This window comes from Delphinus delphis, chromosome 6 (assembly GCF_949987515.2).
Source record: "Delphinus delphis chromosome 6, mDelDel1.2, whole genome shotgun sequence".
Taxonomy (NCBI): domain Eukaryota; kingdom Metazoa; phylum Chordata; class Mammalia; order Artiodactyla; family Delphinidae; genus Delphinus; species Delphinus delphis.
The window spans coordinates 5237919-5462242 of record NC_082688.1 but is presented as its reverse complement, the minus strand read 5'-3'; the positions used below and the strand labels follow the sequence as shown (position 1 = coordinate 5462242).

The window sequence follows — 224324 nt, the reverse complement described above, 5'->3', positions numbered from 1 at the left end:
GGTGATGCTGAGGTCTGGGGCCCGAGACCCAGGTGGACGTGTGGTGGTGCCACTTACCAAGATAGGGGAAGCTCAGGGGAGGCGTGTGGGGCACTTTGATCAGGAGTTCTGTCCCTGCCATGTTAAGTGTGGGGTGCCTGGTAGACCTCGCAGAAGGGTATGGAGTGGGCATCAATACCAAAGCCTGGGGTTCCAGGGAGAGGTCCAGGCTGGAGTCATCAACTCTGAGCCATGAGACGAGGTCACAAGCAGGTGGTGGGCTCTGGAGTAGATGGAATTATTGCTCCCTCTTAGGGAATCACACAGCCATGCCCCTCGCCTGGTAACTCTCCTGTGCCTCCCACCCCATTGACATTGGACTTGGCCATGTGACTTGCTTTGGTTCCTGGAATGCACGCAGAAGCGCAGTGATGTTCTGAGCCCAGACCTTGAGAGACACCCTCCTGCACTTGTCTCATGACCTTCAAAAGCACATGCCCTGGGAAGCCACTGGTCCAAGGGGTTGAGAGACATGAGGCACAGGCCTGAACCCAGCAGAGCCACAAACCAGAAAAACTTATGCTGCTGCAGTAAGTCATCGAGTGTTGGGAGTGGTTATTACACAGCATTGCTGCAGCCGGAGCTGACTAACGCACAAACAGAGGCAGGGCCAGCTCCTCCTTCCCAGGGCAGCGGGGAGGAGGAAATGCAGCCGTGCACTTGTGGGCTCAGTGCAGGACCTGGTGCACGGTGAGTGCGCAGCCAACACCAGTTAGTGTCACTAACGTGGAATTAACTGTGAATCTAAACCAGAGATGCTCCCCTAAGTGTCTTCCCAACGCTGGGTTCCTCATGGTCGCCCCTGCCACAATCTGTCCTGTCTATGTTTCTTTCTTCGATTTCATCAGTTTTTCCAGTTGCAAAAATCACCTGTTTTAGTTGTGCCCAGAGACAATCCTGGCTTCCATTTGGGGTTCTTCCTTCCAGTCTTTTCTAAGTATTTACCGGACACTATGGGCCACGGGACCAGCAACGTCTTGGGAATCTATTTGTATGTACTGATATAAAACACACACGGTGGGGGAACTTCCCTGGTGGCGCAGTGGATAAGACTCCGCACTCCCAATGCAGGGGGCCGGGGTTCGATCCCTGTTCAGGGAACTAGATCCTACATGCATGCTGCAACTAAGGAGCCCGGATGCTGCAACTAAGGAGCTGGTGAGCTGCAACTACAGAGTCTGCCTGCCGCAACTAAGACCCAGCGCAACCAAATAAATAGTAAAAATTTTTAAAATAAATAAAATTAAAAAGAAAAGAGCATTAGTAAAACAAAACAAAACAAAAACACACACACATGGGGAGAGGATCTTGGTGGTGTTTTTTTTGGTGGTGTTTTTGTGGGCAGGCCCGTGGAGTTGAGATGGGAAAATACCAGCAGCATTTATTCAATGTTTACCAGATACCAGTGCAGCGGGCACTGCTGGATCTCTGCCCACGTGGGCACTCACCACGCACGGTTCCAGAATGTGCGGAGACCAGCAACTGCACCCTCTCCCCCAAGGGCAGCCCTTGGCGAACGACAGAGGGGAGTCGGGGGAGAGTGAAGGGTAAATACCCCAGCTCCCTCACTCTCTGGCGAGGGCATGGTCTACCCCGTTTCCCAGAGTCCCCCTGGGGACCGGTGCTCCAGGTGCCACGGTACAATCTGATACACGACACACGCAGTGCAGGCTGCCTTCCCTCCCCTGCCTCACCCTCCTACTCCCCTGGCAGCGCTTCTTGGGATCACCTCCAAATAAACCTCTTGTATTTGCATCTCTGCTTCTGGGGAAGCCAACGTAAGGCACCCAGGTGCTGTGTGTATAGGCTTTACGTGTTCCTCTGTCCCCTCTCACAGTGAGCCAGCGAATTCTAGCGCAACCATGTTCTTGTGTTACCTCCACTGCTACTGTGCGCCAGACACTGACCGTGGCCAAAGCGCTGATGGAAGTGACCCAGCGTCTGTGCCCCAGCGACCAGGTCTCACCCTCAACCCAGAGGAGGGCCTCAGGCTGAAGTGGAGAAGGTTATTTCCGGCGCGCGTCGTGTTCTACCATATGGAGACCATACCATACATACCATTGCATAACCTGATCGTGAGGATTGTCCCATGTTCTTAAAGCTTCCAGAACTCACTTAGAGTTAAGCCTGCGTAATGATGCTATTAGCTAATATGTACGGAAGATGATCTCTCTTTCAGGAACTGAGCTTAGCCTGCGCCGGGTGCTAACTCATCAAACCCTTACAGGGGCCCGTAGCTAAGTCCCGTTATTCTCCCCATTGACAGAAGAGGAAGTAGAGGCACAGAGAGGTCACGATTGTAGACTGGAGATTTATATCCGGGTCATCGGACTCCAGAGCTGGGGCTGGGGACACAGCGTTTTTAAGCCTCGCTTATTTTTGGACATTTACTTCTATTTTGTGGTTGTTGTAAACAGTGCCCAGCTAACAGCCTCCCCTCCCCCTCCAGCCCCCCGCCCGGCCCCCATTGCTGTCGGCCTTGCTGATTACTTCCTTAAGGTGGATTTCCAGGAAGAGAATTACAGCGTCAAAGGACGGGACTGTCTTTAACACTCTTCAATCCCAATTCCCCTGCTCTGGCCTTGCTTTTGGAATCTCTTACCTTCTTTCCCACACTGTCTTGAGCCAGGCATCACTGGGAAGCATCAAGCCTTGGCCTCTCTCCACCTGGTCCCAACCTGCCCAAGTCTGCACCTGACCTCCAGCCCAACATCCCAGGTCCTGACTTGTGTCCCCACTGAGGAGGGCCGAGGCGCTCAATGAGGCAGCTTTCTCCCGGAAAGGATGGGAGAGGAGGGGAGGGTCTTAATGGAGGGATTGTGGTTGCTCCTGGCACACAGTAGGGGCTTGGTTATCATTGAATGAACGAGTGAATGAATGAATAAGACCCTTGGCCTTCCTGGATCCACTTCTGGTTCCCCAGCAGCTCCTTGTGAAGCAGACCCCCCCACACTCTGGAGCCCACAGGGGCAGCTCCCCACCGCTGGGTGGGGAGACAGGAGGGAAGGGGACATGCAGACCCAAACCCCTCGGTCTGCAACCAAAGCCCTACGGCCATCCCTGGTTTCATCCCCACTGTGCACCTTTCCTGACAACTGCTTTTCTTTCTGAGATGGGTGCTCCAGCCAGGGCACCTTTGCTTAAGCCAGACCTGCTCCCCAGGGTACCTTGGAGCTCGGTTTTCAAGTCTGAACAACCAGGGAACAAAAATACCTATTGTACTGGTTATCGACTGTGGCATTACAAATTACGCCGAAACTAAGCAGCTTGAAACAACAAACGTTTATTATCTCACACAGTCCATGAGGGTCAGGACTTCAGGAGCAGCTTCGCTGGGGGGCTCTTGCTCAGCGTCCCCCAGGAGGATGCAGTGAAAATGCCGGCTGGGGCTGCATCATCTGAAGGCTTGACTGGGGCTGGAGGACCCACTTCCAAGGTGGAACACTCACATGGCTGCTTGGTGGGAGGCCTCAGCTCCTCACCACATGGCCCTCTCTAGAGGATGGCTTGAGCATCCTCACAGTATGGCCCCTGGCTTTCCCTGGAGCAGGGGACCAGAGACAGCAAAAGAAGCCACCGTGTCTTTTATGACCCATGGTTAGAAGTCACACTCCACATTTTGTTCATTAGAAGTGAGCACCTAGGTACAGTCCACATTCAAGAGCAGGGGAATTAGGTTTGCCCTAAAAGAGGAATGGAAATTCTTTAAAACCACCAGAGCTGCCTCCCAAGGGTGCTGAGAACACATGGAGATGTGCCTGACAAGCACTGAGCCTGGTGCTGGGCACCTGCAGGCCCTCAGTCCATGGTGACTCTGTTGTTTTATTGTAACTACCAGCACTCAGCCTTATTACAATTACCCAGCACCCAGCACCCAGTCTATGTCAAATGGCACCAACAGCTGAGTCAAAACTGGGAACCAGAGTGGATTTGTTCACAGCCTAAAAGAATGGTGCACCTGGGAGATCCAGCTTCATGCAACTAATGCAACAGGACTTTCTGCTTTAGGGGTTCAGGAGGAGAAATGAGACAGAGTCGCCTGGAACACTTGTCCAGGCTGTGCCCTGCACAAGGGCGCCTGGCCGAGAAAGGTGGTGGGAGCTGAAATGGGTGCCTTCTAATTCATTCAAAAGCACCAGGTGGGATGGTGGGGCCCCAGAGGTATTAGCAGGTGTCTAGAAGTCGAGGGTTTGGAGGCGATGGGATGGGCTGACCCAGAACGTTCGAACCAGCAGCAATTCCCAGGAAAGACTGAGGCTCTGGACACAAGAGTGTGTCTGACGGGTGGGAGGGGTTGAGTTCAGCTCAGCAAGGGGAAGGGGACTTCTCTCCATGTCAGACCTGAGATGCAAGGCTGAGTCCAGCACTCGCGTGGACACAGCTACCAGGGCTGGGTCGCCCTCGCACTGCTGCCTCCTGGGGCTGGGAGAAGGGCCCTGGCCAGGAGCCTGCTCAGGGGGCTGGGGGTAGGGCCTGCAGGCACAGGACCGGAGCCCCCTGCTCCTGGGGCCCTGAGAGCCCACCCCGAAGACTCCAGCAGTAGCCAGGACTCTGAGCGAGGGCTGGGGCCTGCGCTGGGCCAGGCGGACCCTCTAGAAGCATCTGATTCATCCTGGGAGCCTACACGTAGCTGTCATCACCACTACCACGACCGCCACTTCTGGGGGGTAAGGGCAGCTTCTGGAACTTAACCCCAAAGCAGGCACCATTCAGCCACCACAAGCCCCACAGCGTCAGGAGGGACGGTGGGAGGTAAAGGCCCCTCCCCGTGCTGACCCCTGCCCCTCCGGGGTCAGAGACCCCTCGCGCTGACGGCGTGAGGATCCCTGCCCTCTGGGCTCCCCTGGTCTCTTGCTCCCCGCTCTGTAGTCAATCCGGAGCCTGGCTCAGGCCTGACTCCACTGGGCCTCCGGCTCCTGGCTCTCCCCCTGGGGCCTGCCATGCCCCCTTGGCCTGAGCTTGGGGGTGCTGGGCCCCCAAGGAGTGCACCTCTAACACAAGCCCACGCAGCCAGCCCTGCCCGCCTGTCATAGCTGCCCCCGCTGAGTTATAGGTTACAAACCCCCCGGCCCAGGGCAGGGGAAGGACAGCCCTGCCCAGAGTGTCTGCTCTGTGCCCGGCAGTTATCAGGCAGACTGTCCGCTCCCTCCAGGGTGCTCAGGTGATGGGAAAGAGCAGGGGTGGCTCAGGGCTGTGTGGCGGGAGCCAGGGCCTCCCAGCTGCCCCCAGCTCCTGGCACCAGCTCTGTTCTGCCCGGAGCCCCATGGCTGAGCCCCCAGCTCAGACCTGACAGCCATTCGAACCCCGTCCCAGGCTGGCGGCCGCCCCTGGCCGGGAGGGGGCACGGAGCCACCCGGAGAGCTGGTTTGGAGTCCCCATTCGTTGTGGATGGCATCACGGTGCCAGCAGATCACCTACACCCGGCGGGTCCCCGGCAGCCGGCCCCAGCGCCCCCAGAGAAGGCAGCTACCTATTAAGGAGAGTCCTGGGAAGGGGGCCAGGTGGGAGGAAGGTTAATCAAGCCTCCTGACTGTAAGTCGTCCGAAGGTGCTGCCCTCGTCGCGAACAGGCAGACCGGGGCCTGCCTCTGCGGCTCAGCGGGGCTGCTCCCTGCCAGCACCGCGCTGGGTAATGCTCTTTCGGCATAACTCTATTTAAATTCACATTGCCGCCATCCCCCAGAGGAGCCGGCAAGAGAGCTGAGCTGCTTGGCGTAAAGGATTAGGTGGGGTGGGTGCGAAAGCCGGGAAAGGATTAGGTGGGGCGGGTGCGACTTTTTCCCTTTTATTTGCCCTTAGTGATGGAGATGAGGTTATAGGGGGCGGCTGTTCTAGAATCCTACAGCATCAGAGTCAGAGGGCCGTGAGAGGCCATCCAGCCTGAACATCCCCCCAGTGTCCAGATGGGAAACTGAGGCCACAGAGGCCCTCAGCACACACAGCAGAGCCCCCTCGCCGGCTTCCTTCCCTGACTAACCCCGGGGCGGGTGTCGAGGAAGGGCCCAGAGCCCAGGCTTTTGCCTCTTTGCTAATTGGCAGGTGGGACAACTTCCCTCGAAGCCGCCTGAGCAACACGCCGACCAGCTGAACCCCCCCAGAGACCCAGCCCTTCCCCCGCTGTGCTGCTGGGCGAGCTCGTCAGTCACCTCTCTCCGGAGCACAGCTGGGGCCTCATTTCCTCTGCAGGAGGCCCCCAGGGCCTGGCAAAGGCCGTGGCCTCCCAGGAGCGGAGGAAGGGGCAGGCCCAGGCGCAGGGCCAGATCTAGCAACCGGGAACGTGGCTCCCGGGGGAGGCCGAGGCCTGACAGAGGGCTGAGTCTACAGAAGATGGAGCGTTGTAAGGCGGGGTGGGGGGAGCGGGGAGGAGGCAGGGGGAGGCAGGGAGAGGGGGATCCAGAGAGGGGAGCTGGCCCTCCCGGCCCTCTGCTGCCCACCTGGAGGGTGGGGGAAGCGTAGAGCTGAAGGCAGGCGGCAGCAGGGGAGAGGATGTTAGCTGCGTTTGGGATGAAACTCTGAGCCTAACGAATGCCAAAAATGTTCAAGGAAGCATCTGGTTTTGTTTTTTTCAATTTCCCCCATTATCAACAGCTTGGGTGCTGCGGAGGGGGCCGCAGCCCAGCCTGGATGTGCCCACTGCCAAGAGGCCTTGCCAGCCTGGTGGCAGCGGGTTGTGTGTGTGTGAGGACCTCCTCCTCCGAGCAGCCCGTGGGACCCGCAGCTCAGCCACTCACGTGAGGCCCGGGAAAGCTCTTCACCTCCGAGGCTCCTCCTCCGAGACCCATAGGAGGGGGCTTTTGGCTTGTCCTTAACTGGACTCCAACCCACTGGGATGTACTGGGTCCTCTCCTCTAGGGTGAGCACATTCCATCCAGGGCGGTGGGTGGCAGGGTGGCCTCCTGCATGGATCCCAAGGCTCTGGGCTTCCACCACTCGTGCCCAGCGTGGGCACCCTCCTACAAGTCCATGGACCAACATTTTGTCCCGTTCCAGGGCCTGTGCTGAGTCCTGACCCAGGCTCAGAGCGGTTGAGACACCCACCTATGGTTGCACAGCCAGGCAGTGCCCTCATCTCTACCTTGTGCTGCCCCCATTTGGGTGTCCCCGTGACCAGGCTGACGGCCCCAGGGAGGTGCTGGGTAGAACCTGGACTGAGAGTCAGGCACCTTGCATTCTAGACCAATTGCCTCCTGAACTGTGCTCCGTGACCTCTGTCCAGTCACATCCCCTCTCTGGCCCCAGTTTCCCCATCTGCTAATCAGGTTTACCTCTTAGGACCACTGCGGAGGTCAAAGAAGACAAGGGCTGTGAAGTCAGTCTGCGGAGGAGGTAGTGAGTCACACACTCAGATGCTATCGGGGCAGGCGGGTATGTGAGGTGGCCCAGGGAAGGGCGAGTGGGGGGGCGGGAGGGGACAAGGGGTGTGCCAGTTTCCTCCAGCTGGTCTGCCACCTTCTGGCCACCTTTGTCCCTGCAGCGGGGACCAAATATGAGAGGTTAATGCAGTGCTATGTAGGCAGGCAGACACGGGTTCCTGTCCCTACCTCACCACTTACCAACTGGCCTTGATCTTGAGGAGGTGACTTTGCCAGTCTGAGCCTCAATTTTCTTATCTGTAAATAGGATGATAACACAAGAAGCCACACCTCCTTGGGTGGCCATGAAGATGCAATGAGATAAGGCTCATCGACTCCTGAAGACAGGGCTTGGCACACAGCAAGTGCTCAGTAAATTTTGGGTGCTGTTGTTACTATCATTACTACCACCACCACCACTATCACCACCACCACCATCACCACTATCACCATCATCACCACTATCACCATCATCACCATCACCACCATCACCACCACCATCATCATCATCACCATAGTCACCATCCATCATCATCACCACCACCATCATCACCATCACCAGCACCACCATCACCACCACTATCAGCATCACCACCACCACCACCATCATCACCACCACCACCATCACCATCACCACCATCATCACTACCACCACCATCATCACCACCATCACCACTATCACCATCATCACCACCATCACCACCATCACCACCACCACCATCACCACCATCACCATCACCATCACCACCACCACCACCATCACCACCATCACCACCATCATCACCACCACCATCACCATCATCACCATCACCACCATCACCACCACCACCATCACCACTATCACCATCATCACCACCATCACCACCACCACCATCACCACCATCACCATCACCACCATCACCACCACCACCATCACCACTATCACCATCATCACCACCATCACCACCATCACCACCACCACCATCATCACCACCATCACCACCATCATCACCACCATCACCACCACCACCATCATCACCACCACCACCATCATCACCACCACCACCATCATCACCATCACCACCACACCTCCCCGTTACTTTTACACAAAAGTCCTCATTCCCCCCCTTTCACCCCAACCCTACTCTCCCCATAGACCGTCAGGTACACCCCCAGGGCCTGGGCTGATTCTGAGTGGACCCTTGAGCATTGGAGCTCTCTACCCAGCTCACAGGGCCCAGTGTTAATGCCTTGATTATCATCCCAGCTCAGGCCCACCCAGTGGGACCTGCTTATGAAGTAAGGGTCTATCTTTAGCCCGGAATTCCTGCTGGCCTCCCTCCGCCCCCCGCCCACCAGTCAGCCCCCTTTTCCATAAATTATCAACATCAAACCTAAGAGGGCTCACAGAGGACCAGGATGGGGTAAACCATGGACATGGCTACCCCAGGGCTCCAGCCCCAAAGGCACCTGGAAAAGGGGATGAGACAGACTCTGCAGGATACGATTTGGCCAGGAACTCAAGGATCCTGCCCCAGACCCTGGTCACCCCACCCCAGAGGCCCCTGAGGGAGATTGGTTCCAGGGACAATGGGTGAATGGGAGGTGAAACGGGACTTGAGGGTGCCTCCAATTCCAGAAGGTTCCTTGGAGAGTTCTACCTAGTCCTGAGCAACTTGGGCCTGAACTGCCCCGACTAAAGTGAGCTGAGAGGTTGTTCTGGCCCCCAGGTGTCCACCCCGAGTCTCTGCCAGGATAGGAAAAGTCAGTTCTCACCTCAGGCCCCTAGAGAAGGGGTATGGGAACCGGGGTGGGGTGGGGTTGGTCTGCCCTCCCTGGGCCGGGGCCTGGACTGCCCGCTCAGGCTGTGATGGGAGGACGGGGCCCCCAAAGGCCGAGAAGGAGAGGAGAGAGCCCCACACAGCTCCCTCAAGCATGGTGGCCCAGGGGAGAGGCTTCCTCTGCACCCTGACGGGGGAGCAGAGTGAGGGCGTTCGGCCTCCTCTCCCCGGAGGCCAGCAGGTGCGACCTTGCCCTGGTGTTGTCTCTCAGCTCACATGACTGGTAGGGAGGGCTCAGGCCAGGGCAGAGAGAACAGGTGGCCTGAGGCCAGGATGGGCTCTGCCGTCCACAGGGCAGAATGGGAATCTCCAGCTCCTAGAATCTTCCAACTACTGAATCTGGGGACCAGAGGGTCTTAGAATCATGAAATCGTGGGCCTCCCAGGATGTTTGGGATAATATATATATTTTTAAGAGAGATAACAAATGGCAAAGGAATTTGGTAATTCTTCCCAAACGTGAGGACGGCTGATTGCTCTGTGCCGTCTTGGAGGGTGGGCGTGGGGTATCTGGGAGGGAGTGGAAACACAGAGGGGGCTGCAGAGGCTGCCAGGACACCTGCTGCTTCCTGGGTGAGAGCCAGAGACTGACACCCACTCCAGATGTTGCCAAGCCCCCCCTGCTCCCTCCTTCTCCTGCTAACTCCATCCCTGCGGCTGGGTCCCCGCTGGCCTGGGATGTGGCTGAGGCCAGGAGGAGCCCCCAGCCCAGCGCCCCCTCCCCCAGGCCCAGCTACACTTTCCCCATCTTCAAATGAGGTCTCTGGATCCGATTTCAGCTGCCACGCTCTGTTTAAAGGAGACCTTTTAAGGAACCCCGCAGTCTAAGAGCAGAGTTGTTCTGGGTTGGGGGGCAGGGGGTACTGAAGGGCCCTGGCCCCCTCCTGGGCTCCCAGTTTCCTCCTTCAGCCCCTCCTGCCTTCAACAGCCCAAAGCCACCCCACAGAACCTGAGACTGTGAGACGCCTTTAACCCCTGGCCTGGACGGGTGCTCTGCAGACGTAACACCCACGCTTCTGCACGTTGGAAAGCCCTCGGATTCTAGGACGATGGGTGAGCCCCTCAGATTGCAAGGGAGCCTGGGCTCCTTGCCAGCCTGGCCGTCAGCTCTGTTCGTGTCTATAACCACCTGAGCAGGGACCCCAGATGTCAGCGGGTGGAGGTGACTGAAGGAGGTGGGAGTTGGCGTGTCTGCTCTGAGGAAGGGGCCCTTCTGAGGGCCGACCTTGGGACGCTTGGGGCTACGCGGTGCTGCTCTGGGACCCAGGGGACCAGGCCTGGCCCAAAGCAGGTGCTTAATAAATAGAGGTTGAATAACTGGCACGGAAGGGGGTGGCCCATCTTGCATCTTGGCCTGAAGCCAGCTTCCTGGGTGATGCCAGGAATCTTACAGTGGAACCAGCATGCCGTGGGCGTTGGGAGGGTCAGCTGGTGTGGGGGGGGGTGTCCCCCGAGAGCTCTCAAGTGCCCTCTGTGATGTGTCCTGAGGGAGAGAGACCCCAGCAGGGCGGGAACTTGCTTGGGGGTCTGACCTGGTCAGGAAGGGTCCCCTGAGGAAGTGACAAGGAGCAGGTGAGATGGGAGGGCTAACAGGTGTTACAGGTGCGGAGAGGAGGGAGCCAGGGCCCTGTGCTGGGGTGGGGGGCTGTGGGGGAGGGGAGGAGAGGGGAAGGGTGTGTAATGGGGGCTGCAGGGCAAAGGGACCAGACTCTGTGTCCCCTGCAAGCCCTGCTGGGGAGAGAACTGGAAACTCACCGATGGTTTTAAAGAGGTGCTTAATGTGACCCGATGGTGCTTCTGGAAGTCCACTCTGATGGTGATAGGAGACGGACTGGGGGCCAACCAGGGGCTGCACAGGGGTCAGAAGAGGTGCTGGCCACCTGGGCCAGCCTGGGGAGAGGAGACGGAGTGCGGAGGACAGAGCTGCAGGGACTTAGGAAGGACAGTGTCAGAAACAGGTGAAGGAGAGGCGGGTGTCATGAGTGACCCTAAGACTGGCATGTGGCCCAGGCATTTCAATGACAGGGTGCTAGTCACTTCAACAGGAAACCCGGTGAGAACCAGGCTTGGTGGGTGGACCTGAAGCTTCCTACTGACACAGTGGGTTGGGGGAGCCCTTGAATCATTCCATGTGGCAAGTTAAGAGGCCACAGTTAGAGGCAGTTAGAGGTCCAGGTGCTGGACTGCAGGTGCAGGTCGTGTATCATCGCTGCACGCGGGGTGATCGTGGGTGCAAGATCCCGGGGCCGAGTCTCAGGGACTCCCAGCTTGAGAATCCTAGGTCGCCATCCTGGGCAGGTCGCCATCCTGGGCAGGTCGCCTGCCGCCTGGCTGAGGGGAGCTTCCTTCGTCAAGGGCCGGTGCGGGACATCAGTCAGGACTGGTGGCCTCCTGGTGGGAAGCCCCCAGGATCTGGGTGGCTCTGAGAGCAGGCTGCAGCCACAGAGTCGTGTGGCTGGTGGAGAGCGGCAAAGTGAGTGCTGTGGCCCACGTGACTTTGTCAGAACTCACAGCTGCCAGGGCCATTTAGATGCAGGAGGGTCCGCAGCAGCCCTTCCAAGATTCCGTGAATCTGAGAATCTGTGACCTCTGATTCTCAGACACTGATGTCAGAGTCAGTGATTGGGACCCATCACAAGCAAAGCTCCCGGGGGGCCGTCCCCGTGCCCCTCTCCTAAGGATGCCTCCGGCTGACCTTCCACCCTCAGCAGTGGCCCCTGACACTAGTGGGGGGGTCAGAAGATGGAGGGAGAAGTGGGGGGGATGAGGGGCAGGCCTCCCGCATCTGTCCCCCAGGCTGGGGGCTGCTTGGAAAGGGACCAGGCAGCCTGAGTTGCATCCCTGCCCACGCAGCCCCTCAGACATCCTCATAATATTAATATTATTAATATTAATATTAATCATGAAAGGGCCTGCACTTGGCTCCAGCAGGAGCTTGGAATGCCAAGTTGTCCCCCGCAGACAGATGAGGGAGCGTTTGGGCTGCCGCGGGCAGGGCGGCTCGCCTGCAGCCTGCACCCGCCCCTGCGGGGCTGTCTGGGCCGCCTTTAAGAATGCTTTGTTAAGCACCATTAAATATGCATCGTCCCCATGAAACTTTAATGTCCCATTAAAGGTGTCACATTTTTCACCTCCTGGGATGAGGGAGGGTTGAGCTGCTGAGTGCTGACATCTGGCACTGGGGACCCAGGCCCAGCCCCTCGGCCATCGCCTGGGCCTTGGACGAGGCACAGCTGGGAGACACCGTCCAAGGGTGTGGATTGTGCCCCAAACCTCATGCACCCACCCCTGCCCTGAGGACGGGGGGCTCCTCCATTAAGAGTTTCTCCTCTGGGCAAAGCTGGGGTCAGCAAACTTCTCCTGTAAAGGGCTGGCAGCGAATGCTTTAGGCTTTGCATGTACATCTTTGATTTCTTTTGGCAACCCTTTAAAAATATGAACACCCTTAGCTCACGGGTTGGAGTTGAATTTAACTCTGGGCTGTAGTTTGCCAACCCCTGGGCTACCATATTGTGCCTAGAGACGGGGGAGCAAAGGACTTTGGAATCAGGCAGACATGGGCCAGGGCTGGTGACCTTTGAAATATTCAGCAACTTGTTCATCTTTGTTCCAACAATCAGAACAGGTGCCACCTGAGACCCGTTACCCTGCCTGGGTCCTCCTGGCTTTGCTGCCCACCACCCATCCTGTGGAGAACCCTCACCTCTGGCCATCTGTTTTCTCTCTTAGTGTAAAGTGGGTACACAAACAAGGCCTCAGAAGACTGTCATGAGAATCAGAGATAAGGTGGGGAAACACTGACCAAAGCATGCTAGGGGTTTATACCACAGGCTGCCCATCAGAACCACCCAGGTCCTGAAAAAATTCTGGGGGCAAAACCACAGTGAACCAACAAGGCAAGGTTGTCTGCTCTAACCACATCTGTTCAATGTAGTATTAGAAGGTCTAGCCACAGCAAGAAAAAGAAATGAGAGGCGTCCATCAGAGAAATGAAAATCAAAACTGGAGATACCACTTCACAACCATTAGGATGGCTATGATTGAAAACAAAACAAGGGGGCTTCCCTGGTGGCGCAGTGGTTGAGGGTCCGCCTGCCGATGCAGGAGACACGGGTTCGTGCCCCGGTCCGGGAAGATCCCACATGCCGCAGAGCGGCTGCACCCGTGAGCCTTGGCCGCTGAGCCTGCGCGTCCGGAGCCTGTGCTCCGCAACTGGAGAGGCCACAACGGTGAGAGGCCCGCATACCGCAAAAAAAAAAAAAAAAAAAAAAAAAAGGTTAAAACGGTCAATTTTATGTTTTGTGTATTTTACCACTGTAAACAAATACCAGATATCCGGGCTGGTGGAACCGGACTGTGCCGTGTGGGACCCAGGAATCTGGGCCTCTGATGTAGAGCCAGGGTTGGGGGGCAGCCACCTAAGGGAGGGGCTTCAGGAAGCATACGTTTGGAGAGGAAGCTCATGGGTGGGGGGAATAAGCCAGCGAGGGGAGCAGTTTCCCTCTAACCCTCTGTTCTATTGAGCCCTTGGGGCCGAGCAGCATGGACGCTGCCCGCTGAGACAGCAAGGCTGTGCGGTCGAGCTGGTAGTCTGCAGAGAAAGGGCGGGCAGGGTTGAATCGCTGCTTAGCTGGGTTATGGTGACGATTCGTAGACCAGGGTGGCGAAGACCTTTTGCTCCATGCAGAGGCAGGACTCCAGGACCAAGCCCCCTCTGGGGACTGAAGCCTGAAGTGGCCACACCTGTGCAGGCCCTGAGCGAGGACACAACGGCTGGGGGCACGGGCAGGAAGTGTTGCTGGGCAAGGACCCCGGCCTGATAGACGGGAAGGTGGCCCAGAGCACGGGCTGGGGTCCCAGTTCTGCCACCACAAGCTGTGCAACCTCAGATGGGACACCTCCCTCTCCCAGCTCTTAAATGAAGCCGTGAAGGTGCCCTCCTTCCTGCGGTGGCAAAGCTGAGAGGGGGCCGTGCGTGGGCCTGGCACGGGGTGGCCATCCAGCAGGCTCTCCCGGTGGTGGCTGGAAGGGCAGCCTGCACGTTGCTGCCCCGGCCTGACCTGATGGGGTGCAGCAGGCAGGCCCCCCAAGATGGATGCCCAGCTCCAGCCTCCCCTCCCCTCTCTCCTTCAGGGTGCACCAGCCGGGGTAACATGGCACAGAAGATGCTCCACACGGTTTCTGAGCTCGGAGAAGGAGGCCTGAGGTGGTCAAAAACACTCAGAACAGCCTCTGAGGAACAGTGGAAGGGACGGGAGATACCTAGTTTCCAAAATTGTTTATCAGGAATCTACACCAGCCAGACACCTCACACATGTTGAAGAAGTGAATGAATGAGTGAGTGAGTGAATGAATGAGTGAGTGCACGGGGGAATGAATGAGTGAATGGCTCTCTGCCCCTGGTGGTGGACATTTGCCTATTTTTTTTTTACTGAAGTATAGTTAATTTACAATGCTGTGTTAGTTTCAGGTGTGCAGCAAAGTGATTCAGTTATACATACACACATATCTGTTCTTTTTCAGATTCTTTTCCCATATAGGTTATTACAGAGCACTGAGTTCCCTGTGCTATACAGTAGGTCCTTGTTGATTATCTAGTTCATATATAGTAGTGTGTTTATGTTAATCCCAAACTCCTAATTTATCCCTCCTCCCACCCTCCCTTTCCCCTTTGGTAACCATAAGTTTGTTTTCTATGTCTGTGAGTCTGTTTCTGTTTTGTAAATAAGTTCGTTTGTTTCATTTTTTTTTTAAGATTCCACCTATAAGTGATATCATATGATATTTGTCTTTGTCTGACTTACTTCACTTAGTATGACAGTCCCTAGGTTCATCCACATTGCTGCAAATGGCATTATTTCATTCTTTTTAATGGCTGAGTAGTATTCCATTGTATACGTGTACCACATCTTCTTTATCCATTCCTCTGTCGATGAACATTTAGGTTGCTTCCATGTTTTGGCTATTCATTCATCCATTCTTTTTTTTTTTTTTTTTTTTTTTTGCGGTACACGGGCCTCTCACAGTTGTGGCCTCTCCCGTTGCGGAGCACAGGCTCCGGACGCGCAGGCCCTGTGGCCATGTTTCAAGGGCCCAGCCGCTCCGCGGCATGTGGGATCTTCCCGGACCGGGGCACGAACCCGTGTCCCCTGCATCAGCGGGCAGACTCTCAACCACTCGCCACCAGGGAAGCCCCATTCACCCAATTCTTAACAAAGGACTTGGGTTGCTTGGTCCGCCTGCTCCTAGGACTTGGGTGGTAGAAACAGATTTAAAAATGGAAAGAACAAGAAGGGTCCATGTCCCGATCTCATCTCTGCAGAGGTAGTTCTGTGGCCTCGATCGCGTCACTTCTTTTGTTGGCCTCCTTATTCTCATCTGGAAATGGGGTCTCTGTGCCTCACTCTGAAGGTCCTCAGGTCCCCAGATGGACCTGGCACATCAGAAGCTTCCGGAAAGCATAGCTGCTGCTGGACTAGTGGTTCTCATCGTCTTCACCTCGTTTAACGCTCGAGACCACCCTGGAGGCAAGAGTTGGGGCCTCCCCCTCCATTTTGCAGATATAGAAACTGAGGCAGGAGAGCGGTGAGCTGGCCTGGGGTGGGAGGTCACAGCCCTGCCCATCCCTCTGACCTCAGGCATTGCTGTCAGGTGGTCCATCGTTCTGTGTCCTGAGCACTGGGGCAGGGGGATGACCACACACACGCCCCTCACCTGAGGACCAAGGACACTACCCCATAGCTAGCATGACAGTGGGCCCAGGACTCCAGCAGCTTCACCCAAGCTCCCCTGAGGAGGCTCAGACCCCATAGCTCTACTCCCCCCAGCGCCCCGGATCTCCGGTGTCCCCCATTCTCTGGGTGTCCCCCCGTGTCCCTGTCTCTGTTTCTGGGTGTATGTGTCATGGTGGGGGTCTCAGTCTCTCCCTTTCTCTGTACTGTATCTCTGTGTGTCTCCGTGTTATGTATTTATCTGTGTCTGTCTCTCTCCATTCCTCTGTCTCTGTGGATTTCTGCCTGTATCTCTCTGTGTCGTTTCTCTCCGTGTATGAGTATCTCTCTCTGTTTTCGGCTCTGTTAATCTGTGTTTCCCTAGGTCTCTTGTGTCTCTCTGGGTCAGTCTCTCCCCCTCCCTCTGTCCCTCTCCTTCGGTGGAATATCGATCAGCCTGGCTTATTAAGCCTCATTATCTCTCAGAACATTTGCCTTTGAAATTCCAGCAGGTGGGCTGGGGCCTCGGGTAGCACAGCCCACTGGGGGCCCAGCCGGAGGGGTGCTGGGTCCACTTCCCACTTCCCATTTGTGCAGATGTCAGACCAGCCTTCTTGAGGTCTCTGCCAGCACCTGTGGCTCCCAGGCTGTGGGCAGCCATCCCCTGTGACAGTGACAGTGACGGTGGCAGGGCAGGGCCATTCCAGGAAGCGTTGCTGTAGAAGGGAGTGGTGTGCAGGGAGAAGCAATGGTCCCAGCACCATGGCTGGGGGCTCCCGTCCAGGCCACCCAGGGCTGATCCCCTCCCAGCGTACCACGGGGAAGAGGAATTGACCTAGGTCTGAGGGCACCGGGGTTCACTGAGGCCCCAGAGCAGCAAGTCCCTGGCTGCTAACACAGCCCGGCTTTCTTCCAGAGCGTAGTTGCCCACCCTTGGGCTGGGGGTGGTGGTTCCCTGCTCCCAGCAGCCTCCCATCGGCCCCAGCCCCAGCCTCTACCTCCTGCGTATCCCCAGGTTGTTTAAATGACAGTCCCTCCATCAGGCCTGGAGGCTGGGGGCACAGCTGCGGCCACAGCTGGGACCCTTCAGTGCAGACCCTGCCACCTCCCCGGTGGGACAGGAGGGGCGATCCCCTCCCTTCCTGGCTCAGCCCCACCTCCAGGACAAAGCCCAGACTCGTGCCTGTGGGGCTGCTGTGCCCACCTCTCCAGTCCCGCGTCTCACTCCTCCCCCAACCCCTGCCCCGCCAGGAGCAGCCACCCCGCCTTCCCTTCACACACACAACACACAGGTACTCTGCGTCCTTATTTCCTCAGGGCCTTTGCACAAGCTGCCCTTCTGCCTAGACCGCTCTTCCCTGCCCGTCATCAGCAGCTGACTGTAGCTCTGGTTGACCCTTGGGTCCAGTCTTCCCCGACGGCCCGTGCCGGCCCCTGAACTTCCATCACAGCCCGTGGCCAAGGACTGCTCACTCTGCTTCCTGCAGCTGTGGCCAGAGTCATGTCTGTGTGCATCCCCGTGGTATCCCCTCCTCCAGTTCCACTGGCCCCAAGCGGGCACCCATTGAGGAAGGGGTGGAAATGCTTCCAGAGCTCAGTGTAGGAGGACCTGCCTCTCCGGGGCTTCCTTGGGGACCACACAGCCTTTCCCTGAGCCGTGCTGTCACCTGTAAGCCCTGCCTTCCCAGCTCTGCCCCTGTGGGAGGAGACAGGGAGCGGGAGACACAGAGGCAGCCCCTCGACGGCCCCATGGTGGGGACTCCCCTGCCTTGGTCCCAGGCAAGTGGGAGGCCGCGGGGAGCTCCCATGGGGCAGCAGGAGCCAGGACAGCGATGTCCACCGGGCCACGAACCCTGGCCGTTCCGACCGCTCCCACCTTTTGCTTTGGGTCAAAAATTCAAATTCTGAACCAGCCCACGTTTCACGCTCACTCCTGCCCAAACTCCAGGGACTTCTGCTCATTGTAGTTGATCATGGCCAGGGGATCACAGGTTTGGAAACGTGACCAAGACTTTCTCTCTCAAGCCCTGCCTGGGGTCAGAGAGAAGAGAGAAGGTTCACCTAATGATCCCTCAGGCCGTCACCTGATAGCTGCCAGCCTGGTGGGATGTGGCCCTTCTCTCAAGGTGAGGCCACACGGGCTCTCGGGGTGGGAGCATTCTCCAGCGATGTTGGTGTCACACCTTCGATGGGTACGTCTTCCTTGAGAATGCAGACAGGTGAGTGGTTTCTTCCAGATGTGAAACACACCACCATCAAGGCCCCTCGTTGGGAGAGGCAGTTTCCTCAGAGGGCCAGTCCATTTTAACACCCTGTGAATCTCTCGTGGTCAGCAGTACCAGCCTGGGGGAGCAGGTCCAAAGGGCAGGGCTGGGTGACCATGGTCATAATAGTAACAACTTCAGACTCTGGAATTTGGCTCCCCAAATCCTCATAATGGCCCTCGGAGGTGGTACCATTTCATACCCATTTTACAGAGGAAAAGACTGAGGCTTCCACCGAGTTGTCCAGTGACTTGTCCAAAGTCACACAGCTAGTAAGAGGGACTGGAAGGGAGGTCTCTCTGGCTCCAAAGGCCAAGGTCTTTACTACCCAGAACCAGCGTGAGGCACATGCTCAAGGCTGGAGGCCTGACTCCTGGGGCCACAAAGGCTTCTGCACATGAACTTCAGAGAACACAGACCCTGAGCACAGGGGGCACCAGGCGCTGCCAGGACTGTGGGCAGGAAGGTCGAGTTCACGAGGGTGTTGCCCTATGAAGGGCATGGCTCGTCCATGACGGGGGGCGGGTCTTGACCTGGGTGTGGACCCCAGGACAGGGGCAGCTGGGTCTGTGTCCCAGCTGGGACAGGCAGGGAAATTCAAATATATCTTCATTGACTTATGGCCACTCGAGGTGTCAACCAGTACAAGGCATTCATTCATTCATTCGTTCATTTATTCAGTGACTATTTAAATGCCTTCTTTGTGCCAGGCACTGGGCAAGACTCTAAGGACACACAGTAAAAAGGCAACGTCGCCACCCGCATGGAGCTTCTGTTCAAGTAGGGGAGGTGGATTGGGAGGAGAGGATCTGGGGAGGGGTGTTAGGGAAGATGGAGGTCACACACACACGCACACGCACGCTCACATGTGTGCACCCACGGTTCCTGGGCCCCGACTCTGGGCTCTGGGGCTCCTCCACCCTCACGTTTACTGGTTTTTAACTGCAGAGGCCTCTTAGACGTCTGAGATGAGGCCTGAAGGAGGTGTGAGAGTGAGCTAAGATCGCAGGGATAAGTGTTCCAGGCAGTGGGAACAGCCTGTGTGCAGGGTTTTGAGGGACTGAAACAAGCCCAGATTGCCCCAGGGCTAGAAGGGAGCTGGGCTGGGGGTGCTGAAGGGACTGGATCCAGGTCCTGCCGCCCCACCTCCAGGGGCATGACCTCGGGCAAGTCTCCTCTGGCCGCTGAGCCTGTTTGCTTATTTGTGAAATGCTCCATCAGCATGACTGGTTGGTAACAAGCCCAGAATTGCCTTGGCTTAAAAGCTCTGGGGACCAGGCGAATAGAAGCTCCACCATTTGGAGGGAGAGCAGAGCCGGGGGTCTCACACCCACAGGTACCTGCTCTGGCCCAGAAGTGGCCCCCTACCTCCCCATCAGCTTTCCTTTGCCACACGTCTGCGTGTAACTTCGAGAGGTGACCGCCCCCAGAAGCGGGGTGTTGGATCCCACTTCCCAGGGCGTCGTGAGAATGGCAGCCACCTTGTCTGGAGCCGATGCCCCGTATAGGCAGGAATGACTCTTCCAGGAGTGACTCCCCAGCCCTGCCCCTCTGTTTCCTCCTCCCTCCACTGGGCGGCTTGATCCAAACCTGTCACCCGGCCATATCCATGGGCCAATGGTCACATCATCTACAGAATCGTTTTCTTTAAATGTACTCGTTTGTTTGCTCGCTTTGCAAGGCAACGAGAGGGGCCCTAATCCAGGAGCGTCTAATTGTCCCTCTGCGCGTGGGGAGTTCTCCGAGTGTGCAGGGCCATAGGGATGTATATCCAAGGTTCACCCACTGTACCCCCGCCGAGAGTCCCATTGCATAAAAGATACATGAGGCCCTGAGCTACATTTTCCATGGTGAGACGTGTATTAGACATGATACAGTGCGTGGGATAATGAAGGCGTGTCACTTTGGCACCTACAATAATATGCCCCGTGGCTTCCTAGTAGAGAGCAGGGAACAGAAGGGACGCCGACCTCTGAGTGAGGACATGCCAGCCCCGGGAGAGCCCATGCAGGACAGTGAGTGAGAACCCAGGGCTTAGCGCCTGGCTGGACTGGGTTTGAATCCTGGCTCTGCCACTTTCCAGATGTGTGACTTACAGCAAGGAAGGCAGAGACTTTGGTGTTCGGCCGGGTCCCCAGAGTCCCCTTTACTGGCGCTGTTGCCCACCTGCCAGCTTCTCTGGCTTTGCTGGTAACAGTTTACAGCCACTGGCTGGTGGGTGGGTACAGAAGCCCAGCCTGGCCCTCGGATGAGACAGAGGCCAAGGGTACAGTCCCGGCTCCAGCGCTCCTCACGGCATCCGGCTGAGTCCGGGCCTCACCTGAAATCACACCCTTGTCTGCCTTCTCTCCCTCCCCGTCCTGCTTCCCCCACTCCTGGCTTCTCCTGGGAGCACTTCCTTCATAAAATCACTTGCCCTGAAATCCTTGACTCAGTTCTGCTCCTGGAAGACCTCGCCTAAGACAGCAGGTGACTTTGCCTCTCTGAGCCTCACTTACCTCACCTGTAAAATGGACAGACATAACATTCCCTGCTGCATGCAGTTAGCACGAAGGGCCTTAGTGTAGGGCCTGGCACACAGTAAGTGCTCACTAAATGAAATCTCTTCTGATTGCTGTGGAATGCATAGCAGTCCTGTCAGTATGGACACTCAGGAACGAGACACTGGCCCTCGGGCAGTGGAGGGTGTCCCGGGTCACCTGCACAGTGGTTGAGCAGAAGCAGCTTCAGAAAACGTCTGTAGCCCCTCTGAGCCCCGTCCCACCCACCCCTTCCCATCAGAGGAGTTCTCATCCTTGGCTCTGTGATTTAACAGCCCCTCTGGCTCTCAGGCCGAGCATTGGTGCCTTGGGGGGTGGTCGGTTACGAGAGTGGGTTTGGCCTCTGACACGGTCATTTCCTGGAGCTGTGGTCTAGGCCACGTGGGGCTCTGGGTTAGAGAGTGTGGGCATTTTACTGTGAAGCCATCCTCATTGCGGGGGGACTTGAGGGTCTCTGCACAGACGGCAGAGCCGATGGGCTGTCAGAAAAAAGAGCCATCGGTGGGGGCCACCTGGATCTCATCCCCACCCTGGGCCACCCACCTCGGCCAGAGAAGACTCAACTGGCTGGGAAGCCCAGGGCAAGTCATATGGTCTCCCGGGGCTTGTGGCCACGTCTGTAAAGAGGGACATAAGTGAATAAGGGATCAAGGTAAGAACATGCGCTTGCCCCAGAGCAGGCCATGGTGAGCCTCTCTTCCAAGTCCAAGGGAGATGATTTTGCAGTTCTGCAAACTGCTTCAGAAAAAGAAAAGGAGGGACTTCCCTGGCGATCCAGTGGTTAAGACTCCTCGCTTCCAATGCAGGGGACGTGGATTCAATCCCTGGTTGGGGAACGAAGATTCCATGTGCCGCGTGGAAAGGCCAAAAAAAAAAAAAAAAAGAAAAGGTCAGGCTGGGGCGAAGCCGCACCCCACCACATCCATGATGAGGGCAGTGCCGGCCGTTGGATGGGGCTCCCCACTAAGGGCCTCACTGTGCTCTCTCAGTCCACCCCCACCCCCCAGCCCCGGGGAGGGGTGCCACTACTCCCCCAGTTCTGATGAGGAAAAGGCCGCCCAGCCTGTGAAAAGAGGGGACTCACGGCCAACCAGAGCTGAACTCTAACCACTGGCCGGCCGTGCCCACCTCTCAGGAGCCACGACTCACACTGGTCCCTCCAAGGCTCTGTCCCCACCTGGGGGGTATTTGGGACCTGAGGACTTTGCTCACACCTGGGCCTGGCTTCCCCGGCCCCCAGGCCACATCTCAAACCTTCAGTTGGTGTTTCCTGCACCATCAGAGCTGCCTTTATTCTTATTAAGTCAGCAGCCCCGTGGAAGGAGGGCGTCAGCCTCCTTCTGCCTCTCCCCCCACCCCTCCCCCTGCCCCACGCCCCTCGCTGGACCTTTCATCACAGGGAAAAAAATCCCAAGAAGATGACTAACATCAACTCAGCCCGAGTTACCAAGACAACCTTCCCTGCCCACCACTGGCGGGCAGGGAGGAGAGGCTGGAGGGGCGACCCCACCCACACCCGCGGTGCCCACCCTCCAGCGGGTCCCGCCAGGAGAGGCTGGGGCGGTGGGCACCCCTGTGAGGCGCTGCCTTTGCAGCAGATATGATTCTCTCAGGCTCCCGGTGGCAAGATAATTGAGGAGGGGGTGACGAGCTGACGGAACGAAATCCTCTCCACCGTGGAAAGAGCTCGGTCATGGCTGCTTCCCCCTGCCGTTTGCTGCCTTGTTCGGCCCAGGCCCGAATTTGGAGGTCCAGAGCCCTGGGGAAGGACAGCACATGGGCCACGACCAGGGGCCCGAGGGGTCAGACCTGCCTGAGTGCGAACCTCAGTTCCGCTCTTTCTAAGCTGTGTGACGTTGGGCAAGTTACTTAGCTTTGCTGAGCCCCAGGACTGACCAGACACCAGTTACAGCCTTCATGGGGTTGTTGAGACATCAAACAAGACACAGTGCGGACAGTCCCTCCCATGAACCTGGCACCTAGGAAGCGCTCAGTCGATGAAAGGGGCTACTGTGGATGCCAGCACTGTTTCTGTCCCCACCCCACCCTCTGGAAGGGAAGGGGACAGATGTTTACGCAGAGCCTGCGGGCCGCCAGCCCCTGTTCAGTGTTGCAGCAGCAATGCCCAGCGTTAGACCCTGTCTGCGGTTGGTTTGTGTAACGGGTGGGGCTCAGAGAGTGAGCTACTGCCCACAGCACTCAGCAGGGAGGGGGAGGCAGTGCAAGCCTGCCAGACTGCTGTGATTCGAAGCCCAGGGTCTTCCCCAGAGCCTGCCTTCTTCAAGCCGCCCCAAGTTTCCGTGGCTTCAGCAGCAGGGGATGCAGGGCCTGCAATTAACGGTGGGGACACTGGAGTCTCCACGAGGGTCCACGGCCCTCGGAGAGCCCCAGTCTCCTCATGACCACCCCTTCCTCCTACTCTGGGCCTCTTCCTGGGTGGTGGCCAGGCTTTCTACCCACCTCCTGTCCTTGTGGTGACCTCAGAACTGTGACAGAATCCCTGAGAGACACATAGAATCCAATCACCTGTCATTAGGAGTCCTCCATGGCAGCAGCCCTAACTGAGAGGAGGGATATGAAGAGCTCAGGACAGAAGGAATCAGTAAACTGATTAGCTGAATCCAATCTACTGGGGAAGGGGAGGACAGGATGGGGGGCTTCAGGCTGGGCTGAGCAGAGAGGAGAATGAAGGGCCCAGGGGCACATCCCCACCAGCCAGGGAGCCCCGGGAACCTGATCTTTCCAGGCTGGGTTAGCATCTTTCAACCTCAAGAAGCTTTAGAATTAAGAACAGGCGCCTTTGTGACTTCCCTGGCCGTCCAGTGGTTAAGACTCTGTGCTTCCACTGCAGGGGACACTGGTTCGATCCCTGGTCGGGGAACTAGGATCCCACATGCCGCACGGTGCAGCCACAGGGAGAAAAAAAAAAAAGGCACTTTTAAGAGAATCAAAACAACATTAATATCTTTGTCTTTAGTGTGTGCAGGTTGGGTGGCTTAAGCGTTTGTAAGTTTCAGGATTTGCCGATTAAAGCACTAGTCAACCTTGCAATTCGAATTTAAAATATGAAATTGAGTACTTGATTAAGACTTGGGATTTCAGGTTATACTCTTGGGAAGTTTGTAAACAGTGCTGGAGTTCACCACATTTACAAATTCCGTGTATTAGGTGTGCAAAGGAGGTACTTAATTTTGCTGAGAGCCTGCCTTCTCGGTCAGATCGTTGAAGTACTTAAAAGAAAACCGGATCTATCCAATTTATTTATGCAGTTTCAAATGCTTAAAGGAGTTTGATGAACTAGTTTTGTAAATGGGACCAAAGAGTAATCAAATGGCCCTTAAAAGAGACTGTTCAGTTGTGTTACATTGATAAATATAGAAATAGAAATAGAATAGTGAGATGTAAGGTGAACTTAAAAACTTAAGAAAGAACAGCATTTTTGTGTTTGGTTTTTTTTTTTTTGGCCACACCACGTGGCTTACGGGATCTTAGTTCTCCAACCAGGGATTGAACCCAGGCCCTCGGCAGTGAAAGCACCAAGTCCTAACCACTGGACCGCCAGGGAAGTCCCAGAGCAACATTTTTTTGATATGGCACTTTCATGAATCAAATCTGAATGTTTAAAGCCAAAGTCATTGTCTCAGGCATCTTTTCTGTGCACAAAATCCCTAAGCCTACATTCCTGCCCCCATTCAAAACTTATCCCTCCCGTGTACCCCACCTGCCATGTCCCTTCCCAAAGGTGAGCTCTGGAGGTGACAGGCCTGGCTGTACTCATGGGTTTATGGTTAACAGGCTAATGTCTGGCTTCAGCGGGAAACACTTGGCCCTTTGACCCTGGCCTTGGTCTCTAATGGTGGGGCTGCCCCGAGGCCTTTAGTTGACCCTCCTGTTCAAGGGGGGGGACAGAGCTCCAGTCGTAACTAGGAAGTGTTCAAGGTACCCAACAAGGTAACAGAAGCTAACACGGCTATGGTGTTATTAACTCATGAGATGGCCAGAGCAACCCATTTCACAGATGAGGGGGCGGAGACACAGAGCTGTGGGTGGCAAAGCTGGGACGTGGCTCCCAAGAGTCTGGTGGCAGGACTTTGGGTCTTCATCACGCTCTTTTCCTTCAGTATCTCCTCCATCCTCCCACCTCTGGGAAGTAGACATTATTGTCCCATTGTGCAGATAGTCAACTGAGGCTCAGAGAGTCCAGAGCCTTGCTCAAGGCTGCATGGCCAGCATGGGACAGAGACTCAGTAGCTTCTGGCCCTTCCAACCTCTGTGTACCCAAATCCGGTGGGGGGAGATGGATTTCCACATATAGTCCTCAGATGGTTTTGTAATAGTTATTGTCATGGCCAATGTTTTGCAGGCAGAGGACAGGGGCTCCGAGTGCACGCAGCAGGGAGACCTGGACTGGTCTGGGGACAGGGGAGGCCGGGTGGGTGCAAAGGAGGGAGATGGGGGGCAGGCTGGAGTGGGTAAAGGGACCAGGGTGGGCAGCACCCTGGAGGTGCTTCCTGCCTTTGGACTTTCTCCTGAGAAGAGCTGGAGGTGATTGAAAGGCTCTGAGCACGGAAGAGACATGGTTGGACTTATGTTTGTAAACCGTCCGTCATGGGAGGGCAGCAAGACAAGAGAGGGGCTGCCTTTGGCGTCCAGGTGAGGGAGCTGGAGCCTGGGCCAGCCTAGTGGCTGGAAAACTGAGCCAGCTGGGTGCGTTGAGGTTGGTTCCGTTGGCAGCCTGGACGGGGTTTGGCAAGGGTGGAGTGGGGGAGGGACTGGACGTCGAGGAGGACCTCCAGGGCCTGCTCGGGCCCTGGCACGTGTGTGGACCCCCTGGCCTGCCATACCAGGGCCCCAAGCCGAGGGCCTTCTGCTGGCCTGGAGTCCAGCGTGGAGGGCAGCCCGAGGGACAGAGAAGGCATAGCCGCAGGGCCAGCTACAGCAAACTGGCCTCCGTTGAGCCCCCCAGCCTGGCTTGAGGTGCCCTCACAGCGACCCGAACCGCTTAACACCCCCCAGAGGCATCTGCGTAATTCAGTCTCTGTGTTTATTCCCACGGTGAGTGCCTCCGAATCTTTCAACTTGACTGCTGACTGTGTCAAAATTCCCGTGGTAATTGGATCAGGTGCAGTCTTTTCCATGAGGATATTAAATCAGGCCTTCTGCCCGCATCCAGAGCGATCCGCTTCAGAATATAAAGACGCAGGAGATGGCATTACCCAAGGTATTTTTCCTCCTTTAAACTTTCTCCCCCGCTCTTAATCACGGCAGCTCTTTATTTGTTGCCAGATAAATTGGGTCGTCCTCCCCTCCCCCAGTTATCAGCCAAATGAAAGAAAAGATTCCTGCGGGTCAAAGAGGGAGGCCAGGGGTGTGAGGGAGGCGGGCAGCGGTGTGGGACGGCAGAGGCCAGGTTTGCCCAGGACTGTCCCACCTCTGGGGGACCTGTGGGCCCAGGCAGAGTGGTCAACAGTGTGTGTGTTGGTGGGTGGCGGGAGAGGCGGGGGGACAACCAGCCGCTTCCCTGCCCCCAGTCTCTGCATCAGGCCCCTGGGAAGGCCACGTGGAGGGGGACGTTCTGGGCACGGGGGTGGGAGTCCCCGGTCAGCCAACCTTCAAAGTGGGACGTTTGGACCATCTGTAAACACCGTGGGAGAGAGCTCCAGGACACAGCAAGACTCAGGGCTGGGAGCTGGAAACTCAAAGACATTTAGTTGATTAAAACAATAAAGAGGGGAAACTGTTAAGGTCACATCAGAAGTTGAGGAGGCCACGTTAAAACCGCTGTCATTTGGAACAAGACGGGGATGGTGGTTGCACGACAGTGTGAACGCGGTATATGCCACTGGACTGCGTGCTTTAAAATGCTTACTTCTACGTTATGAGTTTCTTGTTCATTCAGAACAGGGGCTCTGCTAAATGCCATGTTACCTGCCACTGACTCGTTTCAACTGTTCAGCCAGTATTGACTGAGCCTCTGCTCTGTGCCAGGCGCTGACCTAGGCTATGGGGATGCAACAGCGAGCAAAACACAGGTGCTGCCCTTGGAGAGCTGGCACCAGGGAAGGGGGGACAGATGACAATGGTGGGGGAAGGCCCGAGCACAGAAGCACCCATCAGGACCTCAGCTTTTACTTTCAGTGAGCTGGGAGCTATGGGAGGGTTCTGAGCAGAGGAGGGTCTTGACCTGGCAACAGTATCCCTCTGGCTACTGAGTGCGGGATGGACTGCAGGGGACAGGAGGTCAGCCCAGGGACCCCAGGTGGGAGGTCAGTGCAGTCATCTAGGTAAGAGTCGGTGGTGGAAATACAAATTAAAACGGGCCCAGCGCTCTGCAGCATGTGGGATCTTCCCGGACCGGGGCACGAACCCGTGTCCCCTGCATCGGCAGGCGGACTCTCAACCACTGTGCCACCAGGGAAGCCCATCCTGGTGGTGTTTTTACACCCATGTAAAAATTCATCAAGCTGTGTACTTATGTGTGCATTCCACCGAATGTGAATTACATCTTGGGAAAAAAACTGTCATAGGATGAAAGAGAAAGAATCCAGGCTCCAACCAGGTGCCAGGGTGGTAGGTGTGCAGGTGGAAGCAAAGGGCCTGCAGAAACTTACTTCCCTCCATGGGCTCACTGCATCAGGGCCTGGGCACCTTGTAATTCCAGCTACCGCCTGCCCTTTCCCGAGGACCCCGCCCCTTACTCTGGGTGAAGGCAGCCCGGGTGACCAGATGCCTGTCTTAAAGAGGGCAGGTGGCCTGAGGAAGTGCTTATTTATTTTGGGGACGCAGCCCGTTTGTCTAATGGGAGAGGGGCTGGTGGTGAGCATCGCGGGACCAGCTTCCCGATTATAACCTCATAACGGGCACCGGCTATTCGGGAGGTGTTGATATTTATGGAATAAATACGACGTGATTTATGGCTGTTTCTCCCTCTGATGTCCCATCTGATATGCAATTCAATTTCTTTTATTGTCTTTGGGCTTTTGCCATGGAGGAGAATGCATAAATAAATAAATATATGGGTAAATGGCAGCCGGCAGGCCGGGCCGGGGCTGCCAGCCCGCCGTCTCCAGTCCCATATTAGGCCCATCTATCACGCTTTATGAAGCCTGAGCCTGTCCCCCGGCTGGGACGGGAGCAGTCATGCTGGTCACTCCCTGTTATTTAGGGGTCTCTGCTGGCAGGCTGCCCTGCCCACCTTCTGCCTGCCACCGGGCCGAGGCGTCCCTACTCAGGACCAAAACCAGTGCCACTCGCCTGCAGGGACCCCTGAGGTCCAGATGTGCCAGCTCTGCTGTGAGTGGAGGACACTGAAGACTCGTGACATGTGCCCCCTGCCCGCGCTCCCGTGGGGACCCCACGCCAAGTGGCCAGGCCATGCTTCTGCTTGGGAGACAAACCACATCTTGAAGACCAAGCAGCGGCCCCTCTGAGCCCTGGGGGCCTGGGGAAGTCACCCTGCCTGACCCCTGTCTCCTCATCTGAGGAGGGGGCAGCGGCCTTTATCCCGGGGCTGCTTCCAAGATGCGGGGAGGCCCTGCGCACGCTCGCGGCACAGGGCTGGGCGTTCAGTCTGCACAAACGTTGCCCGGGCACTGACTGGTTGAGGGGCCTTGGGAGTGGGCAGACCCCAGCCCTGCCCTCAGCCAGCCCTGTTCTGGGGGTGACAGAAGGGCTCAGTGGCTGGTTCCCTGCCCCTTGCTGAGGACACAGCTGGAGAGCCCTGAGGCTGGCTTCAAGGCTGCCCTCTACAGCCTCTCTGTGGCCCCCCATCTCATGTGGACTCCTGGACCCCATGATTTGAGTAGCCTGCAGTGCCCACCCTGTGCCCCTCGGGGACTGTCCTCCAGGGGCCAGCCTCTGGCCTCGAGTCCCACTCCGCGAGGTGCTCCCGTCCTGTGTCTCTCCATCCCAGCAATAGACTCGGAGCCCCGCACGCCCCCAGCTGGGCCAGGCCACAGGGTCTAGGACAAGCACCGCTAACCTCAGGCTCCAGGGGATGCGTCCCTCACCCCCCCATCAGTTCCCGCCACTCTTCCTCCTCTACCTCCCACGGAGCCTGCCTGCGGGACCCCACGTGTCTCAGGGCTCCACGGACTTCAGACCATGTCTGTGCCCACCCCCAGCCCAGGTCCCAGCACACACACCACAGTCACACCCACACAAGCACACACCACACACAGACACACACCACACACACCCGCCCATACCCCACATCGATCCACACACACACGGCTCACACTCACAAAACACACACCTCTCATGGACGCACACACACGTGAATGCACACACACGTGCACACGCGCGTGCGCACACATCCAAACGGAAGCCTGACAGCTCCAGCACACCCCTGACACAGCCGTGCGGGAAGGGCGATTTGCAAAGATGATCCCCATTGAAGAGATAAATTTCCCTGCTGGAGAGCAGGACGGACAATCAACCACAGCTTTGGAAAGGAAGGGGGTGCGGTGGGGAGGTGATCCAGTGGCAGGAACAGCGCATGTGCAAGTGTTCCGTGGCCCAGGCAGAGCACCCAGGATGCTCTCGGGGGGAGAGCATGCTGGGGGGCCGCCCTACATGTGATTTGTTCTGGAAATCAGGAAAGGTGGGGGAGGGCAGGCACGGAGGCTGCTAGAGAATCCGAGAGAACTGAGTTCAAACCCCACCTGACCCCTCCCAGCCAGGTAACGCTGGGCTAGTTACTTTGCTTCCTGTGCCTCAGTCTCCCCATCCGAGGCATGGGGCCGATACCCGCGCCCTAGTAGGATCCCCGTGAGAAGGAGCCAGATGGTTTGCGTGTCAGGTGGTCAGGGACAGGCCCTGTCCGAGGCGGGGAGGGTGAGCGGTGCAGCAAAGGGGGGCCCCTAACTGCCCGGTCCCCACGGCTACCCTCACCTGTGGGCGGTACCCTCTCCACCTGCCTGTCCTCCAGGTGCCCCACCCTCCTGGGGGAGGCACAGACTCGGCAGCCTTACCGTTTTATTTTCTAGATGCTCCTGCCCCTGCCTTGGCCTTGGACCGGCCCCAGCAGGCGGCACAAATTTCCCGCAGCCCCTGCAGAGCCCCATTAGGCTGGCACCAGGAATGCAAATGGCTCCTTGTGGCCCCAGGCTGAGAACCGCAGCCTCTCCCTGACATGTGTCAGGTTCACGTTTTCAAAATAAAGCCACGTGAAGGGTGAGGTGCATTTGCAGATCACTTCCCAGCCATGGGTCATGGGCTTGCGAGATCCTTCCCCGCCCTTGGCCTTCACCCCCATTTACGGGCAGCCTCACCCCCAAAGAAGAGCCCAGCTGGAGCCTGGGCCTCGCTGCCAGATTTCTTTCTCCTTCCTTCCCTCCCTCGATCCAGTCTGCTTTCCTGCACTCATTCATTCACTCTGTACCATTTATGGACCTCTGTACACCCTGCCTTGGGTGCGCGTCAGGGACAGAGCGGGAAGCCACAGGATTCTTGTCCTCTGGGACCGGGAAATAGGGACATGAAAATAATGATGGGTCTAGAGGTGCCATGAAGCCAGGGGGCGGGGCAACCTGAGGAAGTGACATTATCCCGAGGCCTGAGCCCTAGAGGAGGAGCAAGAATCAGTCTGGTGAGAAGAGCAGAGGAGCGTTTCGGGCAGAGGGACTGGCAGGTGCCAAAGTCCTGGGGTTGGAGGGGACCTGGAAAGCCTGAGGGTCGGAAGGTGCTGGCCGACGATGTGGGAGTTCTGGAGTCTTAGGAGCTGAGGTCTCAGAGACCGCCCTTACCCGAGAGCAATGGGAGCCTCTGCAGGGTCGTGCTAGGCCCTGGGGACAGACAGGGGTCCAACTCAGGCCTGGGGGTCCCATCCTGGTTCCAGTGGTGCTCACGGCAATGTTTAAGAATCCCTGGGGCAGCTGGAGTGCAGGTGTGGCTTATCTGCGCCTTCCCTTCCCTTGCTAGTTTCTGCTGTTGACTTATAATTTCCATTTCCTTGTCCTCAGCAGAAAGAGCTTGGAAGTGAAATTACTGTTTAAGGGTAGCTTCCCTGCGGTGGGGACTGCTGGCACAGACAAGTGTCTGCATGGAGCTCGTCATTCCACTGGGGACTCTGTGCCCTCATCTGCTGCTTTGTGCCCCATGGATTCATCCCACAAGTGTCCCTGCTGGGCAGAGAAAGGGGGGCAGCACAGTTGCCACCCTCAGGAAGCTCCCAGTCTGATGGGAGAGACAGACCACAGACAAACAAGCAAGTGTGTGTATGTGTCACAAGTTAGGAAGGAAAACACTGCCCAGTGCAGGAGTAGGAAGCACAGGGGAAGGTCAAGGAAGGTCTGGGCTGGACTCTCCATATCGGTACCCTGGGGCAGGGAGGGACACAGAAATCTGCAGGAGCAGCGCTCCAGGCATAAGGCACAGCACGTGCAAAAGCCTTGAGGTGGGAATGCGCTGTGTGTGTTTGGGAAGGAGGGCCGTGTGGCCGGAGCTGAGTGGCCAAAAGGAGAGGGTGGTAGGTGCAGTGGGAGAAATGGGGAGGGGGCTATCAGGATGTGCCTACTGCTGAGAGGGCAAGGGCCCCAGAACTGGGGGCAGAGGTTGTGTGGGGAGAACCCAGGGAGCAGAAGCCCTCATTTCCCACATGCATGCATTCATTCATCACCATCATAATCACCGTCATCATCACCATCAACATCATCATCACCATCACCATCATCACCATCACCACCATCATTATCACCATCATCACCACCATCATCATCACCATCATCACCATCACCATCACCACCATCATCATCACCATCACCACCATCATCATCAGCATCATCATCATCATCATCACCATCATCATCACCATCATCATCACCATCACCACCATCATCATCACCATCACCACCACCATCACCATCATCATCACCATCACCACCATCATCATCACCATCACCATCATCACCATCACCATCATCACCATCACCACCATCATCATCACCATCACCACCATCATCATCACCATCCCCATCATCATCACCATCATCACCACCATCACCACCATCATCACCATCATCACCATCATCACCATCACCACCATCACCATCATCATCACCATCACCACCATCATCACCATCATCATCACCATCACCACCATCATCATCACCATCATCACCATCATCACCATCACCACCATCATCATCACCATCACCACCATCACCATCATCGTCAATCACACTTACATCCATTCGTTCACCATCCATCCATCCATCCATCCCTCCATCCATCCATCCATTCATTCAGATGCTCTCATTCTTCATGTACTTTTCATTCACTTACCATCCATTTAACATTCTTCATCCTTCATTCATTCACTAGGCATTCTGCAAGCACCCACCCAGGGGATGAGTCACACCCCTCCTGCCTACCCTCCAGGGGCCCCTAGTTGGGGGAGCGGTGCAGACAAATAAGAAAACCCACTGAGGAGCAGCTGGGCTCTGTGATCTACCCACAGGGTGGGCTCCATGGCCTTGTGTTCCTGGCTGGCCTGTGTTGTGGGTGACTTTGGCTGCGTGTGGGCAATGTCAGGCACAGCAGAGACATGTCTGTGTGGACTCGGCCGTGGGGTTTCCCCAGGGAGTGCCAGGCCCAAGGATTTCCGTGCTGGACCCTGAGTGTCCAGAGGAAGTGGGAGGGGACCTAGCAGGGGCCAGAGGCTGGATCTAGGGCAGGAGCGTCTCACTGGGGAGCGGGGAGCCTGGACCCCTGGGAGAGGTTGGAGAAGGGAGGCTGCTCTCTGGCAGTCCCCGCGTGGAGTCCGGCTCTTCATCAGGACATCAGGACACCAGCCCCAACCTGCTTCTTCCCAAACTCCCATCTCCAGCCACCCTGGACTTCCTTCAGTTCTTCGGTTTTGTCTCCAAGCCTTTCACATGCTGTTTCCTCTCCTGGAATGCTCATCCCCATCCCCTTTACTGGCTATCTCCTCCTCTCTGGGTCTCAGCTGAGACCTCACCTCTTCCAGGAAGCCTTCCCAGACTTCTCCAGACTGGGGTAAGCACCTTCTCTTTACTCTCTCTTCCCCAGTGCTCTGATCACTCTGTTATAATCACCAGTTTCTTATTGGGACCCCCCAAGTGCAGGGACAGTTTCACCAATTCATCACTCTGTCCCCTGTGCCCAGCCCAGGGCATGGCATGCGGACTAAGTAGATGTCTGTCCAGCGAGTGAATGAATGATGAGTGGACAGCCTTTTTTTTTTTAGAAATTTATTTATTTTTGGCAGCGTTGGGTCTTTGTTGCTTCACGCGGGCTTTCTCTAGTTGCGGCAAGCGGGGGCTAGTCTTCGTTGCAGTGTGCGGGCTTCTCATTGCGGTGGCTTCTCTTGTTTCACAGCACGGGCTCTAGGCATGCGGGCTTCAGCAGTTGTGGCACGTGGGCTCAGTAGTTGTGGCTCACGGGGTCTAGAGTGCAGGCTTAGTAGTTGTGGCGCACGGGCTTAGTTGCTCTGCAGCATGTGGGATCTTCCTGGACCAGGGATCGAAGCCGTGTCCCCGGCATTGGCAGGCAAATTCTTAACCACTGCGCCACCAGGGAAGTCCCAACAGCCATTGTTACCTCCTTTGGAGCCCAGCCTCCGGCCCCTGCACCACCCACAAGGGGGTGCGTCATTTATCCATCTGGGCCCCTTGGATTTGAAGGGCTATCCAGGGTTGACTCAATCCCAGGCCCAGGCCCTGCTCGGGCTGGGGACAGAGGAGGGTTGAGACAGTTGCTGTACTGAGGGGTAGCATGTCCCAAGGCCAACCATGTCCCTGGGCCTGTCTGAACTTGTTAAGTCCAGGGAGAAGATGTTCTCTGAGGGTGACAGCTGAGGAGGTCCCTTTCAGCTCCCATCAGTGTGAGCCCTCCCTCACAACCTTGCCTCTCATCCCATCTTTCAGGTCTCCACTGTGCTGTCACCTCTTCCAAGAAGCCTCCCCTGATTGCCCAAACTAAACTTAGCCCCTCATCCTGGCCCCTTAGTGTGGTGTGGCCCCCTCAAGAGCGATTGCCAGGAGCTGGGCAAGGTCAGGGAGCAGCCGGCTGGCGCCTCTTAAAGGAGCCATCATCTCCGGCCCTGCCCCTGTAGGATCAGCCTTTGCCAGCCATGTGGTTCCTGCTTGTTCCCCAAACATGCCCTGAACCATGCTCAGCTCAGGTCCTGGGGACAGGGGGTGAGGCACACGAGGTCCCTGCCCGCCAAGAACTCACAACCCACGGCAGCCGCAGATCCTCTACAGGACGAAGCCCCTGCTCATCACCACGGTGCCCAGCACCCCACATCACCTGGCCTCTGCACCCTGCTCCAGCCTCAGCCCCAGGACCAAGTCCCCACCCAGAGCTGCAAACACAACAGGTTTGCCCTCCCCATTCAGACGTCTGAGCCTTTGCACAAGCTGTGCCTCCTGCCTGAGATGCCCTTTCCCCTACTCATCCTTTACAACTTGGTCTATTTATCACCTCTTCTAGGAAGCACCCTCCACCTGCAGGCAGAACTAGCCACCCCACCCTCCCTACACCCCAAGCCCCCCATGCACCACCTTCCGTTACATCCTATCAGCCTCTTCATGGACATCAATGGATGTGGTGTCTCTCCCTCACTAGGGGGTGGGATGGGGGTGTCTAATTCACCTCTGTGTCCCCAACACAGTGCAGGGTACACAGTGGGCAACAGTACATGTTTGCCGAGGAACAAACGAATGGAAAACACGTGGCCACAATCCAGTCTTATAAAACAGGCAAGAACAAGCCTTGGAATGTCATCAGGCTGTTTCTTAGTGCCCTGTCTCCCTCTCCAGTCAGACCGAGGGCTCATAGAGAGCAGGATCTTGTCTTCATTGTAGTGATGGCAATTTATTGCCCACCCTCTCCACCCTCACCATGCTGAGCTCGGCACCAAGCACTTGGCAAGTGCTTAGGTGTTTGCAGCAGGAAGGACTGAATGCAGAGAGGTAAGTGCTCAGGGGATGAATGGAAAGACACCAGAAGTGCTGACATCTAGGACATTGCAGAACTGACCCACCTGGGAAGCTGCCACCACCTGAGGCTCTGGGAGCTCACTCTGTAACTGCAATCCAGGGGGCAGAAATAGGAGTCAAGATGCCACGGCTGCTGCTACCACCACACAAAGCCCTCTCGACCCCCACAGAGCTGGAGAATGGGAAGCGCGCTGCTGCAGAAAGCCTCCTCTGTGACCTCACTTGCCACGAGAAAAAAATCAGCAGAAGGGCAGAGGATGGCCTCTGCCCACTTTTACGTTCCCAGTCTCAAGCAAGGACATCTGATGGGAAGGACATAGCTGTAAAGGCTGCAGCTGAAAGATAGTCCTGAGCGTGTTTAGGAAGTTTATTACTATTTTCCTTAGAGTTTTTCTGGGAAGGGCTGCTAAGTTTTATCAAGTGTTTTCTCTAGCATCCATTGATATGAGCATCTGGCTTTCTCCTTTGATTTACTAATTTTAATGAATGGAGCATATAAGGGGGCATCTCCTGCGGGTGGGGGGAGGGAAGGTCTCTCTCTGAGGTGATGTTTGTGATGAGACCAGGTATCCTTGGTCACAAATGTCAGCTTAGAATCTCTGCTTTGAGAGCAGAGAATAGCCAGCAGCAGAAGCACTTTTCAGAGTTAACGGAACAGTGGAAACTTAAGGATCTACCCCTAGGGTGACTTTATTGCTGGGAGGAGACGTGCAACGGGAAAGACCAGGATGCCCCCTTTTATTTCAGGACTTGAAAGGCACTAGTGAGCAGTTTCCATGTCATGAGCAGCCATTGAAACCCCACAAGCACGGTAATGAACCTGCATCATTACCAATCCCTTTTTACAGACGAGGACACCGAGGGTCAAAGAGCCAGGGTCCCCCAGCAGAGCCAGGGCAAAGCAGCTGGGGCTGACTCCCAAGACGAGCGCTCCCGGGCACGACCACCAGGGGGAGTGAGCGCCCAGGGACGGAGCGGTCGGGAGGTTGCGGGGCGCTGCCCGCCGTCTGTCCCTCCCTCCCGCCATGGGTCCCGCCCGCCGGGGGAGGCGCGTACTGGGGCCCCGCGCGCGGTCCGCGCCCACCGGAGCGGGAGACGAGGCGGGCGCGCGGAGCCGGGCGTGCACGGTCGGACCGCAAGGGCGTCGGTGCCCTTGACCATGGCGGCGGTGGCCGCGCTCCTGCTGGGTCTGGCGCTCCTGGCGCCGCGGGCGGCCGGCGCGGGCATGGGCGCGTGTTACGACGACGCGGGGCGCCCGCAGCGCTGCCTGCCCGTGTTCGAGAACGCGGCGTTCGGCCGGCTAGCCGAGGCCTCCCACACGTGCGGCCGCCCGCCCGAGGACTTCTGTCCGCACTTGGGCGCTCAGGGAGCGGGGGCGCAGTGCCAGCGCTGCGACGCCGCCGACCCCGAGCGCCACCACAACGCCTCCTACCTCACCGACTTCCACAGCCAGGACGACAGCACCTGGTGGCAGAGCCCGTCCATGGCCTTTGGGGTGCAGTACCCCACCTCGGTCAACATCACTCTCAACCTGGGTAAGCGCGGGCTTAGGGCACCGCCATCACCTAGTCCCCTGTGCGCACCATCGAGGGCTCGAGGCTGCGCGCCCTGGGTTAGCTGTAGGATCCAGATATGGGGGGCCTCAGGAAAGGGACCTGTGCCCCCCACTATCTGGAAGGATAGACTGATGAGTGTCTCTTGGGGCTGGGAGGGGTGGGAAGCCTCCTGGGAGCCCTTTACAGAGCAGCGGATCTGGGTGCGAGGACCATGCCCTGTAATGATTGTCCATCCTAGACCCAGAGCTGTTGTGGGCAAAGAAGGGAGGTGACCCACCAGGGGGTGAACTAGTCGGCTTTCTGGGGCAGGGGCTCCTAACCTTGGGGCATCTGGTTGACTTCTGGGGTTCAGTGAATCCCTGAGGCCGTGTGCTGTCCCTGGGGGTGATCTTGGGGACAGAGCCAGCGTGTTCATCACCGAGAAGGTTGCCCTCAGGGCAGGAGCCGAGTTTCACCCGGCTGTTGGGTAACTGGACCGGATGGCATGGCCTCTCTGCTGTGCCCAAGCCTTTCCACCCAACCCCACGCCACGGTGCAAGAGCCCTTAGGTCCCCGGGAATCACAAACCCGAGTCTGGACCCAGCACTTCACTCATGGCACCTCCCCCATTTCAGGGAATGGGAATAACCACCTCCCCGCCGACCCCTGGCTCCGTAGCCCTTTCAGGGAAGGAGCGTTTCCATTGGTCCACACTCCCTTATCTGTGGGTTCAAAATCTCCCAAAGCTCTGAAAACTCAAAGTATTTTTTTTTAATATTTATTTATTTATTTGGCTGCGCTGAGTCTTAGCTGTGGCACAAGGGCTCTTAGTTGAGGCACGCATGCTGGATCTAGTTCCCTGACCAGGGATCGAACCCAGGCCCCCCACACTGGGAGCATGGAGTCTTAACCACTGGACCAGTGGGGAAGCCCCTCAAAGTATTTTTATAACTCATTTCAGCTGCTAAACCTGACCTGAGGCTACTTATAGACCTTGTTGATCCTAGAGTGAATAGTCATACATTCTGTTCCTGAGATGTTTGAACATGGCTGTTAGCCCCAGACCCGGCTGGAGGTGTTAACACAATGCATGGCATAAGGACTGCATCATCTCTCTAAAGTCTGAAGAGTTCTGAATTCTAAACCACATCCGGAGCCAAACGGTTTCGATAAGGAATTATGGGAATGTGTCCCTATTTTTCAGCTGAGAAAATTGAGGTTCAGAGAGGTTAAGTCTTTTACCCAAAGACACACAGCTGCTAAATGATACTGACATCCGTGTGTATCCAAGATCAGAGCATAAACTTCTTGACGTGAATTCCACCCATCGGTGGAGTTGGCTTTTCCTAGCTCTGAGTGACAGTGCCTTGGGGAGGGCTGGGGAATGGCACTGAAGTGGCAGGGGGGACACCGAGCCTTCTCAGAAGAGCAGGCTGGTACCCACTGCCACCCCAAGAAGCTCGGTTGCTCTGAGGCCTTGTTACCACCCATTGACCTGTCGGGCTCTCCAGGTGGGGCTTGTCGATGGGATGGGAGGGATGGGATGGGACGGGTCTCTCTACCCAGGCGTGTGACAGGAAACCAGTGGGGGAAGAGAGGTTGGGGGAGCTGGCTAGACTGGCCTGGCAGGACCCCAAGGCCACAGGGGAAGGAATCTGGGATAGGATGGGGTCTGTGGGAGACAGTTTGTTCCATGACAGAGGATGCGGGATGGGCTGACGTGTTGCTTGTGTGGGTGGAACCTGGGTCGGATGAGGGGCTCAGGCCAGGCACAGACGAGGCAGGAGCGGGCGGGGGAGGGTCTATGTGTTTGGATTTGGGGCAGTTCCCATTTACACTTGGTGTGTGCCAGGCCCTACGCCCCCCCCCCCCACACACACACCCCATTGTTCTTCCCGTCGTGTTGTGCAACACCAGGCATGTGGGAGGGGCTCTGGAAGGGTCCGTACAGTGAATGCATGAAGGAGGTCCCCACCTCCTCCGTCCCGTGCCCCGGGCCCAGCTCAGGTCTCTCTTTTGCCTGCCTCGGGCCACAGAAGAGGCTTCACACTCAAGCCCAGCACAGCCACTCACTGGGCAGACGCCACCCCCTCCCCGTGCCTCGGTTTCCTCCCTGTGAAATGGGGTGAGAGTTGCCACCTCTCGGGCAGTGTGCAGGTCCTGTGAGCTCAGGTCGGCCAGGCGCTTACAGGAGCTGGGCCAGTCCTTGTGTGTGACCAGCAGGACTCTGCTGAGAGCGGCTCAGGCCGAGGTTCCCCTTGGGGTGGCCTCTTCCGAAGGGATTGAGAAATGTTCTCCCAGCTGGCTCCCCAAAGACATCCTGACCCTGGTCCCATTTATGCAGGAGGGGTTCTGGGGACCCACAGCAGCCCCAGACAGACGCGGCCCACGTTTGGTTCCGTTCAAATTTGGTTTTCTCCACGCTGAGCCACAGGTCGCATAATATCAGGGGAGGAAGAGTGCTGGGACCATCAGGGCATTCCCGGTGGGGGCTGGGTGGGTCCTCAGTCAAGGTGGGCGGGAGCCTCTCCTAGCCCTCAGGCCGCCTCTGCTGGCTCTGCCCCCTCTCTCCTTGACCTCGTTGGAGGGAGGAGTGGGCAGCGGCTCTGGCCCCAGTCTCCTGGAGGGAGTGGGGAGGCCGGGGGAGGGACAGGCGGCCGGTCAGCCCTGGACGGAGGTCGCTGCTTTCCCAGCCCCCTGCGAGCTCGCAGACATCTGTTCCAAATCCCTGAGTCCTGTCGCTAAGCTGAGCCTTCCTGTCTGCGATGAAAGGCAGCCTCGGGGTCTGGTGGCTCCCAGCCCTCCACGGAGGCCACGGGAAGTGAGCAGGCTGGAGCCTCGTGGTGGGTGTGTGGGAGGTGGATGGTCATCAGGGGTAACACAGTATTCAGGGGGCCCTCACCATGTGCTAGGGACCCCACTAAGTCAGCACCCCATCCCAGCACCGTTTGTTCTTTTTCTTTGACCACGCCGTGCGGCATGTGGAATATTAGTTCTGCGACCAGGGATTGAACCCGTGCCCCCTGCATTGGGAGCGTGGAGTCTTAACCACTGGACCACCAGGGAAGTCCCCGTTTGTTCTTTTATAGACAGGGAAACTGAGGCTCTGAGGATGAAATCAGTGCCTAGGGTCCCACCGCAGACCCTGGGACCCTCCCCGCAGTGCGCTGCGTTTGGGGATGATACACGTCCAGGTTATGCCTCAGCTTTCGGCTGGCCTCAGGGGAGTCTCCCTTCTTGCTTGTACACTTTCTTGGATTCCTGAGAAGCTACTGGAAAGACATTAAGTCCCTGAGCAGGTGAGTTCTGAGCCCCTGAGCGAGGGGAAGGTTTCTCCAGCCTCAGATCCCGGCTGGGGGCTGCCCGTGTGCAGGGCCAGTTCTCCCTGCATCCGTTCAGCATCTGCTCCATCTTCATGGAGCCAGAAGACGAGCTGGGCCCCGGGAACGATGTGGATGAAGATTTATGCTCAGGGGACACACCCGGGGTGAGCGGGCCTCTTGGAGATGTGAAGGGTGGTGGGAGTTGACAAAAGAGTGGAGGGCATCCCAGGTCAAGGGGAGCCAGGAGGCCGCTCTGTTTGTTCTTGGACCTGCACGGCCTGGATGGCCAGAGCGGAGGGGACAGAGGACAGCGGGGCCTGGCCCAGTGGGAGCTGGACGTCAGAAGGACCTGCCGGCCCCGGTGGAGCCCGACGCCGGCTGGGTCTCCTGAGCTTTGACTCCACTGCGTCTTCCTGTCGAGTGGGCGGCCGTGTTTGCATTGGACGAGGCCAGTGCCGGGGCGCCAAGTCCTCCTTCCTTCTCCCTGGGGGTTCTGGCTGGAATGCCGGGCCCCAGTCAGGTCAGGGGTCAAGGCAGCGGCCCTGATTAGCCTCTACCGCAGAAGCAGCCCCCCATGGCCCTGGGCCCAGCTGGCCCTGGCTGGCCTCGCCCCCATCTGGGCTCAGGATGGACCCAGCCGTTGCAGGAGTGGGAAGTCCCAAAGCCCAGGAAGGATGCAGGCAGCCTCCAGATCTCCCCTCCCTCCCCTCCCGCTCTGGCTGCACCAGCTGCGCTTCAGCAGGGCTGAGGATGGGCCGAGACTGCGTCTGTCCTCCTGGTCTTTGCCTTTGCTCTTGCATCTGCCCGGCAAAACTTCCTGTTCCCGCCTTCTCCTGGATAACCCGTATCTCATTCATAAGCAGAACAGCCGAGTGCCTACTGCGTGCCAGTCCCTGTACCAAGCCCTGGGGATGCAACAGCGGACAGGCCATTGTCTGCCCCGCTAGGCTTTGAGGTCACCTCCTACAGGAAGCCCTCAGCCCCCAGGATTGGGCAGAGAGCCTGCCTGTATGCTCTTGCAGCCCCTCACCCTTCCCCCGTCGCAGTCTAGATCATAGGCGTGAGTTGTTTGTGTCCATCACTGGCTCCAGGCTACAGAGGGAATGCCTGTTTTCACAGCTGCACCCCAGCGCCCAGGGCAGGGCCCCCTGCACAGTGGTGCTGTTGGTTGGGTGGATGGATGGAATGACAGCATTTAGTCATGCGTGTGCCGGGGACTGTGGTCAGTGCTTTGCAGGCATTTACTCATGAAGCCCTTTTACTGTGATGCCCATTTTGCAAATGGGGAAATGGAGTCACTGTGTTCAAGACACTTGCCCATTTCACTGGAGGGAGGTTAGGTCTTTTGCCCAAGGCAACAGAGCTGCTAAGCAGTGGAGCGGGGATGTGAACCCCAGCACATCATGGCTACACTGTATTTCCTCCCTGGAAACAAGGAATGAGTGGATGAACGCATGAATGAATAACTCCCCAGCCTTCCAGATCCATCCCAGACTCTTAAGCTGTGGCTCTGCCCTTCCTCCTGGCCCTGCCCCGCACCTGGGCACCCCAGGGCTCCAGCCGCTTCACCTGCCTCCCTTCCCCTGCTCTCTCTCATCTCCCCGCCAGCCCTGCCACCAGCGGTGCCCTCTCCCCATCTCATGCCCCTGGCTTTGCCTGTTGGGATCATGGTCGACATTTGGGGCTCCACCTGCACCTCCAGCCCAGTCTCCCACCTGAGCCCTTGACCAGGTCATTCAAGCATCCTCCTGAAAGCCGACCGTTGAATGTCACACATGGGCCCCAAACGTAGAGTCCAAAAGTAAAGGTGCACCGTGTAAACGATATTCATAGCAGCATCGTTCACAATAACTGAAGAGTGGAAGCAACCCAAGTGTCCACTGATGAACGAATACGCAAAATGTGGCACCGCCGTACAATGGCATATTTTTCAGCCTTCAGAAGGGAGGAGGTTCTGACACATGCTGCTACGTGGATGAACCTCGAAGACAGCATGCTCAGGGAGATAAGCCAGACACAGGACAAACACTCTATGATTCCACTCATATGAGTCCCTAAACGAGTCACATTCATAGAGACAGAAGGTAGAATGGTGGTTGCCAGGGGCTGGGGGAGGAAAGAATGGGAAGTTAGTGTTTAATGGGTATGGAGTTTCAGTTTGGGAAGATGAAAAAGTTCTGAAGATGGATGGTGGCCACAGTTGCACAACAGTGTGAATGTGCTTAATACCAGTGATCCGTATGCTTAAAAATTATTAAGATGGTAAATTTTATGTTATATATATATATTTAAAATTAAAAAGTAAAGGCATCCTTCTTCCTTCCCCCTCGTCTCTCCATGCACCAAAGCAAGGAACTCAGGAATCCGCTGCAGTTCTTCCCTCCTCATCCTTTGACTTCAGCGTTCGCCAGATCACTACATCATTCTCTGGAATGTTCCTTGTCTTTGCCTTCCTCTCCATCATTCCCACTCAGCCCCTCATCTGTTCCCTGATTGATGGCAATGGTCTTAAATGCCCTGACACCTCTCTTGGCAGACTTGTAGTTTGTACATTTCAGTCATGGCTCCATTCAGACTGGACCTCAGAATCCTTCTTAACACAAAGCCCTAGGCAATAATCAATCAGACGAAATCTGTTCACGCTCCCCAGGTTAGACAATAGGCTTGACAATCTTGATATCCATATTTGGGGTTTAGACTCTTGGCCCAAAGTTGAGGGAACTGTCATGGGCCTGGCTCTGATTCAGCCAGGCTCTCATGGTGTCTGGCACTGTGGTCACAGGGATTCCCCAGCTCTTCGCAGGGATTCAGCGAGCCCCAAATTGCCAAGAGCTAGGATGGGAGAGGAAGACGAGAACAGTGGATGGCCAGATGCTAGGGCGGAGGAGCCCTGCTGTGATGCCTCCTGCAGGCTGGGAGCGGCTCTCCCCACCTGGTTCTCATGCCCACAGTGGGCAGGGCAGCCTCGCCCACGCATTTCCGCTCAGCTCCCCACCCTGTCCCCTGCAGCCCCATCCCCAGGCCACTGCTCCCCAGATGGCTCCAATTAAAGGGCTTTGTTTTGTTTCCATTTTCCCAAAATAAGCCTCTCCTTCGGAGCTCGTTCTGCTCGGTCAGTGCCGGATGTGGGCCAGCCTGCTTTTATGGCCGCCCTGGTGTCATTCCTGTTGGGCTTTACGTCCCAGCTGGCTGGAGAGGACATGGCTTGGTGTTCCTGGTGCTGGCTTGGGCGACCTCTGCAGTTTTCATGGGCACTGGCACCTCCTTCCTGGGCAGCCCTTTCTCTCTGAGCATTGAATGGAGGGGTGGCTCGTTCGGCAACCTGGGGGCAGACAAGCCTGTAGTTGAGCAGAGACTCAGCTGTTTTCTACGTGACCTTGTGCGAGACCCTTTCTCCTGCCTGAACCTCGGGTTCCTTGTTAGTAAGACGTGCACGGTTATGGAACTGTTTGGGAGTCTCTGAGATGGAGTGTGCATAGAGCACTTAACAAGGTGCCTGGCACATAGTAGGTGCTCACTAAATGCTGGCTGTTGTTCAACAGACTCATTCGGGGGGTCGTGATTGGCAGAACCCTGTGACAGCCTCAGTCATGTTGTCAGGCCTGCCTGTCTCCACTTGTTCACTGGATTGTAACCTCCTTAAAGGTACAAATCATGCTTCATCTGGCAAGCATTTATGGAGCGCCTGCTGTGTACCTGGCACTGTGCTCAGCTCTGAGGATTCACTGCCCCATCCCAAGGAGGGCGCAGACTAGTGGGAGGGATGAGCAGGTCTTTACAGAACAGGGTGAAGAGGCTCAGGGCAGCTGGGGAGCACCAGTGAGGCACCCATACCCACAGCTCCAGGGATGAGTAGCCATCGGGGAAGGCGGGAGAAAGGTGTTCCACACAGGACTCAGGCTGGGGCATTTGATCAGTCTGCTAAACCAGTGGGATGAGCAGGGATGCACGGAAGCCAGCCAGGTGAGGAGCGGAGGGAACAGCCTATTGGGTGGCTGGGAGTTGAGATCCATGTCGTCCCAAGCAGTGTCACTCCGCAGTTAACAGGTGGGGATGACGTTTTGGCCCAGCTTTTCTGATGGGAGCACACCTGTCTCAGTCACCCTGAAGCTTCATTGGCCCCTGGAGCTTGCAAGGGTCTGGGTTGAGGCTGCGAATTTAATTCTTGTCATTGTTCAGAAGATCTCAGGGCCAGTTCCTTCCCCAGCCTTCGGGTTGCCTTTGGCAGAAACCTTTTCATCGCAAAGCAGGGATTAAGTTGCTTTCTTAGCCCTTCTAATTAACTCTTGGCCCTTCTGTTAACTCTTGTAACAGAAAGTCCCTGCGGCGCCTCTGTGACGTACCTGCATCTTCTCGCACCTGGCTTGGCAAGGAAAGGGAAAAGCCGCGATGTTTCCTAGTGTGCAGTGTTGCTCATTTGCATGAAATCCCGGCGGCCGCCTTTTTCCAATCACGCTTCTAGCTGCCAGCTACCTTTTAAGTGACTCCAAGTTCCCCTCCTGAGAGGTGTCTGGCTGCTAGATGTTTACAGAGGAATCTGGGCCCGTGGACCCACGGCGACCTCCACACAGCATCCTTTCGTGAACGCGCGCCTGGGGCAAGTCCTCACCTGGTTCCGAGGTCTGACGCCTGCTCAGAACAGAAGCGGCCGCCCCAGACACCGGCTCCGTTGGCAACACATGCTTTCTTTGAAGGGGCTTGGAGTGACAGTGCCAGGCTGTGCTGCAATGTAACTTTGAAAAGCATCTTAAAACAGAACATGGCAAGGCGGTTGCTTTTTAAATTTTTTTTTAATTTGTGTTTTCTCCAGTTTTTAAATTAGAACAAACTTCATGAGAAAAAATTGGGAAAATGTAGAACACTTGAAAAGGGAAGAAAAGTCACTGAGTCCTCTGCCCTGAGGACAGTCATGCTTATGCATTCGATGTCTTTCTTTTCTGCTCGTTCTTTAGGGATTTTTAAATATCATCTGACGATTCTAAACGTAAGGTCATTTGTCTTTTTTTTTCATTCAACATTTTCACTTTCCCATGTAATATAAACTCATTGTCAGCTGCTTCCGTGGTTTCAATCATCCTGTGAGTTTATCCCTACAATTTACTGAATACTTATGGTTCCACTTTTTTCCCTATTATAAAAAAATTCCTTGATGAACTTCTTGATTTAGGTCCCATGCCTTGTTCGAATTCCCAGAAGTGGGATTTTTTTTTTTTTTTTTCACCAAAGGCCAGGAATATTTTCATGGCCCTTCATCTGTGTCACCACACTGCATTCCCAAGGGGCCAATATGTATACTTTCGCCGCAGTTTTTTCTTTTATTGTGGTAAAATACACATAACATAAAATTTATTACCTTAACCATTTTTAAGTGTACAGTTCACTGGTATTAAGGACATTCACATTGTTGTATTATTGTTGTATATTCACCACCATCCACCCACAGAATTTTTTCATCTTCCTAAACTGAAACTCTGTCCCCATTAAATACTATTACTCTCTCCCCTTACCCACCATCCTACTTTCTGTCTCCATATATTCGACTCCTCTAGGGGCTTCATATAGGTGGAATCATATAGTATTTGTCTTTTGATGACTGGCCTAATTTGCTTCACATCATGTCCTCAGGGTTCATCCATGTTGTAGCATGTGTCAGAATTTCCTTCCTTTTTAAGGCTAAATACTATTTCACTGGGTGGATGGACCACATTTTGTTTTTTAATTAATTAATTTAGTTTTGGCTGCGTTGGGTCTTCATTGCTGCGCGCGGGCTTTCTTTAGTTGTGGCACGAGGGCTCAGTAGTTGTGGTTCGCGGGCTCTAGAGCGCAAGCTCAGTAGTTGTGGTTCGCGGGCTTAGTTGCTCCACGCCATGTGGGATCTTCCCGGACCAGGGCTTGAACCCGTGTCCCCTGCATTGGCAGGCGGATTCCTAACCACTGGGCCACCAGGGAAGTCCCTGGACCACATTTTGTTTATTCGTCATCTGTTGATGGACACATGGGTTGCTTCTACGTCTTGGCTATTGTGTGTAATGCTGCTATGAACATGTGTGCCCAAATATCTCTTCAAGACCCTGCTTTCAGTACCCTGGGGTCTATACTCAGTAGTGGAATTGCTGGATCATATGGTAAGTCTATTTTTAATTTTTTGTGGAACCGCCAAACTGTTTTCCAAAGCAAATGCACCATTTTACACTCCTACTAACGGTGCACAAGGGTTCCAACTTTTCCACACCCTCACCAATGCTTGTTACTGTTATCTGATTTTTTAAAATATATATATTTATTTATTTAATTTACTTATTTTGGCTGTGCCGCGTCTTAGTTGCGGCACGCATGTGGGATCTAGTTCGTCGACCACGGATTGAACCCGGGGCCCCTGCATTGGGAGCGTGGAGTCTTAACCACTGGACCACCAGGGAAGTCCCTGTTACCTGTTTTTTTTAAAAATAATAGCCACCCTCATGGATGTGAGGACCAATTCAGTGCTTTTTAGTACTATTCATAGACTTGTATACTCATCACCACAATCCATTTTTCAACATTTTTATCACCTCCAAAGAAACCCTGTGCCCGTTAGCAGCCACCTCCCCCTGCCAAGTATTCACCCAACACCCCAGGCCCTGAAAACCACGAATCTACTTTCTGTCCTTCTGGATTTGCCTGTTCAGGACATTTAATATAGGTGAAATCATACATTATATAGTCTTTGGGATTAGCTTCTTTTATTTATCACAATATTTTCAAGGTTCATCCACACTGTAGCATGTGTCAGGACTTTATTCCTTTTTCTTGCCAAATGCTATTCCTTTGTATGACATACCACATTTTATTTATTCATTTATCTGTGGACGAACATTTGAGTTGTTTCCATTCTTTGCATTTTATGAGTACTGCTGCTCTGAACATGGGTGTCCAGGTTTTTGTGAGGACGTATGTTTTCATTTCGCTTGGGTACACGCCTGGGAGTGAGACTGCTGAGTCATGTGGTAACTCTGTGTTTAACATTTTGGGAAACCACCAGACTGCTTTCCAAAGCAACTGCACCGTTTTACATCTTCACCAGCTGTGTACGAGGCTTCCGATTTCTCCACCTCCTTGCCAACACTTATTTTTGTCTGTCTCTTTTATTTTATCCATCTTAAGGGAGTGAAGTGGTATCTCATTGTGGGTTTGGTCTGACTAATGATGTTGGGCATCTTCTCATGTGCTCATTGACCATTGATATATCTTTTTTGGAGAAATGCCTATGTAGATCCTTTTTTCTGTTTTCCATTTTTAAATTGGGTTATCTGTAGTTATTTTTTTTTTTTTTTTTTTTTTGGCTGTGCTGCACAGCTTGCGAGATCTTAGTTCCCCGACCGGGGATCGAACCCGTGTCCCCTACAGTGAAAGCGCCGAGTCTTAACCACTGGACCTCCAGGGAATTCCCGGGTTATCTGTCTTTTTATTTTTGAGTTGTAAGAATTCTTTAAATGTTCCAGATAAATTCCTTAACAGATTTAACGCTTTGCAAATATTTTCTCCTATTCTGTGGGTTGGCTTTTCATTTTTCTCAGTGGTGTCTTTAGAAGGACACATTTTTTGATTTTGATGAAGTTCAATTCATCTGTTTTTTTTCCTTTGTCAGCTGTGCTTTTGGTGTCACATCTAAGAAGGCTTTGCCTAACCCAGGTCATGAAGATTTACTCCTATATTTTCTTGTAAGAGTTTTATAGATTTAGCTCTCACTTTGGGCCGAGATGTTTAAACAGAGGATTGAAGTGACTTCTCCTCAGTGCATAAGGGAGACCGTGGACGGTGACAGAGGTGGCAGCAGTGGGAAAGGCCTCCTGGGGTATCTGGGACCAGGGCAGAACAGCCAGAGGGAAGAAAGCAGATGTGGGAAAGGGGTGGAGAGAAGTTCTGTGCTGCTCTGGGGAATGGGAGGGCTCCCTCCCTCTCTTGGTCATTCATTCGTTCATTAGTCCATCGGTTTTTCTGTTCTTAGGCATTACTTGCTGACACCTGTCGGGGCAGATGAGGATGTAGGCGGCTGTCCTCCCCACCCTCCCTGCTCCCCAGCCGCATGCCCCTTCCCATCCCGGCCTCCCAGCTCTGAGTAACTGTGGTGGATCTGGAGCCATTGTGAGCGCTCCTGCGGCATAAAGGTGGCAGCTGGGCAGAGAGGAGGGCAGGGTGTGGCCTGAAGATCCCACATCTTGATGTCAGCAGGGTTGGGGAGGGGAGCAGGACTGAAGCCGATGGAGAGGCCACTGGTGGGGGGGATTGAGCAGAGGGGGCCGAGGAGGGGACTTAGGGTGGGCTGGAAGGAGCAGCCCAGGAGCAAGACCCAGGAGGCAGGGCCAGGAGTGTGGGCTGCACGGAGGCCTGGGGAGGGGGCTTCCAAGTAACAGCGATGATCTATGGCCCAGGAAGTAAGGCAAGGCGTGGTCCCCTGGCTGTGACCACAAGGGGCTGTGGTTGCAAGAGCAGTTTCTATTGAGTGACCCAGAGAAGCTGCACTGCAGTGGACTGAGGGTTAAATCGGGAGATGAGACCATGGGGCCAACAGATACAGACTTCTCTTAAGAACTTTGGATCAAACAGAAGTTAGATGGAAGCAGGAGACAGAGAGGGGTTCGGGGGGGTTGTGTTAGGATTTGGGGGGCTTGAAACAGGCATGTCTCCAGACTCCAGCGGTCTAAAATCACTGGAAGGGAGTGAGACCAAAACGCACAGGTGGAAGGTTTGGTTAATTGGAGCGTAGTGAAAGAAATGACTTTCTAATGGTAGAGCAGGCTTCTTCAGGACGTGGCAACATCCCATTGCTGGAGATAGTTGAGCAAAAAGAGATGGCTGCCCGTCAGGGGTGTTACTCTGCAGATTCCTGTGCAGGGAGACAAACGGGCCTAGTTAAGGGATGGCAAGCGCTTGGGAAGCATGCCAGCATTGTCCTCTCCTGTGTCCTTGACAGGCATCACTAATTAATCACGGCACATCCAGCACAGTGCTCCAGGCAGCCTCTAACGATCCATCCAAGGTAGTACACGCAGCACAGCCGTTCTGCTCTCCCTGGACCCGGATTCTGACGCTCTCTTCCCTTCTGTAAAATGGGTCCATGTCTTCCCACTGCAGGGAAAGCTTACGAGATCACCTACGTGCGGCTGAAGTTCCACACCAGCCGCCCTGAGAGCTTCGCCATCTACAAGCGCACCCGGGCCGGCGGTCCCTGGGAGCCCTACCAGTACTACAGCGCCTCCTGCCAGACGACCTACGGCAAGCCCGAGGGCCAGTACCTGCGCCCCGGCGAGGACGAGCGCGTGGCCTTCTGCACCTCGGAGTTCAGCGACATCTCCCCGTTGAGCGGGGGCAACGTGGCCTTCTCCACCCTGGAGGGCCGGCCCAGTGCCTACAACTTTGAGGAGAGCCCCGTGTTGCAGGTCAGAGAGGAGTGGGGCTGGGCAGGGGCCGGGTTGGGGCAGGGGCTGGGCTGGACGCTCAGGTCCAGGGGCCCCCAGGGAAGTCTAAAAGGGCAGGACGACACAGGGGACTGTGAGACCTCCTGTGGTTTTCAGATTTGAAACAACAGAAGTTTTTGTTGTATCTGAATCTTTTGTGGATGACTGATAATGAAATAGATGGAAGAGGGTGCCCTGTGACAGCCATCACCTCAGCTGACCCCTTCCTTAGGCAGGTGTGGGGAAAGGACTTCCCAAGGGCACACGTGGGTCCGTGGAAGGGCCCAGCGCAGACCCTGAGGGTCCTGACTCCTAGCTGGGGGTTCTGCTAGAACTCCCTGCTGGGAGCCCCGCTTCCCCCCTCCGTGATGGATGGCGTTGCCTGCCCTGTGTGTCTCCAAGGGCTGTGACGGGGATTAGAGGGAAAACACGAGAAGAACGTGAGTTTGGAGTCACAGAGTCCTGGGATCTGTGCTGTCAGGCAGAGCTACGCAGCAGAACTTCCTGCAGCGACAGAAATGATCCCTAGCAGCACCCTCCGGTATGGTAGCCACAAGCCACGTGTCTGTCTGTAGAACACATGGAATGTGACTAGCACGACTGAGGAATTGAATTTTCATTTCAATGAAGTTTAAACAGCCACATGGGGCCAGCAGCTGCCACGTTGGACAGCCAACTGTAAAGTGACCAGCACAGTGCGTGTCCTAGAAGAGATGCTCATTCACGCTTTGAAGATAAGAGTTCGTGAGCTCACCCATCTTGCGGCAGAGAGCGTGGCAGGCTTGTGGCTGTGTGCTTCCATACAGGGCCCCATCCTGCCCACCTGAGTCTACTCAGCTTTGTGGCCCTCCCAGGATAAGCACCCACGCATGTCCACGTTTCTGTGCGTCAGCGACGGTTCATCTGTGGAGGTGGTGGTCTGTTTGATGTTTTGGGGCATTGGACGGCCCTCTAGTCCACTTCCCTGCATTCCGACAGACCTCTGCCGAGAAAAACTGCTATCTTCTTCCCTCGACGTATTCAGAGCATTTCCTTTGCCTGTCTGGGATAATGAGGGGGCTGGGATTAGAATCCCGTTTGTTTCTGGAGGGAACACTGAGGCCCAGAAAGAGGTTGTGGCCCACCCAGGCTGTCCAGCACAAGAAAACACGGTGTCAGCTGGCTTGAGGTCCCCAAGGCCACCCTCAGCTTCAGTGATTCACTGGAAGGACTCACAGAACTCAGAAAAGCCGCTGTACTCACGGTGACGATTTATTACAGGGAAAGGATACAGACTGAAACCAACAAAGGGAACAGGTACATGGGACAGGTCCAGGAGAGACCAGGCATGGGGCTTCTGGGTGTCCTCTCCTAGTGGGATCGTGGGGACAGTGCTGATTTCTCCCAGCAACTGCATGTGACAAGTGCATTGCCAACCAGGGAAGCTCACCTGTGCCTTGGAGTCCAGGGATTTTATTGGGGGTCAGCCACATGCACATGGCGGAGAGCCTATGGCTGACCTTGATCTCCAGCCCCTCCAGAGAGCAGGCGGATTCTGTAGGCCTCCCCATAAATCACATTGTCAGCATTGACCATCTGGGGTGGCCCAGGGCCCCAGGTGAACAAAGTTACTCTTATCAAGGAGGACATTCTGAGGGCTTGCAGGTGACCCCCCAGGAGTGGGGGGCAAAGGTCAGAACTCTCTCAGGCAAGATTAATCCTTTCTGGCACAAAGTCTTATCTCCAGACGCCCAGGCCCTGCTTATCCCATTAAAAACGTTCACTTGTGGGCTTCCCTGGTGGCACAGTGGTTGAGAGTCCGCCTGCCGATGCAGGGGACACGGGTTCGTGCCCCCGTCCGGGAAGATCCCATATACCGCAGAGTGGCTGGGCCCATGAGCCATGGCCGCTGAGCCTGCGCATCCGGAGCCTGTACTCCCCAACGGGAGAGGCCACGACAGTGAGAGGCCTGGGTACCGCAAAAAAAAAAAAAAAAAAAATTCACCTGTGCTCATCACATGATTCTGTTGAAAATGACAATTTCTTCTCCATGGGGCTCCAAGCTCTGTAGATTAGAAAACATTGGCCAAGGGCATCTGAAGACAAGCACAAGGGCGGGGCACCTGCTCTGCCTGCATCTGTGCTATCTGGACAGAGGGGCCCCCTGACTCGTTGCCACTTATGTCCTGGATGCTGTCCCTAACGGGAAAACAGCCTTTTCAGAAATGAGACCCCTGCAGCCCCCAGGCAGAAGGACAGAGAAGGTCAGAGAAGGACAAAAAAAGCCAAGCTGCCCCCTCCCCTTCTCTCCCCTCTGGGCACCCCCAGGGTGGTGCTTCCTCTAAGGACGTGGAGCCTTGGGGGTGTGGGGTAACGAGGGATGTGTCCATGCGGCTGCTGTGTCTTGGGTCCCTCCGTCCTCCATGGGGGCCAAGGACCTTGGGGAGAAGGCTGACCCTCTCTGGGCTGCTTGGAGACGAAGCTCCTGCCTGCCGCTTCTGCAGTTAACGCTGCATCCTGGCTCCCACGTCTGTCCAGAGTCAACCCGAGAGCCCACTGGTAGTTTTAGCTGGGCCACTGCAAGTTGCACGAGGTCCTTGCCTCTGCGTACTGGGGCTCCGGTTTGCCCCCAAAGTGACCTCTAAGGCATCGGGGAGTGACCCGTACAGTTTGGGCTAAGGGAACAAATTCCCCTTCTCTCTCCCAGCTCCCTTGCTGGTGTCTCAGGGAGATTTTGATGCTGTTCCTATCACCATTGCCTTCAAGACTGATGGAGCAGGTCATAGGCTACAAAGCAGATGCAGGAACCCAAAGAGGGGTCACTGCAGGCCGAGACCTTGGGCAGGTCATTGCCCTCTGGGCTCCATTAGTATGATGAGGGCGTTGGAGTAGATGCAGGAAGGCAGGCTACTTAGTAGCGAAAGCTGGGACCCTGGGGTCAGATAGACCCGAATCCCAGCTCTGCGTGCACCAGCCGTGCAACGAGGAAGCAGAGTACTTACCCTCACTGATCCTCAGTCTTCTCATCTGTAAAACATGGGTAAGAATAACACCTCCCTGTGGGGTTATGGTGAGGACCTGAGCCATAACCACACAATACGCGTCAGTGACTGCACCTTCCAGCTTGGACATCAGCCGGTTTGGGTTCTCTAGGGGCACTTTTTCTGCAGAAAGAAAAGACTCAGACCATCAGCTGTGCTCTGCTGGGTTCCCATCCCGGGCCTTAGCCCCCTTGCTCCTCAGCTGCTTCAGGGACCGACCAGCAGCATCAGTACCACCTGGGCACGTGTGGAAATACAGAGTCTCAGGCCCCACCTCTGATCAGAAGCTGCATTTTAACCTGATCCCTGAATGCACACTGACGTTTGAGAAGTGATTCAGGGAGTGACTCCCCGGAGGTTTACAGACTCAGCTGAGCGCTGAGGTCCCCTCTGAAGCTTTCTGGTCCTGGACCCCTCCCTGGCTGAAGCGTCCTCAGGCAGAGGCCCTGGGCCCCAGGCCACGGGCTCGAGAGTTGCTGAGCCCAAGGGGATCGGAGAGGCCCGCTGGCCTGAGTCACGCTGGGGTGAGAAGTCAGACTTCGCCAGTTCATCTTCTGTCCTGATGAGCCTGATTGCTAAACCAGCAGCTGCTGGGCTGAATTAAAATGCTGATTAACATTCAGCTGCAGCTACCCCTGATTATAACAGCAGGCAGATGAAAATGTCAGCGTTCACGCGGGCTCTCCCCCACCCCCCACCAGCTCTTCCAGGGGGAAGCCTCTCATTCCGCCACCAGCAGGTATTTATCGAGTGCCTGCCGTGCACCCGGCAGAGCCCGGGCTGGGGATGCAGTGAGAAGCAGGGGCCCTGAGTCCTTGTTCTCTTGGGGCTGTGTTCTGGTGGAACAGATGTCACCTGGGGCAGGTGCCTTGTCTGTGGGAGCCTGATACTTGGAACGTGAGAAGCCTGTAAACCCAGGGCCCACCCCACGCCAGGGCGCTGGGACGCGTCTTCCCTCAGTTGCCCTCTAGAGCGGGGTTGCGGTCCCGCTGAGGAGTCAGGTAACCTGCGTGACACGGTTTTAGATGGGCTGCTCCGGCACCTCGACCACGTGCCAGATTCCGTGCCCCGCCGCTGACACTGGCCGTCCTCCTCCAGCACCCTCCTGGAGCCGACATTATTCCTTGTCCTATTTCACAGATGGGGAAATGGAGGCTCTGAGACATTGAGCAAATTCCCCAAAGTTGCACAGTCAGGAAGGGGCCGGGCATCCAGGTTGGTGTGACCCAAAAGCACAGGCTCCTTATTTCTGCAGTGTTCTCGGAATTTGTCTGTGTCTGGCCCGTCCCTGTGTCCCAGAAGATGCCCCGGGGAGCCGGCAGACACTCAGGAACCTGCTGATGGAGCCCTTTCCCTTGCATCTTGTCCGCCAGGACTGGGTCACCAGCACCGAGTTCCTCATCTCCCTAGACCGGCTCAACACGTTTGGGGATGACATCTTCAAGGACCCCAAGGTGCTGCAGTCCTACTACTACGCCGTGTCTGACTTCTCTGTGGGCGGCAGGTAGGCGGGAAGCAGGGCAGCGGCCGGGACGCTGGACGGGGTGGCTGCCACGTGGGCTCACCCGGTGGCTACCGTGGAGGGTAAAGAAACCACTTCTGGTGCTCCAGGGCGGGAAAGAGCAGAAGCCTGGTTCCCGGGCCCAGCGTTCGAGGCCTCCGTGACCCGCCTGCCTCCCGCCTCCCAGCCCCGTTCCTGCTGCTTTTCCCACGTCAGCTGTGTTCCCGCTGCCGTCCGCGGGACACACCAGCCCTTTGCACCTGTGGTTCCCTCTGCCTGGTGGTCCGTCCCCCTTTCTTTTCTTTCTTCCTTTTTTTTTGCATCTGACAGTACATTCATTCATGCCACATGTGCCCGTGTGGGGCAATGTTCCACACTCTCGTCTAACACGTAGAACCTGCTTAAATTTCCAGTCGGACCACTGTTCTGTGGGACAAATGAAGCTGGTTAACAGTGACCATAAGCAGGTGCGGGACCCCAGGCTTTCAAAGCTTTGCTTCTTTCCTCAGCACTCATGAGCTTATAACTGATGGAGCCCATCAACCCCATTCTTCCCCAAATCTTACGGTAAACTTGGGTAGAATAGGGCTTCCTGGGGACCCAAGCATGTTTTTTTTGGTTTTTTTGTTTTTTTTGTTTTTGCGGTACGCGGACTTCTCACTGTTGTGGCCTCTCCCGTTGCGGAGCACAGGCTCCGGACATGCAGGCTCAGCGGCCATGGCTCACGGGCCCAGCCTCTCCGCGGCATGTGGGATCTTCCCGGACCGGGGCACGAACCCGCGTCCTCTGCATCGGCAGGCGGACTCTCAACCACTGTGCCACCAGGGGAGCCCCAAGCATGTTTAATAAGGCTTTGAGCCATCTCCAAACAGTACGAACGGTTCAGGCCACTCCAAAGCCCCACGGCCAGTGACCCAGAAAGGTCACCAAGGAGGGAGGCACCGCACTTCTACACCCTTCTCATGTGAGGAGAGTCAGGCTGTTCCGTCGGGACCCCTGGCCCTGGCCTACATACTCCTCCAGCTTCAATCAGTGCACGTTGTAGTTTAAGCATCTCGCCTCTCCACGAAGCAGGGGCCATCCTGTACACACGTGGCCACTTGGTACTGGGCCCTCCAGGCACAAATGACGTCTTCAATGTAAACACTCCCTCATCAGGCTCCTTCTTGGAAAGGAGAGAGGAGACAGATGTGTTCCCGCCCCAGGCAGACAGGAACCAGATCAGTCCCCAGTAATCATGTCGCACGCCCCAGATTAACAAGGATAGGAAGCCAGGGCAGGGTGTGCTGGCTGTCAGGGGGACCACCCTGCAGATGCGGACCCTGTGGGAGGTCAGGGGGACCACCCTGCAGATGGGGACCCTGCGGGAGGTCAGGGGGACCACCCTGCAGATGGGGACCCGGCGAGGCTGGAGATGTGAGGGGCGAGCATCCCAGGTGGAAGAGCCAGCATGGACGAGACCCAGGCTTGACGAACGAGGCAACAGCTCTGCAGCTGGAACAGGGGGCGTGGAGACGGCCGGAAGATTGTCGGGGCCGTGGACCAAGTTTATGCAGTCAGTGGGAAGCTGCTGAGGATTTGGCCAGGGTAGTGACAGGGTTAGATTTCTGAGACACCCCAACCCTTGACATCGCAGGGGGCAGATGAAAGGAGAGAGAAGAAGCTGGTTGGGCAGAGCTGGTGGTAGGATGGGAGAGGTGTGGATCTGAAAGCTATTTAGGGTGGGAAGCCAGCTCCACGTGGGAGTGGTGGCCCATGGGGGTAGGGGGCGAGGGGCTTCCACAATTCAAGGACGTTAAGGTGGCGTTCGGACAGGTGAAGATGTCTGGGAAGGGAGCACGGGCGCAACTGCCTACACGCAGGGTGTCTGCACCCTCTGGAGGCTGGCGCTCAGGAGTGAAGGGGAAATGGGGGGTGTCTGTGGGGGCCCCTCTGCTTCTCCTCCTCCCCCGCCACTCCCACACTTGATTCAGGTCAAACCGCCCGGGAGCAGGGCCTCTCCACGGATGGTGGATGGCGGTGAGCTGCGGCGTCTGCCGTCAGGGGGCTTCAGGACAGAGAACATCCGGGCCCCAGCTGCCAGAGCTGGACCACCCGCAGGCCAGCAGCCGGCTGGGGGGCAGTGTCCCGGCAGCCTGTGTCCCACAGTGGCCTGTAGGACTTTCACTCTTTCCCTTGGGATCAGAGGGCTTCGTGGAGGAGGGAGTGTTGGCAACATCCCCTTGGGGCCGTGGGTGGTCCCTTGTCCCAAGACTGCCTGGTGCCCGCCTCACCCCTGCCGGAAGTTCTGGGCATTAGCTGCCTACCCTGAGCTCCCAGGGAGGCCAGGCAAGGAAACAGTGCTCTGTGACCTTCCCAAGCCCTGTGTCCCCAGTACCATGGGTACTGGCAGTGGCCAGAGGTTCTTCAACATCCACTTGGGACAGAGCGTGGAGCAGAGCTTATGGGGAGACACCAGGTGGCCGTAGAGGAGTGTCTAGGAGCCCAGGGTCTGCGTGGAGTAGGAGAGGACGGGGTTCAGATTCTAGCTCTGCCGCGTAGCATTCGTCACCTCATGGTCTGAGCCTCAGTTTCCTCATCTGTGCAACGTGGCTAGTTATGGCCCCTCCTGCTGCAGTGGTGAAACTCAGAGACATGATGTGAGCTGATTGCTCTGTTGGGGGCCGCTACAGAGGAAGGCTGGGAGCTGGGAGCCCTGGCCATCCTCCATGTGCCTCAGTCTGGCCCCCTGAGAGGGGGGTGATGACCCCACCGGGTCAGGCTGAGCCGAGCACGCTGTGTGGCCCCCTGAGCACCGTCGTTCCTGCCTGATTCCGCCTGTCTGACTCCGCAGGAGCGGGGGTGGGGCAGGCCCAGGGCTGCCTTCAAAGATACAGGCTCACTGGGGACTTGAGATGAGCTGGGGGCCGTCCTGTGTAAGGCACAATCTCCTTCTCATCCCTTTAGACACGAAGGAGGGGGCATGAGGCGCCTCCCTGGCTGCCTGCACCTCCCACCCCCTGCCCTGAGAGCTGGCCCGCCCTCTAGCCAGGAGACTGAGATGACTTCTTCCCGGGTCCCCCCTCGGCCCCTGGGTGTGGTGCTTTCAGTGGCAGCATCGAGAACTTGACCGTTACTAACGTGTGGCCTCGGGCAGCCTCTCTGTGCCTCGGTTCCTCCGTCTGTTAAATGGGGATCACAGTGGGCTTGTGAAGATGCTATGGGTTGACACGTGTACAGAGCTCAGAACAGCCCAGCGCGGTGGGTTCCGTTACTGTTGCCCCGGGCACGTAGCAGGAGTTCAGTAAAGCTCCGTAGCTGAGCCGTAGAATGAGGGGCTCACCCGAAGGCGGGGCTCCCTGGTGATGAAGCCCTTCTCCGCCGGCACCTCCCCAGCTTCCGGACACCCCCCACCCCCATGTTCTTTTCCCAGGTGCAAGTGCAACGGGCACGCCAGCGAGTGTGGCCCCAACGAGGAGGGCCGGCTGGTCTGCCGATGCCAGCACAACACTGTGGGCACGGACTGCGAGCGCTGCCTGCCCTTCTTCCAGGACCGCCCGTGGGCCCGGGGCACAGCCGAGGCGGCCAGCGAGTGTCTGCGTGAGTGTCCTGGGACTTCGGTGGCCGGAGGCCGGGGGTGCAGGCCAGGAGACAAACTCCCCATCCCTGGCAGCGGGGCTGCTCCTGGGGGGCCTGGCCGCAGCTTTTGGGGCTCTAAATCCTGTGCAGGTATGAGGAGGAGCTGGGGAGGGCTGGAGGGGGCACGTGATCCTCCGTCCTCACCCCCCCAGGCAGCCCCTCAGACCCAGTCTCCCCAGGTAGAGGCATGCGTGGTAGGAGGGCTGAGAAGGACCCCCAACTTGTTCCTTTGTGTCAACTGCTCCAACCACAGCTGTCGATCAAAGCCAGGCCACCCCAGGTCCTGGGGTGCTGACCTGCCCACCCAGCCTCTCCTGCAGGCCCCCAGGCAGCCCTTCGCTGCCCCGGCCCCCATGCGACGTGGCTGGCACTGCCTAACCTCACAGACACGCTGGAGAGGATGTTGCCATCATACTTTTTCCAGGGACGGGGGCCGCGCATGGGGTGGGGGGCTCCTCCCAGCCTGGCGTGCCCCTCCAGCTTCCCTCTGTCCCCAAGCCCTGCCCTCCGACAGTCATCTGGCTTGCTCCGGGCTCCCATGTGTGGCTGGTCGTCACTGGGCACCAGACTCCAGCTGGCTCTGCTGCTGGCAGGAGGCATGTCTTCATGTGCAGGCGCTCCTGACGGCTCAGCCTCTGGACCCACTGTGCTCCTGGGCTGCTGGCATGTAGAGCTGGGGTGGGGAGAGGACGGCTTGTTCCATGGAACAGGATGCTGTCTGCAGGAGCTTCCCGGGGCCACTGTGGCCCTAATGAGTTCCTGCTGCCCTTGCTGGCCTGCCTCCACCAGGAAGTCCTCTCGGGGTCAAGGAAGCTGGCTGGCTCACCCGTTCTGAGTCTGGGGCTCTCTCCATGGTGGGGACACAAAAGGCCAGATTGCTTCTCCCGTCAGGTCCTCACCCCTGAGGTCATATCTCCTTCCTCCCAGCCTGGAACCTGCATTTCGTGCCTGACCCCTCGCGCTCCCCAGTCCAGGCAGCCCCTGAGCCGCATTCACATCCCCCCAACCCGACTGTGTCCTTCTACACGGCTGACACTGTGGTCCGGCCGGTCACCCCTCCTCTGGGCATCTGAAGCCCCCACCTCCCTGCTCTCCCAGCCCCCATACCCCGCCTGCCGCCCAGCTGAAGGCACTTCACATCTGAAGTGCAGATGCAATGATATTCATCCACGGAGCCCCTTGCTCCAAGGTGAAGTCCACTGACCACGGCTGGCTGCCCAGCCTCCCTGGATCAAGCCCTGGCTGACCCCTTGACCTCATAACTGCCCCTGCGCCCCTCCCTGTCCCGGCACAGTGCACAACGTCCCCACCCTCTGCCCTGCCCATCACATGACATGCCACCCTCCCACGCCACACTGGGTGAACCTTGCTTCTCTGCCTGTGCCACAACTATCCTCTCCCCTCCTGCCTGGGACTCTCCCTTCCCTCTCCTCCCCTCCTTTGCCTGGACACTTCCTTCCTGCTCACCCGTCAGGTCCCACTTAGCTGTGACTTCCTCCAGGAAGGCAGCTGTAGGGCCCTCCTTTCACCTCCTGGAGCCTCCCTGCCTCTCCCATCACAGCCCTTCACCTGCAGGATATCCACCTGCTTGCTGCATCTGACCTCCATCAAACAGTGGGACCATGTGTACGGGCACTGGTCCACACCATGCTGGGCTCACCACGGGAGCCAAGACGGAGCCGATCTTTGGTACATACTTTTTTTTTTTAACATGAATGTACTTTGTTTTTTTATTTATTTAGTTTTGGCGGCATTGGGTCTTCGTTGCTGCGCGAGGGCTTCTCATTGCGGTGGCTTCTCTTGTTGTGGAGCACGGGCTCTAGGTGTGCAGGCTTCAGTAGTTGTGGCACGTGGGCTCAGCAGTTGTGGCTCGTGAGCTCTAGAGCACAGGCTCAGTAGTTGTGGCGCACGGGCTTAGTTGCTCCGCCGCATATGGGATCTTCCCGGACCAGGGCTCGAACCCGTGTCCCCTGCATTGGCAGGCGGATTCTTAACCACTGTACCACCAGGGAAGTCCCTTTGGTACATACATTTTAAAAACGTAGGTAAAGTAAGCTGGGACGAAGTGAGAGAGTGGTATGAACTAATATGTACTACCGAATGTAAAATAGATAGCTAGTGGGAAGCAGCCGCATAGCACAGGGAGATCAGCTCGGTGCTTTGTGACCACCTAGAGGGGTAGGATAGGCAGGGTGGGAGGGAGGGAGACGCAGAGGGAAGAGATATGGGAACATATGTATATGTATAACTGATTCACTTTGTTATAAAGCAGAAACTAACACACCATTGTAAAGCAATTATACTCCAGTAAAGATGTTTTTTAAAAAACGTATTTATGAGTGAATGAAAGGTGACTTGTATTTTCCATGCTTCTGAGTGACCTCATGGTCACTGGGGATCAGATTCACATACTTTTATGGCTCAGAGGATCCACAGGAGATCTTGGAGGGAGCCACGCTGCCACTCGAGAAGGTAGCCAGTCTGTGATCCATGACCAGGTGACTGTACGTCCTGGCTTGCCTGGGAGGGTCCTGTGTGGGGGTATATTTATTAATGGTGCCCCCTTTGTTCTCGAGAGTGTCCTGTTTTGGAAGATCAATTGACTGGTCTCCAGATCCTTGATCAAGCCAGGCCTGAACTCCATCCTTGCCCTTCCTCCAGCTGCCTGCTCACTCACCACAAGGAAGCTGATCGGCCCATACTCCCCTCCTGCCATGTGCTGCGGCCTCTCTCACACACCCTCCCCCGCCTCCTGCCCACAGCTTGCAACTGCAGCGGCCGCTCTGAGGAGTGCATGTTTGACCGGGAGCTCTTCCGCAGCTCGGGCCATGGTGGGCGTTGCCTCCGCTGCCGTGACCACACAGCCGGGCCACACTGTGAGCGCTGCCGGGAGAACTTCTATCGCTGGAAGCCACAGATGCCATGCCAGCCCTGTGACTGCCACCCAGCAGGTGAGTGGGCCGCACTGCCCCGGCCCCCACCCTCGCCCACCGCCACGGGCTCCTGCTGCCCTGTGTCCTTCCTCCCCAGGCTCCCTGCACCTCCAGTGCAATGACTCCGGCACCTGCATCTGCAAGCCCACGGTGACGGGCTGGAAGTGTGACCGCTGCCTGCCCGGGTTCCACTCGCTCAGTGAGGGCGGCTGCAGGTGAGGGCGGTGGGGACAGTGGGTGTAGATGACCCAGCAAGGGCGCACGGTGGCAGATTTGGACTGAATGATGGGAAGCAGGAGGGAGAGTCCCAAGCCCCTCGGAAGGCAGAGTTGGCAGCAGGTGGTTACCCGGGGGCGGAAGAGGAGGAAGGGATGAAGGCTGACCCCCTGGGGTTCTGCTTCAGGCACCTGGGCGAAGGGAGGCCATTCATGGCAAGGGGAGCACAGGGTGGGGAGAGGCTGAGTCTGCAGTGCTCGTGGGGCATCCAGGGGGACAGAGATGGGCAGGGGCTACTGGGGTCTGGACCTCAGAAGAGGGTCCAACGCTTTACTATCACTTGATTGAGAAAATACACAATGACCAAAACAAATAAAGCCCTTATAAATTCAGAAGTACTATTAAATGATCTTGGCTTTGGTTCATTGCATCAGTCTCCTTGTATATTTGAAAGGCCGTGGAAATGCCATTGGGGAGGTTTGGGGAGTCTCAGATCTCTCTCAAAATACTCAGTCGTTCAGGCATAAAACTGGCCATTAGGTGGGGACCTGGATGCTTCCCCAGGGTCTCTGTGGCCTCTGGGCCTCTGTACATGTCACTTCTCCTACCCTGGAGCATTCTCTTCTCCCTCAACACCCTGCCTCTCCCTGGCCTGTGTCTGAACAAAGTCCTACTCATTCTTTAATTTTCAGTCAAGGTACAACTCCCCACCCTGTTCCCGCTCCAGACACCTCATTGGTGCTGCCACAGCCTCTTCTTGTACATTCTCTCCCATAGCTTGTATCAAAGTACAGCATCTACCTGTTTGCCTGTCCATCCTCACTGGACTCTAGGCTCTGTGAGGACAGGGACCGTGTCTTACCAGATGGGGGATGGATGGGTGGATGGGTCGATGGATGGGTGGGTGGATGGAAAATGCATGGATGGGTAAGTGAATAGGTGTGTGGGTGGGATGGATAGAAGGATGGAAGGATGAATAAATGGATCAGTGGTTGGAAGGATACACAGATGGATGAATGCGTGGATGGATAAGCAGGTGGGTAGGCAGATGGACCACTGTTCAGGTGAGTGGTTGGGTCACTTCCTTCACTCAGTGGGAACAGCAGAGCCAGGGGGCAGGCTCTTGGGTCAGCCTGCCTCCTGTTCCTCTCGGGCGTGGGGAAGGATAGAGAGATTCCTTCCAAGGAGGGTGGGCTATTCCCATGCTGGAGTTGCTCGTTGGACGCTTTCCTCTTGTCCTCTCTCTTTGGCAGACCCTGTACCTGCAATCCCGCTGGCAGCCTGGGCACCTGTGATCCCCGCAGTGGCCGCTGTCCCTGCAAAGAGAATGTGGAAGGCAACCTGTGTGACAGGTGGGTGAACCGATCCAGTAATAAGCCTGCTGGAAGTGACCTCAGTGGTGGTGGGAGGAGCAGGGGCCATCAACCTCCCGGACTTGGGCAACCCCACCACCTGGCACCCTTCCTGGAGCACCATGGATCTGACACCCGGGAAGTTATCTAAAGACTACGATACCATTTATACTTTGACCACCACCACTGAGAGTTCATAAGCTGTGAAAATACATCTTTTTCCCCCTATCTCAGAATCCTGAAAAGAAAGAGCTAGAAAGGATAGGAGAGACCATCTAATCCAGGGAGAGCAGATACATGGTACTCGTACCACAACCCTCCCATCTCACACCCAGGGCAGACATCACCAATGGACCACAGCAGTTTACCATGATCTCTACTGTAACCTCAGAATCCTTCTCTACGTCCTGCTCCAAGAAGCTCCCACCAGTTGAGCTGAGATTCAAGCTTGTTTGCCATCCTTGCCATCCTATCATGGTACAAGCGGAGCTTCTAAGGCTCGAAGAGGCAGAAGGACTTTTCCCTGCCCTTCCTCCTTGATGTGTTTAGGGGGCCTCCTAGCCCCAGCAACGGGCTGGCAGACAAATGTGCGTTTACGTCCTTGGGCACATTCTGTCCCCTCTTCCTGGCTTCATCTCCAACCTCTGAAGCCTTTGCAGCCAGCGTGGGGTGTGCCAGGGCCTCTTTGATCCTCTGGCCATGGGAACCTGACACGGCAGTATATTGTGGACTCTACCCTTGCCGGACTGTGTTGGGCCTCTACTGGTTCAGGAAGAAGCCCGGCCTTGACTCTCACCTTGTCCACGCGGGGCCTGTGGGTCCTGGGGTGGGAGGTGGACTCCCTGCTGGGTCTTCCTCCCCCAAGACCCCTCAAGCTGAAGAGACAGAGTGGAGTTGGGGGACTAGATCCCACTAGCTCTACTCCACTGCCTTGTACCTTGAGGAGGTCTGCCTCTGAGCCTCACTTTACCTGTTTGTGAGATGGGGGGTGCTGGTGAGATGTGTTCGTTGGAGCTGGCCCAGCTTTGGGGTAATTGGCATCTTCTTATGAATTGGATTCCTCCACCTGGGTCGGCCCGAATGGAGCCCTCGTGGTGCAAACCAGGAATATGTGTTTGTAAAAGGCCTCTGCAGGGCTCCTGGGAGAAGTGGCTGATTCTGGGACTGGGGCGGGGAAAACACAGGATGGACCCGAAGCATCTTGTAGAAAGCAGGGAAGTGCTTAAAAACAAAACCAGACAAAGACAAACCCAGAAAACCCCAAACCAGGATGGGGGCCCGTGTCAAACGGACATGAGCGCCAACCTGAAAGAGTTCCCAGAGCTGGAACAAAATAAATAACAACAATATCGGATTATAACCCAAAGTATAAAATAAACATCCACGAGTCCACACTGATATAAATAGATGAGTGAATAAATAAATACAGGGGGATGAAGGGACAACTCTTCCTGGCAGAAGAATTCCACATTAGAAATGGAGAAGGGATGAGGGAAATATTAAAGTACTGTTACAATATCAGAGTAACGATCGCTGTAGGCCAGAGCCGCTGATGAATGCTGACATTCGTGGGCAGAACTTGAGGGAGAAACAGGATATTTGCATGGCCCCCAAATATCTCCCTCACAATATTTACTAATTACTGTGGTGCTTTCACCATAGGTTCTTTGATTACTGCCCCCCTCCCAGAGGTGGAGCTTAATTCCCTTCCCCTTGCCCCTGGGCTAGATTTAGTGACTTTTTTTGACGGCTGGAATATGGCAGTTTTGCAGTGGAGAAACCTGGCAGGGCCTTCCCTGGTGGTCCAGTGGTTAAGACTCCGCACTCCCAATGCAGGGGGCCCGGGTTCAATCCCTGGTCAGGGAACTAGATCCCACATGCCACAACTAAGAGTTCGCGTGCAGCAACTAAAAATCACGCACGTGGCAACGAAGATCCTGTGTGCTGCAACTGAGACCTGGCGCAGCCAAATAAATATTAAAAAAAAGAAAGAAAGAAAAGAAACCCGGCAGGCAGCACCTTAACTAAATGGTGAAGGTTAACTTCACCAGTGATGTCATACATGACCAGAGATGTCATACATTACCAGTGACATCACACAGGTATCGTTTACCCTGATATGATGTGAGAAAACGGGCACTTCGCCTCTATTTCTTCCCCAAACCCACAGCCCCAGTCTAATCTTGAAAAACACCAGACAAACCCAAATGGTGGACATTCTACAAAATATCTGACCAGTACTGTCAAGAGTGTCCAGGAAAGACCGAGAAGCTGTTACAGATGAGATTAAGGATACCGTTAAATGCAATGTCATGTCCTGGATGGGCTCCTGGAGCAGAAAACGGACCTTTGTGGAAAAGGGAGAGAAATCCTAATAAAATCTGGGGTTTAGGAAATAACGTTAATCAGTGTTAACTTCTTGGCTTTAATAAACGTACCCTGGTAATGGCAGATGTTAACATTAGGAAAAGCTGGGTGAAGAGGCCATGGGAACTCGTGTCTACAATCTTTGCAACTCTTCTGTAAATCTGAAATTAAAACAACTTTCCCCGGTGATTCTGGGCCCCGGTTAGTCTAGCTGGGATCCCCCGAATGTAGCCAATTCATCTGGCCCCCGTGGGCATGTCCGCCTCCATTGCAGATGTCGCCCGGGCACATTTAGCCTGCAGTCCCACAGCCCAGCCGGCTGCAGCAGCTGCTTCTGCTACGGCCACTCCAGGGCATGTGCGGCCGCTGCCCACTTCCGGGAGCACCACATCCTCTCCGACTTCCGCCGGGGTAAGAAGTGCCCGCCCTGCAGCCACCTCCGAGCGCAGCTGGGACGGGCGGTCCTGGGTCCTGCTCTGGGGGGATCCTGCGATGGTGGTATGGGTGGGTGTGGAAAGGAGGGGGCAGCCTCGGGCCCCAGCCCGGGCGTCTCCCGCAGGCCCACACACCGGCCGTGCGCCTCGGGGTCCTTCAGTACCCCCAGCACCTACCTGCATCCCTCGGCTCCCTCCTGACCGCTGCCGTCTTCCTCAGCCGCCAGCAGGGGTGGGGGGTGGGCACCTGGCAGCCTTTGGAGCCTGTGGGGGAATTTCCAGTTGCTCCTTGGCCCCCTAGTGCTGGGGATCCGGGCTCAATCCCCTGGCCTCCATTTTTGAGCACCTGCTATATGCTAGGCACCATGCTGAGCTCGTTATGTCCATGGAACCTCCTGGATTCCCTGGCAGGTAGGTATTCTCATCCCCATTTTACAGATGAGGCACCTGAGGCCCAGAAAAGGAAGGTCACGTAACTTAGTTGTTGGCACCTTGGGTTCATCAGCTCCCGAGTTTTGCTGTTCACTGCTGTGCAGGTCTTCTCTCTAGGTCCAGGGGTGCTGTGGGGACCTGGGTCCCCAGCTCCAGGTGGATATTTGGAGCGGGAAAGCAGTGGAGCTCAGAACTCTGCATTAAATCATGGCCTGCGTGGGTCCCTGCCATGCCCACTGAGTCTCCCCAACCCCGCATCTCCCCCAGGGAGCTAGAACCTCAGGGCTGGCTCTGGGGCGCCCCAGATGCAGGGGAGCAGTGCGCCCTCTGCTGGACACCACGCAGAAAGCAGGACGGAGCGGGGCTTGGAATGGGGACCGCCTTGTGGTCACTTGGGCTGTAGTCCAGGATGTCAGCGTCAGAAGGGACTCATTTTATAGATCCTAGAATAACATCACGATCCTCCTCACTTGGAGCCAAGCCCTGGGTTTGGCCCTTCAGTCTCAGCATCTCACGTGATCTCACTAACACCCTCGGCCAGCAGTTCTCAAACGTTTTGATCTCTGGATCCCTTCATGTGCTTGAAAATTAGAGAGAACCTCAAAGTCCTTTTGTTAAGGTGGGTTGTTTATACGGATATTTTCTGTATTAGAAATTAAAACAGTAGTTTTTAAATATCTGTGTATTAATTCATTTACGGATGACCGTAGTAAACTTATAACAAAATATAACTTCTGCCTGTGAAAAATAACGCTCTTTTTAAAAGACAAAAAACTTTGAGAAGAGTGCTACCCGTTTTACATTTTTGCACATCTCTTTAAGGTCTGGCTTAATAGAAGTCAGCTGATTCTTACCACGGCTTCTGCCATTTAGTCTGTTGTGATATCACACATCCTGTAGCTTCTGGAAAATTCTCACTGTAAGAAAGAGAATGAAAAACGCAAATAGCATTTTAATGTTATTTAGAAGATAGTTTGATGCCATGGACCCCCTGAAAGAGCCTTAGGGATCTCCCAGGATATTCAAACCAACTTGAGAACTGCTACCGGGACCACAGTACCTCATTGCCTCCATTTTGCAGATGAGGCACTAACCGGCTTCAGAGAGGTTAAGTAACTTGCCCAGGGTCACACAGCCAGCAAAGGGGCAGAGCCTAGTCTAGCACGGAGGAGCCCCGGACTTCCCCTTTCTGACCTCTTTCTGTTTCTTCATCCCTCCCTCCTCACCCCTTGGGTGCCCCAGGTGTTGGGCCTCCACCATATTCTCCAGCTGCCCCCCTGGAGAGCACCCTCTGGAGGTCACTTGCTCTGTGCCCGACTGTGCCTGGTGTACTGCCATCACCAGAGGGAGGGTGGACTGAACTGGGACTGGGCTCCCACCCTGACCTGGCCACTTCCTAACCAGGTGGCCTCCCTGGGTGCAGTGGGGCTCGTGGCACGCATACCTGGAAGGACGGGGTGGTGAGGTCACGGGCGAGGAAATCCTCTGAAGACCTGAAGACAAGGTCTAGTCCAGTCTCGTTAGAGACTGCCCACAGTGGGGTCTCCGGGCTGTCCTCATGTCATCATGTGCTCAAAGCCCAGCGAAGGGGACTTCCCTGGTGGTCCAGTGCTTAAGACTCCATGCTCCCAATGCAGGGGGCCCAGGTTCGATCCCTAGTCAGGGAACTAGATCCTGCATGCTGCAACTCAGAGCCTACATGCTGCAACTAAAGGTCCAGTGCGCCACAGTTAAGACCCAGCGCAGCCAAATAGATAAATACATTTTTTAAAAAAGAAAAAAGCCCACTGAAGGGGCAGGGCAGGCCCGGAGGTCTGACTGTGCCCCAACAGAGCCGGGTCTCTGAGCCTCCCAGCTCCTCCTGGAGCCACCTCCCACCCCAAGACCCCCATCCTGATCTGGAATGGGGTTCCGAGCTGCCTGGCTCTGGGCACCGAGCGTTTGCTGGCACCAGCTGGCTCTCATCCCCCCCGGCCTGTCTCTAGAACAGTCTCTCCCCTCCCTGGGTCCTGGTGTTTCAGGCTGCACTCAGGCCTCTGGGGGTCGTCCTTGGGACCCGGGAAAGGGTGTGAAGTGGGAGGGGGCAGAGGCCACCCTCCAGGGCCTCACCTCATAGGGGCTCTGTGCGTGTGTTTGCTGTCCAGGAGCCGAGGGCTGGCGGACCAGAAGCATGGAGGGCCCAGAACATCCTGCACAGTGGAGCCCGAGAGGGCTTCTCCTGGACCCAGAGGGCAAGGAGGAGCTCACAGCACCAGGTACCTGCCTCCACAGGCAGGGGCAGGGCTGCCCGCGTCCATTTCCTGTGGCTGCTGTCGCAGATCACCACCAACTTAGTGGCTAAAAGCAACGCAGATGTATTCTCTTAGTGTTCTAGAGGTCGGGAGTTGAAAACGGGTCTTTCTGGGCTGAAGTCAAGGTGTCGGCTGGGCTGGGCTCTTTCTGGGGGAGGCGCCGGGGGAGAATCCGTTGCCTGGCCTTTTCCAGCTTCTCGAGGTGGCCTGCATCCCTCTGCTCGTGGCCCCTTCCTCCTCCTCCAAAGCCGGTCAGATCTTTCTCACGTTGCATCTTCCTGACACCGCCTCTTTTGCCTTCCTCTCCCATCTCTGAAGGCCCCTTGTGATTACGTTGGGCCCCGCTGGATAATCTAAAATAATCTCTCTACTTGAGGTCCGGCTGATTAACAACCTTAACTGCTCCAGCCGCGCAGCATAACATATTCACAGATTTCGGGGATCAGGACCTGGACACTTTGGGGGGCCATTTTCCTCTGACCACGTGCCCCGCAGCCTCTGCTTCCTCATCACAGCCTTGCCACCCAGGGCTCCCTCAGGCCACTGTCGCACCCCAGACAGTCCCTGCGCGTTTCTCATCAGCATCTCATCCCACCAGGCCACCGCACCCCCATGCCCGGGACCATGGTATTCCTGTAGAAGCAAGAAGTTCTAGATTATTCTGAACCACTCCCCACCAACTGGGCAGCTTTGGTCTCCTGGAAACTGTATCAGACCAGGAGCCTGGAGCCCATTCTTAGCTCCACTGTGGCCAGATATGGGGTCCACTGGCTCCCTTCACCCAGTCCTGCCCGTTCCCTCTCTCTGCGAGAGGGGCTAGAGAGGGGCACACAGACGTCTGAGGATGCAGCACCCATGTGCCCTGCAGCCAGGAAACAAAGACCATGGGGTCCTCGGGTCCCCTCCTGGGGCAGGTGTTCCAAGTTCAGAAGCCTGAGAGCAGAAAACACGCTCTGTTCCCTCGTTGCTTTGTCAACGGATTTAAGAAGGAGTTATTCGCTCAAGTGTTTGCTGGGTTCTCTGCTGGGTGTGCTGGGCACACTACAGTGGGCAGGGCAGGTGGTGGGCGAACTCAACCGTTTTGATTTCACTTCTTTTTACGCACACATTCAACAAACACTCTCGTGAGTACGGAAGGCCTGAAGGGAGGAAGGATGGGGTGTCTCTTGGTCCCTTTCCTTCTGTGTCATGATCTTCTGCCGAAGCACTTGGCTAATACAGAGAAATGACCAAATAAGACGGGCTATGACAGGGCCCCTCGGTCCTTTATGCGTCTGCCTTCTTCCCGCTGGAAGCAAGTTCCGATTCCCATGGGAAGTGTGGCCCTTGGGGGCTGTCAGTGCCCCTGCTTAGTCACACGTGTAGCACGCTTGCCTGGTACTCGCTCTGAGCCTCACTAAATGCCGTGGATGCGGCTCCCCAGGGATTCTGAGCTCACGGGGTTGGGCGCCATGAGCGCCGTGTGCACGGGCAGGCCTTGCGTACTGTGAGTTTCTCCTCTGCTCCTGTACAGACTCCCTTGTCCCACGACACTACACTTACAAAACCCAAGTTCCAAAATAAAAGTCTTAAGAGTGTCAAGATAGGGACAGCAGAGCGTTAAGCCAGGCGTGGGGCCCCAGGTAACTGCCAGGGTCACATGCCCAGGAAGCCAGCCCTGTCTGCGGAGGTATGAATGGGCCACCCTCAGCGTCTTCTGAGCAGGGACCCTTTGATTTTGTAGTTTTATCTTTCGAAGGTTTAATTGGCAATAAAATCATTGTAGACATTTAAAATCCAGCTAATTAATTGAAGACCGTCAAAGCTGCCCTGTCTTGTCTTTAGAGAAGTTCCTGGGAGACCAGCGGTTCAGCTATGGGCAGCCCCTCACACTGACAATCCGGGCCCCCCCCAGGGGCTCCCCCATCCCTGCGAGGCTGAGGCTGGAAGGGGCGGGTCTGACCTTGACTCTGCGGCACTCCAGCTCGCCCAGCCCCCTGGACACCAGGCAGCCAGGGGAGGTACAGCTCAAGTTCCTGTAAGTGTCCCGCTCTGTCCTGAGAGATGGGGTCGAGCAGTCGGGGTGGTCCCTGAGGTCCAGGCACACCTGGTTCCCTGGGGTCTGGGGGCTCCCACCCTCCCCACTCCTGCTGGAGGATTCCTGACACCACCTGCCCCGGGCCTCACGTTCTGCTTTGACCCCGTCCCCCTGCCAGGTTGCAAGAGACCTCCGAGGACGTGGACCCTCCGCTGCCGCCCTTCCACGTCCAGCAGCTGCTCACCAATCTGACTGCTCTGCGCATCCAGGCCAGTGGCCACAGTGCCAGCCCTGCCGGTGAGTTAGGGACACCCCCAGCCCCCAAACCAGCTAGGCCCCCGGGCTCTTTCGTGCATAGCCTTGCTGAGTCCTCACAGCAGGCGATCATCGTCCCCGCTCTACCACGAAGGAGTCTGAGGCTCAGAGAGGTTGGGACGCTTGCCCAAGTTCATGTAACCAGTAAGGGCAGCTGGAGGGGATGCTGAGCAGAAGCAGGGGCTGGACAGGTGAGGGGCCTGAGGATGGACAGCTCTAAGGGACAGGTGCTTGGCCACGAGGCAGCCAAGAGCCTGGCGTGGTCGCACCATGGCAGAGTCCCCCGCTGCCAGGAGGCTGCACCCTAGAGGGCCCTAGGTTGGTGCTGGCCGCAGGGGCCAGGCCAGGGTTCCCAGGGTATCACTTCCCCCTGCTGGTGATCAGAGGTGTTGCACCTAGAGAAAGCCTGGTTTCTAAACCCTCTGAACCAGCCAGCGAAGTCATCACTTCAGTCGGGACCTCTAGCACCTCCCATCCTGGTCACTGGGTGATTGCCCTGATGGTCCTCTGACTGTTCCTGGTTCCCCCCTTTTTCCTTAATGTACTTTCTCCTCTCCCCACCCCGTGCCTGTACGTGCCTAGACCAGGGATCCTCCATGCCCCTTTTTAGAACAGATCTTTCATATATAGCACCCCTTTTACTATCTGGAAATGAAATTCACAGATATTATAACCTAGACACAATTTTTAAAAAACAGTATAATATTCTAACTGTAGTACACAGAATAAATAAAAGGAAAGTAAATGATATTTTAAAATAACCGTATGAATTCCAGTCCCTGCTTCTAGGAGGGTGATTTGCTCCTTTTGGGAACCCCTGGCTTAGATGGCCAGCCTTTCCTGGGGCGCCCTTGAGTCCAAGGCTTGGGGGTTGTAACCCAGCCCCCTCCAGCCCCAGACCCTCCTCCTCTTTGGGGCTGTGGTTTAATTGCCTTCACCCCCATCATCCTTGCCAGTACTCCCTGCTCCCCAGACCCCCCCTTGCAGGAATTTCATTTTTACTCTTTCCAGCAGCTTCCAGAACTTCCTTCTGTCACTCACTCAGCCGTCAGTTAACAGATGTTTACAAAGCACCTACTTAGGCCAGGCCCGTGCTGGGGGTGAACTGGACACGCACGTGGACATATTGACACTCATCTCACCCCACCCCCCAAACCTCCTCTGCCCACTGATAACGTTCCGGGGTGTATCACTCCAGACCTTTCTGTGTGCATGTACTTACATTTGTATTTTTTTAATACAGAAATGTGATCCCACAGTATAGTGGTCTGCCACTCGCTTTTTTCAGCTAACGGTGCATCCTGGAGGTTGCTACTTGCCTTACACGTAGAAAAGGCTGGCTCTGCACGTCCACCGCATATCACTCTGTGGTAGAGACGCCCCATAAAGTCTTACCCACCCCCCTACTCATACGTATTGAAGTGGTTTCCAGCTTTTCACCATTGCCAACAGCGCTGCAGGGAACACCTTCGTGTAAAGGTCTTTTATCCTCGTGCAAGTGTGTCTTTAGGACACATTCCTCAAAATGGAAATGTTAGGTCAAAGAGTGTACATTTTGACACATGCTATCAAATTTTGCTTCAGCAAGGCTGTACCAGTCTATATTCTGATGACAGGTGTCCACTGTCCTCCCCTATTTACCTGCTCTGGTTTTCCTCCAGTGTTTACAGAGAGTTTTTATATTTTGTCCCAAGTTGCTAGTTGTTTTCTGTGGGAAGGTTGGTCTGAGAGGAGCTACTCCCCTGTTACTAGGAGCAGGACCTCCTAATTTGTATTCCCACCGTCCCGTGCCTGAGTTCCCCACACCCACATCCTCCACTGTCACTGACTGTAACATGCTCACCAATCTGAGGGTCCTGAATGATAGCAGTCTTTATTATTTTTTTTGCGGTACGCGGGCCTCTCACCGCTGTGGCCTCTCCCATTGCGGAGCACAGGCTCTGGACGCGCAGGCTCAGTGGTCATGGCTCACGGGCCTAACCGCTTCGCGGCATACGGGATCTTCCCGGACCGGGGCACGAACCCGTGTCCCCTGCATCGGCAGGTGGACTCTCAACCACTGTGCCACCAGGGAAGCCCGATAGCAGTCTTTAAATGTACATATCTTTAATAACCAGTGAGAGTGAATGTCTTTCTGGAAAATTCCCAGCCATATCTATTTCTCCTTCTGAAAATTACCTATTTTTTCCTTTGCCCTTGGTCTGTTTTTTAAAAATTATAAGTGATCCATGGACTGCCTCTGTATACGTGGGCCAATAACCCTTTGCCTTTTACATATGTGAATAGGAAGGTTTGGGGGAGAAACATGTGCGTGGAACTCTCTCCTTCTCTCTCTCCTCGATCTGCAGGCCCAGTATTCCTGACTGAGGTCCGGCTCACGTCGGCCCGGCGGGGACTCTCCCCGCCAGCCTCCTGGGTGGAGACTTGCTCGTGTCCCAGGGGCTACACGGGCCAGTTCTGTGAGTCCTGTGCTCTGGGATACAAGAGGGAGACACCACTGGGGGGTCCCTATGCCAGCTGTGTTCCCTGCACCTGTAACCAGCATGGCACCTGTGACCCCAACACAGGTGAGTCTCCCTGCATCCCCCCCACCCCCGCAAGGCCACCTGGGCACACAAAACAGCGAGATGAGTACTGACCTGCACGGGGTCAGCTATGAGCATGTAAGTGATCGCGAAAAACAATACCGATAAAATGGTAACCTCGAGTCCCTCCAAGTGCTAGACACCTTTTTATATGCTATGTCATTGAATCCTGCAAAAACCCCTGGCGGTGCCGGGACCATTCCTGTCCCATCTTACACATGAAGGACCTAAGGTGCAGGGAGGCTGCACGGCCAATAGGTGGCAGAGCTACTCCTCCCACAAGTTCAGTACCAGCTATTCATCCCCACTTGTAGCAGAGGAAACCTGGGGAAAGACCTCGCCCGCAGTCACTGGGCAGGAGATGCCCGACAGGGGCTGGACGCTGGTCCCTCACACAGGAGGTGGGAGGGTCAGCGCCCTGCTGCTCTCCTGGAGCTGCTGGGGTCTCTGAAAAGGGAATGCCTTTTCTCAGCTGACAAAGCACAGTAACCTGGGAATGAACGGGCCAGCCAAGATGGGCATGCACCGGCAACATGAGGGGTCTCCCCGCTTCTTGTGCCCACGGCAGGCATCACTAATCGAGCCAGATGAGACCTCATAGTCCTTCTATGCAGTGCTCCAGGAGAGTTGTCTCATGAGATGGGACTAGTTTGTCATCCCTCAGAGCCCCTCGCCTTGGCATGACTTCCAGCTCCATGTGGGCGAGTCCTCATCTGTAAAATGGGCGCAGCAGCCACTGCTGTCCACCCTGGATGGGAGGAGGAGTAGTGAGCATGTGGGTGCTGGGCCAAGAAAGCAGGGCAGGTGTGACAGCTCCCCCTGGATGCCACCCCTGCTCCGCTTGTCCGCCCTGCGTCCCCTCTCCTCCTGTTCACCTCAGTCCCTGCTGGGTGCTGCCGGGGGCCTCTGGGAAGTGCTGGTCTTGCTTATCCCCTTCTCGGCCAGGCTCCTCCCTTAGTCCCTGGCAGTGGCTCTGAGAAGACTCCAGATGCTGTGGGGCTGGAGAAAGGGGTTTGCAGAATCCCCTTCATTAGAAACCAGTGGGCAGAGACGGGGGTTCTGTTCTGTGAGACCAGGAAGCCTCTGGAAACCCATAGACCCCCTAGATGGGAGCCTCATGTCAAGGCCAGAATCCTGGATCTGTGTCACTGTCCCTGAAGTTAAGAGGACACGGAGGCTTCAATTAAAAAGATAAAGAGGACACAGAGGAAGAGGAAAAGGAAAACTGACAGCAAATGCTAGCTGTATCGTCAGCTGGTTCGGTTACAGGTTTTGGAATACAAAATAATAATGACGACAGTAATAATTGTGTGCAAGAGACTGTGCAGGGCACTTTGACTGCGTGGCCTCATTGAATCCTGATGAAAACCTTTTGAGGTCAGAGCCATTTATGCCCATTTTGCAGGTGAGGACGTTGAGGCACAGGGGTGCCCAGGTTCACACGGTCAGTAAGTGGTGGATGTGAACCTGGGGTGGACACTTCATCCCTGGGCTAGGCTGCCTCCACCTTGGAAGTGTTCCCACCCCTTTTCTGCCTGGGACGTGCTCTGTGACCCCCACGGCCAGAAGCCTGCCTGCTGTCTCTGGAGCGTCTGGGCTCAGGCAGTGGTGACCAGGCGCTCGTCTTGCCCCTCAGGGATCTGCCTATGCGGCCACCACACCGAGGGCCCATCCTGTGAGCGCTGCTCGCCAGGTTTCTACGGCAACCCCTTCACAGGCCGAGCCGATGCCTGCCAGCCCTGTCCGTGCCCTGGACAGTCGGCCTGCATGACCATCCCAGAGAGCAGAGAGGTGGTGTGTACCCACTGCCCCCCGGGCCAGAGAGGTGAGTGGCTCATGCCCTGGGGCCCCTGCCTCTGCCCGGCCTCCAGGAGTGAGTCCTGGGTCTGGAGTGGGACAGATGACGGAGGGCCCAGCTTAGGGGTGACAGGCCTGACCTCTGGGGACACTGAGTCTCGTAGCCCCATAGCCAGGAGCCCGGGATGAATGGGTTCCCGTCAGAACTTGGGCCACTGAACATACCACGTGGGATTTTGGAAATCCTCATGTCCGGTCCTGGCCCCACAGAGCCTGGTTTAGTAGCTTAAGACAGAGCTCAGGAATCCATATTCCTATCAATTTTCCCCCATAGTTAAGGTGGAAAACCTCTGATTGAACTTTCAGCTTTAAAAAAATGTCGTCATGGGAATTCCCTGACAATCCAGTGGTTAGGACGCAGTGCTTTCACTGCCGTGGGCCTGGGTTCAATCCCTGTTCGGGGAACTAAGATCCCGCAAGCCACGTGGTGCATCAAATAAATAAATAAAATTTTAAACTGTCACCAGATAATGTGTGAAGCGGAAGTGTCCCCATCCCCAGCTCTCTCCCTGTTCCTCATTCGCACTCCGGGACTCAGAGTCATCCTAGACATCTGATTTTTCTAAAAAAAAAAAAACAGCTTTATTGAGATATTATTCACATACGCTATGATTCACCCATTTAAAGTGTACAGTTCAATGGTTTTTCAGTATATGCCAGTATTGATTTTTTTTAAATTTTGGCAAATACGCATAACATAAAATTTGCCATTTTAACCATTTTTAAGTGTACAGCTCACTGGCCTTAAGTACATTTACAACGTTGTGTAGCCATCACCACCATCCATCCACGGAATTTTTCTTCATCGTCCTAAATAGAAACTTCACACCCATTAAATTATTGTTTAACAGTTCTCCCTCCTCACAGCCCCTGCCATCCACCGTTCTAGTTTCTGTCTCTGAATTTGACTATTCTGGGTACCTCATGTAAGTGGACTCAGACAGCATTTGTCCTTTTATGTCTAGCTTCTTTGTTTCTTCCTTCCTTCCTTCCTTCCTTCCTTCCTTGCTGCATTGGGTCTTTGTTGCTGCGTGCGGGCTTTCTCTAGTTGCGGCGAGCGGGGGCTACTCTTCATCGCGGTGCACGGGCTTCTCATTGCCGTGGCTTCTCTTGATGCAGAGCACGGGCTCCAGGTGCGCGGACCTCAGTAGTTGTGGCACGTGGGCTCAGTAGTTGTGGCTCGCAGGCTCTAGAGCACAGGCTCAGTAGTTGTGTCGCACGGGCTTAGTTGCTCCAAGACATGTGGAATCTTCCCGGACCAGGGCTCGAACCCGTGTCCCCTGCATTGGCAGGCGATTCTTAACCACTGCGCCACCAGGGAAGCCCTGTGTCTGGCTTGTTTCACTTGGCATAATGTTCCAAGGTTCCCAGACATCTGGTTCTACATCTAGTACCTGTGGCTGCATCAGGACAGCCCATTATCTTGGTCCTGTCAGATGCCTGCTTTGTTGAGACCACTCTGAAAGCAGCTCCCTGATGGCTAGCAGGACTGGGGAGATGCCCCAGAGCAGGGGTCCCAAGAACTGAGGGAGTGAGGTCCCACCACAGGACCCTGCCCCCTGCCATCATGATGCCCCTTTGTTTCCATAAACTTCCCCACATTTTCTGGCTCCCTACCTGTGGCTTCCTCTGGTCTGCAACATGAGGGGATCCCATTCAGTGAGAGGGTAGACACTTAGAGAAGGTACCCAAGGGAGGATTTTTGGGGAGCAAGCCACTGCTGTCCACAGAGGGAACCCTGGGAAGGCTCCCTGGGGTCGACGTTAGGCCCTGGGGCTTTGTACCAGTTCCTGTCTTTATCACACCAGCATCCTTCAGGTCCCGCCAAAGCCCTCACCCAGACAGTCTGAGCCGGAACTGACCAGGGTCAAGCCCTGATCCCTGCCTGCCTCACTTGTCTACCATCCTGAACCCTTGCAGCTGCCTCCTACCTGGGAGCTGTCCTCACCTGGTCCCAAGTGGATGGCAGGTTAACTATGGGGACCACATTCTTCATCACCAGCTTCAATCTCCCCCTTGCCCGTCTTACTTTTTTTTTTTTTGGCCGCGCTGCACAGCTTGTGGGATCTTAGTTCCCTGACCAGGGATTGAACCCAGGCCCTCCGCAGTGAAAGCATGGAGTCCTAATCATTGAATTCGCCCCTCTTACTTCCTTTCTATTTCAGAGTCTCAAAGCCAGACACTAGCCTCTACCTCAAACTCCATTCAGATTTTTCTTTGCCTTCCTTTTCTCTCTTTTTTTTTCATCTCTTCCTTAGTATTCCTCCTCTCCACGTTCAAGGTTGCCTGCCTTTAGTCGCATTAACTTGATTTCAACTGGACCAATGAACTTTGAGGATGCAGGGAGCCCACAACTATCTTTCACCATGACAGTAGCTCTTTTTTAAGTTATAAAGTTAGTAATACTCATGGTAACAATGTCAACTGTTTGTAAACGTGTAAAGAGGAACGTGAATGTGCATACAAGCAAGAAGACGACTTAAGATGCCCGTCATCCTGCCACCCCCAGAGTCCCCCCAGTCGTCTGTCTCATGCAGATACACACAGAGAGGTAGGTGTACTTACCAAGAATGAACTGACACTGCATAAACCACATAGTCCAAGTGTGTCCTTTTATGCCCCGTCTGTGTTCAGAGTGAATCTCCCAGGCCATGACCCTCCAAAAGCCTCCTCACACACCTTCTTTTCTGAGACTCACAGTAACCCTGGGGCTGGAAGATGAAGCAGCAGCCCCAGATCAAACCCAGGAAGCAAGGTGGGAGTATGAAATAAACAGTCCAAATGGAGTTCAGAAACCATGAGAAGCAGAAAAGGCAAAGGGGTCAGAAACCGCAAACGAAAAAGCAACCACAGCTGAGGGAGGGAGATGGGGGAGAGAATGAGGTACAGAAGGGTGAGGAGGAGGGTGACGGTGATGTTGAAGATGGAGACAAGGAAGATGATGATGAAGGTGATGGATGACCAAGATGATGGATGATAATGATGGAGATGATAGATGATAATGATGAAGATGATGGATGGTAATGATGACAGATGATCAAGATGAAGGTGACGTCGACAAAGGCAATGATGATGATGATGATGAAGATGGTGGTCAGGGCGCTAATGAAGAGAATGGTGATGATGATGAGAATGTGGGTGATGACATGATGACATGATGACAAGGAGGGTGGTGATGGTGAATGGGTGATAACAGCCACTGCTGTTGAGCACCAACCATGTGCCAGGATCTGTGCTAAGTGCTTTGCACAAGTGATCTCACCAAACCTTCTCAACAGTCCTTTGAGGTAGCTGCCATTATTGTCCCCACTCTGCAGACAAGGAGCCCAAGTTCAGAGAGGCACAGTGACTTGCTTAAGACCACACAGCCTGCTAATGGCCCAGCTGGGCCCTGGCCCCAGGTCAGACTGACCCCAGAGCCCCTGCTCTGCTCCACAAGGAGACCTGAGGGAGCTTACTTTGGTTCATGCCCGGCCTCACCCTTCATGGACCCAGCGGACTGGGTTCCTCAATCACACAAGGTTTCTCCTTTCCCAGGGTGGCGCTGTGAGATCTGTGATGATGGCTTTTTTGGGGACCCACTGGGGCTCTCTGGGGCCCCCCAGCCTTGCCAGCTGTGTCAGTGCAGTGGGAACGTGGACCCCAACGCAGTGGGCAACTGTGACCCCCTGTCCGGCCGCTGCCTGCGATGCCTACACAACACGACAGGTGCCCACTGTGAGAGCTGTGAGGAAGGCTTCTACGGGAGCGCCCTGTCCCCTCGGCCCGCAGACAAATGCGTGCGTGAGTACCCCCCTCCCAGACCCACAGGGCGGGGCGTGGTGGGCCCCTTCTCCACCAGATCCAGCTGGCTGCTCTGCAAGGCTGTGCAACCTTAGGCAGATTACTCACCTTCCCTGTTGCCTTGTCAAGAAAGTGTAAGGGTTTGCTCTTCTCCGAGGTCTTTCAGCCTCGGGATCTGATCAACTCTGACCCTGTGATTTTTTCTTTTTTTTTCCTGCCCGGATAATTTAGCACTTACCTCACGCTCCACAGTTGGCATGCAAGACTGTCCCAGATGGCCTGCGGCACTCATTACGTTTGTCCTGCCCCTGGGCTTCCTGTCAGGCCGTGCCTCCCCACCAAGGTGCTCCGCCCTCTGTGCCCTCTCAGAGGGCCACAGTGTGCGTGAGCTCGTGGGAGGCTTCCAGAAGTGCTGCAGGGAGCAGCTCAGTATTTGCCCCAGACTCACTCGCTCCTGAGTCCTTGCCGCGTATGCAGCACCTGTCGCCTCTTGTTTTATGGGACCCAGGAGAGCAGAGACAAGGGGCCCAAAACAGTGGGAACAGAGGTCTGCCCCTAACCCCCAACCAAGTTTCTGGCCTTCTCTCCAGCCTGTGGGGGCTCAGGGCAGGCTCAGAAGGGCCATCTGCCACCACGACTATTCTGGGCTGTCTCTCCAAGGACATAGAAAATGGGCTGAGGCTTGACCCCAACCCTAGAACCTTTTTGCAGAGATGCTTAGGCGTCTGAGCTGAACGTGAGTCATCTCTGTGGTCTCCCCATCTTCTCTGCCGCTCCTGGGTCCCCAGAGGTTGAACAGATGATCGGCATGGTTCCCCACCACCCTTTCCTGCTCCCACCCCCACCCCCAGCTTGCAGCTGCGACCAGGCGGGCTCAGTCGGCGAGCAGAGACCCTGTGACCCGGTGACCGGCCAGTGCACCTGCCTGCCTCATGTGACCGGACGGAACTGTGGCCACTGCAGCCCTGGCTTCTACGACCTCCAGCCTGGAAGGGGCTGCCGGAGGTGGGTGGGGCGAGGCTGTGGGTGCCCTTCCCCTGGGTGTTTCTCCAGGATGGACAAAATCGCCAGGGAGCCTCCAGAGAGGGGCCTGGCTTGGCATGTGTCGTCCCAGGCCCACTGCCAGGTACACTGTGCCCTGCACTGAAGGGGGACAAAGGGACGGTCCCTTGGGGGTCAGATTCATGGCCGTGCCAACCCAGGCTGCAGGCCAAGAGCAGCCCTAAGGGATGCCCAGGTGGGCAGGGGCTGGTTGGGTCTCTGATTCCCTTCTCGGTAACTCTGTCGCTCTGTGACCTTTTGGGCCACAGCAGCAGCTTAGATACCATCTTTAGGGAGCAGTGGAGAACTCCAGGGAAATGCCCAGTGAAGCAAACAGGTTTCTTCCTGACCAGACTTCTCAGGCCTATAATATGCTAATTGCATTGTGACTTTCCAACTGAAGGGTATAGTCCAAATGTATATATGTCCCCATACCTTTTTTGTGGGGGGAGCATTTTATGAGACTGTGCTTTCCAGGGCACAGCCTGAGGGAAGCTGTTTGACATGTGCAGACACAGAGATGGGGCCTTGCCAATAGAGGCGTGATCACCAGCCCTGGCCGGCAGAGGTGGGACTGGGAATGGCCCAGAGCTGGACTCAGACCTGGGTCCCTTCCCTTGTCGTAGCTGCGAGTGCCGCCCGCTGGGCTCCCAGGGGGACCAGTGCCACCCCAAGACCGGGCAGTGCCCCTGCCGCCCAGGCGTCGAGGGCCAGGCCTGCGACAGATGCCAGCTGGGTTTCTTCGGCTTCTCCATCAGGGGCTGCCGGGGTAAGGAAGCCGTGTCCTTCCCAGGCTGCCTAGAGAGTGAGGCTTCTAGGAAAGAGGACCAGTGGGGCAGATGGCCGCGCCGCAGGAGAGAGATCAGATACGGGGCAGGTTTTCTTAGAGCAGCCGTGGGAATGTGGAGTGAGGGAGCAGCGCAGAAGACAGCATGGGAGGCCAAGAATCTAGCCCTAGACTCCACTGCTAAATCCCTGTGTGCCTGGGGCCATCAGGGCACCTCTCTGGGCCTCGTTTGTGTGGTTAGACTGCGTGGCAGTCCTAAACCTGACCGGTCCTCAGATCCCAGGGGCACTGAAATAACTCAGGCTCTCAGCCGTCACCTCCAGCCTTCTGAATCAGTCTCCCAGGAAGGACCCAGGAATGTACTTGAGCTGCCCATGGGGTCTGAAGCAGCCAGGCGCAAGGGTGCGGGGGACCTGGGGGTTCCAGTGTGGGGTGGCCATCAGGGCACCCAGCGCCGTCTGCCCCGCCCCCCAGCCTGCAGGTGCTCCCCGCTGGGCGCCGCCTCGGCCCAGTGTCACGAGAACAGCACGTGTGTGTGCAGGCCCGGCTTTGTGGGCTACAAGTGTGACCTCTGCCAGGACAACTTCTTCCTCACGGCCGGCGGCACACACTGCCAGGAGTGCCCGTCCTGCTACGCCCTGGTGAAGAAGGAGGTGAGCCCTCCCATCCAGGCCCTGCCCAGGGCCGCCCCACCTTCTGTTCATTTCACGCCCCCAGTGAGCACCAGCTCTGTGCTGGGCACCGGGAAATGCCCACTTACCCACAGCTCTCAGACCTTCTGGGACCACCGGCCACCTCCTTCTTGTGCCCACCCAGCCATCTGGCCCAGCCCCACCTCTGCCCTTCCCTGGCTCCTGAGCGGACAGGAGAAAGGTGGCTTCTGTTGCATGTCCTTCCCCACCACCCAGGCCGAGGTCTCACACTTTCTCAAGTTCAGTGGGAACGAGACCACAGAAGGCCCTTTGGGGGAGGGTCAGGAGGAGGGCAATGCCCATTATGGACACAAGTAGTATCTCAGGCAGGGAGGTGGTGTCGTGCAGGGGTCAGGAGCATGACCTCTGGCGTTCCCCTACCCCCCCCAACCCTGTTAGTTGTCACATGCCCAGGCAGGTGACAGCCTTGGTAAGTTTCAGTGTGTGTCTCCTACTCCAAACTGAAATAGTTCAGGCCTGCAGCCCCTTAACCTGAATCCAGTGATGGTTCTGTAGAAAGATAGGATGGTGTGTGCTGAATATTAGGTACCACTCCCAGCGGTGCCTGGGCCGGCCCCCTAACCAAACCCAGTGATACATCTGCAGGAGAACAGGTGAATAGTCACACCAAGGGGGTAAATCGAGATCATAAGTAGCCTTGTTCAGAGCAGTTTTTTTTCTAATTGAGTGCAGGGTTTTTTCAACCTGATTCTGCCCCCCAGTAAGGAATGGAAAGCTTTGCAGGTTTTCAGAGCATTTTGGACTTTGGAATCGAGGACTGGGCTCGGGACCTGTATCCCCTGCCCCTTAGGGCGGTTACAAGGTGAATGTGAGCTGGTGCGTGGCCAGCGGTCGCTCACACCTGGCTCCTAGCAAGTGCCCCGTAAATGCGTGTATTGTTCATACGATTGAAAGAATGGGGCTAGGAGACGTCGCAAAGCACCCTCACTCGGCCTGCAAGGATCACATGCCTGCTCTGTGCCAAGTCCTGGGAACATAGCAAAACAGACAGAAATCCTCCTGGGGCTTCCCTTCCCATCCCTCCCTCAGTAGGGCAGAGGTGTGGTCGGCTGAATGCCAGCAGGGGCTGTGGGTATGAGAAGGGAAGGGGCAGCTCTGAGGACAGGGTGGGCACAGCTGGTTCTCAGAGGTCCTGTGTGTGCTTAGCTTTGAGGCCCAGGGTAGGATCAGAGAAGGCAATGCTTGGGGTGGGCAGGCCAGGCAGAGGTTTCCAAGCAGGACTTTAGGCCACCAGCCTCCCACACCGTTCCTTCCCTGACCTCTCCAGGCTGCCAGGCTAAAGGCCAGACTGACCCTGATGGAAGGGTGGCTGCAGGGGTCAAACTGTGGCAGGCCCTGGGGACCACTGGACATTCTACAGGGAGAGGCCCCACGGGGGGACATCTACGAGGGCCACCCCCTGCTGCAAGGTACGGTGGGAGACCAGAGTGGAAGACTGGGAGGCAAGGGGAGGGGGCTGGCTGGTCAGATGCCCCCTGTGGAGCCCTTCAGTCTGACCTCAGTCGGGTTCACCCCTAGGAGAACTCACTTGCTGGGAGAGCCTGTCTGACCTCCCCAACTAAGTGAGTTCCTCCTGCTATGCAGTCCTGTCATCCCACGAACCTCTCTTTCAATATCCCTCACCCAGTTGTATTTTGTAGCTTTATACAAAGCTACAGAATATAGCTCTGACTATAGCCTCGGTCCCCATGCCCCCTGCGCCACCTACACTGCACCCATAAAGCTCAGTGAGGACGGGGGTGGGTTTATTCGTTGAGTCAGTCACTCAACAAATAATCATTGGGGCGCTGTCCCAGGTGCTGAACAGGTAAAGTTCCTGCCGTCTTTGACTGTTGGCCATTCTGCTCACTGCTGTATCCCCAGCATAGAAAATAAATGGGTAGATAAGAAAAAAGATTGTCATTAGGTCTACGTGCAATTTGTCCCTGGGACACTGAAATTTAGGAGCATCAAATGTGAATTGCTTATTTTCTTAAATTTCGCGTTCACAAGCACCTGTACTCCTGTAGCAGCCGTAGGTGAGCTGAGCACCTGTTTGCAAGACTAACAAAATAGGGAGCCATCAGATGCTGTGTGTTGAAACTCCCACACTGAGCCACGCTGCGAACTACGGAGCTGACTCAAGGCGGGTTTTACTGCTGTCTCAGGTTCAGGAATTGTTCGCTGTGGATCTAGAAGGCCTGGATTCCTTCCGGTCCTTCCTGTGTGGCTGACTTCCTGTGTGGGGGACCTTGCGTCATGATTTGCCGTCTGTGGGCCTCAGCCTTCGCATCTGTAAAATGGGGAGGCCTTTCCTTTGGAACCAGTGCTCAGGCCTGGTGATGGAGTCAAGCTGTGCCCAGGAGGAGTAGAGGACACAGATGGGGCCCCTTGAAGTTGCAGACTTTATTGTGAAATCTCGACTGCTCTGTGACTCCTGGACTCTGGGCTTTCTGCAGGGGCCCAGGAAGACTTCCTGGAGCAGATGACAGGCCTTGAGGGTGCTGTGAAGGCTGCCCGGGAACAGCTGCAGGCACTGAGCAGGAAAGCCCACTGTGCCCAGGCCAGAGCTGAGAAGACCTGCGTCCAGCTGGCAGACCTAGAGGCGGTGCTGGAGTCCTCAGAAGAGGAGATTCTGCATGCAGCCACCATCCTTGCATCTCTGGTACCCCAGGGGACCCCTCCCCAACTCCTCCCCTCTGCTGAGCCTGGGGCATGCCCCCGCCCCCTGCTTTGGGAGGCTCAGTTTTCTCATCTGCAAAATAGGGGTCACACAGTGCCTCCTCTGCCGATTCAGTGAGATAATATTTGCAAAGAACGAGCCGTATTCCAAGTAGACAGTGCATGCCCAGCACGTGGTAGGCGTCGTTATGGTTATTTCCAAGCTCTAGGGCTCCGCCCACTGGATGCTGACTTTGTAGCTGGCTCTGAGCGTTTATGAAATAAGTGACATGGCCCAGGTCTGCCCAACAAGTTAGCCAGATGTGGGCCCTGCCCTTCAGGGATGGACCATCAGCTTCCTCCTATTTCTCTCTCTTCTCTAAAGGCGATTCCTCAGGAAGGGCTCGGCCAGCCCACCAACTGGAGTCATCTGGCCATAGAGGCCCGTGCCCTCGCCAGGAGGTGAGCCCCCGTGCCGTGGGAGCGTGGTGAGGTCCTGGCCACACAACCATGAAGGGAGCCCAGCCCTTCTGCTGGGGGCTTCCAGGGTCAGGGCCAGCCCCATAGGTATCCCCACCCCGGGAGTTGGAATCACTTGAGTACAGAGCTGAAGTGTCATCGCCGTGGGAAGGAGAGGTGTGCAAGGATGGCATGAGATGCAAGGGGTCGGGGTGGGGGTCTGCCGACATTGGTCGCCTGAAGGCATCTGAGAGCCTTCCCTGGCTTTTTTTTTTATAACAGCTTTACTGAGATATAATTCACATGCCACGCAAGTCAACCCGTTCAAGTACAGTTCAGTGGTGTTCAGTGTATTCACAGAATTGCACAGAATTGTGCAACCATCTCCGCAGTCAGTGTTAGAACAGTTTCCTTACCCCAGAAACAGGTACCCATTAGGCATCGCTCCCCATTCCTCTTCGCCCTCCTCAGCCCCTGGTAACCACCAATCTACTTTCCGTCTCTATAGATTTGCCAATCTGGACGTTTCATATGAATGGAATTAGATACATGGTCTTTTGTGTCTGGCTTCTTTCATACAGCAAAATATTTTCAAGGTTCATGCCTATTGTACCATATATCAGTACTTCATTCTTTTTTACAACCCAATAATGTTCCATTGTACCAATATGCCACATTTTGTTTATCCAGTCATCCGTCGATGGACATTTGGGTTGTTTCATCCACTGCTTTTAAGAAGCAGCTTAAGATCCTAAAGACACAAGCTCTGAAGCAATTTTTCCCTTTAGCTGTACTTTAGGGACTGTAGACCCATTTTACAGATGAGAAAAGACTCAGAGAAGTAAAGTGACTTGCTTAAGGACACGGGGTTAGAAGTGATAGAGCCAGATTCAAACCCAGGCTGTCTTTTCTATGCTCTCTTTATTAGGGTAACCGTATAATTTATTGTCCAAGCTGAGATCTAATGTGTGATCAAAGGCCCTATTATTTATTATGCCAGGACAACAGGCATAAACCCTATATAACAGGAGCAGGGGCACGGGTCCCCTTCCCATCAGTCTTCACTGTGCATCAGGCAGAGGGAGGACAGGAGCCTGGCCCCCGTGGCTGTACTCCCTTTGGGACGGCAAGAGGCCCATGCGGTGGCAGGGGGTGGGGGGTGGGCCGGGCCCCCTCTGTGTCAGCCCCTGGTGATGGTCGGGCGGGTGTCGTCGTACAGTCACAGGGACACCACCACCAGGATTGAGGCCACTGCTCGGAGGGCCCTGCTCACCTCCAACAGCAGTTATGCGCTTCTCTGGAGTCTGGTGGAGGGGAGAACAGCCCTGGAGGCCCAGCAGGAGCTAGAGGACAGGTGAGGAGACCTCCCAGGTGTGGGTAGGAGCTTGGGTTGGCTTCCTGAAGCCGGCAGGGCCTGGTCAGAGGCCGCTGGTTCCAGAACCGGCCTCCTTCCCTGAGTCCCGATGCTCTTTAGGGTGGGGTGCGATGCCTAGGGTCTTAGGCCTGCTTGGGGGTACGTTAGAGGAACCCACTCATGCCGGGGTGCAGCTTAGCCTCTGGAGAGAAGGAATGAGAACCTAAACAAGGAGGTTCCAGGTCAGCTCATCCTCGACCCCCTGAAGCTCCCCTGCCCCTCCCCAGACCCCTAGGGAGCTCCTGTCAGGCACCAGCTTTCTTCTTGGCCTCTGCTTCTCTGCTGTGGGTGGCCCCCTTGTATCGAGCTCATTCAGAGGGTCAACGGAGACCCACCAACGTCTCACTGAGCCCAAGTGGATTTCCTAGATGAGAGAATCTGATTGGCCCAGCTTGGGTCAGGTGGCCAGTCCTGAGCCAATCAGTATGGCTGGGTGGATCACATGACCCACTCCCAGGGGCGGGGTGGGGGGGCTGGCTCTCTGTAAAGGGATGAGGGATGGGAGGCACCCTGGGGACGGGGGGTGGTCCAGCAGTACCCATGGTAGGGGGAGCTGGGTGGGGCAGGGTGTGGACAGCTGGACAGGAAAGCTGTCCTGGTTGGTTGATTACAGCATTTCAGGGAGAAAGGGCCCCAGAACAGTCATGCAGCCCAGAGGTCTCCATTTACCTGGAGAGCAACATGCCCAAGGTCACTCAGGGGCATCAGGGCCTGGGCCGCTATCCCTCCAACAACACCAGGCATTTTCCTCTTCATCATTCGTCCAGAGGAGCCAAACATTTGCAAAACATGTGATTCTCAAGTGGAAACCAAGCGGGAGCTCCTTCAGAAAAGCGTGATTGAATTCAGTGAATGAGGAAACAAGAATGCAGCCCCTCGGCTGCCTTCCCCATTCATTAGACAGCTGCGGAGCAGCCAGTTTCCGAGGCCAGCTGCTGGGTACCAGCTCCGCTGACGGCGGTTCTGCCCAGGAAGTTGCCAGAGCCCCTTCAACCGGGAGCTTCACTGGGGGGGCCGGGACAGCAATGGGGAGGGATGGCCTGTGTCCTGCTCCTGGGCCATCCTGCCTCTGTCTCCTCCCAGGTACCAGGAGGTACACGCGGCCCAGAGGGCGCTGGGCACGGCCGTGGCAGAGGTGCTACCTGAAGCTGAGAGGGTGCTGGCCACCGTGCAGCAAGTCGGCGCAGATGCAGCCCAGCGCCTGGCCTCACCAGCTGCCCCTGCAGCACCGGTCAGCTCAGCTGTCCTTGGAGCTCTGCATGCGGTGGTTGTGAGGGAGAATGTGGCAGCTGGGAAACCAGTGCGGCCCAGGCAGAGGCAGAGGACGTGGCTTATTTCTAACTCTCTAGCAGTTGATGAAAAGATCCCAGCCAATTTTTGTTGTTGATTATAATGATAATATCAAGGCCGAGGCCTCTTCTTCATCATAGTGGCATTGGCAATGACACCAGACGGACATGGGGCCAAATCCCAGCTCCGCCACTCTGGCTCTGTGACCTTGGCAAAGGACTTCCCATCCCTGTGCCTCGGTTACTTTGTCCGTCTGTCGGCTAGAGCTCACCCATTTGGTTATTTCAGGCCTGCATCCATGAGGGGCTGGAAGGGATTCGTGAGCAATGCCCTCATCCTCTATGTGCCTGTCACCCTATGCTGCTTGCCTCTGGGTAAATCAGCTCCTCAGGCCTTCTCAGTAATCCTGAAATGCCAAAACTTGGGAGCTAAACTTTAAAAAAAAAGACTAAACTTATAGAAATGCATCTGGGGCCCAGCCTGCCCAGGACTGACGGCTCCCAGGCTGTTTACTCAGGGTGTTTGATCCTCCCACTGTGTGTGATGAAGGAAAATGTAGGTGGTGACATGTTTGGCCCTGAGCACTGCCCCAGATACTGCTGAGGGCGTTAGGTAATAAGAAGTCCCCGCAGGAAATTCTGAATTCAGAAGTACGTCCGGCCCCAGGGTTTCAGCGAAGGGATTGTGAGCCTGGGGAAGGAAACACAGGTCCGGGAGGTTAGCTGAGTCTGCGCTTCTAGAAATTGCTGGTGCTAGAATCAGACCTCAAGTGACAGCTTCCCCAGTTTGGCTTCTCTCGCCCTGGCCCCTCTGCTTCTTAGGGTCCACGTGCAGCCCTGCCCCCATGGTCCCTGCCCCTGGGCTTCTCCCACCCAGTAGAGGACCTGCCCCTCGGACCTTCCCATCAGGCCTTGTCTGAGCCCTCCATCTCCCAGCAGCCTCAGAAGTCCCAGGCCAGGACCCTGGGCCTGAAGGTGCAGGCCCTGGAGAAGACGGTCACATCGAGAGAGCGCGTGGTCACCGAGGCTGCCCGGGCCCTCCAGGCCACCGCCCAGGCCGTGCTGCACAAGACAGAACCCCTTATGCAGGTGGGCTCTTGTCCTTTGAGGCAGCACCTGGAGAAAGTTGGGGCTGCCCCAGGCATGATCTGGGCTCAGGGGTTGCAGGGGGAGGGAAGGGCAAAGACCAGAAGTAGTTCTTTCCACCCCTCCAGTGCCTTCCCCCAAATTCCAGAGAACCTCAGTTAGCTCGTGCCAAGGCAGGAGGTCCTGATTTCCCGAGAAGGAGTAAAGGTATGAGAGGAGGCAGGATGGACAGACAGACAGAGCCACGCCCACCACCCTTACTCAGTGGTAATTACAGCTGGGATGGGTCTCATTCACTTATTCTTGCATTCATTAGTTCACTTGCCAGATATGTTAGCGAGCACATACGTTGCTCTAGTGCTAAACCCCACTGTTTGGCATTTACAACCCAGGAGGGGAGGCAAGACTAAATAATCAGGGAATTCAAGAATCATGGAGTGAATTGAGCCCCAACCTATTAAAGTATAAGCACCCCTTCAAGTGTTTTTTTTTTTTTAACTTTCCACCTTTCATCTAGACTTAGAAAAAGGTTGCAAAGAAAACACAAAGAAGTCCCATATACCCTTCACACAGATTCTCCTTCTGTTAATGTTTTACGCAGCCACCTTACAAGGATCAAAATAAGGAAATCAACATGATATAATACAATGAGCTAATCTACAGACCTTTTTCAAATCCCAGCAGTGGCTTATCCCGTATCCATCTTTTTTTTGGGGGGGGGGAGGGCACGGAAGATCTTAGTTCCCCGACCAAGGATCAAACCCATGCCCCGTACAGTGGAAGTGCAGTCTTAACCGCTGGACCGCCAGGGAAGTCCCCTGTATCCATCTTTATTTTCCTTTTAAAGACAAGAAACAAGGCAGAAAGCTGTTGCCTGCATCCGAACAGCTGGGCCTGGTGCCTGTCATATACTGGGAGAGCTGTGCTGTGTCAGGGCCCCCTGGGGTGGTACCCATTGATTTAGTCCATCACCCTGGTCAGGGGCACAGTTGAGGCCACAGCAGAGTCAGGACCAGACCCCAGTGCGCAGTGCCCCAGCACAGTGCCTCCCACCTTCCTCTCCCATCCTGCTAGGCATTTGGAGTAAGACTTAAGACACAAGGGATCCCAGGGCAGCATCTGATGGCTCTTCAAACCCACATGATTGTGACTTCCCTGGCGGTCCGGTAGTTAAGACTTCTCCTTCCAATGCAGGGCATGCAGGTTCCATCCCTGATCGAGGAGGTAAGATCCCACATGCCTCACAGACAAAAAAAACCAAAGCATAAAACAGAAAGAGTATTGTAACAAATTCAATAAAGACTTTACCAAAAAAAATTTTTAAACCCCGCATGACTGATGATGGATTGAAATTCACATCACATAAAATTACCCATTTGAAAGTGTACAACACAGTGGCATTTAACACATTCCCAGTGTTGTGCGATCACCACCTCTGTCTAGTTCCAAAACATTCATCACCCCAAAGGGCGACTGCTTATACCCATTAAGCGCTTCATTCCTCCCTCCCCCCAGCCCCTGGCGACTGCCCATCTGCTTTCTGTCTCTATGGATTTTCCAATTTCAGACATTTCATATAAATGGAATCGTGCCATATGTGACCTTTTGTGTCTGGCTGCTTTACCATAATATTTTCTAGGTTCATCCACATCGTAGTATATATCAGTACTTCGTTCCCTTTCGTGGCTGAATGATATTCCGTTCTGTGGATACACCACATTTTGTGTATCTATTTATCCATCAGACCCGTATTCTTTAAGTATCCAGCCTTTTTTTAGTGGCAACGGGGAAGAAACTAATTTTCTATGAGTAAAAGTTGTCTAATAAACAGATTCACTACTTCACATGCTCTGGCTGAGACGCGGCAGCGTTCTGACAAGAACGCAATTTTCAGTTGTTCATCTTTCTTTTAGTTCTTAGGTTTCAGTTTTCCTCGGAGCTTTTGTGAGACAGGTGACTTCTTGGGAGAGATATTCAAGGTTTAATATTGGAATAATAAAACAGATCAGATGTTCCTGGTAAACAGCATAATTCAGTGTCAGAGTTTTGGTGATGTTTTGGGACCTTGTACATGTGGGTTTGGTGCCCACCTGACCCCTCTCTGCCCAGCACACCTCCAGCACCACCTGACCAGCCTCTCTCTTCTCTCTCCAGCTGCACCGGGAAGCCAGAGCTGCCCTGACCCGGGCTTCCTCATCTGTCCAGGCTGCCATGGTGACTGTCACAGGAGCCAGGACTCTGCTGGCTGACCTAGAAGGTATGTGTGCCCTGCTTAGCCCCAGGCTCGTGGATGCACAGATGCCCATGACAGACACCAGGGCAGGCTTAGCTGCAGAGGACAGAAGTCCAGTCATGTGGGCATAAGCCAAGGAGATCATTCCCTCTGCCTCTAAGGACCTCCCTCTCCTCTGGCTGCTTTGTCCCTCCCCATCTCACATACCGCTCACCAGGTTCTTGCCTACGTGGCCATCCATCATCAGACCACACGCGCAGAGCCCCTCAGGACCAGATGGGAGGAGAATCTGATGCCATCAGCTGTCCATCCCTGATCTAGGCCACTCTGGCTGAGAGTCTGGTTACCTGGTACAAATATGGCTGCCCCGGTCCAATGTCCAGTGGGGCTATGGGAAGGGATGCAGCGTTTCTCTTTAGAACGTGGGTTGATGGGTTGATGCCAGCAGGTCTTTTTTGAGCTGTAGGGAAAGGAGGCCAAGTGCCCGCATTTTACAGTTGGGTAGACCAAGAAAGGAAATTTTACTGAATGAAATGTGGAACAGCCCCTAGCCTGCAGCTGCTCTGCCAGGAGAGGATCTGTGTTCAAATAAGTTTAGGAAATGTCACGTGCTATAGATCCCCCCGAGGCCTTGCAGTGCACACCTGAGAATATTAAAGGCTCTGAGAAGTCCTTCAATAAAGAAACCGGGTTCACTTTATGTAAACTTAATTTCCCCTAGCATTTATCAACACCCTGTAGAATCAGGGCTCCCCGGTGTGCACTTTTTTTCTTTTTCTGGCTGTGTTGGGTCTTCGTTGTTGCACGCGGGCTTTCTCTAGTCGTGGCGAGCGGGGGCTGCTCTTCGTTGCGGTGCGCGGCTTCTCACTGCAGTGGCTTCTCTTGTTTCAGAGCACGGGCTGTAGGCGCGAGGGCTTCAGTAGTTGTGGCATGAGGGCTCAGTAGTTCTGGCTCGCGGGCTCTAGAGCTCAGGCTCAGTAGTTGTGGCACACGGGCTTAGTTGCTCTGCGGCATGTGGAATCTTCCTGGACCAGGGCTCGAACCTGTGTCCCCTGCACTGGCAGGCGGATTCTTAACCACTGTGCCACCAGGGAAGTCTCCCCAGAGTGCACTTTAAGAAATGCCAATTTTGTGTACAGGAAGCAAAGTAGATCTAACATTTGGATTATCTTCATGGAATGATTATGTAGTATTATGTCCCTGGATATTAGAAGGCTTGATTCTTTTTTAAAAAAATATTTATTTATTTATTTATTTATTTGCTGCATCGGGTCTTGGTTGCAGCCCACGGGATCTTTCGTTGCGATGCGTGGGCTTAGTTGCCCTGCGGCATGTGGGATCTTAGTTCCCCGCCCAGGGATCGAACCCACATCCCCTACACTGGAAGGTGGATTCTTAACCACTGGATCGCCAGGGAAGTCCCCTTGATTCTTTTTAAATTTTGACTTTGTCTACTATAATCAGTACTCCTTAGGATAAATTTCCGTTAGAATTTTATCTGAAAGGAAATGAAAAAGTCTTTCTTTCTATATAGAAGGAAACTACTTCTTATTAGATAATAAAAACCTATGTGGATTGTAGAATTTCTCTTTTTGTCTTGGCCGCTAGGGGCTAAAAGGTAAACAGTGCATTCGGTACCTGCACCGTCATTATCCTAACTTTCTGGCGCTTCTCACTTCTCATCATCCCCCTAGTTACATACGGCCTTTGGTTTATCATTTTAATGGTCCAGTTGTTGGTCTGTTCATCACGATAAGCTGCCTCAAAGCCTATTAGAAATGCGTGGTATGTAAAAACAAGGAACTTAATGGATCTTGCTGTGTACCGTGCTATAGCTCCCATCTCTACCACTGGCCCAGGCATCGACCAGCATGCAATTCTGTGACTTTAGTAAGTATCGTAACATAACATGAATCTTTACACTCACAGGGCAGTATGTCTCACTCGTTTGTTTTCCCTGGGTGAGCCTGAGAAGTTTACACACAGATCTCATGCATCTCATACCCCTGCTCACGTTGTCCAAGGGTCTGGGGTTGGTCAGACATCTGGCAGTGACCACCCAATGGGCTCTCCAGGCATGAGCCCAGCCCTCCTGACACAGCCTCGGTTGGCTTTACAGGAATGAAGCCAAGGTTTCCTCGGCCCAAGGACCAGGCCGCACTGAGGAGGCAGGCAGCCATTGTCCAGGACAGGCTCCTTGCAGAGTCCAAAAAGAAGACCAAGCAGGTGGAGAGGATGCTGGGAAATGCGGCATCCATCTCCTCCAGTGCCAAGAAGAAGGGCAGGGAAGCCGAGCTGTTGGCCAAGGACAGTGCCAAGGTCAGGGCCACGGATGGGACTCCAGGGGCATCCCTGCCTTCTGGGCGTGTGGGAGGCCTGTCATAGAAGAGGTGCCCTTCTGTAGGGTAAATGCCCCTTCTGTGCGCAATGCTGAATACTCTGCACTCACTGAGGGGTCCCAGGCTCCGAGCTCCGGAGCTTCACGCGGGTGACCCTGTTGATTCCGCATGAAATAGATGTCACTGCTGTCCCCATGGGACAGGTGAGGACCCTGACGCCCAGCCCAGTTCAGTAACTTAGCATAACCAGGACTCACACCTCAGTCTGTTTGGTTCTACTCCCTAAACTTCTAGACTTTTCTTGTTTAATTCGGGCCAAATTTGAATCAATAGGCGTCTTCCCAGCACCGTCACTCAGGGCCCAAGTGAACGGCCTCTACAGCTCCCTAGAGACAGTGCTGGATTGAAGGCGTCCCCAGGCTTGGTTTCTGGTCCCGCCATTTTGAGTTTGGCCAGCTCCTCCTCTCTGCACCTCTGTGTCCCCATCTGTAAATTATTGGAATTTCTCCTCTCGGGGGAGGTGGGTAGTGTCCAGCAGTCTGCTCTTTGCCGGCATCTGGTACACAGCTGTGGAATGAATGAATGAATGATCTGGTGCGTGAATCTATGACCGCTGGGCAGGGCGGTCACCCTTTACCTCTAAAAGGAGTTTCTCCACTCACACTCCCCTCCCTGCTGCTGCCGCCCACCCCGAACGTAGCTCGCCAAGGCCTTGCTGAGGGAGGGGAAGCGAGAGCACCGCCGGGCTGGCCGGCTCTCCAGCCAGACGCAGTCGATGCTCCAGCAGGCCTCCCAGCAGGTCCTGGCCTCAGAAGCACGCAGACAGCAGCTAGAAGCAGCTGATCAGGTACGTGTGCTGAGACCCCAGCACTCCTTCTCCTGTGGTCCCGGGAGCCAGCCAGGAGCCGCTCAAGCTTTTCTTCCCCTCCCCTCCCCCAAAAGGTGGGTGCCGGGCTGAGCGAGATGGAGAAGCAGATCCGGGAATCACGCACCTCTCTGGAGAAGGACATCAAAGCCTTGTCAGAGCTGCTTGCCAGGCTGGGTAAGGAGACCCCAAGGCCGGGCCCTGGCCCCCTGGGTCCACGGTGCATCTCCGAGAGCTTCCTGGGAGGCCCCGTCCTGGGGAAGCTTGCCTCCTAGCCCTCCTGTCCGTGGTTCCCCCATCCCGAGCCTTGTGCTCAATGACAAGCATTTGTAACCGCTCCAGGCCCCCCGGGGCGAGGCAGAAGCATGCTCACTTCGTCCTCCAGGGGCTGCTAGTCAGGAGGAGAGGAGAGACACAGAACACTCACCACCCACAGAACACCTGTAGGTACCAGGTGACTAGGCCCTGCCTCAGTGGTGGAGGGTTTCAGAGAAGGAGAGAGAATGTCACAGAAGCAAGTCTGGCATCGAGGCTCAGGTGCTGGTTTGGAATCAGAGAGACTGGCATTCCAGTCTGGTACTTTCCCTTCCTTGGCTGTGAGACCTTGGGAAAATCACTCCACCTCTCTGAGCCTCAGTTCCCCCATCCGGGAAATGGGAGTAACAGTGGGGTAGTTTCGAGAGTGCTTTCCACACTGTGTGTGATGAGACAGTAAATCGTGAAAGGGACAGCCCCCCAAGACGTGGCGCCCTCAGAGCAGGGGCGAAGGGACAGTGTCAGAGCAGTTCGGCTGAAATGAACAAGCAGTTTTCAGAGTTGGGGTAAAATACAGAAAACCTAAAATTTGCCATTTTAGCCCCTTTCAGCGCACAGTTCACTGGCATTGGGCACAGCCTTCACCTTACTCTGCAGCCATCGCCACCATCCATCTCCAGAACTTCCTCATCAGCCCAACATGAAACCCGCCCCCATTATACACAGACTCCCCATTCCCCCCTCCCCCAGCCCCTGGCAAGCCCTGTTCTACTTTCTGTCTCTGAATTTGGTACCGTAGGCACCTCACCTAAGTGGAATCGTGTAGTGTGTGTACTTTCGTTACTGGCTCACTGCGCTCAGTGTAACGTCCTCAAGGTTCACCCATGTAACAGCATGCATTTCGGTTACCGTGATCGATAAGACGAGGAAGAATCAGCGGGTTCTGCATTGTGGCTGGATGCCAGGCTCCACCAAGCTCTTCACACACATGATCGTAGCTCATTTTAACTTCCAAGGCAAGGATCCCTGTGCTCTTGCTATTTTGCAGATGAGGAAGCTAAGGCCCAGAGAATTTAAATGATGGGCCCAGGGTCCCCCAGCCAGTCAGTGGGGAGGCTGCGGATCACGCTCGGGTCTGACCGATTCAGAGCGCCCGCTCGCAGCCACAGGTCTATACCCGCAAGAACTCAGCTCACTGGACACGATGCCCAGCACGAAACAAACGCTGTGTGTGGGTAAACCACTCTGGCCGCTGTCGTTGTCATTTATTCTTTCACATCGGCACTATGCTCGACTCGGGGGTGCAGGAGTGACCACGCACACCTAGACCCTGTCCCCGCCCCAGGAGACCCAGCTGGGCGGTTAGAGGGGAGGCTGTAACCTCCTCAAAGGCCGGGCTGTTTGGACTTTCCCGTGGATGGTGGGACCTCTCCGAGTCTCGGCTGGGAGCAGGGCCTGCCCGGCAGCAGGGCTCAGCTTCTCTCTGCTTCTTCCTGCCCCGGGGCTCAGCTCTTGCAGTCGCCTGTCCTCCAAACCAGCCTTCATTGCCCAGGAGACTCAGGGCCATGGGGAGCCCTGGGGCCCAGGGGGGTCCTGTGGGATTCGAAGGCATTGACGATTTGTTTCTGTGACTCCAGCACTCTCCCACCTGCCTCAGCTGTCTTTCCATTGAATGCCACCTTAATGACAAGGTGACAAAGGCCAGGTGGGGGAGACAGCCCGTGGATTCCGTGCCACCATCACCCAGTTCATATGTGAGCACCCGGCCCCACCCCCTCGGTTTACACTTGGAGAGGCTCCTCCAGGAAGTCCTAATGTGTGCTGGGCCGGGACTAGACCCCTGGGGCCTGCTGCCCAGGCCTGCAGCCCCTCCTGCCCCATCTGCCTCACCCACCCTCATTCTGATGCCAGAAACCTTTCTTTTCACCCTGATGTCCCTGCATCCTGGCCCGCAAGTACCATCTGTAAGTGTGGGCTCTCAGTGAAATGAAACAGTGTGTGGGAGCCGCAGGCATTATGGGGCCTCTCCCACTCACACTGCTTTACAGATGAGGAAACTGGGGCTCGGGACTCACCCAAGGCCTTCATTTTTTAACAGTAATAGTAATACCAACAACAAAAATTAACAATTGCCCAGTGCCACCCAGGGGGAAAGTTCCGGGGTCTGCACATAAGCCCGGTGGGGTGCCCAGGCCAGGCCCTTACCTGCCTCACCACGCCGCCCTCTCGGTCCCTTGCCTCCTGGTAGATCGTGGGCACTCGGAAACCTGGAGGGTTTGGGTCGGGGAGGGCTTCTGGGGATGGGGCCTGAACAGGCTTCTGGGGCCTGCAGGGGAGCCAGCCCACCCTGAGGCTGTCCGTGCCCCTCCACAGGGTCACTGGACACCCTCGGAGCCCCCGCCCGGGCCCTGAATGAGACCCAGCGGGCACTGGAGCGCCTGAGGCTGCAACTGGGCCCACCAGGGGTGCTGCAAGGGAAACTGAGGCTCTTGGAGCGGGAGTCTGAACAGCAACAGCTGCAGATCCAGAGCTTCGAGAGCAACCTTGCTGAGATCCGTGCTGACAAGCAGAATCTGGAGGCCATTTTGCAGAACCTGCCCGAGAGCTGCGCCAGCTGGCAGTGAGGGCTGCCCGGACCCACGGTGCCCCCGGCCCGGGGCATGCACGCCCGCCACAGGTGCGCCATGCAGGCACGCTGCCCAGATCCTGCTGCCGCGTACCCGCCCGAGTCTGTGCCCACAGCCCCTCCACACCGGCAGGAGTGAGTGTGCATTCAGAGCTCACCCAGGCGGCTGCGGTGCGCACACACCCATCGGTGTGCTCTCCCACCCCCCACACACGCACACACGCACCGGTACATGCGGACATGTGCCCGTGTGCGCAGTGCACACGTGTGCAAGTCCGTCCACGTGTGGTGCCCCCCCCGGATGCTGGGGGTGTCGTTATGTTATGTTATGTTATGTTATGTTATGTTATGTTATGTTATGTTAAATGCCCTGTGACACTGACATACTCAGGCAGGGTTGGTACCTGGGAGGCTGGGACCGGGCAGGGTCGGGGGGTCATCCGCAGAGATCCAGGGCGGGTTCAGCAAGAGCCAGAGCCCCCAGTCCCAGCCCTGCCCTCTGTCCTGCAGCCCCCTGACCAGTGTGTCACCCGCCACGAACACCCAGCAGCTCCGCATAGCTGAGGGACCAGGCAGGTCAAAAGACACAGGATTCTGGGGGGTTCTCAGCAGAGGAACCGGAGGCCCAGGGCTCCTGGGGCCGTGGTGCAGCCTGCTAGGCCGGCCGGGCCGTGGCCCACCCATGCAGGGGTATCTTTGGCTTTGTGGAATACTTCCTTCTCAAGATCCTGGGACTGGGTCAGACTCACTGGAGGAATCACCTGCCCCAGGCCCGGTGCCCCTTTTGGGCCATGGCCTCGTGACCTGAGGGGGCCTGGGTCAGGGGGCTCAGGCAGGTCGCTTGGATCTTCCCTTTGTGACCCTGCCAACCCTGGCTGGCCTTTGACCGGTCGACACTTCCCAAACTGGCCCTGCAGCCCTGGGGCCCCATCTGCCACATGGGAGGCCCTGCTGGGCGTGGAGGCCTGGCTGCCTTTCTAACCTGTCAGGCTAGGGTCTCCCCCTGTGGCTAGGCCCTGCCCAGGGTTCCCGGCATCTCCTCCTGGCACTCCTCCCCTTTCCCGGGCCCTCTTCCAGCAGACTGCGGGGCCTTGGCACTGGGAGGATGGGTGCCTCGGGGGGCCCAGCCCCTTCCCAGCGTTCTTCCTGCCCCCCAGCAGGGGTGACAGGCAGCAGCCCAGACCATTTCTGTTTACCCAACTCTGTTTAACGTGGCAATAAAGGGCCCCTTTACTAGCTGGTGGTGTGCCTTTGGTCCTCCGGTGCTGGTCGGCAGCAGGATCCCCGGCTGTGGGTACAGACTCACCGCCTGGCTGTGGGTGCACGTGCCCCCCCCCACGAGTGAGTCAGTGGCAGAGGGTTCAGTGATTCCTCTTGGCCCACATGAGGTAGAAGGAAGGTGACAAAGCTGAGCCCATCGGCTTTGCCAGTGTCTTCCCACTGGGGGGACTCTGCTGGGGTCCTGCAACCCCAAGCATCTGCCCTCTCCTCTCTGCTCCGGGGGGCTTATTAGGCAAAGTCTAGGGCCTGGGGGAGTTTGAGGGGTGGGGTACAGAGAGGTCCTCAGGTGACCTCTGGCTCAGGCTGGAGACACCGAGGCAGGAAAGGAACTCAAAACCAGTGTCCAGCAGCGCAGAAAGGCTCAGGGAGGGACACCAGTGAGGAGAGGAGGAGGGCTTTGGGCCAGGCCTCAAAGGGTGGGGAGACAGCGGGGAACATTCCAGGCAAGAGGGTGGGCAGCAGCGCGGCACTTGCAGGGTAGGGGCCTGGCCCGCACGGGCCACTCCAGGAGCTCAGGTCGCGGGCGGGATTATGGTACGTGCTCAGTCAGGGCTCTTGACCACGAGGCCTGCCCCCCTCCCGGGTTGGTTTAAGCAGAAAAGGGGAGTTCGTTGGGAGGACTTGGGAGAGTCTCCTGGAATCCTGGGGTAGGAAGGGCTGCCAGGCTCAGAGATGGTTGGGGGCCGGGGGCTTGCCTCGCCCTTCCCTCCCGCCCCTCCCCTTGGTCTCTGCCTCTGCTCTCTCCGCGTTTACTTTGTTTTCTTCTCTCTGCAGAGCAGCTTTCTTTGCTTTTCTTGTGCTTGATGGGAGAGAATGTCCCCACTGCCCCCACCTGGACCCACCATGGCCCCCATGTTTACTTGTCATCAGGTCAAAAGCTTGGCAGAGACAAGCTGGAAAACTGACCTGATTCCAGCTTCCCAGGAGGGACCAACCCAGCTTAGGCCGGGTCCCCTCCCTACTCCTGTTCAGAAAATCAAGGGTCTCTGGGTCCAAGGCCATAAAATGAGAGCTGGGCTGTGCCTTCCCCACCCCCGCAAACTCACTGGGGGAGAGCATTCAGAGAAGAGGTGCACTCCTCCACGGAGAAACTGAAAACCGAGGCCAGGGGTAGGGGGGGGTGACGTGATGCACGTCAATGACCCAGGGAGTAAGCTGGTAGGTTTGGGAGGGAGGACAGGGGGTGGGGAGGCCAAAACAGGAGGTTGCTGCTCTACTGTGAGTTTGATGATTGATGTCTGGTGTAAGTGGTGTCAAGGAGATGGGGGTGCTTTGCAGACCTCTGGGGCGGGGTCTGATGCCCCCAAACCCTCTTCCCTGTTACCCAGCTTCTCTGCTGACAGAGGCACACAGCTGTCCTGATGCCTGCTCTTGGCCTTAAACCTTTCTCTGCTCAAGCCGTGGGTGGCTCAGCAAGGCCCAGTTTCAGCATCCCCAATGGGTGGAGAACAGGCTTCCTCTCTGTCCCGCGGTGACATACCTCAGACCTGACATCTCATGACTCATGCCGTCCAGTCATGCTTCGGGTGTAGAGAGCCACTCTGTGGCCCCAGAGGTGGGGCTGTGGCTGGGTGGAATGTGGCAGCTGCTGAACATCTGGCTAGCAATGCAGCCCAGCAGCTGAGCAGTTGAAGATGGGGTGGCCTCTGCCCTGCAGAACCAGTGACTGGGGCCAACCAGCCCAGGGCAACAGGCTCTCTGAGCCTGAACCAGGAAGTGCATTATGAGGGTCCCATTCTATGTCAGCTGTCTTCTCTGACCTCCAGACGGGACATCTCCCAGCAACTAAGGGTTATAACTCCTATCTGCTTAAACCACCCTGATGGTAATAAAATTTATAACAGCCCCTGCTGGGTGAAAAGCGTTGCTTCCTCCATTCCATTCTGCAGAACAGAAATGCCGAGTCCTGTTTCATAGAGGTTTGAGAATTAAATGATGTAACACATATATCCTGGGTTGTGGCAAAGTGCCTGGTGCCCAGTGAGCGCTCGAGAAAAAAGGTTTTATTAACAAAACACTAATTCGTTCTAATTGATTTCAAGTGTCACTGATACCCTAGAGGCACTTTGTCATTATGCATTTTCTCAAGAAACTAAAAGTTTGTTCATCTTTCAAGAGTTCAGAGTAAAGTTTGGGAACCTAGGCCTCCCTTCCAAAAGTGCGTGCTGCGCAAAAGGCGAAAGGCACGTTACAGCTCCCGGCAGCTGGGACCCGCATTTGATCTTTATAGCCATCCCACGAAGTGCGTACTAAGGTCGTCCACGGTCTGTTTAAGGGGAAACCGCGGCCCGGAGCGGGAAGGGACTGGTCGAGGTTCCTGCAGGAGCGGAGAGGGAGGTGCTCACAGGCGGCCCCCGCGCCGTGCATTTTCCGCGTCCTCCAGCAGAGGGGCCAGCGGCGGGCTCGGCGTCCAGCATAATAGCCGCTTTGATGCCGGGCGGCGGGGAGGGGAGGAGAGGGGAGGCGGGTCGGGAGGGGTGGGAGGGAGGGGAGTGTCCGGCCGCCCGCGCCATCCCTCCGCCCCTCGGTCCCACCGCCACACGCCGCGCGAGCTCGGACCGGGCGCCCGCCCCTCCTCCTCGTCCTCGCCGCGGTCGCGAAGCCCCGAGCCGGCGGAAGCCCGGTGCTCACCATGTCGGTCGCGCTCAGCAACAGGTTCCAAGGTAGGCGCCGCTGTCCCCACGCTGTCCCGCGCCCCTGCCCACACCCGGTGTCCCCCGCCCGCCACCTGTGCGCACGGGGCGGTCGGTGGGGTCTGCCGCGCGCGGGAAGCGGGCGCGAGCCGAGGGCGCGCGGCCCGGGGAGACCCCCGCTTCCCCGGCCGCCTCTTTGTCTCCTCCAGGAGGGAAAGCGTTCGGTTTGCTCAAAGCCCGGCAGGAGAGGAGGCTGGCCGAGATCAACCGGGTAAGCGCGCGCCGCCGCCTTCGCTTTTCCAGCCCCGCCGCCTCCGAGGGCAGCTGGCGAGTCGGCCCTAAAGCTCCCAGCGCTCCGCGGGTCCCACCTCCGTCTGCGCGGCTGTGCCTGCCGCAAAATCAAGCCCCCTTCCTCTCCTTCCCCCGGGCTTCCCCCGATTTCTTTCCTCCAGCCCCTCCCTGTGCCTCCAGGTAGGTCCCCCTCCACCCCGTCCACCACCCTCTGGTCTCGGGTTGCAAGTTGTTACTCATAGACTAGGGAGGTAGGGCCCTCCCGGGAGCTCTGATGCCAGCCCGGCCCACCGGCCCCGGGCTCCCCAGGAGCCGGCCTGGGACCAGCTGCAGGGACTTGGCGCTGGAAGGGACCCCTGATGTCTCGAGTAATTCCCAGTTTTACAGCGAGGGACGGAAGAGAGGCTCAGAGAGGTGAGGGGGCTGCCCCTAGATGGCACAGCAAGTCTGGGTCAGGCTGCAGTTAGAACCCTGGGCTCCAGACTCACAGGCCAGTGCTCGCTCCACCCAAAAAAAGGTTGGCCTCCTGCCTCTCCCCACCCCCCAACACACAAACACACACACACACAACTCCTTCTCACTCAGGCTTTTAGGAAAGGTTGCCTTAGAGACTTGGTGCTTTTCATCCTGATCCTAGTGGATTTCTAAAAAGAAATCCATCCGGCTGTTGCCAGGCACACAATGGGACGTTTTAGACCTTTGCTTAAACACCATTCAAATGGGCTCCCCTGGTGGCGCAGTGGTTGAGAGTCCGCCTGCAGATGCAGGGCACACGGGTTCGTGCCCCGGTCCGGGAGGATCCCACATGCAGCTCCGGCTGGGCCCGTGAGCCATGGCCGCTGAGCCTGCGCGTCCAGAGCACACGGAAGAGGCCACAACAGTGAGAGGCCCGCATACCACAAAAAAACAAACAACAAAAAAAAACCCACCATTTAAATTCTAGAAAGTATGGAAAACTGTTAGGGCCTGCCTGGATTGGCCAAAACTCAAAGGCAGCACAGCAAGACTGGGGCTCAGATCTGGTCTCCATTATGTACCAGCTCTGTGGTCCCCAGCGAGGACCTCTCATCACAGAGCCGGGGTCTCCGTGAGGGCTCCGTGAGGGAAGGCACGTTACGTGATTGGTCCAGCATCTAGTACAAGAGAAGACCTCCATGGATGGTACTAGGATTACTTCTTGAGGAGGATGTCTCCAGGTTTCCATGATTCTGCCCAGTGAAACAAGGCTGGACATTTCCCCTGCAGGCTCCCCCGGGCCACTGGGCACCCAGCTCAGAGTCCCAAAGTGGAAAGCTGGTGAGGGTCAGCAGGGCCCTGGTGGAGTCCATGTGGAGGTGGGTCCACGGTTGGCAGCACGGTTGTAGTATAACTCTCGACAGGGGCTTGCAGTCTTTATTCGCTCCTTGATTTCCTTGGACTGCCTAGAGCTAGGCAGCCTGCCTGGTTTCATTCCACTGGCCGTAGGAATCCCATGGAGGGTTCTGGGGACCCCAGGGTCCCTCCAGGTAAACTCTGGCCTCCTCATCGCCATCCTCATCTGGCCTCTTAGTGCCATCTTGAGCACAGCTGAAAGGGAGCCTGGGCGTCTGGCTGGGGCTCTCGGGGGTCCAGGCTGCTGGGCTCCCCCCCTAGTTCAGTCTGCGGCCAGCTCAGCCTTGGTCTTGGCTGCTTTGGTCCTCTGGACAGGAGCCTGGAACCCTGACCTCATACAGCCCCCTGGGCCACTCAGCAGGCTGGGTTCCAAGCCAGTTGAATCCACCCACAGCCAGCGGACCCCGAGCCAGAGACAGCTGGAGATGGGGGAGAGGGGGTTGTAGTTGGACAGACCAGAGGAGCTGAGAGCGTGTGGGACTTTCCATGCCAACCCTGCCCTTGGGGGGATGGGGGGATTAGGTGGGGTGTGGAGGTGAGGCCACAGGGCTGTTTTGGGAGGTGTACTGGCTTGGCTCCGAAAGGGGAGGGGCTGTGGCTCTCTGGGGCTGGTCTGGATAGCGCTGAGATTGGGGAAGGTGAACAAGAGGGGGCTGTGTCCAACCACCTCGGGACCCCAACGCCCAGAGAGGGCAAGCAGCTGGCCAAGGCCACACCGAAGCCGGTGACAGAGCTTCCAGCCTAGCGTCCTTTCCCCGACTGGATGCTACTCTGAGACCCACCGTGTGAGCCCAGGCTACTGTCAGGTTGCTGGGACCCAGGCTCTGGGCTCCCGGAGGAAGGAGGCTCAAACCAGAAGCTTGAGCTGCTTCCCACCACAGCAGGTCAGGGTGGCCCCACCACAGTTTAGAGTCATGGGCAGAGGGGGCTGTTCACTGGCTCTGTGACCTTGGGCAAGCCACTTGAGGTGATGGTAGCAGGTTTGTTGTGATTTTGCGGCGGAGATAATCTATGTAAAGCACACAGGAGAGCGGGCTGCTGTCTTGATTGCTATCATTGGTTTGTTTGGGACTTAAAAGTGTGGGAGTGGAAACCCAGGGGCAAGGTCTGAGGTAGACTGGCTGCTCGGCCTGGACCAGACCCCTTTGTCGGGCAGAATCTTATCTTCCCGTGTCTGAAATGGGAGCAGAGACCCCTGCTCTGCTCTAAGTCCCTGCAACAATCGGAGGAGATGAACAGACGGAAGCTCCTCGCAGACACTTCAGGGAGTCGCTGTGTTTGAGGGTCTGCGTCGGTTTTACCCACGGCCACGGCCATGGTGGAAGTTCCCTTGGGTGGATGGATTCTGGAGGGAACCACGTTGGCAGTCCAGATTGCCTGCCTTTGGGCTGCAGCTTCACTGCCCCACTGGAGGGGGGCTTCCGGGGGGCTGGGCTGAACAGCTGCCCCAGTGGTCCCGTGGAAGCCAGAAGGCGTGAAGGATGGGGCTCCGTGACGCATTGTATGTGCTTGGGCACCTCTGTGGCTGCTGCCTGGGGCAGAGCCCAGCCTGGCTATGAGCTCTGGAGGCTTCTCTGGGCCAACCGTTCCTCTGGGGCCTTTCTCCCCGCTGGGATGGGCCAGCTTCCAGAGGGCAGCAGGGTAGCTCAGTCTTGGCTATCGTGCTTATAAGGGATTCAGGAGTCAAAATAGAAGGGGAGTTGGGTGGACCTAAAGGTCCTGGTGGAGCTGTATGAAAATGCACTTTTTTTGGGTTTCACTCTAGATTTTGCTCTCATTTTCTGAGCCCTTGGCGTGTGCCAGGCAGTGTGCCAGGCGTGCTTCAGACATTATCTCGTCGGATGTGCACTCCAACCCTGTGAGTGTCTGTTCCCATTTTGCAGGAGACGTCAGAGGGCCTGAGTAAATTGCCTGGGTTTAAACAGCCACACTTGAACCCAGGCTCTTCTCTCCATTTCTGGCCTCGATTGGGGCTCCTCCGTATGTGCCCGCCCCACCTCCGGGCTGTATGTGTGCGCGCGCGTGCGTGCTCGCGCGTGCTCTGCACCACTGGAGCGGGCAGGACCAGCGCGCGTCTCCTACTCCCCCACATAGCTGACATTCCCCGCGCCCTGATGGCATGGCAGGTGACCCCGGGCCAGCCGGGGCCGGCCTTATATGGCAACGGGACAAATTCCCTCCAGCTTCCCACAGGGACAGGGGGAAGCTGTGGGGCTGGGTGGGTGCCCCTCAGAGTGCCCTTAGCCTTGGAATGGAGCAGGAAGACACTGGAGGATGGTGAGAGCCGTGGCTTTGCACCCGCCAGAGGCCAGGATCTTTAACAAAACAGCATGAGTGGTGCCTTTGCTCCGGACCTGGCACTTGACGTAAATCATCTCACTGACTCCTCTCAATGGAACACTGGATTAGATAGATGCCCAGCCAGAGTCTGTAAACTTCCCCATGAGACAAGGATTACTAAGCCTCCCATTTTACAGATGAGGAAACAGAGGCTCAGCCAGGTGAAGTCACCCAGCCAGGAAGTGACACAGCCGGGATTCTGTCTCCGGACGCTGCCCCTGGCCCGCCCTGGCCCCTGTCCACCAGGTGGCTGTGGCCTCGCTGTGACACAGACCTCTCTTGCTTATGTGGATAAGGATCTCTGGCTACTGTCCTGCCCTCTCAGCCGTCCTAGGTCGAATGAAGGGCACTCAGCATTCCCTGTAGCATTTCGGTGCCTGATGGTTATTTCAGAACCCACGTGGCACCTGTGCTGGGAAGAACTGGGTACGGCAGGCTGGATATCTCTACCTGGGGTGAGGCTTGTCCCCAGCCCTTCCCCCAGTAGTGGGGGACCTCTGAGACCTGACCCAGGCACTACACAGGTGTGTCTCTTTTCCTGTGTACTGGCAGTGCCACCCTGTCCCTGCCCAGGTGAATGTGCCCAGCTGGCATCGCCGGGCACCCGTCTCTCTTGCTCTTCCTTAATATATTATAAGGGAGATGGTGATAAGGGGCCACGTGAGCTTCTGAGGATTCAGTGTCCCCGCAGGTCCAACCAGTCTCGACCTCGGTGTGGCCATGTCGCAGGAAGCTGGAGATGGAATTTCTGCAGGGTCTGCTTCATTTGTGTAGTCAGTGGGGGTGTTTTTCTCCAGCTGCCCCATCTATTGGCGAGGGCACAGCGTCCGGATGAGGCCCCAGAGCTGCCGTGGGGAATGTGAGCCTGCTGTCCTCGTGGGTGCACGTTACAGGCTCCTGCTACACGCCAGGCACCGGGCTGGGCGTCTATGGCCTGGCCCTGGCCCTTTAAGAGCCTGTGGGCTGCATCAGAGGCCACACGGCCAGGCATCGTGCTGCCTGTCCTTGGGGTTTTCCCCCAAGGCTTCAGCCACCAGCCCCTTGGATGGCCTCCGAGATGGTGCTTATCTGCCAGCCCTAAAATTCTGCTGCGGCTAATTCATAAAGGCAAGCCTGGAGGGCCAGGAGCAGGTGCTAGAGGTAGCAGCCCAGAAAGAGAGTTAAGTCAGGGTGGGCGTTGGGGGGTGCAGGCAGGTGGCAAAGGTCTGGAGGCCAGGACACAGCAGGGGCTGCCAACCTCTGCTGGTTGGGGAAATAGCCCCTCCTGGTCATGAGCACTTGGACGGGGCTCTCAGGGGGTGGGGGGAGTCTCTGATGTGCATCGGAGGTTGCAGATGACCAAGAGAGGCAGCAGTGAGCCCGTGCAGCTGCAGGCACCGTCCCTCGGGGCTGAGATGGGTGCACTCTGCCCTCCGTGGATGGCCAGTCACGACCAGTTCAGCCATAGGTATCCAAGGACAAAGCAAAGTTTGTCCTCGAGGAGGAATGACCAGAGGGTCAAGACTCACCAGGAGGACTTCGTGGCACAGTAGGGGACAAAGAAAGTTGTGGGTGGGTCTCTTCTCTGCCTTTCCCCAAGAGTTGTCTCTCGGTGTGGCTTGAGTTTGGGCGATCCAAACGCACAGTGATAATCGCTAACCGTTAGTAAGTATACTAGGAGCCAGGCTCTTTCTATGCAGTTCGCTCATTTAATCTTTACGCCAACCCAGTGAGGAGGTTCTATCTTTATGATTCCATTTTGCAGATGAGGAAACTAAGGCCCAGAGTGGTAAGGCAAGTTGCCCAGGGCCACAGAGCTAGTAAGTGCTGGAGCTGGGATTTGAACCCTGGCAGCCCGAGTCAACCTCCCTGCCCTGTCCCTCTGCCTTGCACGCCCTGTACTTGCCTAGAGGAAGGATGGTTTCATCAAGACCTTGCCCTCTGGGCCTCAGTTTCCCCAGCTGTTGGACAAAGAGAACAAGCCGGATGCTCTGAGGAGTCCCTTCTGGGTTCTGTGACTGGGTGGATGTTGGAACAGCTCTGCCACCTCCCTGGGCCTGGCCTGTGGACACTGGCTTGAGAAGCGACTGCCTGGTTCAGAGCTTCCTGTTTTCAACCCCAGGCTCCTCCCTGCTTGCATTTCCTGGTTCTTTGCCAGGGACTGACCAGGCCACCAAGGCCTCTAGACTTGCCACTCTCAGAGCCCAGGGGACCCCTGCATCCCTCATACCTGGAGGCCCTGACAGCAGTTTCTACAGCCTGAAAAACTTGTCTTTTGGGACGGTGGGTTGGAGTGGGAGAGGGGCTAGAATAAACCATCTACACACACCCCCATGCCCCTAGAGGGCTATAAAGTGGTTCCCTGGCCTCTGGAATAACATCTTTCTGCCCAAGAGGAAAGGTAACTCCCAGTATTGACTTTCTTTGCCCAGAAACCTGTGGCCAGGCCTTGTTTGGGGCAGGGAGGGAGCTGGGATGGTGAAGGGAGATAGACCTTGAATTGTGAAAACGTTGTGATCTTTAGTAAGTTGAGCAACCTCTCTGGGCCTCAGTTGTCCCATCTGTCAAATGGGAATACCCAAAAAGGAGAGAGAGCAACCATAACCAGCCTAAGTTAGGGGAGGGGTTTCCTTCCTAATCTATTTAATAGTCAGTGATGGTCTGGATGATGAGCTGTGGGTTGTAAGTGGACTGAATGTATATAGATGTTAGCCGATAATAATAATAAATGGCTAACATTTATTTAACATTTACTAAGTGCCGGGCACTGTGTTAAGCACTTTAGATCTGTTTGCTTACGTACTGTAATTCTCAGGACAAGCCTATGTGGTTAATACTTTTATCTTTCCTACCGATGAGGATACTGAGGCACAGGTAAATGAAGTCATTTTCACACAGCACTAAGTGTGCTCAGACCTAGGCATTCTGGCTCCAGTTTGCCCTCTTTTTGTTTCTGTTTTTGTTTTTCTTCCAAACATCTGGAGTGACTTCTAGCTCCATCTCCTCTGCCTGGGGGCCCAGAGTTAGGGCAGGGCGGGGCGGGTACAAGGGATCCGCCCAGTGGGCGTGGCTGTGCCCTGAGGCTGAGCTAGGATATGGGGGGAGGACCCCTGGAGGGAGGAAGCTGTGGGCTGTGCATGAGCAGGAACCAGGAATCCAAAGCTCGGAGGTGGGGTGGGAGCTGGCAGCCCAGCCAGTGGAGCTCCTGTGCCTGCCACCCGCCTTCCTGCCTCCCCGGCCCCCTGGTCCACACAGCTGCCCACCCACACGTGAACGAGTCAGCTGCTTCTCCCACCCCCGGTCACTCTGTGGCTCAAGCATTTGTCTCTGTTGGCTCTAAGGAAATGTGTGTTTCCAATCTCTGAGGCCTCTCCAGCCTCTGTCATACACACACACATGCATTTGCAAAGCTGCCTTTCCGTTGCAGGGCTGGGAGTGGAGAAAGTCATTCTGGGCTGGACGGCAGTATTCTCCATTCATTCGGTAATGTTTATTGAGCACCTACTGTACGCTGGACACTGCTGGGTGCTAGGCATCCGTGGGGCAGAGACAGTAAACACATCCTCCTGGATGTGTCCTGTGACCAAGGACCTGCCTCCTCTCAGCATCCTTCCAACACCCACTTCCTTGGGTCACTTCTACTCCCCAGCTCTCTGCAGGGAGGGAACCCAAGCGGCCTCTGCAGTGGAGCTGAATCCCAGCTCAGCCACCTGTGAGCTGTGCTTCCTTGATGAGCAAGTTGTTCATCCTTTCTGAGTCTCAATCCATTGACCCTTCCTGCAAATATTTATTGAGCACCTACTATGCAGAACCCAGCAGGGGAAGACAGATAATGGACAACACCCTTAATAAGCAATTACACTGTAAATTGTGTTAGGAAATGACTCATCATGGTATAAAAGGTGTTATCTTAAGGTGGACTGGAAGTGGAGGAGGGGACTCCAGTGGACAGAGTGGATGGGGTTGGCCTCATTGAGATGGTGACAGTTGAGTAAAGACTTGAAGGAGGTGACATGCAGATATGTGCGCTCCAGGCAGGGCACACAGCTGGAGCAAAGGTCCCATGGTGGGAGCACGCCTGGCGTGGGAGAGGCACAGAAGGGAGGTCAGGGTGGCTGAGGCACCCACTCTGGTGGAGAGGGGTGGGGAGTTGGGGACAAAAATGAAATACCATGTTAGATGGTGATTGGTGCTAAGGAGAAAACCGGCTTCATCAGCGAAAAGACAATAATCCTGGAAGCCCCGGGGCTGCCGAGAGCACAGTCCTGGCGTCAGGTCCAGGGAGGGGTGTGGCTATCAAGCACCCTGTGGCTTCGGCTGAGCCCTTGTCTGTCTCTGTCTGTGTCTCATTTGTCTCCAAGACCCAGGACCATGTCCTACCCCTCGAACCCAATCTGTCTGGATCCCTAGAGGTGATCAGTGTCTATTACAGACAGACTCCAGGCTGGTGCGGGATTTCGGGTCCACCAGAGCCTGGGAATTTGGAGGACCCCCAGGTCTTTCCCCAGAGGTTCCCAGATGTTGAGCCTTACCTGGGTTCTTGTGCCTCCCCAGGAAGGCTTTCCAGTTCCTAATGTGGTGAAGTGAAGGGAACATAGGGACAACGTGGTGAGTTGAACGTAGGCTAAATGGGTTCCACTTAAAACTTCGGAGATGGTGAAGTTCCTACTTTTACGAAATATCCTTTTCTGAACTCGTGGCAACAGTCCATGGTCATCATTTCAAGTCTTTACTTGGCAAAATAGAATCTTGAAAGCCCAATATTAGCACCTTCCCCCATGCTTTTGTTTTTTTTGGAAATGTTTCTTTCTGTTTCACCCCAGAGTCTGGGAACCATTGGCCAATTTGTACCTCCGCTGGACAGACATGGGATCTGTGACCCTAGGAGGTGCCTGGGTTGCTCAGGGTCACAGACAAGAGTTAATTGCCCTACTTTTGGTCAGGGAATGGGGGTGGGGGCCTCAGTGGAGAAGACCTACGAGAGGAAGCCAAGAGGAAGGGAAGGACAGACAGAGCCAGCCGACAGGAGGGCAGCCTTCCAGGCTGCAGGGGAAGGTTCCAGCTCCGTGGAGCTAAGCGCAGGCAGGGCTGTGCATGGCACACGGTAATGAGGCTCTGAGTGAGGCTGTGGCCGAGCCAGCTGGACCCCATGGGCCCTGGAGTCTGATGGACACAGGTTCCAAACCAACCCTGAGCTTCCCCAGGACCTGGGGACCCTGGACATGTTATTAGCTCTCTGGTCCTCCTGTTCTCACCTGTAAAATCAGATAACAGTGGCTGTGAGGATTGAGTGGGATAACATAGTGCCTGCCAAAAGCAAGGGGGCTATCAGAGGCCCCCTGACCCAGCGAGGGAAGCCACATTGGCGGGGGGTTCCTTCTACTCAGTCAAAGGGTGCTGAGTTAGTGTGGAGGAACTTGAACCCTGGAAGGGATCAGATTCTGCCCTACACGGAATTGTACCTATTGTTTACTGAGCACGGACGCTCGAGCCAGGTGCTAACTGCCCGCAGTGGGTTGTCTCGACTGAGGGGTAGGTGCCTGAGGAGGTGGGTACCCGTGAGCCCCTTTGACGGCTAGTAAGGAGGGGGCTGAGGATCCAAACCCAGAGGGCTTCATCCTCACTTAGGTTCTTGTCATTGTCCCATTCTACCTTCCATTTACAGTGACTGGAGAGGTAGTGAGTTCCCTGTCCTAGGAGATGTGTAAGTACAGACCTGGTCATCATTTAGTGGGAAATGATGGCAGGAATTTAGAAACATTGAGTGATTGACCCAGATAAATTTTTTTTCATTTAAAAGATCATTTATTGAACTACAAGTACATATTTGTATGGAATGTTCTAAAATTTAGAATTAGAATTTTTTTAAACCCCTCAAAATTCACTTATAAGATGTCTTTGGTTGGCCTGGTCATAGTAGGAAAAACATTCAAGAGAATGGTAGAAAAACCAAGTTCAGCATAATGATTACCTCTGGGAAGGAAAAGAAATTGGATTAGGGAGGGGCAGAAGGGTCCTTCAAACTGTGTATTAGTTAGACCTAGATAACATTTAACATCATTTTGTTTTGTTTTATTTTATTTTATTTATTTATTTTTTGGCCGTGCCACGTGGCATGCAGAATCTTAGTTCCCCGACCAGGGAATGAACCCGTGTCCCCTGCAGTGGAAGTGTGAAGCCTTAACCACTGGACCGCCAGGGAAGTCCCTAACGTCATTTTAAACAGGGACTTCCTGTAATTTTAGGATAAAATTTAAATTTATCCTAAAATTATCCTTTAGGATAAGGACCTTGTCTTATTCACCTTGGTCTCACCTGCTCCCTGGATGCCTAGAATAGAGCAGTGTATACTGTGGTTCCTCAAAAACTGTTGAAGGAATGAAGGAGTCACAGCCATGTCAGTTGACTCAATGAGGAAAGCAAGGTCCAGGGAAGTAGAGGGGATTTGTGGACTCTGGTGCCAGGATGGGAACACACCCTCTGTTTCCTCATCTGAATGCAGGTTCTAGGGACGCTTAAAGATTAGCAACAAGGCAAGTAAGATACCTGGCCACTGCGCCCAGCCTAGCAAGTGCTAATTGTTAGTTTTTTGTTTTAAAGCCGGGCGAATACCTGCTCACTGCCCATCTTTAAGTGTCAGGGTTAAAGATAGATGCAGGCTCTAAAGTCAGACTGAGCTAACTTGAAGTTCTGGCTCTGTGAACCTCAGTTTCCTCATCTGTAAAATGGGAGTAATAATAGTTGCCACCTCTTGGGCCCACTGAGAGATCTGGAGCGACCATGTGGGTTAGTGCTTCGTTCTGGGGGCTGTTGTTAGTCCCTTCCCATCTCCTCTCAACTCTATCTGGTTCTGAAAAGACTTATTTGAGTCTCTCCAAGCATCTGAGGGGAAGGTGGGCCCTGTTTTACAGGTGAGGACACAGGTGAGAGGGTAAGTGACCTCTCAAGCAGTGGACAGTTATTTTCTGACTAGAGAGAGACTAATAATAATAATATAGCAGTTGCTGCTTACTGAACACTCTCCTTGGATTCTCATGCAAGAAGACGCTATGATAGTTATACCCATTTGGCAGATAAAGCAATAGAGATTCAGAGAGGGATCAGTTTGTTCAGGGTCACATACCTAAGAATTTAATGCCAGGGCCAAGCCACGTGTCTTTGGTTGCTCATGGCTTCATGCATCTTGGAGCCGGGGTGCCCTGGGGGGAAGCCCAGGTCCCTGCACCCATAATTCAGAGGTTGACTGAAGGTGTTTAGTCTTCTACAGCGGAACCTCTGGGCCCCACCCCCAGCTGCTGAGCAAACTTCCTACCCATGGGGTGGATTGTACCCATCCGCCTCTGGGGGTTGACAGGAGGCTAGGACTACCACTGCCCTGCGCGGCCAACCCCAGCCACCTGGCGGGAGAGGAGGCGATGGGCAGTGGGCCTGTGTGTTGGTGAGTTCTGCCTGCTGACCCCTTGCTCAGTGCTGTCCTCTCTCCTCTGTAGGAGTTCCTCTGTGACCAGAAGTACAGTGATGAAGAGAACCTGCCGGAAAAACTTGCAGCCTTTAAAGGTGAGCTGGGGCTGGCTGCCCACCCCCCCCCCCAGGAGAGCTGGGTGGGCCCCTCCACCCCCTTATACAAATCCTCGCCCGCAGGGGCAGGCTGCACCCGTGTTGCATCCACAATACCCCTCTTCCCGACGGGCTGTGAGACGGGATGCCCAGCCTGGGGGCACAGGCCCCTCGTCCCTCGCCTGCGGGCCCCGGCCGGCCCTGCCCTTCCCTCCCTTCTGCTGCCCAGCAGGGCTCAGGTTGGCTCCTGCCCGCCCCTGCCCAGGCCCTGCTCGCTCCCGGGGCCCCAGCACACAATCAGCTCTTTGTAGCAGCCCTTGTCTCTCCCCCTGCGCGGTGGAGCATCTTGGGAGCCCCTGCGGAGAATGGACGTTTGTGTCACCACAGTGGGGCAGGGGGCAGAGTTTCTGCCCATTGAATCTCGGCAGCACAGGATGAAAAGAAAACAGGGCCCGGGAGTCCGCGCGGGGAGGGGGCGGCATAAAGGTCCTTCTGTTCCGGGCCCTGGCGCTTGGTTCTCAGCCAGCGGCTCGAAAGGAGAGGAGCTGTGCACATAAGGAGTGGGACAGACCCACCTTTCCTGTCCGGGAGATGCACTCGCGCTGCGGGGGCCCTGGGCGCGCTGGGGGACCACGTGAACATCCTCCAGGCTGCGTCCCCCCTCCCCCCCCAGAGTCTTGGCAACGTGGACACCCTCCCTGCTCCAGGGCAAGGAACCTGCCAATGCTCCTCAGACCGCTTATAACGTAGCCATCCTTAGGCAGGACACCAGTGGCTAAGCATTTGCTGAGCATGACCTTGTGTTCAGGTTTGCGATCTTCCTGCCTCATCCCAATCCAGCCAGGAGGGAGATGGTGGAAGCTTTAGTTTACAGATGAAGAAACTCAGGCTCAGAGAGGTGGGGTCATCTGCCTGGGGTCACACAGCTCACCTATGGCAGAGTTGGGGCTTATACCCATATTGGTTTCACTCCAAATCCCCTGCTTGTCACCGTTACACAATGGTGCTTTTTACATGGGAAGGAAGGAAGGGAGGAAGGAAGGAAGAGAAAGAAAGAGAAAGAGAAAGAGAGGGAAAGAAAGAAAGACGGAAGGAAAGAAAAGAACTAGAAGAAAGAAAGAAAGGAAGGAGGGAAGAAAGAGAAAGAAAGAAAGGAAGGAAGGAAGAAAGAGAAAAAAAGAAAAGAAAAGAAAGAAAAGAGAAGAAAAGAAAAAAGAACTAGAACAAAGACACGCCCACCCCTGGCTGGTTCCCCTGCCCCATCCCTCTGCCCCTTCCCCTCCCAGTGCAAAGCAGGAGCAGCCAGTCCTTTCCCTTCTCCCTGGATACCAATAGGGTCACTCTTCAGAGGTGGCTCTGAGAGGAGGGACAGAGGTCCCAGGGGTCTAACGACCATTCTCCTTGTCTTCATTGGGCTGCAGGATAAGGGTCCATCCTGGGACCACAGGAGGTTACCTTGGAAGCCAAGGGACTACGGAGGTTTCAAACCATTCACTCATTTGATCTCCAAATGAGCCTTACTAGGCACCAGGCCATTTGGGGCCTGGGTACACAACGGAGAACACACAAGACGGCCCCTGGCCAAAGGAGCCCGTGTCCTAGTGGGGGAGGGGTGGTGAAGAGACAGCAAGGAAGTAGAAAGTGTGTCAGATGGTAGCAGGTGCTTTGCAGGGGTGACTGACGGTGCCCAGTTAAAAAGGCTTGGGGGCCCTGAAGGCGTGAGGAGGGGCCCTGAGAATGCCCGGGAGGAACATGCCAGGCAGAGGGGCGGCAAGCCTGGGCTCAAGGGTCACTGGCAGGACCTTGGCTTGTTCGTGCTGGCTGCTGGTGCAGAATAGACCCTGTGGCTACTCAAGGCCGCACGACTTATTTGCCCCCACTGCCTGGTCAGGAGACACCAAGCTCGTTGCTCCGACCCCTTGATCAGGGAGGTTTAACTCAAAGTCTGCAGGTGAGGTTTGCGGGGAGGGTCTCTGCGCCCCGGGCACTGTATGTGCCACTTTGTAGTCAAGGGCAGGTCTGCGGGCATTTCTCCAGAGAGAGCATCAGATTCTCAGTGGTAGCCATGACCGCCCCCCCGCCACCAAAAGTTCAGAACTATAGGGACTTCTTAAATTGGGGGTTCTCACACCTAGCTGCCCATCTGAATCGCCTGAGATACTCTGAAAACACACCAATTTCTGCCTCCCAGATCCTGCAGATCTGCATCTCCAGGGCCGGGAATTTATTCCAGTCACTTTGTAGCCGATTCGGATGCAGCCAGCCCACACTGGGGGCCTGGGGGGAAGCCGCTGCCCTTCTTGGTACAGGGTCAGAGTGGCCCCCGGGCACCTTTCTCCATGGTGCCTGTGAGCAGGTGATGCAGGTGGGCAAGCCCTTTTCCCAGAGACAATGGTTTTCCCCAGAGGAATGACGGGACTTGTGTCAAGACCCCGACGTGGGGTGAGGAGGATGGAGTGGGCACCCTGGGGACCCAGCCAGCTGCCCTCAAGGGAGTCCCTGGGACCCTGCAGGGGGCAGCCCTGCTTCCCAGTTAATGCCAGTTTTTGCTCTGTGATTTCCAGAGAAGTACATGGAGTTTGACCTGAACAATGAGGGCGAGATTGGTGAGTGAGGCCTTGGGTGAGCCGGCGGGTGGGGTGGGGGAGAGTGCTCCGTGGGTAGGGGGTGTGGGCGTCCAGAGAACCCCACTGACTCGCCTGCATGGGTGAGCGGCCTGGGGCTATATTTTGAGGATGACAAGCACCGACTGAAGCTTCCCCGATGGGCCAGGCCAGCCAAGCTGGCCTTGAACTTGTCTGCCTTTCACCCTGGATCCCCTGCCCCCCAAACTCCTCTCCCCACTGCTTCCCTCCCCGACCCCAGCTCCCTGCCCACACCCCAGCCTCCCACCCCAGGTGCTCCCGGGACTCAGGATAGAGGTGCCACCCAGCCCAGGGCTGGAGATGCTCAGGCTGTTACCACCCTGGCCCAGGGGGCTGGCATTTCCTTTGTCCCCAAGCCTGTCCTTCCATTTGAACACTGTCCTGCAGTTGACAAGGGCCTTCCATGGACATTGGTCCTCTCTTCCAGCAGACCTTTATTGTGTCCTGCCGTCCAGGCGCTAGGGGTGACAAACACCTTTTCCATGGCACTTATGTTCATGACCATACCTTGACCTTCACCAGTAGTGTTATGACACGGTCAAGGTCGGTTTAATTGTTCCCATTGTACGGATGAGGAAACCGAGGCTCAGAACGGTGAAAGGACTTGCTTGGGGCATGTGGTCATTAAGTGGCAGCCAGGGCCCAGATCCCAGCCTGTGGCTTCCGAGTGGGTTCTCCCTCCAGCGTTTCTCCCCCTCTTCTGTCTTCTCACATTTTTCTCCTTTTTGAATATTTTTATCCCTTTTTTTCTTAAAGCGATGTATCAAATGAATACATCGTCATCCTAAAACGTTTTGGCAATCACAGCAAAGCACAAAGACAAAAATACATCGCCACAATCCCACCTCCCAGAAATAACTGTGATAAAGATTTTGGTTTATATCCTCCCATTCTTTGTTCTAATCACAAACACCATTCGATACCATTCTAGGGCCTCCTTTTAAAATTTTGTACAATATATTGTTAGTATTTTGACATATAATTCATTTTTTTAAAATATAATTAATGGCTGCATGATATTCCATTTGGGGACAGACTATAATTTATTCAACCAATGCCTTAGTATCACCCATTTAAATGATGTCTGGTTTTAACTCATTGATAATCCTGTGAAGAACGTCTTTGTACGTGAATCATTATCCACATTGCTGATTATTTCTTTAGAGTAAACCTCAGGAATTAGACCTTCTGGGTCAAAGGCTTTTGAAGCATCTTGCCAAATTGCCTTCCAGAAAGGTCTTGCCAATTTAGAGCGTGGCCAGCAGCGTGTAGGAGACCTTTCACTTCTTCCTGTAGAACACTGCCCAGCTTTCTTTGAAATGCCCTGGACATCCTGGCACCTAAGGGTCTGGCACCAGTCGTGCCGGCCCTGCCTCTCCGGTGAGCTGGCCCACTACTCCCCTGACCCTAAAATTGGCCCCTTGCTCCACCCGCACTCCCACTGTCCTTTGCTGACCTGACCCATTGTTCACGGAACAATCCGAAGGAAATTGCCTCAGGTCTTGGGAGCCAGGAGGTCAGAGGCACCAACTCCTCGGAGTGTAGTGACTTTGGTGCCTCCCTTGTTTTTCTTGAATTTTGTTCTTTTGTTGGTTTTCCTGCTCTGCGGGATGTTCTTGGCATCCTGTCCCTTCCAGCGAGGTGGAGCCAGGGACCGCAGGGTGGGAGTGGCAGGTGGGGAGAAGCTGCCACCGCGCCCTGGAAAGTAACTCCTGATGCCTGAGTCAGGCCGACTCCCTGACCCCACCTCACTGGGCCGTGACTTCCCGGGTAGCTGGAGCCGCAGGCTCACGGTCACCTGAACCTTAGGCAGCAGCAGAGAGAACAACAGAATGAAGAAGAGAGGCTGTGTTCCTGGACACCTGCTGTGTGCCAGGTGCTTCTGCTGCATCCTCACTCCAGATGATCCCATCAACCCATTTTACCACTGATGGGAGGAGGGGCTCAGAGAGGTTAAGTAGTTTGTCCCAGGTCCCACAGCCAAGAATAGCAGAGCTGGGTTCCAACCCAAGTCTGTCTGACTTGAGAAGCCCAAGTCCCTAACCACTAGTCCATACTGCCTCCGCAGAGAGCAGGGAAGATGTGATGGGCTCATTCTCCCTGGAGGAGAAAAGCTGTCGACTGCAGTCTCCAGGGATGGACTCTCCTGCCGGGCTTGTTCTGGGCATGGGGGTGCCAGAGGGGAGCTTCCCCACTCAGCCCGGCCCCCTGACTCCACTTAACGGCTCTGCTTTTCCTCCGGCAGACCTGATGTCTTTAAAGAGGATGATGGAGAAGCTTGGGGTCCCTAAGACCCACCTGGAGATGAAGAAGATGATCTCGGAGGTGACGGGCGGGTTCAGCGACACCATCTCCTACCGAGACTTTGTCAACGTGATGCTGGGGAAACGGTCGGCGGTCCTCAAGCTGTGAGTACCTCCCACCTCTCCTGGGACCTCTGGAGGCAAAGTCATAGTGTGTGGAGAGGCTCCTGGCTTGGGCGTCTCAGCCAGTCCCTAGCCAGGAGGTAATTCACTATGTGATCTACTGGGCAAGATGCTTAATTTTGATGAACACGATTTTCTTATTTGTCAAATGGTCACATTAATATGTACCTTGCAGGCAAAATGAGCCTGTAGCAGAACCTCTGGTAGAATCAGTGCTCAGTAAGTGGCCGACTGTGACGGTGACGATGATGATAAATGCACTGCTGAAACCTTCTGAGCCTCAGCTTCCTTGTTTGTAGAGCGACTCTACCACCCCATGGGGTTGTGAGCATAACAGAGTCAAAAACCGGCTCTAAAGGGAGGTATTGTTCAAATTTTGATGCTATTTCTTGCTACTGAAACGACCTTGGGCAAATTACTTTCCTTCACCTATAAGACAGAGATGGTCATAAATATCTTTTTTTTTTTTTTTTTTTTTTTGCGGTACGCGGGCCTCTCACTGCTGTGGCCTCTCCGTTGCGGAGCGCAGGCTCAGCGGCCATGGCTCACGGGCCCAGCTGCTCCGTGGCATGTGGGATCTTCCCGGACTGGGGCACGAACCCGTGTCCCCTGCATCGGCAGGCGGACTCTCAACCACTGCGCCACCAGGGAAGCCCCGGTCATAAATATCTTGCATGAAGTGTTGTCCTGAGGGTTAATGAGATAATATACATGAAGCGTCTAGCCCAGTACCTGGCTGACGGCAAACACCTAGTGTATGGTGGCCAAAATCACACTTTGCGGGTACTTCCCCGCTGGAGAGCAGCAGAGAAATTCCTTGGAGAGTCCCATGGTATGTGTTCAAGCTGTAAAGGACACTCACTTGGCTTTTATGCGATAAGATTAACTTTTTCTTAAAAAAATTGAAGTATAGTTGATTTACGATATTGTGTTAGTTTCAGGTATACAGCAAAGTGATTCAGTTATACATATGCATGTTTTTTTCAGATTCTTTTCCATTATAGCTTATTACAAGATACTGAATGTAGTTCCCTGTGCTACACAGTAAATCCTTGTTGTTTGTCTATTTTATATATAGTGGTGTGTATCTGTAAGATTAACTTCTTCACATGTACCAATGTAAAATATACCTGTCTCATTTTACAAAGGGGGAAGCGGGGTGACCTGCTGGTAAGCCCACGGTTCAGGCTGGTCTGGTTGGAGTGTTTATTGTCGGGAGGGATGGGGCAGGAGGTGTGGTGGGAGAACCGTCCAGGTCAGATCATGCTGCACCTGAGAGGCCAGGTGGTGGCAATAAGAGTGGTGATGCTATTAAAAACCACACCTAAGATTTAGTGGACATTTACTATGTATTGGGCACTTCCAATCTGGTCCATCTAGTCTGCGTAGTGACTCCTTAGCTGTATCATTCATTCATTCAGCAAATATTTATTAAGCGCCACCTATGTGCCAGGAATTATGCTCGGTGCTGGGGACCCATGAATTACTTACATTCTGATGGAAAGAGACAGAAAAAAACAAACCACAACACCAGATTGCAACAGTGCAATACAAAGAAAAATAAAGTGGGCGAGAGGAATAGAGAGGGGTGGCATAGTAGGCAGAGAGGGTCTCATTGAGCAGGTGACATCTGACCTCCTGCGCGAGGGAGATGCGAAGAAATGAGCCAAGTGAATATCTAGGGGAAAGCATTCCAGGCAGAGGAAGCGGCAAGTGCAGAGGCCCTTTTACGCTCAAGGAATAGCACAGAGGCCCGTGTGCCTGGAGTGCAGTGAGTGAAGGATGAGTCTGCAGAGATGGGCAGGGGCCAGGTGATGTGGGCCACGGTTGATTTAGCATTTCGTACTGCCGTGGAGGGATGCCATTGGAGTACTCTAAGCTAGGAGCTGACTTTTAAAAGGCCCCCTCCGACTGCGGTGGGGACAAGAGTGGCAGCAGGCAGGCCGGTAGGAGGCTCGTGCACTTGTGCAAGTCAGAAATGAGGCTCTCAGCCTGGAGAGGCTGTAGTGGAGGTGGGCAGGGGCTGTCAGAGTTGGGAGTGATTTTGGAGGTAGAGCTAGAAGGGTTGTTTCCAGGTTTAAAAGAAGACAAGGAGTCTGATGGTTGTAAGGTCTGGGGTCTGAGTTAACTGAGTGATGGTGCTGTTTGCTTTGAGAAAAGAGCAGGGGGGAAGGTGGGAATTGAGCTCAGTTTTGATGTATTGAATTGGAAGAGCCCCTAGACACGCAAGGGGAGGGGTTGAGGAGGGAACTGGCTGTGCAGATCTGGAGCTCAGAGGTAAGCCGTTTGTGGACTATCACGCTTTGTTGTTGTTTTTTTAAATTTTATTTTTTAATTAATTTATTTATTGGCTGCGTCGGGTCTTCGTTGCTGTGCATGGGCTTTCTCTAGTTGCGGCGAGCGGGGGCTACTCTTTGTTGCGGTGCACGGGCTTCTCATCACGGTGGCTTCTCTTGTGCAGCACGGGCTCTAGGCGTGTGGGCTTCAGTAGTTGTGTCACACTGGCTTGGTAGTTGTGGCTCGTGGGCTCTGGAGAGCAGGCTCAGTCGTTGTGGTGCACGGGCTTAGTTGCTCCACGGCATGTGGGATCTTCCCGGACCGGGGCTCGAACCCATGTCCCCTGCATTAGCAGGCAGGTTCTTAACCCCTGCGCCACCAGGGAAGCCCGACTATCACACTTTGGATGGGATTTAAAGCCAGGGACTGAAGGAGCCCACCCAGGGAGGGAGTACAGAGGGTGAAGGGCACTGCCACTTGGAACAGCTCCAGGATGCAAGTGCTTTTGACATCCTCACTTTCAGTTGGAAACATTGAGCATCGGTGGGGTTGAGTGTCTTGCAGCAGTCACCAGCTGGGAAGGAGTAGGGCTGGGATTCAAATCCAGGCAGTTTCCCTCCAGAGGCTATACTTTGAACCCCCATCCTCTTCTGCTGCCCAGATTTTACTGTCAGAGTAGTGGGAGGTTTTTGAAGATCTGAAGGGGTTTTGAGCAGAGCCACGGCCCAGCCGAGCTCTGCTTCTTCCAGGCAGTGTGCTCAGGGGAAGGCGCATGACCTAGAAGTCCGAGGTCTCGAGTGAGTGTCGTCCTGCCTCGGGCTGCCTGTGTGACTCGGACGAGTCTCATTGCCCCTTTGTGTCTCAGCTTTCTCCTCTGTAAAATGGGACTAGCAGCCCCCTCTGTGGAGTTGCCGCATGGGCTTCTGGGAAAATCTCGCTGGAGAGTGGATGCAAGGGCATTCTGTGGAGGACCCTGCAGATGTGAGGGCTGGGATGATCTTTCCCTGGACGAGGAAAGGAGTCCTAATCCTGTTTTGTGTTTTCTTTCTTTTCTCCGTTTCTGAACCAGAGTCATGATGTTTGAAGGAAAAGCCAACGAGAGCAGCCCCAAGCCAGTTGGCCCCCCTCCAGAGAGAGACATTGCCAGCCTGCCCTGAGGACCCCCGCCTGGACCTGCCCCGCCCTCCCCACTCCTCTGCCTCCCTCCTGATCTCACTGCCCTTCTCGACTCATTGCGATGTGTCTTATTTGTTCTGTTTGGTCGTTGTGCGTTTGTTTTTTCGTCAGCAGAGTCAGTGATCTCTTTGTATAGCACAAGTTATCTGCCTTAAAGGGGCTCTGGGTTGGGGAGTCCAGATCGCCTCCTTCTCTTTTTCCCTGCATCTCCCCTCCCTGTGCAGAAGGGCTGACATTAAACCAAAAACCAGAGGGTGCAGGGCCAGGACAGGGAGACCGGAAACCTGTGATTCCCGCACTTGAAGCTGGTACTGTTTGTCCTTCCAGGTCACTGAGCTAAGTCCTGGTACCCTGGCCTGGCCCTGGTGAGGCCCTCTGCCCCTTTCAGAAGACCCTGGAGTCGGGATAAGGCTGCAGGGCCTCGTTAGGGTATCCTTGGACAGCTCTGTGGTTCCAGTGCTCTTGGGTGGGCCAGGATGTGGCCACACAATGTCCCACCTCCTCAGCTGGTCCCCTCTCAGTCCACACTTCGTCTTATCCTTAGTGAGGTGACAGAAAGAGAGAAGGAGAGGGACTTGGCAATTTGAGCCCTTCAGGAAGGTTCCAGAGGAATCCTCTAGCCTTGCCCCCTGGCCACACATGTACAGGCAGCTCAGAGGAAGGGTGCAGCTCCCCCTGACCCTTGCTGGGGCTTCAGAGGCAGAGGGGGTCCAGGGGCCTTGGGGGAGGGGATTCAGCTTAGTCTAGTCCCACCTTTTAGGGAGGATGTTGAGGGCTACAGGATAGGAGGATGAGGACTTAAATGCTCACGGCAAAGAGAGGCAGCACCACTGTTAAGCCAGGAGCTGAGAAATAGGTTGCCTTTCTGATCCCAATCTGCTTGAAACCTGACTCTGCTTCCCCATTTGCCTTCACACCTTCCTTACACCATTCATTCATTCATTCATTCACTCACTCCGTCATTCAACAGGTATTTATTTACAAACTATTATAAGCTTTAAGTCCCCCCACTTTGTCCTGACATGTGCCATGTCCAGTGTCTCTCTAATTCATCATTCTGTTTCCAAATCACTCAAAACCTTGAGCTTGGGGATTAGATTGTCACCTGTGTTTTTTATTATGGACTAGGGTTTTAGAGCCCTGACTCACCCTGTAGGTTAGCTGGGCCAGGCCTCTCAGTTCACAGGTGAGGAAACTGTGGTGACCCACAGGGATTAAGTGCCTTGCCCTAGGGCGGGGGTCAATCTGGAGATGGAAGATCCGGACCGGGGCCCAGGTGTTCAGATGCCCTGCCCATGCCTCAGTCAGTGATGAAAACAAGGGAAGGGGCGGAGAGGGGCAGTCTCCTAGGTCAACCCTTGGGCGAGGCCCTGGGCCAGGATTCACCCTTCCCAGTGCCTCCGAGGCAGCATCAGCAGGGACCCCAGCCTTGATCCCACCTGTATTCTGGAGTCCCTTCCCCTGCCCACTCAGGACTTAGATGCATCATCCATTGAACATGTTTATTAACCACCTGTTATGGGCCAAGAGCTAAGAACCCAGTAGTGAAATGGACAGACTCATGGAATTTAGAGTCTAGTAGGGAAGTCTGACCCAGGTGATGAAAGTTAGGAAAGAGGAGGATATGAGGTGACTGCAGGGCAATCCTGGGGGGCCTAACTGGGCCCAACACTGGGCAAGGGTCTTGGAGAAGCCTTCACAAACCTGAAGCGGAGAGCTGTGGGGGGCGCTGGAGCCCCTGGGAGCTCCCTGTGACTCCTCTGACCCGTAATCAAGGCCAAGGAGCTGACTTTACAGCAGCTGCAGGGAGTGGAGCAGGTAGGGCATGGGGAAACGGCCAGGTTGGGTTAATCCACTGGTCTCGACCAGTTCAGGAACGAGATTATTTGGCCACGACTGGCTGATCTTCGGCCTAAGAAGGTACTTCAAATGCATAAGCCTAGTTGAAGTTTAAAACCCAGCAGAACATTCCACCCTGTAAATATAAAATCTCACCTCCACTCCCTCCCCTGCCTTTTTTTTTTTTCTCCTGAGATCCTTAGATGAGCAACTGCCTGTCTCCACCCCTTCCCACTGCCTCTTCTGTCTGGGACAGGCTGAGACCTTTGAGCAAGGTAATGCCTTCCTTGACTACCCATAATAGTCAGTGGATCTGTACCTCACTCAGACAGGAGGACAGAACCAACCAGGCTTATTTCAGCAGGTTACACACTTTACAAGACTGCAGGAAACCTTCTTAAGGGAGGAGAGCAAGTGGGTGTGTCCCCAGCTTCTAGAAAGGGCAGGAAAGAGTTCTCTCATTGGATGGGGAGTGTCCTGGGGAAACTTTACCAGCTCCTTCATCATTTGGAATTCAACTTCCAGAGGGAGAGGGTCTCAAGAGTGGTCCCTGGAAAGGGGGTGTGGTCTGCATGCATTTCAGGTTGTGGCTATTAGCTCTAGGACTCTTACTTCTCTGGCTAAGGGCTCAGCTTCTAGGAGTTCAGCTGTCTTCTTTCTGAAAGACCAAATCTAACTAATGTAACCAGCAGCTTGGGGACTGCCGAGTATGGCTCTGTCCCTGCCATTCAAAAGGAAGGAGTGTGTCGGGCAAGTTCAAGTGGATGCAGTATGTGTGTGCGGGTGCGTGTTGAGTATGTGTGGTACTGGACTGGAAATAAAACAGACAAACTTATCAACATCTTGACTGGTGTATTTTGGGGGTGGTTCCGGGGTCAGCAAATTCAGAAGAGCTAGCTGATACAGTGACACGACTGAATGTGTCCTGTGTGCCTTTACTCCTCACAGCAACCCCATGAGTAAGGTTCTATTATATCATCCTAGTTTGATAAATGAGAAGCAGGCTTGGAGCAGAGAAGCAGTTTGCTGAAAACCAAATAGTAAGTGGCAGAATACACCCCCCCCCCTCCCGGAGCTGACCCATGGGTTCCAAGTTAAGAATCTCTGTCCTAGAGCATTTATAATATAATTCAACTACAAAAATCTCCACGTAGGACTGTGTAATAGCCAGCAATCAGCAAGGCTGAATTCTAATCCAGCCTTCACCACTTTCTGACTGAGGGGCATTGGGGAATTTTCTTAACTTCTCTGTGCTCCCAGCTGCCTCATCAATTAAATGGCAATGATAACCGCTAGGTGACTAGGATGTCTTTGCGCAGTGTTTCGCGCAGTTTCCAGGCTTGTTACTCCAACGAGTAAACAAAGCTGATCGCTGGGGTCCTTTAATATCCCCTTTCAGCCTTCAGACACGTAAGGGTCTCCTTGGCGAGAACCCGGCCCCCCGACTTTCTGAGAACCTTTTTCTTCCACACTCCTGTAAAGCCATTCTCAGAAGCTACAGCCCCTTGGAAATATTTGTCAAGTTCCCAACTCCTCTGAAGTCGGAACTATTAATAACCACCTACATCTAAAGACTACTACGAAGTTTCAACGAAACGAACGTGGAGGGCTCGCGCCTGCACTTCCCAGTATGAGAAACCAACAGGAAGCAAGCGCGCTCCACCTGAAAACGCGGTGGCGGCACCTGGACGCTCCCGGGCGCAGGCGCACAGACCCCGGGCCACGCCCCATACTCTGTCAGAGCCGGCCAATGGGAGGCGACGGCCAGAAGAGCTCGCGACTTTAGATGATCCCTCCACCTCCCTCGGCCCGAAACGTGTGATGTCATCAAAGCGCGCCGGAAAATGCGTAATGCCCGCGCGCCGCTAGAGCTGAGGGAAGGAAGTTGGCCTGGGGGCCGCCTGGGCTGTGTCTGCAAGGACGCGGGCAGCTGCGGAAGCTGCTTTGACCTGTTGAGGGCGGCGCGATGGGAGACGAAATGGATGCCGTGATCCCCGAGCGGGAGATGAAGGTCAGACACTGGCCGGGGCCTCCCTCCCTTCCTTAGTTCTGGTGTTGCCTTGGAGCCCCGCTGACCCGCCCCGCCCCCCCCCGCCCCCGCGCCTCCTGCTTGAACAATTTGCCGCTTTCAGAATTCTCTTTACCGCGTCCTGGAGCGCTCTTCAGTGCAGTCGGCGTGAAAGCCCCACCGAATGCGGTTTCCGCGTCCCCTGTTGGTCTTGTGCGAGCCTCTTGAGTTATCCTAGCCCCTTTAATGTGGTGATTGGAGTACTGGTACTAACTACTGTTTATTGAGCGTTTACTGTGCAAGGCACTGATAATTATCACAGCAACCCCACGGAATACTTGTTAATGTAGAGGAGCAAATTGAGGCTCGGAAAGTAACTTACCCAAAGCCGCATTTGACAAGCGGGCTGAAAACCAGATTGTTGTTACTGTTTTTAAGACCCTCCTCTCTCGCTGTACTAGTAAGGCGGTCTACGCTTGCCTAATGCAGAGCCAGGGTTCATCACTTATCCTACAAGAGCTTTAGTTAACTAGAATCGGAGGGCTGTTTCGGGACAGGAAATCAGCCTGAAGTCAGGAAACTTGAGAGGGCCAGGTGATCCAAATGATGGTTGTAAACACCCGAAAGAAAATAAGTTGTAGGAATATTTTAGGCATTTGAACAACAAATCACTGAAATGCATTAGGGAGGAGTAATCCACACCATGTTTAGAATAGTGATGCTGTCGTTCTTCTTGAGAATCACCGCCAAGGGTGAGCAACCCAGTGAGAGTGTGCCATATTTCATATGCTGGAGCAGAAGGATGAAAAGGTTTTAGAACCACAGACTTAGAAAATGGTGGCCTCCCTTTGAGTTTCTGATTACAAGACCCAAGTAGGATATTTGGGATTATCAGGATGAGAATTAACAAAAAAGGTTGAAAATTTTGTGGTCTGACCTGGAAAGCCGTGTGGATTTCTGATCACCATACTCAGTTGGAATTAAAAGAGTATTTCAGTTAATCTTTTAGCAAATCTGTATTAAACATTGAATCCAAGGAAATGAGTATGTGGGGTGTGTTAGGGATCCTGGATGAAACACTGTAAATGGACACAAATGAAGGCTGAGAAAGGCTGTCTTTGGCTTTTACACTTTTTAGAGTGTAAGCAAAAGGAGATTCATATTCTTTTCACCAAAACCTTGACTTAAAGATAGGTTTAGAATTGAAGGAAAAAATGTATATGTATATATATATATATATATATATATATATATATATATATAAAACACAACTTAACATAATGCTTGGTAAACATATGGAACTCTTTTTACCAAGAAGTGGTACACACTGAAAATTCTTTGAAAGCAGATCAATAAATTCAGGGAAGACTGGATGAATCAGACATTGACAGGAGGTTGGGGAAGGCTCCCAGGCCCTGAGGGGCTAAGGACCATGAAAATGGGAGGAAATGAAAACTGGAAATAGGTGGGGGGTGGGGGTGGCACTGGATGTGGCAGAGGTGATGGCGCAGTTGTGGGAGGGAAGCAGAGTATTGTGAGGTGAGGCTCTGGAAGTGGACGAGTCAAGCCGTGTTGGCCTTATAGCCTGTGTTAAGGGGTTTGGACTTGATTTTAGATGTCCTCATAGCATCTAGGTATGTTTATAGGTCTTGAACACCAAGAGATTGACCTCTTCTGTGGTGGGAGTTTTGTTTAGTGTCTGATGCAGGTAAGCCAGTTTGGGATTTGGTTACCGTTCAGTGGCCATTATTTCCATGTATCTTTGTTGAGTACTGCACTGGTAGTTTGAGCTTACAGGGTAGTTGAGTGATGCTTTCAATATTTAACAACAATTTATTAAGCACTACTCTGTATCGTAAGACATACCGTGAAATAGGACAAGATTGTAAATAAAAAAGTGCAGCTTGTGTGGTGGTTCAGACAATAAATTAGCTAGGAATTCAGAAAAGGAAAAGATCAGTGTTATCTGGGTTAGTCAAGGAAGGCTTCATGAAAGAATTTTTTTTAATTTAATTTATTCAGTAAATACTAATAAGCACTATACCGGGTGCCACAATATCACAGGAAGCTTAAAAATGACTGAGCCGCACAGCCCTTACCCTCAGGGTAATGTATATTTTGTTGTACTGGAATTGGGTGTACTGAAATATAATGACAGGTGTGATTTAATTTCCTGTCTTCCCTGAATTGATCTTGCTTTGATCCCGCACCACAGGATTTTCAGTTTAGAGCCCTGAAGAAGGTGAGAATCTTTGACTCCCCCGAGGAGTTGCCCAAGGAACGCTCGAATCTGCTTGCTGTGTCCAACAAGTATGGCCTGGTCTTCGCTGGTGGAGCCAGTGGGTTGCAGATTTTTCCTACTAAAAATCTTCTTATTCAGAATAAACCTGGAGATGATCCCAATAAGATAGGTAAGTTCCTTGGTTTGTGTTGCATGATAGAGGAGTGAAGTGCTAATGTCACTTGATTTACAAGAAATCATTCTAGTAGTAAAACTGCTGTTAGTCCTGAGATCGACCCCAAAGAAGAGGAAGTTCTAGGTAGGCTTCTGGAAGCCCTCCTGGGTGTTCTCTTTGGTCCATTGTGTTTCTCTTTTGATGAGCTGTCCCTCTGAGCTCAAGCAGAAGAACAGCTTACCATTGTGCCATGCTCAGTTGAACTTGGGTTCCAGCTCCCTGGGAGAAGAGTTTCATTGCGTGGCTTTTTAGTTGTCACAACAGCGCCATCCAAACAAATGGGAATGTGTGCTCTTTGGAGCATTGTTGCAAAAATACGGTACAGGGCACTGTTTCCAACAAGGGCTACAGCCACAGTTAGTTTTCTCAGGTCAGATGAGGAAGAGTCCCTATGATACTTAATGCGACATTATACATCTGTAAGAAAGCTGCGATTTATCTGTACAACTTGTTATCAGGGTGTGTGCATATTTTTATGTAGATGTAAAAATTGTTTCACATAGACCTGAATAGAGTTTGTGGCTTATGCTTAGAACATTGCATTTTCTGCTTTGTGTTTTTTTATGTTTTCATAGTTGATAAAGTTCAAAGCTTGCTAGTTCCTATGAAATTCCCGATACATCACCTGGCCCTGAGCTGTGATAACCTCACACTTTCCGTGTGCATGATGTCCAGTGAATATGGTTCCATTATTGCTTTTTTTGATGTTCGCACTTTCTCAAATGAGGTAAGCTGCTGGCAAACTGTAGGGACCTAAGAAGATTTCCTGGTATTGAATCATAACCTAGAAGTTCTTGGTTGGCCTTTGAATTCTTTTTCTAGATTAAAATATGGGTTTTTAAAAGGTCCTTAATTACAGAATCATGGATCTTTGGAGATAGAGGTGACTTCAAGAAATTATTTCATAATACCACCTGCCCCAAGATGTTATCATTTCTCATTTATATATGAGACAGCCAGAGCCCAGGGACCCTTAGGTGACTTGCCCAAGGCCATAGAGTTAGTAGTTAATGTCAGAAGTTCCTACATCCTGGATCTCTGGCCTCCTAATACAGTGTTCTTCCATTCCAGGCCGTTTAGTAATGATAATAGTCAATAACATTGAGTGTTTATACTGACTTTGTGCCAGGCCCTGTACTAGTGCTTGACATGCCTTGTTCTCGTTCATGCCTGCCCTTCATGGCCTTATGCAGTAGGTACTGTCATCTTCATTTCATAGGTAGAGAAACAGGCCCAAAGAGTTTAAGTATTTGGAGTTCTTGTGTGTCTGTTTGTTTGGGGTACCTTTTATATCAATAATCTTTCATTAACCTTCCACAACAAATCTTCAGTGAAGCTCTTGGAATTTTGAAGCCTTTGGTGGTTTCTGCATACCAGTTAAAATAGGTATAATATTTTAAGGTGAGCGCTCTCTAAAATTCAAGGGCCCAGCACTATTAAGAAGCAGAGCCCAGATTTTTATTTAGTGTCTGCTCTTTATGGATTATTTTGCATTTGTGCACTCCTTTGTTGCGAGTCCCTCTGAGTATGCTATAACGATTGATTGCCGTTTTCAAAGCTGTGTTAAAATTGTCTGTAACAAATAGACTGTTGTGCAGAGCTGCATTGTTTTTCATGGTCATGGAGAAAGGTGAACCGTAATTCGAGAAAACTTGCAGATTCAGTAATTTTCTTTGACTATTAAATGTCTCTGTACTTATTAATTTACTGATTTATTTTTGCTTCTGGGCATGTGTTTTAAAAGGCCAAACAGCAGAAACGCCCGTTTGCGTATCATAAGCTCCTGAAAGATGCAGGAGGCATGGTGATCGATATGAAGTGGAACCCTACTGTTTCCTCCATGGTGGCAGTTTGCCTGGCTGATGGCAGCATTGCTGTCCTACAGATCACAGAGACAGTGAAAGTGTGTGCGACTCTTCCTTCCACAGTAGGAGTAACATCTGGTGAGTAATAAAGTCTTCTCCTGTGTAACATATGGTAATGGTGATCTAGTTAAAATTTAATCTCTGGAAAAAAAGCAAATGGGGTTTTTTGTCATATTTGTTGTTCTTGGTAGAAGTGGAGAGAGTATTTTTTATTTCCGTAGTTAATGTCCTTGAAGCCAAAAAGCATACATGATTTAACTTGAATGTGCTTGGGTTTTCTGGAGAAAGAAATATTTTAGTATAGCTGGTTTAGAACTGTGTTGTTGAGAATAATTGTTTTGATCTAAAAGAGTCGTACTCTGAAACAGTCATTTGTACCTTTGAGGAAAAGCATTAGAAAATATCAAACAGGAGCAAGAGAATGACATCTTGATATTTGAGAACCTTATGTATTCTCCTTGTTTTATCTAAAGACTACAGAGTTTTCTGTACTTTACAGCTTTCTGGGCAGTACTCCATTGACAAAGCATTTTTAACAGCTGATTCAGTGGCCCAGTGATAAATCACAATTGGCTTGTATCATCGAAATGATCTTTCTTTTTTCACTGTGCCAAGTAAGGATGATCCCACAGTCTTCCATGGACTGACAGAGGAACAAGAAGTGGTTATTATGTAGCTGTTTTGGTACAGATCTCATTGGTTTGCTCCATTTTATTCAGTTTTTAATTGGTAGCATTCTCTTCTTTACCCAGTCTGCTGGAGCCCCAAAGGAAAGCAGCTGGCAGTGGGGAAACAGAATGGAACTGTGGTCCAGTATCTTCCTGTAAGTCTTGCCTTGGACTTCAGAACTTTTTTACTTAAGTTACCCACTGTTTTGGGGGTGGTTTGGGAGTATCTTTGCTGTTTTTTTCTATTAAAATGTAATTTACGCTCATTGCAACAAATCTGTCAGTACACAAGTGAATGCAGGAAAGAGTGTTGCATGTGCACTCGGTCAGCTCTCCCTGTGGTGAGCTGTGTCATCTCTTCCAGAGGTGATATTCATGAATATTCTTCAATGTAAATCGACAAAGAATCCATATATATCTGGTCACACCCGAATGGGAAGGAGGGGTTCACAGGCAATGCCAAGGCCTGTGCTGTTGTGTATTCCTCCTGTTCTCTGAGGGGTTGCAAAGTGGTGAATGTGGTGGAATAGGTTTGAGGTTAAGGTTTTGTTTCTTCTTTGTCATCACAAGAAGTTGTTATGTGACATTTGGTACATATTCTTTTAGGGCATTAGCCTGTAAAAAGTTAATACAGGGCTTCCCTGGTGGCGCAGTGGTTGAGAGTCCGCCTGCCGATGCAGGGGACACGGGTTCGTGCCCCGGTCCGGGAAGATCCCACATGCCGCAGAGCAGCTGGGCCCATGAGCCATGGCCACTGAGCCTGCGCGTCCGGAGCCTGTGCTCCGCAACGGGAGAGGCCACAACAGTGAGAGGCCCGCGTACCGCAAAAAAAAAGATTAATACAGTTGGTTTAATTTTATTGTTTGCTTTTTTTTTTTTTTTTAAACTTAATAGTGTATTGGAGGGACTTCCCTGGTGGTCCAGTGGTCAGGACTCCGCTCTTCCACTGCAGGGGGCATAGGTTCGATCCCTGATCGGGGAACTAAGATTCCTCATGCTGCGCACTGCGGCCAAAAAAAAAAAAAGTGTATTGGAGTCTTTTTCTTCCAGCTCATTACATATAGAGCTACTTCATTCTTTTGAATGGCTGCATAGGACTCCACTATGTGAGTATATCTGTTCCATTATTGATGGTTATTTGTATCAGTGTGAGTGGTTTTGCTACTCTGAGTGGTATTGCATTGAGCATCCTCATCACCTCCATTGATCACGTTGCTGTGAGTGTTTCCATAGGGTAGGATTCTAGAAGTAGGCATCCACTTGTCTCTGTATTCATTCTCTCCTGGCTGGGGAGATGAGACTTAGGTGGTTTCTAGGGGAACTTATTGGATTTGACAGTTTCATTGGTTTGGGGATTGTTTCATTCGACTCTGTTTTTTTTCAAATCTCTTTCAGACTTTGCAGGAAAAAAAAGTCATTCCTTGTCCTCCATTTTATGAGGCAGATCATCCTGTCAGAGGTAACACATCTGCTTTTCTTACTGGGCCGACCTCTAATGAGGTGCTGTCTTTATTGCAGAAATTTCAGATCATGTGATGTACCTGCATACCTGATCAGGGAAGCGTTGGTGCCTCCTGTATGAAAACTCCCATTATTTCAGTTAGCTAATTAAGTCGCTGTAACAGTAATCCTCTGGTAGACACCTGTGTCTCTTGGTAAATGACATTAAATGGATCCTGATTTTTTAATTAGAATTCTTCATTATTTGCCTTGATTATAATCCACCAGAAAAAAAAAAATACCACTTTGGGATGAATTTGGGCTTCTTGAGTCTTTGTGAATTGTATTTAGTTAGTGAAATCTGGACCTTTTTAAAAGCTATAGGAGTTGGATTTTTTTTTTTTTATCCATGAGATGGTAGTATAATGTACAGGGGTTATTCCAAGCACAAGATGGTTTATTAGGATGTGTGTCTTTCAGTTCTGGATGTGCTGTGGATTGGTACATATGAATTCACAATAGTATATGCTGCTGCAGACGGGACCTTGGAAACTGCTCCAGATGTGGTGATGGCTCTGCTCCCGGTATGTCTATGCAAAGGATGTCTCTGTTATTTGAGAATTTCAGAAGTCTTCTAATAAAGTTTGCAGTTAGGCTTCAGTTTCCTTTTCTTGCTGGCAGTGGTCGTGCAACTTGAGGTGTAAGATTTTGATGCTGCACTGGGAGCCTGGGGACCAAAATGGTGGTGTTCACTTAGAGCGTGTTCTACTGTTGAGTCACAAGGTGGAAAAAGTCCTGAAACTTACTTTGCTTAAGTTGCAAACTGTGAGTTGTGGTAGATGTTAACATGATAAAGACATTTTAGAGAAGCAAGAAAGCACCTTGATTTTCAAAATTCGTTCACTTATTTATTCATCAGATATTTATCAAATGCCTACACAGTGTGCTTTAAAGCTGAGAATACAGCTGCGACCAAGGCAAAGTCCTTGCTTTTGTGGATCTTGCATTCGGATGAACGTGCTAGTCCACAGACAAGGGTCGGATCAAGGAGTGATAGGGGTGATGGAGGAAATAAAGCAGGGTAAGGGGTGGTTGGTTGATGACTGGGGTGTGATTTAGCTTGGGTGGTCAAGGAAGGCCTCTGAGGAAGAGCCATTTGAGTGAGGGAGTGAGTCATTTTGAAGGACAAAGAAGGACCTGAATGATAAGATCTACACTTCCTAAATTGCAGTGGCATTAAAAACAGCAAATGAGGCAGGGCTTATATTTCCAAATCATGTTAACTTTGAAAGTCTAGAAAAATATTAAATACATACATAAAAGTCTAAGTATAACAAAAGTGGGAGTGGCACTAGTCATTCTGTTTTGCAACCTTGTTTTACTTAGTAAATTGCAACTACCTTTCTACCTCAGTAAATCTGAATTTTGCTTTTGGGCAGATAATCAATTTATTTAGCGCTTCCTCTACTGTTGGATACTCAGGTTGCTTTCAGTTTTTCCCTGTTTTAAAGAATACTAACACTCTTTTATGTACACTTAATGGGATTATGTTTATTTTTTAGGATAAATACCTAGAAATGAATTTGCTAGGTCAAGCAGTGTATGCTCTTTTGATATAGGCTTTTGAAAACGCTGCCGAAGTATCTTTTAGAAAAGTTGTATCAGTTTGTACTCCTACCACGGTTGGAAGTACCAGTGTCCCAATATGTGTGTCAATATGTAATGGTACCATTTTTAATCTTTGCCAATCTGATACGAGAAAAAAGTGCCTTGTTTTTATTAACTCTTTTGGGTTCCTGACAATATTGAATTTTAAAAATAAGTTTATTAAGATGCCTTATTTCAAGATATCATTAAGATTTTCTTTTCCCAGGGATCATATTAACACTAGCGTTTATTGAACACTTCTTATGTTCCAGGTTAGACCGGGTTACATGCTTTATGTGTATCCTTTCATATGTCACAGCAGCCTTTGATGTAGGTTTTTTAGGTCCATCGTACATGAGAGAAAACATTATCAGAGAGGTTGAGTAATCTGTCCATGCTAAAGTGACAGAAAACTTTGAATTCAGTTTGGTCAGTGGCCAATGCTTCTGTTCTTGTACTGCTCAATGCTGCCTTTATATAGTGTCTATATATTTTGAATGAATTTTCTCATAAAACTTAAATGATTTTATCTTTTGAGGTTCTTAACTGTGTAGGATTCAAGAAAAATCGCCCATGAGATTTTTTTTTTCTCGTTCTGTTCATTGTAGAAAAAAGAAGAAAAGCACCCAGAAGTGTTTGTGAACTTTATGGAGCCCTGCTACGGCAGCTGTACAGAGAGGCAGCATCATTACTACCTCAGCTACATTGAAGAATGGTGAGCCGCGTACCCAGGGAGGGTACAACCTGCCCTCACTGTCAGGTCACCCCTGAGTCACTTGGTCCTGCTTGTTCTGTTTTGTTTCCTTTCTGTAAGGGAGGAAAATAGAGGCTGGAGATACCCCGAACATTTTTACCTCATGCTAGATAATGCCTTTCTGACTACTACTTCTGTTTTCCCAGTCTTGAATTATTTAGCTCAGATACATACTAAACTTAGAAATCCCATTTTCTCATTAACTCCGGTGATGACTTAAGAAAATACTGATATTTAAGGAACATACTGAAGTTTCCCTCTGAGCAGAAGTGTCCCTTTGAAAGATAGATGACTTGAAGCAAAGCTTCTGTTCCTCTAATTAGATTATTCTCTCTACAGGGGGGTATTATATTTATTGGGAACTCTGACTTGATTCTGTTGTGTCTCTCCTTTGTCTTAAGTAGGGAGGCAGTTGGCTGAGTCTCCAGGGCTCTAACCTATGAACTAAAAAATAAAGCTTTACATCCAAAATCTTCTTACCTTTCTTCAGCCGGGTAGAAAACCTTGCTTTTCTCCTTCACGTCCCAGTGAAAGCCTTGTAGATGCTACCAGTGACTCAAGTCAAGGTACAACTGTTGCTGTTTGAATTTAATGGTCTTCCGGTTTTATTCTTTGAAGGGATTTAGTGCTGGCAGCATCTGCGGCTTCAACAGAAGTTAGTATCCTCGCTCGACAAAGCAGCCAGGTAAGTGTCTCTCTTTTGTCACTTTTATGTGATACGTTTCTGAGAAAGATTTTGGAGGGGTTTAACTGAAGTTAAGATTTAGATGAAGTCACATCCCTTTTAATGAGTTTCTGATGAGAGCACAGCTTAAATGACCAAGAGCCCTGGATCAAATGGCTTGGATATTGCATTGGACAAACATGGGTGTCAGATTTAGCCGTTCCTTCAGTGTCATCAAAAGCCCTTCTGTTAGGTTAGGATGTATCCACTGCGTGTGGAAACATACTAGTAATCAGCCTCCAATAGGAGTGTACCTGGATGTGTAGGAGGTTTTTTCTGCCTTGTTCTGTTCAACCGTCTTTATTTTCTTCCTATTACTTGAACCTGCCTCTTCTATTTGGTTAACTATAACCCATCCTTGACTATGGAAGAGAGACATGCAAATCAAACCAAATTGTGACTCATCAGAAATACTTTCTGTTTGACTTTGGAAAACGGCCAGAAAGCTAAAAGCACCTGTGCAGTTAAGCACCCATCTCCCTTCTACCCCTTTGTGCTCTTTGCAGGCCAGGGTGGGCTGCAGTTGTCGTGGTAAGCTCTCCTGAGCTCTGGTAGATTATGCACAGTGACTACACAGGAGACACAATGAAAGGGAAGCTTTTCTTTCTTTCTTTATTTTTTTAATTATATAATTAGTAAAGGCCAGGTAATGGTTGTATTAAATTTGGGTACACATCAAGAATAAACTTTTTTTTTTCCAGAAGCCACAAAACATTTTTTAAAAAATTAATTAATTTATTTATTTTTGCTGTGTTGGGTCTTTGTTTCTGTGTGAGGGCTTTCTCTAGTTGCGGCGAGCGGGAGCCACTCTTCATCGCGGTGCGCAGGCCTCTCACTATTGCGGCCTCGCTTGCTGTGGAGCACAGGCTCCAGACGCACAGGCTCAGTAGTTGTGGCTCACAGGCCCAGTTGCTTCGTGGCATGTGGGATCTTCCCAGACCAGGGCTCGAACCCATGTCCCCTGCATTAGCAGGCAGATTCTCAACCACTGTGCCACCAGGGAAGCCCCACAAAACATTTTGAAAAATTGATCATATCAAGTCAGATGTAGAAATGACAGTGCACTGTTTCTGACATTGTAATAAAGCTGGACAATGACACAATTTTAAACAATCAAAACAAAATTACAAAATACCGGCAAATATATATACATGTATATGAAGTCACTAACTGAAATAACTCAGGTCAAAGAGAAGCTCAGAGCTACAGTTGCAGACTACTTAGAAATAATGGCAGAGACAAACTAAAAACATACGGAGCTGTTCTTAAAGAATAAGAGAGAATGAAAACTCAATAAGCTACAGAAGACCAAATCAATAAAGTGTTTTATTTAAAATGTGAGCCAAATTTTAGTGCCTCTGCTGCATTTTGTAAAGGATTATAAGAAAAGGATGCAGAGAATTTTGAATATGGGTCAGTTACCTATTCACCTAATCAAAGTGAGTGCAGAATTCTGCTAATTTTAAATATTTTTCTTATTGCTAAGAAAACCAGGAGAATGACCTAAAATTTGTTTCGCTTCTGAACATTAAAATGATGAGCTATTTTTCTGCTACTGTCTTGGTGTGAGGTGTGGCCACGTGACTGAGTTCTACCTATTCCAATGGGAGCAGCAGTTTCTGTGCTAATTCTAGGCCTGGCCCCCAGGAACTATGGGCCTTCTCCATTTGTTCTTCTCTTTGTCACCTGGATACAAAGTTGGTTAAGGACTAAAGTAATGGCTTGTGTAGCCACAAATGAGGAGCTTGGATCCCTGAATAAAGCTGGTAGGACAGCCACTCTGCCAACTTAAATACCCAGTCAAACTCCAAAAATCTTCTGTAATGTCGGCTAGTGCATATTTGGATCTATATTTGTTACAGGGTGTTGGTATACCCTAAATAGTGAACTAGGCAAAAAGAAACAAAATAATACATGGACCAATAAAATACAGATGAAGTAGTATGTGTATCAGAATTTGGCATTGCAAATTCAATACCACTACATTAAATAACGCATTAAGCAAAAGAATTATATGCAATAAGCAAGTGGAGTTTATTCCAGGGGTACTTTTCTATCTCATATGTAAATGTCTAAGTGGCAACTCCTCTTGTATTTTTAAGAGGTATCTTAAACTAATACTGTCTGTAACTAAACTCTTGTTTTTCTCCCAATACCTGCTCCTCCCTCAAGTTTTTCCCTTCTTTGTAGGTTAATCTCCATTCCATCCATTGCTCAAGCAAACATTATGGTGTCACCTCTGACTCTCTTTCTCTCACATCTCACATCTATCAAAAGGTAATGTTTGGTCTACTCGCAAAATGCATCTGCATTCTGACCATTTCTCACAACTCCTCAGCCAGAAACTTTTCTTTTTAAAAGTCTACCTTGAGTTTAAAAATGTTTTGTGCACCCCATGCCCAGGTACATATGCCTCTTCAGTCATTCAACATTTATCCATCCTTCTCTGGGCAGCAAGGTGGCCAACCATAAGTGCGTAGTCCTCAGGGTCACAGGCCAGAGTTCAGCGGTCTGATTTGCTGCTCTTGGATTAACTTCAGTCACAATTTCTTAGTAGCACAAATATTTTATGTATTCACACATTGAAAACTTTTATTTTTGCTTTTTATCAAAATAATTATGTTCATGGTTGAAGAATCAAATAGTGGAGAAAGGCTTATAAGTGAAAAATCACCACTGCCCATCCTGTCCTGATCTGTCCTGTTCTCGAAAGGGGACCACTTTTTTTGTGTTACGCGGGACTCTCACTGTTGTGGCCTCTCGCGTCGCGGAGCACAGGCTCCGGACACGCAGGCTCAGCGGCCATGGCTCACGGGCCCAGCCACTCCGCGGCATGTGGGATCCTCCCGGACCAGGGCACAAACTCGTGTCCCCTGCATCGGCAGGCGGACTCTCAACCACGAAAGGGGACCACTTTTAACTTGTAAACTTTTTCTTTTAATGGTTACCTCCTTATCCCTAAATAATAATTTGCTTTATCACTAGTTGTTGATTATTAATGTTAAACTATTGGGCTGTTAGGGCAAATGAGGATTTAGCTCACATGTGGCCTTCAAACCCTCCCTCCTTCCTTTCAGTAGGGTTATAGCACTGTTTTAGTTTCTTCTATTTGTTATCTTTGAACTTTAAGTAATCATTTTTACCTTCGTTTCTTATGGTATTCCCATACAGCATCTCTCTTGATCTTCCGAGCTGTGAGAGGAACATGTCAGCGCCCCACCCTTGCCTTTAGCACACCTTCCCCACTCCCACCTGTAAGCTGTTGTCATCTGTGTCTCGTCTTTCGCAAAATCAAAGCTGATACTGTTTGTATTCTGTTCTGTAGTGATTAGCAAGCCTTCTTTATTTTGTCTATAAATTGTTTTTCCAAGTTGGAATCCATTTTGTTTACGTTATTATGAATGTGACTATTGACTCCATAGCTAAGTCATGGAGCATAATTATGTTCCCTTTCCTGAGCAGTTTTTTGTTTTTCTGTTTCTCATTGAGCATTATTCCCCTTTGATTCATGCTGCCCAGTTTTGGTCAACGTTGAAAGGTTAGATTTTTAAAAACCAGGAATCATTTGTTGCAAGGAACAGATCCCACTCGAGCAAACTTGAACGAAAGGGGAGTTTATTGGAAAGATGTGGTGGTTTCTCAAGGAATCCAGTGGCAGGATGATTGGCCAGTGTGAGGAACTGACACCAGGAACTAGGAAGACAAGAACTAAGGTTACCTTCTGTCTCTGTGGTCGAGTGAGCACAGGGCATTTGGCCAGCTTTATAAGCTGCTCTGCTCAAGACCTCACTGGAGATCCCCTGGAGATCCTGGTTCCCGTCCCAGATTTCTAGGAGCAGCTACTGACTGGCTTAGTGCAGCTATTAGATTCACCCTCTGTGTTCAGGAGTCTACCTGGTTGTGGTGGACAGTACTTCAGAGAGTGTTCACAGTAGTGGTTATTTATTCACAAGGCAGGAGCTTCGTATGCCAGGAACAGACAGAGAGGTTGACTTGGAAAAGTAACCCCTCGCTTGCTGGGGGACTCATAGCTTTTAGACTGTTTTTCCAGATTTCAGAGTCTCAGTCAACATATAACTCTAAACCACGTGAGCTGTCTTTTTTCTTCTCTCCTGTTGAGCAGTGCTGGAGAAGGCTCTAACCAACATGGCATTTTCTTCTTCTCTTTGTTCTTTTGTCCAGAGTAATTGGGAATCTTGGCTGCTGGAGGATTCTAGCCGAGCTGAACTGCCTGTGACAGACAAGAGTGATGATTCCTTGCCCATGGGAGTTGCCATAGATTACACCAACCAAGTGGAAATCACCATCAGTAAGTATAGTCTGACATAGCTTAGCGCAGAAGTGGTCTTCTTCCCATCATGGTTAATATTCAAATCCAGCTCTACGTTTTCATGACAGAATCTACTCTGCTGTGCACTTTTAACTTGTACCATGTTTCTACTTAAAGAGTGAGACGGTGTGTTGTACAACGCTCATCTAATTTGAATCGATACTCATTGACCGAGGTCACATGCTCTGTGTGTCTGCGTATCTGAGTGTTGGCGTGTCTGTGTGTGCTTTAGAATACGGCTAAAATACACAGTGCTGATTTCATAGCTTTGTCTCTGTGCCCCTTCCAGGTTCCCAGTGCCTCCCAAGGGGACAGCGCCCCACGGCACTTGGGTGCTACATACCAACACTTGGTTCGAAGGCCTGGTTAGAAAATGGAGGCCTCAGGCACAGGCTTCCAGATGGGGCCTGAGCACATGCTTTGAGTCTGTCTTCTCCCCTGCTGAGGCTCGGCAGGGCCGCAGTCTCCTGAAATGTGAAAGTGAGACAAGACATTTTTTCTCACAGATCTAGAGAACAAACTAGTGGTTACCAGTGGGGAGAGGGGAGAGCTGGGCGATATCAAGGTGGGGGAGTGGGAGGTACAGACTGTTGGGTGCAAGACAGGCTACAAGGGTATATTGTACAACATGGGGAAAATACAGCCAATGTTTTGTAATAACTATAAATGGAGTGTGACCTTTAAAAATTGTATAAAAAAATAAAGTAAGAGAATAACAAAAAAGAGAGAGAGCAAAGGAAACAGGATAACCAACAACATAATGAAAAGTCAGCCTGTGGAATGGGAAAAAAAATTACAAACCATATATCTGATAAGGGGTTAACATCCAAAATATATAAGGGACTCATACAACTCAATAGCAGAATAAAACAAAGTAAACAACCTGATTAGAAAATGGGCAGGGGACCTGAATAGACGTTTTTCCAAAAAAGATTTACAGATGGCCAACAGGTATGTGAAAAGGTGCTCAACATCACTAAGTACCAGGGAAATGCAAATCAAAACCATAATGAGTTATCACCTCACACATGTTAGGACGGCTGTTATCAAAAAGTTAAGTGATACCAAGTGTTAGCAAAGATGTGGAGAAAAGGGAATCCTTGTATACACTGCTGGTGGGAATGTAAACTGGCACAGCCAGTATGGAATAGAGCATGGAGGCTCCTCCAAAAATTAAAAATAGGGCTTCCCTGGTGGCGCAGTGGTTGAGAGTCCGCCTGCTGATGCAGGGGACACGGGTTCGTGCCCCGGTCCGGGAGGATCCCACATGCCGCGGAGCGGCTGGGCCTGTGAGCCATGGCCGCTGAGCCTGCGCGTCCAGAGCCTGTGCTCTGCAACGGGAGAGGCCACAACAGTGAGAGGCCCGCGTATCGCAAACAAACAAACAAAAAAATTAAAAATAGAACTCCCATGTGAGCCAGCAGTTCCACTTCCCTTTCCAAAGGAAGTGAAATCAGGATTTTGAAGAAATAGCTGCACTTCTATATTCATTGCAATGTTATTACCGCAGACAAGATATGGAAGCAACCGAAGTGTCCATCAGTGGATGAATGGATAGAGGGAATGTGTTATATATACAATGGACTGTTCAGCCATGAAAAGGAAATCCTGCCATTTGCAACAACATGGATGGACCTTGAGTGAAATAAGTCAGACACAGAAAGACAAATACTGCACGATCTCAGTTATATGTGGAATCTAAAAAAGTTACACTCAGAGAAGCAGAGAGCAAGAATGGTGGTGGCCAGGGACTAGAGGGTGGAGGAAATGGGGCGGTGTTGGTCAGAGGGTAGAAACGTTCAATTATATTATGAATAAGGTCTGGGGATCTATACTTGAAATTTCCTAAGGGCGTAGATCTTAACATAGACACACTACTATATATAAAATAGGTAACTAATAAGGACCTACCCTATAGCCCAGGGAACTCTACTTAATACTCTGTAATGACCTATATGGAAAAAGAATCTAAAAGAGAGTGGATATATGTGTGTGTATAACTGATTCAGTGTAGCAGAAACTAACACAACATTGTAAATCAACTATACTGCAATAAAAATTAAAAAAAAAAAAAGTTTTCACCACACACACAAAATGGTAAAGTACGTGAGGTGGTGGATGTGTTAATTAGCCTGGTTGTGGTGATCATTTCACAGCGTATACATCCATCAGACCATCATGTATACCGTAAACACGTACGATGTTTGTGTTTTATCCCAGTAAAACTGGGAAAAAATATTTGTTTACAAAAAGCCATATTCTTTGTGCTTTGTGCTTCATTTTAGAAAGGTGTACCCATCAGACACCACTAAGTTCCTTGTCCTTTCCCTGGTCAGGCTGTTTGGTCTGATTAGCTCATTTACTCTGATTCTCGTAAAGACTTAATTGACAAAATACATGCTTAGGATTCAACTGTGAATGAATATAAAGTAGTGGGACTCACTTCTCTGTGCCCTACCGTGTGTTTTCCAAAGAGGCTCATCTGTCATTTTTTTTTTTTAACTAAAGGAGTCACTTCCTGGAGACTCCTGTCTTGGTCAGGGGAATGCTAAACCTACCTCCCAAACACCGGGACACACGTAAAAATCAGAGGTTTGGGAGTCAGAGCTACTGCAGGACTGCTAGGGCTTCCCTGTAGGGCTGGTGGGACGGTGGCCATCTGATCATGGCAGTAGCTCTTCTTTAGGGAGCTGTTTCATAAAAGGCTGTTCAGATCCAAATCAGAACAAACCAACTCGAGCTACTGTAGAGATGAGTCCTGTGAAGCGTCTTTTGCTTCCGGCAGTCTTCCGCTTCTGGGCCCAGGCCCTTCAATCGACTTGGCCCTTTTATCACCTTTGTTTTCTTTTTTAACAGATGATGAGAAGACTCTTCCTCCTGCTCCAGTTCTTATGTTACTTTCAACAGATGGTGTGCTTTGTCCATTTTACATGATCAATCAAAATCCTGGTGTTAGGTCCCTCCTCAGGACACCAGAGCGGCTCTCATTGGAAGGAGAGCGACAACCCAAGTCATCAGGTGCGTGCCTCCCCCCGTTTTGGCTGAGAGGGGGTACCGAGGGCTTGTACAGGAGTATTTGCTGGGGTGAATACTGTGAGGACACACAGTGGTTATCTTTATCAGCCAGTCTATCTTATCGAGGCAGGACTAATCTTTTCCTCAGACACATGCACATACTTGCCTTCTCTCCCCCCTAAGCTTTATTCTCCAACCTTTACTTTAGAGAAAAAGGAATCGCAGCCCGATGGATCCCATTAGGTAATTTACTGACAGTATCCTATTATAAGACCCTATATTATATGGTCTGAAACCTAACATGTTTAATCATGAGAGGTTGGTTAAATAAATGATTGTACATCCATACAGTGAAATGCCATGTAACTATTAAAAATGTTATATTTATTGACAAGGAAAGGACAGAACATACTGTAAAAGAGCACTGTATACTCTGATTCCTTTTTTATGAGAAAAATATGTACATAGAAAAAATACTTGAAAGATGTTAAAATCTAAACAGTGGCTATTGCTGGGTGATGAGAACATGGGAATTTTCTCTTTGTATTTAATTTTCTTTAGTTTATTTTCCCCCTCCTCTTTGAAGATATCGCTTAAGTAATATATGTTTATTGGAGAAAAATTAGAAAATACAAAGACAGAACCACTTCAGAACCCGTCAAGCAATACAGCCAGTCAGCATTTTGGTACCTGTGCTTCACATACGTAAATGCATGCGTGTGAGTGCCCATCTGCGTCTTCAGAATTCTCACGACGGCAGTGGGTCACTTGTGAGAACAGAATGAACTTTCTAGAAGGGCATTGTTTCATATTGTGGAATTTTACTAATATTTCTTTTTTTGAATTTTGTGAGTATATAACTAGTAAGTTTTTTCTCTTCTGATATAGCGAAAAAAGCTCATACTGCCACCAATTCTATATCTAGGGAGAAACGTTGACCAGTTGGGTTGGATGTGGTGGAGAACACTTAGGGGATCTTTTCTCACTGCTTCCCAATGCAGAGTGAGTTGTACTTCATAAATAGAGCCACTCAGATACTTGGGCTCCTACCAACTGGCAGTGTGACCCCAAGTAATGTACCGGGTGCCTCAGTGTTGTTGTGTTGGGATATCTCCTTATCTGCAGTGTGTACTCTGAGTTATTTTTCCCCTTTAAGTGGTCCTGAGTCCCATGAACTACCTACACTCAGTTGCTGGGTCTGTCTGTAACAAGCAGTGTACCCTGTGAGGTCGGGAGCCTGTGGGATGATGTTTGTTTCTGAGCACAGTTCAGTGTGAGGGGCTTGCTACAAGCCCCTTATTCCCTGAGTGCGAGCAAAGACCAGTTTTACTGTTTGCCTCTCCTAGAGAAACCCCGTGTTCCCTCATGCTTAGCCCAGAGGTAACAGAGAGCCACTGAAGAGAGCCACTGAAGGGGGAGGAGGTGTCCCACCAGTTCACCAGCTCTAGCTGAAGCTGGCTCATGGCTTCAGAGGACATCAGTGCTTCTGCGTGCTCCCACACTCCAGCGCCAAGGATGCTGGGTTGAATGATCGCAAAGAGCAGCATGATGGTTTTCAGATATTTAGTTCCATTTTCAGTGGGGAAGATGCCTGTGATTTCTTTGGGGTTTGGCATATGCTTTTTGTATTGGTCTACTAAATGCATGGAAGTGATTGACACATATGCTTGGGTCTCTAAAGAGGTGAGCTGTTGTTGGTCCATATCTATTGTGTAGAGGAAGTATTAGCAGAATAGATAGGCTTGCATTACATACTGTCAGCGAAGTGACCATCTACCTGGGGGTCGTTGTTTTCAGAAAGTGGCATTTTCATAGTTGTATCCTAAGTATTTCCTTGCTTTAGACATAGTGAAGATAAACTGTCACCTCTGACAATTTGGAAGAACCAAGACCCATAAATGTATTGACAAAAAAATACTGCTTTCTTAGTTAGTTATTTAATTTGGAGAATTAACATGTTTATAGAAAGTTTGGAAAATAGAAAAAATTTTAAACTTGCCTTTTATGGTATTCTCTTTCAGTGTTTCTTCATAAACATCTTCATAGTTGTGATTATATTGTATACATAATTGGTATGCTGGTCTTTTATTTAAATTTTAAGTGTTTTCCAGGTTCTTAAGTAATTTTTATGATTCATTTAGGAGTGTTTAACACTCTGTTGAATATATTTTACCATTTGGGTTGTATTAAATATCTTTTTCATTTTTTAGGTTATTTCCGTAGTCTTTATTCTTAAAATTGGGATTACTAGGTACATGTTCTGTGATTTTTGAGGCAAAATGCTAAAATACTTTCTAAAAGACTGTGCTAAAAAGGTACCTACTAGTGATAAAAAGTTTCAGGTTTGTTTTACCCTTTCAAACATAGGGGATTATATATATTTTTATTTTGATAATTTAGAGGACAGCCAAAAATATGCCTCTTTTAAATTTGTATTTCTCTGATTAGAGAGACTGAATATATTTTCTTTTTATGCATTAGATTCCCAGCTTATATCTATTAAAGTCTCAAATTTTTTTAAATCTCAATTTGTATGAACTTTAAAAAAAATAAAACATATTACTTGTCATTTGCTGCAAATTTTTTTTCATATACCTTTTGGTTGTATAACTATTTCTGTACATAGTCAAATCTTTATCTTTTGTGTTTTTTTTGGGGGGGTCACTTTTAGGTTTATCAAGTTGATAGACTCTAAGAGACAACTCACTTTTTGCCTCCTTTGTTTTGAGATATAGTTATATATATGCTTTTGTATATGTGTGTATCTTTAATTAACCTAGAGTTATTTTAGTGACTATTATAAGGTGTAAGTCTGAATTAAAGGTTTTTCCTGATAATAAAATATTGCAGAATAACTTATTTTTCACTGTAACATTGAGAAGTGTATTTTTTCTACATTACTCAAGTGGGTGTTCATGAAGTCCTATTAGTCTAATGTCTTTTTGCATTTCCTTTTTCCTTCAAAGTTTTAGACATCTTACCATATGGAATGTTTGCTGTGGAAAGTCCAACATCAACTCCATTTCCCTTTTTTTGTTCCCTTGTGGAACGAGAACCATTATTTCTGGCTTCATTCTTCCACAAACCCACTTGCTTTCTGTGATGTGGACCTCCACTGTTACGGGGTTAACTTCTCCCTTCCTTTTTCTCCATATTTCCCATTGCAGGAAGTACTCCTACTACTCCCACCTCCTCTCAGGCCCCGCAGAAGCTCGATGCGGCAGCAGCCGTAGCTCCTGCCTCCGTTCTGCCTTCATCACCGGCTGCTCCCACCTCCACCTTCTCTTTGCCTTCCGCCGTGGGAGCCCCTGCTGTGTTCTCCTTTGGTTCTTCATCCTTGAAGTCATCTGGTTCTGTCACTGGGGAGGCCCCTCCGTGTTCCAGTGCCTCTGACAATTCCAAAGCAGCCTTGGGCCCTGGAGCATCCTCCTTCTCTTTTGTTCCTCCTCCTCAAGCCTCCCTCGTGCTCACCCCTGCGGCCTCTCCCATGGCACCCTCAGCTGCCTCATTCTCCTTTGGATCGTCGGGTTTTAAGCCTACCCTGGAAAGCACACCAGTGCCAAGCGTGTCTGCTCCAAACACAGGAATGAAGCCCACCTTCCCACCATCAGCCTCTGCAGTCAAGGTCAACCTTAGCGAAAAGTAGGTAACAAAGTTTGATGGGTAGAAATATCGCTGCTTGTTCACTAGAAATAGAGTCGCTGTGAGTGGAGTTATTGAATAGATTTTCTTGTCCTTTTTCCCATAGTAATACTTGCAAATGGTAAAAATGCAAACAACATAAAGGTTTGCATTTCATCAGTGGACAGAGTCCAGAGATGTCTCTTAGAATTTTTTTTTTTAACTGTTAGAAGTTTATATTTAAATGCTTGTTTTGCTTTTGCAGGTTTTAAATGTAGGAGGTATTCCTTACTTTTAAAAAATGAAGCAATACAGACTATATATCCCTTAAGGAAATTGAATCTCTCTAGTCCTTTTTCTCCCTTGTGTCCACTCTTGACTCTCTGAACTGTTTTCCACATAGCCACTGAGTGATCTTGTGAAATTGTAAATACATCAGATGACTGTCCCCAGCGGCTTCTCATTGCTCTTTGAGTACAATCCAAACACTTCAGCGTGGTATTCCACTTTCCTCCAGATCTGGGTCCTACTAACTCACTCATATCTTACTTTTTACTTCTTTATCTGCTTGTTTTGTTCTCACCACTAGCATGTAAGCTTCTTGAGTGAAGTAATCCCTTATACCTTGTAACCCTTCCTAAGATAGCCATTGAGTGTAAACGCTACCAGTTTTCCCCCACTCTTCTGTATTATCTCTTATTACTGTGAAGGGGCTGCTGGCCGCTGTCATTGTTCATATTAAATTTGCCACGCAGCCACTTCATTCTAAAGGTTGCCTAGTATTCCATTTTGTGGCCACACCATAATTTATTTGACCAGTCATCTGATGCTGTTGTTTACATCGTTCACAGACGTTTGCTCGTTAGGTGGAACTTACCTCCCCTGCCCAGTAGATGGTCAGCATCCCAAAGAGGGTGACCTGCTCTCCTCTTCCTTCCTCATTCCCCAGAGATGATCACCCCACAACGAGTTCTCAGTAATTTCCTTGGCAAAGGGAGAGCACTAAACTCTCCTAAGTCCAGTAGAGTCCCACCCTCTTTCTTTACTCAGCTTGATAGAATCGACAATAAATGTTTTATGCCGTGATAAACTTAGTTTCATCATCATGTTAAGTACTTATTAGATATTTTCACTGACTTTTTCATTCCAAATAAGCAGATGATAAATGCTTTCATGCAGCTTTCACCTTTTATAAGAAATAGCTAAATGTTTGCATTTCCTGAAGGCAAAAACGTATGGATAGTAAGTTATCCTTTGATGATCGCTCATGACCAGTGTGAAAGGATCTCACAGCAGCAGGCCATTTTGATCCATTCGGGCTTCCATTTTCAGGTTCACGGCCGCGGCCACCTCTGCTCCTGTTCACAACTCACAGAGCTCACCCTCAATGCTGCCGTTCTCCTCGGTCTCCAAGCCAGCATCCTCTGGACCTCTCAGCCACCCTGCACCTCTCTCGGCATCATCCAGTTCCTTGTCATCCAAGTCCTCGGTCTCTTCCTCAGTATCGGGTATGATTTTAAGCAAACTGCTTTAGAGCTCAATCCTGAATTCCCAGATGTATATTTTTCCAAGCTGTGGGACTTCCCTGGCGGTCCAGTGGTCAGGACTCCGCGCTTTCACTCCCAGGGGTGCGGATTCAATCCCTGTTTGGGGAACTGAGATCCTGTAAGCTACACGGCACGGCCAAAAAAAATTTTCCCAAGTTAAAAATCCTTACTTTTAAGGACTGTTGTTTAAATCCTTTTTCTTGCTTCCTGTAACTCACACTGAAGTTCTGTGGCTTTTGTACTCTGGATTGGGAAGGTTCACAGTGGCCTCAGTGCTGCCATGCTGTCTCCATCTTGCTGTGGGACATTTATCTTCATGCAGAGCCTGCCCTACGTGAAGGTCAGTCACAGAGCAAGTCTTTAAGCCACATAGAGGAGAAGGAGCCTATGGTGGCTTTATGCTTATTTCCTCTGATGACTGTCTTTGGGTTTTCACACTCAGCCCTACCGCAAGCAAATTTATTAAATAGAGATCATAAATGGGAATAATGATTATAGCCAAGTTGAAGTGCGTTATAAAACCCCATGAGTAAATGTTCCCAGCCTATCTCTTTCTTCCTTCAAACCTACAGAAAGGTTGCATAACTTATATTCTGAATACCATGCCCTTCCCTGAGAGTCAACACTTGCTAATATTTTGCACCATTTGCTTTATGTCTTTCCTTTTTAATGTAATTTTTTTCTAAAACATTTGAAAGTTAATCGCAGACATGAAACACTTCACCCCTAGGAACTTCAGTATGTTTCCTAAAAATAAGGGTACTCAATACATTGTCACACTGAGGAAATTTAACAGTAATCCAGTCTACAGCCGGTATTCGCATTTCCACAGTTGTCCTTTTAATGTTCTTTGTAGTCATTTTTTCCCTCCCTCCAATCCAGGAGCCACTCAAGGACCACATGTTACGTTCCGATTTTGTCTTGTTAGTCTTAACCAGTTTCTCACCGTTTTTGTCTTTCTCAACATTAACATTCGTGAAGAGGTCAGGCCAGTTAGTTTTGTAGACAGTCCCTCAGTTTGGATTTGAGAGTTTCCACATGGTGAGATTCGCATGAAACATTTTGAGCAGTAATACCACATAGGTGATGTGCATCACATCACAGCATTTCTTTTTGTCCTGACGTAAGTGATGTCAGTTTGCTCCCATGGTTGGGAAGGTGTTTGTCAGATCTGTCTCAGTTTTTAAGTTGGTTGCTTCTGTGAATTCCAGTGGTAATACCGAGCCAGACCTACTTGGGTAGCCTTTTGGTGTTTGAGCGTCAGGAATCATTTTATCTTGATAGATATTGAGCAAGCATTGAGCTGTGAAATTCCTGAAATCTCTCTTACCTATTGCTCAGGAGAAAGAGCTGCCTTGTGGCGTTTGCCAAAGTCACCTCATTCTGAGACTTGTCATCAAATTCTGAAAAGCACCTGTCTGTGACCCAAAAAATTAACAAGCCTTCCTTTAGTCTTTCCCCATGTCTTTACAGTTTGGGAGAGAGGAGATGTACCGTAACACACGTACATTTTCTCCGTTTCCACCGCTTACCACCCAGATCTCCCTACCCCCATTGACATATTTAATTCTTACAATTTGGTGGGTCTTGCATTATTGGATTGCAATCCCAATTGTACACTGGACGCAGTGGGGGATCCCCTCCCTATCCGTTTAATCAGGCTCTCTGGAGATGAGGCTTGGGTATGAGTTTTGGTGTATATTTTTAAAGAACTCCTAGGTGATTCTAATGCACAACAGGGCAAGACTTGTCCTAGAGGCTTCCAGGAGGGTCCTGAAGACCTTGTGAGTTCTTACAGGGTGATGGGGATTACTGTTCTGGTGGTCTTTAAACTTTGCCCCCAGTTCCCAGAGGTGCATCAGGAGCCTCTGTGGGGAGTAAGGATGGGCCAAGTGGGCAGCCTCCTGGGCCTGCACACCATCCACACACCTATGATCAGAGACACTCCAGTTCTACCTGCTTTACAAAGGAGTTTCCCGTTTTAAAATGTAATATGTGTTTTTTAGTTATTTGGGAACTGTGGGTGTCACTCTTGGTAACAAAGATCATAAACGGGGGCTAGGGACAATGAGAAACTTTTTTTTTTTAGATTTGAGGAAAGGATGTTTGTGATAGGAGAAATAATGGGAATAAATACTGTTGGTTTTAACTGACTTCTTGTTCTAGCAGGGCGGTCTGCTCAGGGTAGTCCAAGTGCAGTGCCGTCAACGGTACAGAAATCACCCAGGATAACCCCTCCAGTGGCCAAGTCAGGCTCTCCCCAGGTATGTTTAAACTCAACCTACAATGCTGTGTTTATTAATTTACTGCCCAAAACATACATGTTTATAAAATGGGTTTTTGTGTTTTAGAATTCACACCTTTGAAATAGTATATAGGATTATGTGATAGGAAATACCAAAGTATGATCTTTGAATATTTGTAATGTGAGCTCATAAAAGCCATTTATCTCAACCCTAGAGTCTTAGAATTGTTTTCTCTGCTGGTTCCTGAGCTTATCCATGTTATGTTCCATTTGTTGAATTCTCTTTATGTCTGAAGACTGTGGTGTAGCACCTGATTTTTTTCTCTCATTCCCGAAGTAACCAAGAAATCTACCCACTGCCTTCTTTTTCTTTTTCTTTCCATAACAACTCAGTTTATTTTAGTTACTTAGTTTTTTACTAACATAGAATACACATGGGGGTAAAAAGGGATACATGTGACACACGTCCACCTCAGTGAATTGTCACCAGCTGAATACACCTTGGTAACTAACACCCAGATCAAGAAATAGAACATACTAGGGTCCCGGAGTCCCCCTCATGTTCACCTTTCTGGTCACAACTCTTGCCAAACGGGTCTCACTATATGATTTCTAATAGCATAGCTTAGTTTAGCCTGTTTGTACCTTCTGTAAAGTGGAATCATACAGTATATATTCCTGTGTCTGACTGTTTTGCTCAACATTATGTTTGTGAGATTGTTCTGTATCATTGTTGCTGTATGGAATTCATTGGGCGACTCTACTACAAGTTTCCTTCCATCCTTGACAGGCATTTGAGTAGTTTCTGGGTTTAAGTCATTGTGAATAGTGTTGTTATAACCATGCTAGCTGACGTCTTTGGGTTAATATGTGTATGCCTTTTTGCTGGGCAGTTACCTAGGAGTGGAATTGTTGGGTCATAGAATACTCATATGTTCCTCTTCCGTACGTTCCTACTAGGAGCATGTGAGTTCAGCTGCTCCACATCCTCGCCAGCCTTTGTATTTTTCATTGTTTATTGTTGTTGTATTTTGTGGTTTTGATTAGTATTTCCCTGATGACTAGTAAAATTCAGCTTTTTTTTTTCATATGACTCTTAGCCATTTGACTGTCTTCTTTTACAGGGTGTCTTTTGGGTTGTCTTTTTCTTACCGACCTGTAAGAGTTCGTTCCTTGTTGGATATGCACATGCATGTGCAAACACATACGTATAATGCAAATACTAATACTTTCTCATTCTCTGAATTGCCTTTACATTTTCTTTGTGGTGTCTTGTGATGACTACAGTTCTTAATTTTACTATAATTCAACATATCAATTTTTCTTTTATAATGAGTGCATTTTGTGTTCTGTTTTAGAAATCATTTCTTATTCCAAGGTCAAAAAGATGTTTTCCTGGGCTTCCCTGGTGGCGCAGTGGTTGAGAGTCCGCCTGCTGATGCAGGGGACACGGGTTCGTGCCCCGGTCCGGGAGGATCCCACATGCCGCGGAGCGGCTGGGCCCGTGAGCCATGGCCGCTGAGCCTGCGCGTCCGGAGCCTGTGCTCCGCAACGGGAGAGGCCACAGTAGTGAGAGGCACACGTACCGCAAAAAAAAAAAAAAGATGTTTTCCTATGTTTTCTGAAAGTTTTATTATTTTACTTTTCATACTTAGATCTGCAGTCTGTCATCTCCATTTATTTTTATGGTTTAACTTAAAGAGCATTTTCTGTCCATTTCCCACTTGATTACTTGAGTGTCCTCAGAACAGGAGTCATGTCTTTTCCTTCTGTCCCTCTCCCAGTCAACCTCTTCCTGCCCCCAGCACACACCTGTACAGGCTCCACAGTAAATGGCCAGTTTACAGGTGTAGGTTTTGGCATAAAGCATGACACATGGCATTTATGAAATAAAGCTGTTTTAATGAATGCTTATGCAGTCTGAAAACTCTCCATGTGTTAATTGCTGTAGGTATCAAATAATCTGAAAGCCATCTCAAGTTATAACATCTCCAAAGCAGAATCCTTGATTTCCGTCTTCCCCAGACCCTGTTCCTTTTCTAGTATTCCCATGTCAGTAAGCAGCACTAACCAGGTAGTTTGCTCTACCCCCAGTCCAGAAGTCATCCTAGATTCCTCTCTTTAGTAGCACCTCCCCCAGTCCATACTAGCAAAGGTCTTGCCAGCTCTGCTCTGTGATGTGTCATATGTCATAAATCCACATCTCTGTCCCCTGCTAACATCGTATTTCAGACCATTATCATCTCTTCCCTCATTAGCCTCCTGACTCCTCTTCCTACTTCTTTTCCTACCTGTCACTGTCATCCATGCTCTATTTAGCAGTAGGAGGGATCTTTTAATATTGTAAATCAGAATAGTTTAAACTCTCCTAAAACTCCGCTAGTACTTTTCCAACACACTTAGAATAAAATCCAGACTCCTTGGAATAGCTTTACACGACCTGCCTCTGCCTGCCCCCAGCTCCCTCCCTGACTTGATGTGCCCACATTCACTTTATATCTTTGCCTCAAACTTGCCAAAGTGTTTCCTGCCTCAGGTTCTTTGCACTTGCTCTTCTCACTGCCTGGAGGTGCTTCCCCTAGAGCTTTCCATAGCTTTCTCCCTTTCTTCAGGTTTCAGTGCAGAGGCAGTGATCAGTGAGGGCTTTTGGGCTGTCTCATGTCAAGCAGTGCCCACTTTTATTCTCTCTATATGTTCCTGTTTAGTTTTTTCGTATCACTTATCACTAGCTGAAATTACCTGAGTTGTTTGCCTCTTATTATATGTCTTGTCCCAGTAGATTGTGAGTTCCATGAGGGTAGGGACCTCGTCTACCTTGTTTACCTCTATCTAGAGCATATCTTTTTTTTTTTTTTTTTTTTTTTTGGCGGTACGCGGGCCGCTCACCGTTGCGGCCTCTCCCATTGTGGAGCACAGGCTCCAGACGCACAGGCTCAGCGGCCATGGCTCACGGGCCCAGCTGCTCCGCAGCACGTGGGATCCTCCCGGACTGGGGCACGAACCCGCGTCCCCCGCATCAGCAGGCAGACCCCCAACCACTGTGCCACCAGGGAAGCCCTAGAGCATATCTTATACCAGGAAGGTGCCCAGTAAATACGGGTTCAAAAGAGTGAGTGGTGGAACAGTGATGGTATTGTGAGAGCGCCACACCTGTGATAGACACTGAGCCACCTGCTCCAGGAAGCCATCACTTGGGGGGTGGGGTGCACTTCAAAACCTTTGCCTTTCATTTCAGGCAAAATCACTTCAGCCTCCTGTTACAGACAAGCAGGGACATCAGTGGAAAGAGTCAGACCCTGTGATGGCTGGAATCGGGGAGGAGGTAAATTTGTTCCTGCAGATTTTTCCAGAAGTAGCTCTGATAGGGAGACTTGACTGGCTCTGAGTGTGGACTCATACGTGACTGTTTTATTCTGGCATTGAGCCTTGGCTTGTCCCGGGAGTCTGTGCTGTTAGTGGGCCCGGGAGCAGCGACATGACTGCCACGCCATTCAGCCTGAGCCGTGTCCTCATCTGTGGCCTCTGCAGATCACTCACTTTCAGAAGGAGTTGGAAGAGCTGAAAGCCCGAACCTCCAAAGCCTGTTTCCAGGTGGGCACTTCTGAGGAGATGAGGATGCTGCGAACAGAATCAGATGACCTGCACACCTTTCTTTTGGAGATTAAAGAGACCACAGAGGTTTGTGGTTTTGATATTCTTCCTAAGTTGAATTGCACATTTGCAAATTGTTGTCCTAATACCCCATGGATATATATATTTTCTCTCTTCAAGAACCACCAGTGTTGTTTTTTATGTGGATGAGTGGTTTACCTAGGAATGCCTGACTTCAAACCCTACCTTTAGCACTTAATAATAAATTATGTGACTTTCGGCAAATTATTCCAGCTATTCTATGTTTTAGTTTTCTCATGTGGAAAATGGAATAATAAGTACTTTCTACCCTATTGACACAGGGCACTCTATAAAAGTTTATTCTAGTTGTTAATTTTGTTTATATATATATATATATATATATATATATATTTTTTTTTTTTTTTTTTTGGCGGTACGCGGGCCTCTCACTGTTGTGGCCTCTCCCGTTGCGGAGCACAGGCTCCGGACGCGCAGGCTCAGCGGCCATGGCTCACGGGCCCAGCCGCTCTGCGGCGTGTGGGATCTTCCCGGACCGGGGCAGGAACCCGTGTCCCCTGCATCGGCAGGCAGACTCTCAACCACTGCGCCACCAGGGAAGCCCTAGTTTAGATATATTTGAAAATTTACTCAGTTTTTTTTCTTGGTATAAAAGCAGACTTTAATGAAGATACTGTGGGTCACTTACAGGAGAAAATTTACTGTTTTTTATAGTAAATTGTTAGGTTTAAAGTAAAAGCAGGATACTTAAGAGCATATACAGTATAAAAATAACAAATATTTGTTGTTAACTATTTATTTACTGTGTTACAATTATTACTACTTACTATGTGCCAGGCATATCTATATTATCTCATTGAATCCTCACAGCTTTTCTGTGTGGTAGGCACTATTATTCTTTTTGTTTTGCAAGAACAGGAAACCAAGGCTTAGAGAGATGAAGTAATTCGCCCAAAGCCACCCAGTTACTGAGTTATAGAGCCAGGATCCCAGTTCAGACTGCCTGACTCCAGAGCTCTGGTCTTAAGTAACACACTTGGAAAGAGGAGAGTTCTCAAGGGTGGGGAAGGGATAAATTGGGAATTTGGGATTAATAGATACTACTATATGTAAAGTAGATAGACAACAAGGACCTACTGTATAGTACAGGGAACTATATTCAATATCTTGTAATAACCCATAATGGAAAAGAATCTGAAAAAGAATGAATATATATATATATATATATATGTATATATAACTGAATCACTTTGCTGTACACTTGAAACATCGTAAATCAACTATACTTCAATAAAATTTTTAAAAATTAAAAAAAAGAAAGAGGAAAGTTCTCCACGGTTTTAACAGTGATCATCTTTAGATGGCAGGATTACAGTACTTATCTTATTTCCTGAGTTTCTGATCATTAGAGTATGTATTTTTTTTAGTGAGGAAGGAAAAAAAAATGAGCATTAGTATCTTTCTTTCCAAGCAGTAAAATTCACTTTTTGCTATATTCATATGTTCATCACGTTAAATATTTGAGAAATACCACCTTCCTTGATCTAGAAAGAAAGGTTTATTTCTTGGAAATAACTTTTGTATCAATTCATCCTCATACCTTTTCTAGTCTCTTCATGGAGATATAAGTACCCTGAAAACAACTTTACTTGAGGGCTTTGCTGGTGTTGAAGAAGCCAGAGAACAAAATGAGAGAAACCGTGACTCTGGGTATCTGCACTTGCTCTATAAGAGGCCGCTGGACCCCAGGAGTGAGGCTCAGCTCCAGGTAAGGAGAGCCCCGCCAGAGCTGCTGAGAACAGACTCCTAGACAGGCACTCCTTTGGGAGGTACAGGCTTGCCCAGCTGCTTGTAAAGTTGTTCATTTCCTGCGAGTGTTGACCCACTTGGCGTAGACTCCCTTCACCGCCACAAAGAAAATGCCACTTTCCCACTTAAGGTTTTCTGGATTAAACAAAAACGTAATTCTTAATTAAACCTCAAGATTGGTAGAGAGTAGCTGTTGAAAAAGATACATTTAGAAATCAAATCAGGAATAATAATTATTAAACTAGCAACTGTTCATTGGGCACCAAGTACCCAAGTACCCTGTGAGGTGTGGTGTTTTTGTTTGTTTTTTTTAATAAATGTATTCGTTTATTTATTTATTTTTGGCTGCATTGGGTCTTCTTTGCTGCACGCGGGCTTTCTCTAGTTGTAGTGAGCAGGGGCTACTCTTCGTTGCGGTGCACGGGCTTCTCATTGTGGTGGCTTCTCTTGTTGCGGAGCATGGGCTCTAGGCGCGTGGGTTTCAGTAGTTGTGGCACACAGGCTCAGTAGTTGTGGCTCATGGGCTGTAGAGCACAGGCTCAGTAGTTGTAGCGCACGGGCTTAGTTGCTCCGCAGCATGTGGGATCTTCCCAGACCAGGGCTCAAACCCGTGTCCCCTGCATTGGCAGGCGGATTCTTAACCACTGCGCCACCAGGGAAGCCCTGTGAGGTGTTTTTTAATACATTATTTCTAGTCTTCAAAACCTGCTGCTCTGCAAGGTGAGAGTTACTGATCCCATTGTACGGATAAGGAACTGGAATATCATAGGCTAAGGAGCTTGCCCAAGGTAATGTTGATACTAGTAAGAGTGGGACCAGAATCGAAACTTCTACCTGCCGGGGCTCCTTCCTGTAACTATTAGCAAAGTTACTTTTCTCATTCTTAATTATTCCTATATTCTCTTTGAGCGAAATCTGAGTTTTGTTTCCATCTTTCAATTTATTCAAAATTGTTGCATCACAGCTTTAGTAGGGGTCATCTCCCACCACCTTGCATTTCCCTAGAATCAGGTAGGAAAGGGTGCAGGGGTGGCAGCACTGGCCTTCCTCACCTGGGACCTGAGGGCCTGTGAGTGTGGTGAACCCCCTCCTGCCTCGGAGGATTTGAGGCTGCAGACTCTACTGTTGCTGTCATTTCCATCCCACACCTGGTAAGCATACTGACAGTAGGAAAATGAAAGAAGTGGAGGCCTCCCAGAAAGGTTGAGGAACCCCTGCTGTGTCCTGCCACCCTTGAGGTATTCCTAGGTGTGTCCTTCTCCTGGGGATGGTAACCCTCTTAGCAGAGAGTGCCGACCACCTGCCTACCACTCATCACATTACAGGCCTCCACATTGAATCTGGTCACTCTTTCTTCCTACGTGCCTTTTCACGCCTTGCTCTGTGTGCAAACTAAAAGAATTCAGCTTTGGGTGAACCACTTTCCCCATTCAAGGGAAATAATTTTCTCTTTTCCACAGTGCTAAGTAGATAATAATAGCTAGCATTTATTGAATGCATACCATATACAAAAGAAAGATAAGGAATCAGAGACACAGGAACTACCCAAGTCTCACCACTAATAAATGCTGGACCCTGGAGCCTGGGGGGTCTGGCTCAGAGCCTATGCTGGACCCTGGAGCCTGGGGGGTCTGGCTCAGCCTATGCTGTTCAACGCTACACTACAGCTGGGTTAGCAGCAGCAGAAAGATCGACTTGTGAATATAACGTGGGGTGTGTTGCTGTGGGATTGCAGGTGGGGGCGCAGCTAAGCCACAGAAAAATATTTGTGATAGGCCTTAAAAGAAAAGTTTTTTTCCTGGCAGACAAAGTTGGGAGGGCATTCAGAAGAAACAAGATCAGTTAATGCACATGTATGGTCACATTTGAAGTGTCCACAGTAAAGGGCCTCCCTGTAGTCATGGAGCATTGAGTTGAAATTTGTATTTGATGCTAAGGTTACTGCTGCTTCCTGGAATCAGCCTGGCTCTCTTTACGTGACATTTTCTTCTTCAGTTAGGACACATACCCTTATCCGAAAATAATTTTGAAAATACAGTTAAACACATTAAGATCTTTGTACAGATGTAAAGAGTGTTTTCCACTGTAAAGTACATTGTCTTCATTTGTACACGTTTAATGAAATGCTATATTTTTTTAGTTTTTGAGAGTCAAATGGTATAGCCATGAAGGTTAACACTGGACCAATATTTAAAGAAAATTATTGCAGGCCTAAAATGAATTAATAGGTAAGACTTTTAATAATGGCAAATTGAGTTTCTAGTGCTGATGCTATTCTTTGTTTTTGAGAAATGGGTTTTTCCCCACTGGTGAGATGACTTATGTGTTCTACTCTATGAATAGATAGGTGCAGAAGTATTTTCAGCACTGTTTTGTAGAATAATTTGGTCTGTATTACAGTTAATTTCAGGGGTGGGAGAGCAGAAGCTAAATGGGTGCCCTGTCGGAGTAACAGAGTGCAGTGGAAAATTCCTGGGCCGTGTGGAGGTACTTTACAGGAGCTGAAAATGAGAACTAAGCAAGAACATTGGTTCCCTAGAGGCCCTAGGCCGATACGCCCTTTCTGTTTGCCTTTTCTTCACACCACCTCTCTGTCACACGCTTTAAAAGGTTGAGTTGCTGTTTTTCATTTGAGTTATAACATTCTAATATTGTATTAAAGCCTATTACGTTTTCCTTGTTCATTATGGTTCTCAGTATAAAAAGACTTCAGAGTCATTTTAACTGTTTTGATACACCTTCCTGCAAGCTACTGGACAACTGAGTCATTTTGACGTTTCATTTTTTTCTTGTAGGAAATTCGGCGCCTTCATCAGTATGTGAAATTTGCTGTCCAAGATGTGAATGATGTTCTAGACTTGGAGTGGGATCGGCATCTGGAACAAAAGAAAAAACAAAAGTGAGCGAGGTCTCTCATCCACTGTGTAGATAATTGCTGTAGCCCTTTTAAAAGATCACTTAGGAGGATTTATAAAAAACCCTACAAAGGTTCATTCCCTTTGACCCAGTCATTATACATCTAGAAATTTGTTCTACATAAATAATAGCAATATTCACAATAATTTACATAGAACAGTTTATATTACAGCGCAGTTTATGAGGGTGAAAAATTGGATTCAACCTAGTTACCCAAAAGTTAGAGGAGTGGCTAATAAATCTGGTCACATTTTTTTCTTAATGCAGAATACTGTGTAGCCATTGAATCTCATATTCTCAAAAAAATCATATTAAATATATTTTGTGTTACATGAACTGTACAAGATACATAATTCTGTAACTATTAGGTATAAAATATGAAAAAGGTAAGACATGAAATCATACTAGGTGGCCTCATTGTGGAGGTCTAATGTAGAAAAGGCTGGAAATAAATCTGTCAGAATACTCATAGTTACACCTGCAAGACGAGATCGAGAGGAATGTTTCTTTTATACTTTTCTGTATATTCCAAATTTTCCTTTGGAGGAAACATTCCTAATTAGTATGGGTAACTAAAAGGATAAGAGGAGTGGTAACAGAGGTAGAGGAAAATCTTCTATCCTGATCTTCCATCCGTGGATATTTGGTTTTATGCCTCGTGTTTTCCAGAAGGAATAGAATGCAGTACATTGTGAAAGCAGTAAGGTGCCCACAAGAAATGTGAAAACCAGGTCAGCCCTCCAAATGCTAGATTTCTGAAACACCTATACTTGATTAATGTGATTAGCCTTGTAAGGAAACAAACCAGGAAATGGTCTATTCACTTGTTTACAAAGCCGTGAGGTCACAGACTTTTAAGTGGGGCAACCTGGGTGTTGTGTCAGGGGCAGGGCTAGAAGGTGTTTAAAATTCAGTAAACAAAATTTAATACATTATATTCCACAACGTGGAGAAAAGGCTTTGTGCCCGACATGAGGAGCATAGATATGGGAGGACAGAGGTGAACACTGATCCTCCAGACACCGGCAGGGGGAAGGTTCTGTGGCCTGGAGCACTTGTCCCCGTGGGCAGTTGGGCCCCTTTAGAGATTTCAGAGCTTACTCCCCTGGTTCTGAATTCATGTTCCTCCCCATGTGAGAGAATGGCTTGACCTGACAGTGAGAACATTCTGCTCTGCTTGACAGTTGGACTTCTCTTTGCTAATTAATAAGTTGGCTTTTTAAAAAGTGCATGATGGGGAATTCCCTAGCGATTCAGTTCTTAAGACTGAGTGCTTCCACTGCAGGGGGCACTGGTTCCATCCCTGGTCGGGGAACTAAGATCCCACAAGCTGCACGGCCAATAAAATAAAATAAAATAATAAAAAATTTAAAAATGAAAATAAACAATAAAAAGTGCATGATGCAAACAGAGAAGCCAGGTTCTTTCTTCTCCTTTAAACAACCCCCATGGATTTTCTACTTAATGTGCTTTTTTTTTTTTTTTCCCCTCTGCACTTTGGCTTTCTCTAGTTGCGGCGAGCGGGGGCCACTCTTCGTTCGTTGCGGTGTGCAGGCTTCTCATTGCGGTGGCTTCTCTTGTTGCGGAGCACGGGCTCTATCTAGGCACATGGGCTTCAGTAGTTGTGGCTCGTGGGCTTAGTTGCTCCCCGGCATGTGGGATCTTCCTGGACCAGGGCTCAACCCGTGTCCCCTGCATTGGCGGGCAGATTCTTAACCACTGCACTGCCAGGGAAGTCCCATAATGTGCTTTTTTTAAGTTCCCTTTCTGTAGAGTTCAGATTCTTAAATCTGTACTATTTTTCTAGCACTTCTCTGTTTGGGGCCCTTCTCTAAATATTACCTTGTACCCTATTGAAATGCATGTTAAAAATATATGTTGAACTAACTACCTTGTCACCAGAAAGAAGGGGGACAGTTTTCCCTGTCTTCTTGTAATTCTTTTGGGTGGGTGACCCCCCCTGCTGCTAAATCATGTGCTGTTCCTCTGTTTCTTTCTTTTTTTTTTTTAACATCTTTATTGGGGTATAATTGCTTTACAATGGTGTGTTAGTTTCTGCTCTATAACAGAGTGAATCAGTTATGCATATACATATGTTCCCATATCTCTTCCCTCTTGCGTCTCCCTCCCTCCCACCCTCCCTATCCCACCCCTCCAGGCAGTCACAAAGCACCGAGTTGATATCCCTGTGCTATGCGGCTGCTTCCCACTAGCTATCTACTTACGTTTGTTAGTGTATATATGTCCATGCCTCTCTCTTGCTTTGTCACAGCTCACCCTTCCCCCTCCCCATATCCTCAAGTCCGTTCTCCAGTAGGTCTGTGTCTTTATTCCTGTCTTACCCCTAGGTTCTTCATGACATTTTTTTTTCTTAAATTCCATATATATGTGTTAGCATACGGTATTTGTCTTTCTCTTTCTGACTTACTTCACTCTGTATGACGGACTCTAGGTCTATCCACCTCATTACAAATAGCTCAATTTCGTTTCTTTTTATGGCTGAGTAATATTCCATTGTATATATGTGCCACATCTTCTTTATCCATTCATCGGATGATGGGCACTTAGGTTGTTTCCATCTCCGGGCTATTGTAAATAGAGCTGCAATGAACATTTTGGTGCATGACTCTTTTTGGATTTTGGTTTTCTCAGGGTATATGCCCAGTAGTGGGATTGCTGGGTCATATGGTAGTTCTATTTGTAGTTTTTTAAGGAACCTCCATACTGTTCTCCATAGTGGCTGAACCAATTCACATTCCCACCAGCAGTGCAAGAGTGTTCCCTTTTCTCCACACCCTCTCCAGCATTTATTGTTTCTAGATATTTTGATGATGGCCATTCTGACTGGTGTGAGATGATATCTCATTGTAGTTTTGATTTGCATTTCTCTAATGATTAATGATGTTGAGCATTCTTTCATGTGTTTGTTGGCAGTCTGTATATCTCCTTTGGAGAAATGTCTATTTAGGTCTTCTGCCCATTTTTGGATTGGGTTGTTTGTTTTTTTGTTATTGAGCTGCATGAACTGCTTGTAAATTTTGGAAATTAATCCTTTGTCAGTTGCTTCATTTGCAAATATTTTCTCCCATTCTGAGGGTTGTCTTTTGGTCTTGTTTATGGTTTCCTTTGCTGTGCAAAAGCTTTGAAGTTTCATTAGGTCCCATTTGTTTATTTTTGTTTTTATTTCCATTTCTCTAGGAGGTGGGTCAAAAAGGCTCTTGCTGTAATTTATGTCATAGAGTGTTCTGCCTATGTTTTCCTCTAAGAGTTTGATAGTGTCTGGCCTTACATTTAGGTCTTTAATCCATTTTGAGTTTATTTTTGTGTATGCTGTTAGGGAGTGATCTAATCTCATACTTTTACATGTACCTGTCCAGTTTTCCCAGCACCACTTATTGAAGAGGCTGTCCTTTCTCCACTGTACATTCCTGCCTCCTTTATCAAAGATAAGGTGACCATATGTGCGTGGGTTTATCTCTGGGCTTTCTATCCTGTTCCATTGATCTATCTTTCTGTTTTTGTGCCAGTACCATACTGTCTCGATTACTGTAGCTTTGTAGTATAGTCTGAAGTCAGGGAGCCTGATTCCTCCAACTCCGTTTTTCGTTCTCAAGATTGCTTTGGCTATTCGGGGTCTTTTGTGTTTCCATACAAATTGTGAAATTTTTTGTTCTAGTTCTGTGAAATATGCCAGTGGTAGTTTGATAGGGATTGCATTGAATCTACAGATTGCTTTGGGTAGTAGAGTCATTTTCACAATGTTGATTCTTCCAATCCAAGAACATGGTTTATCTCTCCATCTATTTGTATCATCTTTAATTTCTTTCATCAGTGTCTTATAATTTTCTGCATACAGGTCTTTTGTCTCCTTAGGTAGGTTTATTCCTAGATATCTTATTCTTTTTGTTGCAATGGTAAATGGGAGTGTTCTCTTGATTTCCCTTTCAGATTTTTCATCATTAGTGTATAGGAATGCCAGAGATTTCTGTGCATTAATTTTGTATCCTGCAACTTTACCAAATTCATTGATTATCTCTAGTAGTTTTCTGGTGGCATCTTTAGGATTCTCTATGTATAGTATCATGTCATCTGCAAACAGTGACAGCTTTACTTCTTCTTTTCCGATTTGGATTCCTTTTCTTCTCTGATTGCTGTGGCTAAAACTTCCAAAACTATGTTGAATAAGAATGGTGAGAATGGGCAACCTTGTCTTGTTCCTGATCTTAGTGGAAATGCTTTCAGTTTTTCACCATTGAGGATGATGTTGGCTGTGGGCTTGTCATATAAGGCCTTTATTATGTTGAGGAAAGTTCCCTCTGTGCCTACTTTCTGCAGGATTTTTATCATAAATGGTTGTTGAATTTTGTCAAAAGCTTCCTCTGCATCTATTGAGATGATCATATGGTTTTTCTCCTTCAATTTGTTAATACGGTTTATCACATTGATAGGTTTGCATATATTGAAGAATCCTTGGATTCCTGGAATAAACCCCACTTGATGATGGTGTATGATCCTTTTAATGTGCTGTTGGATTCTGTTTGCTAGTATTTTGTTGAGGATTTTTGCATCTATGTGCATCAGTGATATTAGCCTGTAGTTTTCTTTCTTTGTGACATCCTCGTCTGGTTTTGGTATCAAGGTGATGGTGGCCTCGTAGAAGGAATTTGGGAGTGTTCCTCCCTCTGCTTATTTTGGAAGAGTTTGAGAAGGATAGGTGTTAGCTCTTCTCTAAGTGTTTGATAGAATTCACCTGTGAAGCCATCTGGTCCTGGGCTTTTGTTTGTTGGAAGATTTTTAATCACAGTTTCAATTTCAGTGCTTGTGATTGGTCTGTTCATATTTTCTATTTCTTCCTGATTCAGTCTTGGCAGGTTGTGCATTTCTAAGAATTTGTCCATTTCTTCCAGGTTGTCCATTTTATTGGCATAGAGTTGCTTGTAGTAATCTCTCATGATCTTTTTTATTTCTGCAGTGTCAGTTGTTACTTCTCCTTTTTCATTTCTAATTCTGTTGATTTTAGTCTTCTCCCTTTCTTTCTTGATGAGTCTGGCTAATGGTTTATCAATTTTGTTTATTTTCTCAAAGAACCAGCTTTTAGTTTTATTGATCTTTGCTATTGTTTCCTTCATTTGTTTTTCATTTATTTCTGATCTGATTTTTATGATTTCTTTCCTTCTGCTAACTTTGGGGTTTTTTTGTTGTTCTTTCTCTAATTGCTTTAGGTGCAAGGTTAGGTTGTTTACTCGAGATGTTTCCTGCTTCTTAAGGTGGGCTTGTATTGCTATAAACTTCCCTCTTAGAACTGCTTTTGCTGCATCCCATAGGTTTTGGGTCATTGTGTCCCCATTGTCATTTGTTTCTAGGTATTTTTTTGACAGCACTCTGAAGAAATGACTGACTCCCTAGATTTGCCTGTACCCTTGGGCTTTTTCTTTTTATTTCATATAATTTACATACAGAGAAATATGCATATCCTAAATATATAACTGGATGAATTTTCCCCCATTTCTTCCCTGGAACCCATCTGAGGTTCTGTCTGGCTGTGCTGTCCTCTGCTGCAGGCCCGGTCCTGCACATCCTAAGCTACTCTTTCCTCCTTACACTTTATCCTCGTTAGGCTTTCATCCCCTTTTTACGTTCTAATAATTTCTTGATGTTTCTTTCCCACTAGTGGTTCTCCAGTTCAGTCTTCTCACTGTTACAGTTGTAGTTTTTTTTTTTCCATTCGGTGGGGAGTTCCTTTACTTGAACCATTCACATTTAATTCTTTCCTCCTTGCTCTCAACAGGCGCCTGTTTGTGCCAGAGCGAGAGACGCTGTTTAACACCCTTGCCAACAACCGGGAAATCATCAACCAACAGAGGAAGAGGCTGAATCACCTGGTGGATAGTCTCCAGCAGCTCCGTCTTTATAACCAAACCTCCCAGTGGGGCCTTCCCTTGGATGTCCCCTCGCAGAGCAGCACTCACAGGTGTGCAGGAGGATGGGCCTGTTAATGCCACGTGCACTCAATAAATGTGGTTTGATGAACGAATAAATAGAGTTAGGTGGAGTAGTCTTAGAATGGTTCACATGTGGCTTTGAAAGTGACTCTGCTGTCTCTCACCTGTGTGAGCCTGGTCAGATTCCTCACCCTCTCTGATCCTTTGTTCCTTTGCCAAAAAGTCGGGCTAACAGTACGTGCCTCATGGCATTACTGGAGAGTTTAAAACTGAGTCTTTAAAGCACCTAGTAGTGTGCCTGATGAAACAGATGCTCATTAGATGATAGCAGACGCTATAGTCACCGTATTATTGTTCAGTTGAAAATTAACTCTCAGGATTAGGTTGACCAATTTGTCTTGAAGCTCAGATTTATCATTTTGCAAGAGTGTGGAGATTTCAGACCCTGCAGTTAGACAGTTTACCCCCGAAGTTACCAAGGTGGTCTCGTGTTTCTGCCTTTAGGCTGAACGTGTAGATTTTAATTGCCCTTCCTGCTGGAGCCCCGTTGGTGGTGTGTTTGCTCTGGGGTTCGGATATAATATTGAGACTGGGATCTCTTTCCTCTTGGATTAATTTCCTTGATTGGTCAGATTTTCCATTTCTGTATTGGGATGCTCTCACATCTTGCCTTTATGTTTAGGAGGATAATGTACCACCACCACCACCCCGATTTCTCAGGTCGTAGTTGGTTCATGTGTAACACTATCCTACTTCAGTTTTGACAGTGACCTCGAAAGCCTGCGCAATGCTTTGTTGAAAACAACCATAGACTTTCAAACCAAACCCTTGCCCAAAGTCGCAGGTAAATGAGTTCTTCCCGGTCTTTAAACTCTTTGTTCTCTTTCATCTACTGACATCTTAAAAACCGAGTCTTACGCATTTATGGGTTCATGAATTTCTTGCAGCTAAACTGTCCCCCGTGAAACAGGCACAGCTGAGAAACTTCTTGGCCAAGAGGAAGACCCCACCGGTGAGATCTACTGCTCCAGGTAGAGGAAACTGGTCCTGAATTTTTAGGATAAACCATATAGTACATGGTGTGGGAGTAGGATGGTGTGTGTGTGTGTCTGTGTGTGTGTGTGTGTCTGTGTGTGTGTTTTCCTTTTGTTCTTGATGGGAGACAGAGATCCATTTGAATATTGGGGTAAGAAGCAGCTTATACATGGTCAATGAAGCAGTTCAAGGTAGTTATTCTGGCGTTTACACTGTGTTTTCTGTGGTCCTTAGGTTCTGTGGCAGTGGTTCTCAAGGGTTTTGGGGGAAGCTGAGCTGGCTCCAGGGGTCCTAGCCTCTGCTTTACCTAGAGAAGCTTTACTTTTCTGATTGATATGGGGTTTTGAGTAAGGCTGCATTTGAAAAAAAGATGTTCTAAGAAAGAAGAAAAAAAACCTACAGATTAGGGAATGATGGCTAAAAACACTTGCTGAAAAGAAGCCATATACCTGATAAATATTTTGTCATGAAATTGTCTATATAATTACCTGAATCTGCTTTTAAAGAAATATTTGTTAGATGCAACTTTAGGCATAACCGTGCTTTGCTCTAGTGCCTATAACTGCTTTTTTCTTTGAAACTATGTTTTGAGTTGAAATTTTTATTTTTTTGACTGCATTGGATCTTCGTTGCTGCACGCGGGCTTTCTCTAGTTGTGGCGAGCAGGGGCTACTCTTCATTGTGGTGCGCGGGCTTCTCATTGCGGTGGCTTCTCCTGTTGCGGAGCATGGGCTCTAGGCGCGGGCTCAGCACGCGTAGCCAAGCTTTTTGGTAAATCAGGATCCAGTTCAGGATTGTACATTGCATTAAGCCGCTGTCCTCCTTAGTCTCCTTTATTTTTCCTTTTTGATAGTTTTACTGCTTAAGCTTGCCTCCCCAAACACCGTAATTTGGTTTTGCCTGTTTTTGGGGCTTTGGATACTGCGGAAGTCCATTTATTTATTCTCTGGATGGGTTTCTCTTACTCTACATCAGGTTTCTAAGAGTCATCCATGTTGCTGCATGTAGCTGTTCGTTTTTGTTGCTTCGGTGTATGAATATACTGCATTTGTTTATCCATTCTCCTTTTGGTGGACATTCACTGTTTGCAGTTTTTAGCTGTAACATAGTAGAATGTTGCTCTGAACATTCTTGTGCTTGTCCCTTGAGGTACACGTGTATGTCTTTTATGTGGTCTTGTGGCTCCGAGTGGAATTGTGTCTCGTACTCTGTCCCTGTGCTCAGCTTCAGATTCTGCGTGCAGTTCTCTTGTAGCAAGTCACACTTGGCCATCAGTGTATGAATATTCCAGCTGTTCCACAGCCTTGCCAAGCTTGATATTATCAATCTTTTTCCTTTTAATTCTGCTGGTGTCACCCTTCTATGTATTTAATTACCATTTGGGTATCTTCTTTTGTGAAGTGCCTGATTAAATCCTTTGCTCATCTGTCTGTTGGATAATCTGTCCTGCTGATTTGTAAAAGTTTTTATCAGTTCTTGATACCAGCGTTTTGTTGGTTATACGAGTTTGTAGTTATTCACTTTGTTGCTTTTTAGCCTCTTAGTATCTTTTGGCAAAGAGAAGTTCTTAATTTTAAAACAGATTTTTCAGCCTTTCTTTTATGGTCAGTTCCTGTTGTTCTGTTGAAGAAATCTTTCTCTACCTCTAGGTAACAAGAGTATGTATGCACCTTTATTATTGTCTAGAAATGTTAATGCTTTGCCTTTCAAATTTAGATCTGCTATCTACCTGAAATTGATTTTTTAAACAACTTTATTGAGGTATAATTTGCGTATCATAATATTCACCTGTTGTGTGTAGTTTGACGATTTTTGGTAAATTTACTGAATTGTATAACCATCACCACATTCCAGTTTTAAAACATTTCCATCACTTAAGAAGTTGCCTCATGCTGTTTGTAATCAGTTCCTATTCTGCTCCCAGCAACCACTGATCCGTTTTCTTGCTCTGTGGAACTGCCTTTTTTAGAAACTGCGTATAAATGGAATCACATGTAGTCTTTTGCTTTAGCTTCTTTCCCTTAGTATAACTTTAAGGTTCACCCATGATGTGTATCATGTATTAGTAATTCATTCCTTTTTATTGCTGAATGGTATTCCATTGCATGGGTAGACCATATTTCGTTTATACTATCTGGAATTGATTTTTGTGTATGATACAAAGTATGGCTCTCATGTCATTTTTTTGTATTTAGATATCTGATTGTCCCAACACTGTTTAGTGAAGATTCTTCCTCCCCGCTTAGTGCCCGCCTTTGTTGTAAATCGGTTTTCCTTATACTGTAGGTCTGATGGTCTGTACACTGATTAGAAACCACTGCCACCACTCTGCCTCAATTAACTGGTGCTAAAATAAGTCTCAATACTGGTTTTTTTCCTAAATCCTAAAGCTATGCTGTTCAATATGGTAGCCTATTCAAATTTAAATTAATAAAAATTAAATAAAGTAAAAAATTCAGTTAATCCCAGCAGCCACATTTCAAGTGCTCACTAGGTACACGTGACTAGTGGCTACTGTAATGGGAAATGCAGACAGAACATTTCATCATCACAGAAGTTTCTACAGTCTCGAGTATGGGTTGGCAAACTGTTTCTTAAAGAGCTGGATAGTAAATATGTAGTAAATATGTAGTCTCTATGGTACCTAGTGAACTCTGCCCTTGTAATAGGAAAGCAGCCACAGACTGTATGTAAACAGATGGGCATGCCTATGCTTCAGTAAAACTTTATTTATAAAAGCACGCAGCTAGCTCATGGTTGTAGTTTGCTGACCCATGATCTAGAATGTTCTGGCTCTTCTTGGTGCTTTCCGTTTCCATATTAATATTACAATTGCCTTGTTAAGTTCTACCACCCTCAGCCCTCAAAGAGTTGAGATTTTGATGGGGATTGTGTTGAATCTCTAAATTGACTTAGAAGAATTGACATTTGTACAGTGTTGATCTTTCATTTCCTAGACATGGCGTATGTTTATTTGGGTCTTTAATTTTTCTAAATGTTTTCTGCATGGAGGACGTGCACATCTTTTGTTAGATTTATTCCTAAGTTTGATATTTTTGATGCTTTTATAATGCTGGGGGCTTTTTCCTTAAATTTCACTTTATTTTATGTTAGATATAGTATATAGAAATGTACTAGATTTTTTGGTATGTTGACTGAATCTAGCATCTTGGCTGACTCATTTCAAATAATATGTCTGTAGCTATTTCTTGGACTTTCTGTGGAAACAATTATACCTTCCATGGATATGAACACTTTTGTTTCTGCTTTTTATTTAATTTTCTTACCTTATTTCACTGGCTAGGACCTCCAATGCAAAGTCCAATAAAAGGGGTGAGTGGGCATCCTTGCCTTTATCTCAAAGGGAACACTTTCTGTAGTTCCTCGTAAGATAATGAGGTTTGCTGCGTCTACTGACATGATCATGAGTTCTACCCCTTCTTCTTCCTGTTAATGTGGCTTTCTGCCTGTACTGATCTGAGCTAGCATTTAAGCAGAGTAAGATTCTTTAGGTTTCGGTGGGGCCCCCTTTCTAGTGCCAGGAAGGTAGCTGCAGCCTTGATCACAGCAGGAAGCAGCATGTGTCAGCTGCGGAGGCAGCATCATTGGGACAGTTGAGCAGACCAGGCTCCTGGCCTCTGCAAGTGAGCATGGCCATTGCATTTTTCAGTTGATGGGTGTCCCTCCACCCAAATCCAATGAATGGCATCAGAAAGATGAAGGAAGGAAACTGAGAGCACCCCCAGGTGGTATCAGACCTTGGGAGTGAAAGTTATTTCCGTTTTCTATCCAGTTCCTGAAGGTGATGAGTCTGAGTCATCTCTTGTTGCTATTAACTCTCAGGAAGTGGGATTTTAGAGAAATCAGTGAGAGCAGTGTGGCCCTAAGAGAGTGTGGGGTTTATATTAGTTTTCTGTGGATGCCGTGTAACAAATTATCACAAATGTAGTGGCCTATAACACCACCTGTTTATAATCTCACAGTTGTGTGTGTCAGAAGTCCAGGCGCAGCATGGCCCTGCTGGGTCCTCTGCTCGGGGCTCACAGGCTGAAATCAGTGTTGGCTGGTCTGAGCTCTCATCTAAAGGCTCTGGGGAAGATCCTGCTTCTGAGTTGTTGGCAGAATTCGGTTCCTTGCAGCTATAAGACTGAGGTCCTCATTTGCTTTGCATGTGCCCCCGGCCCCCTTCCTCTGCAGTCCAGCAACAGCGCATTGAATGCTTCTGTGCCCCCACTTCTGCCACCTCTCTCTGCTTCCTCTTGTGCTTCTTTTCTCTACCTTTAAGGGCTCTTGAGATTCTACACTGGGCCCACCTGGAAAATCCAGGCTAACCTCTCTGTTCTAAGGTCAACTGGTTAGTAACCTTAATCGTGTCTGCAAAATCCCTTTGGCCGTGTAATATAACCATCTAACAGAACATAACCATGGGTGTGGCACTGGGGGCAAGGGTCATGGGGTCAAAATTCTACCTAGCACAGGGTATTTTATATATAACAGAGTATTGTTAAGAACATGGTCTTTCGAGTCGGATACACGCCAAGTTTGAATTCCGGCTCTACCACCTACCAACTTCGTGACCTTGGGCAAATTACTCAGCCTTTCTATAACCATAAAGTCAGATAACAGGAATTTCTAATTTAGATGCTTTGAGCAGTACCTGGTACCAGGTGAGTTCTCAATAAATGTTAACTGCAGTTTTACTGGTGGTGCTGGTGGTTATGGAGGGACTTGCTAAGTGACCCTGCTGCACACTGACCTGCATCAGAACACTTTGGTACAGTGCTGTCCCGTAGGACTTCCTGCAGTGGTGACGATGTTCTGGGTCTGTGCTCTCCAGTATAGCAGTTAAGCTGTGGCTCTTGAGCACTTCAGAGGGGGCTGGTGCAACTTAGGATTCCAAGTTTTCATTGATTTACTTTACGTTACTTTTAATGTAAATAGCCACGCATGGCTGGTGCAGCAGCAGCGGCGCCAGCACACAGCGTTGGTTTTCACTTGCATTTATTTATGTTCCGGTTCCATTATGACAAATAAAATCTTGCAGAGTGATGTGCCTATAGGGCAAAAAAGTCAGTAAATATTAGCAATACTTTAACATAACTTGAGGAGGAGAGAGGGCTGTTTTTTGTTTGATTTTGGGTTTTTTCCAATATACAGACAGTAACATGACTTCTGAAATTGACGGTAGAAAGTAACATGGCATATTACCCCATAGTTTATGGAAGGAAAAAAACAGGGAAGGTGAAAATCAATCTTCGATTTCAGTGATTTTTTTGTTTTAACCTAATTGATTCAGAAGAATGATTAGATTTACGTGGCAGTGTTTGAGACCCTCAGCATTGAGGACATGATGTCTTTTCCAGTTTGCGTTAGGCCTGTTCTCAGAAGTTTATTGTTGGAAGGCAGTGGCAGCACTGCGACTGTTTACTCTGCTCTGGAAGCTTGTCTGTTGCTTTTCTGAGACCGTGTTATTGCCTGTGAACTTCCTGCTTTTACACCAGCATGCATCCCCTCTCTCACCTCACATCATTTTTTTTGTTTAACAGTCAAAATGTTCTTGTCCTACACAGCTCGGTTTTGTAAAGCCCATTTGAGCAAAAAGTATCTTTGTTCGCATTCAGCAGCAGCTGCTTCCACATAAAATAAGTAATAATTAAGTCAATTTATAAATTGGATATTTCTCTAGCGGCAGTGAAAATTACATAGCTTTTGGACTTGAATTGTCTTTTGGACTTGAATTGTCTAAGTTGTGTTTTGTTTTGGGCTTTGTAGCCAGCCTGTCCCGGTCAGCTTTCCTGTCTCAGAGGTATTATGAAGACTTGGATGAAGTCAGCTCAACGTCATCCATTTCCCAGTCTCTGGAAGGTGAAGACACACGGGCATCCTGTAAGGATGACGAAGCAGTGGTCCAGGTTCCCCGGCATGCTCCTGTGGTTCGGACGCCTTCCATCCAGCCCAGTCTTTTGCCCCAGGCGACTCCTTTTGCTAAATCTCACCTGATTCATGGTTCACCAGGTGTGATGGGGACTTCAGGTAAGTAAACAGTGAGACAGGAAATGATCTTTTTTTCCCTAAGAGATCTCTAACTCCTGTAACTGGGTTTTATATTATCGCACCCATAAGTCATGGGTTCCAGCCCATTTCTGTTAATATTCTAGAAATTACAGGACAGATTCAAGAGGTGTGTTCCCCTTGAAAGTGGTTGGTAGGACCTGAGCAAGAGGATACCCTGCAAGGTTCACAGTTACTGCTTTACTGTGGAGCACAACTTGTGCCTTTCACGTCCCACCTCCTTTCAGCTCCTCCATTGTAGCCATGGTGTGCCTCAGAGTTCACCAGCCAGAATGCTCATTGTCTGTGTTGGCTCGCGGATGTGACCTGTGTTGTTCTGTCACACCTTATTTCAGAGCATCAGGACTTTGTATTGCAGTGACTTCTAAGAGGACAAAGCCGGGCATGAGGTACCAGAATGGAGAGATTTTATGAGAGGAGAGCAGGACATTGCTCTGCTTTGGCACAAAAGTTATATCTTGCTCAGTGTCAGAGGAAATGATCATGTGAAGTATTTTCACTAATAGAAGTAGGCAGGCAAATTGCCTGCAGCATCTTTGAAAGGTAAAAGTGCCAGCCTGTCAGGTTGCCAGTACTTTCCTGTGTTAATGCTTAAGGATTTTTAATCTTAACATTTTCCGTGCAACCACACATGGAGAATTTACCATTTTAATTTTTGTATTTTCTTCTTCTCTGACCCATTCTCTCACTTAATTTATCTTTTTTCCTCAGTGTCTGCACCTGCTAGCAAAATTATTCCCCAAGGGGCTGATAGCACAATGCTTGCAACAAAAACCGTGAAGCATGGCGCCCCTGGCCCTTCCCACCCCATCTCTGCTCCCCAGGCGGCCGCTGCAGCAGCCCTGAGACGGCAGATGGCCAGTCAGTCTCCAGGTAAAAACATCTGTGCAGGGGCTGATGGTGAGCTGTCTGAGCCCCAGGCCAGGACACAGGTGCCAAGAAATGGCGGGCTCTCTTTGCTGCCCTTCAGAAGACAAGGCTGATGTGACAGGTCTCTCACCTTTTGGGGGAGAGAGCTCTGCGAAGGCAGAGACTTAGTCGGGAACTTTCCTTTGAAGGGGCAGTATTATCTGCCACATTCAGTTAAGTGGGAGATCAGTGGGGTTTTTTGATGGCGTTGTTAATCCCTACTTTGGAATAATGTCTGCTTTAAGCCCAAAATTAATCTTCGCAGTTAGATCACCTAATAACATTAGAGTTGTCTGATGGTATCTGAAGGATCCCAGCCACCCTCTGAGGTGGGTATAAGTATGCCCATTTTGCTTTTGAGTAATGTAAGGTTTGGAGAGGTGAAGGGCAGCTGACCAATACGTAACAAAACCCAGACTCCAACCCTGTGTTCTTTGTATTGTAGTACAGCTTTTTCTTAAGACTGCAAATTTAAGATGGAAACTTGACAGATGAAAACTCTAAGAAGCTAATCAGCTTTTGCATTTTGTCAGTGGTTTGTGGCTATCCGTAATTTTCTGCATTAAGATTTATAGGTAGTTCGCCTCGGGACCTCAGTTATCACTAGCTATCAGTCTTTACAAGCCAGTGGTTCTCAGCCAGAGGCTATTTGCCCCACCCGTCTCCCCTCCAACAGTTGGCAGTGTTGCTGCCATTTAGTGGGTAGAGGCCAGGAATGCTGCAAAAAAAATCCTAAATGCACAAGACAACCCCACAACAAAGGATTATCCAGCCCCAAAATGTCAATAGTGCCAAGGTTGAGAAACTCGGCTATAAATCAAATATTTTTGTTTTAGCTGAATAAAATTATTTTTTAGTTCTGTAACTGCTTAGAACACATACCAATTTAGACTAAAATTTTAAAAGACTAAAAAAACATGATGGTTTTATTTAGACAAAAAAGAATTACCATTATATAATAAAGATTTCTAAGAAAAGTTCAAATATTAAAACACTTATTAAGCCATCTAAAATAGAAATGAAAGAGCAAAAACCGGAGAACTTTTTAAGGCACTTTTGAGCGGTCTGAAAAAATAAGAAACCTTTGATGTTTTAAATATTTGTTGGACCAAGCAGAATCTTAGCATTGTGCTGAACAGGCCCCAAATAAAGCTGATTGAGTTGGTTATTTATAAACTTAAATCTGTCAGGATTTAGGATTATTCCACTCTCAGCAGGAGGTGGTGTGATGTCTATTATCATTTTGGAAGCAAATATGTCTAAGGTGTAGGCACCTCTGAATGTGAAGGATGAAATACATGCGGTCATGGGCAAGATGTCCCCTGGTTACCTCTCTGAACAAGGGAGTGAAGTGAGCTGCCATGGACCCACCGTCCTACCTGGGCTACAGCTTTCAACTTTGCCCAAAGTATAGTTGGAAGAGATCTAAGAGCTTTGCTTAGGCCTTCTTAATAGTTAATTATGAAATATCATTGTCTTGGGCCACAGCTTTAAATTATAAGACACAAAAAAGGAGATATGAAAGCTGACAAGCCTAAGATAGATAAGTAGGTGTCAAGTCAATCCCTGTTACCATTCCTTAATTCAGGCCTCTTGGCCTCATTTTTCACATTTTATTCATCGTGTCTGTCTCACTAAGGCATGAGCTTCTTTAGACAAGGAACTATGTTTTAGACCTTTTTTTGTATTCCCAGCACCTGAGTCCGACAATAATAAGCTCATGCGAAAGAGTGGTTGAATGAATGAATGCATGATGGATGGCAGAAGCCCTTAGTCCTAGCACTACTAATCCTCTAGCTCCTTCTGCCCTTTTCCAGGGCGAGCCAACAATATGGCGGGTATCTCAGCTCTACTGTATAAAAGCTGGCTAGGGAATTCCTTGTTTCTAAACTAGTACATTTGCTTAAATTGCATGAAGCTTCACCAAGTAACTTTTCTGAGTGGAGTAGGCCAGATGCTCCGCTGAGCACAGTGCTGCAGGACGACCTAGATTTCCTTTATATAGTAAGTGCATTCTGCTTGAGTTTGTGTCCTAGTGATTCATTATACCTGGCTAGAATTTTTGATCCTTTACTGCAATTAATGTGCCTTTCTCTTCTCTATTTAAATAGCTGTCAGTACTTTGACCGAATCAACTTTGAAGAATGTCCCTCAAGTGGTAAATGTGCAGGAATTGAAGAATAATCCTACAGCCCCCTCTGCAGCGATGGGGTATGTTACTACTTTTCAGTGTGTTTAAGCCCGTGAATTATTCTGTAATAGTGGTGAACTGCCTGCAGGGGGCAGCATTGCCATTGTCAGAGTGTGCCTATTTTTCCTGCAGAAATTTAGGTTATAAGAGGGGTGGAGTGGACAGCTAATCTTGGGTACACAGTTGGGTTTTCAGGAGATTGTCCTCTTCAACTGGCAGTAGCAGTTGCCTCATAAACCTTCAAAGTCTTGGTGATATATACTCAGTATGCTGTTTGTCGTGTAAGTCTACATATGATACACATTACAGTTACTAAGTCAGGTAAGGTATAGGGTTTGATTTTTGATTTTTTTTGTTTTTTAATACTCTTGGGGCTCCTGAGTTGGCAGTTCGACTCTAATGCAGACTGTTGATTCTGAAAACCCAGTGATGATCTTGAAATTGACCGTCTCTCCTCCCTTCCTTCCTGTCTCCAGGCATTCCTGTTCTTTCAGGTTTCTCATACCTTTTGTATGAAAAAACAATCTTTTAAAAGGCACCAGCTCTGTTTGGAGACTTCTAGCTTGACTTCCTGCCATATCTGAGGGCCAGATCATTGCTGCCAGAGCTGACTTTTCTTAAGTCTGAGTCTGTGTTTAGAATTCAAGGTATTGACTCCGTGTCACTGTTCTGGGCAGCACGGTTCATAGAATATGCTTGTGCCCTGTTGCTCTGTGTATTTGTAGCCAGGAGCTCTTCAGCGTGGCTGAAGAAGGAAGAGTTGAGGGCCGTTTCCTCAGTCTGAATGTAGGGATCGTGAGAACCAGTGTCATTCAGGCATTTAGAGTCTGGTGCCCATTACTAGTCCAGTGGTGAGATGAACAGCCACAGACCCTGTGTTTTTTCCAGTTTACATTAGCTCTCTCCTACTCCCCTGCCCCCAGGTCTGCTCACTGTTCTGTTTTGGCTTTATCAAGTGGCCCTGCTGCACTAGGCCACTGGCCTCTTTTTTCCACATTGGTCCATTTATCAACACTGCCAGGAATTTCTTAGTTATCTCAGGGCCATACTAACAGCCAAAAACAAGCCTACTCGCTTTCCTATCTTGTAGTGACCTTGAAGCTTTGGTATGCTGTTTCGACCAAGATGGCATTTGTGGTCGTTGTCAACTTCTCAAGGGAAAGAACTATGCATTAGAGTTTGGGAATTATAGCCAGATTCCTAGTGTAGGGTAGGCAAAGAAAAGCCACTGCAAGGCAGAATATTACATAAGACAGGAAAATCCAGCTTAATGGTGAAAGAAATATGGTCTGGTATTTCTGAGATATTTTAGCTGTTAACCATGTGTGAGAAGCACCTATTGGTGATTTCCTTTATCTTATCTCAGGCTTTGTTTCCCTCCAGGGTTCATCTGAGCTAATCATTGATAAGGGCTTTGTTAAAGGAGCAGTGCTGAGTTTGCCCTTTTTTCTGACTTAAGAAAAATAGACACAAAACTTAAAAAGGAATCAAAGAAAATCTCTTCCTTTCCCCACAGAATGTGGACTGTGGTGCAGTTATTTAACTCGTAAGCCCAGAGTGGTGCCTGGAATGCAGTTCCTTTTTAATAACCACTTGTTGAATAATAGGTGAATCTAAGCATAATTGACAAGTGGAAATTGGTATTTACCACCTCCCCCAATAAGAAAGCTTGAGAGGGAATTACATTCATTATAAAATTACTCTCAGATTCTCTTAAGCAGTAGTTTGGTAAGTGTATTTTAAATATTTAATTTTGCATTTAACTTTTTCTGAGTAATATCTTAAAGAGATTTATTATAAGATGAGCTTACACATTTCTTGCAAATCAAAACTACAGTGAGGTATCACCCCACACGGTCAGGAGGGCCATCATCAAAAAATCTACAGGGCAGGGCTTCCCTGGTGGCACAGTGGTTGGGAGTCCGCCTGCCGATGCAGGGGACACGGGTTCGTGCCCCGGTCCGGGAGGATCCCACATGCCGCGGAGCGGCTGGGCCCGTGAGCCATGGCCGATGAGCCTGCCATCCGGAGCCTGTGCTCCGCAACGGGAGAGGCCACAACAGTGAGAGGCCCACATACCGCAAAAAAAAAAAAAAATCTACAAACAATAAATGCTGGAGAGGGTGTGCAGAAAAGGAAACTGTCCTACACTGTGGGTGGGAATGTAAATTGGTTACAGTCACTATGGAGAACAGTATGGAGGCTCCTTAAAAAACTAAAAACAGAACTACCATGTGACCCAGCAATCCCACTGCTGGGCATATACCCGGAGAAAACCATAATTCAAAAAGATACATGCATCCCAGTGTTCATTGAAGCACTGTTTACAATAGCCAAGACACGGAAGCAACCTAAATGTCCGTCGACAGAGGAATGGATAAAGCAGATGGGGTACATATATACAATGGGATATTACTGAGCCATAAAAAAGAACAAAATAATGCCATTTGCAGCAACGTGGGTGGACCTAGAGATTGTCATACTGAGTGAAGTAAGTCAGACACAGAAAGGCAAATATCATATGATATCACTTATATGTGGACTTCTTAAAAAAAGCGTACAAATGAACTTAAGACAGAAGTAGAGTCATGGAAGTAGAAAACAAACTTATGGTTACGAGGGGATAAGGGGGGGAGTGATAAATTGGGAGACTAGGACTAAGATATACACACTACTATATATAAAATAGATAACTAAATAAGAACCTGCTGTATAGCACAGGGAACTCTACTCAATACTCTGTAATGACCTATATGGGAAAAGAATCTAATAAAAAAGAGGAGTGGATATATGGGTATGTATAACCGATTCACTTTGCTCTACACCTGAAACTAACACAACATTGTAAATCAACCGTACTCCAATAAAAATTTTAAAACAAAAGCAAACAAACAAAAAAGATGAGTTTACACATTGCTGCCGTTGGTATGTCTTATGTTCATTGGCCTCATCCCTTATATTCACCTCCTGTTTTCAGGAAGAGGGTTTATCTGGAGCAAACCCATGGCTATCTAGACTCCTCTCCAGTGCTCAGTCACTTGATTCAGCAGGTTCCTAAGGGGTGTCTGCCATGAGCATGATAACACCCTGGGTATTTGGGATCCAGTCGTGAGTAAGACATACCAGATCCCCGCTTTCCCAGCACTTAGATCTTAGCAAGAAGACAGCCACTAAACGACCCATTACATCGACAGTTCTCTAACTGCAGTGTAATGAGTTGGATGAAGGAGATGTACAAGGTGCTAAGAAGGCACACAGTGAGGCCATCTGGTTGAATCTGGGGCTGATGAGGAGGTTGGGAAGGAAAAGGTGTTTTAGCTGAAAGTTGAGCAGTGACCAGAAGCTGCCAGGCAGAGTAGAGAGAAGATTGTTATAAACAGAGGGTGCAGGATGTGTAAAAGCCCAGACCTGGGAAAGGACAGAGCATGTTTGAGGTGAAGGTAAAAGAAGGCCAGTATGTCTAGAGACCTGGCAGGAAATGGAGGATGAAGAAAGCAGGGCTGAATGAGGTTAGAAATACGGTGGGATTTTTGGTTGGTTGGGTTTTTTTCCAAAGCACACCGGATAGATCATTACTTTCAGGAATTTTGGCATTCGTTTATTCTTTCTTTCTACAAATACTTTATGAGCATTTCCTGTATGCCACACACTGTTCTAGGTGCCAGGGATAAAGCAGTTAACAAAACATATTCCCAAAAACCCCCAAACCCTGCCCTTGTCACAGAGAGACAAATGGTACGTAAAATATATAGTATTTTAGGTGGTGATAGGTATGATGGAGAAAATTAAAGCAGAGAAGGGGTTTAGGGACTGTTGTCTGGACATGGGTTGCAATTTTAAATAGGAACAAGGAAGGTGCTATTCATACATGGCTAATGACTAAAATATCTCAGAAATATCAGACCGTATTTCTTTCACCATTAAGCTGGATTCTCCCGTCTTATGTAATATTTTGCCTTGCAGTGTCTTTTGACACTTAACATTTGAATAAAGACCAAAGACCAGAGAGCAGGTCGCATGAATATCCTAAGGAAGAAAGCCCCAAGCACCAGGCCTGTAGTGAGAGCATGTCTGGCAGGTTCAGGAAGGAGCCAGACAGCCACTGGTGGCTGGAGGGAGAGGGATAGCAGGGCCGGGGCCCGGGATACAGGTCTTGTAACATCTAGTAAGCCTTGGTCAGGACCTGGCTGACCAATGGATGTTGAGCAAACTGATCGGATTTATGTTTCCTTTATTAAAAGCATTTAGCAGTTTTTTAAAATATTAGGGTGTGGGTTTCCCTGGTGGCGCAGTGGTTGAGAGTCCGCCTGCCGATGCAGGGGACATGGGTTCGTGCCCTGGTCCAGGAAGATCCCACGTGCCGCAGAGCGGCTGGGCCCTTGAGCCATGGCCGCTGAGCCTGTGTGTCTGGAGCCTGTGCTCTGCAACAGGAGAGGCCACAACAGTGAGAGGCCCGCGTACCGCAAAAAAAAATAAAATAAAATATTGGGGCGTAATTAACACACAGTAAAATTCACCTTTTTTTTAGTGTAAAACTCTATGAGCTTTGATAAATGCAGATAGTTCTCTTGACCTATGGTTTTAGCAGGAAGCTTCTGGTTCTTATATTGAGAATAGATGAAAAGGACTGGAGTGAGGAATGGTAGAAACAGGGAGAACAGTTAGGAAGCTTTTTTTTTTTTAATTGTAAAATATATGTATAACAAAATTTATTAATTTAACCATTTTTAAGTGTACAGTGACATTAAGTACATTTACAGTGTTGTGTAACCTTCACCACTATCTGTTTCCAGAACTTTTTCATTATCTCACACAGAAACTGTAGCCATTAAATAGTAACTCTTTACTCCCCCTTCCCTCTAGTGTCTGGTAGCCTTTATTCTACTTTCTGTCTCTAAGAGTTTGTCTGTTCTAGGTACATCATATAAGTAGAAGCATACAGTATTTGTCCTTTTGTGTCTGGCTTATTTTGCTCAAATTTTCGAGATTTATGTATGTTGTAGCGTATGTCAGAATTTCATTCCTTCTATGGCTGAATAATATTCCATTGTATGCATATGTCCTATTTTACTTATCCGTTCATCTGTAAGTTGACACTTGGGTGTTTCGCCTCTTCTTGTACAAGTATCTGTTGGAGTCCTTGCTTTCAGGGGGTAATGTTTTAGGAGTGGAATTGCTAGATCATATGGTAATTCTGCATTTAGCTTTTTGAGCTAAACGTAGTTCAAACTGTTTTCCAAAGCAGCTGCACCATTTTACATTCCCATTAGCAATGTATGAGGTTCCAATTTCTCCACATCCTCACTAATATTTGTTATTGTCCACCTTTTTGATTATAGCTATCCTAATGGGTGTTACATGGTATCTCCTTGTGGTTTTGATATGCATTTCCCTTATGACTAATGAATGATAATTGGGAGTCTATTCATGTGCTTATTGGCCATTTGTATCTTCTTTAGAGACATGTCTATTAGATCCTTTGCCTGTTTTTTAATTGCGTTATTTATCTTAATTGTTGAGGCGTCATATTCTTTATGTAATCTAGATTCAAGTCCCTTATCAGATACATGATTTGTGAATATGTTTTCCGATTCTTTGCATAGTTTTCACTTCCTTGATAGTGTCCTTTGGAACAACAAAATTTTTAATTTTGATAAAATTCAGTTTATGTTTTTCTTTTGTTGCTTGTGCTGTAGGTGTCTTACATATAGGTATGTGTTTAAGAAACCATTGCTTAATCCAAGATCATAAAGATTTACTCCTGTGTTTTCTTCTAAGTTTTATTGTTTGAGCTCCCACATTTAGGTCTTTGATCTGTTTTGAGTTAATTTTTGTAAATAGTGTGACTTTGTGGTCCAACATCTTTCTTTTGCATGTGGGTATTCAGTTGTCCCAGCACCATTTGCGGAAAAGACTCTTTTCTTTTCCCCTTTTGAATTGTCTTGGTGCCCTTGTCAGATTGATCAGTTTTCTTTCTTGTCTTTTTTTTTTTTGCGGTATGCGGGCCTCTCACTGCTGTGGCCTCTCCCGCAGCGGAGCACAGGCTCCAGATGCACAGGCCCGGCCGCTCTGGGGCATGTGGGATCCTCCCTGACCGGGGCACGAACCCGTGTCCCCTGCGTCGGCAGGCAGACTCTCAACCACTGTGCCACCAGGGAAGCCCGATTGATCGGTTTTCTAATGTTAAACCAATTGTTGGTAATGATGTATTGTCCTTTTTTTTTAATATATGGTTGGATTCAATTTGCTAAAATTTTGTTAAGAATTTTTTCATGTCTTAATGAGCGATGTTGGTCTGTAGATTTTGTTTTTTTGTAATATCTTTGTTTCATTCTGTTATCAGAGTAATGCTGGCCTTACAGAATGAGTTGGGGAGTGTTCCTTTTCAGTTTCGTGGAAGAGTTTATATAGATTTGTTATTATTTCATCCTTAAGTGTTTGGTAGAATTCACCACTGAAGTCATTTTGGCTTGGAAATTTCAGTTTCTTTAGTAGATATAGGACTATTCAGCTTATCCACTTCTTGAGTGAACTTTGGTAGTTTGTGTCTTCCAAGAAATATGTTCATTTCATTTGAGTTGTCAAATTTATTGGCATGACATTTTTTGTAATAGTCACTGATTGTCATCCTTTTAATGTGGATAGAATTCATGATTTCAGTTCCCTCTTTCCTGTTAGTGGTAATTTGTGTCTTTTTTTACCTCATCAGTCTAGCTAGAGGTTTATCAATTTTATTGATCTCAAAGAAACCAGCTTTTGGTTTCATTGATTTTTTTTCCTATTACTTTTTTACTTGGTCTTTATTATTTCATTTTCCTGCTTACTTTGGGTTTTATTTACTCTTTTTTCTAGTTTCTTAAGGTAGAAGCTAATGTCATTGATTTGAGACTGTTCTTTTCTAATACAGGCATTTTAGTGCTATAAATTTCCCTCTAAGAATTGCTTTGGCTACATCTCACAGATTTTGTATATGTTATTTTTCATTTTCATTCAGTTCAAAATACTTTTTTTTTATACTTATGGATTATTTTGAAGTGTGTTATATAGTTTCTAAATAACTGGACATTTTCTAAATATCTTTTTGTTATTGATTCTCAATTTAATTATTGTGGTCAGAGAACATCCTTTGTATGACTTGAATTCTTTAGATTTATTCAGACTTCTTTTATGGCCCATAACTGGGATCAGCAAGGGTTTTTTTTTAAGGGCCATATAGTAAATATTTTAAGTTTGTGGGACATATAGTCTCTGTCTCAACTACTCAACTCTGCCATTGCAGCCTGAACGCAGCTGTAGACAAACTGTAAATGAATGGGCATGGGCTTTGTTACAGTAAAACTTTATTTACAAAAACAGGCAGCTGGTCTTTAGTCTGTAGTTTGCCAGTCCCTGACCTAGAATATCCATCATCTTGGTAAATGTTCTGTGTGCACTTGAAGAGAACATGTATTCTACTCTTGTTGGTTGGAGTGTGCCATAAATGTCAATTAAGTTAAGGTGGTTGATAGTGATAATTTTCTGTCTGCTTGTTCCATCAATTAATGAGAATGGTGTTGGTATTTTCAACTATAGTTGTGGATTTATTTTCCTTACAGTTCTATCAGTTTTTGCTTCATGTTGAAGTTCTGTTATTAGTTACATAAATGTTTAGGATTGTTACATACGCTTGAAGAAATGACCCAGTTTGTCATTACAAAATAACTCTCTTTCTCCCTTGTAAGATTAATTGCTCTGAAATCTACTTTCTCCTATGTTAATGTAGCCAGTCCAGCTTTCTTTGTTTAGTGCTAGTGTGGTATAGCTTTTTTATCCTTCCTTCTATTTTAGACCTATCTTGTGTCTTTATATTTAAAATGGGTTTCTTGTAGACAGCATGTAGTTGGATCTTTTTTTTTTTATCCAATCTGACAGTCTGTGACTTTTAATTGGAGTACTTAGGTCATTTACATTTAATGTGATTATTAACATGTTTGGGTTTTAATCTGTTATATTGCTATTTGTTTTCTGTCTGTCCCATTTGTTCTGTGTTCCATTTTCCTCTTTTTCTGCCTTTTGGATTTAGTGATATTTTCATGATTCTCTTATCTTTTTCATTGGCTTATTAGCTATACCTCTGTGTGTTATTTAAGTAGTTGCATTAGGGTTTATAGTACACATCTTTAACTTATCACAGTCTATCTTCAAGTGTGATTATACTGTTAAAATATAGTAAAAGAATCTATAACAGTATTCTTCTATTTCTCCCCTCCCCACCTTTGTGCTATTGTTGTATATTTTCCTTCTACCTATGTTATAAATCCCATGATATGTTTTTATAAATAGTTGATTATCTTTTAAACAGAACTAAATTAGAAGAAAAATATCTTTTCTTTTCGCATATAGTTATCATTTCCGGTGTTCTTCATTCCTTTGTTCAGTCCCAGGTTTCCATCTGGTATGATTTTCCTTCTGCTCAGGGACTTCTTTAACATTTCTTCAGGTTTAGATCTGAATTCTTCCATCTTTTGTGTGTATTCCAGAGTCTTTATTTCATCTTTATTTTTGAAAGATATTTTTCCTAAGTAAGGAATTTTAGGTTGACAGTTTTTTTCCTTCACTGACTTAAAGATGTTGCCCCACTTTAAAAATAATAACTATAGTAATTACCATAACCTTAAAAAAAACTTTCATTCTTTTATTTTTCTTACTACAAATGTTCATTGTAGATAGTATGAAAATCTCAGATAGTTAAAAAAGAACAAAATTTAAATTACCTTTATTCCCACTACAAATGTTTAATCACTGTTTGCATGTGTCTTCATCTTTATTCCATGAAAATTTAGTTTTTTAAAGTAAAATTTGGAGGGAGTTCCCTGGTGCTCTAGTGGCTAGGATTCCTCATTTTGACTGCTGTGGCCCAGTTCAATCCCTGGTCAGGGAACTGAGATACCGCAAGCTGCATGGTGTGGGCAAATAAACTTAATTGTTAACATTTTTCCATGTCATTATAAATTCTTAACAATCCTGTTTTCATATTTAATATAGGTCTTTTTTAAAGCTCTAATACAGTTCCAACTTGCATTATTTAAGTTACTTGGCACCTAGACATGTGTGCAAAAACTACAGTTTGATTTAGCAGACTTTTAGATGATATTTTGGAAAGCCTTTGAGTCTTCAGAGACATAAAATTTACCAATAGGGCACAGTAGTTGGTGGTAACAAGACATAAGAAACGCCTAAAAGTGAACTGATAGCTTTTTTTTTCCTCTACTGACTAATATTCAGGGATGTGCTTCTTATGTTGTTACCAACAATGCTAAAACAATTTGACACTTAGATAATTTTGCATGCTTGCAGCCATATCTGTTGGATAAATTCTCAGTTGTAGGACTGCTGAGGCAAAGGAGATATCCATATATGTGAGTGTATATACATACATATAATTCTTACAATTGTTGTCAACTTTCTCTCAGTAGAGCTTATACCAATTTCTCCTTCCCACAAGCAGTGTGTGACAATCTGGTTCCCCATATCTTTGCCAAGATTATCAAACTTTACGATTACTACAGTCTGATAGGTGAAAAAATGAACTGAGAGGTTTTGTTTTCAGTATCTTCTATTATTTTCTTTTTCTCTCCTGATTTATTTCTTCAGTTGCTCTTGTTAAGTAGTCCTGTCCCCTTACTTGCTTCCCCTTTAAATAATTACAAAAAATTCATAGTTCATTAAATAGTTAACTTTAGCAGCTTTCACAGTTTAGATCCACTGTGTCATATGTGAATTTATAAAAAGATGTACATGATAATGAATCAGACTTACCAAAATAAAACATAACCAGGTCTGTTGTTTTTTAAGCTCTTTAAAATGTTGAAATAGGTAGAAGAATGAGTAGTTGGCCCCTTTCACAACAATAGTATGAATATTTGCCTTGTTAAAGTTCATTAAAGTTTAAGGGACCACTAAGAAAGGGCCTAGGCAACATCTTAATGCTTCACAATCTTAACTCAATTTTATCATTGTGTGTAGAGTACACAGCCCTAGAATGTGTGCATTAGCCTGCCTATGTCAGCAGGCAGTGCTGATAGGGTGTGGCAAAAAGACCAAAAAATGGCTTTCCTGTGTTCAAGGCAGTGTTTGAACGAGGTTTGTTGTGACATTTTTTGATGTTTATCATACTTGATATGTTCACCTCCACTTGTGTATTAACTTTTATCAGGATGGTCTGGGTAATGGAAAGTCGGAGAACTTAAGTTCGGTTGCAGTTGTTTTTCTCCAAGAACCTAATTTTACTACTCTTAGTGACCTGTGTAACTCCATTCCTCCTTTCTAAAGCAGTGCCCTAGTGTTGGCAGTAGTATAAATGTCATTTGTAGACTCATGTAGTAAATATATGTGACAGTGCCATTTTCTGCCTGTGGTCCTTTGGCTTCTGCTTTCAGCTGTGGAACAGAACATTTCAAATGGATTTCCAGTGATCTCTTTTCAGGTCCATACTGCTAGAAAGTAGAGTACAGTCCTCCAAAATAGGACAGTTCCAAGTTTAGCATTTCCATCTTCTCTTGAACATTGCTAGCTGTTGATTTCCACTGTTGTGGTTCACAGTCCCGCACAGGTCTCTGAACACGTTTGTTTGGTGGGACACTGTCTTTCCTGTTTGTGCTCTTGGATCGCCGTGGGTCCGATTAGCCAGTAGGTTTGTTAGCTGATGGCACTGAGCAGCATTTCTCTGCGGGTTGTCATATGGCCCGGTGTGTAAGTCCTGTGAATCCTAATTTTGTGTGTTTGGGGATTTAGGACACCCAAGAGATTTATAGCATTATCACAAGTAAATAGAACAATAATTACACTCAGTCTGCTTCATGCATGATTTAATTTACCGTCATGTCATAACTAAGTTTAGGGTGCAAAAAATGTTCTAAAATTGGATGAACTGCTGCTTTTCTTTTTATTTGTAGTTTATTTTTTGCTTATCTTTAAGAAAGCGTGCAAGATTTTCATTGCCCTCGTGACTCACCTGAGCTGCAGCCATTTTTCCACCTAAGTCTGCTGTGTCCGCCCAGGGATTTCTCAGCCCCGGCATCTCACTCACACATTCCTTTTCTCGTTGGAGAGTCAGCAGATGAGGGAGCAGTGTCCCTGCGCACCTGTTTGGTGGAGCGTCTCAGGGGAACAGGGGTGTGTCTCTTCAGAGAGGCACACACTTACAGCTCCTTCTCTCTTCAGTAGGAAAATAAAGAGGTTCTGTTTCATTGAAAATAACTGCCTTTTTTCTTCTCTCTGAATCTAATAAAGTTTGTTTGGGAAGGTTCCTGTATTATTCCAGGAGAGTATCCTGAGGTGACTGTAAGATTATTAAAATGTTTGATAATTTTTTTCTATGAGGCATGGGCTTATTTTTGTCTTTCCTCTTCCAAGTTAATCTTTCAATGGAAAATTATTAATTCTCCCTAAATGAGAGTTCTGAAAAATAAAACCAGGTCCTATAATTGCTATTCCTATGCATACTAGTCAAAGTAGCTCTGCGCTGAGGACAGATAGATTGATGGAAAGAATTGCTCCCAGGAGCCAAGAATAGAGCTTTGCGTTAAACAGGTGATTTTTTTCCATCACATATTAATACTAAGTAATTATTGAAATAACAGTTCCCTGCTTACTGTGTGCAGGGGTAACAAAAGATGGTGAGAACTCTTTCTACACACACTGGATGCACTTTTCATACCATAGCAGAAGTGCAGGTCGGGGACGGAACCGTGGTATGTTTGACTCTTGTGTGCTGACATCGTGAGCACTGGGCTCCCAGGGCTGGTTGCTGTGAGAAGCTGAGGTCTCTTCTTTGAGCCAGATCATATACATCCCATAGATCCTGTTGAACATTTTCTCAGGCCTGGAAAACAGAATCAGGAAGTCCCCACGTGGTCCGGAATGGCGGTGGGTGTTGGGGAGGAGGTGCAGACGGCTGAGTCTCCAGATAAGAAAAGGATCTACTTCTGAATATTCATAATTTTTTCCTGGGATTACAGGTCGCTGCTTTGACTTTTATGCTAAAGACCCAAATGTCATTTAAAGAATTCAGTCTGCAATCCGAAAAATGTCAAATGACTTTGATTAGGGTCCCAGACATCTATATTCTACCCCCAAATTGATGCTGTTTTGGACAGAAGGTTGGCTCGGGGATGAATGTGATTTACACCCAGTCATGCCTTTCTCTTGAGCATATGCTTTGTGTTTTTCAGTTCTTCAGTGCCGTACTCTGCAGCCAAAACACCTCACCCGATGTTGACCCCAGCGTCTGCTCACCAAGCTAAGCAGGTAACGTGCTGCTTTGGGCTTTGCTAACGTGACCTGCAGTGACCGTCTTTGTAACTGAAGACAGTGCTGTACTAGGTCTTCATGTTGTTTAAAGGAACTGTAAGTCTGACAAAGGCCTGTGATCCTTTCCCCACAGTTTATGCCAGTCTTGACCTGGTAGATCAGTTAGGACCTGATACTGTCTTTGTAGGCCATGTGACATCCTGCACCTAGTAATCTTGGGTCATAATTCTGTATTTGTATATGGGGTATCTGTATGGAGTTGAAATTTACTTTCTTTTAACATTGTCTTAGTTAACCCATACAACAACCATATAGACAAGACAGGTGTTCAGCTGTGTTTCACTAATGAAGAAGCCGGGGCTCAAGTGACTAACGCAGGCTTCCACGGTTTTTATTAAATGATGGAACCCAAGTCTTCCAACTTCTTCCTGTCCACTGCTTTGTTCGTTGTACCTTCCCGTGTCAGCATCCAGGGGATAGGTTCTCTTGCTTTCTCTTGCAATCCCTGTTTTTCAGACCTTGCATCTTAAGTGATGTGTGTTATGTCTACTTTCAGGCTGTTGCCTGATAAACACTGTCTCTTACAAAGATAGGTTATATTATAAACAGTTATGCAATCCAGAAGAAAATCATAGGAGATGGTGAAAGGTAGACCAAGCTCTCTCGGAGACTTTCCCTAAGAAACCTGGTTGCTCTGCTACTCATCTCTGTCTCTAGAAATAATGGTAGATTGTGTTTGAGATTGAACATCAGAACTTGCCTATTGTGAGTTCTCAGACGTGACTGTCTACTCCTTAGCTTGCCGTGACTTAACATGACACTTAAGCGGTTAGCATTTGGTCTTTCTTCTGGAGGTTTCCATGTTCACCTTGGAGGACACATGGTAAGGCACAAATCCTCTTGCCTTGCCAAGAGGAAAGGAACATTGACTGGAGGTGGATAAGTTGAACAGTTTTGCTTTCTAACCTTATTATAAGTTTTGTTGAGAGCCAGGACCTATTTCATTCATTAACTTCTTCCTTCATTTGTGTATCAAATATCCCAGTGCCTTTTACGTGCCAAGTCTTGTGTTAGGCACTGAGGAAATAGCCACCAGCTAAACAGGCCTGACTCTGTTTTCTTGGTGCTTGTGGAATATTCCCATCTCTGATACGATCTTACATGTGGTAAGCATTTAAAAATACTGACTTAAATTGAAACAGAAAAAACAAAATTAAACTAAATCAAAGTGTTTGTGCTTGCTTATTTTAAATTATGTTATCATTTTACATGTTCCTTTATTCCAAAGGCTCGTTTGCGGTTTCACATAAATGTCTTGCTCCTGTTATAGGGATCTCTGATAAACGCCTTAAAGCCGTCTGGGCCCACACCAGCGTCCAGTCAATTGTCATCTGGTGATAAAGCTTCAGGTAAGTTTGCACTTTTGTTTTAGTGAAAATAAAGGTGAAAGATATGCTCCACAGTAGAGTTTATTGTGTGGATCACAAAGGCAGCTTGATGTGAAATCACGTACAGTAAAGACATATTTGAAAAGCCTCAGTTGATGTAGAATATCCAGGAAATTAGTGAGCCCTTCAGCAGCTCTGCAGACTTCTGAAATATGAGAGCAATAGGAGAAAGCCTGCCTTTAAATGTTTTTCCTAAAAAGGAGCACCTGCCTTGCTGGATAATCAGTTTAGAGAGGAGTGGATCAGAGCACTGAACTCTACTTCTTCTACTACAAAGGAAAGAAAAACTCTCTGGGTTTACGAGGACAGTTCAAAAGCTGGTAAAACACAGAAAGTAAAATGGATCTGTTACAATTTAAGACCTCAGAGTAGATCAAATTCAGTATTAAAAGACTGTGGCTTCACATGCTCCCAGCAGTCACTCAGGCGTAATTACTCTTAACCAAAATTAGTTTTTACAGTCACCATAAAGTGCTCTGACCAGGCATCCACGCCGCCCTAGCCCACTTGACATAGAAGTGTGCTTACATGTAGTGCCTAGTTTAATGTGGGCTCTTCCTCAGCAGCCCCTTTTGTTGACCCTGTGTTAGAGTCCGCTTCATTTGACATGTGTTACTTTCTGCTACGGCCCAGAAAATGCTAGACTGTGCTGCCCGCAGTCCAGCGTTCTCACCATGCTCTGGACTCTAGCTTTTATTCTGATTCATGCTCTCCAGTGGGTCTTCAAGCTAATAAATTCTGTTCGAGATGCTGAACTTCACACTTTAGCAGCCTGCTTTCCGTAATCTCTACACAATCATACCATCATCCCAACTTCTCTGTAGTCAAATCTTTCTCATTGGATATTGGGTTTATCTTCAGAAGTATTCCTTGCACTCAGAAGAAAACCATTATTGTGTAAGCCCAAGTTGTATTCTAGAATTCAGATTAATGGAGGAGCACAGTTTTTATCATATAAGCCTTCCATGAGAAGGTGTATAGCACTTCTTAACTAGCAGCTAAAACTTTATGTTAGAAGGGAAATTTCAGTGGAATTTGTCGAAGACTTTTGAATCATTTAGGATTCAAATTAAGAAATTTGCTTCCATTTCTAGCTAATATTTGAGAAAAAATTTTTGAAAGATTATGTATCTTAACCCCTTTCAAGGATTTTATTGGAGAGTTTTTTGTCACTCCTGAAGTTAAGAATCAAGGACATCTAAGGGGCTTTGTTTTGTGCATGTCTAGGCAGTTAGCATGACTTGCAAGGAGATTTCTAGGATTCACCATTCAGTGATGATTGTGAAATATTCTCTGTCCTTGCTGTGTGTTTCCTTCTGTCCTCACTTTCTGGAAACAGACTTTTCTTAAGTAGGAAAATTTCCCTGAAAAGTACTATTTAAGAGTTTGCAAAAACTTTCTTTAAAAAAAAAATGCATTTCTGAAACTTCTGTAGAATAATTCCCTTATTACTTAATAATGGAAATACCTTCATTGTTTTACTGATCATAGAACTATTACAAGTGCACAAAAAGTCTATGGTGTAGAGCTATATAATGTAGAAAACGAAAGCTGCCCTGTAAGCTCCCTGTTCCAGAGATAACAGCGCTCAGCGATTTGATGTGTATCTCTTGGGGTTTGATGTGTATTGTTCTTTTAAACAAAAATAGTCATATCCTGTATATATTGATATGTAATCTGTTTCCCCGCCCCCCCTAAAGTAAATATCGTGTTCATCTTTCCAGATCTGATACAACTCTACCTCACTCATTTTAATGGTAGCCTAAGACTTCACTGTGTAGTTGTACCCTGTTAAGTTTTAATAGTACTCTGCAGATAGTTTAGATTGTTTTTAACTTTTCAAGATTATAAGTCAGGCTGCCTTGGACAGCCTTGTACACATCACATTGTATTATAGTGGTTTGTTAGATAATTTTACAAATATTTATCCCATACTTACTTAAAGGGAGGTGCATTTTCTTATTGTTTGGTTTGGTTTGATTTGGGCTTTTTTTTATTTTATTTTTTTTGCGGTATGCGGGCCTTTCACTGTTGTGGCCTCTCCCGTTGCGGAGCACAGGCTCCGGACGCGCAGGCTCAGTGGCCATGGCTCACGGGCCCAGCCGCTCCACGGCATGTGGGATCTTCCCGGACTGGGGCACGAACCCGTGTCCCCTGCATCGGCAGGCGGACTCTCAACCACTGCGCCACCAGGGAAGCCCTGATTTGGGCTTTTTAAATGTAATTCCCCCATTCCTGTCCTCCTTTTAAAAGTAGAGCGATAGGGGAAAGATTGTAGGTAATACCCCAGATTATTAATAAGTAGTTACAGTATATTGAATGTGGGAAGGATGATGGATTGCACTTTTAACTCTCTATACTTCTCTATATTACAGCAATCATATGTTACCTCTGTAATTAAAAAAAAAAGAACTATTATTTAAATACAAAAAGTCTATGGAAAATACAGAAATGCAGAGAGAAAGCAAATAGCCATGAAGTCACTACTCAGAGATATTAAGTTATCCTGTTTCTCTTTGGAATTTTGTTTTTCCTTTGGTATATATTACTTTTCGGTAATTGTAAAAGCTACTTTTAAAGCCTTAAATTTGAACTGCACTCCAGCTATTTTGACCTCTTTCCTGCAAAGGGGCAAGTGTGGCATGTCCTGGTTTGGAATTGACAGTGACTGAGCCAGAGAGCAAGTTCAGAGACCTTGAGGCAGCATGACTTAGGCAGCGCTGCGGCCACCGACTTGTCATAGAAAGTGCGTGACCTGGGGCTGCGCTCCACACGGCACCACACATTCGCTGCCACAGAGAATTAAACTAAAATGGTGACTCTAACTGGTTTTTTGTAACGTTCTCATTTTTTTCCATAATTTCAGGACCAGTGGCAACCAAGATAGAGACAGCTGTGACGTCTACCCCGTCTGTTGTTGGGCAGTTCAGCAAGTCTTTCTCATTTTCTCCGTCAGGGTCAGTAGTGAACTAAATTTTGTGACATCACCAGCAACCTTACAGATAGCTGCCCCAAATCCTACAATCTGTAGGTATACTTATGTGAAGCCAGAGTTCTTAGCACTGCAGTGATGCGTTCGGTAGTAGTGGCCGTAGTTTAGCGTCCTAATGTAACTGTGTTTCCCCTTTTGATTCAAGTTTAGACGTGTGTCATTACATATTGCCTATTTGTTCTTAGACGTGTGTCATTACATATTGCCTATTTGTTCTTAGACGTGTCATTACATATTGCCTATTTGTTCTGTTTTCTAGGATAAGCTCCATTTTCTTTGGATAGTGAGTCTGGTTGATCACGTTTATCACACTGAGGTGTCTTCATTCTGACACCGTCTGGGGGCTGGGTGAGAAGCTTAGATTGGCTTTGCTGCCTTGAGAGGTCACGTTATATGCAACTTCTGAGAGAGCAAGACAGTAGCCATTTGAAAATTTGGGTTTTATATAGATGTGGGGACATACATTTCTGTTTCATTTTTTAAAAAGTAATGATGGCTATACTTGTCAAGTTGAGTCATCTTTAAAAACAAAAGGGTCTTCTAACCCTCATTCCAAAGGGAGCTTTTATTAACCTTGGAAGGAGAGTGCCTTTTCTCTGTGCTATAAGCACTCATCTTGAAACCTGTGAGAGTCGCCAAAGCGTCCTTCCCCTTCAGGGGTGGAGCTAGGCTCTGTGTGGCTGAGATAAAAACCCATCCAAAGATTGTTTTTACTGTGAAGAGTTGCATGTTCAGTTCCATTAGAAAAGCCTCTTAAGCTCTTCCAGGTCATGCTTTTGTAACTGGAATCATATTGACCACAATCTCTTTTTCCTGACGTGAATTTGTTTCTTGAGCATCCTTCAACCTAACCACTTAAAAGAAAGGAGGTGGTTAGAATAGAATTTGAGGGGAGGAAATTATATATATTTTACTGTCAATCGTTATGTTTTCTACTTCCCAAAGGTAGTTTGGAGCAAATTTTAAAGAGTAGGTCAGTGCCAGGGGTTACTGCATCTTTTTTTTTCCTTAATAAATTTATTTATTTTATTTATTTAATTTTGGCTGCGTTGGGTCTTCATTGCTACGCGCGGGCTTTCTCTAGTTGCGGCGAGCAGGGGCTAATCTTTGTTGCGGTGTGCGGGCTTCTCACAGCGGTGGCTTCTCTTATTGCGGAGCACGGGCTCTAGGCACGCGGTCTTCAGTAGTTGTGGCTCACGGGCTCAGTAGTAGTGGCTCACGGCTCTAGAGCACAGGCTGCAGGCTCAGTAGTTGTGGCACATGGGCTTAGTTGCTCCACGGCATGTGGGATCTTCCCGGACCAGGGCTCGAACCCAAGTCACCTGAATTGGCAGGCAGATTCTTAACCACTGCACCACCAGGGAAGCCCTGGAGTTACTGCATCTTTTAATCTTTACTTCTGTGAACTGATAGTCTTCTTGCCATTTTTAAAATAACCTGAATAGGTTTGGGTCATTGGGTCAGTGGCTTACCGTTATTAGATAAAATTTCTTCACCAAGTTTGGGAAGAAGAAAGAGAATTGTTTTCTTTTTTGATGTGATGAAATGTTTAACACATCCTCTTAGGTGGTCTTGGTCCATTTGACGAAGCCAATGATGGGTTAAAAAGAAAACTCTAAGTCCAGACCTTACCATTTCTTACCGTATTTGGTGTGCTTGGCCCCTTACATTTTAAAGCTGTGGAGTTCTAAATTTGCTGTTTGAACTTTTCTCACAGTGAATAGTCTGCTCTGGCTCAGCTCGTGCTGCGTTTTCTTCTTTGGCCATGGTGTCTTCATTCATGGTGTAAAGAAAATGTACAGAAAGAGACGACGTGATGACAAGAGTCAGAAAAGCTTTTGAGGGCCGTTTCCTGGTGGTCTAGTGGTTAGGATTCGGCGCTTTCACTGCCAACGGCCCGGCTTCAGTCCCTGGTTGGGGAACTGAGATCCCGCAAGCCGCGAGGTGTGGCCAAAATTTTAAAAAAAGAAAAGAAAAGCTTTTGAACCAAATTTCCCAGCCCAGAACTAAGCATTCTGTCAGAACGGCAGAGACAGTGGCTCCTGTTCCGTGCTGTCCGTCACCTCCCTGTGGCGTGCACTGTCCTGACGCGCTCTTTGGTCTCGGTCTGGGTCATAGAGGTCCTCCAGCCTGTCTCGTCTTCCTCACTAGGTGGGCCATCTGCTCTGGCCACTCTCCCCACAGAAACATTCCCAGTGCATTTCTCCTACTCCTTTGCTTTCCTTGGAATAGGTCCCCACCCCAGCCTCCCCCGTGGAAAGCCCAGCTGTTCCTCCAAGGTCTTCTCACCTGCTTCTCCCTTCTTACCTCACCCACAAATTGTCTCTCCCCGCTTAGAGAGCTTGCGATGGCTCTGCTGCTTCAGAGATAATGTGCTTTCACTTTGTTGACGTTTATCTTCTAGATTGTAAGTCCCTCGAGAACAGTTTGTGTGAATGAATTATAAAATGTACTTTAAAAGGGCCATGTTGTGCCTTGGGCGTGTTCATTTTTAGCTTCTTTTCTTCCCCTCCCTAGGACTGGCTTTAATTTTGGGATAGTCACACCAACACCGTCTTCTAATTTCACGGCCACACAAGGTACAGTCTCTGCATGGCATAGCATTACTTTTGTGTTTCCCCCTAAACAAGTGCAGGTTTTGGGGGTCAGATGTGTTGACATTTTGCTTGCTGCTGCGTCTTGCCTAAAGTGTCTGCAATTAACCTGGTGTTGATATTATGCGTTAAAAATAGGCTAGATTTACAAAACTGGGGAAGGACTTCTACTCTTCATAATTAAGTACAAGGAAAGGATTTGCTTCTAGAAAAGCAAGGCTGTGCTTTAAATGTGAATGTTTACATGTGAATTATTTTTTCCATCTTTTTCCTATGTCATTTAAAATTGTATCAATTCATAGGATGAGATAGACTTAGTACTATAGATATCAAAGACTGAACTCATCTTTTTCCTTGATAACCTGGCAGAAAACACACTGGTCTCATGCATGTTGTTGCACATCTACCAACCAGCATGTTTTTAATGTTTAAAAGAATTTGAAGACCTATAAGGAAACCAGATGTACTTTTTAAGTGCCTCCCAGTTCTCAGTTTAAGTAATTAAGCTTACTTTTCTTTTATTTTAAAAAGAAAACTTTTATTATAAAAGTGATTGTTATATTTTATTATAAAAGTGATGTGTTCTGGAATCACACATTGTACCCTTAACCATTGCCATTCGGTTATATTTCCTTCTGGGGTTTTTGCTTCCACTCTTATTTCATTTAACACAATCTCTTGTGAGTTTTCCAGTATTATTGAAAATCTTGTGTAAATGTCATTTTTGATGGCCACATAATTCCTGTCTTGTGGATATGCCATAATTTATTTAACTATTCACCTTTTGGACATTTAGGCTCTTTCTAGAGTTTCCCTATGATAAATAAGACAATGACCATTTTTCATCTCTTCATTCAACACATTTTTATGAGTGCTTTCTGTGTGTCAACCCAAGTGGTAGAAGTTTTTTTTAGTAAAAAAGGGATCTCCTAAAACCTCCTGGAGGGAGATTAGGGAGCTGAAAGCATAGCAGACTTCCTAAACCTGAGCTGTGTGTGGCACTGAAAGGGTTGTTGATCTCATTCCTTTCTCTCTGGAGCAGTGATTCTTAAACTGTTCTGCCCACTTAGATGTGGCTGAATACCCTTGAGGCCCACCCTCTCCCCAGTCTCACTTTCTAGAAGAAAAACAACTCAATGATATAAAAAGATTGGAGAGGAACAGAATAATTTCAAAAATCCTAAATGAAATAAATTAGTACTAAAACACAATAGTAATTCCATAAACATTTTCACTAATACAAGAATAGACAACGATCCAAAATCATAAACAGCTCAGCACAACACCAGTGATACAAAGAGGGGTTTCTGGAAATTACCTGTATATAGTAGGGGCTTTGCAGTGTTCTCAGGAGTTTGTGATAGACAGACTTTTTTTTTTTTTTTTTTTTTGCGGTACGCGGGCCTCTCACTGTTGTGGCCTCTCCCGCTGCGGAGCACAGGCTCCGGACCGCGCAGGCTCAGCGGCCATGGCTCACAGGCCTAGCCGCTCCGCGGCATGTGGGATCTTCCCGGACCAGGGCACGAACCCATGTCCCCTGCATCGGCAGGCGGACTCTCAACCGCTGCACCACCAGGGAAGCCCCTAGACAGACTTTTTAAAAGAGCATGGAGTTAGAAACATCAACCAGCACTTTCGATAGACCAATTTCAGTTTGTAAGTATCAAATTAGTCTTTATTGATCAGTTTTTTGACCAGGCCTTGTGAATGCTTTACCTGTATTTCATTTAATCTTCATGACAACTCTGTGAGGTACGTACTGTTATTAGCTCTCTCTTCCAAATGGAGAAATTGAAGCCCAGAGAAGTCAATTAACTTTTCCAGAGTTGCACAGCCAGCAAGTGGCAGAGCCCCCAGCCTCAGAGCCCACGTATGTCCTTGACCATCTGGCCACACTGCTGCCATGAAAGCACTTAGTGAGGAGAGCACTAGGAAGTAGCCCTTAATTATAGGTAAAAATGATTGCCTGTGGATTGACACTCTATCTGTCCATAAAACCAAAGGAGGAATTCCCTGGTGATCCAGTGGTTAGGACTCCGTGCTCTCACTGTCAAGGGCCTGGATTCAATCCCTGGTTGGGGAACTAAGATCCCACAAGCCGCATGGTGCGGCCAAAAAAAAAAGGGATCAATTCCTGGTCTCTCAGGAGGTCCATATGCTAGTACTGTTGCCAGGAATGTTATTGCGGCGCACACACGGGGGAAATGTGGGAAGATGCCTTTTCTTTCTCTTTTGGGCCACTAGGTTAATTTCATGTACTCTAGATAGAGATGTATTTGTTATTATTTAATGGTCATAAAGAGAACATTCGTTCATCCCACCTCAGTGAGATGACTCAGAGCTAACGTTCCTGCGGAGAAGCATTTGTTCTGTCTGCTGCTGTCAGAACAAGCTGTCCCTGACAGTATCAAGGGAGGAGAGAGGCTTTGGCTTAGAAAAGTCAGTGAGACTGTGATAGGTCATATTTTGTGAAATCCAGTCCATTTCCTAATTTATTTTTCTTGCTAGTGGCAGCACCCCCCGGCAAAGAGTCAAACCAGCTGGACACATTCTCCTTTGGCGGGACAGGCAAACCTTTTTACGAGGCCATTCCTGAAAGCTCCCCTCCCTCGGGAATGACGACGTCAAGTAGCACGGGAGCTGCTGGTCCCTCTCCTGGGGAGTCTGCTCCATCCAGCGGCAGGCCTGTGGCACCTTCTGGAATTGCTCTTTCCACCCCCTCTGGCAAGGTGGAAGCTCCGCCGTCCAAGTTGGGAGAGCTTCTGTTTCCAAGTTCTCTGGCTGGAGAGACTCTAGGAAGTTTTTCAGGACTGCGGGTTGGCCAAGCAGATGATTCTACAAAGGCAGCCAGTAAGGCTTCATCCCCAGGCGGGACTGGTGCTAGTGCACAGCCCACCAAGACTTCGGCCGTCCCCTCCGGGTTTAGTTTCACCGGCCCCGTGGTGCTGGGGAAGCCCGTGGAGCCTCCCGTGACCTCCTCTGTGGCTGCCACCACAGTGACCCTGGCGGCTGCGGCCGGCCCCAGCCCCGGCAGTTCCTCAACTGGCGTCTTTGGCAGCCTGCCGCTCACCAGTGCGGGACCCTCCAGCGTAATCAGTTTTGCGGGGCTATCGCTAAGCGGTAGCAAGACCAGTTTTCCGTTCGGAGGCCAGCAGACAAGTAGTACAGCGCCGTCCTCTGCTGCTGCCGCTGCCACACCCCTTCCTACATCCCTCCCCGCCTTGTCGTTTGGCAGCCTCCTGAGTTCAGCATCTGCTCCCACCGTGCCCACGTCCTCCGCTAAAAGCACGGAAGCAGCCACGTCATCGGCTCTGCCTGAGAAGCCAGGTGGTAGTGAGGCCTTGGTGTCAACAGCCTCCCTCCTAGGGCAGCAGCCATCCGCCCAGCTTCCCCAAGCTCCTTCTCAAACGTCTGACTCTGTGAAGAAGGAGCCCGCTCTCGCCCAGCCTGCGGCCAGCAGCCCTGGTACAGCGGCGCCCAGTGCCACCGTCCTAGCGCCGTCCACGGAGGCCACTCCGGCAGCCACCGGGGCCGCGGACGCCAAGACCGAACCGCCGTCCCCTGCCCCCACCCCGGCAGCGCCTGGGCAGATTGCCGTCGCAGCACCTGCCGTCCCAGGTGCCGGCCCCGTGGCCCCAGAAACATCCAGGCCTCCCGCCACCTCCAGCGCTGTTTCCGGTGATGCTCCAGGCCCAGCCACGGAGCCCGCAGTGTTTGGGGCGGTCACTTCGGGCTCGCCTGTCTTTACTCAGCCACCGGCCGCCAGCTCTAGCTCGGCTTTCAGCCAGCTCACCGGCCACACAGCCACCGCCCCCTCGGCGACCCCCATGTTTGGGCAGGTGGCCGCCAGCACTGCCCCGAGCCTGTTCGGACAGCAGGCGGGCGGCATCGCCAGCACGGCGGCTGCCGCGCCGCAGGTCAGCGGCTCGGGGTTCGGCAGCCCAGCGTTTGGCACCTCCGCCCCGACGGTCTTTGGACAGACGAACTTCGGGCAGGCCCCGGCCTTCGGGCAGCCGACCAGCAGCCCCGCGAGCGGCTTTTCCTTCAGTCAGCCCGGCTTCAGCTCCGTGCCGGCTTTTGGTCAGTCCGCGTCCCCCACCCCCGCGTCCACCAGCGGGAACGTGTTCGGTGCATCTTCAAGCGCCAGTAGCTCCAGCTCCTTCTCATTTGGACAGTCTTCTGCCAACACTGGAGGGGGGCTCTTTGGCCAGAGCAGCCCTCCTGCTTTTGGCCAGGGCCCTGGCTTTGGGCAGGGAAGCTCTGTGTTCGGTGGCGCCTCAGCCACCACCACGACAGCGCCATCCTCTGGGTTTAGCTTTTGTCAAGCTTCAGGTAAGAACTTATGGAAGATTTTTACTTTGTTGTCCTCTGTATTATTTGAAACATTTGCAGCAAATCTGCATTAGTTTGGTGATTAAAAGAAAGGAAAGGAAAACAGAAGAGGCTCTGAAAAGTCCGGAAGGGAGCCTGGCCACTGGCAGTCTCGGGCATTTCTTTGGTCTAATCACTGCAGCTCCAGTTGTGCTTCTCAGCAAGTTCTCCACTCTCCTAGCCACCGGAGTGCCAGTTTCATGGGGGGAGAAAAACAGATGTAAAGTCATGGCAAATAACAAAGGACTCATAAGTATGAAATTTTACATTTGCAAGGTCATTATGTCCAAACCTGTCCGGCCTCGAGGTGACTGATCTAATGTCATTTAGTGCCAGTACTGGAGCCAGGACTAGACTCCAGAGCTCCTCATCCTAGTCCTCTGCGCTGCCGGTATTTCATATTTCCTCTGACACCACCTTGCTTTCTAGAAGGGCAAATAGTGACATTTGAGAAGTTGGATTATTTTTCTATTTTCAGTGTAATTCTTTTTTTTTTGCGGTACGTGGGCCTCTCACTGTTGTGGCCTCTCCTTTTGCGGAGCACAGGCTCCGGACGCACAGGCTCAGCGGCCACGGCTCACAGGCCCAGCCGCTTCGCAGCATGTGGGATCCTCCTGGACCAGGGCACAAACCCGTGTCCCCTGCATCGGCAGGCAGACTCTCAACCACTGCACCACCAGGGAAGCCCCAGTGTAATTCTTTTAAAAAAACAAATCTTTAAATTTTACTATTTTTGAAAGTAAAATGTAATCCTCACTATTGCATGTCCAATCTTAGCAGCTGCTTTTGCTCCTAAAACCAGTAGACAGGACAACTCAAATATCTTTTCTAATTTTCCTTTCTCCATGGTTATCTTATGAAAGGCATTTCTTCAGCCATCAGGCTCAGGGGATGGGGGGCAGAATCAAAGATTAATGATTTGGTGGACAGGATTACAAGTAACTGCGCGTTCATTCCTTTGGTGAAAATTTATTGGAAACTGGTTCATAACTTATTAGAAAGGAAGTCATTTCCTTCCTGCCTTCAACAAATGTTTGTGAAGCTCCCACTATGTTCCACTACAAGAACACAGTGGTGCACGACAGTTTTGGGATCCACCTGATGCCCTGTGAAGAGGCTGCTTGGCCTGTTTGAGTGACGGGAGGAGATGTGATAAGTTGGTCTAGAGAACGGGCAGGGAAGAGGCCTTGTGGGTCTTAAAAGAGAGTAGGATAGTTAACGCTGTCGCTAGTGCATCTTTTTGTTCTGCAGTCAAAACTTGAGAATCCTCGTTCACAAGTATAATCAAAACTATTTCAGTACAACTGAGAACCTCTGAAAAACCCTTCTTTCCTACAGGAGCTAGGTGGAAAGATAACCTGAGCGGCCTCCTCCAGCGCTGGTTGAGGAACTGAGCCTTGCCTGAGCTCCCCTGCCTAGACCAGTAGCAGAAATGAGCGTGGAACTCTTGTCCTCCAGCTCCTCATCTGGGGCTCTTTTGTTATAAAATATAGTTCTTCCTGATTCTCCCAGGCCCTGTTAACTCAACACCTCAACCACGTTATGCCACCTAGAAGAAAGATAAACTACCCTGAAAGAATCTGGTATTTGAGATTAGAGGTAACCAGGGAGTAGGAATATTCATGGTTTTAAGTCAGACGCTGGAAGCACTTCTTGGCAGCTCTAAGTCTAGGGGAGCTACGCTGAGAGACCTCACCCGCCTGGGGTTTGGTAGGAGACAAGGATTCAGTCCTTGGGACTTTGGGACTTTTTTTTACTATTATAAAATTCTAGCAATGAAAAAAAGGGTTTCTTTAAATTATTTACTCATAATTTTCTCCCTTTCCTAGGTAGGAAAACATTTTCTTCATGAGTTGATTTATTGTGAGGCACTTTAGCACACCTAAATGCCATTTAAAAAGTAAAAAACAAAACTTTGATATTATAGAAGGTTCATCCAAATTAAACTTTGGTTTTCTTTTTATTTTACAGGTTTTGGGTCTAGTAATACTGGTTCTTTGTTTGGTCAAGCAGCCAGTACTGGTGGAACAGTCTTTGGCCAGGTAAATATGGACGTTTGCCTCTATTCACGTCAACATGTATCAAACCCATTTGCATCGTTCCTATAGGATACAATCAGTCATGTTCCCGTAGGATGTAACCGGTCCTGTAGGATGTAACCAGCCCCAGCAAACAGCCCTGTTGTTCTCAAGCTCTGCCTTCTGTAGCTCCCTTGGGGATGCAGAAGTCTCAGCCTCTGATTTGAGAGAATCACTACAGTTTTGATCCTTGTGTGAAAGTCCTCTCGGGAAGCACTTTAAAGCACATTGCCTGATTTCCATCAATCTTCTGCCTGTTGTTAGGCCAGGGATTGGCAAACTATGGCCCATGGGTTAAATCTGCTTCTTGGCCTTTTTTTTTTCTTTTTTTTAAGGCCGTTGAGCTAAAAGTTTTTATTTGTTTAAGTCGTTGTTTAAACAAGATGAAGAAGGATATGCAACAGAAACTGTATGTGGCCCTGTGCGAAGCAGTATATAGTCCAGGGACCTTTCGGTGACCTGAGCCGTCTCACTTTGTCTAGCTAGTGGTTATCTATGTGCTGGGTGTGGTTTTAAGTGCTGTACACGCACTGAGTCCTGGAATCATTAGTACTTGTATAAGGTAATGCTGTTATTATCCCCATTTGACAGATGAGGACACGGAGGGCCTAGAGGGGTTAAATTTACTGTTGTAAAAGCTAGCTGCTACATTTAGATCACGGTAACTTCATAAGGTACTCTGATATATTGGAAACGATTGTGACTTTCTAAAGGTGGGGGTGGTACTTGTCCAGTAGTTAAGAAAGTGGTAGCCATATTATGTTTCTTCCAAGTCTTCAGTAGGAGATTTTCTTTATCACCTTTTTCCTTAGAAGATGGGCCCTGCCCTAGTCAGTGATCCTTGACCGAGAAACAGAACTTCTGGTTTTCAAGTTCCCCACTGAAAACAGCTAAAAATGGCTACATAAAACGTACAAACCAGTTTCAAAAGCACTTATAAACTAATAAGGTATTTAACCAAATCAGATTAAATGGAAAATGGGAACCTGTAGAAGTGAGTGGAGCACAGAAGCCAGTTCTGCCCTGAGAGCACGTACTAATCTGAGAGCACCTGAATTGCCTACGTTAACAACACCAAAAGGGCAAAGGGGCAGACATCATTCACCAAGACGTGTACAAAGTGGGAGGGCTAAAAGAGACCCTCCCCACGATAAGCTGTGACTCCAGATTCACCGGTCTCGGCCTGAGAATGTGGCTTGACCCGATCCGAGGATGGCGGTGTCTCCAGATGTCTGGCAGAAGAGCACAGGCCACTCTGAAGAAAAGTAACTGTAGGCCTCAGATAATTTTTAAGGACATTGATTCCCACACGTAAATTCATCACAACAGGAAACAAGGAACTATGATCAAGAGCCAGAGTAAACATGAGACCCACATTTCCAAAGACTTCCTAGACTATAAAACAGCTGTGTTTTACGTGCCGTAAAGACATAAAAGACAAACTTGAAAATACCAGGTACGGGAAGATCCCACATGCGGCGGAGTAACTAAGCCTGTGTGCCACAACTACTGAGCCCGCGCGCCTAGAGCTTGTGCTTCACAACAAGAGAAGCCACCGCAACGAGAAGCCCGTGCACCGCAACGAAGAGTAGCGCCCGCTCACCACAGCTAGAAAAAGCCCCCGCGCGCAGCAACGAAGACCCAACGCAGCCAAAAAAAAAGAAAAAAAAAGTTGAACATCATAAACAGTTATATGTCAAAATTCATTGAGCTCTGTACATAGAAAACTTAATAGAAAACACAACAGAAAGAAAAAGGACAAGAGACGTCATAAAAAAGGGTAGTGTTGGTTACACAGCATTGTGGAATGTACTCAATGCCACTGAATTATACACTTAAAATCCTTAAAATGTTGCCCCTGACCTGGGTCGAGTGGCACCTAGTCGCTGGTGCCTGTCTCATATCAGCCGGGGACAAAGCAACTCCTTGTTTATCCCAGCTTGGCTGTTGGTTTGTGCCCATGCCTGGTTCATGCCCCAGACGCATGGGGGAGAAAAGCTTAAAATGGTAAGTTTCATGTATATTTTAGCACAATTGAGAAAAAGAGAGAAATAAGAAAACATTTTTTAAAAGGATAGCCAGAGGACCGTAAACATATTCAACTTAAGTAGTAACACAAAGTAAAACCACTAAGGGATGCACACCTGTAACGCAGCAGAAATTTAAAAGCCCAACAATACCAAATGTCAGCAGATATGCAGAGCCACAGAAACTCACGTACACTCTTAGCTGGGACGTAGGTTGGCACACCACCTTGGAAGATAGTCTGGTGTGATCTAGTAAAGCCCTGTGGTTCCACTCCTAGTTTGTTCTTTGGAGAAACTGATGCACCTGTGCGCCAGGGTACACTGTTACAATAACAGGACTAGAAGCAACCCAGACAGCTATGGCCATTCCACTGGGCAGATGAACTTACATTACTCTGTAGTAGAACGTTACTACATTGTGGAAATGAACAAATTAGAGCTACGTGCGTGACTTTCACAGGCATAAATTTTTTCTCTCTCTCGCAGGCATAATTTGAGCAAAGAGATTTAAAGCTTACTGTGATAAACTCCATATTGGTTACTGCCCTGCACCTCATGTTCTTCCTTCACAGAAATTATATTTGCAATTGGAGGGGCTAGAAATTCAAATGAGTTTTTTTTCTATCATGGCAGGAGCTTTATCTGTTATATTTGTTGCTGTATCCCCAGTGCTTAGGACTGTGGCTAGCACAGGATAAGCATTGTAAAAATGAATGAATTTTCAGGTAGTAGGGGTATTCTGAGAAGAATCTAAGGATACAGGTAGATTCTGGCCAGGATATAGAAGAACTTCATTTTCATCATAATACCAAGAAAAATCCAGATGGTGTGAAAATCACACTAACTCTGTGGATATTAGAATTATCTAGTGCTGTGTAACAAATTACCCCAAAACTCAGTAGCATTCTCCAGTGGTTGGCTTGGCTGTTAGTTCCAACCTTAACTGGAACTCTTGGCTACAACATCTACATGTGGCTTCTCTGTATGGCCTGGGCTTCCTTACATCATGGTGGCTGGATTCCACGGAAGAATATTCCAAGAAAGAGAGGGAGCCAGGCAGAAGCTGTCCTCAGAAGTCACAGAGCATCATGTATACTGCATCTTCTTGTTCAAGGCAGTCACAAAGCCCCACCCAGGTTCAAGGAGAGGGGAATAGACTTCACCTCTTGCTCTAGAAGAGCATTTAGGTCTAGAAATACTACTGTGACCATCTTTGGAAAATGTAATCTGTCACAATGGGACCATGAAAACATGGCAGAAAGCCTTGTTGAATTGATTTCCAGACGGGAGTTAATCGTAGGCGAGCCTGATGGTACAGCAGCTTTTGGGGGCAAATGTCAGGCCTGGGTTTAGGAAGTGGAAGAGAGGCCTTGCCGAAGGAAATTTACTGGCCGGAGAAGCCAGAGGAAGCTATTGGCAACAATGAGGGCAAACAAATGACCAATAAACACACGAAAAGATAATCAGTAGTATTATAAACACTAGGAAAATGAAAATCAAAACCATAATGAGATACCACTCCACAACCACTAGGAGGGCTATAATTTAAAAAAAAAAAAACAGAATAACAAGTATTGACAAAGATTGGGGAGATTGGAACCCTCGTATATTGCTGGTTGGAATGGAAAGTGGTACAGCCATTGTGGAAAACAGGTTCCTTGAAAAGCTAAACATAGAACTGTCATATGACCCAGCAGTAGAACTCAGACACTTGGTCACCATTGCTCATTGCAGCATTATTCACAGTGGCCAAAAGATGGAAACAACCCAGTGTTCATCAACAGAGGATTGGATAAACAAAAGGTGGTCCGTTCATACATGGGAATATTATTCAGCCTTCAAAAGGAGTAAGGTGGTGATTCATATTACACATGAATAAATCGTGAATACATTATGTTAAGTAAAATAAGCCAGATATAAAAGGACAAACATTGTATGATTCCACTTGTATGGAATATTTAGAATCGGTAAATCCCTAGAGCCAGGAAGTAGATTAGAGCCTACCAGGACCTGGGGGGAGGAGGGACCAGGGAGTTCTTGTTTAATGGTTACAGAATTTCCGTTTTGGTGATGAAAAATTTTAGAAATGGTGGTAATTGTTGCACAACATTGTGAATATAATTAATGCCACTCAATTGTATACTAAAAGATGATTAAAAGGGCAAGATTTATGTCATACATATTTTACCACACGTTTTAAAACTTAAAGATGTAATGTACCAAAACCATTGAATTTTATACTTTATAAATTTATTTATTTTTGGCTGCGTTGGGTCTTCGTTGCCACACGCGGGCTTTCTCTAGCTGCGGCGAGCAGGGGCCACTCTTCGTTGTGGTGCGTGGGCCTCTCATTGTGACGGCTTCTCTTGTTGAGGAGCACAGGCTTTAGGTGCGCGGGCTTCAGTAGTTGTGGCGTGTGGGCTTCAGTAGTTGTGGCTCGCGGACTCTAGAGCTGAGGCTCAGTAGTTGTGGCGCATGGGCTTAGTTGCTCCACGGCATGTGGGATCTTCCTGGACCAGGGCTCGAACCCGTGTCCCCTGCATTGGCAGGCAGATTCTTAACCACTGTGCCACCAGGGAAGTCCTGAATTTTATACTTTAAATCAGTGAGTTGTGTGGTATATGAATTATATCCCAGTAAAGCTGCTTTTAAAAAAACAACAACAACAACAAATTGGAGTCTGAAAGACTTGCAAGTTCAGTATAAAAATCCTCTATTCACCTCTCCCCCAATTTTGCTGAGAGAAAGAAAGTAAAGCAGAAAGAACTTGCAGTCTTGCAACCTCCTGTTCCCTGAAACTGTTGAATCCAAAGGTAGCACTCCAGCCTAACTGCCCTCTGGCTCCAGGCTCCAACACTTACATGACAAATAAGCTAAGCCCTAAGCAAAGGCAGTGTTTGGCTAACCAGAGGTGGGTTCGGTCTAAGTCTGTGAACCAGTTCCCGATCAACTGGACACGTAGGGAGATCTGAATAATTGGTCTCTCACTCTCTGGGGAACACGCTAGCATTCCTCAGTCACACACCACCGTTCCTCTGTATAAAGTCCAGTATACCTAACAGACAAAAAAAGGTATGTAACACGTGAAGAAGCAAAATGAAAAGGGGGACCTACGGTCATACTTTAGAAATCAGCAAAAAAATAACCTACAGATGATCCAGTATTAGAACTAACAGGTAGAGACTTTATAATAACTGTCGTGCTCAAGGATTTACAGGAAAATTAAAGAATGGTTGAATAAGGAATCTCAGAAGAGAAATGGGAATTACAAAAACAAATAGAAAGTCAGTCTGTATCTGAAGTTTAAATCTAACATCCAAAATAAAAAACGATTAGACAGGTTAAACAGCAGAGTGAATACTACAGAAGAACAGTGAACTTGAAGATATGTCAATAGAAATTACCTAAAATGAAGCTCCGAGAGACTGAAAAAAAAATTGGACGGAACATCAGTGACCTGTGCAACAGTATCAGGCAATTCAGCATAATGCAATCAGAGTCCCAGAAGGAGAGGAGACAGAATTGGTGAGAAAAAAATTTTTTGAAGAGACAATGGCCAGGCTTTTTCAAATTTGTTGAAGAACAGGAATCCACAAATCCAAGACACTCTGTGAACCTCAGAAAACCGCCCCTGGACACAACCTGGTTAAGCTTCTGAAAACCAAATACAAAAAGAAAACTTTTAAAGCAGCTGAAGAAAGAATATTGATGACATAAAGAGAAACAATGTATTGTGCAGTTAATAACAAGGTATTAAATATGTGACAACCGTGGCAAAAAGGCAAAAAGAACATCTTTGCTACCTTGGAGTAAACCAGTGCTTCTCAACCAGTATCGATTTTGTCCCCCGGGGGAATTTCACAATCACAATGTCTGGAGACACGTTTGATCCTCATGAGTGGGGGACGCTACTGGCATCTCGTGGGTAGAGGCTACACATCCTACAGCCCTCCAAAACAAAGAATTATGTGGCCCCAAATGTCAATAATGCCACTGTGAAGAAACCATTGGGAAGACAAAGATTTCTTAGAACACAAAAAAGCACTAACCATAAAAGAAGAAATTGAAAAATGGGATTTCATTAAAATTACAAACTTATGCTCATCAAAAGACTTCGTTATGAAAATGAAAAGGCAAGGTGTAGACTGGGAGAAAATATTTACAATACATAAATTAAAGGAATTCTGTGCAGAATATATAAAGAACTCCTATGACTCAAAAATAAAAAGACACCTCAATTTTAAAATAAGCAAAATACTTGGACAGCTGCTTTACAAAAGGGGCTATGCAGATGGCCAATAAGCACATGAAAACTTGCTCAGCATTGTTAGTCATCAGAGAAATGCAGATTAAAACCATGAGATACTATGTCATACCTGTAGAATTACTGAAATTTAAGAACCAACAAGACCAAATGTGGAAAAGATCTAGAGTGACTAGATCTCTTAATGCGTTGCTGGCTGGTGGGAAGGTAAATGGTGCGGCCACTTTGGAAGACCATTTGGCAAATTCTCAGTAAGTTAAATATACACTGATTTTAGGGTTTAGCAATTCTAGTCCTAGGTATTCACCCAAAAGAAATGAAAATATATACTCACAGACAGACTTCTATCAGAATGTTCATAGCAGCTTTGTTGATGATAGCCCACACCTGGAAACAGTCCAGATGTTCATCGGCAGGGGAATAGTAGACCCTGGCGTCCTCACACAGTGGAATACTATTCAGCAATAAGAAGGGAAGGACGGCTAATGGCGTGCAACCATAGTGGCTCTCAAGAGCATATGTTGTGTCTAGCGAGGTCATTTAGGCAAGAAATGAAATAAAAGCATCCAGATTGGCAAGGAGGAAGTAAAACTATGCATCTGCAGGTAACATGATCATGTATATAGAAATCCCAAAGGAATCCACTACAGAACTAGAACTAATGAATGGGACCAGCAAGTTTGCAGGATGCAAGATCAATATATAAAAATTAATTGTATTTCTGTACATTTTCAACAAACCATCTGAAAATGAAATTAAGAAAACAATTCATTTTCAGTATCATGAAAAGGAGTAAAATACTTAGAAATACATTTAACAGAAGTGCAAAACGTGTGCTCTGAATACAATGAAACATTGTTTAAAGAAATTAAAGGTGATCTAAATAAGTGGAAGGACATGCTGTGTTTATGGATCAGAAGATTTAATGTTGTTAAAATGGCAGTAGAGAACCAGGACTGTGAAAATTAATTTAACATTCATGCCAGGATTCAGTAATGAGTAAGACAGACAAAAGTGGCTATGTCCATAGAGCTTACATTTGGCGGGGTGGGGAGGGGTGTCAGTCTTTATTAAAACAGTTTCATTTCAAATAGTTAATTTAAGTACTATGAAGACAGTAAAGCAGGATGATGTGGCAGTAATCAGGGAAGCTGATTTAGGTTCGATAGTCAGGAAATGCCTTTCTGAAGAAGTCTCATAAATGTCTGTTTTTACGTTTGTTTCTTTGAATCAGGATCAAGTCAGCCTCACTCACTGAGATCGGCTGGTAGTTCTCTTCAGCCTCTGTATCTATAAATTGCCCTCCCAGGACCGCCTCTCTTTTATTTCCCCTCGTAGTACAGTTGATGAACAAAGCAGCTCGTTGGTCCTTTGGAGATCCCTGCAGTGTAGCACCCTGTTACTTCCTGTGAAATGGTGCTTGGTCTGGAGGCTGGACGAGATTCACAGGGTTTTTTGGCAACCTTATTAGGCTGGATCTTGAACACTAGCTCTCTATTCAATGATATAAAGGAATTAATTTTTTAGACACGATAATGTTATTATGGTTATGGTTCATGTTTCAGAGCTTTATGCTGGAAGATCCGTGGATGAAATGGTGAGATGTCTGGGATTTACTTCATACTAATAAAGGCTGAGGGGAAGAAAATGGGGCTCTAGGTAACACTCAACTGGCTGGGAGTTAGCGGGTGAAACTGGGTGATGGGTACATGGGTTCATTATGCTCCTCCATCTATACTTCTGAGATTTTCCATAATTTAAAGTTTTAAAAACGATTGTTATTTATTGTAGTTAAAATGAATGGAATACTCTAACCCGCTTCTGAGGATGCAATAACTGTCGATTCACATTCACTTCAGTGAAGTGCTACCTGTTTCTATTCATTTCTGCAGATATCCATTACTTTTCAAATGATGTTTTTAAAAATGAGTTGAGCCATCTGAAATTGCTGCGTTCGGTGGGGTTTTTGTTTTGGTTTTTTCCTTGTAGGGCAAAAATGTCCGTATATTGGCAGTTTCCTATGTTTCAGCCTGATGCGTGGAAGTCAGCCAAGAAACCTGATACTTTCTGTTTTCCGCGTGCACGCGTAGTTGTCACATCTTCGTTCCTTTGAAAGTCAGTTTACTAGTTATCAAAGCCTGTGCTCTTATGGTTGGATTTCATTCCAAGTTTTAAAAAGCTGTTACTCATCATTAAATGGTTGTAGCAAACAGTTACTGTTGTTTTTAAAGAAGTTTAAAGAGGGGGAAAAAAAAGGAGAGAGACAGGCAAGTGCATTAAGTATGTTGCCCTCAGGTAAAAATTAGCTTGTCGTGTCCAAGGCACAAAAGACTGGTGTGACTGTACCAAGTGCGGGGGGTGATAGAAGACGATGCCAAGAGATGGATGGGGCCAAGTCATGTGTATCTTTCAGAACTTGTAAGCAGGAGTGAAATGTTTTGACTGCCATTTTCAAGGATCTAGCTGCTGTGTGAACACAGATTGTAGGGGAAGCAGAACGTCAATAAAGTTGTCATATGGTCCAGGCAGAAAGTCACGGCACGGGGGCTCAGAGCAGGGATGTGCTGGGGCATGTTTCAGGGGCAGGCTGCTAGAGGTTTGACTGTTGTGGGGATTAAATAGTTATTTGTAAAGTGCGTAGAAAAGTGCCTAGCACAGAGAAAGTGCTCGGTCATTGGTTCATTATCGTCATTGTCAAAATACTGAACAGCAACCATTTTTTGAGCGTGTAAATTACATTTTAGGCACTTTTCTGAAGGGCACTACCTTCCTAGCTCATTTATTGATATTTCACTCACTGTTTTGAGGTGGGTGGTTTATTTTGCCAGAAAGAAGAGGGACTTGTACACTTCTCTGGTTCCCCCCCCTCCCCTTTGAAGGGACTCCTGTAAGGTTCCTGTGCACAGCGACCCATTTCTAATGGCCCATCGTATTCTACGTTATCAGCCAGGGAGAGATCATACTTAACTAATCATTAATTGTCCCTCAAATCTAGCCCTGGTCTCCCTTAAAGAACCAGTTTCTAAACAAAAATACAGTGTGTGGTGCCTGATACAGCTTTGTGTCAGCACGTGCTCACCATCCTCTGAGCATAAGATTTGCAAACTTGGACAGAATTCAGCTGTGGTCATCGTTTCAACAGTGGAGCTAATTTAAGCTCATTTCTGCAGTACTGGGGAAGTCATTACGAAATAAAAGCGCGCAAATTGGGAGAAAAGACAGTGTGAATCCCTTATCGTCGGTTGCTGATGAGGTCAGCCAAACACTAGAGGAATTAAAATAATTGGTGCTCATCATAACCTAGACATGTTTTTAAACTTTCGCATTTGGGGGCGCTTTTGAGGGTTTGGTTTTCCTGCCCCTGGCGTCATGTCCAGCAGAGACTGCAGGCAGCAGGGCAGATGAACTGTTAAGACTCCCACCTACCATAAATGATGTTTTCAGAGAACTGTGCACATAGAAGAACTTGAGAACTTGTGATTGTAGAGAGTGTTCCTGTGCAGAGCTCAGCTTCCTTTGTGGGTGTTAGAGCATCTGCACCAGAACTAATCAGCGTTCTCTTGCTTCTCCCACTTGCACAGCTGTGAGTGCCTCCTCTCCGTGGATGTGGCCTGCCATTTTACCGTGACCTCTCATCTTATCGTGCTTCCTGTCCCTTTTGTTTTTTAGCAGTCGTCCTCTTCCAGTGGCAGCGTGTTTGGGTCTGGAAACACTGGAAGAGGGGGAGGTTTCTTCAGTGGCCTTGGAGGGAAACCCAGCCAAGACGCAGCCAACAAAAACCCATTCAGCTCGGCCAGCGGGGGCTTTGGATCTGCAGCCACCCCAAGTAAGTTAAGCAAGTTTTCCCAGTCTCTTGGTCCCCTGACGTCATCGTCATCCTCGTGGTGTTATCAAAGCTTCAGTGACAAGTGTAGAAAGGAAAGAAAAGGTCTAGAAGGCCCATTTAAAATAGCTACCCCGAAGCAGTGTGATCTGTTTTGATTTTGTTTTTTATTTTTGGTTTTCTAATGAGATGTCCTATATAATCATGGAGAGACATCAGAGCTGCAGGGAGAGAGGATCTGTGTATTGAGCTACTCCCCTCTTCTCTCCCAAGGCCCAAATTGCTCTGTTTCTTAGGATTGAAATGACTTGAAATGAATGCAAGCAGACAGGCGTAAAAGAGCAGCAGAACCAGCTGGGTGTGCTTGGAGGAGCATCTGGATTTTCATTTGTGTTGGACTCTCTTTGAATTTGCTTTAAAATTCAGCTACTGGAGAGAAATGTCACACAAAAGTTGAAGCCGTCATTATTTCTCATCTCTTACGTTTTCGTCTTGTTTTCAAATGAAGCTGTATCTTTCTGCCGGCACTTTTCTTCTCCAGCTGATTCCTTGTTGATGTCTGTTCATGGTTGGAAATGAAAGAAATGTGTTTGTTTAAATCTTCTAAAAAAATACATCCTGCTGCCAGTGGAGACTGAGATGGGAAGTCGGGCACCTGTCACCTTCATCTTAGCTTCTCTTGTTTAATACGCTCTACCAGAAGCTTCTCTCTTCTGTTGTGCTATACGCGATCTTAATGCGAGAGCTCGTGTTCCATAGACAGAACAGATGTTTCCTTGATATTAAGGCTCATGTAGTTAAAAAGCAAAACTCTTTGCTGAGACTCCTGGAGTCACAGATCAGTTATTTTGATGTCACTGTTCATCTAGTAATATATAAGGAGAGATTATAGTGAAGACACACATAGCTTTAAACTTGTGAAATTATATAATCAGAAGTTTGTGTTCTGCTAGGAGGAATTTAGAACCCTTGAATGAAGGGATCTTAGAAGTCAAGTCCAGTAACAGTTTTCAGAAGCCGTTTCTGCAGATGAACTCTTAAGCAGAATCCTGATACATAGAACAGAGAAAAACAGGGTTTTCAGAAGCAGGGGCCAAGAACCAGCAATACTCCTGGGTGGTTTCCCCATCTTTTTCCCAGCTATCAGCACACAACTGCAGGGCTCCATGGCACGTACTTTGAAAACATGATCCTCGGGTGTCAGTCTCCCTTTTCCAATCAAGAAACAAGCCCAGAACGGTTAGGTGATTTGTAGTTACAAAGCCAGAAAGTGGCAGACCTAGAACTCAGCTAGATCGTGCATAAGGTGCCGAACACAGCGTCTGGCACAGAACAGGCATTTGATAAAACATGCTAGTGAGAAATGTGGGTTTGTCCCCTGGGCAGATTATTGTCTGCAAGATTGTGTTACTAGCCTATTTTGTTAAAACGTGGGTGTGTCGTATCTTTGTAAAAAATCCTTTCCTCCTGTCAGATTCACCTTTAATGCCGTGGCTCTTACTTGGCAGAAAACGGCCTTCTCTCAGTGCTGGGCTGGAGCTGGCCTGTACCGGCTCAGGAGAGCCAGCTTGCACGTTTCTCCCCAGCTCCCTGTTCAGTGACATCAGGGAGTAGTTATGTACACCATAGTAACTGGACAGTGCTACAGATCGGGGACAGACGCCCCCTGCCCAGCCCCGACCTGTTGTTCGTAGGCACACCATTGTTTCTAATTCTTTAATTCTGGTTTAAAATAAACATATATCTGTTCTTGATACCAGACACCTGCAGGTCTTCATCTCCTAAACGTCAGCTGTTGTAAACCAGCAGTTTACTTTCACATTTAAGGGAAGTTTAAGTGAATTTGAAAGTATGCAGGAAAGATTTAGCATTATTTTGGTTTTTAAAACTGCGTAATTTGCTAGTGAAACAGACAAGAGCTTCTGTAGCCCTGAGGACCAAGTGCAGGATGAGAGGAAGGAACAGTGGAGAAGGAGCTGGAAGGCCCCTGGGGAGGACACTGGCCTCGCCACAGAACTGAGAACGCTTTCTGCAGGTCACAGGGGCGGCCTCTTTCTCCTCGGGCGACCGTGCGGTGTGTGATCCTCTGAGCAGTACAGTTTCCTGCCCTGTGTGGATGGGCTCCCGGCTCTTTTCCTGCCTGCCAAACACTTCCTTCCCTGCTCTTTCCCTCTCCTTTTTCCTTGTCATCGTGGGGTGTGTCCCCGTTGTCATCCAGGTTATCACAGGAGTCTCCAGACTCCCCTCTCTGCCTGCTGTCTCCTACACTGTGGTCTGGAAACCTGTACCAAATTGAATGTCTTAAAACTCTTTTGTTTTGCCACTCTCCCTACTCAGAACCCTTTGGCAATGTCCCACTAACTATAGAACCAAGTCCAGACCAACTCCTTGGGCTATAATGCAGGGCCCTCCATGAGCCCTGACACACTTTTCTGACTTCGAATTCCTTCGCCTGCGCACGCGCTCACACACACACACCCTCACTTCTCCCTGCTTCCGTGCCAGGGTTCACACTGCTTCCCACACGCCGCTCCTCTGAACCTGCCGTTCCTTTCAGCATGAATGTACGTCTTCCTCTACAGCGTGGCCGAAAGGTCACGAGGATGCACAGTGATCTCTCCCTCTCTGGAATCCTGCAGCCCTTATGCTCTGTTCTTTCACGAGCCATCAGCAGAAGGGAACTCATCTTTACTGATCACCTGCTGTGCGCCAGTTGTTCAGTGTGTGCGGTCTAATCACCTCTCACAACAGTACTTTCAGATGTGGCCGTCCCCATTTTACCAATAAGGAAGTAGGTTCAGAGTGGGAATGTTGACTTCCAGTGGTAATAGCCATTAAGTGGCATAAGGAGGGTTTCATCCTGGCATGTGTGCAGAGCTCTGATCCACTGTGTTGCCTGCTAAGATCGTCTGGCCTCGCCATGGAATGGAACACCTCCCCATGCGCCTTGTCTGACAGCCCTTGTGATCACTCCGCATGGCATCGAACATGCTCCCCTGCAGATAGATATCTGAGCACAGATTGGGCGGCCAGCAGTTCCCTTGGTGACATTTAGGCCCCAGGCTGCCTGGTCCTGGAGCTGCCCTCTTTAGGCCTGAGCAGTAATTGGAACTATGCATTGATCGAGAAAGACAAGCTAGGAACATTGGTGCTTGGAGCTGGCGTGTTCTATATCCAGAAGCTCACACTAGAAAGGTTTCTTCTCTCTCTCTTCCCCGAGACTCTACCATAGATACAGTTAACCCCTGGGGGTCCTGTGAATTGCTACCTGTAAGGCCCTATTGCCTCCTTGAGTCTTGTCCTAAAGACACTGGTGAGAACAGTTCTCAGCACATTCTTTCTGCACAGGGGCTTGAAAGACATGTTTGTGTGAGGATGAAGGAGTCATTTGATGAGAATCCTTTGGTCCCACAAGGCTCCTTCTACTACTGTTCTTTAAGAGAATGTCTTGGGAAGGTATCCTGGACGAGGGCTTCCTGAGAACTGCCTTCTCAGTGTGTGTTGAATTCTCGTCTAGTGACTTTAGACCTGCAGAATGACGTGGGACCTGGTCTCTGTGATGTTATTTATATCAAGTATCATTTAATTTAAATTGGGTCAGACCCTGTTGTTGGATTTTGCTAGTGTTTTTGCCAAATAAAAGACCATGGAGGATCCACGTTGTACCAGTGGGGGGAAGCCCAAAGCGGATGCCAGTGTGACCCATTCTTGGAACCCCCAGTGGAGGTCATCCGGTGGCTCTGCAGAGACAGGCTTTCTTACTGGCTAGTTCACAAGTGAAGAAGTCTCTTCCACAGTGAAATGTTGTTCCAACAGCCAAGACACCATATTCTCAAGAGCCAGAGACTGTTATTTTGGAGCCACTAGGAGAAAACTGAGAAGCACATTGTTGGCCATAGAGACAGAGAGAAGCAGACATCCCATCGTTTAATGCTACTTTGTTTCAGAGCAGCTTAAATAAATCCTAAAATGTTTCAACATGCAGAGCTCCTTTGGAGACTACGAATGACAGCTGTTACAACTTGAATGGCTTGATTCTAGTGATCTTTGCAAAATGAAAAGGATTTAACTTTCTGCAGCTGACCTGCTCTGTTTTATTGTATTAAACTTGATTGGGATAGGAAACATGATTGGCAGGAGAAAAGTTAAACAGAGAGGGAAGTCCTGTTTTCTAGGACTACCTTATGCCTGACTAGGGGCTTTCCATACATTAATTCATTCAGCCTTCCCAGCAGCCTTGCCTGGGCACAGTGGCTGTCCCATTATATGTATGAGGAAACTGGGACTCGGGAAGATTAAGTCCTTGCCCCACAGTTATTAGGTTTTCGAAGCCAGGGCTGACTGCACAGCTCATTTATTCCACTGTCGTATCTGTGAACATCTTAAAGACAAAGGAGTCTTAAAGAGATAAAGGGATAAAGAAGCCCGAAGACTTCTAAATGTTCTCTGACTTCTCTAGAATTTGTCTTCCAGCACTGTCCCAGTAAAATCATTTCATCTCTGTATTTCTGATTTCTCCAAGAGGAGATCTAGCCTCTAATCTTGTACTTGAATTTGTTTGCTATTTGGAATTTTTGCCTTGGTAGCGCTAACAAAGTCAGAAAATTGCAGTCCTCTGTTCTTGAAATACCAAATAAAAGGAATGGCTGAGAAGCCTGGTTTTGTACTGCCATTGGAGGAATCTGGTGTAACCTTCAGCCGGCTCACTAGGGGAAGGATCAGACTGCTCAGGAGGGCATTTTGCAGACTCTACCGGAGGGTATATAGTCCCGTGCGACCGTATGTGAAGGTGGTGAAAAGGAATCTGTTATCCACTCCTGCTCTCAGTGCCTGACCTACTCACAGCCAAGCTCCCACACTGTCAGCAATAGCTTTACAGAGCAGGTGAGCCTGCGGTGGTCCGAGGCTCTATGTTATCGGTGCCTACAGACATTTGAGGTGGTCGTGTCCCTGAGGTGAGGCTCCTCACTTCTTGGCCTGCAGGTCAAGAGCACTGCAAGCGGAAGTAGTGACGGAGTTGCATCTCACACTGGGGTGGGATCGGCAGCAGAGCGAGATGAGAGACCCTGGCGCTGACGGGCTAGTGGTAGACCACCTCTGCAGACGGCTCGACTTGCAGAGTTATTCGCCCTCCACTCTTCTCCTTTCCGTCACCTTCTCCGTGAGCGCCTGACAGGCTTGGGGGAAGACTGGCCTGTGCAGGTGTTTGTAGGCCTCGCTTGGTGACATGGAGTCAATGCCCCGTTGCCACCCAGAGCATGTCATTTCAGCCTCCCGTCCATGCCTGTGGCTTTGGGCAGTGATCCCATTTCAGCAGAGCTTCTTGCTGCCTTACTGTGGGTGCAAACTCATTTTAATAAAACACGCATCCAAACATGGTGGGGAAATGTGAGTTATCCCTCCCCTCTCCCCCCGGAAAAGGGTTAAAGAAAAATTCCTGTTACTTAGTGTGCTGTTTGTACTCTCTCCAAGCACTTCTGTGTATTTGACTTTGGCTGTTTATACGTTGCCTGTCAGATTCACATTTCTTGTAACAAAATACTTCTCACCCATCTTGGTTTTTAGTAGTTCACGTCCTTTTTTTTTTTTTAATTAATTAATTTATGTGGCTCCAGTGGGGTTTAGTTGCGGCACGCGGGATCTTCGTTGCAGCATGTGGGGTCTTTTGTTGTGGCACGCGGGCTTCTCTCTAGTTGCAGTGCACGGGTTCAGTAGTTGCAGCACACAGGCTCTCTAGTTGTGGCTCGCAGGCTCTAGAGTGTGCGGGCTTGGTAGTTGGCAGCGCACGGGCTTAGTTGCCCCGCGACGTGTGGGATCTTAGTTCCCCGACCAGGGATCGAACCTGTGTCCCCTGCATTCGAAGGCGGATTCTTAACCACTGGACCACCAGGAAAGTCCCTCATTTCCGTTTTTCCTTTAAGTCTTGGAGCCGATTCAGTGTGTAGCTGCAAGAGCGACCCACTAGATAAGCCTCTGAAAGGTCAAGGGCTTAACTGAACCTCTTAGAAAGAGGAAATCAGACTGGAAGTCTTGCTGGCCCCTTACATTCTTCAGAGCATGCCTAGCTCCTATCAGATCAGAGGTAGGAGCAGCAGGGTTTTTCCTGTTTCGTCTGCTGTTCTCTGCACAGATCAAGCAGTGGCAAGCACGCCCAGCTAGACTGTAGAAGCAGAACGCTGGAAGCCACCGCGCTCGGTTTGGATTCGCTCTTTGTTTTCTCTGGTTTGACAAAATTTGAAGTTGGTCTTCATACGAGGAGATCCATGAAAACCAGCCCTGTTCTTCAGAAGCAAATGGTCTCGTGTGCAGCTGCGGGGTTGGTCCTGTGTTGGACATACCTGTGATACCTGTGGGCACGCAGGTACCTTTCTGCAGAAGAGCCTCTTCACTGGGACATGTTGCGGCCCCGTTGTTTTGTGCCTGTAGAATCACGCCAGGAAATCCTGAGCCTGAGCACCGGAATGATTGAAAACTTGTCATCAAGATGCATGCAGGGCTTCCCTGGTGGCACAGTGGCTGAGAGTCCGCCTGCCGATGCGGGGGACGCGGGTTCGTGCCCCGGTCCGGGAGGATCCCACATGCCGCGGAGCACACAAGGTCGTCTCAGCGACCTTGGATCCTCGACTTCTCTATCATTCCCTTCTCCGCAGACACCTAGTGAGGTTCCTTCCTTCTCTGTTCTGAGAAGCAGATAAGGACATTTTTCTCCCTCTGATCTCCCTCATACGTGTTCTTCATCTCTTCAGATACCTCTAACCTTTTTGGAAACAGTGGAGCCAAGACGTTTGGTGGCTTTGCCAGCTCATCATTTGGAGACCAGAAACCTGCTGGCACCTTTAGCTCTGGAGGAGGAAGTGTGGCCTCCCAAGGCTTTGGGTTTTCCACTCCAAGTAAAACAGGTACTCCTATGCCTGTTAGCTGTGGTTATTGTTAGATGCGTATTTAACATTGCATAGACCTCTGGAAGGAGAGCTCTCTGGGGTGTTCTCAGGGGAGAGTATGGAGTATGGATGAAGGGACCTTTTCCCCAAAATTCATTTTCTAATTATCGAGCATCTACTGCGTTTCTGACGCTGTTCTAGGTCTCCTGAGACATGTTAAAAAGCACAGAATGCACAGCATGCAGCCCTGAAGAGAACTTCATGTTTTCTTAGGGAAGAAAGCATTGTAAATATTCAGTTGCATTTAACAACCAAAGTGAGGGAACATATAAGACCGTGATAACTGAAATAGAAACAAGAAAGCATCCTAAGTCAGATTTGCTTGGATGCCCATTACCTGTGATGGGCAAGACAGATTATTTATTTAATTTCTTATGTCTATATCATTTGTCCTCCTTCCCAAATCACTTTTTTTTGTACTTGTGAGTGTAACATACATAAATGTATTGATATTCCTGTACATATACAATATCCACATATCATAACTCTGCAGCTCAGTTAATTTTTGCAGTTGGAATATACCCATGTAGTCAGGATAAAGAACGTTACAGTACTACTTTTTATCCCAGCATTACTTTTAAAGTATACATTTATAAACTGTGTGGCTTCTTACAGTCATGTATTATTACACTTATAATTAAAAATTTTAAAGAACAATATATGTTTACCTGCAAAACCGTACTTCATCTCTGTCAGCTGCCCCTCTATCCTATTTCTGTCTCTGAGATCTACAGAGGGATCTGTGCATACCTGCCCTTGTTGTGTGGAAGATTGTGTGAAAAGACTTTTTTAAGGCAGGGGGTCAAGGGGGAGGATATTTGCTGAGCAAGCAGTTCTTCAAAATAAAGCAAATGCCCCGCAGGTGAGCGGGCAGGATACTTCTCCCTTGTGTGTATCTGAATTTATGGGGGGGGGGGGGTTGCAGAGGAAGGACCCTACCCGAGGAGCAGATGCCTGGGTGGCTCTGACTGAGGAGCAGAACTGCCCCAAATTAGTACCTGGAATCCCACCTTTTAGAACCGAAATTGCTGAGGTTTCTGCACGCACTGTGCACCTTTACTCAGACCCGTGCCTGGGCTGGGTTAGTCTGTGAGTGCTAGTTTTTTTATACTCCTTCCTAGAATCTAAAATGGACTAGAAATGAGCATCACAGCATTATTCTGCCGCCACCCTTCCCTGCAGTGAATGATTTAAAAATGAAAGGGCTACAAAGGTTTTGGTCCTGCTTGACAAGGCAAATATTATTTGACTAAGAAATTTGAGGTTATTAATCATCAAGACTTTTAAATTTACTTTTTCAGGAACCTGATCATGTTTTCTTCGATTCTTGGGTTTATCTTCTATGTTGTTCCTTATCCTGGGATCATGTCCCAGTTGATCTGAGAATTTGCCCCTTCTATTTTTGCAATCTGAGAGAAAATGTGTCCTCCCACGTTTCAGAATATTTTTCCTATTTGATTACTTGCCCCATGAAACCACCTAGATTGAGGTCTCGAGGGATTTTTAGATTGATGGTTTGGATGGGTCTCTGAAATCCCAAAAGTGCCCATCCTCCCTTGAGTACAGTTGCAGTAGAAAATAATACCACTGGAGATCATTTGAGGAGAGAACAGGAAGTGGGACAGACTGAAAATGACCTTCCTGCCACCCGCAGTCCACTGGGGTCACCCCACTGCTCTGTCAGTGGAGTTGCTGGATTTGGTGGTAGTGGCAGGGGGCAGCGTGGCATGTAGTGGTGAGGGGATGGGTAGTCTTGTGAGTCACTCAGCCCTGTTCCAATCCCAGCTCTACTGCTCACCAGCTGGCTCAGCGTAGATGAGGGACATGTTCTCTGAGCCTCGGGGTCCTCACCTGTGAAGTAGGGAGTCCCTGGTTTGTTGGGAGGATTGAAACAAACTGGTGTACAGCACCTGGCACGTGGAGGGCCCTCAGTAAATCAGAAATCTTATTATCATTGAGTGCTACTAAATTTCTGTCTCTTCTGGAGGAGAAAAAATATAAGCATCTAATAAAATTGGAACCCCCCTAGCATCAGGAGTGAGTTGCCTGTCTCCAGAAATAAAGCCCAAGTGACCATTCTCTTCTGTTTCACGTAGCTGTGACATGGATTCGTTGTTTTGGGGGCATTTTGTGTGTGTGTGTGTGTGTGTGTGTGTGTGTGTGTGTGTGTGCGCGCGCGCGCGCGCGTGTGCATGTGTGCGCTTAATCTCCTCCCCTTCCTGTCCAGTATACTTTCTGTATCATTGTGACTTCTCATTTTTCACTCACCTTCCACCAAGAACTCTGAACACTATTGAGTACAAGGCACTAGATAAAGGCCTGTGTGTCCAGGAAGAAGTGTAACCAGATCTGTGATCAGTCTTAAATAATTCAACTGCAAGGGTTTTTTAGCACTTTTTTTTTTTTTCCAGTCTGTTATATTTGTAACCCAACAGTCTCCATTATCATGGCTTGGAATTTCACTCAAGGTTTTAAAATACAGAATGTAAACCCAAACGTGAGCCCGCACAGAAAGCACCTTCTCAGTTGTGCTTCTGCTGTTCATGGTAAATAAGCAAACGATTGAACCACAAAGTAGCAGCTAACTAAGGCGTTCAGCTGACAGCTTTTCGTGTCCAGCGGTTGATCTTCCCTGTTGCAGGTGGCCGAAGCTTGTGCTGTGATTACGCTCATAGTAAGAAGGCCCGAGTGATTCCTCTGTCAACGGGATTCACTTTCTGAAGGGACGAGAATGAGGTCCCCGTCTCCCTGGGCAAATCGCCTCCTGGCTCTGCCTGGGCCACCACTCCTCCCTTCAGCATGTAGCTCCTGGGCCGAGGGTCACTGTAAGAAATGCTGCCCTTTAGAGCACACGTCCTGTACCGTTTTGCTCTGTTCTGCTCAATAGATACTCAGCAAGTGTCTCTGCTAATAGCCTAGAGTGATGTATGCAGTATCTTGGGGTTTGGGAACCCTCCCCAGGAGCAGAAGGAACAGTTAGGGAAGGACCTTCTGTCTTCCCGCCTGATGGGCATCCGGCAATCAGGGGAGGTGGCCTGGGCACGCCTGGCCCTTCCTGTGCGGTCACCTGCATGCGTGCCACCCCTGCAGGCCTGTGTCCACGTGAGTGAGAGCGCTGGGAGCCTGCCCAGGGGGTCGTGGACTCAGGGCTCTCCTCCCGGCTGATTGATTGCCTTATCGCATTTATGCAGCAGCCTTCCTCCAGACAAGAAACGGCATGCTTTTTTATTGAGGAGTAGTTCCTGACTGCAGAGAGAGAGCATTTTTTAAAAATTCTTCTGTACAGGGAGAGAAAGACTCCTGTGAGAGATGTGAGAGCTCTCAGGCTCTAAATAAGTAAAAAGCACCTGGCCGAGCGTCAGCCTCTCCATCTCCTCTGTAACCCGGCTCGCAGATTCTCCCTGAGAGGGGATTTGAGCCTCTAATTTTATAATTTGTGTTTCCATGAAGCGAGATGCCTTGCCTATGTGATGATAAGTAATAAACTCTGACCACTTTGACAGCTGGGTAGGGATCGGCGCTTTTGAGCGTGACTTTTCAGTGAGGAGTCTCAAAACATGGCAGAGGGTCTGGGCGGGGGTCTGCCGTGCATGGGGTTGGTTCTTGGTGGCAGTCGGATCTCACGAGACTTGGAGCTGATGAGTCCAGCTTGCCTCTGGGAGGGACCAGGGAGCTCGCAGACAAACACGGAGTCTGCTGGATTCTTAGAACTCCAAGGAGCTCTCCTACATGGACCCCAGACCCCTCTGCTAGAAATGGAGGGGGTGGCGGGTTGGGTTGGGTTTGGGTTTGGGTTTGGGTTTGTTATTTTGCTGGTAGAAAGGGTGTTGCCCTTTGCTGTAGTGTTTTGAATCTGAGTTTCTAACGTACTTTCCCCTTTCTCCTCCCTCTTTTGATTTGGTTTCTCACTGCTCATTGTCTTCTCTTCCTGTCTCCTTCTTTCTTTCTCCCTGTTTCTGTTTGTTTGCCTCTGTTTTGCTCAGGTGGCTTCGGTGCTGCTCCAGTGTTTGGCAGCCCTCCTACTTTTGGGGGATCCCCTGGGTTTGGAGGGGTGCCAGCATTCGGTTCAGCCCCAGCCTTTACAAGCCCTCTGGGCTCGACGGGAGGCAAAGTGTTCGGAGAGGGTACCGCGGCCGCCAGCGCGGGAGGATTCGGGTAAGCCCCCCATAGAGGCCTGGGCAAACCCACAGGCTCAGGTCAGCAGAAGCACTGGGGCCCAGTACTGCTGCTTTGAAAAGAAAGTTCTTCTGTTTCCCCTACTCTCGACTGAGCTGAAAGCCCCTCCCTTGAAATCAGCAAACCAGTCGCTCCAGGATTCCTGTTGTCTCCAGGGGAAGGTTCGTGTCTTCCAAGGCAGACTCTGTCCAGTACGCGGTGGACGTCCGCCGTGTTGCTGTCCCCTGATACGTGGCGTCGTGGCTGGCAGATCCCTGTTCTCCTGGTGGAGCTACAGGGTTGGTTAGAGGAAGAGAAACAGTCTCACCGTGGCTGCTGTACAGCCAGGATTGCCCCTTGTGTGGTGACTTCTGTTAGGAGACTCTGAATGAACAGTTTCTAATCACATTCTTTCCTCTTGGGATTGTTGTGCAGAAGGCCCATTGTCCTTGAGCAAACAACTCCTTGTGTCCCCTGCTCCACCCCAGACCCCCAGAGTGGGTCTTCGGTGCACAGTCCCCTGGGCCAGCTTCCTTAGGCACTGCCTGGGCCCCGTGCGTGTTTCAGAGTCTCCACGACTGCTCAGCCTTCAAGGCAGCTCTCACTCCCTTGTGCATATCCTCACTTGAAAATGCCATATTAGAGATTTGCTTTTAAGGGCCCCAGAAATTCGGTCTGGTTACCAAAACCCCATGGAAAAAATAGCCTTCACCACACCACAAATTCCCAGTAAAACATATGTGGTGATGACTACAAAGTGTCTCCTTCAAAGGAGGTGTGGAGTCGGAGATTAACGTCTTACAGGCCTCTCGCTGTCCCTGTCCTCAGCACTGGCTCAGGATGTGTAAAGCTAGAGGGTTGGGGAGTGGAGCCAGGGGCTTGTTTGGGAGAGCTGTCAGGGTACATGGGATGAGGGTTGGCCAGGTGAAAGCATCTTTATCTTGAAAATAAACTCAAGTGGACTCCTTATTCATACCCTTTCCTCTCCATGAAAGATGCTGCTGCAGCAGTGCTGGCGAATTTCAAGGAAAGTGAGCAAGTTGATGTATTGCTTCTTAGATTTCATGCAGAGACCAATGGGTCTTTTAAGTTTCTCCCAGGAAGTCAGGAAACCCCAAGACTTAAAGTTAAGAAAAGCTTTTAAAGGAGAGTTGGGATCGACTTAAGCCAGTATCCTGGCAGGTTCTGACTGTTCTCGCCAGTGACCGCCCGGCACATAATGCTGCAAAGTTGGTGGAAGGTTCGTGGTTGACTAGGAATCTTGAGGTTTTTATTTATTTATTTGAAACCAGCTATTTTCTTCACTAGTTAAAAAAAAAAAAAAAAAAAGTATCAGATTCTGCCTTGGCTGGGGGCTCTCCCACATAAATCCTGACTGGCTGGTTCCATTTTTTCCAGCAGAGCTGAGTACCAGCTTTGGTTTGAAATCTCCGAAAGAGCCTGTCACCTTTTTTCAGGTCCCTGGCCAGGAAACTGTATCTGACCCCGACTGACATCTGAGGAGTTCCCACAGGCGTACACGAGAGACCCGAGGCAGGAGAGGGATTAGAGTAGGACCAGTGACGTGGAATTTCCAGACAGTGGAGGAGAACTCAAACACTGGGCAAGGGGGGTTTCATATGGCGTCCCTTTATTTTTCTTCCCGAAGCTGAGGTGAAGGTTGGCTCTGGGCTCTAGCCTGTTTGTTCTGAGAGGCGGCCACTTTAAACCAAGCAAGTCACCTCGAATCACGCGAGTCTCACTTCCTGAGACTCGGGAGGGGGGATGAGGCCGTCGGGCGGCAGAGTGACCGCGTGGCCACGCTTAACCGCAGCCTCATTTCTCGCCGGAACCCAGGTTTGGGAGCAGCAGCAACACCACGTCCTTCGGCACCCTCGCCAGTCAGAACGCCCCGACGTTCGGATCGCTGTCCCAACAGTCTTCTGCGTTCGGGGCCCAGAGCGCGGGATTCTCCGCCTTCGGGTCAGGCAGCGGAGGTAGGCAGCCAGACCTCTTCCCTCACCGTGGTCCCTCCTTTCGTCTCCTCAGTAAATGCCTGGACACCCCCGGCCCAAAAAAACAAGAATGAGTGGTTTTACCTGGTTGTTCAGTGTAGTATTTTAAAAGCCAAAAGTGCTTGAAAGACAAAATGTTCTTTTTAGGTTTTAATTAGATTTGTAACGCTGTGCTGTTTCTTACCAAGTAAATAAATGGCTGACCTGATTTTTCTCTCAAGATTTGAGGACCCCCCAAAATAACCTTGATTTAAAAATCAGGTTCCACTAAACCTTGATTTAAAAATCAGACTCAAAATATAAGATATAGAAAAAAATAAAAATAAGACGTAGAGACTTTACAAAATGTCTTTCATTTGTTTGACACTCCGCTTCTCCACATAGTACAGTGTGTGCATTCTACTTTTATCCTTGCACCACACTTATTAGACACAGAAGTTAAGCATCGTTATTATTTTACAAATGACACAAAAACTCCAAGGAACCAGTTTGCCCAAAGGGCCAGACAGTGAGCAGCAGAGCCAGGCCTAGAACCCGCGTGTCTTGCTGCTCTGGCCTCAAGAAGAAGAGGAAGCAAGTGGATGGGAGAAGTAGAAAAAACATATTTTCCCGACGCAGTGGATCTGCGTGGCACGGTGCAGCAGTAAGAGGGTGCCTACCCAAGACCCTCTGCCAGTGCCCGCCAGGGAGGGGGGAAGAACCCTGAAATAAAAGACCACAGCACTTCCTGCCCGCCCGGACCTGCAGGCAGTGCAGGAGGAGGGAGACAAAGGGAGGGAAAGAATGCAGCCTAGAGACCACCTTTGCCTTCCAAGTGTGTGGTGGTGTTTTTTGGGGGTTTTTTGTTTGTTTTTTTCTTTTGGCTGCGTTGGGTCTTTGGGTCTTTGTTGCTGTGCGGGCTTTCTCTAGTTGCGACGAGCAGGGGCTACTCTTTGTTGCGGTGCAGGGGCTTCTCATTGCGGTGGCTTCTCTTGTTGCAGAGCACAGGCTCTAGGTGTGTGGGCTTCAGTAGTTGCAGCATGCGGGCTCAGTAGTTGTGGCTCATGGCTCTAGAGCGCAGGCTCAGTAGTTGTGGTGCACGGGCTTAGTTGCTCCGCGGCATGTGGGATCTCCCCGGACCAGGGCTCGAACCCGTGTCTCCTGCATTGTCAGGCAGATTCTTAGCCACTGCGCCACGGGAAGTCCCGTGTGTGTGTGTGTGTGTGTGTGTTTTAACTGCACCCTTTTCCTCTTTTTCAGGATTTAGCTTTGGATCATCTAGCTCGTAAGTATCTATCTTCAGTTATTTTGAGTCATTAATGAAGGATGAAAGAGTGTGTGGTATGTGAAAATACTAGTTTCTGCTCTGTTTGTACGTTTTGTGCCCATTTTTCCTGGTTTAAAAGCTTGTCCTGGCAGCATGGTGGTCTGGCAGCAGGCTTTGGGTTCTGTGGACTTGCTGATCTCGGGCATGTGGCAGGAGGTGCCCGGCTTGGCCTCTCCTCAAGGGCTGAGCCTGAGAGAGGAGATTGTGCCTCCTGATGAGCAAAGTCTGGAAGGCAGGACTCGAGAGATGCTTTTGCTTATTTTGTGTTGGTGTCTCAGGAGCTTCCTGGGCTCCAAGCCGATTACCAAGTCTTATTTTTTTGATCCTCGCTCTATGCTTCTGTGTAGAACTGCATGACATTAAAAATTCAGGGTCCGGAACTTTGAACACAGGGAGTGGCACAAGCCCTGAAGCCCTTCCTCAGAGCAGGAGCTGATCTGCCTCTCCCGGCGCTTCCTTGCAGGTCTGTCCAGGGCTTTGGTGGCTGGAGAAGCTGAGTGGGTGTCGGTGTTCCTTTCCGTTCCTGTGACCAACTGCGTTCTCAGCTCCCCTTCACTGAGAAACCCTGGAGCAGTCCTTTGAACTGGACGTTCTCGTTGAAATATACACCCCGAAAGAAACAGCAGAAACCAAACTCCAGAGATGCCTGATTGCTTGTTTTGTTTTATATTTTGTGTTGGTTGTTCCCCCCCACACACGCTATTAAACTGTTCGGCCTGTTTCCATACAGAATGTATGTGGGCTTTTTCAGGTCACAGCCAAGGAGAGAGGTTTCCTCATTCCTCTGGGTCTGAGAAACCTGCACAGCCTGCCATCAGCCAGCAGCATGTGTCTTCAAAGACGGCTGCCAAAAGGATCCAGCATAGGTTACGGATAGGCAGGCGCTTCTCCCAGACAGTCTCCCCTGGTCTCCTCGGACTGGGGCCCTCCCCAGGGGGAAGAGGTTGAGTGCTGGCCAGCGCCTTTTTGAGGCCGTAACTCGGTGTCTTTTCTTCACGTCCTTTTTGCTATTGAGTATGAGGCCCCTCAAGGTGTCAACTTCGTGATTGAGTAGAGGGAAGGAAACTCACTTATGCAGGCATTAGCTGAGTTTCGGAAGAGGTATTAACACCTCAGCGTACAGGTAGCTGTGAGGCAGGCGTGGAAAACCTGCCAGGGGGTGCTGGTGACAGGTTTGCTGCCCTTGGAACACCTCTGCTCATCCTCTCAGTTTGGCTCTTGGGCTCTGTGTGTCCCACGGCTAATTTCTTATACTCTGGCGGCGAGGTGGACAGTTGATTGAGAAACAGCTTTTATCTCCAGTAGGTGACGGTGACATTGGTGACCACTCCTTGCTCCTATCTATGAACCGCAGTGCACATAACCCTTGGGTAGACCCGGGAGTGAGAAGATGTTGCTACTGCCCGATGCCACCAGGCAAGTGTTGGCTAGGGTGGCCTAGAGGTCGTGACTTTGGTCTCATTAAAGTGCTTGTAATGCAGTGTTCTTAGGCCTGTGATGTCCTAGCCAGTTGCTGGCAAACAAGGACTGCCTTGCACCAAAGCGTAGGCATAAGAATTTGTTATCTTTCAGGCTCAGGATAGGACAGCGCTTTGGCTTGGGTCATCAGCAGGGGAGGGTTGGAAAGGGACAGTTATTTAGATTTTTATATATTGGAAAGTTGTATTTTGAAAGGTGTTAATAAAAGTTTTCCATGTGATTGAATTTGTCGCATTACAGCCAGTATGACCTGGCTGGTTCTATTGGCTTGTTGGGAGGGTAGACCCCGGGGAGGTACCCTGGGCCACAGCCTGCCCTGCCGGTCCTGGCTCTGCTAGGGGCTCTGTGTAAAGTACAAACTCAGAAGCCCCAGTCTGGCAGGTTCTGATTCAGTAGGACTGAAATTGGTACTGGACGCCCTCCGGCTGAAGGCAGTAGTTTCTTACACTCATCAGAAGAGGAGTCTCCTAAG

The 224324-nt window shown here is 49.8% G+C and overlaps 3 protein-coding genes, 1 non-coding gene and 1 pseudogene across 8 annotated transcripts; 4 read left to right on the top strand and 1 right to left on the bottom strand.

The window, feature by feature from the left end:
• Positions 1-35846: 35846 nt before the first annotated feature.
• On the top strand, positions 35847-95532 carry LAMC3 (laminin subunit gamma 3). The gene is made up of 29 exons (XM_060013275.1): positions 35847-36222; positions 48660-48964; positions 53376-53506; positions 56916-57082; positions 59884-60072; positions 60152-60269; positions 61524-61622; positions 64264-64400; positions 64784-64834; positions 67000-67110; positions 68971-69163; positions 69342-69460; positions 71827-72045; positions 73700-73888; positions 77458-77703; positions 78555-78708; positions 79371-79513; positions 80006-80184; positions 81512-81653; positions 82683-82888; positions 83270-83346; positions 84563-84697; positions 85841-85988; positions 86986-87135; positions 89287-89389; positions 91485-91684; positions 92405-92551; positions 92647-92746; positions 95198-95532. Exons 1-29 carry the CDS (start codon positions 35847-35849, stop codon positions 95446-95448), a joined length of 4785 nt encoding a protein of 1594 aa, XP_059869258.1. The 3' UTR covers positions 95449-95532.
• On the bottom strand, positions 53951-54365 carry LOC132426819 (ATP synthase subunit ATP5MJ, mitochondrial pseudogene; annotated as a pseudogene).
• A 3718-nt stretch (positions 95533-99250) lies between the features above and the next one.
• On the top strand, positions 99251-122091 carry AIF1L (allograft inflammatory factor 1 like). Of its 2 annotated transcripts, XM_060013959.1 has the most exons (6): positions 99251-99394; positions 99574-99635; positions 110836-110902; positions 113467-113508; positions 115793-115955; positions 119320-122091. In XM_060013959.1, exons 1-6 carry the CDS (start codon positions 99364-99366, stop codon positions 119405-119407), a joined length of 453 nt encoding a protein of 150 aa, XP_059869942.1. In that variant the 5' UTR covers positions 99251-99363; the 3' UTR covers positions 119408-122091. The 2 variants fall into 2 exon arrangements, with proteins under 2 accessions (XP_059869942.1, XP_059869943.1); XM_060013960.1 differs by lacking the exon at positions 99574-99635 and having other exon boundaries at positions 99285-99394.
• A 1056-nt stretch (positions 122092-123147) lies between these two features.
• NUP214 (nucleoporin 214) lies at positions 123148-224123 on the top strand. Of its 4 annotated transcripts, none has more exons than XM_060013955.1 (36): positions 123148-123276; positions 125489-125684; positions 126305-126456; positions 127474-127672; positions 128347-128417; positions 129658-129721; positions 130183-130286; positions 131958-132064; positions 132722-132788; positions 137010-137136; positions 140014-140175; positions 143340-143814; positions 145126-145301; positions 147510-147604; positions 150821-150907; positions 151114-151263; positions 152825-152983; positions 155820-155923; positions 161729-161911; positions 162641-162726; positions 162830-162913; positions 168690-168950; positions 169701-169862; positions 172010-172109; positions 184302-184377; positions 185711-185789; positions 188695-188785; positions 191338-191399; positions 193923-195746; positions 197757-197827; positions 207824-207980; positions 214724-214876; positions 218902-219073; positions 220910-221049; positions 222307-222331; positions 222837-224123. In XM_060013955.1, the coding sequence occupies exons 1-36, from the start codon at positions 123232-123234 to the stop codon at positions 222868-222870; spliced, it is 6300 nt and encodes a 2099-aa protein (XP_059869938.1). In that variant the 5' UTR covers positions 123148-123231; the 3' UTR covers positions 222871-224123. The 4 variants fall into 4 exon arrangements, with proteins under 4 accessions (XP_059869938.1, XP_059869940.1, XP_059869939.1 ...); XM_060013957.1 differs by having other exon boundaries at positions 147507-147604; positions 193929-195746; XM_060013956.1 differs by having other exon boundaries at positions 147507-147604; positions 207827-207980.
• Positions 199717-199851, top strand: LOC132427766 (small nucleolar RNA SNORA48). Its single transcript, XR_009519974.1, has one exon. It is a non-coding gene; the product is annotated as a small nucleolar RNA SNORA48 (small nucleolar RNA).
• Positions 224124-224324: the final 201 nt, after the last annotated feature.

Bases quoted from the DNA above. Each gene is read 5' to 3' on its own strand.
- LAMC3 (XM_060013275.1), top strand. From the start codon at position 35,847: ATGGCGGCGGTGGCCGCGCTCCTGCTGGGTCTGGCGCTCCTGGCGCCG. The intron at 60,073-60,151 runs GTGAGTGGGCCG...CTTCCTCCCCAG, and splicing joins CTGTGACTGCCACCCAGCAG to GCTCCCTGCACCTCCAGTGC. The intron at 78,709-79,370 runs GTGGGTGGGGCG...CCCTTGTCGTAG, and splicing joins CCTGGAAGGGGCTGCCGGAG to CTGCGAGTGCCGCCCGCTGG.
- NUP214 (XM_060013954.1), top strand. From the start codon at position 123,232: ATGGGAGACGAAATGGATGCCGTGATCCCCGAGCGGGAGATGAAG. The intron at 130,287-131,957 runs GTATGTCTATGC...TGTTCATTGTAG, and splicing joins TGGTGATGGCTCTGCTCCCG to AAAAAAGAAGAAAAGCACCC. The intron at 143,815-145,125 runs GTAGGTAACAAA...TTCCATTTTCAG, and splicing joins AAGGTCAACCTTAGCGAAAA to GTTCACGGCCGCGGCCACCT.
- AIF1L (XM_060013959.1), top strand. From the start codon at position 99,364: ATGTCGGTCGCGCTCAGCAACAGGTTCCAAG. The intron at 99,395-99,573 runs GTAGGCGCCGCT...TGTCTCCTCCAG, and splicing joins GCTCAGCAACAGGTTCCAAG to GAGGGAAAGCGTTCGGTTTG. The intron at 110,903-113,466 runs GTGAGCTGGGGC...TGTGATTTCCAG, and splicing joins AAAACTTGCAGCCTTTAAAG to AGAAGTACATGGAGTTTGAC.